The sequence below is a fragment of the Canis lupus genome, chromosome 5, assembly GCF_011100685.1.
Source record: "Canis lupus familiaris isolate Mischka breed German Shepherd chromosome 5, alternate assembly UU_Cfam_GSD_1.0, whole genome shotgun sequence".
Lineage (NCBI taxonomy): Eukaryota > Metazoa > Chordata > Mammalia > Carnivora > Canidae > Canis > Canis lupus.
This window is the reverse complement of record NC_049226.1, coordinates 42,762,463-43,049,304: the sequence shown is the minus strand read 5'-3', so window position 1 is coordinate 43,049,304 and position 286,842 is coordinate 42,762,463. Positions and strand designations below refer to the sequence as shown.

Below are 286,842 nucleotides of genomic sequence, written 5' to 3'. Positions count from 1 at the left end.
TAACTTCTGCCACTGTCCTTTCTGCGGGTTTGGACCATGTATAATGGCTTGTATCCATCATCATGGTATCATACGGAATAGTTTCACTGTCCGAAAAATCCTCTGCCCTCTGCCTATTCATCTCCCTTCTCTACTCAGGAGAAGACAACCACTGACCTTTTTACTGTCCCCATGCTTTTGCCTTTTCCAGAATGTCACGTAGTTGGAACCATACAGCACATAGCTTTTTTCAGACTGCCTTCTTTCACTCAGGAATCTGCACTTAAAGTTCCTCCGTAGACATGGCTTGAGAGCTAATTTCTTTTTATTGCTGAGTAGACATGGCTTGAGAGCTAATTTCTTTTTATTGCTGAATAATATTCCATTGTCTGGGTGGACCAGACTTGATTTATCCATTCGCCTACTGAAGAACATCTTGGTCGCTTCCAAGTTTTGGCAATCATGAATAAAGTGATCATGAATAAAACAACGGCATACAAGTTTTTGTGCAGAGTTAGTTTTGAACTTTGGTGGGTAAATACCAGTAAGTGTGGTATGGTGATAGTATGTTTTGTGTTTAAGAAACCATCAAACTGGGATCCCTGGGTGGCGCAGCGGTTTGGCGCCTGCCTTTGGCCCAGGGCGCGATCCTGGAGACCCGGGATCGAATCCCACATCGGGCTCCCGGTGCATGGAGCCTGCTTCTCCCTCTGCCTGTGTCTCTGCGCCTCTCTCTCTCTCTGTGACTATCATAAATAAATAAAAATTAAAAAAAAAATTAAAAACCGCCTCCTAATCCAAAGTCACGAAGATTCAAATCTACATTTAAAAAAAAAAAAAAAGAAACCATCAAACTGCCTTCCAAAGAGACTGTGCTGGGTTTGCATTCCCACCAGCAATTAAAATTCCTGTTGCTCCTTGTCCTCGCCTGCTTTTGGTGTTGCCAGTGTCCTGGATTTTGGCCATTCTAAGAGGTCTGTAGCGGCATCTCATTGGTTTAATTTGCATGTCCCTAACAACATATAATGTGGAGTGTCTTCTCACATGTTACTTGCCATCCATACATCTTTGCTGAGGTGTCCGTTTGGGTCTTTGGCCCATTTTTTGATTAGGTTGTTTCCTACTGCTGAGTTTTAAGACTTCTTTGTACATTTTGGAGAACAGCCCTTCATCAAATGTGTCTTTTGCCAATATTTTCTCCCAATCCATGGCTTGTCTTCTCATTCTCTGGATAGTCTTTCCCAGAGCATAAGGTTTTCATTTTAATGAAGTCCAGCTTGTCAATCATGGATCGTGTCATGGATGGTGTATCTAAGAAGGCATCACCAGACCCAAAGTCATCTAGGTTTTCTCTTATGTTACCTGCCAGGAGTTTAATAGTTTCGCATTTTACATTTAGATCTATGATCCAATGTGAGTTAATTTTTGTGAAGGGTGTTAAGTGAGGTTGGTGTCTAGATTCATATATATATGTGAATATATAGATTCATACAGCTATGTATCTATATAGCTATATGGATGTCCAGTTCTTCCACTACCATTTATTAAAAAGACTATCTTTGCTCCATCGTATGGCCTTTGTTCCTTTGTCAAAGATGGGTTGACAATATTTATAGGGGACTATTTCTGGGTTCCCTATTCTGTTCCATTGATCCATTCATCTCATCTTGTGTCAATACCACACTCTCTTGATATCTGTAGTTTTACAGATAGTCTTGAAGTCATGTAGTGTCAATCCTCCAACGCTGTTCGTCTTCAATATTATGTGACCTCATCAGGGTCTTTTGCTTCTCCATATAACTTTTTTTTTTAAGATTTTATTTATTCATTCATAGAGATGCAGAGAGAGAGAGAGGCAGAGACACAGGCAGAGGGAGAAGCGGGTTCCATGCAGAGAGCCCGACACGGGACCTGATCCAGGGTCTCCAGGATCATGCCCCGGGCTACAGGCGGCGCTAAACCGCTGAGCCACCGGGGCTGCCCTCCATATAACTTTAATTAGTTTGTTGACATCCATAAATTGACTTGGTATTTTGATTGAGACTGCACTGATTCTATAGATCAGATGGGGGAAGAAATGACATCCTGACAATATTGAGACATAGAATATCTCTCCATTTATGTGGTTCTTTGGTTTCCTTCATCAGGGTGTTGTAGTTCCCCTGGTAAAGAGGTTGTATATATCTTGTTAGACTTATACCTAAGTACTTCATTTTGGGGAGGGCTAATGGCATTGTTGGGGGGATTTTTGTTGTTGCTGTTGTTGTTTTTAGTAGACTCCTCACCCAGCATGGAGTCCAATGCTGGGCTTGAATTCATGACCTTGAGATCAAGACCTGAGCTGGGATCAAGAGTCAGACACTGAACCAACTGAGCAACCTAGGCCCCCTAATGCTGTTGTTGTTGCTTTAAGATTTTATTTGAGAGAGAAAAAGAGAGCAATGGGGAAGGGCAGAGGGAGAGGGAGAAGCAGACTTCCCATTGAGAGGAGAATCTGACACAGGGCTTTATCCCAGGATCACGACCTGAGCCACATGCAGATGCTCAACTGACTGAGCCACCCAGGCACCCAGTTTGTGTTTTTAATCTCAAATTCCACTTGTTCATTGCTGGTATACAAGAAAGCAATTGACATTTGTACATTAACTTTCTATCCTGCAACATTGCTAACATTGCGTATTTGTTCCAGTTTTTTTCCGTTCTTTCAGATTTTCTAAATACACAAGCATGTCATCTGTGAACAAAGAGTTTCATCTTTCTTCCCAATTTGTAGATCTTTTATTTCCTTTTCTCACCTAATTGCATTAACAAGGACTTCCAGTATGATGCTAAAAAGCAGTGGTGAAACGGGATATCCTTGCCTTGTACCTGATCTTAGTGGGAAAGCTCAAAGTTTCTCATCGTTAAGTACGATGTTAGCTATAGGGTTTTGTTTTGTTTTGTTTTAGCTAGTCTTTATCAAGTCGAGAAAGCTCCCCTCTATTCCTAGTTTGCTGAGGGTTTTGGTTTTTTTTTTTTTAAGATTTTATTTATTTATTCATAGAGACAGAGAGAGAGAGGCAGAGACACAGGCAGAGGGAGAAGCAGGCTCCATGCAGAGAGCTTGATGTGGGACTCGATCCAGGGTCTCCAGGATCACGCCCTGGGCTGCAGGCAGCTCTAAACCACTGCGCCACCGGGGCTGCTGAGAATTGTTACCATGAATGGGTGCTGTCAGGAATTTGTTCTGTCCCCGGGAGTGTCCTAGTACTTGGAGAAAGTGCTGGCCTATAGTGGGCCAGTCATGACTGCCTTTGGAAGACACAGGTGCAGAGTGTGGAAAAGTGTCTAGCAGAGGGAGATTCACCACAGTAAGAGATCTTGGGTAGGTGAGAGGGGTGGGGGCCCAGTGGACAAGGCAGGATAACGCTCCATCTACAGAAAAGAGAGGAGGGCATGCTAAGGGCCACCGGTGCCAGGACATGGCTAGCTGTGGGGGGGAAGCAAGTAGAAGTTCTCTTCTTAGATGGCTGAAGTTCCAAGACCTCGGAGTGGAAGGCAGGATCCCAGACGGAGAAGAAAGGTTCTGGAACAGAGAGGATGGGGATAGGGCCTAGGAGGCTAATTGGCCACCCCAAGCAACAGAGGGCTGAAACTGGACTCAGGGCTTTGTGTCCTTTCAGTTTTTCTCCCTGTGAGTCTAGAAAGGGTAGGACAGGCCCAAGAAGCAGGTGGCAAGAGACCTCTCTGCCCTTGCCCATGCCTAGGGCCCCAGGGATGTCTCTGAAGGGCTCTCTAAAGTCTCACCGGCTGGAAACTCACCGTGGGAGGCCCTGGTGCCACTGCAGTCTCCTGTGGGGCCTGGAGCTAGAGACCCCTCCCTTGGTGCCTGTTCTGCTCTGTCACCCCCAGCATCCCCACGCTCTGCAGAAACTCCTACTCGGACCACATGGATTAATTTCTCTCTCAATCCACAGTTAAATGAATGAGCAAATGAATGAACGAATGATCGACAGCTGCCTTCATCTGCACAAGTGGCAAACCCGCTGCCATCACCCCCCTGGGGCATCAAACAATATTTATGGCCAGGTCTGCGGACAGCCTGATGCGCCCACCCTCCACATCCACACACGCACAAAACTCAGCCATGGGCAAGGGGCAGGGCTCCAGGGCTATGGGGCCGTGAGCGGATAGAAGTTCCATCTCTGTCTAAAAAATGGATCAAGGGGAGGAACCCCCACCCTGAGATCTTTAGCAATACCTTGACCTAAATCTTTCCCCTGAGTGAGCCTCCCAACACACAGTAGGTGCTCAAACAATGATCTTATTCCAGTCTCGTGGGGCCTAACAATGGGGGAGACTGGGCCAGCCCCATATTCTGTGGTTGAGGTTACAAGGGATGGACAACAGGTCACTCAGTGTGGGCGTCTGCTCTGGGAGTCCCTCGCCCTCTTTGGGTCTCCATTTCTCCACCTGCAAAATGGACAGAACTCTAGGAACCTTCCATCATCTAGAATTCTGAAATAGTTTTAATATGTGGCACACACATTCATAGTTTAAGTGGGGTAGACTTTGCCCCATTTCTCAGAGTAAGGGGCTGAAGCTCAGAGAGGTGAAGCTGCTTGCCTCGAGACACACAGGGGGATGGGCGCATGTGAATTCAGGCTAACCTGGCTCATGCCCAGCCCAGCATTTCCCAGATCCTTGGCCCAGGGCATCTCCGCCCCCTCAGGGGAACCCGGGAGGGCCTGTGCCACTCCTAAAGGACTTCATGCCTTTGGAGAGAAACTGAGGCCCACTCATAGGACTTCTCAGTCGGGCTCAGATGCTGTTTGGCCGTGCACCACGTCCGTGGCCCATCTCTCAAGCCCTCCTCCCACCGCCTGGCCAGGACATTTTGAGAATTAAATGAGATAATGTTCGGGAAAGCACTGAGCACAGCGCCTGGCACCAGAAGACACTGGGTAAACAGTCATTTTCATTATTATTTTTGGGTGCCAAGTCTCAGTGAAACGTCATGCCACTTCCTGAGAAATAAAGGCACCCAGTAACACCATGGGCTGCTGCTTCCACCACCACGCAGGCGTTTTGCTAAAGCCCCTCCAGATATCCTGAGGGCCACCAGAAACCAAGGGAGGGGGCCGAGGACACCCAGGCTCTCCAGGCCACGAGGCATCGGGCCAGGACATTGCAGCGGTTCGTCCATGCCCTGGCCATCTCCACAGGGACACCGGCTAGTGGCCTGCCATGGCGGGTAGGGAGGGAGAGTGGCAGGACTAAAATGCAGTCCCCTCTCTCTCCGGGGACTTCAAGCTCTCAGGGAAAACCGGACCCCTGAGAAGCCCTCCCCTGGGGCTCGGCTGCAGCCTGGGCTGTCAGAGCCACAATGGGCTGCCCCACAGCCTCTCCCAGCCTCAATTCTGGCATCTGTGAAATGAGGCAGCTGCTTTCCATCCCTGGGGTTAGCTGTGAGGAGCCCCTGGGCTGAGAAAGGGCTCCCCATGTGGCAGGAGCACTCCCCCTGACTCCCAGAGCCCTCAACCTGGGGGCAGAATGAAGGTCAGGAATATAACCTCTTGGCAGGAGCTGGGAGCAGCAGGAAAACCTACAAGAAGGTGTTCTGACGTGGAAAGCTGCTCCACCTAACTCCAGAACAAGCAAAAGATAAACGGAGCATCTGAAGTGGAAGCCCCGCTCCTCACGTCCAAGACTGGCAGGGTCTGGGTGATAGGTGACACTGGTGGCCGTGGGCACGGGGGGGGGGGGGTGGGCAGGCGCACCTAACTCTGCTGAGAGGTGGGCACAATGGGATGACCGGTGGAGGGCCCAGCACCAACTGTTCTCAAAGTCACGGAGACACGGGCCCTCTCTGGAACTTTGTGCTTGGACAACCCAGGCATAAGGACCTGGGTATTTGGTTGGGTGGAGACAGAACGTGCATCAGAATGAAGCAGGCTAACTGAAGGGAAAATCAGCCTCATGTGGGAAATGCCAGTTAGATTTCCAAACCATTTCACTGATTGATATACTAACAAAGGGTGTCATCTTCCATGCCCACCCCATCTTCAGGCTGCGTGTCTCCCCTCATTGTTCCCAACAGCCTGATGGGAGGGAGGACCATGAATATCCCCATTTTGCAGATGGACAAACTGAGACACAGAATGGTCGAATAAAATTCATCCATGGACACACGGCTGGGATGTAGCAGAGACAAAGCATGTAACCCCAATGCTCTCTGTCTCCAAAGTACACTGCTAAAAGAGAGTATTTTTCTTAAAGAAAAAATAAAATGTTAAGATACAGGACAGCAAACCCCGGTTGACGGTGTGCAGCGGGTCAAACAAATGACAGCCCCCATCAAAAACGTGTCCACTTAGAACCTGTGAATGTGACCTTCTTTAGATAATTTTTGCAAATATAATTAAATTACGGATCCAGAAATGAGATCATTCTAGATTAGGATGGGCCCTAAATCCAATGACAAGTGTCTCTAGAAAAGAAGACATGACAAGACCAGACACAGGCAGAGATTGGAGGGATGTGTCGATAAGGCAAAGAACACCGAGGTTTGCCAGCAGCTCCAGAAGCCGGGAGAGACATGGAACATTTCTCCCTCAGAGGCTCCAGAAGGAAGCAACTCGGCCGACATCTTGATATCAGACTTCTGGCCTCCAAAATTGGGATATGATAAATCGGTGTCATTTTAAGCTGCTCTGCTTTGTGGTAATTTGTTATGGCAGCTATGGGAAACTAATACTGGGTGCAATTTGCTCCCCACTGTCCCTGCGTCCATTTTCTTTTCTGGACGTGGCTGACTGTCCCCCCGGGCTGCTGCCCCTGTGCTCCTTCCACAGCTCCAGTGTGATTCCAAGTGTACAGATTCAGTCAACCCATTTTCCCTACTGTTCCCATTTCACAGATAAGGAAACTGAGACCACCAGCTTGGGTCATAGTTCCAGAGGACCCTTGGAGCCCACTGGGCCACAGCTAGTCCTGTGACCACCGGGAAGGCAGCCGGGTCAGGACAGGGCCCAAAGCCTGGTCACTTGGCCCTGGAGCTTCAGGGCTCAGACACTCTGCTCCAGGACAAGGGCCAGGCCCCATGGGTACCTGTGAGGCTGTGGCTGGCAGGGCCAGCAGAGGAAAGGAAGAGGGCTGCCAGGGTGTCCTCATCACACAGCCCCTAGGGAGGGGTGAGACCACTCTGCAGCTTCCCCATGGACTGCTGGGGCACCCCCTCCAGTGGTCCTGAAGGCTCCCAGGGCCCAACAGGGGGCCTGGCCGCCCCAGGCAGGCAGGTGCTGCCGACAGCTTGAAGCTCAGCAGGCCAAGAAAATGGGCATAGCTGAGCCTCCGGCCCGAATGGCAAAGGGCGGGGGAGCAGAGAAAGAGAGGGCTGCCCTGCCCTGCCCTGCCGTGACCGCAGTGCCGAAGCCAAGAGGGGATGAAGAAGTGGAGGCCTAGATGCAGGCACAGTATTCCTGTCCATTCTGTGAATGAGGAAACTGAGTCTTGGGGTGGAAGAGCAGCAAGGGTGATCCACACTTCTCTCAGACTCAGACTAGCAGATCCTCTCCAGCAGGGGCCCTCAGGAACAAGGCGGCCACTCTCCTTCAGATTCGGCTCAAACCAGGTGACAGGAAGGACAGGGCTGGCCCAGCAGGTGGGGGACCCTGAGATGGACAAGCTCAGAGATGACTTGGCGGGGCGGGGCAGGGTGGGGGTACCAGTTTCCAGAACAGAGGCCCTTCCCCTCAACCCCAAACCCCATAGTACTGTGAAGAAGCCAGTGATGGCAGGGAACACCTTCCCCGTGATGCTCAGGCTGTGCTGAGTGAGAGCTGGGTTGATGCAGAGGGGGTGGGATCCGGCCCTGGGGCTGCACCATTGGGAAGACTGCAAAATGCAGATCCCAGGCTCTGCCCCAGATCCTCCAAACCAGAATTTCTGGGGATGGAGCCAGGAGATCTGGATTCTCCCAATGCTCCCAGAGAGTTCTGAGGAAGGAGGTACCCCATTGAGGATTCGGCACCTCTTCCAGGGCTCAAATGTGCCAATTCTGCAATTCTAGGTTCTCTGTCTCAAAGAGGCTACAACTTCACAACTCAAAGAATCCATGACCTGTGCACTTGGGTGGCTCTGTACATTCAAAGACTCCACAGCTAAGATCTGGAGACTCTGTGACTCAGCCCTCAACCCAGTGCCCATCAAAGGAGAGAGGACGACATCCCTGGGTCTGGAGCACCAGGGCACCAGCAGGGACAGGAGGCGTGTTTATATAACTACATTCCCGAGTTTGCGTAAGCACTCAGACAATCCAGAAAGTTCTCTAATAATGGTCACATCAAGAACATAAAGCTTTGGGGCGGGATGAGGTGGAGACAGGGTTTGAGGAGGAGCAGCTCACTTTCCACCCTTACGCTGGTTTCATACTTTACCACGAGCATATAACACTCAGGTAGTTAAAAACTAGAATTGAGTAATGCAAAAATATGACGCAGTCGATGCTGACTTCCGTGTTCGTTCACTTATTCTTTTCATCCCCTTCCACCCCCCAGACGTCGGCCACCAGCACAGGTACAGGGCACAGCGCCCGACTCGGGAGCCAGAGGTGGCAAGCATGAATGGCACCCACACTCCGACTGGCCGGAGCCTGTGCGCTACCATCCTGCCCGGCTCCGAGACCTGTCGGAGAGGTGCAGGCAGAAGAGATGCCAGCAGCTGGTCCAAAGGTGTCATGTTGAGGGGGTTCCCAGGCCCTGTCCGTGCCCTGCCTCCACAAGGCCACAGCCAAGGCCTCTGCGAAGCCCTGCACCCTGGGCACCCCCAACGGCACATTCGCCTCTGGCTGTAACGTGACCCAGGTGACCCGGACGGCCCCGTGCTCTCCGGGCCTCGCCGAGTACTAGTCCCGGGAAGGGACAGGGCCAGGTCCCCTCAGGCCTCTCCGGTCCTCCTCAGGCCCCCCACGGGCCTGGTCTTGGCCTGGAACCAAGAGACCAGAGGCGCAGGGTCGGGGGCAGGAGGGAGGCGGCCGCTACCACCCAGAACGGCAGCTGCTGGCAGTGATTTATTTTTGCTTTAAGTGCCGGAGAATTGCAGGGCTGGAGCAGCCAGCTCAGGGGGCTCAGGCTGCAGCTGGGAGGAGAGGGAGGTGGGCAGGAGGTGCGGGCTGCCCAGCCCCTCCCTGACCTCTCTTGTCCCCGGCCTCTGAGCCTCCCCATAACACACACACACACACACACACACACACACACAGCTCTCTACCCGCTCCCTCCTCCTGGCCCCAGTTCTCCTAAGTGAGTCTCCAAACAGCTGCAAGGAGCTCTTGCGGGACAGTCTCGACCACTACCCCTCCCCCACCTTGCTTCTAAGTCGCTGTAGCACCTCCAGCTGGAGTCCTCTCTCTCTGGGCATCAGCCTGCCTGCTCCCACGGGTGGAATGTCAGGTCGCCCCCTTTGCCTAGGACACCCACTCGCAGAGCAGGGGCGGGTCAGAGGTGGAGGACGGTCACAGACACTCTGGCGAGAGCTCTGATTCTCATTACGAGACATGTTCCCTTTTCTGCCCCAGAGGAGAGCCTCCGGAGCCAGTGCCCTGCCCTGGCACATCTGGCCAAACAGCCTGGCCCCCCCACATCCCCACCCCCACCCCACCCCACCGCCACCCCAGTGCTGAAGCTCAGCAGCCCTGGCCGAGGCCCAGCGCCTTGTAACCTGTCCACTCATCCACAGAAGAGGTGTAAGGCCGAGCTTGTCAGAGGTGACGGGATGATCGCGGGGAATGGAAGGGGCGGTGCTTTGCCAAGTAGAATGCTTGTAGGTTCTTTTTACAACTGGGAAGCTGTTAAAGTTGATAATGGCAAATCTTGAAACAAAAAAATTTTAAAACCTGGGTGTTATACTCAAGAACAGAGACTGGGCAAAGGAGGTGAAACACACTGACAAAACACGAATGGCCAATGGGCATGTGAAAATGCTTAACTGGGCAAGAAATGGAGACACTGTTCCTTCCACCACCCGAACCCCTGTATCCCGGCCTCCCCACATTTTATTGAAGGAAAGCAGAGATTTACCAACGAGAAGAGAAGCGCTGAGGACCGAAGGGCCCTGACTCTCTGCACCTCAGTTTGCTTAGATCTGCAATGAGAATGGCTCCTGCCTCCCTCCCAGGGTTGGGGTGGGAGATATCCTAAGCTGGAAGCAGGCCAAGGGGCAGGGATGTGGCAAGGTTCAGAGCTCGAAGCAGGTGAGGTCAGGCAAAAAGAGCTCAGAGTCGGGGCCTGAAATAAATGCCAACTCCCTCCTTCTCACATAGAAAGATGGCAGACCAAGGGCTCAGAGGAAAGGTCTAAAAGCTGGCTCTGCCCCCCATGAACCCCACAATTCCAGGATAGTGATGTCATCTCTCTGAGGCCTGGTTTTCTCATCTGCAGAATGGGACAGTAATTCTGGCTACCGCTGCTATGAAGCCCTGACCAGATATCAAGGACAATGCATGGATGACCCTACCCACCCATTCCCCACGTGTTTGCTGAGCACCGTTGTAGGCACTGAGGACATAGCTGTGAACAAACTGGACCAAAACCTCTGCACTTCAGGAGCTTCCATTCCAGCAGGAGAGACAGGCAATACACAAGATAAGCAAATTAAACATCATGAGGCAGCTGGCTTTACATTCTACAGTGGAAAAAAAGCAGGAGAGGGGACCCTGGGAAAAGGTATGGCCATGGTATGATCCAGGAGCGGCCTCACAGAGGAAGTGGCATTTGGACAAGACTTGAAGGTGGTGAGGGAGGAAGCTGTGTGGACATCGGGGAGGAGTGTTTTGAGCAGAGGGAGCAGCAAGTGCAAAGGCCCGGGGGCAGGAGGAGGCCACCTATGTTGGAGACACAGCAAGGACAGAGGCAGGAAGGCAGCAGTAGAAAGAGAGGGCAGTCGTGGAGACCAGACTGTGTGGGGCCCTGTGGACCACAGTGAGGACTGTGGCTTTTACTCTGAGTTGGGGCAGGAAAGAAAAGGACCCCAGGAAGATCCTGAGCCCAAGGCTGAGATGAAAGGACACAGACTATGTCAGGTACACAGTAGGTGTTTAAGCAGCCATGCCACTCTGAAGGCTTTATTTTGTGCTCCCTGGGCCCTCGCCAAGCCTGAGTCCTCCAGAGAGATCCAGACCTCAGTCCAAGATGATTGAGAGGGACAGGTCCCCAGCAGGAGCCAAGAGGCTGGGCCCACTGATCCTAGGACAGCATTAAGGCACAGCCAGGGCAGACCTGCTCCCTGGGAGCGATGAGAGAGGGGCTCCTGTTCCTATCTGGCCATGCAGACAGTACTCCATCTGGTGTGGAGGACTGAAAGCCATTAGGGGGCTGGCCCAGGGGTCCCCAAGGTGTCCTCAGCTTCATGCTGCCTCTGCAGGTGCCACTCAAGCACCTGCGCAGGAAGATCTGAGTTGTGGCACATCAGTGAGGGTGGATGGAGAGAAGGGAGGAGGGGTACAGAGGACACAGTGGGAGCAGGAGGCCTGCATCTGAGGCCATCTCCTTCTGCGGCCCTCCGTGGGCCTCAGTTTCCCCACGTGTCCCAGGGAAAGCTACCCTGGAATGACAGATTTCAAGGCTCTAGCACCACAAATGCTCACATTCCCCTCCTTCGTGGGTTCCCTTTCCAAGCCGCCATTTCTATACAGATCCCCCCTCCATCCAGAAGCTCCCTCTTCTACTCTCCCCTCACAGGTGTTCTCAGGGGCCTCCCCAGCAGAGGCTTTGATCCCACTTCACAGATGACAGGCTAAATAGTAAGAGAAGTGACTCAGCCACAGTCACACCACAGGCCTCACTCGCCTTGGCCATCTGCCCCAGAGCCTCCTCCCAAACAGTGAGATGCTCGAGGGAAGGGGCCGGGTCTCCACCTATTCCACCGCAGTTTATTAAGCACCTTCTGTATGCCAGACACAGCACATGGTGCCAGGGTCTCTGCCCCCAGAGCTGGCAGCCTGCCATAGATCACGGCACCCCACAGAGGAAGGAGCCCCCATCGACGCTTCCACGGCCACACAGAGCGGCCCAGACACAGGCCCACCAAACATCTCCCGAGCACTGACGGCAGGCCCAGGCCTTCGCGAGGGGCACGTGGCAGGGCACTCGGAGGGCACTCAGGCACAGCGCGGCCGGCCTGGCACACAAAGGCAGCCGGGCCGAGTGTCTGCGGTGTGAAGGAAGGTGCGGCTCTGGCCCTGGGGCGGCACCAGGGCTTGGCATCGGAGGGACACAGGTTCCAGTCCTCCCAGGGCCTCCCTGGGCCTCAGATCTCCTGTCTGTACAATGGAGCTAGTGCCACCCTCCGTACTGGCAGACCATTAGGAAATTAAATCAGGTGGCGGAGTGCTGGGCCCTCAGCCAGTGCCCAGTGAGGGCTCCAGCCCTGCCTGCGGCCCCAACTCCTCTGGAAAATCCGCCTGCCTCAGCCTGGCACCCCACCATGCCACCCCCACCCCCAACGGCTCCTCTGAAGCCTCCAACCTCCCTGCCCTGCCCGCGGCCCAGTTTCCAGCCGGCTGTCTTTCTTTCATCTTCGGCCTTGGCTGTCTTCCTATCACGCAGCCAATTCCCCTGGTGCAGCCAGCTCGTGAGAAGGAGCCCACGCCCACCACACCTTCGAGTGGCCGGCCCAGCCTCCACCCCTCCTGCTGCCCCTGCGCTGCCTCCCTCTCGGCCTCTTTTCCCTGCCAGCCCGTGGCAGGGCTCCAGCTGCAGGCCCCAGGGGAGGGGCAGGTGTGCCCATGTGTCACTCACAGCAAAGCCCTGGAGGGGGGCCCAGTGGCACATACCAGGTGCACCTGTCAGAAGGCAGGCCCGGCCCAGAGCCAGGCCTGGGAGCAGCGAGAGAAGGGTGGACATCAGGTGGGCTCTGGGGGGCACCAGCAGCCCGCAGCCCTGGGGCTCGGCAAGGGCCACAGAGGTTGCCGGGAGTGACGACGCAGTTGCTTCTGCCCCAGGCGTGTGCCAAGGCATCTGGGTGCCATGCCCGGTGCCACCGACTGTGGCCCAGGGCACTGGAGGGCTGGCTGGCCCAGAGGAAAGTGCCTGCAAGCAGAGTCCGCCCCAGCACCGCAAAACCGCAGGGCAATGCTGATGTTATTACTATTACTCCTCTCGTCGCTGCTGTCAGTACCAGTCCCCTGCCTCAGGGCCACCAGTGCTACCTTGGTCTGCTTCAGGAAAGCTGTGGCCCCAGGACAAGAAGCCTGACAGGGGCAGCCTCCCCGGCTCAGGAAGACCGAGATGGAGGAGTCTGCTCAAACCCCTGACTCGCTGTCTGGCTTTGGGCAAGATCTTGCCCCTCTCTGGGCATATCCTTCTCCCAGCACAGCACAGCTCACTGAACATCCCTCCTCCACCAGGCACCGACCTGCACCTTCCTGAGCAACTGGAAGCCGTACGGCAGTCTGGTGTGGCATGTGGGCATGGTGGGGAGGGGGCTCCAGGGAAAGGCCAATAAAGTCAGAGCTGTGCCAACTCCTAGCCTTTACACGGTACCCTCTATATGCATTCAGTGGTGCACTAGGGGAGAAGGGGGGGTCCTTCCTGTTGTCTGGCACACCGGTGCACCCGATGCCATCCCCAGGAATGTGCAAGCAGCTCTCTCCTCCCGAAGGAGTCTTGGCCCCACCTGAAGGGAGTCCTTCCAAGGTCCCCTTCTTGGAGATGCCAACCTCCGGTCCCCTGGCTGTAGGGAAGGGACCAACAGAAAGCTGAGGGCAGACTACTGAGGATTCTCTTTGGGGTCCCAGCGGGAGGAGAGGGGTGATTTTCTCAGAACAGAGGAGAGTGCATTCTACAAAAAAAGACCATAGGCCTCCAGTGGCCCCAGGGCAGGGAACTCCTCCCTGACCCTCTCTGACCCTCTCTGGCTACCTGGCAGCGGCCCAGGGAGGAGGCCACATCCTGGGGTCACAAAGGAGCAACCTAGCACAAAGTGAGCTTGGAGTCTGAGGCAAGGTAGCGGGAATGGCCGTCCTTCGGAACCTAAGGGAGGAGTGAGGGGTAGGCCGGAGGCTAACGCCTTCTGGGTTCTACCTTCGAGGAGGCGGCTGCTGCTTTCAGCGGCGAGTGGGCGCCTCCACGCTCCTGGGAGACAGAGCCTGTGAACCTGGTTTCCGGGTGATAGGTATGGGGGACAGGAGGTGCCCAGCACTTTGTCCCAGGGCTCCCATCTGGGTACAGGGAGCATAGGATAAAGTAGAAACCATCACGGGCCGCACAGTGCTCCTAGATGGGTACACCCCCTAGGAAATGGGAAACAGGATGGCTCCAAGTCCCAGCAAGTCCAAGCTCTGAGGAGGGAGGAGAACCTCCCAGAACAGACCACATCCAAAGAAACACTTTCTGTGACCTCACATGCCAAACACAGGTTTTAAAATATTCACATGACTGGTGCACACTCAAACAGAACAGGCAGCACAGACATGCGCTCCGGCCTCAACTCACGCCCGAAGCGCCCCCACCGCCCCCAGCAGCTCCCCACCCCAGGTGTCACTCCACAGAGCCCCCCCCCCCCCCCCCCCCGCCCGGTTCCGACCCAGGTTCCTCACAGGGCATCCAGAGCAGAGCTGAGCACATAGGGAGGACTCCTATCCTGAAACCCTGGGGGCTTCTCAGCTGAGGGGTCATCCTCTCCGGATCAAGGCTGACTTCTAAAACCAAAAAGGTGCGGCTGGAGTTGCCCACTCGCTGGCTAGCAGAAAACACCATTTCCAGAATGTTTTTACTCCATTAAAGCGCAGGAGGTGGGAAAGAGAAACGAATCCAAGGACCCCGAGGTCTGGGGCCTGAGGGCATCTTCAGGCCGCTCCTAGATTGTGTCCCCCTCTGCACCCCCACTCCCATCCCGGGGTCTCCGGGAAGGTCACGCGTAGGACTGATGCCGCACGCGAAAGTGCCTCCCCACGCTCCCTCCCGAGCCCCCGTGTGCAAGTCGGCCAGAGGGGGGCCGAGGGTGCCTCAAAGTTTCCCGGAGCGCCCCCAGGACGAAGGTTAGCAAGGAACAAAGTTCCCTGGTGGCATCAGCCGGAGACATGGCAGGGGAAGAAAAGCTCGCAGTCAGCATTTCCTCCGATGGCTCACCAAGGGAGGAAAAAAAAAAAAAAAGGGAGGAAGAAAAAAACCCTCGCGCCCCACCTTCCCTGTTGCAGCACCACCTCGTGCTCGCTCCGGGCCGGGGAGAGGCCTCCGGGGAGCTGGAGTCGGGCCCGCGGGGGTCCGGGCGCCCGGCGGCCGCGCACTTACCTGGGTCAGCGCCCCGGGCGCGGCGCGCTCCGCGTCCTCCGAGCTCCGGGCGGCCGTTCCTGGCCCTGGCAGCCGCCGCGCTGGCTGCATCGCGGCCGCTGCCTCAGGGCAGCCCCCGGGGGCGCTCCATGCCGAGGCGCGCGTGGGTCTGGGGCGCCGATCCCCCAGGTCGGCCGCGGGGCGGGGGCGCGCGCCTGGACGGCGCCCCCGGCCGCGGGGCGCTCGCTCTGGGCGGCGCGGCGGGCGGGCGTCCCTCGGTCCGGCTGGGAGCGCGGCCGGCCCACCCCCTCCCCCGCCGGCTGTTATCTGATCCCGGGCAGGGCCGGGCGCGCTCCCCTCTACGCCCCGGCGCCCCGCGCCTCCCCGCCCCTCCGGCCGCGCCAGCCCCTCGCCCCCGGCTACCGTTCCCAGGGAGGCGGTGGCAGCGGCGAGGCCCGGGGAAGGCGGGGAGAGAGGAATGGAGGGCGAGGAGGCGGCTGGAGCAGAAGCTCGGCGCGCACCCAGCTCCGCGCCCGCTGCCACCCGAGCCCGGCTCGGCAACTCCTCTAACTCTCCGCCGAGAGCACGCCCGCCCCGCGTCGCACCGCCGCTGCCCCCGCCCACCCGGGTCCTAGCCTGGCACAGAGCGCCCCCAGCCCCGGGCGGCCCCCGACACACACCGCCAGCCACTTGCGCAACGGGGCGCGCGCGCGCACACATAGACACACACACAGAGGCATGTCCTCCAGGGACACGCGCACACACAGGTGCATGGCCGGCGCACACGCAGGCAGGGAAATCTTGCACACACGCGGGCACACGGCGGGTACAGCAGCTCAGGCGTCGGCATGCAAGCACGCAAAACACACGCCCTGACATGCATGATGGTGCAGGTGCACAGGTGCATCCACACTCAGACGTGTGAGTGCAGAGTGGTATCTGCACGTGTGCATATGTGCGCACAGATCCGGGCTTGTACATCATTCCCATGGAATCCTTTCTCTTTGCACCCCAGACATGCACACTCGTATACATACATCATTTCCCCCTCTGTCATAGCATCTCTCCTCCCCATCTTGTGGTGTTTGGCTTCTCTCATCTCCTGCTTTCTCCTCAGTGCTCCTCCCCCCTACTCTCTTTCTCTTTCTCTCTCTCTTTCTCTCTCTCTTTCTCTCTCTCTGCTGACTTGACCCCCATGTGACCCTCTTCTCTAGCCACCCCTGCAAGGCTCAGGCTTTCTTCCTAGCCTGTCCCCACTCGCCCTACCCTCCCAGCCTCCTGGGGCCTATTGTCTGAGCTTCAGATCTCTCAGCCTCCCGCCAGGCCCAGGCCTTTCATCCTGGCAGACAGACCTGCCCAGCTGGGCCTTGGCCCAGGAAGACCCCATTTTATCACCAGTCTGACCCCTTGCTCAGCCTTGGGGCCACAGAATTGGGCCAAGGAGGCAGGTCTGTGCCCGGAGCACAAGCCTCAAAGGGCTCCCTGGCCCCTTTGGCTTCCAGCTTCCCCTTTAATGTGAAATATAATTATGTGTCTGCACAGCAGGGCGACTGGCTGCAGGATTCTAACCAAGGAGGATGGCTCTCTGGCCACCGCCCAGATTGCTGGCGGCTCAGACAGAGAGGTCTGCAGGCCCCACCAGCCCTAGGCTCCCAGCCCCAGGCTCCGGGCCCCTGGCAGCTGGTAGGTACCACCTGGCCCAAGCCACCCAGAGAACTCACTCACCTCAGGCCGTCCAGGGTTTGAATTCCACCAGTCCCATTGACCAGCTGTGGAGGCAGGTCATTTCACTTCTCTGGGCCTCCCTATCCTCACATCGTCAAATGCGAAGAGTAACAATTCCTACCTCATGGAGCCGCAGTGAGGATTAAATGGATAGGAAGCATACCTAAGGCACTTAGTACAGCTTCTGGCTGGGGAACAGCTACACTGGTTGCACACTCGAGATGCCTGAGGCTCTCTTTGCTGAGGACCCCGCTGGGATTATTTCTGCATCACTACAATGATGGGCTACATCCGCTCACTGGCCCCATTTTGCAGGTAAAGAAGCTGAGACACAGAGCTGTTGAAGGTAGAGCCAGGACTCAGAGCCAGGCCTGTCCCCAGAACAAGAGCCCTTGCCCCCTCTCCTTGACAGCTGCTAAGGGCTGCAGTGGAGAGAAGGGGCATCGCAGGGGATCCCAGCCCTACGCCCCACTCTGCCCCTGACTCGTACACAGTGTCCTGGTTTCTGTTTCCTCCTCAGAGACCAGTCTCCCAGAGGACCAAAAACTCTCAGGAAACTTCCTCCTTCTCCCTGGAAGTGACCCAGCTTCCCACTGTCCCCTGCCCAGTTTCACCGAAGATAGAGGCCACAGTTCCACCCCACGAGGAATGGGCCCCAAGGCACTCCTCCCAGGAGGCTCCTCCGTGGGTCACCAAAGGAGCCAGGATGCCCCTCAGCTGGAAGACAGTCCCAGCAAAAGGTCCTGGCGAGGGACTGGACCGGAACACCTTGGGGGGATCTCTGTGTCTAGGATTCTGACAGTTCCTGGGACAAGGGTTACCAGCAGGGCATCCTCAATCCTAGAATGCTCCCTACCCACCTAGATGTTCATCAAGCAGGGTCTTGTCCCTGGGCCTCAAGTTTTCCCAAGAGCTGCTATCGGATCCATTTCACAGAGACAGCAAGTGTCTTTTGCCCAGGGTCATCCAGGAAAGAATGTCCAGCAAAGGCGAAAGCCTGACCCCCCAGGCCACTGCTTTTGGGGTCTATATCGCACCCTCCCCACCAACCTCCTGGAATGGAACTCAGTTCTCAATCATATCCTAGAAGCAGCTGTCCTGCACCTGACCCAGGCATTTGCTGGGCAATGTGGGGCAGCAGCCTCCTTAGGGCATATACAACCATGATCCAGGTGCAGGGACTGAGACACAGAGGAACAGGGGTGCGGGGGAGTGTCTCTCCAACCAGCTCCCACACCTGCCCCAGAGCTTCCTTCTGTATGAGCAGAGCGGCTCCTGGCTCTAGGAGGCACCGCCCCCCCCGTAGCTGAGGGGGGGTGGGTATTGGGGGTGTGTGGATCATGCCATGCCTCCCTCTAGTGTTGAAGGGAGCCAGGCAGAGCTGCGGAGAGGGACTCTGGACTCCTCCCTTGCTGAGGTCTTTATCAAATCACCCCCTTTCAAGTGGCCGTGAGAGAAGCCAATGAGACGAATGGAGACTGGTGCCCCGCACACAGTAGGAGTTCTAGCAGCGTGGGTAACACCCTGTGCGTGTGCCCTGCTTGCCTTATTCTGAAGGTCTGTGTTTCCGGTGGGTGGGGCAGCCCCTGCCAGCCCTGGGCGTGCCACATAGTAACTGCTCAACAAATATTTGCTTATCTGGGCATCCGAGGAGCCTCAGGCCAGGAGGCCAAAGAAACCCTTGGCCCATTTGGAATCACTCCTACGTTTGACGAAAGTGAGGCGCACAGAGGCGAGGTTGATTCCGAGGCCACAGAGCTGTGGGAGGGGTGGTGGCAGCAGGAGGCCCCCCACTGGCTGGGTTTTACTGGTCTGAGTGGGCAGCAGGCTCAGAACTGCCAGCTCTTGTAATATTCACGTCTTAATATAACAACGTTGATGCATTTGCGTCAGGCATAAATTGATCATTGATTGAGATGTGAAAACCAGACTGTCCCTCAGCAGTGCAGCTGCACCAGCGCTCCCCAGAATCCTCTGAGCATCTTTGCCTTTTGAGGGCTGCCTCCTCCCAGGAGCCTGCCCAGCTTTCTCCTACTACACCTAGACCTCCACCCTGCCCCAACCCTCAAGTCCAGAGACCCTTGAAACGTGAAATGGACATACTGCATGCACAGTTTAAGCCCTTCCGGGGCAACTGTGAGGACAGAAGCCTAGAGGCCCAGGACCTGCCACCTTCATCTCACCCACGCCCCTCAGCCTCCTTGTTCCAGACAATGTCTGCCTGGCATGTTCATAGCCCAGGGCCTGGCACAGAGTGGGTATGCAGTAAATGTCTGCAAAATGAGAATGAATGGACAAGAATGGAGAGACCCAGATGATCACAGGCTGGCTTTCAGCAGTAAGCCTTGCCTCCTCCTCCAGGCAGGTGGCCAGGGTCCGGGGCTCATCCTGCCTCTCACTCCAACCTCTGAGAAGGGTGAGAGACCTGGGCCCAGCAGGTCTAGGATCTGCGTTTCTTATGGGATAGATAAGGCCCTGCTGGAGGTCAAGAGCCACAAGATTGCATCCTGATGGAGCCAACGGAGAAGGAGAGGCCCCCGACCACCTAGGCAGTGAACAGCAGGGCAGGACCAGGACCTGGGCAGGACCAGGACCTGGGAGTCCTGCCTTCAGCTCAGTCTCTTCCCTCAGTGCCAGTTTCCCTATGACATCCCTGTACTAATGACAATGATGGTGACAATGGCTGCCACTGATTATACTCTTGGCATGTGCCATGCTTTGGGTTAAATGCCCATGTGCATGGACATTTAACCCTAGTTGTGGGGCATATGGATGCCACCCCAGTCGGTGAATGCAGAAATGATGCCCAGATAAGTCAGAAGGAGGGACTGCCTGGGGTGGCCGTGAGCTGCTCATGCTGGAGGTGTGTAGGCCAATGCTGGTGTCAGGGGTTCTGGGGAGGGGTGGAGGTGCCTGCCAGAGAGGTTGAGAAGTGACTGCCCTGTGCCCTCACAGCCACACGGCCCTCCCAGTCCCCAGGCACCTGCAGGCCCTGGGCTGACCCTGCAGCATTGATTTGAGGAAAACAGAACTTCAGGAACGGATGGCAGCCCTGGAAACAGGACACTGAGTCGCTCCCACCCGTCAGGAAGCAGGCATTGATCCACTCAGCCTGGCTGACTTATTCCCCTCTTGCACAGGCTCTGATACTCGCCTTGGCCACCTCAGCCGGCCCCTCCCCTCTGCCTCCCATGGAGCTGCAGCTGTCAGGAGGATGCACTAATGAAGTCCAGGGAGATAGGGCCAGTGACTCTGGCCCTGCTCACCCAGCATCTTCTGGGCATGAGGCTGTTTGGGTCTTGGCCACGAGACTTTAGAGGCCTCCGTGGCCCACACCGTGGTCCACACCCACCCATGATTTGGGTCCCTCTCCTGGGAACCTTGTTCTTGGGGGACCCAGCCACCCATGCCCCATATTCTCTTCCCCGTGCTTCTGGGAGGCCCAAGGGTAGCAAGGGACCTGGCCCTGGCTGGGAGCTTTACTATGATTGGTTGAGGACAGACATGTGATAGAAGTCAACCAATGAGAACTGGCCCTAGGATTTTGGCAGGATAAGCTGGAGAAAGAGCTCTACTTCCCAGGGGCTCCTTGGGATGACTTTGCCAGAAGTGGGTGAGCCACCTGAAAGGAGACCCACCCAGAGGAAAGCAGAGGTGAGATACTGACAGGGAAAAGATTCCAGACATGCCCCTTTGGGGCCCTTAGATCCACCCCTGGACTTCTGAGTTCTGAACTGTTTTTGAAATAATCATTTTTCTAATTAGGGAGATTTTTGAGGTAGATTCTAATACTCCTCTCCATGCCCTCAAGGGGGGCTGCTAGTGGAGGTGGTGGGTTGAAAGACCAGCAATGCCTCCTAAATGTCCTCCAACTTTCTAACCCTCTTTCCTCATCTCTAGCGTGGGGTGCTTGAGAGCCACCTGATAGAAGCACGTGGGGGTTAGGCATGCAGGTGCAGGCCGCGTGTTTTCTCCCTCCCTTCCTGTTCACTGTCTCCCTTGCCTGAAAGGGATGGGAGGGCGGACGAGGCCTGCAGGCCCCAGTATGGCAAGAATAAAGGGCAATAAAGGGAGGGAGGGAAGTCGCTTCAGCCTCTCAGAATTAAAAATAGCTTCCTCCAAGGAGGCCTCCCTGCTGGGATAATCCGGCCAATTACTGGCCCCCTCCACCCTGGTGGGCTCAGCCTGCCTCTTCCCTATGTGCCCCCCCCCCAACCATCACCATCCCCACGGGGCCATCACTTCCCACCCCCATGACCAGCCCCCTTGCCCTCAGCAAGGGAGCAGGGCCTGAGTCCCCGGGAGTCAGTTTCCTTTTCTCTGAATAGGGCCTGACTCCAAAACCGAAAGAGATCTGTAGGGGCCGACAATGGAGAACTTATTGGCCACGACGTACTGTCTCCCCTCGCCACCATGTCAGGGAAGGAATCAAGAGGCAGTAGAGGGTCTAGTACATGATCCTATTTATGTCAAAAAAAAAAAAACAAAAACCTACAGATATTTTTGCGTTCACAAAGCAAACAATCTGGAAGCTTGGAGGTAAAACTGCTGGCAGGGTGCCCTCCTAGGAGAGGGCTGTGTTCCTCATTCACTGTCATGTGGAGGCAAATGTCTGTATCTCCTTCCTAAGGGCTCTGCACTCAGGCCCACCTGGAGGGGTCCCTGACTCAGCAGGAGCTCAGCCTCCATTCTGAGGAATGAGAATAGTTTGCACGCCTGGGACATGTGGGCTATTGTACAACATCAGGTCTATTTGGTTCAAATTTTGTACAGAAAACACTGATTACTTGAACCATTTTTTTTTTAAGTTAAATTATCTGTCAGTGTAATAAAGCCTGACTACTCAGCAACAGGGAGGACAACCTTCCTGGTGTCCTGAGGTCCATTCCCGGGAATCAGCTAGGCCAGACGTTCCGATTTAAAGAGCATCCACAACCTGGGCCATTCTCAGGGACGGGGCGGGAAGTGAGAGTGGATTCCTGGAGCCTCAGCTCCTGCCTCCTCCCCCCGAGCCACAGTTTCCTCAGCTGTAGAATAGGCAGGACGTTCCCCTAGTACCGTGCCCAGCAGTGTACCTAGGAGGTACCCTGGTTATTCATTGGATAAGTGATGTACATCTCCAAGAGGATAACTCCCGAGAAGGGTCCAGCACTGCAATAGACACGCAGCAAGTGCTCAGTGAAAAGACCTCCTCCCCGATGCCCCAGCCTGTGAGGCCAGGCCCCATGCCAACTCTAGGCACCCACAGCCTCCCAGGCTTCCCTGTCACAGCTCTCCTGCACCCTTAGGCCCCACCAGGCCTGCTTCTCCCTCCAACAGGGGACTTCTTGAAGGCAGAAGGGGCTTCTCTCCTCTCCTTCCCCAGGCACATCCCACCTCTGGCCCCCAAGTCTCTCTATCAGCATCAGCACCACATCCTTAAACCCTGAGATTTCAACCACCACCTGGTGATAACTGGCCAAGTTAAGAAGATCCATCCCTTTATCCCAGGAATTCCAGGTCTAAAAATTTATCCCCACTGATATGCTTGCACTGGGGTACCAAGATGTATTTCCCCAGTTCCTCACCGGGTGACAGTGACAGGCTGCATGACATCCTCACGGAGGGAAAACACAACATGGCATGGCCGTGTGGCAGAGCAGTGCACAACTACGGGAAAGCCAGGCCCCAGCCCCACGAGGACACACAAGAGCACTTAGCTCAAGAAATATTTGCCCAATGGATCTAATGGGAAAAGGTCTTTAAAACAGAGTGGAAAGCATGATATAGAAGAGAGAGGATGGATGACATCGCTGGGAATTTTATTTTTATAAGTAGATATATACACACATACACACACACACACACACAGGTGTTTGGTAGAATGTTCTGGAAAGAGATACCAGAAACTGGTGATTGGGAGGAGAACTAGGGGCTGGTGAGGGGGCAGGAAGGAGGTGAACAGTTCTCTTCAAGTCTGCTGTATCATGTTCAAGGATTTTATGTGCCTCCCCAGAGTAATGAATTTTTAAAATAGCCCAAAGCTGAGGGGAAAGGGACACTTCCCCCTTCTGGGACTCCCCATTGCTCTGGGAGGCTGGTCCAGAAGGCTGTCCTGAACAACAACTCCCTTCCTTTTTTCTATGATGACGAGCTCCTTCCGGCTCCGGACTCCCCATGGAGCTGCCCGACCCCATCCTGTCTGCAGTGATTAATAAACACTCTGTGATGACCTGAATCTCACAGAAGCTCCTCGGGGACAGCCTTGCCTTGTGCCCGTGGGCCCGGAGGACTTGCAGGGATGCGACGTTTGCCTGGATCCCCCCCAGAGGTGCGTAGGGTCCTGCCACCACACCCACACTGTTTCTTCGGCCCGGATTGCCCTCCCTGCTTCCATGGTGGCCCATTTCAATCCTCGCCCCAGGTTTGGTGCTGTTTGATGTTAAGGAATGTGGTCCTAGAGCTGGAGGGAACCCTCCCCCCAGGCAGGCCCATCCACAGCACGGGGGCAATTAGTATCGACTCCATTTAAAATCCATTAACCTGCCTAGGGATAGGGATGATAAATATAGAACCAACTGGAAGTCCAGGGAGCCCAGCCTAGCCCCAGGGAGCAACCCTCCTGATCACAGAGGATTCAGCAACCACCCTTCCAATGAGCCAAACATCTGTTAACCCCCAAGTGTTTGCCAGGCATTCTTCTGGCTGGCAGGGTGGACAGCCTGGAGGGGGAGACAGACTGGGGTTCAAATCCTGACACCAGCACTCACGAGCTGTGTGACTCTGAGCAAACCCCTTAGCTTCTTTGTGTGTCACTGTATTCCCTGCACACTGGGGACTTGCTGGTACCTGTCTTGCGGGTGATAAGGATCAGACATGCGGAAGGTCTTCACCCAGTGTGTAGCACAGAGCAAGGCCTCCCCGAAGAGCACTCGTCGCCCTTTGTCACCGCTATTCGTGGACCGAAGCTTTATGGGCGTTGCTGCTGTCATCTTTCCTGGTGGAATGCAGGAGCAGGTGAGATGAGGGGGTCACCCCGTCCAGGCATTGGAATTGGGGGAAAGTATCACTACTTTTAAGAACGTCCAGCTGAAATTTAGTGTGTCCTTTAACTATACATCGAGCCAGCAAACCCTGGTATCACCAGCAGGGCCTGGGATTTTTGTCCTCAGGGAAAGTCTCAGATGTTTTCAAATCCCTCTCTCAGTCTTGCAGACCTTTCCAAATATCATGTATGCTCATTTCTGGCCTGAAAGTATGGTTGGGATTTAACGAGTCATTCAACTTTATCATCCATGCATTCATAAAGAAACAAGCATTTACTGAGTGAAATAAGTCAATCGGAGAAGGACAGACATTATATGGTCTCATTCACTTGGGGAATATAAATAATAGTGAAAGGGAATAAGGGGAAAGGAGAAAAAATAAGTGGGAAATATCAGAAAGGGAGACAGAACATGGAAGACTCCTAACTCTGGGAAACGAACTAGGGGTGGTGGAAGGGGAGGAGGGCAGGGCGTGGGGGTGACTGAGTGTCGGGCACTGAGGTGGGCACTTGAGGGTATGAGCCCTGGGTGTTATTCTGTATGTTGGCAAATTGAACACCAATAAAAAATAAATTTATTATTAAAAAAAAAAAGAAGCATGCATTTACCATACCACAAAACTGCTTTTAATATTTATTTATTTATTTATTTATTTATTTATTTATTTATTTATGACACACAGAGGCAGAGGGAGAAGCAGGCTCCCTGCGAGGAGCCCACTGCGGGACTCAACCCCAGGACCCAGGATTACGACCTGAGCCAAAGTTACACGCTTCACCAACCGAGCCCCCAGGGGCCCTTGATGCACAGAAGGCCAGAATTCTGAGGTAGGGCCCAGGCACAGAAAAGGGCCAGAGGCCCCAGGGTAATGACACTGTGGTGGTGGTAGACCCAGCGACCTGTGGCCCCTCCGGCAAGACCCTATGACCCCCACCTGGACCTATCAGCACATGCCATGGGTCCCCACACCAGCTCCTCTTCATTCTGGGTCGTGCACGTCCATCTGCACAAACTCTGGTGTCTTACAACCCCTTAGGGGGATCAGACCAAGAAGGGGATATCTGAGCTCAGGGCCAGGGATCTGAAAAAGAGTGTTGTAGTTGGGGGTGCCTCCACTCCTGTGTGCCCTGAGAGGCCTCATATGTTCACAGCCGGAGGCTTGATTCGCAAATCTGCCTAGAGAGCCCAGCCACTGCGATCTGCAGGCCTCAATCCCTCCCTAGAACCCAGGCTGGGTCTTCTGCAGTCTCTGACCTCTGAAAATGGCCCTCAGAAGATGGGGAGGAGGTGACAAGAAGAACTGGCTGGGGTCAGCACTCTCCCAACCAGGAGGCTGGAAGGGCAGGGTGGGGCAGCGAGGGGTCATCCACAACAAGGGGCTCTCACATGGGGAAGTAGGTCGCAGGAGAAAGCAGCCATTCCTCGCATCCCCAAAGCTGGGAGCTTTGCTGAACTTGGTGGCAGGAACCCCCAGCTCTTCAGGGTGGATCAACAACCTCAGGGACCAATGCACTGCAGGCTCCAGGCCTCTTTTCTGTCCACACCTCCATGCCCATTAGAGCATTTTTGCCATTTTACAGATGAAGGAACAGAGTCACAGAACGCTTTAGTCTGAGGTCACTTAGCCATGGAGTGGCTGACCCTGGAGTAGATGCTCATAACTGTGGCACTGTGCTCCCTTCACTTTTGCTGCCTGAGGATCCAGCATTACAGTAAGCAGGGAGCAGGGAGGACAAAGCGCTGGTGGTCGGACCCAGGGCTGCGTGTGGCCAGGGCGACCCAGGTTCCTTGGAGGCCAAAGCTCAGCCTCTCTCTGCACTGACGCAGAAGAAAAAAATAACTTTTCCTACCATCCCAGCAGCTCAAAGCCAAACCCAGCTGCTCTGGGAGGTAGGGAGCACCGCATCACAAGAGGTGTCCAAGTACCAGAATGCTTCTGTCCCCCAGTCGCAGGCCTGGGATGTCTGGGCAGGGGCTCTGGTCAGCTTGTCCTGTGTGTGAGGTTGGGGGTGGGGGGCCAGAGATCAGGCCCGTCCAGCCATTGGCCCTGAGGTCAGTGCCCAGAGCTGGGCCACCATTGTCCCCGGATCCCTCCCGGGCCTTCGGCCTAGCCAGGGCTTAGGCACAAAATGGGTGCAGTGAGGGAAGCAAGATGGGGAATTCGGGGCTTTGTGTCAGCACATAGCTCATGCTGGGAGAGGCAGGCGCTGCCCCTCCTGCCCCCTGTCCCTGGGTGGGGCCCCTTTCAGCCTCTCCAGTCTCAGGGACTCTGAAGGTTAGATGCACTGCCATCCCCAGCATTATTTGGGGAACACAGGGGGAGACTGAGGAAGGATTTTTATCATTTTGCTTTTGCAACAATTTCAGTGTATGACAGGGTATGCTGTGCACATCCTTAGGGGCTCCTGCCTTGGGGAACATGTGGACCACAACCTGCCTCCAATTGGAAAAGATCAAGCTTCTAAAAGTGATGTGGGCAGTGCTGTGGGCGTGGTGCTGAGTTCAGTGGAGCCGCTTTCTGGCACATGCCTTGGTACCCACATTCAGTAGCCCTCTTCCTTTTGGAACTGGGAGCCTGGGTTTGGGATCTCAGGTCCCAAGCTGGGTGTCAGTGAGGGAGCTGTCTACCTGCTTGAGCCTCACGTGCTCTTGGGGGTCTAATGCCAGCTCCTGCCCGGGTCCCAGGAGAAGGAAGTCACCGGCTCCCTGCAGTCTCAGGGAGTCTCAGGGGCAACCAGGCGGCAGGATGGAGTGGGGGCTCTGGGGGGCTAGGGCTCAGCCACTAAAGGGCCCAGGAGAGGCTCTGCTCTGGGGATGAAACCATATGTGCCCCTTCCTTACACAGCACAGTTTGGGGAGCCCCCCAAACCTTCCCAAGCCCCCCAGCTGAGCCACAGCTTCAAGGCTCCCCCTTGCCCTTCACCTTATCTCCTATCCTCCTCAGCCTCCTTGCTGTGCCTCAAACACACCAGGTCCTGCCCACCCCGGGTGCCTGCACTTGCCTCTCCCTTCACCAGAATGCTCTTCCTCTAGATCTCTGCAAGGCTCACTTTTTCACTAACGTTGGGTCTTTGTTCAAAGATCTCTTCTCAGAAATATCCTTTTCTGAATAGCTTATTTTAAATTGTGCCCTTCTCTCATGCATCGTCCTTTTCCCAGATTTACTTTTCTCTCTACAGTTATCCTCACTTGATAGGGTCTGTAATTTACGTATTTGTTATGTTAATTGTCCCTCCCAGAAGACAGGACTGTTTGTCTGTTTCACCCACTGCCACCCACTGCCGACTCCCTATCATATAGAAAGGTGCCTGTGGAAATAAATCTTTGTTTAAAGAATAGAATCTTCTCAGCAAAGCTGCAAGGTAGACATCTGCTTTGCCATTTCAAAGAGAAGGGAACTGGGGTGCCTGGGTGGCTCAGTTGGTTAGGCTTCCAACTCTCCATCTCAACTCAGGTCTTGATCTTGGGGTTGTGAATTTGGGCCCTGGGTTGGGCTCCAGGCTGGGAGTAGAGCCTACTTAAAGAGAAGAGAACCAAGGCTCAGAGCAGTGACCTGCCTAGGATCCCCCGTAAGGACATGCCAGAGCTGATTGGAATCCTCATCAGTAGAAGCTACCTACCCTGCCATGTGCCAAGCACTTTGCATTCATCATCCCACTCGGATGAGGACACCCGGTTTCCCCTATTAGACACCAAGGCTCTAAGCAACAAGGTCTGGGTCTTCAGGGCAGGCTGGGGCATAGGCCTGGGGTTCATGGTGCTGGCTGGATTGGGCTCTCTTTGTGTGAAATGAGTCATGCCAACCCACATCCCACCCATACCCCCTGCCCCATAGCAGGGCTGCCGGGTGCCAGTGGCATGTGGAGGACTGTGGCTGAGCTGCTCTGGTCCTCACTTCTCTGGAGCCAAATGTATCTATAAACATCAGGTTGGACCTAACAGAGCTTCATGGATACCTCCTTCTCCAGAGGTGAGCTGGTGGGATCATCAGAAATGCCCAGATGGGTTGCCTGCCCCCAGAGGGTGCCCATGCATATGGTGGGCACCTCATCCTGCATGACAAGGGTGCCCTGAAGGCTAAGCTGACCTGGGTACAAATCTGGCTTCAACCCCTCCTCAGCTGTGAGGACTTAGTAAGTCATTTCAAGTCCCTGAAACTCAATTCCCATCTGTAAAATGGAGACACAAATGCTCCTCTCATAAGGTGGTAAAAGGAATGAAATGAGATTGGCTACGGATGTGTAGGTAGAGCATGCCAGAAGCACTCAGTAAATAATGGTGGTTTATCATCAGTAGCAGCAACTCCATCGTGCTAGCCATCCACCCACCACTGGCTGATCCATCCATCGATTCGTTTGCCCATACGTCCATTCATGCACCAATTCATTTGCCCATCTACCCATCCATCTGTCCATTTATCCACCCGCTCATCCATCATCCTTCCATCCATCTGCTCCTCATTCATCCTCCTACCCAACTGTTTCCTTTCTTCACTATTTATAGAATCAACATTCTCCCTCTTCTCTCACCTCCAGAGATTTTTCTAGCATCTAATCCCAACCTGCCCAGTACAAACTCTCTATCCACCTCCCACCACTGACAGAGTCAGACCCAAACTTCAAACTTAGCTGGGTCTTCACCCTCTACATCGGACCCAGCAGAGTCCTTGGGGCTTGTGTGCTGGAAGAAGAGGGCAGCTGCCCACTCTCACCCCTTCCCACTCCTCTCCAGCCAAGCCTAGACTGGCAACATTGGAGCAGGGTGCCCTGCAGGCAACTGATCATGCATTCATTCATTCATTCATTCAGGCAATACATGTTGGGCACCCACTGAGTGCCAATCACTGCATCAGCTGTGGAGACAGAGCAGTCAACAAAACAGAATCTTTGGGATCCCTGAGTGGCTCAGTGGTTGAGCGCCTATCTTTGGCCTAGGGCATGATCCTGGAGTCCTGAGATCGAGTTCCACATCGGGTTCCCTGTGTGGAGCCTGCCTCTCCCTCTGCCTAGGTCTCTGCCTCTCTCTGTGTGTCTCTCATGAATAAATAAAGTCTTAAAAAAAAAAAAACCACAGAATCCTTGCCCTTGTACAGCTGGGGCCCTAATGCAGAAGATTGAATAAACAAGCTAAGTGAGGAATTAGAATATTGGGTGTCATGGAGAAAAATAAACCAGGGCGAAGGGATGGGGTGCAGGAGTGCCATTTTTGGTTGGACCACAAAAGTTTCACTGAGAAAACACCTGAGGGAGGTGAAGAAGGAGCCATGAGGCTATCTGGAGAAAGTGTGGTCCAGGCAGTGACAATAGCATGTGCAAAAGCCCTGAGGTAGTAGGACTTATCTAGTGAGTTCCAGGAGAAGCCCATGTAGTTGAGCAGAGAAAGCAAAAGCAAGACACGAGGAGGCTTGTGTCAGGGGTTCATGGTGAGCCTTGAGGTCTTTGGAAGACTTTGCCTTTGTTTCTAGATAGGGAGAGCCATGGGAAGGTTTTGAGCAGGGGGTGCGGTGACCTGAGCTGACTTAGGTTTCAAAAGGGAAGCAGGAGAGGCTTCTGGAGCAAATAAGTGAGCCTGACCAGCAAGCTCCTTTTGCTCCTCCCCCAAGACCGTGGGGTGGCTGGTGGTTGTAATTGTGGATTAATCCTGAGGTATCCCTGGGTGGCGCAGCCGTTTGGCGCCTGCCTTTGGCCCAGGGCGCGATCCTGGAGACCCAGGATCGAGTCCCACGTTGGGCTCCCGGTGCATGGAGCCTGCTTCTCCCTCTGCCTGTGTCTCTGCCTCTCTCTCTCTCTCTCTCTCTCTCAATCTGTGACTATCATAAAAAAAAAAAAAAAATCCTGGACAGTGTTTGCCTCTCTGACCTGACTGAAGGGGCCTAAGGACAAAGCCTGTGTCTGTCCGGTCATCCTAGCACTCAACGTGAGGTCTCGTGCACAGTAGGAGCTGGGGAAACATTTACCAACATCAAGAAGGGAAGGAGGGAGGAAGGGGTGATGTGAACAGTAATAAATGAACTTGGGAATGAATGAATGAGTGAGTGAGTGAGTGAGTGAGTGAGTGAGTGAATACCCAAGGACAGAGGCTGGGGGCTCTGCTCCTCCTCTTCCTCTCATTCTCCTGTTTCTTGACCTCTGAGGCCCCCACTGCCCACTTATAAAAAGGGGGCAGTGCCCTCAACCCAGGGTTGCAGGCTGGGGCCCCTGGCAGCCTCAAGCTGTAGCCCTTGGCTTTCACCACCTCTGAGGATGGCACACCTTTCCTCTGCTGACTCCTGTTCCTGCTCCTTTCCTGCCACTCCAGAAGCTGCCTCCAGATTCCCGATCCTGGTCCAGGGAGGGATGTTGGGAAGAACTCCAGGGAACCCATCCTTGCCTGCGAGAAACTGCACTGTATGCACGCATGCGCACACGCACACACCCCTCCACTGGCCCTTCCAGGCATTTTCAGCATCCCTGAGACTCTGTAACAGCAGCTCAGCTCCCTGGGGTCCTTGGCTCCAGGACCACGAGGGCATGTCCATTTCACAGATGGGGAAGTGGAGCTCCTGGAGCCAGCTCCCGAGACCTCTCAGCAATGATTTGGCCTCAGGTTCCCATTTCCCAGCCCCTGTTCCATTCCCAGATATACTTGTGAAGGCAAAAAAAAATTTTTAAGTAGCTTGCAATTAAATTTTTTTAAACATAAAATGGACACAGTAGTATCTGCTGTGTGTCACTCGCCCTGACCACCTGCCAAGGGCCAGGCGTTGCTGGGGACAGAGTCCCTGCAGGTGTCTGATCTCTGGCCAACTGCTGTGGAAACCTGTTCTGGGACTATAGCTCCTCTCCGGGCACTGCAGATCCTGGTCCCCAGAGTTCAAGCATTTCAGAATCCCAAAGTTTCAGTCCCACACCCCCATTGGATAGATGAGTTAACCGAGGCTCTGGCAGCGGCTGGTTTGCCCAAGGACAGAGAAGGGACTGACTGCTAGCCAGACAGGCGGAGAAAACACCCAAGAGGGTCACTGAGGAGAAAGCAGTTGAGGCACACCTTGAAAGATGACGTAGGTTTTGCAGCTCTGGACACTAGGAGGGCGGAGGATCCAGGCAGCAGGCAGGGCAAAAGGCGTGGAGGCAGACAGCTCCCAGGCCCAGTTAGGGGGCAGCCTCTGATGGGGGCCCAGGCCACGGGAGCTGGGACCCGCTCAGGAGAGCAGCGGAAGGAGCCCACCCAGACCCCAGACAGACAGACTTGCCGTCCTTCCCTGTGTGCACCGGCCCAGCTCCCCACGTCTACCCCCTTTTCTACCCAGGACAAGAGGGGGCCCGGCAGCAGCTCCTGGATCCCCAGCAGGTCTGAAGTCCTCCGTGGGTGGCTCCTTGTGGAGGGAGCGAGCAGTGGGGCAGGGGGACCTCCCTGGGCCACGGGGCGACTCCTCTCCACCCGGAGAAAGAGCTCCCCTCCGCCCCCAGCATCAGCACCCCCCTCCCTACTGCAGCTTTGCAAATGTTTGTGGCTCTCTCTTCACACTGGCGGGCTTATTATAAAATAATTGAGCACTTGTAACAGTTTTTCTCCTCGAGGATCCCAATTAAGACATCACTTTACGCTCTTCCTCCCTTGAAGACCGGCTCAGTTCCCCTCCCCTTGCAGGCAGGGCAGGCAGCTGGCTAAAAATACTCTGCCAGGCTGCTCTCTCTGCCTGCCTTCCCGCCCTCCTCTCCACCCTGTCCCCCCAGACTTGGGCCCTGAGGGCATGCAAGATCCATCACTGGGCCTCAGTTTCTTCATCTACAAAATGGGAACGACAATGCCATGCGTCTCATCAGGTCCCCGTGAGAAGCAGACAGAGTATTATTGTGAAGGACTTAGCACAGGACAGGCTGGCTCATGGGGCCTCCCTTGCTTCGAGGGATGCTGGGTGACACAGTCTTTTTTTTTTTTTTTTTGACACAGTCTTTAGCAGCTGGCTCATTAGGGCCACCAAGGCATCTGGTGCGGGGTGGGGTGGCAGGAGCAGGTTAGTTTTGGGGGCAGCTCGGCTGAGATTGTCAAAGCTGGAGCTCAGAGAGGGGCTGTTTTGGAAGGGGGGTACTGAGGCTGCACAAGAGCGATCAGGTCCCCGTGAGCTTCTTGCCAGCTTCTAATGCCAAGATTCTATGAGGCTCCTAATTCTTGTTCTATTTAGGAGAGTCTAATTCTAAGATTCATGAGGCTTCTAATTCCTGGTGACTCAGACTGCCAGCAGCTCCACGGCCATCCCTCCACTGTCCCCGCCCGCCCCAGGCCCAGTCAGAACTCACCGGGACACCACACAGGAGCGGCTCTGCTGCCCTGCACACAGCCAGAGCACCCTCTGAAATTCGAGCCAGATCATGTCCCTCCCTGTCCTGGATCCTCCAACAGCTGTCCTTTGCAAAATAAGAAGAATCCAAACTGCTAGAGTCCCCTTATTACCTCTCCTTGCTCCCCCATCTCTCCTCCAGCCCCGCTGGCTTCCTCTTCCTCACCACAGGAACTTTGCCTGTGCGGTTCCCACTGCCTAGACTGTCTTCACCTCACTCTCTACCCACCAGGCTCCTTCTCACCATCTGCACCCCAGGGCAAAGGCCCCTTTGTCAGGGAGGCCCCCCAAATCCTCAGACTACAGTGGCTGTCCCAACCTTGTCTCCCAGGACACCGTGTTTTGTCTCCCCTGTGGCCCTTTCCTTCTCTAAGTGGTCCCATTTGTTCCTGCACATGTTCACTTTCCATCTCCTCCACTGGAATGTTTGTCTCCTTCACTGCTGCATCTCAGGCCTTGGCACACAGTGCGGGCTCAACCAGTATTTGTTGGTGAGTGAATGCATTCTATAACGTGGAGAGTCTAAGTCTTTGCCTTCCTGCCCAAGGTCTGATGCTTTGTGAGCTTAACAGACATTTGTTGATTGACTGACTGACCTGATACAGCTCCTCCTGGGTAAAAGTCTCTTCACATATGTTGGGCGGAGGTAGGGGGAAGTAGAAAAAGAGCTCAGAACTCTCATTTGACAAAGGGGCAGAAGACTTTGTGATACGTGGTTGGGCCCGTGGCCCACACTTCTAAGGGGCCATCCCCACCTGCTCTATGGGTGCAGCCACCAGCTTCCACCTGCTGGGCTCTCCCTTGCCTTGGACCCCCACTACAAGGGCCAGCCACCACCTTGCCCAGGCTGACCAGGCCTTGACTGTGGATGGGGCCTCTGAGACCTGTTGGTGTGAGGGGCCAGAAGCTCTGCCAGAAAGCACAAGGCTGGAGTGGGGGGCTTGGGGGTGAGGGGAGATGGAGCTAATGGGCTGCTAATGGCCTCACAGAGGGAACCCAGTGATCCCTGGCTCCCCAAGGGCTATTAACAGTGCTAATGGGGGCGAGATGCTCCCTCCCACAGCAGGCCCTCCCTCCTGGTCCCAGGTCTTCAGGGCTGTTAAGTGGATAAGTGGCAGGGAGGAAAGGGAAAAGCAAGCTCCCCCCCTCCACCTGGCACTCTGGCAGCTTAGGGAGCTGAGAGACCAGCTCAGCATGCAGGGGAAGGACGTCACAGGTAGGCAAACTAAGACCTAGTACACAATTCGGCTCCCGTTTATCCCTCTTACTTCAGCCCCCATGATCGTGGCTTGCCTCTTCTCCTCTGGGCTGCAGAGCCCCAGTCACAGATCCTCGGAAACAGCCTTCAACCTACAGCAGAGGGACATGGCTGGGACAGCTCACTCCCATTCCTATGGTCCCCAAGCTGCCAGTATCAATGGTGGGAGCAGTGAGTGGAGAGATGAGATAGGTTGGCAGGGTCTGGAAGCCCAGCTGAGTTTGAAGTTTGGGTTGGATCTGTCATCCCTGCTGGGAATTGGGAGTCAGATGCTAGAGAAGTCTCTGGAGACAAGAGATGAGTGCAGAGACTGATGCAGTAAGTAATGAAGAACGAAAACAGATAGACGTGGACAGATGGACAGAGGACTGGTGGTTAGATGTGGTTAGCAGGTGGATCAAGAGGGCTGGCTGGGCGGGTGGCTGGGCGGGTGGCTGGGCGGCTGGGTGGTTGGCTGGGTGGGTGGCTGGGTAGACAGGTGAGTGGGTGGATGAATCAACAGAGAGTAGATAGGTGGACTGGTGGACTCGGATGGATAGAAGCACACGTGGATAAACAGGTGAATGGATAATGAGCAGATTAGTATTCAGCTTTAGATCCATGCGGTCAGAATATAATTTTTATTATTTTTCATGGAGGAAGGAATTCATGGAGGCGAAGGTACCCATGGTGCTTGAAAGTCACAATGTGGCGCTGGGGAAGGCCTGATGACCTACCAGGGGTCCTGTTTTCCCACTCTCCTCCCTCCAGCCTGGCTCAGCCTCTAGGAGGTTTCACGTTCTCTACCTCCAGGTCCATGTGTCAGGGATACTCCAGAACCCACACTGCCCACAGTCTCTTCCTCCAGGAAGTCTTTCAGGGTTGGCTTACGGCCTCGTCATCTGCCCATGTGGACCAGAGCCCTAGGGAACTGGGGAAACAGCTCCAGCATTCCTGATATTTCCCAGGCCTTGCCCAAGAGCCAGGTCCCTCGTTACGGTTTCTTACCATCCTTGGGAAGAAGACACTGACACGGTACCCACTCTCCTGTTGAGGAGACAGAGACACAACCAGATGATCAGCTTCAGCTCAGTAAGTGGCTGGACCCTTACCCAGCCTCTGGATCCCTGCTCAGAGGGAGCGGGCCTGAGGTCCTGGGCAGCAAAGGAGCAGAGGGGAAGGGTTTTGAAGGCAGGACCCAGGGACAATAATAAAAGAGTAACAGAAAGAAAGATGCAGCTTCTACAATCACATCTGCTCTATCCCTTCCTCACTCTGTGGCCTTGGTGAACTTGCTTCACCTCTCTAAGCTTGTTTGTTCACCTGGAAAATAAACCCCAGAGGGCCAGGGGAGTCATGATTAATGGACGTCTGGGTGCTTATGGGACCCTTCCTAATTATCATCACCATGTCCCCCAAGTGGCCTTCTTGGTTCCTCCCAAGTTTGGGCGGCAGAGTTGGTGGGAGACTCCCAGGTTGAACCCACCCAGTGTTAGTCTTGGCTGTGGCACTTGGCAGCCATGTGGCCTTGGGCAGACAGATGGACATATTTGTAGTGAGTGTGAGAGTGGAGATGGGGAAGGGGTTAAGGGTAGGGACAGTGGAGAGACGGGCCATCTGAGGCCAGAGAAAGGCCTTGAATGTCATGCCAAATGGGGTGGCCTTCATTCAGGGGGAAGCGGACCCGCGAGGGGTACAGGCAGGACAGGATGCCACCACTCCTTCACCAAATGCAGAAACAGTGGAGTTCAGCAGACAGCTCATTGGAGGTATTGGAGGCAGGGTGGCTGAAAACACCAGGAATGGTACTACCTCAGGGCCTTTGCTCTTGCTGTTCCTTCTGCCATGAACATGCTTCCCCAAATGGGTTCTTATTTGATCCTTCACTGTGTCAAGTCTTTGCTCAGCTATTCTCATAGAGGCCTTCCTGGACCACCATAATACTGCAGTCCCTCCCCGCCAGATCCTAGCAGTCTGGGCCCCTCTCTACTGCCTTATTTTTCCAAGGCACCACTGCCAACTGATATGTGTCAATCCCCAAACTTGAATGTCAACTCCACAGGGCAGAACCATGGTTTTGTCACCACTGGGTCCCTTGCAGAGGAACTGGCACACAGTAGGTACCCAGGAAGTACCATAGAATAGAAAGAATTGACAGGGGATGGGTTTAGGGGGCTGAAAGTCAGGGAGTGGGGAACTGGCAATCATTCATTCATCAAATCCACCCATTTAATGTGTTTAATGTGCCTACTATGTGCCAGGCACTGTTCTGGGCACAGGGGCGGGGGGTGAGCAGGTCAGACAGCATTCCTTTGTCCTGGAGGCGACATTCTAACAGGGAAGACCAGTGCATCTGCAAAAGACAGGCCCACTCAGGCAGTGCTCGCAGCCAGGAAGAGAAGAAGCAGGGCACAGGGTGCCTGCTACCCCCTGATCCCACACCAGCTTTGAGTACATGCTCCCTTCACAGACAGAGGTTTCGAGGCAGGGAACCCCCCCCTCGTCTAGAGCCTCACAGCTTTCCGGGGCAGAGGCTCAGGATTGGTGCGGACCTCCTGCCTCCCAGACTGGCCCCAGTGACCTCTCACTCTTTCCTGGTCAGTGCAAGCAGTGGAGACTATGACCTCGTCCATTCGCCGCTCCCAAGCAGTAGGGGCGATCTGCTCACGCATGTGCAGGGCCTGTGGGTTCCTCTGTCCAGAGTACACCCAGATTTCTCAACAGCTCCTGCGAGACCTCCTCCAGTCCTTAGTGCCCAGAGAGGGTAGGCCTGCTTGCAGGCACACAGGGAGGATGGTTTGGGCATGAGGCATAGCCTAGGCCCAAGGACGGTCAGGGAGGCATAGCAGCCACTCCCCCAGCTTGGTCTCTTATTTGTTTGGCCCTCAGACCACCACCTTACTTCCTGAGCTTCAGTTTCCTCATTTTTAAATGTGGCTATGAGGCTGAGCTGCAGAGGGTTGGGATTGCAGGGTTGGGCAGCCCCTGAAGGGCCCAGAGTGGACTTCGGAGTCTCCTGGACCTGGCCTCGAGCACCCCAGTTGGAAAACTTTGGATCAGATCTTGTCCTCTGTGCTCACATCTGGCAAATGGAGATAATAAGTTTCCCTGCCATGAGGTTGCTGTGAACAGGGGTGAGAGCCCAAGTGGTAGCATGGGCACCTCTGTGGCCACAGAAGCTTGGAACAGTACATGGTTAAGGGAGGGAGCAGGTGCATGGAGGGACCAGCCATGAACAAATGTATAGATATACTCTTTAGCTTTCGAGACCTCACTGGCACTAGGCTAGTTGTGACCAAAGGGCTTAGAACAGAGCTAGACCCTGAAACATGTGGCTTGTCTTCTTTGTGCTCCCCATCAGCAGAGGTGTGCAAGTACAGACGTGACAACAGACCGCTGGGGGCCCCAAAGCAATCCAGGCATCAGATGGAGCAGGATTTTCCCTTCTACATCCAATCTTAGAGAAGGGGCTAAGACATCAGATGGTACCTGAACATCCAAGAGGATCTCCACAGAAGTGGGGGTGGGTGGCAAGTTGTTGTAGTGATGGGAGGGGGCCCAGGTCGCTGGCCAAGACAGTTCCAGCACCAGGTAGGCAGGGGTCAGGGAAGAGATGGTTGGGTGGAGGCTGAGGCTTCCAGCCAGGACAGCGCAAGCAATGTGAGCCTTCCCAGTGTGAGCCCATCAGCAGGGCCCTGGCTGATGGAATGCCGAAGAGTGACACGTGTGCCCAACACAGCCCCTCACACCAGTCAGTGCCCCAGCTCCCCTTTAAAGATGAAGAAACAGGTTCAGAGAAGCCACCCAGCAGCTGCCAGGTGGCAGAGCCAAAGCAATGAGCCAGACCTGACTCCAGCTCCTACCCCTGGCTGGCCGGTTGCTTCATGACCTTCCAGAGCAGGAGCTGGGTGGGCGGGTCACAGGACTGCTCCTTTCTGCTCTCCACAGCCCTGAGGGCCAGACCAAAGGCAAGCCAACACAAGGAATGAGCCAGGGCGCAGAAAGAGAGGGTGCTTGGATGAGGGGCATGGAGGCAGGGGCATCCCCTGAGGTCCTTCCCTGAAACCCTTTAGAGAGGGTTTTCATGGCTGCAGCAGAGAGAAAGTTGCACCCCCATTGTCCCATGCACACTCTGGGTCTCTTCCAGGGTTCTGGGATGGAAGGTAGGAAGGAGCCCACTGGGTACCCCGTGTGGCAGGAGGCAGGAGGCAGCTTTGGTGCTACTCACCCAAAGGAAACAGTGACCTAGGGACGCCCAGGTGGCTCAGCAGTTGGGTGTCTGCCTTTGGCTTAGGGCGTGATCCTGGAGTCCTGGGATCCAGTCCCGTGTTGGGGTCCCTACATGAAGCCTGCTTCTCCCTCTGCCTGTGTCTCTGCCTCTCTCGTGAATAAATAAAGTCTTAAAAAATGAAAGAAAGAAAGAGAAAGAAAGAAAGAAAGAAAGAAAGAAAGAAAGAAAGAAAGAAAGAAAGAAAGAAAGAAAGAAAGAGTGACTTATCCTCGTAGAACAAGTTCAGGAGCCTGGGGTCAAGGTCTCCAGCCTGCTCCCACCACCTCAGCATGACCATGAGGACCAGTGGAAGCCAGACCCTGCCTGCCCTCCACCTGGGATCACACAGGTGTGCAAGTGGGGGCCTGGTGACAAGACCTCCCCCCTCCCCCGCCATCTGGCCCCAAGTCCTGTGGCCTCACAGTCCCTGCTGGTCATCAACTCGGCTCCAGCCACACACCTAACTCCTAAAGCACCAGGACGAGACACAGCTCCCGGGCCAACGAGACACATCAGAGATGTTGCCATCTCAGTAAGATCTTGCCATAGAGAGCTGACCATGGAGCCCCACAGTTCAAGCCTCCAGCTTCGCCTCACAGACATGGGGCCATCATCACAGGGCCCACACCTGGTGCATCGCAAGCACACCAGCCACCCCGGGCACCCGGGGGAACCCTGCTTTGAGAAACCAATAGGCCCCAGCCATGCAGCGGCTTCACAGACTCCTGCTGCTCTGCCGCTTGTTTCACCTCCAAGCATCAGGCAGGGACGGTGGCCACCAAGTGGCACAGCGCTTGGACCCTTGCTTTTCCCAGCTTCCCTCGCCCCTGGGCTTGGGGGCTGGGGTGCCCTGGTCTGGGGGAAGGAGCCCTCGGGGGTGCCCTCAGGGCAGTGAAAGACCCCCTGAGGGCTGCTCAGGCTCCTCACTGAGACCTGGTGGAGCTGCTCTGAGGATTAGCGGAGGTGCAGCAAGTCCAGCAGCCTGAGCGCCACCCACCCAGAATGATACAACCTCAGTACGGGCTCCCCCACTTTGCCCACCCTCCCCAGGTGCCATGCCGCGTCTTTGCTGGCCTTCCCCTCCGAGATTGGGTCTTCTACTCAGTCCTCTGCCAGGATCCCTGAGGTTCTGGGATTTAGGGGCTCCTCCCGTCCCTGTGGACCCCCTCTACTGTGCTGATTGTGTTGAGCAGAGATGGAGGAGGGGGATGTTCTCAGGCCCCAGCCCCAGTGCTTGACATGGACAAGCGTGGACTGAATGAGGGGCGGCACTGGAGTTGGACTCTGGTCGGGGCCCCAAAGCCTGTTTCCCTGAAGCTGGTTGGCGGCTGCAAAGAGCCTGGGAGAAGTGATGAGAGGTGAAAGCAGCTCCGGCTTTGGCCTGCTCTGAACTCACCCCTACCTGGTGCCCACGGTCCTCCACTTCCCTTCGGTCAGATGGGAATAATAATCTTCCTCACTTCCTTGGCGTGGGATGCTGATGGTGCCCTTGCCCGTCTCTGAACCTCAGTTTACCCAAATGCTCAGCAAGAATGGACCTGTGGCTTCTGGCGTGTCATTCAGAGCCTGGAACAGCACCCACCCCCACACCCAGGCAGCGAAGGGGCCTTGATGATGGGGGAGGCGAGGCCAAGCCCCAGCCCAAAATAGCCTGGGATGGCAGGATGATGGAGGCGGTGCCGGGCCGAGTGGCAGGAGCTGGTAATTGATGGCTCTGCGCCGGCCATGAATAAAACATCAGCCTCTGCTCCGTTCTGGGTTCATTATTTGCTAAGGGGGACAGGCTTCGTTTGTTAGGGTCGCCCTTGCCCACCTCCTCCTGGGTCCTCCCTTCTCCGTCTCCTGACTTGGCTCCCCAGTGCCTGGAGGACAAACTGAGGCCCTGGAGGCCATGGCCTACCCTCTCCCCGGCTGCTGAGCCAGCTGCCCCACTGCCGCCTGCCCCTGCCCTGACTTCCATCCCTCCGGGCCTGGGCCTGTGCTCACTCACCGGCCTGGGTGCCTTTCCCGGCTCTCCCGCCAGAGGGAATCCTCCAGGCATCACCAGGCCCAGCTATAGTAAATCCTCCAGGAAGTTTTGTCTGTCCTTGACAGGTGCCCTGGACACCCAAGGACCCTTGCGCACCCTGAGCACGGACAGTGCTGTCCTACCTGTGTGAATTTCAAGCTACCTGGAGGTGCCCTTGTCGCCATCAGATCGGCAAAGACTTCAACATAGTGCAGGAACATGGGCACCAGATTCCTCGTGGCTGGAAAGCCACCTTAGAGAGCCATTTAGGCAAGCTTGCCAGAAATCACTGGCCCCAGGCCCACTAAAGTCTTAGCTCACGGGTGTCCTCCCACATGTGTGAAGCAAGGCTGCTTACTATAGCCTGTTGGCAAGAGCACAAGACCAGACACCAGGACGCCCAGCATGGGGCACCGATGTGATAAATATCAGTGACATCAAACCATAGAATGTTATAGAGCAGAGAACAAGGTGGCGTGATTGTCCCTGACATGGGACACTTCTATGGTATATCATGTTAAAAGAGAAGTGAGGTGCAGAGCAGCGTTCACACGTGCTACATTTCCTGTTAAAAATAAGAACCACGAAAAAGATTTCATATCAGTTCTGTGTATGTGCAGAAGCCTCCAGAAAGACACATAAGAGGTCCAGCAGCTGACCCCACTGAATCCTACTGCTCTGTGCATAGTGCACAGGACCAATTCCACAGAAAAGTGAGACTTGTGGACCCACCAACCTGGGAATTTTACAACCGTGCCCAAACCCTCTGGAAGTAATTCTTAGGGGTGCTGCAGCAGCATTTTTTAAAAATTTATTTAGGAAACACACACACAGAAAGGCAGAGACATAGGCGAGGCAGAAGCAGGCTCCTGCGGGGAGCCCAATGCAGGACTCGATCCCAGGACCCCAGGATCATGACCTGAGCCAAAGGCAAACGCTCAACCACTGAGCCACCCAGGTGCCCCTTCTCCATGGTTTTGAGAGTGTATCCTGTTGGTGGAGTATAGAGAACTGTCCTAGGCTCACTGCCCTGCCCTGGCTGAGGCAGAACACCCAGTGTACCCTGAGCTTCTCCTGACGCAACCCGTGCTTCGTGGAGGTGCTGGGGGCAATATCTATGAGCTTTTCTGTGTGTGCCCCTGTGTGCATGTCCTCCCTGCTGGCTGCTCCAGGACAGGCCACGTCCCAACGTTGCTGTCCCCACTACTAGCCCATCCTTCAGGTTGCCATCCCTGGAACCAGCCAGTTGGCTCACATTAGCTGCCCTCTCTCTGGACCCAGAGATGGGGGGGACCCCCTTTAACTCCCACATAATTGAATGGCTCCCTGACCCATGGTGACAATGGCCATTCATGCTTCTTAGTCCCACACCCACACCGAGAAATCCATGAGGGAGAGACCCAAGGCTCATGGGAAGCTTTTAAAGGCTAGTCACCCCCACATACTGCACTGTACCCCCTCCTCCCATAGACAGGGTCCCACATGGTATCCTTTGAGGCATTGACCCAGCAGAGCCAGCAGATTCTTGTTGCTTGGATTCCCACCAGTTGCTTAGTGCCGTGTGACTACAAGGTCTGGTGTGACCCCAGGCAAAAAGGCCACTTTCAGCTGGAGACCTCCCACCTCATTTAGCCCCAGATCCCGAGATTCTGGGGAAAGAAGGGAAATGGAAAGGAGCAAGGGTCTAGAAGGCATGTGGAGACTGTGCACAGTGAGGGCAGGTTCTATGCGCACAGTCAAGTGGCTCAGCCTCTCCGGGTGGCCTTTCTCTGCGTGCATAACAGGACCCCACGAGCTTACATGCCAGACCTTTGCAAGACTCCCAGAGCTGCCTGTGTGAGAAGACCCTTCCAGATTTGACCACATGCTCTGGGGTGCAGAGTCAAGGCCAGTAAACAGACCCTCTTAGCATTCCAAACACCTAGCCTTAAGAACAGCCTGGCTTTAAGGAATAAGTCAGGCCTGAGAAGTCTGAGGGTTCTGAGTCCATAGATATAAGAATGAAAAGGTGCTCTGGGTCTGAGGCCCCGAGCCCTTCACATCTGTACCGAGGGTGGGCAGCAAATCAAGGCCAGGCCCTGGGGTCTGGGCCAGTCCTCTCTCCCCTAGACACTGGAGGGCCAGGGGTCTCCCATCCAGTCTCCTTTGCTGCTAGGAGAACACACTGTGGAACGTGCTCATGCCCATCACCAGTCCTCAGCTGCCCAGGCTGGGGGCTGGAAGGACAAGCCTCAAGCCCCTCTGGTCCCTACACAGTTCTCTGGCCACTCTGTGTCTGTTCCAAGCCAAAGGCTCCAGCTGACTGTGGCCCATGGATTGGTGGCCACACAATGGTGGGGGCGGGGGGGATCTCCAGCAGGCCTGGGATTGACTTGGCTGTCACCCTGAAACATGTGCAGAGCCCTGCTTTCTCTCATTCATTCATTCATTCATCCTTGAAGAAAGTCTGTGCCAACATCTCCTCCCAGCCCAGCTGTACGAGCAAGCCCAGGCTTAGATCCACAGCCACCATGTGGTAGCTGTGCAGCCCCTGGCAAACAGTTCATCCTCTTTGTGCCTCAGTTTACCTACCTATTAGACCACAGCGAGGACTCATAGAGTACCCAACTTATGGCATACTTGCGAGACAAAAATGATTAAAATATGTAAGTGACACTCCATGTCATTCCCGGACGCCACCAACCCGGAAAGGAAGTGGGCCATCCTCATCCTTGCGATGCTTACAATTCTGAAAAAAAGGAATGAGACCTGGATCCGGACACTCTAGTTTGTGCAGCCAGGATGTGGACCAGGGGAAGCAGGCATGACGAGTCCAGGACACAGGAGCCTCTCCAGGTCTCCTGGTCACAGAGATGGCTTCTAGGGACTGAATCCTTGGGTGACAAACGCTCCGAGGAGCTGAGTGGGACATGGGACAAGGGTGGGGCAGGGGTAAGGGGCCACAGTGAGGCCCTGAACCACAGGCGCCTGACACACGACAGGTGCTCAAAGATAACGGTTGAACAAGGACAGGAGGTAAAGACCCAGGAGGAAAGGAAGAAAGAAGAGAAGCAAACAGGATGCAGGGCTTCCAGATCCTGGGGTCTTGGATGCCAGGTTGGGTTTGGCTTAAACGTAAAGGCTGGCGTGTTCCCAAATCTTCTCTTTTTTGACCCTGAGTTGAAAATGAATAAGATTTTTAGCCCTAACATATCAAGGTCCCTGGCTGCTCCTCTTTCTGTCCTGAGCTAGAAAGGTCAGTATTTACACCCATTTTCCATACAAGGAATTGGAGGCACAAAGAACTAGAGAAGCTCAGGTGAGTGACAAGGCTACTGACCCAGGATGTGATGGATGGGGCCCAGTCCAGAGGCAGAGAAATAGCCCTGAACCACCAGCAACAGGAAATGACACTGGGTAGACTTTCAGTCTTGCCTCGTTTGCTGACAACCGTGCTTCAGTGTTCCAACTACCAATTTCTCCCCAGATGGAATGTAGAGAAATAAGACCAGTGATGGCAGCCCAGCCAGCGTCTCCCAGTGCGTGCAAGTGATCCTTGCCAGGGCGCCCACAACTGAAATCCTACGGACTCCGGTGGGTGGGAGAGTGCATGAAGGCAGAGTAGATGACGAGAGCTCAGAGTCAAAGGCCTGATACTGTTTGACCCCAGATTTCCAAACCAAGGGCACAGGCTCTTTGGAGCTTCCGTTTCTTAGGAGAGGCTGGGAATCTGGAGTTTTGGTAGGGAAAAGAAATCTCAGATTTTAAAACATCAGCCTTTAATTCAAAATTGCAAAGCCATCATGAGAGCTAACTCTCCGAAGGCCAAATAGAATGTGGCTGTGGGCTGGACCAAGTCCGTGATCTCCACCAGTTCTTAGGCAGCTTCTTCAAACGTGCCAGGCATGGGCCAACCTCCGGGCCTTTGCACTTGCTGCCCTCCTACCTGCAAAGTTCTTCCTTCAGAAGAAGGGAGTCTTCAGATGTCCCTTCTCAAATGTTATCTTCTCCAAGAGGCTTTCCCTGACTTTTTTCAGCCCATTTCTTTGCATTGTTTTTCTTCACGGCGCTTACCTGCACCTGGCATTTTAGGATTGTTTCTTTCCCTGAGGAGAACTCAGCTCCATGAGATCAGGGCCCCTGCCTCAGGCAAACCCCAGAAGCGGAAGGGCTACTAGCTCCAGGTTGACACTCAGTCAACGTTTGTCAAATGGGTGGTTCATCCCCTCCCGGGATCCTGAGGCGCTCACCGGGGCTCAACACAGGAGCTGGTCCTCGTGGGCAACAGGAGACTCCCGATCCAGGACTCAGGAACATGGCAGCACCGGGCCGCAGCCTAATCAGAGGAGGCCAACTAACTAATGCCTGTGCTGGTGTGCTGGTGCCCGATGAGCTGGTTCCCACCCCGTCCCCACCCCAATGGCCGTGGTGGGTAAGTCTGGAAAAACCCAACCCCCTGGAAGCCTCCATTTCCTGACCTGCATGGTGAGGGAATGGCAAATACTGCCACCTTGGGGGGGCAGGCATGGAATCCCAGATGGCCCCCATCACCAGCCGCCCAGGCCAGAGGGACAGACCCATTGATGGGGTCAATATTTGTGGAGTGTCCACAGTGCTCAGAAGGGGACAGGAGGAAGGAAAATAAAGCCAGGGTCCCAACAGATGCAAAAGCCAGTGGCAAGAGGGCCATGCCATGCACGGATAGGTCTCTTTCCTCACCACCCTGGAGCTTCAGAGAGTTTCGAGCAAGCTTGAGGCAGTCAGGCAGGGGCAAGAGGTTGCCTCCTCTCTTTGGGAGAGGGAGGGGATGGCAAAGATGCTACTGACACACACACCCTGAGGAGGACTTCTGGGAATTCTGTTCCAATTTTAGAAGGTGTGCTGCTGAAGTGAGCACTGTCTAGGGGTTTCAATCACACCCCTGACACTGAGCAATTGAGGGCTGCAGGGGGTGGGTTCTTGCCATGTCTCTGCCCATCCAAGCCAGACTTGTCTTGGACACCTCCGACCAAGGAGGAAAAATTCTTGTGATGGTGGCATTGTGCTGCAGAATCCAGTCGGGGTTTGTTTTTACATGAAAGTGTCTCATCCTGACTCAGATCTTCAAGGAAAGCTGATGCCCCAAGAAGATGGGATGTGAGGGTACTATGGCTCGGTTGTATTCAGGAGTAAAGTCCCCATATGCAGTGCCATGCAGTGACAGTGAGAACCAGGACTTGGGTCCCGTCGGCCTGGGGTCAAATCCCAGCCCGTGTCCTCCTCGCTGGGCCAGACCACTTTCCTCTGTGGGCCATGAATTTCCACCTATTTCCACCATGAATTACCTGGTCCTTCAGAGCCCTGGGCTCCTGGCCAGAGCCCCAGTGATAAGGGAGGGAGGCAGCAAAGCACAGCTTCGGCAGGAGACACAGCCCTGGCTTGTACCCATGCGTGGGGGACACACAGGCCCGATCAGGTCAGCGAGGTGGGGAGAAGGGAGAGATGTGCTTCCAGCTGAGCTCCGTACAGGTGGTGCCCAGGAGGATTACTGCCAAAGCCTCAGCCAGCAAGTCCTTGAAACACCAGGGCTACGACCCCGTCACTCCCCTCCGAGGTCTCTGCTCCAAAAGACTGAAATCCACATTCACACAAGACCGTATGTGAGTGTTGCCAACGGCACTGTTCGCAACGGCCAAAAGGTGGATATGACCCAAATATCCATCAACAGAAGAACAGGTAAATAAAATGTGGACTCTCTACGTGCTGGAATATTATGTGGTCATAAGAAAGAATACAGATCTGACACCTGCTACAACGCAGCTGGACTTTGAAGACAGGATGCCAGACCCACTGCATGATTCCACTTCTATGAAAGGTCCAGAAGAGGCCAGTTCGCAGAGGCAGAAAGCAGGCTAGAGGTGGCCAGAGGTGAGGCGAGGGGCCGGGGGAGGACCTGCTAATGGGTACAAGGTGTTCTTTCCAGGTGAGGAAAATGTTCTGGAACTAAACAGTGAACATGTTTGCACAACATGGCAAATGTATTCAATGCCACTGGACAGTATGTTTTAAACTGGACAGTTTTATGTTAGACTACTTTTATCTCAGTAAAAGGGTGTGGGAGCGTGGACCACCAGGGACACCGCAGGACTGTAGCAGAAACAGCAGCTGACACGGTGAGCAGACTGCCCAGGCGCAAATGGCTCTCCAGCCACCTGCCGGCTGTGTGACCTTGGGTACATCTTTTTACCTCTCTGAACCCGTTTCTGCATCTGTAAAGTGGGAATGAGAACAGCGCCTGGCCCAAGGCTGCTGAGATGGTGAATGTGTGGGAGCATCTGAAGCAGACCTGCCCTGCCCAAAAGCACACATTATCTTTCTTCCCCTGATGAGTCACAGCCACCACCTGTGGGGTGACAAGCCTGGCTGCCCAGGGTGGGTGAAGCTCCAGGGCTGTCCCAGACCGTGTCCAGGGCGACACACAACCCCTCCCAGTGGCCAAGGGCTGAGCCAGAGCAGCACCTCTCCGCATGTTTGGTCAGCTCATGTCTCCTCCCTGGGCCTTGCCCACCATCTGGGAGGGGGTAGGCACCAGTGTTCTATGAAGCTTCTAGCCCTGGAAACTTTCTGCTCCTGGAATCTGCAGGGGAGAGCGATAATGAACATGGAGAGAGAACGGGGCAGCTAAGGTGTCGTCTCTGGTCCCCCCTGCCCAGGTTCAAATTCCAGCTCCAGCACTTCCCAGCCTTCCACCCCTTGGGCCCTGCTTGTCTCAGCCAGCTGGGCTCTCTGTGCCTCAGTCTCCCCATCTACAGAAGTCAAATAATAATTGCAACTCCTTTGTAGGGTGTTGTGAGGATTGAATGAATCCATTAGATCAGTGCCTAGGCCTTCAGGGGCACATTCCTGTGGTGCCTGCTGCTCACAACAACCCATTCTTCCGATGAGGAAACAGAGGATCAGGAGTGGGACTGGCTAGAATGTGGCAAGGGTGAGGGTTGCTAGCATACACCAACTGTGCTCAGCCGGGAGGGAGCGGTGGGGGTGGCCAGGAGAGAAACTCAGGCCAGCAGGGCCAGGAAGGAAGGGGCGAGGGAGTGAGCCAGGGAGGGAGCTGCCCTCCCACAGCACAGGAAGCCCGGAGAGGGGAGTGGGGAGGGGGGCGGTGTGGCGGGTGCCAAGCACAGATTCAGCCCTACCAGCCACACTTTATAAATTTTGCATCATCCTGGCTATGAATAGCTTCCTCCGCAGCAAGACAGACAGTTCAAAGGGAAAAGAAGGGCCTGAGGCAGGAGGGGGAGGGGTGAGATGCACCCTAAACCCCTACCTCAGGCTCTGGAGACCTGGAGATCAGGGGCCCTGGGACAAGAGCGTTGGAGGCTGGGAAAAGCCTCCTGGCACATCCCACAGGGGCCAGGTGCAGGCCCTGGAAGGCTTCCGAGCCGGGCACAGGGGGAGGCCCGGAGCCTAGACTGCCACCTGGAGTTCCCCATCCTTCTCCAGCCCAGTGAGGCTGTGAGGCCATTTCTCATGCACAACAAGGCCCAGGGAGGTCACCCTCCATCGAGGTCACACACACCAGCCCACGCCTGGGGTGAATGCATGAAGTGGCTGGTGGAACCGATAAGGAGGGAAGAAAGATCAACCAGAGGGGCCTGGCTGGGCCCCAGGGAGGGAGGTCGGTCTACTGGGGCACTGAGAGGGCACTTGGGAGACCGTGGCGAGGCTAGTGGTGTCACCGGGACTTCCATCGCCTCTGTGCCAGAGAGCCTAGGTTCAAAAAGACACATCAGCCCTTCCTGGCTGGGTGGCCTTGGGCAACACACACACACACACACACACACACACACACACACTGCCTGTTTCCCCAATAACAAATGTCTAATGAAATAATGAAAGTACCCACCGCATTTGGGGGCTGCTAAGTGAGCCCCCTGCCCCCCACAAGGGTTCAAGGCCCAGTGCCCCACTGACCCGCTGTGCAACTTTGTCTCCCAGCTCGGTTTCCCCATCCACAGAGGGGGCTGACGCTGACCCTTCCTTCCCTACGGTCGTGAGAGCACTAGGTGAGGATATCCAGCATTTGGAACAAGCTGCCTCAACCCAAGGACCGGGACCATTTACCAAGACTGTTAATCTTTGATCAGTGAGACTCCACAGGGACCCTCCCAGTAAGGAGACCGTCCCCACAGGGCAGTCTCCACTTGCCACCAGGGGGCGCCCCAAAGTGTGCGAGGCAGGTGAATCTTCCCAGACAGGCCAGGCCGCTGGGGTCCCCGCAGTGTGTGAGCGACCTGCTTCTGGCCCCAATGGGTGAGTGCCAGGCCATCAGGCTCATCTGTTCCCTCCGACAGGGTGGGGTGGGGGAGGCGACAGGGCCATGTCTTCCTGGCACTGGGGGTGGGGATGGCCCTCACTGCCCACGGCCCAATTAGGGAGCGCAGGCCGTCTCCTTAACCCTGTGCCTGGGTGCTGGTCTGTAAACTGAAGAGTGTAGGAGAGTGGAGCAGCCACCTCCTTGGGCTACAGTGAGGACCCCTCCATGCCACTTCTTGTCACTGGCACTGTGACAGCCAGTTTCACCAAGCACTTACACGTGCTGGGCATGTGCCCTTCTACATACTTGATACATTTAACTCAGGGATCCTCTGAGGCAGGTGCATCCCACTTGACACAGAGGGAAACTGAGGCCCGAGGAGGCAAAGGAACTTGCCCAGGATGTGGGGCCTCATCCTTGTCTCTCCATCAGCATTGACACCTAGTATTTGGGTCCTGTCTCTTCCATTCGAGTGCCAGGAGACCAGGGTGAGACCTTTCCTCTTCTCGGCCCTCAGTTTCCCCAGCAGTGACCGGTCTGAGGTGAAGAGAACATGATCATTGTGCAATCCACAGCCCACCCCTAGCTACCTGGGGAAGTGAGTCCTTCGCAGTCTCTGCCTTTGTTTCCTTCTCTGTAAAACGGGAGTGGGAGCAGGTCTTGCTCCCCGGACTCAATGAGGCTCAGTGCACTGAGCTCTTAGAGCAGCAGCTGGCACCCAGGACGCACCCAGGAAATGACCTGAGCTGAGTATTGGATGGTTGCTGTGAACTGATGGGTCTCAAAGACCCCTCCTCACCTGGAGACCCCAGACAGGAGGACAGGAAAGTTCCAGGCAGCCAGGGCCACTCAGAGTAGAATCTGCAGCCAGCCAGGTCCAGCTTCCCTGCATTCTTCCCACAGCCTTCTGTCGGCCAGAGCTCTGCCTCACGTCACATTTCCTCTTCCCTCCAGCCAGGTCAGAGGAGACCCCAAGGAAGCAAAAATTCAGGAGAGAACTTTCCCCAAAGGGAAAAGTATCCTCATGGATCCCTTAGGGCTCCGCTCCCCAAGCACCAGCTAACCACAGGACCTGAAGCCTGGAAAGCTCCTAGCATGTCTGCTCAGACCCAGGAGTCTTCAGAGTTCCACCTGCTTGGGACCAATTAGGACCTCTGTCACTTACCTGCTGCGTGACCTTGGGCCAGTCGCCACACGTCTAAGACTGCAGATGATAGCAGCCCCCGGGCAGAGGTGGTTGTGGAAGTCCAGGGCCACAACACACATAAAGCAGCTGGCTGGGTCCCACCGGGCCCGACAACCCGGCTCCTGAAGCCACTCAGCCTCGTGGGGATGAGCAGAGCCCTGGCAGTCAGACGTTCCCAGTCCACGCCCTGACTCACTGTGTAACCTTGAGTGAGCCACTTCCCCTCTCTGTGCCTTGCTGTCCTCATCTGCAAAACAGAGTTCACGACACATACCCCAGGATGTTGTCAGGAGAACAAAATGAGGTAACCCCAAGACAGCACTCAGCAGACGATGCTTGTGAATGATATTGCCTCCTGTGTCAGGGCCCCCACCGACCACTGTCCACTAGTCACCGGCAGCCCAACCAAGCCTCTCTCAGATAGGCCCCAGCCTGAGCAGCAAAGGACCTCACAGTTCTCCTTAGACTGAACCTTACCTCCCCAGGTGACCAGGAGCAGGTGGCAGACGCATCTCTGTCTTTCCCACCTGCCACATGACAAACACATGAGAAAGGAAAGGAGGACCATGAGACAGCCAGAGAGCTCAGTGACAAAATGGGGCAGAGCAGGGGTCGGGGGGCAGATAGCTTCCACAAAGCAGGGCTTGCCTGGGGCCCCCGGGTGTGTCTCCTGGAGACTCGCTTCCTGCCTGTATTTTGGGGGCTCTAAATGGGTCTGGCCCAGCCTCTGTGCCCAAGCCCCAGCCTCCTGCCTCCCCAGCCATACCTGTATCCACACAGGCCTCACTGGCTTACTTGGGAAAATCTCACCTACTGCATCACTGGGTCCAACAAACCCAGTTGACCTGGGACAAGTGCCAGATACACTTAGACTCCAATCCTAGACCTACCTCAGCCTATGTGACCTCACCTGCTCTAGGCCCCAGCAACACCCAGCATGAGATGGGGGAGCTCTGAACATGCTCATTGATTGAATGCCTGACTCCTATTCACCGCGTGTCACCTGCAAACAAGGCCCCAGATTGTTTGCAGCTACTTCCACTGAGAGATAGAATTTCATCTCCTGTCCCCCTGAACCATGGGATCTGCAGTGCCAATAAGATGAGGCCAAGGTGATGCCAGGCCTGGTCTAAGATGAGGTCTCAGGATGCCTTGCGGCTTCCACCGCTGTGCTGGCGATCCTTCTGCCATATGGACTAGCCTGGGCCGGGCCCGCTGGAGGGTAAGAGACCTCCTGGAGAGGGAGGCCCCGCCAGCCCAGCTGAGGTCACACATGGTGCGCAAGCCCAGCTGAGAATGGCTGAGCCCAACCCAAATCACCACAGAATCGTAAGCTAAATAAAATCATTGCTGTTTGGTACCTATGAGTGGAGAGGATGTTTGTCACAATGCACCAGCTGCTGGATATACTCCATAGCCCCACTTTACAGTGAGGAGATGAAGGTTTTCAGGGGCCACAGCTCCATCTGCCAAGGGACCCACAGGCCATTCTCCCATTAACAGGAAATTGTGGCAGGAGTGAATGAGAAGTACACCCCCAGGGGATGGGTGGCCATCACTGTTTCTGCCAGCAGTTTTGGTTGCATCATTAAAAGCGTCATTAATAAAGATGTATTGTGGAAGGTAAAGCTCATGCCTCCTAATTGCTCCTGACAGTCTTACACGGCTGCTCACTGATTGAGTGGGCACCCGGCCCCCACCACAGAGAACAAAAGAGGCAGTGACAGGCTCCTCCCTATTGATTCAGGGGCCCCAAGGAGGGGGCTTCTCGTCTATCTGGAAAGTCAGCTGTGCTCTGAATAGTGACAAAGGGAGGAGAGAGAAGGACTCAGGGCCAGGGGGCCTCCCCCTGGCAGGCAGTGACTTCCCCCTGTGCCTGCAGCCCTGGGGCAAGAGCAGCATTTTCTGCCCCTGCCACATCTTTGCACCTGCTCTTCCTTCTCCCTGGTGCCCCCTTTCCCCTTTCTTTACTAGGCCAATGCCAACTCGTTTGCAATCCTCAAGGCCCAGACAGGTTCACTTCTTTTGTGGCCCTGCCTGCTTTCCTCTGATTTCAGATAGGATCCTCCTCTCTATGACCCTCTGGGCCCCAGCACTGAGCTAAAATCATCAGCTCAGCACCCTCTTTCCCATCACCATAGGGAGTTCTGGACGGCAGGAGCTGTGCTCCTTGAGGACAGCTAGATTTGCCTTGACCCAAATTAAAGGAAGTTACAGGGAATTCAAACCCAGGCACCGTCTCTGACTGCACTTCTCCCGGAAAATGCATTTCTGAGGCGCTGTGTCTCTTCCCACCATCTCAAACCCAGTTGTGGGTCTGAGTTACCAAGTAGGGTCCAAGGGGATGGAGGTTGAAAAAAAAATCATGAATCAGGGGGCACCAGGGGGCCCCCACTTCAGACCACAAATCAAACTCCACCGGGACGGGGCTCCAGAATTTGTATTTTAACAAGACTGGCCCTGTCCCTCCTGTGTGAGGAGGCCGGTGACTCCCACACATGGCCAGGGCAGGGATTGGCTGGGCTGGAACAAGGGTGACCCTGCCAGCCTGGACTTCCAGGGGTCTGCTCATTTAGCCACCCTAATCTCTCTCCAGTGCTCCACTAGACCTTGCTTGTACCTCACCTCCCTGCATGCCTGGTTCCTCCTCATCATTAAAGCTTCGACTCTATGTCGCCTCCTCTGAGAAGTTTCCCTGCACATCCCAGCCAAATGCTGGAGAGCCGCCCCTACCCTCTTTCCTCTCCTCGAGCACCTCTTAGAAATGTCATTATGAGCATGGATCTCTCTGATGTCTATTAGCTCCACAGGGGCAGGTTGTGTTCAGGGCTGTGTCCACAGACAGTCTGCTCTCAGTGGGGCTGGAGGGGACATGTTGAAGGAGTAAATGAATAAATGAATGGACGGCCAAACCAAGACCCCCCCCCGCCCCCACCCGGAGATTGCAAGAGAAATGCAGGTCTCCAGAGCAGAGGCAGAGATGGACAGGATGAGGGAGGGGGAGTCGTGGATGAGCCAGGATCCATTTAGTTGGAAAGTAGCACTGCCAGGAAAGTTGCTGTAGAACCAGCCTCACCTAAAGGATAACGGCTAGGGGCTCAGGCCACGAAGCAAACCCCCCCAGCCGCAGATCTTTACCCTGCGCCGGTACGTTACCTGCCAACAGCGGCTGCCTGCACAGTCGTGGAATTGCAGCTGCTGTGGAGAGCGCTTAGAGCAGACCTGGCTGCACAAAGGTCACAGCTGTTTTTGGGTGTCGGCCATGTGTAGTGGCGAGGCTCAGCCCCACCCCAGGAGGTTCTAGGTCCCATCCCGGGTCAGAGGTGGAGCTAGGATTCGAGCCCAGTCCTCACTCCAGAGCCCAAACGCTTCCTCCACCAAAGGAGAAGGCACTGGAGTCTGGCGGTTTTTCAACCCGCAGCTCTGCCCTGCACACACACACTCACACACATGCCGTGGGACTGTGGCTGTGTGGACACCTTCTGAGCCTGGACATCATCGAGGCATGGCTCATGGCCCCGCCCGACTCCCTGGGAGGCCTGGTCAGCCAGATGCCTCTGCCCGCCACCTCGCCCATTTATCCTCACTGATGGCACAGAGCAGCGCTGTCTTCTCAGCTCGCAGCCAGCGAGGTTAAAAATATACCCAAACGATGTTTCCATTGACTTTCCCCTGAGTTATGGGCTGAGGCCTGCGGCTGCCTGGAGCTCCAACTCCAGAGGCCTCAGAGGAGAACGTGCACGCTCTGGGTGAGCCAGACCAGGTGCGCATCCCAGCTTCCAGCCCAGCGGGGCCGCCGCACCTTTCTCACCTGTGAGAGGAGTTAGCGATGCGCCTCCCTCAAGGCGGCTCACATTCACATTTCTCTGGATGACTCATCTGCAGTGGGCTCCTCCGGTCCTCTCGGGTCTGCCGGGCAAAGGCAAGTTTAAAAGTGTGATTTTAAAGGATAAGGACATTTGGGATCAAGGACATTTGGAGCGATGCTGCCATGTCAGCTCCTCCGTATTCCTCAGGGCCTCAGCCGGAGAGACCTGAAGAGGGCTTGGAACACTTAGCAGAAGCAGGAGGGTCCTTGGAGATACTGCAGAGGAAACTGTGCTTTCTATAGCACTCAGGATGGGGCTGGAGGTCTCGGAAGTGCTGAGACTAGCACACCCACCAACTCATGAGGTGAGTGTCCCCTTAATCCCCATCCTGAGGAAAGTTCGGAAGTCTCTGAGGCCACACAAGCTCCCATAATACCTCTACTCAGCCTTCCCCAGCACACAGACCTTTGGTTACCCTCTCAGCAGCTGCCTCTCTCCTCCCCGGATAAACCAACCCAGACCTTATTTCACCAAAGGCAAGGTGCTCACTCTAGAGCTCTGCTGTCCATTACAGTAGCCGCTAACCACATGTAGCTGTGTACATTTAAATTAATTTAAATTAAATTAATTAGAAATTAAATTTAATTAGAACCCAGCTCCTCAGTCTCTCTAGCTGCATGTGGCCAGTGGCTACCATATTGGACAGCACAGCTCTAGAGGACGAATACCGATTGGCTTAAGCCAGCCACGGAATCCCATTCCACATCGCCAGTGGTTGGTCTGTGGTGGGCACGTGACAGTACGACTTACAGGGAGTTCGGGAAATATGCGCCTCCTGGCACAAAGAGAGAGATGCAGGAGGAGCAGACCCTTTACCAGTGGCCACACCCTTGCCTCCAGCTTTTGGAGGCCAGAGTGAAAGGATATGGTGGCCAAAACTGAGACGACCATCTTGCAGCTGTCAGGCAATAAACCTGAGAAGAGAAGCCAACACACTGATGGAGGCTAAACTGAAGGCTGGAAGGAGTTGAGGCTCATTGAGCTCTGAAACCAGCTGCCTCTGAATTTTTCTTTATGTGACTATTTGAACCACTGTCATTGGGGATTTCTGTCACCTGCTGCTAAATGCTTTCTAAGTGACAAAGTAAGAAATGATAGCTGCATTAGACTTTCAGGCCTTTGGTTATGTTGTTCCCTCTACGCCTCCCTTCACATCCCTCACAAAGCTGGAAGTGACCTCTCTCTCCTCTGATCACACACTGGGCCCTATCTTCCAGCCCTTGGCACCAGTCCCTGGCAGGGTAAGGGCAGGCTCCACATCCATCTTCATGCAGCTAGCTGCACACTCTGGCCCTACGAAGGTTCCCCACAAGTAGCAAGTACTCGATTCTTACTTAGTGAATAAAAGAAGAGGTGTTTTCCTTAAGCATCCCCATGTGGTGTAAGCTTACACTAAAGCTTATAAAATGGAGTGAATTTATCACAGTTCTCAGAAGTGGAGAAATTCAGAGTAGGCTGCCTACCCCTACCTCACACCATATACCCATACATTCCTAGTAAATTATGGAGTCAAATGCAGAAGCAAAGAGCTGACATTTGTATTTATTTCTGTAAAATTCTGAGGAGTCCATTGATGGATGAATGGATAAACAAAATGTGGTATATTCATACAATAGAGTATTATTTAACCTTAGAAAGGAAGCAACTTCTGACACATGGTACAACATGGGTGAACCTTGAGGACATTAGACTAAATGGAATAAGCCAGTCACAGAAAGACAAATTATATGATTCCACTTATATAAAGCACTTAGAGTAGTCAAAGTCAGAGAGACAGAAAGTAGAATGGTTGTTGCCAGGAGCTAGGGGGAGGAGGAGGAGGGAAGTTGTTTAACGAGGACAGAGTTTCAGTTTTTGCAGGATGGAAAGGGTTCTGGAGATTGGTTGCACAGCAATGTGAATATACTAAACATGCTGAACTGTATACTTATATTTTATGGTAATTTTTACCACAATTAAAAAAATGTTTAAATGTTACATGGAATATACACACAAAGGATATATAAAATGACTGTGTCCTGTTTAAACCAGAATGCTAAGATGCTAATGCCATTCTGGCAGAATGCCAGAATGCTAAGATGAACCCCACTGGGCCCACCCATCAGAAGAAATAGAGCATCCGGGTCCCTCTAAAGCCCTAAGTGTCCCTGCCTGGTGTCACCCCACCCTCCCCTATAGAAGAAACATCCCTTTAGAATGCCATTCATTTCCTTGCTTTCCTTTACATTTTTGTTTAAATAATATATAGCTCAGCTTTGCTCAGTTTTAACCTTTGCATAAATGGAACAAATAAAGCAAATGCTGTATCTCTTCTGTCACTTGTTTTTCCCCCTGATTATTTTTGGGGTGAGCATTTTTATTGTTATGATTTGTTAAACTTGCATATGTGCCGTAGACTCTTTGGTATGCCTCATAAATTTCACAGTTACAAAATAAATACACAAAGTGCTAAATGTAAAGACTGAAGTTCTTTTAAAAAATAAAGAAATCTAGGTGACTATTTTTATAATCTTCAGATGAGGAAGGCCTTTCCAAGCATAACACCAAAGACCAAAATCATAAAAGAATCAGTTGACATATTGGATGACAAAACAGTTTAAAACGTCCATGGGTAAAAATGCCCTGAGCAGAGTTTAAAAAGCAAAACAGAAACTGTGGAAACTATTCACAACACATAAGACAAGAAAAGACCAATATCCTCATTATACGAAGGGGTTTTTCAAATTACGTAAGAAAGGGGTGAATGTGCTCCCACACTGCTGATCCTGATAGGAGTTCGTACAGCAGTCTAGGAAGGTGATATATGTCAATATGCGCCCGAAGTCTGAAGCAAAGTTTGTACACTGTAATCCAGACTAGCCACTTAAGGAATTTCACCTGAGGGAACCAGAAGAGAGGTGTGCTACAATTCGTGTACGAGATGTCCTTCACAATCATTTCTACAGTTGGAGAAAACTGCAAGTGACCTAAATGTTAAACAACAGGGGATGGTTTGAACTATCTAAACCCCTGAAGTCATGTTTTGGAAGAATGTCTCCCTTTGGCAGGGTAATATTAGTTGAGATAAAAAGCAGGCTATACTCTGATAGATGAATGACTGAAACACAAAGTGGTATACTCATGATGGAACAGAGTCTCTTCTATCAACCACAGGTTTACCATATAACCCAGAACTTATACTATTAGAAATTTACCCAAGAGAAATGAAAACACGACCACAAAAACTTGGGCACATGGGTTAATGGAGTTTTACTTATAGTCGTCAAAAACTGGAAATAACTCAAATGCCCATCAGGTGTTAAGGAGATCAATGTTGTGTATCCAAACTATGGAGTACTAGTCAACAAGAAAGAGGAACAAACTTTTGGCTGGATCTCAGAGACATTATGTTAAATGAATGAGACTGGACACCAAATGCTAGATACAGTATCATTCCATCTATACAGCAGTCTGCAACAGTGACAGAAAACAAATCAGTGTCTATCAGGAGCTGGGGGTGAGAATGGAGCTCAAGTGCAAATCACCAAGAGGGAATTGGGGGACAAAGGAAGTGTTCTCCATCTTGATTGTGGTGGGCGGTGGTCAAACTTGTCAAAATGTCACTTAAAATTGGTGGATTTTATTGTTAATAAACTATATCTCATGAAGCTGTTGTTTAACAGTTTTTTCAAGTGTGTTTTATTAATAACATGGTAAGTAGGGTCTCATTTTTGTGGAAAAATATAGTACACATCTCTGTTGGTCAGGATAGCCTAAGATATGCTATGGTAACAATTCCCCACAGTCTTGGTGGCTTGACCAAACTAAGGTTTGTCTCCTACTCGTGTCCCAGTCTCAGAGAAGCTGGAGGATTGTCCAGGGCAGCTCTCAGCCACATGGTGCCTCTGGCATCCAGGCAACCTCCATCTTGTGGCTCAACCATCTCAACACATGATTTCCACAATTACCAACAACAAGGGAAAAAGGAGAGTTGCAGTTCTTATCTGTGTCAACTTGAGATTAACCCAGGTCACGTCTGCTAGATGTCCTCTGCCAGAACAAGTCACATGATCCCACCCCAATGGCAAGGAAGACTGGAGACATGAATCTTCAGTGAGTGCTAGTTGTCTCTGGCTTAATACTCCAAATACCCCTGGCTCCCTTCTTCCTACACCCAGAGCACACCTCCCTTAAGGGAAAACATGTAAGTCCCACCCAGCCATTGCCTCCAGCTGAGAGTGCAAGATCTATGAGCAACATGCAGTGGTCATAGTCTGTGTGTGGCTCCTCTTTGTCCAAAGCTTTCTGACCTAAAAGCACAAGTCTCACACCCCTTTCCACAGCCAATACACTCCAGTGAACAGGGATCAGATAATCACAGTAAGCATTCCCATTTGGAGTCTATCAAGACATTTCAAAATTCATCTAGAATTTCTAAAAAAAAAAAAAAAAACTTCTAGAATTTCAAAAATTATGATGACCTGTAGAACCCACCAGGCACACTTTGTACAGCACCCATCTTGAGGGTGAGAAGGTTCTCGACTTAAGCCCTGAGTCCTCTCTCTGAGGGAATCTCCAAATCCAGGGTCCTCCATGGCCCCTCACAGTGCCTTTTGCAACTGTGATTTATTTTTCTTCTTGGCCATATCTGGAATAAGCTTTCTCTCTTCCTCTGTGTGCTTCCTGTCTCCTAGAAGGGGTGAAGACTCAAACATCATTTCATGCCATTTGAAGTCTCAAATAATTAAAGGCTTTTATAGGCCAGGCATGGGATTTCATTGGAATTATATTCTGTTTATAAACCTAGCAGTTGGGGCATACCTGGGTGGCTCAGTTGGTTAAGTCTCTAACTATTGGCTTCAGTTCAGGTCATGATCTCAGGGTCTTGGGATCGAGCTGCAGCTTGGGCTCCGAGCTGGGCATGGAACCTGCTTGAGCATGGAACCTGCTTGAGATTCTCTCTCTGTTCCTCCCCCACGATTGCAAACAGGTGCTCTTTCTCTCTCAGTCTCAATAAATTAATCCTTAAAATTAATTAATTAATAAAAAACCCTGCAGGCATCCGATCTACTTGCCTTAGATATGTTCTATGTGCTGGTTACTACTCTTGAACTTCTTGACAAGAACTAATTCTCACCTATATGCCTGTGCTTTATCTCCTCTGGGCCTATTTCTCTCAAGTGAATGGTTAACACTGTCTGACATGATAGGTGGGAAGGCCAAGCCCTACTGTAATATTTATCCTCAGTTACCTGAATCAAGTGAGAGATGTTTTGGGGTTTCAGGCCCAAAGCCTTTTAAATACCATCTACAGCTGTTGGGAATGGAGCAGCATTGAGAGTATCATGTCAGCCCTGCTCTGTCCTGAGCTTTTCATTTATGTCAACTCCTGTCCACTCCTCTTGAGCTGCTTTCTTCCTTGTAATCCTTGCCAAACATAGCCAATAATGGCAAAGAAACTTTACGTGCATCTTCTTTTCCAACCTCTTCCCCGAGAACTATAAATCCAGGAGTTCCTGGTGCCTCCCAAATTATCATTGGAAAGAGCTCTGTGAAATGCATAACATGGATCTCCATCTTTCTAGTCTCTGATATCAGATTCCTTACCAGATGCTCCTAGAGTACTATGCCAGTGCCCCCTCTTTCAAGAGTTTGCAATGGCAGCATTTCTCTTTTGTATCAATTTCTGTGTGAGTCAGAATAGGATGTTCTGTGTTAATAAGCCCAAGAATTTCAAAGGCTTATTGCTATAAAGTTTACTGTTTGCTCACATATGGTCTGATATGGACAGATATCCAGGACTCAGGGGTCCAGGCCCTCCCATCATAGCTGTAGCTGTGTCTTCCAAGATGACCACAGTAGTGAAAGAAAGAGCCAGAAGGGCACACCTGGTCTTAGCTGCTTCACCCCAGAAGTGATATGCCTTTCGGAAACTGGGTGGACTTACCCAGCACTTCCAAGTGTGGATGAGCTCAAGTGGCCCACAGAAAGAGCTGAAGGCGCTGGAGCAGTGCAGGCCCTATCAACTCTCAATATTAATAAACTAAAAGTCCCTCTCAGGGAAGGACCTCACTGAGAGGGATTTGCTGGAAGTAGAAGACAAATTGGGCATGATCGAGATAATAGGAACCAAAAGATAGAAACAAGAGAAAGGGAAAGAGAAAGAAGAGAGAGAGGGAGAGAGAGAGAGAGAGAGAGAGAGAGAGAGAGAGAGAGAAAGAAAGAAAGAAGAGAAGAGAAGGTCTAGATAGAAGGAAAGAGGGGATATAAGACTTTTTTGAACATTTCATAGACACAATAGAATAGGAACTCTAGAGCTACGAGGCTTAAAGATGGATTCTGGTCCATCCTTCCTCTGGAAAGTTCAAAAAACTCCTTTCATATAAAAATGAAAATCAGAAAAAGATTGTAATTAAGTCCCACACAAAATTATCTTCATAAACATGAGAATTATAGGCAATGTCGCCATGGATAATGAGTGCATCCCAGAAAAGTGTGTCCATAGAACATATGCCCAAGAACCTAAAAATCATATCCTAATATTTAAAAAGGAGTCAATAGAAGTTTTAAAAGTCATAAAAGATACAAAAGAATAACAAACAAAAATGAAAGACCTCAGAAAAGATGTGCTAGAACTGAGGGGAAAGTTAGAAATAAAAGGAAAACCTCATGAAAGAATAAAGCCTAAACTAAAAGTAACAGGAGAGCACATAAACACACCAGATGCACCTAAGAAAATGAGAAGATAAGTGGTAGGGGTATTAAAAAAAAAAGTGATAAAGATAAGTAGGAATCATGAAAAAGTGCCTATGCAGAGACTAGCAGAAAGACATAACATATGTATAATAGGTCACTGAAGAAGGTAAGCAAAGCTGAAGAATCAAACTCTAAACCCTGTAATTAAACAATGACAACAACAACAAAAAACCTTTCCTGAGGAAATAACTAATTTGAAACAACATTGGATACCTGGAAAAACTGACACAGAATATCCAACAGAGAGACACATTCTAAAAATGCCTTTGGGAATCCAGGCAAAAGAGACATCATCACTTATCAGTAAAATCAGGCCACCGTCAGACTTATCTACATCAATACTTCCTGCCAGAAGCAACTAGAAGTCTTACTTACAATTAAGGGAGATGGCATGAGCCAAGGATGGTATATCTAGCCAAACTGATATCCAAATATAATGGTTATAAACAGTTATCAACAACGAGAACTCCAAGGATATTGTTTCTGTGGGCACCTTCTGAGGACCCTCTCAGAAAAGAAGCTCGGACAACTGAGATGACCAAAGACACATGAACAAAAGTTGTACTGTATATAAAACACATAGTTACTTGTACAGTTAAGACCAAATAATGGTTATAACAGATATAGTATAGGGACACCCGGGTGGCTCAGTGGTTGAGTGTCTGCCTTTGGCTCAGGTCATGATCCCAGGGTCCTGGGATCCAGTCCCACATCGGGGTCCCTACACAGAGGGGAGCCTGCTTCTCCCTCTGCTTGTGTCTCTGTCTCTCTCTCTCTCCGTCTCTCATGAATAAACAAATTAACAAAAAAAAATGTCATAGTATGATACAATACAATCATCAAATATTTGAGGGAACATGAGAAAAGTATATAAAAACTAGAATAAACTCACTGACTACCTTGTGGTTAAAGTCTGCAAATAAAAGGATATTAATCCAAATCCATTGCTGTGGGAAGAGAATCATAGCAAGTTTCAATATTGCTCGACGTAGAGAACCAATAGGCAAAGAGAGGGGACAAGAAGTATTTCATCCAGAGATGAGTATAAAGGTAACAACTGGAGCAAATATACAAAATTACAACCCTCCTAAGTACCAAAAAGATAAAGTCAAAGAGAGGGAGAAAAGAAAAACAATATTGAAAGACAATTTGTTTTAAAAACTTACATAAGTATAAATGTATCATAAAACATGTGACAGTACTGAGGCCAAATGTATTGATTATATGGTCTCAACTCACCTATTAATAGAGAAAAGGTTTTTAGGTTGGCTAAGAAAGGAAGCTCCAATACAATGCCTTAAATCTCTCTGGAGTGATGGCCAGAACATATTGTCTAGTGAAAAAACTGTGAGGGGGAGGAAAGTTACTATGGTATGCCGCCATTGATCTGATAAAGGGGCAGGGTACACGCAGATAGGAGCCAGCTTACGTTAAAAAGATGAAAGGAAGAATGTTCTGGTTATCCGCAGTGCCATGACTACCCCAATGTTAGGCTTAGACAATCGGTTTATTATCATATAACTTCGTGAGTCGGGAATCCAGGGAAGGCTGGCTGGCTTTTGCTTCCCCACGTGGTGTTGATGCAGGTCATTCTCTGGCATCCAGCTTGAGGTGAGCTGGTCTGGAAGATCTGTGATGGCTTTACTCACATGACTGGTGTTTGGGGGGCCCTGCTGGAAGGCTGGGCTAGCTGGGGACTGTGGGTTGCTGTGCCCACACATGGCCTCTCCAGCAAATGATCTTGGAGTAGTGAGGAGTCCAAGCACCAGTGTCTTAAGTGAGTCAGGATCAGGCTCTATGGTGCTGTAAGACCCAGCTCAGAAGGTCCTGAGCACACTTCTGGCACACTGTGCTAGGGCCGAAGCAGTCACAAGTCACCCAGAGCCAAGGGGACACACATAGACCATTCATGCCCCAATGGCATGAATGTCCAAAAACTTCTGGCCATGTTTTGCAACTGCCACCAAGGATAAACCATGTATTTTTGTAAAGATTACCTACAGGCAAGAAACCCGCAGTAAGGGTAATTATCACAATCAATCAAAACATATAAAATATCTTTGAATCCATAATTGTTTTTTATTTTATTTTTATTATTTTTAAGATTTTATTTATTTATTCATGAGACACACAGAGAGAGGCAGAGACACAGGCAGAGGGAGAAGCAGGCTTCCTGCAGGGAACCCGATGTGGGACTCGACCCCAGGACCCCAGGATCATGCCCTGAGCCGAAGGCAGATGCTCAACCGCTGAGCCACCCAGGTGTCCCCATAATTATTTTTTTAATCCCTACTTGATCACCATTGGGAGACCAGTGTAACTTAGAAACTATTATAGGGACTATGCCATCCAGTATCCTACCTTTCCTTTATAAACTGTAGCACCAGGTAGCCACATAGGCCACGTAGCAGAGGAAGGTTAAGTTCCTCTCCATAGGAACACAGAAATACATCGAGCATTGAAAATAGGATGAGCATATCGCCAGTCTGCAACCACTAGTAAATCCGCAGTCACCGATGAGCAGCAGAGACAGTGGGACACGGTGCCTCCCGGAAGAGGGACACAGCTCTTTACCAAGAGTTCTTGCCAAAAAAGAAAGAATAAAAAATTCCAACTTGAATCTGCTCAAGTCTCTAGACCCAGCTCCCAATTTGCAGGAAGTACACAAACCATAGGAAACTCTACAGGCCTTTCAACCCAGTTTCTTCAACAAGTAAATTACAAGGAAAAACACATGGCAGGCCAACCTGGAGATGGAGCACATTTGGGAGATCCATCAGCCAGTGTGACATGGGGACCTCATACAGATCCTGATGCAAACCATGTTTTGTTGCATTTTGACATTTCTGAGACAATTCTAAGTTTGAACAGTGAATGGATATTTGTTAATATTAAGGAATGATTGTTGCACATGAAGTATTAAATAATGTTATTACTATTTTTAAGGACTAATCCTTCATAAGTACCCTCTGGAATATTTGTGGATAAAATTATTTGATGTCGGGGATGAATGGGGTGAATGCCCCAATAATTTGAGAGGTAAAGTGGGTGACAGTAGAGGCAAGACTGGCATGCATAAGCCCTCTTAAAACTGGGTGCCAGGTACCTGGTGGCTTGTTACATGTTCTAATTTTATATATGTTCGAACCTTTCATAATAAAAGGCTTATGCGTGTAATTTTTTTGTACAATAAAAATTTTATAGAGAGAAAGGGCTGGAAAGATACACATCAAAAGGCTACCTGTGCAGTTAAACTTACACAATGTTCTATGTCAAGTATGTCTCAATAGAAATAAATTCTAAAAAATGCGAACCATACATTTGTTCTGGCAGACGGGATTATAGGCAAGTTTTCTTTTTAAATTGTTCAATAGCTTCTGAAATGCGTACAATGAACACAGAGCACTTTAAAAATCTGGGAAAGGAAAATTAAGCCGGACCAGCACACCCTTCCCAGGGGGCGAAGCTTTCTCTCGGGCTCTGCAGGTGTACGGGTAACTTGGCAGGAGCGGGCCAGGAAGCCATTTGGCTGCACACACCGTGGCCCTTACAGGCAAATGTGCTTCCCTCTGCCCCACTTCTCTTCTGGGAAGCGTGCCCAGGGAAATCATCTAAACTCTGAACCGCCAGCCCAGCTGCCAGCTCAAGGATGTCCACGCCGGGGTTAGTCAGCGGAGTAGACACTTGGAGTCAGAGGCCACGTCCAACATCGGGCCATTGTCTCAGTAAAGGATGGCTCATCACGATGACAGAATGCTAAAAAGCCATCAAAACAGTGATTATTGGCCAGAAAGCCTCAGACTTAATGCTGTGTCAACCAAGGATGCACCTTTGTATGTCTGACACTATTCCAGCTTGGGAATCATACATGGAAGATGAACAGAACCAGTTCTCAGCCTCAAAACGGCCCATTCGTATTTTTAATAACAAGGCCTTTCCTCTTATGAGGGAGATTCGGTTTTCTCCGAGCTCCTCTGGAAATCCCCAGGAGGCAGACGGCTTCTCTGCGTCTCTCCTATCATCCATTTGGCTTCGGTTTCTCGCAACCATCCGCACCGCCTGCTGGGGACACTCCCGCGGCTGTGTGGCTCCTTCCCCTGCCTCTGCGAGCCCCTCGGAGCTCTGGGGTGTCACGCCCTAACTGAACGGCAGACAAGCTTGAGGGGATCCTCGCTACCGGCAGCTCCCCTCTGGCCACTTCTCCTCCCTTCCTCGCCAGCTCCTGGTCCCAGGATGCCCTGATGCACCACCCGCCTCCGGGAGACTCACAGCCACAGCCCACCCCCCCCACCCCCCCCCCCCCCCCCCCCCCCCCCCGCCCCGGGCCGCTGTGGCTCCCTGATGGCAGTCCCCTTTGCACATCCACAGATTCTTCAGTATGTTTTCTTACAGACCATTCTCACTGCAAGATGAGTGTTGTGCCGGCCTCAAGGTACTATTTGTGCCCTTATTTGTGGTGGGACTTGATAGATTTCCATCTCTCCTCCCCCTCCTTCTGCAGTCACAGAGCCCCTGGTGTCTACACAGCACCCTGGCTGCCAGTACAAAAACTACATTTCCCAGCGCCCCTGGCAGCCACAGATGCCCATGTGACTGAAGTATGGCCAATGGGATGTAAATCAATGATGCACCGCTTCCAGATTATGTCCTTCCAGGGAGGGGATATGCCAAACTCTTCATCTCTTCCCCCATCCTGCCACCCAGAACATGGGCTTAGGAGCCAAGTTATCATCCTGGGTCGTAAGGACGAAGGCATCAAACAGGGTAGGAATAGCAGAGCAACAAGATGGAAGGAACCTAGGCTTTGAGACCATGAAGCCACCACTGTTGCCCATTTCACTGTCTCTCGACCTGTTGTAGGAGAGACAAGAATAATCATTTGTCTGGATTAAACCATCATCAATTTGGTTTTGTTGTTGTTGGCATGTTATTGTTGTTAATAAGTAGCCAAACCTGGATCCTAACTGATGAACTTGCCCTATAAAAGTGCACCCATGGGGGATCCCTGGGTGGCGCAGCGGTTTAGTGCCTGCCTTTGGCCCAGGGCACGATCCTGGAAACCTGGGATTGAATCCCACGTCGGGCTCCCGGTGCATGGAGCCTGCTTCTCCCTCTGCCTATGTCTCTGCCTCTCTCTCTCTCTCTCTCTCTCTCTCCCCCATCCTCTCTCTCTGTGTGACTATCATAAATAAATAAAAATTTAATAAAAAAAAAAAAAGTGCACCCATGGGCAGCCCAGGTGGCTCAGTGGTTTAGCACTGCCTCCATCCCAGGGTGTGATCCTGGAGTCCCAGGATGAGTCCCACATTGGGCTCCCTGCATGGAGCCTGCTTCTCCCTCTGCCTGTGTCTCTGCTTCTGTGTGTGTGTGTGTGTGTGTGTGTGTGTGTGTGTGTGTCTCATGAATAGATAAATAAAATCTTTTTTAAAAAAGTACACCCATAGTACCCAGTGCCAGCAAGCTCCCTTACGTCAGGTTCTCCCAGATGCAGAGCCTGAGACAAGGATTCAGCTGCAAGTGCTTCATGGAAGAAGTGCTCCCAATAGAAACCAGTAAGGGAGGGAGGGAAACAGAAAGCAGCAGGAGAAGCCAAGCAAGGGTGCATTTCTGTCCTGCCCAGCACCTGATCCCAGGGAGCTCTGGGGTGCACACTATACCTCTGAGTCTGTATGTCTGAAGGCGAGGGGCTGGGCTTGCCTGCTGCATTATATTGGCTCAGGGGACCCAGGGATGTGGGCATCGACTCTCAGGTGCTTCCACTTTGCTGTATGGGGTGAAGAAGGCCCAAGAGCCATTCCCTGAAACAGGCCTGAGATGTGAGTGGTCAGCCAGAGGGGATCAGAGCAGAGGGGATCAGTTCTACGGTTCCCATAAGGAGGCCTGCAGGCTCTGGTCAGGTACCAAGAGTGCTCCATGCATAGGGAGGTGAAGCCTTCCAGGTCCTTTGTGATTCTCACCCTGTCCACCTCTTCCCCCAGCCTGGGCCCATCCTCCTCATGCTGTGGCCCCAAATGAGATGAACAAGGACAACCCCAAAGATATTCCCCTGGGACTCTTAGCCAGGAGTGCTGGTAGATGCCATGAGGCCTACAATTCAGTCGCCCAGTAAACCATGGTGGTGTTTGCCCAGAGAAACCAACAGGTCCCAGCACATGGGGCTCAGAATATGGAGACTCAGAGAGGTACATCCACTTGCCCCAGGCCGCACAGCTAAAGTGGAGGGACTGAGGCAGGTGGGTGAAGGGACCAGCAATGTACAGAAAAGGCTAAAGCTGTGAGAACCTGGAGAAGTAGACCCAAGACTCTGTGGGGGAGCCAGGAGAGCCGCTGGGGGCAGGGTGGCACCACATGGGGTCTGCAGAATCAATAAGGACTTTGGGTGTCATTCACCTGAAGCACTTCTACAGACTAAACCCCGACCTCTGTTAGCTTCTGCATCCCCCACTGTAATTGGTGGAGGCACCGTCTCCTTAGGCTCCTGCAGGAGCAGACTCAGAGAGAAGCCCTTGGGAGCAAGGCATCCTGGGGAGTATCCCAGGCGGGAAGGAGCCGATGTGGGCTGTGTTCTCCCCGCAGTGCCCGAGGGCTCCTGGAGCTCCGCGTGGCGGGGGAAGCACCGGCCTGCCCCGCAGAAAGGGCCTGGGCAGAGCCGCGGAGCGAGGGCGGCTGGGGGCGAGGGCAGGCCCGGCGGCTGCTTGTGGCCACACTGCTGGGAAACCCTGCCAGCCAGGTCCCTTTGACCCAGGGCGCAGGATCTTCCCACTCTTTCCAGCTCTTTCTTCCTCTCAGTTCTGAAAATAGCACTTGCCAATGTTTTGAGACCTGTGCCTTCTTTGTTCTTACAACTTTGAGACTTGAATGACACAGAGCCTCTCATTTAGACATTGGCATTATATTTACTTGGCTCCATTAACCCACTCTGGGGGGAAGGGGGGCTTTCAGACTCCTGTGAGGCGAAGAGCGGCCAAGTCCTGAACAAGGGCCGGACTCTCCCTCACTTGCCAGCCCTCAGAGCCGGGCTACCTGGGTTAGGATCCCTTCACCACCCGTGTGATCTTGAACAAATTCCCTAGCATCCCTGTGCCTCGGTTTCATCCTCTGTAAAACGGGAAAGGCAACAGAAACCACTTCCGAGGGCTGTTGTGAAAATTAAATGCAATAAGCCATGCACAGTGTGTGGGACGGTGCGCGGCAGCAGGTGAGTGCTGAATAAATACCAGATCAACCTCTGCTTCCAGGGAGCGGAGTCTGATGTAGGAAGCTGGCTTGGACATGGACATGGCCACCCACTGTGATTGGGTTTGGGTAAGGGAAGTGAGGGGCTGTGGGAACCCTGAGAAATCAGTGACAAACGTAGGAAAACCGCACAAAAGCAGGGCTGGAGGCAGTGGGTTTTGACAGATGAGTAGGAATTTGCAGGCAGTTCCCAGGAAGGTATCGTGAATATGTGTGTTGAGGCAGGGTGGCTGTCTAGCATCCACAGCTCTTCTTCACTGGAGGCAGCTCCCATATAAGCAGTGTCCCAGGTAAGCAGTGTCTTGTTTCGTACTGCGGGTTGTGAAAGGACCAGACTTTGGTTTGGTCAACAGGCCACTCCTGCCTGGGACTTTGAAGCTTATTATTGGGCCAGGGCCACAGCAGAGTCCTAATCAGGCAGGTTGCCATGTCTACGGCCCTGTATCTTCCTTAACCACCAAGAGCCCTCCCATCCACTCAGTAAGCCCTGGACTGAGGGAAGAAACCCCCCCTTTACCTCCGGTGACAGTTACCTTCTGTTGCTTGCAACCAAGAATTCTGAAGGGAATTGCTGGCAGAAAGACCAGGGTAGGAGAGATAGCTCCAGGGATCCTGGCCCTGGGCCCTCTCCCTGCCCAAAGCCCGGCCACCAGGGTTTCATGGAAACCACCTACAATCCTACAAGACCAATGTCAGCACCCTCAATTTGCAGATAAGGAAACTGAGTCTCAGAGAGGTACTGTGACATCTTCAAGGTCACACAGCCTGGGGTGACAGAGTCAAGGGAATGCTGTCTGACCCATGAGCTGGGGGTGAGGGCTAGATAAACCTTCATGGAGCCAGGGACACAGAGCAGGGCTTTGATGTCAAAAGGCATTTACGTAGCAGAGACAAGGACAATTCAGAAAGGCGTTATTCTTCTTCTTCATGTAAGTCTGACTGTATGTCTCTGCTGCCTAAAACACTCCAACAACTCCCCTTAGGCCCTGAAAACAAAGTCTAGACTCTCTGTTGCATCCTGCAACAGAGGTCACAGGACCCCAGGTAATCTGCCCCCAACCCTTGATTCTGTCTTCCACGGCACCAAGTCCCCTCCCACCTCAGGACCTTTGCACAGGCTGTTCCTGGCATGCTCTCTCCACTCTTCACCTACTTAATTCTTCCTCCTCCTCCTGGTACTCCCCTTACATGTAGCCTTCTGAGGCTGCGGGCTCTCTCCCATGGCCAGAACCCAGTAAGGGTCCCATTCTCACCTGTCCCCTTTTCTCTCTCTCTTTTTTTTATGATTATTTATTTATTTATTCATGAGAGACACAGAGAGAGAGAAGCAGAGACACAGGCAGAGGGAGAAGCAGGCTCCATGCAGGAAGCCCGGGTCTACAGAATCATGCCCTGGATTGAAGGCGCTAAGCCACTGAGCCACCAGGGCTGCCCCCCTTTTCTTTCACAGCACTGAGTGCAGTTTATAATACTCCTAGCTGATCCTTGGGGGAGTGAAAACAAGACTTCAATGGTACAATAATTTGTGGCCCTACATGACAAAATCTTATCCCTTAGTACTGTATCTCTCATTAGGGAGAAAGTAAATTTAAATTATTGAGTTAATTAATCACTTTTAATTATTTAATTATAATTAAGTTTAACAAATGTAAATGATTTGATTAATTAATTAATTGTATTTGATGTTTCTCCTTAGGGAGTGATAATGCAGAAGAAGTAGGAAAGCAGTTGCTTTAAGTATCTGTGGGTTTGCTTGTGCCATGTCTGAAGCCTTTGCTGAGCTCACTGAGGGCAGGCCCAGGTCAGCCTCAGCCCCGCTGGAGCTCCAATTCCAGAGCACTGCCTGGTACACAGTGGGTGCTCAGATGACACCTTCCGGGTGCCAAGCCTTACAGTGAAAGATCCAGACAAGGCTGTGACATAGAGAGTCCCTGCTGAGCCCCTTTGCCTGGACCCCACGGGTCAATGGGGAGCCATGGAAGGGACGGACTTCCTGGGCTGGTGCATCCCAAGAGGTCACAGCTGCCGCCGCCTCCCAGGCCCCCCTTCCACCCAAGTCTGGCGGCAAGGCCGGCCCAGGACAAGAATAGAGCGGCCCACAGCTTCGGCAAGGCTAGAGGGGGTGGATGCAGCTAAACCTGGCTTGGCAGGTGGCTCGCTCAGGGTAGGGCCAAGCTTTGGCTGCGGTGGGGGGCAGGGCAGGACTCCCGGGTTTCTGGGTTCACCCAGCTCTGCTTTACCGTCTGGGGGGCCTGGGGCAGGACCAGACCCTCACTGAGCCTTTGTAACCTCCAGGAGAACCCGTCTCCCAGGCATGAGGATGCATGAGCTACGATAAACATAGCACAGCTCATGTATATATATACCCTCCCACCTGGTTTCCAAAAGGATTCGAAATGGCTTTCACAAGAGGCAAAGAAATGAACACTTACAGCGTGCCAGGGTTTACTCATGAGGCCCTCACGTCACAGGCCTCGGGGAGTAGAACCAGGACAAGAAGAATCTCTGATCCCTCCAGGAAGCACATCTAAAGGAGAATGAGCTCCCCATCGCGGGAGGTGTACAAGCAGAGGCCACAGACCCCGGGTGGTGGGGGGGGGGGGCGGGTTGGCTGGGAAAGGATCAGCACAGCACAGGAGGGCTGGGCCAGATGCTAAGTCCCTGCTGGGAGAGGAAATGACAGCAGCCTGCTTGCTCAGTCACCGCCCCTGCCCACAGGCAGCGGGCCCAAGATAAAGCTGGGGGTTGGGAGCCATTTGCTAGCCCCTCCCTCTTCCCTAGGCCAGAGTCACCCAAACAGGCTGACAAACTGGAGCAGGGACTCACCCTGAATCGAGGTCCTCTGCAGCATCACAGGGAGCCCTGCTCTCAGACACAGAGCCAGGCAGCTGATGTTTGGGAGACACCAACTGAGCACTCAGCACCCAGCTTTGCTGCTGCTTGCTGGGTGGCTTTGAGCTATTTGCTTCAGTTCTCTGAGGCGCAGGATCCCCAGGTAGTACAATGAGGGGGTGGCCTCCTAGGACCTATGCCCCAGAATCAATACAACTGTGGCCCCATTCCCCCACCCCCAGACCCAGCGAGGCTGGGCTCCCCTGGCCTCACTGCACTGGTTCAAGGTTCAGCCTTGAGGCCAGAGGGCACGGTACCTGCACCTGCCATTTCCTGTCAGTGACCCCTCTCTATTCCGGGCTCTGAGTAAGACAGCCCCATCCAGGCCCTAGAAGACCTCCTGGTGTAGGGGGAAGAAAATATGCTAGGGTGACGGGATAGAGTGACAGGGCATTCAGGGAGGCCACATGTGGACATCTGAGTCAGCCAGGAGGACATCTTGGGAGACTGTTCTGGGCAGCGAGAATAGCCAGTGCAAAGGCCCTGAGGTGTGTTTGAGCGCTGTGTGTCTGACGCCCAGGGAATAAGTGGGAAAGTGATGATAGGGTGGGCCAGCTGGTGTGGGTGTTGTGGGCCAGCAGGAGGCTTGGACTAGGGGAGGAGGGAACCACAGCCCCGTTCTCACGAGGAGAGACTGGGCTGACACATAACAAGGAAGGCTGCCTTCCCTGGCAGAGGGAAGTAGCCAAATCCTCCCTCGAAGGCTGCTTTCCCACTCCCGACCAGGCCTGAATGCTGCATTTTAATGCTACCTGATGAGGAGCCTCTCAAAGCTGTCATTAAAACAGGAAGTCCGCTGCCTCTGCCACCTGTTTCTCAGTCCAGTGAGGCTCATTGGCCCCAGGAATAGGCACCGTGCAGACCTCGCTGCCTGGAGAGAAATGGAGACATCCCGCCCTTAGCAGAAGGGCCTCTGATCTCTACCTCACAGCCTGGGGACAGGGAAGAGGGGACCCGGCCACTTTCAGTGAGGAGCAGGCAGGAAGCCTTCACTGAGGTCATAGTTTATATAAACTGTCAAGGGCCCGTGGACTGAGCATGTCCTTTGTGAATGTCAAAATTATCTGCACACGGGCATCTCCCACTTGGATTCCTGGACCCCCTTTGTAAGAGCTGGAGGATCCCATAAATAGTAGCTGAACCCGCAAACAACTGGTGTTCGAACTAATGTGTGGAGGAATCTGCAAACTCCAAAGTGCTTTCTAACGGGGGCCAGTACTTGGCAAACTGTGAACTACTTGGTAAACTACAAAATGCTTTATAATTCAGTCCAGGGCTTTGCAAACGTAAATTGCTTTGCAAATTGTTTTGTAAAGAGCTCTGCAAAGTCCTTCGGAACTGTCCTGCTCCCTGTGAACTGGGGAGCCATTTGCCAGCTACAGAGCGCCGTGCACCCCCAGGATGCTGCACACGAGTCAGGCCCCTGCCGGGTCCCCGTCCGTCAGGCCTGGAGCGCCCACCCCGCCCTATGCGCGCAGAGGCGGGTGGGGGTGCGCAAGCCAGCCAGTCGGGGTGACCAACCGCGCCCCGCCAGGGTCGGAGCGCGGGCCGGAGGGGGGCCAGGGCGCTCCGAGGCTGGGCGGGGCTCCGAGGACACGGGGTCAAAGTCCGGGCTCTGCCGCCTCCTGGTGGCGGCGGGAGGAACGACGGGGGCCGCGCCCCGGGGCCTCGGGTCCCGCCGGCCGTGTGCGCGCACACACCGGGCCAGCGGGCGGTCCGCGCACGCGCCTGCGTCCACGCGCGCACCTACAGGCCGGGCTGCGGAGTTCATTCACGCCGGCCTCCTTCGCCTCGCGTAGCCATCCATTCACTCGCAGCCTCATTCACCGGAGGTTGGCGGGACGCTCGCTGGAGGCCGGCTTGGGGACACGACAGTGGCAGGGCGCACGCACCCAGATAAAGGCGGAGAAGAGGAGCTAGCCTGGCTGCGCCGGCCGGCGGGGCAGCCCACGAACGGGCTGGGGGTGCCAGGCAGCCCCGGGAAGGTGCGGGAGGGGCGCTGCAGGCCGATGGCAGAGCCAGGGGGCCACGGCCTCCCTGAGGAAAGACGGAGGGCCACACGGGGCCTGGAACTGGAACTGACGGAGCGCGGTGCCCAGGACGGATTCGCCGCAGAAGCCTGTCCCAGACTGAGAACCACCTTAGGACCACCTGCGAGCAAAAAGCAGACTTCCCTTCCGGCTCAACTGAGGCTGAGAGGAGTGTGCACAAAGGCAGAGGACAGATGGACCCCAAAGAGATCCATGCCTCCCTCTGGGAGCGCGCCCCAGTTCGCACCCGACCAGGGAGGCCCTGCTCTCAGACCTGGAGATGTGGGCGGGCTGACTATCCCACCTCTGATCCTCCTGGTCTGTGACTGGCAGGAGGACCGGCATGAGACTCCGGGAGCCAGCCTGGACACTTTGCTAAGCGGCTGCGACTTGTCCCCACCAGGGAAGTGCGAATCCGAAACCCAGACACAGGAAGCCAAGCTAAGGGGGACACGGATTCTTAAGGATATGAACCAGGCTCCTTGATCTAATGATGCCTGAAGCCCACCACGGTTCTTACATGAGCATAAAAAAAAAAAAAAAAAAAAAATCCCTTCTGCTTGTCTGTTGAAGGAGGGTGTCAGCCCTCGCCCAGGCCTCAAGGATCACAGGATTGCAGGGCCACACTGGACCCTGGCAAGGAGCCTTCCTTGAGCTGCCCCCCAGGCCCCTCAGAGGGGACCTGTATCTGTCCCCAAGCCTCAGTGTCTCAGCCTTCCAAGGTATACAGCTTTTTCTCAGCTTTCTGAACCTGTTTTCACATCTGTACAGCAGGGTAACAACGTCACCTGAGCCAGTAACACAACACCCTTGATGAGGTGACCGTGTCAAGGCTGGGGTGCAGTGCTTGGCACGTGCTCATCCCTGTGTGCACCTGGCAATGCAGTCTTCGCCAGTGGGGGACAGGCACATCCACCAGTGGATTGGGCCTACGTCTGCTGCTCGGCCCAGTGTCCAGCACAGGGCCTAGAGCCTCAGCTGGGAGCTTCAGCATCCTCACATGTGCACGGGTCTGTCAAGTGCAGGGCCCTGAAGGGTTCAGCAGGACCTCTTTCCCTGACCACGCTGCCCTAGCCCTGACCCTTCCTCCTATGGGTCCCAGATCTTCACCACGGAGCGGAGCTCGCCACTTTGATACACAGTCTCACACAACTGTTGTTCTACTTTTCCTTTTTTTTTTTTTTTAAATTAAAACAGCAATCAGGTAACTGCCCCGACCTATCAGGGATAAAACCCTGGGCAGTCCTTTCTTCAAAAAATATATATTTTCTTTCTTTTTTTTTTTTTTTTAAACAACACCAAAAGCAAATCCACAGCCCCCGTTGAGCCGGTCCCCAAGGAGAGTGAGCTAGACAGCTCCCCTAGCACCTCTCTGAGCAGAGACCTTGGGCCCATCCCCCTAGACCCCAGACTGAGCAGAGACACAGGGATCTCCACCTGCTGGTCCCTAGGGAGTGGGAGAAAAGTGATCGGCTCCAAACCATGCAAGAAAAACCAGCCAAACCCACAAAGCAAAAGAAAAAAAATCAAGAGGATAAATTAAAAAAAAAGTGAAAACCCCCTCCCGAGGCAGTGGGCGGGAGCTAGGTTGAGCCCGTGTGCCCTTAGAGGCCTTATTCGCCAGTGCCAGGGTGAAGGCTCGGGTGGCTCTGTTGTCTCACTCATGGGGACTCAGGAGGATTCACATGGCTCATCCCCCGAGTGTGTCTCCCCCCAAATACTGAAGCCAGGACAGAGGCATGGCCACCCTAGGCCAATGTGTGCAAAGTCCATTCAGTCAAGAGATTAAAAAAATATACAACTTGGGTGGCATCCAGGGCTGGGCCACGGCAGTTTCCCGCACACGGGCACCGGCTGCCTTCTCTGTGAGGGGCAATTGGGTCTGCCATCCAGGCCCCTCCAAGTCCAGGATCTCGGGGGCTGGAGATGGGGTCCTTGAAGCAGCAGGGGCAGAGGCACTGGTGGGGTCCACAAGGGCCTGGCTGAGGGCCCCAGTGGTCTGGTTCTTTGGCACTTGGGACCAACGGCCTGCTATCGAGCCAGGCAGGAGCAGCCCCCTCGATTCTTCCCCCAAACCCTCAAGGCTGGGGTGGCAGTAGCTTCTGGGCATGGGCAAGCACTGCCCCAGCAGAGGGGGCTGTAGGGTGCTGGAGGGCCCAGTGCAGTCCATGGCCCTGCCCCCTATGAGTCCTCCCCCAGGATCTCCTTCACGAAGGCCGCAATGTCCGTCTTCTTGGTTTTGTGCAATGTGAAGAATGGGTGCTCCTGGTGGGACAAGAGAAGACAGTCACCTTGGGTAAGGGTTCATTGGCGAGGCAGAGGGGTAAGGAAGTGACGTAGAGATGCTCCTACATTCCCCAAAGCACCCCCGGCCCCCGTGTGCTCCTGCCCGGGACACTACTCTCTCTGCCTGACGGACTCCTACTCAGCCTTCCAGGACCTCCATCTTCAGGAAGCCCTCCTTGCTTGAGACAGCGTCGATGGCTTCCTCCCCTGCCCTCCTGCAGCCATCCCCTGGCCACACTGAGCTCACTCTTCCCCACACAAACCCCTGGCCAAGGCGAATGCTCTCTCCATCAGCAGGTATGAACCTTTGTCAGTCCTTCCAAGCCCAGGTCAAATGTGACCTCCCCTGTGAAGCCTGCCCTGATACCTTCGGATAAAGTGGCTCACCTCCCTCCCCCCGCCCCCATCCCTCTGCACCATCTGTGGGAGCACTGCCTGTGTGCCCCTCCACCAAGCCTGGTGTGGAGGAGGGAGGAAGGAGCCAGGGTGTGTTTGAGTGAACTGAGTACCTGAAGGAACGAAGACAGAGGCAAGCCGAGGGTGCTGCCATCCCTGTGCACAGGTATGCAGCCCTCCCCCCGAGCCCCGCCAGTCTACCGCTCACGCCCCACACTCACCATCAGCTCCAAGTAGCTCATGCGCTCCGCGGGGTTCTTCCTCAAGCTAGGAGAGAACAGGGCAGGCTGGAGCCAGGCTGGCATGACAGAGGTCTCCAGCCAGCCAAGCCAGGTGGGCTCCCCGCTAACCAGGCAGTAAGGACACATGTGCTCCTGGGGCTCTGGGAAGCAGGGGTGGGACTGTCCTGGGGAGCCCGTGGGGATGGAGTGGGATCTGGGGGTACAAACTACAGACTTGGACCAAGCTTCTCTGCCTCTTGGGGTATTCGTTTTCTTATATCTAGAGCGATCCAGGAAATCCTCAACGCTCTGATACCAAATGATACTGAAATGCAGTAGATAACAATCACGCACACATGGGGTCCATAATCAGGAGGGAAACTCCTTGTCACGGGTCCTGGGGCCCAGAAGGCCCTGTGTAAAGGGTCAAGGTGACAAGCTGGTCCATTTGCCATGCTCATTTGTTTTCGGTCTTTTTTATTTTCTCATAAAAGAAATAAAGGATAGACATTTTCCTCCAAGCATCCCTTTGCCCACGATACTCAGATATGTCGATGGTTTCTGTCCTTCACTTCTGAATACCTTGTATTTTTATTTTTCAAATCTCTGTCAAAATCCAAGCCTTGGGGGGGGGGGGGGGGGGGCCTGGATGGCTCCGGTCAGTTAAGTGTCTGCCTCTTGGTTTTGGCTCAGGTCATGACCTCAGGGTCATGGGATCCAGCGCCCCTTTGGGCTCCATGCTCAGCAGGGAGTCTGCTGGAGATTCTCTCTCCCCCTCTGCCCCTCTTCACCCTTCCCTCTCTCCCTCCCTCTCAAAGAAATAAATCTTAAAATAACAAAACAAAACAAAACAACTCCAAGAGTTGGTCAGAAGAATTTACTTTGCATTACCACATATCTCATCCCTCTGCAGTTACGCACTTCTTGTTTGATGTAATTATGGGCAGGGAACATGACCTGGATGACTCTGCCTTCTTCCTTTTCCCTGTTTCCTTTTCAATCTCAAACATATTTTTTAAATAGAGCTCCCATGGGCATTCTTTACCTTGGTACAAAGTTCTACGCGTCAATAAAGCAACTCTGTCTGCTACTCAAGTCCCCCGTCTGCTCTTTGTTTTCTTTTCCTGGCTGCCTGGTCTGTCCGTCTCTAGAAGGACTATTAAAATCTCCCCAAGGACCATAGTTTGCCACAGTTTCCTTATGCTCTATTAATGCCTTGCATATTCTGATGCCATGCTGTTTGGTGGTTATTTGCTAACGGAGGAGGGGACTGGGCACCAGGAGGAGCTGGAATTGGGCCAGAGTAGGGAAGGGTGCCACCTGGGGCTTGGGGGGGGGGGGGTCTCAGAGCCAGTGCAGGGCTGCAGACTCACCACTGTGCAGTGAAGTCCACGAACTCAGGAGAGAAACGGTCGGCCGGGAGCTGGGGAGATGGCTCTTCCACCACCTGCTTCAGCTGCTGGAACGGAGTCCCCCAGGATTCATACGGAAACCGTAGAATGGCCATCTCAATCTGCAGTGGGGGCGGTAACTCTGGTCAGATGCGCACACACTCTGCCCCCAGGAGCAGGGCATTTGGGGAACCTGTCTGGCCTGGCTTGCCACCCAAAGCTGGGCCACAAGGCAGGTTGAGGGGCAGACACATGACATCAAAACGAAGATGAAAGCCGGGGGAACAGCAAGCGTTGCTTCCTCTGACCCAGCCTGCACACACTGGCTCAGGAAGCAAATCCAGCCCGGAGTTGTGACTGGTTTGAGCATCATCAGGCTTTCAAACAACCTAAATTCAGAAGGCTTTACATAAAAACCCAAGTGCCAGCTAATCTGGAAAAATCAGAGGCGCTGACAGTCCCCCAGGGCAGCAGTCGGCAAAGGCGGCAAAGGCGTGTGGGACAGGCAGCAGCTTCCCCGCTCACCACACGCCACCCCTCCCTAACGTCTCCACAGGGTCTTAAGTATCTGCTGCCGTTTATTTGGGTAGTTGTCATTATGCCAGAGCAGGCAAAGGGGAAATGAAATTATCCCCGTCAGCCTGCCTCTCCCCGAAGCTGGAGATGCTGAGACCTGCGTTTGGTCAGCTCCTTTACTTTGGCAATGGCCCCCTGGGGCCCCATCAGACACTGAGGTTTGCAGGTGCTCCTTCTACTCCCCCCAACCCTCATCAGTGGCCAGCAGGACCCATCTCCAAGGCCCCCTCCTCCGGGAAGACTTCCCCCTCCCTGCGGACCCCCTGGACTCCCTGCAGGGGACACTGAGGCCGCCTGTCCTCTGCACCCGTGCCAGACCCCTAGCCACATGCCTTGCCTACAGTTGGTGGGAAGTCATTTGTGGAAAATACCAGCTATCTAACAACAAACTCTGGGTTGATTCTGACTGCTGAGTTTAAAAAAAAAAAAAAAAAACCAGGTCAGCTCAGGCCCCCCGCCTGAAACAGCAGAGAGACTTCTCACTGACAGGCCATAATCACCATAATGAACACAAGAGACCTCAGCTCAAACAAATGCTTCGTGTTGGCAACTGGCGCCTGAACAGCTTACTAATTATTGTGCTAAGAAAGGGCCTTCCCATTAGGCTAAAGGCCCCTTTCTAGCCAAGATATAAACACACCCCACAGATGGAGGGTGTGCAAAATGCGGCAGGCACGCTTGTGATCTGGTGTGGGGTTTCACAGGACAAATTCAGGATGCTGTTTCCTAGAATTGTCACCGATTCCAAGTAGCACAAGTTAGGATCCTGTGTGGGTTTCCAGGAAAGGACCTAGGGTCCTACCAGACTTACAATTAGGAAAACAGAAAATTGTCCAGACTCTTGACCCCGTAATCCATTTTCCTGGTAATTTTTTCTAATGAGCTCAAAAGATGAAAAACAAAACAAAACAGGCTCTGGGCAGAAAAATGCATGGTATGGTGTGATCCGTAACAGTGAGTATTAGGAAGCAGTCTAAACACCCAGCACCAGGGACTGGCCTGCCACGGGGCGGCTGAGTCTCAGCCATGACCATGAGGGCCATGCTCGGAGACCCCACTCAGGAATTCATGCGATCAGCACTTGACCAAATACTTGTTATGGTCAAGAGCCTTCCCGAATATCATCCCATGTCTTTATGTTGGTGGCTGTGGTCAAGTGCCCACAGAGGGCTACCCGGCGGGGGTTCTGAAAGAGAACCACCGAGAGGGGCAGGCCTGGCACCCAGTGCCTCAGAGGTTACTCCTCCAGGTCAACCAGGGATTTCAGATGGAAGGGAAAAAAAAACAGAAACAAATAAAACGTCCCACATTAGGGACTGGCTGTGTAGCTGGTGGCAGATGGTTGTGGCGTCCCTTGAAGAGATGCCTACAGGGGTTTCTAACAATCCAGAGAAACATGAGTGATGTGATGCTAAGTGAGAAAAGCAAAATAAAAACCATAGATGTTTTTTAGAAAGAGGCAAAATGTCTAGAAGGAAATGCACGGTGTTGGCACTCGATGGTAGGGAGAAGGGGCTATGTGTCTTTGAATGGAACCATGATGATTTTTTTTCTTCTTTTTACTTTCTCTCTGTGTTTTTAGAGAATGTTTCTATTACTTTTGTAACTTTTGGGGGAAATACCTAACCTCCACCATAGCAGCCAGTCTCCTACGCCGCCAACACAGCTTCTCCTATGTGTGCATGCTAGTACCCATCCAGACACAGCCTCTATCTCCCCTTGACCCTGGCATGGCCTATGACACTTTGACCAACATAATTAGAAGTGACACTGTGCCAGTCCTGGGACAAGCAGTTCAGAGCACTTCTCTCATGGAAGCCAGGCACCCCAAGACTTCAGTAACCCTCGGCACCACGCTCTGAGGAAGCTAGCGGGCAGCCAGCCCGGAGGAAGTCACGTGGAGGCCCCACATCTCTAAAGCCTTCTCAGACCTTCCAGCCCAGCCCTGACCCCAGCCAGAGCCAGGTGGCATAGAAGAACTGCCTGGCTAGTCCAGCCCGGAATGCAGAAATGTGAGAAACAATGAACTATTGGTGCTTTACGTCTCCAGGCTGCGGAGCAGTTTGTTACACAGCATCTGCTAGCACACGGGTGCCCAAGTTCTACCAGAGACATCAGAACGTCATGGGATGTGGTGGGTCCCCAAGAATGACAGGTGGATGGATGGATGGGAGGGAGGGGCGGAGGGAAGGGAGCGGGGGTGTGCATGTGGCAAGTGCCCAAGTGGGCTCTCTAACATCCAACCAGTTGTGTATAGTCTGGAAATCCAGCAAGAATCTGCTCTTATTTTTTTTTTTTAATTTATGATAGTCACAGAGAGAGAGAGAGAGAGAGAGAGAGGCAGAGACATAGGCAGAGGGAGAAGCAGGCTCCATGCACCGGGAGCCCGACGTGGGATTTGATACTGGGTCTCCAGGATCGCGCCCTGGGCCAAAGGCAGGCGCCAAACCACTACGCCACCCAGGGATCCCTGCTCTTATTTTTTAACTCAGGAGTTGGGAAACTCCTATCTGCAGGTATAATGTGCACTTTTAGACTTGGCACATTCCCCTCTGCTCCAAAAAGGAAAATGTGTAATTGAAAAATGATAGTGTTGGCAGTAGTAAGAAAAATTGAAGGTATCACCCAATTCCCATTTTCTGACAAAACAATTTTGCTTTTGATCCTTTCCCACTCACTGAGCACAGACACCACTTGCATGAGGAGGGGGATTGGGATAATAAAACTGCATTATCAGGGCACGTGAGTGGTTTGGTCAGTTAAGTGTCCCCTTCGGCTCAGATCATGATCCCAAGGTCCTAGGATCGAGCCCCACGTCGGGCTCCCTGCTCAGTGGGGAGCTTGGTTCCCTCTCTCCTTCCTACTGCTTCTCTCTCTCTCTCTCTCGTTATCTCTGTAACTATCTCTATCTCTCTCAAATAAATAAATAAAATCTTTAAAAAAAACACACCAACCTGCAACATCAGCAAGATCTAAAACATCTACATTGGCCCTGAACTCCCACCCACCTCTTCTCTGGCCTCCCCTTGAATGTAGCCCCGCAGGCACACACTAGGCACACCCCCACCTCCTCAGAAGCTTGTGCTGCTCTGCTCCCACCCGAGTCTCTCCTCTCCACACCCCATCCCAAAGGTATTTTACTGGTCTGGTTGTTGATTACTGATTGTACCCTGTCCCCAACACCAGGAGGCCAAAGGAGCTGGGGCAGGGAGGGTGCTGACACCATGGAAATGTCGACACCACGGACACTTCCCATTAGTTCGAATGGTTGGGATGGGGACAGAGGCCAGTGACCCCTTAGCCAGCTGAGTCAGTCCCTTGTGCATCCTGGGGCCACCATCACAGCAACATTTTCCTGGGTACCCTGGCAGGGGACTAGCATCCTGGTCTTTTTTGTGTCCCTTCAGCCCATTCTCCACATGGGTACCAGAATGGGCTTTCTAAATTCATACATAATCAAACCTTGACCCACTTCTGAGCCAAGCCCTGACTCAGCAGGGGCAGAGATTCACTGTGCAGTTCAATAAAAAAGGAGAGGCACAAAGGCTTAGCCCTCCTCCTGGACCTCAGATGTGGCCAAGCACCCGCCCTCAGCTCTCCCAGTGCCTACAGCCCCAGGACTGACAGCCCACCCACCCCAGCCCACCACACTCCAGGAAATGCATGACAACCTCACAAGTGGCAATGTTTCCACACTGTGAAAAACAGTATTCTTAAGATTTTTTTCCATTTTGCTTTGTAAATTATTCGGGTACCAAGAATTCATTGAATTTGGAATTGGCTGTGATTTTTCAACAAGCACCATGAGCTCTGGGGCAAGTCTAATAGACCACTTATCACACCTCCCCCCTCAGGAAGGGGTTAACACCACTATACATACTCCCTTAGATACAGCATCATTTTTGATGACACGTTTTCTTCTCAGATTGTGAAGCCAACACTTTTTTCCAGGCCTAAACTATTTGATGGGCCTGCCTGAAGCTCCTGGACTGAGCATGCCCCGCCCCCCACCTTGGTCCCCAGGCCCCACCCAACCAGCAAGGGCCAAACCCAGCTCCAAGTAGTTACCATGGTGATGCCGAGACTCCAGACATCAGACTTGACATTGTAGCCCTTCTGGTTAAGCTCTGGGTTGATTCTCTCGGGCTGTAAAGGGGATCAGTGAGGCATGAACACCAACCCCACGGTGAGGGGCCAGATAGGGGCCACGCAAGGTTCCCTCAGCTAGGTCTTGCTTCTCTAATCCCAAACAGAAGAGTCAGGCTCATCCTATCCCCCTCCCCACTGCTCCTGAGCAGGTGAGAGAAGTGAGGCCAGTGAGCACCAGAGTTTGGTGGTGAAGGCCCAAACCATCCTCACTGGCACCGTTGCCCACGGAGGGAGGGCACCCTCAAGACACTGGGAGAGGGGTAGGGCCTACACTAATCCCACAGGTTACCTCCCTGTAAGTGTTCATGAAACTTATCATCCAAATGGGCACATTGGGGCACAGCTAATAACAGGGGAGAGGGGGGCTGCTTGGCCAAGCTGGGCAGCAGATTACCCCCGCTGTGGTAGGAAATAGAGAGCCTCAGGGAGGCCTTGTCCCCAATGGACAGAGGACATGGCCTGAAAATGCTCTCCCAGGCAGGTGCCTCCTGAACCTTAGCTGTGGCTGGGGACTCAGAATGGTATGGGGACCACTCACAGCCATGTAGGGCTTGCAGCCAGCGTCCAGCGTCTTAGCCACAGAATCCACCAAGTAGCCACTAATCCCAAAGTCGCACATCTTCACGTGGCCCTCCTTGTTGATGAGGACATTGGACGGCTTCACGTCTGCCAGGGATAGAACACATCTTCTGTGCCTTCAGGGGTTGTGGGGCGTTGCAGGAGGCCAACAGGCTCCTCGATGCCACAACCACTGCAGGGGCACATGATACCAGGGCAGGGGGGTAGAGGAGACATGAGGTTCTACCAGGTGCTCTCCCAGTCCCAGGAAGCAAAGATGGGAGCAGAACAGCAAGAACACGCCCTGGCCACTGGCCACAAGTGGGGATGGACATGAGCTTCTACCTGGACCCCATCTTTGTGCCTTGTCAGCACTTTGGACACAAGGTCCAGAGGGGGAGGCTCATCCCGGCTGTGCAGCCAGGACTCTGCCTGTTTCCTGGTGGAACCTCTAGCCCCGGGGTCCTCCTGTGCTGGGGATCTGCTGGGGGACGGCACCACTGACAGGCTGCAGACCCGGAAGCCCCCCAGTGTCCAGGCTGAGAGGCTGGGCATTTCGGCCAGGAGGCACAGGGCAGCAGCAAAAGCACGGGACACGGAGGGGTCTGTGGAAACACAGAGCCCAGGCTACAACTCGAGGTCCATGCAGAGCAGGCTACAGGGCATACAGCAGGGACTCTTCCAGCAAAAGCATATATAACACACGAGCAACCTCCATCCCTTCCTACAGGGCATGGGCATAAGGACAGAAATGCACAGGAAAAGGACCAGCAGGTTCCATGCTGACCTGCCAACAGTGGTGACCTGGGGGCAGGGGCTGGGGTGGCCGCAGAGCAGTCAAAGCCGGCTCGGTCTAATGCACTTGGTGAAAAGCAATATGCCTGGGTGAGTGAACCACTCAGAGTGAAAGGGAAGGATCTACCACACACACAACCCGCGTGAGCCTCAGAAACATTAGGCCAAGGGAAAGAGGCCGGAGAGAGGCCATGTCTATTTATGCGAAGTTCAAGTATAAGTAAAACCGATTTGCTGTGGGAAACACCAGACAAGATGTGGAGAGGGGACATAGGGGCAGGGTCTGACCAAAAGAAGCACGGAGAACTTTCTGGGGTGGGGTAGAAGGTGGGACATCTTGAGTCTTGAAAGTGGCCAGGGTTATGTGGGTGTAAACTCTGAACAGATTCATCAAATGCTAGCTACGGATCTGTGTGTTTCATGATACATAAACAATATGTCAAAACAAATTCAGTCAGCGTTCCCAGGATGAAAGCCCCATCATTGCTCCTAGTACCAGCAAACCACCGAGGGACCTAAAGACAACAGCTGGCAGAAGTGACAGTGGCCTGGACTGGGAAGCAGGCTCAACTCATGACCCTAGTGGGCACACCACTCACTACTTATCACCTGAGGTTGCACCCTCCTTGCAGCCTGCAGGCCCCTCCCACACAGTCCGCAGTGGGGCACTGACCTCTATGGATCACCGACAGCTTGCTGTGCAGGTGCTCCAGAGCCCTCACGATCTGGCGTTCAGAGCAAGAGGAGAAAAGACAAGGCTATTATTCCTAGTTGCATCAAGCACGACAGAGCTGTGAGACCCCCTAGCCGTGCCCATCTGTCTCCCTCTCACCCATACACACCCACCCCGCAGCTTGCCGGGCTCTTGCCCACATCCCAACCTTCACCCTGGTGTATGGCCACCTCAGTGCAGACACACCCAGCCTCCCACTTTTCTCCCACCCACCCGACAGGTTAGGGTCTCAGGTCCAAGCCTTTACAGGGAAATGATGTACCCGGAGAAGTACCCCAAAGATCATGACTCAGTACTCTGGTATGGCATGTTTTAAAAGTTCCCAGATGTAGTCAGGACTGAGAAGCATTTCCTTTTTCCTTTCGGCTACCAGGATGCTCAAGCCCAGTGTTATTACCCTGCTCTAGAAACATCTTACCTCAAAAGGCAAACAGTGTGGATGCTAAGCTTCCTCCCAGCATAGCTTGCGTCTCTATGAACTGCCTCAGGGCATTTTTGGCAGGAGGAAGTTGTAAATACTAAGTCATTTTGTAAAAAATAGTGTAGACAGCTCAGGAGTTGCACACAAAAGCTAGAGACCTGAGATCTGCCAAATCGGTGTGGCTCTGGTAGCCCCAGGATCTGGGGTCTCCTCAGCAAGAAAGTTCTATGCAGGGTGGGAGAGCTGGCTCCCTGCAGGGCAGTTGCCCAGGCGCAGGGCCCTACTAGGGATCCAGCTCTGCCCAAGCTATCACCTTAGTTTGGGCTTTGCACTTGCTGGGGTAGGGCTGGGGCCCCTGGCTACATACCTGGAACCCCCAACCCCTCCCAAGCCCAAGGCCACTTACAGACACAGCAATTTCCCCCAGGATGTCCTCTGGAATGGTCATGTTTTTATCGAGCACCTTCCGGTAGAACTTGTCCAGGGATGTGTCCATGAGCTCCATGCAGATCCACACATCTCCCTGTGGAAGGACACCTGGAGGTCAGCCTGTGTCAGCCCGAGGCTGTACACCGGTGTCTGGACAGCCTGTCTTGGTGCTGAGTCCACACATGCCTGGCTCTCAGCAATGGTCAGGCCCCTCTACTTCAGCCCACAGAGATTTACCGAGTTGGGAGGTTTACCTCCTACTCTGCACCCCAAAATTTTCTACTTTTTTCTCCACCTTCCATGCTTATGTATACTAGTGGGCAGTACACCTGCCAGCCTTACCCAGCTCTGTTGCCTCTGGTCTCCTGCACCTAATCCCTAATTCCATGGTAGTTTCTAGAAAGAAATGACTAAAACACACGCCTAATTGCGTCCCTCCGAAAGCGGGCTCTCAGGCCCGGCTGCAGCTTGGGGCCATGACCCAGCCCTGCAGATGCTCCTAACCTCAACCACTGTGGCCCCAAACACACATGGGGTCATCCTCGCTCTGGCCTTGATAGACTGCTCCCTTCTTCTTCTGCAGAGCCCGGCCTCCCCAACTCCCAGCTCCCCCACAAACTCCTACCTATCTTCCAGGACAGTGTTTTGAGAAGGCTGGGTATGGCCTCTCCCTGGGGGACTTAGGGATTATGTGGCCCACATGCCTCCCTTGCAACTCTGACCCAGCACACAGAGAGGCCCAGGTGTGCGTCTCTTCCCATCAGCAAGAGGAGCAGCCTGCACCTGGCCCACAGCAGGTGCTTAGCCAACCAGACTAGTGGACAATGAGGCGCTGACCCACCACTGGATCCACAGCACCAAGCATGCTTGGGGACGGGTGGATGCTCAGGGAGCAGCCAGCAGGAGCCCGTCCTTCCACTGCAACTAGCCACACTCCCTGGCATCACCCTTGACCTCTCTCTCATCCCACAACCCATCCTTCCCACAGACCAAGAACTGGACCTGCGCACACCTCCTTGGTGCCCTTGCTCGGAAGCCCATGCTGCCAGCCTGGATGCTAGTGAAGCAAGCAGGTGGTGCCAGAGGCAGAGGGAATGCCAGGCCCTAGGTCACATCATTTTATCTTCATGCATCTTTGTGAGGTGGATATAATTACTGCTCATTTCACAGACAAGGAAACTAAGGCAGGAAGCAGGAGAGCCAGACTGCCTGAGCTCCCAAAAACTCTGCATGCACCATCTCACCCACTGCTGTGCCTAGTACCTGGCACACAGGGGACAGGGGTGCTGAGCAAGCATCTGTGGGGGGCCCAGCATGAGCAACAACAGATTGTAGGGTAGCCAGAGTGGGGCAGGTGTACAGAAGGAAGGTGGGATGGGGCAGCCTGAGCCCCCAGCCTGCAGCCCAGCACCCACCTCCCACCCTCCCACCAGGGCCGCACCTCTCTGAAGAGGGCCCCATAGAAGGTGACAGTATAGAAGCAGTCGACCGTCCGCATGTTGATGTCCAAGTCCATGAGCAGACGCTTCTGCTCCTGTGAGTTCACGGTGGCCCGGATCCGCTGCGGGAGACAGGGTCACAGTTTAGGGGCCATGAGGCAGAGGGTAACCACCTCACCATCCCCTATAGGAAGACTAGGAGCTCCAACGGGTTCCCACAAGCAGTACCACCAGCTCGGCCCCTCATGCTTCCTCCATAAAGCCTCCCCTCCCAGGTATCCCGTGGCCTGGAGCTCCCTGGCTGGCTGGGGCAGGGATGGGGTGGGGCCCTGCTTACCTTCACAGCCATGATGGTGCCACTCTGGGCATGTCGCACCTTCTCTACCACCCCGTAGGCTCCTCGGCCCAGCTCTGAGATGGTCACCAGGTCATCGGCCTCCACCTCAAAGTTCTTGGGGGACAAATAAAAGAGAGACCACAGTCAGGAGCCTGGAGTCACTCTCCCAGTGGAGTGCTTGGGCAGCAGGAAGAGGAAGCAGCCAGTCAGTGAGATCTGAACTCAAATCCTACACCAACCACCTTCTGCTGCATGACCTGGGGCAGGTAACTCAACCTCTCGGACTCCTCACCCTCTATAAAGCAGGCATAGCCAACGTCCAAGGCTATTGCAAGGTAGAAATAAGACCGCCTATGAAATGCCCCCAGCTGGCACCAGGAGCACAAGAGACGCCCTTTTCCTCTTGCCCCCCACTCTATTCAGGGGGTAGGACAGGATCATTCACTCAACTGGTATACCTGTTGGTATACTCAACTGAGTACCTGCCATGTGCAAGGTGTTTTAGGCCCTAGATACAGAACAAAACAAAGGTCTTGCCCTCACAGTAAGCAGTGTGGCCCGAGGCCACCTGCTCCCCCTCCTGCCCTCTACTGTAAGGCAGACAAGAAAAGGATAAGCTATTAGATGAGCAGGACATTGCACACTGACACGTGTCAGGGAGGGACATTGGCCTAGGAGAGGCCTCCACAGTGGGGTCTCTACCTGTGGGGGAAGCACAGTCCCTGCAACGGGATCTCAATCCCTGGTGACCAAGCCATCAGGAGGTGCGTGTGCAAGACAGGTTCCCGGGTGCTGGTTGTGAGGACAGAGACAGGAGGCCACATGTTCGACACCCCATTCCCGCAGGTGACATGGGCACTGGTGACCCCATGACCCCAACTCTGAGATCAGGAGCCTCCATGCCAACTCTGGCTCTCCAGGGCCCCGAGAGGCAGGCCAACTGTCACCATTCCAGATGAGAGGGTCTGAGAGTGGGCAGCCCAGGGCCACATAGCCAACATCTGGGGAGTGAGACTCCTCGCCAAAGCCCAGCTCTCTCTGCCACCCACAGCCACCTCCCACTGGCCCTATAGGGTCAGCTTGGGCCCATTTATCAGACGAAGACACTGAGGTTCAGATAGGAAGGCCCTGCCCCAGGGGTGCAGCTGGTACCTACCCTATCTCCAATGGTGATGAAGGTCCGGGAGTCGAGGTTCCGGGGGGGTCTGTGGGGAGGAAGCAGACCCAATGAGCCTCAGAGAGAACCACATCCTTCCCTGAGAGAAGGAGCAAATGAGCCCAGCATAGGAGACAGAGACGCATCCCACCCTAGGGAGGCAGCCCAAGGGACGTGGTACTTCTCAAGGCACCCAGTCTCAGTCACTGAGCCTCTGCTAGGCCAGACACAAGGTGTGGTCACACAGCCATGGCCAGAGCCTCACCCCTACATCTCTGAGATGGGCGAGAAGGGGACTGAGAGCAGAGTTATAACACCTGTGAGACCCTGTGGTCGCCCAGTTCATAGGAGGTACTCTCTGGAACATGCTGGCCCCTGCTTGCTCCCCACCTCTGGGCTCCCTCCAGGAAGCCTCTCCCAGCTGAACCAAGGGAGAAACTGAGGTAGACTCACGTGGGGTTGGGTACAGGTGGCTTGGACATGCAGGATATCCGTAAATCCTTCTTCCTCTTGGATTTCCCTAAAACAGAGAGAAGGTGAGACATCTGGACAAAGCTCAGTCTATCAGCATCCCCTGAGCACAACCTGGGCTGGACAAACCTGGGGACAGATGACTCAGGCCCCCTGCCCTTAAGGGGCCCCAACCACAGACACAGACGCTGAGCGTCAGTGTGGGCAGTGCTCTGATGGACCTGGGTGCCCAGAGGATGTTCCTGGCTCAAGCCCCATTTGCCCTCCTGGAAGCTGGCCTAGGTAGTCACCCCCACAAGTGCCTGAGAAAAGATGGTGCCTCCATCACATACCTTCAAGGAGGTCCCTCCATCAAAGATCTGCCCCTGGGGGGCACACCTCAGGCTGCCACTGAGCACCCACCTGAGGGAGCGGGACCAGGTCCAAGCAGCCAAATGTTTGCCAGGGCCTGTGCTCCCCCTCCCCCCCTGCAAAAGGCCTGCATCCGGAACGTCTGTTAAGGGCTGAACTGTGCCCCTTGAAGATCCGTGTGTTGACATCCTAAGCCTTAGTACCTCAGTGTTACTCTATTTGGAGATGGGGTCCTCACAGAGATGATCAACTTAAGATAAGGTCAGGGTGGGCTCTAATCCAGTATGACTGGTGGCCTTCCCACGAGGGGAAATTGGGACACAGAGACAGATATGCGCAGACGGAAGACAAGGTGAGGAGACAGAACGAGAAGACGGCCGCCTGCAAGCCACGGGGCTCCGAAGGCTACCAGAAGCTAGGAGAGAGGCCTGCAACGGGCCCCTCCTCACCGCCTCCGAAGAAGCCCGCCCGGCGGCACCTTCACGGAACTTCCGGCCTCCAGAACTTCAGACAGAAGCTTCTGTGAAGCCGCCAGCCTGTGGTGGTAGCCAAGAGCCACAGCCTCCTCCTCCCACCTGTGGTGCGAACCTCACTGGGGGCATCTGAGGTAGACGGAGCTCTGTCACGTCCCGCCTCGGCTGCCACCCCTCTGCCACCTTGGAGCGCAGACGCCCACCTCAGGGTGGCTGGGCAGCTCGGAGCAGATGCAGGCCGAGGAGTTGCTGAAGCCTGGTGCCTGCTTCTCTGCCAACCCCAGCAACCTCTTGCCTTTGCCGCCATGTCCAAGAGCACCCCAGGAAGCCCGCTTCCCGCCCCAGGGCCCGGGACAGGCCGAGTCTCCTCAGGACGGAGACGGGCTTCGCCGCTCCAAGGCCCCGGGCCCGCGCCGCCCGGGCTCGAGACAGGGTGGCCAGCTGCGCACGGCAGCGGCGGCTTCCATCGGGGCCGGCGCCCAGGAGGGCCCACGGCATCTCACAGGCAGGAGAGCAAGGCTGGGACACATCACAGGGCCCGTGGGCGGGGACGCAGGCTCGAGCCCACAGGCCCTGCTCCCAGGCGCCGGGCCGGGGCTCCTTTCTCCAGAGGGGGAGGTGGTTTGCCCAGGTCACTGAGGATGTGGTGGCAGAGGTGGGACCTGACCATGACTCCCCGAGAGCACACAGCACTTGCCGGCTCCTCGGGGGCATCCTTCCCACCGCCCAGGGGTAACCCTGATACCTGTTCTTCCCTCTGTGCCTGTGTCACCCGGCTGCCACCGAGGCACCACCAGCCACCCAAGGAACCAGGAGCCGCCCCAGGCCCGGAGCCACCTGGCAGGAGCGTGCACAGAGCACTGGGAGACCGGAGCCCCAGGAGCCACCTCGGAACTGGGTTCAGATCCAGCTTCCGCCACACCTCGCCGTGTGGCCTCACTGCCTCATTCATGAACCTGGCTTGGACCCAGCAGCTGGGCAGGGCCCGACACCACTGTCGAGTGATGGAATAGGGTCGTTATTGTCACGGGGAAGGCGACGCATGGCCCTGACTGTCCTCAGAGCATGATGAATCTCCAAGAAATAGAACAGCCCCAGTGGGGATGGGGTCCCAGGGTCTGCATTGGGGTGGATGGGCAGAGCACCAGGGATGATGCAAGCAGGCACCTGCAGCCTGTCCAGAGAAACCACCCAAGTACACTCCCACTGCAAGACGCCTGGCTCTGAGGTAGGTCTGCCTATGCCCTGGCCGCCAGTGGCACAGTGGAAGGTCCTGACCCAGGTGGTCCCAGTGCTCAATGCCAAGAGCTGGGTGGGAGCCCTGCTCACTGCACACCAGCCTCAGCTCTTGGTGTACCTCTGTAGCCAAAAGCAATGCTTCCTCTGCCCCAAATTAAAATCCTACCTTCGCCCCTTAGAGGCTGGGTGCCCTTAGCCAAGTCCCCATTCTTCTCGGAGTGCCAGGATCCTCATTCAGACAATGGGGATAAAAAGCACCTACTTGGTAGTTATCACATAAGGCACTCAGGCCAGCACTCTGCTGGCATCAGAGCTACTTGACCCCAGCCCAGGCCTGTCTGGGAACAACCCAGTGGCCACAGGAAACAAGTTTCTACAAATAGTATTCACTGGGTGCCACCAGCCACTCCCCTGGCACTGAGGTATACCAGTTGCCTAATCATGAGCTCAAGTGCAAGCCTGAAGGGTGTGGGTGTTTGTTTTTTGTTTTCTTTTTAAGTTTTACTTATTTATTTGAAAGAGACAGAGACAGCACCCAAATGGGAGGTGCAGAGAGAGAGAGAGAAAAAGAGAGAGGATTCCCAAGTGGACTCTGCAATGAGCACAGAGTCTGATGGGAGGCTCAATCTCACAATCCCGAGATCACAACCTGAGCCATAACCAAGAGTTGGACGCTCAACCAACTGTGATACCCAGGCACCCTTTTTTTTTTAAGATTTTATTTACTTATTCATGAGAGACACAGAGAGAGAGAGCGGCAGAAACACAGGCAGAGAGAGAAGCAGGCTCCATGCAGGGAGCCCAATGTGGGACTCGATCCCAGGACTCCAGGATCACACCCTGGGCTAAAGGGAGGCGCCAAACTGCTGAGCCACCCAGGGATCCACCCCCCAGGCACCCTTGTGTAAGGTGTTTTCTTCCCATTTTACGGATGAGGCAACACGGCCCGTTGTCAGGGGCTGGGTGGGTCTCTCTCTTGTCCAGCAGCAGCCTGCTGACCACACAAGTGGCCCTTCCCATCTATTCCAGATGTTCCGACAACCCTAGGGGGAGGAGATCTTAGCCTTATTTTACTCGAGGAACACAGATGCTGCACAGTATAACAGGGGTCCAGCCAGGAGTGGCTCCGAGATTTGTTGACTTGGAGACCACGATGGGCCAGGCCCGCTGCTCCTGGCACCCCGTCCTGCTGGAGCTTCTCCTGGTGGCAGGAGAGACTTGCCTGTTATACTCCCCCTGGGGAGTGCTGTGACGTCTCCTGCGGAACAGGATCCCAGACGCTGCCCTGGGTTTCCTAGAGCCTGGCTCATTCTCCGTGGCAAGAGGAAAGCAGAGAAGCCAAGGTATACAGGGCCATTTCTGAGGCCACTCCCAGGCTGCTCCTGGGTCCAACTAAGTGACCACTGAGCTCTGGCATGGGGTGCAGGGGCCCTGGGATGCAGGGCCTGAGGATTGAGGAGGCCAGGGGCCAGGCCAGTGTTGCTAATACTGCAGTTAGCATGTGGCAGCCTGAACAAGTCTGGCTCTACCCCCTTCCCGAGACCTAGCATATACCCTCCTCTCGGCCCTCAAGTCCTGCATCTCCGAAACAGGGCTCCGAGAAATGGGCTCCTCCGCTGGTGCTCGGCACAGGCTCAGCGCACGGTAGGCAGGCCTACGTGACGGCCCATAACCACTCACTGCAGTTCTTACAAGCCTCTCCACAGGGGCGAAAAACAGCCACCCTACGTGATGAGAATTACTGGGAGCTTTTATTCTTCGCTTGAAGCTTTTTGTAACCAGAAAGTAAAACACTTTATGTTAAAAATGAACAATGCACTCGGGGGTCTTCCGGGCCTCAGGACCGCACCCCGCCCCACACCACCTGCTCTGGGCCCTGCCTCACCTTTCTCTGGCCCTAACCTGCACACCCATCCCCCACCCTGTGGTCCGCAAACGTGGTGACATGGGCTCCCCCTACCAGGCCTCAGTTTCCCTAGCTGTCAAGGGAGCTTCTCCAGCCGCAGCCGGGCCAGGCGGGAAGGGGTCAGGTGAAGAGGACCAAGGCACTGGGTAAATGTGAGCTCCCACATGCCCCTCCTCCTGGGCGTGGGGAGGGACCGAGGCTGCTCCGAGCACATGGGCTGGGTGCTCAGAAGGAGTACGGTCCTGGCCTCCTCACCTACCTGCCCATCAGGGTCATCAGGCCTGCGTAGGGAGTGACATGGGCTCCGTGGGGCGGCAGCACAGCCATCAGAGGGAGGGGGTGAGGCCTCCGTGGAGACAGCTCAGAAACAGGCCGCAGGCCACCGGCCGCTGCCAGGTCCGCCATACACGTCAGTGCTGGGCCCAGATGGCCAGGCGGCCCGGGGCTGCCCAGGTGTGGGCCCAATGTGACGACCGTCACCACAACAAACAGACGTTCACAGGCTGCCACCAGCAAACCACAACAAGCCTGCCAGCCTCAGCTTGCAGGGCCTCTGGCACAGGTGGGCACAGGGCCAGGCGTCTGTGTGTCCTCGGCCCTCTCCGGCCTCCCATGGCACCACAGGCAGAGGACAGGGAATCCAGCCGCTGACCTACAGGACGAGACTGCGAAGAGAGGCAGCCCAGACTCACCAACTCCTACCCTGGCCTGGCCCCGCTCTCATCTCGTCCCACTCACCATTCCTTAAATAAGCCCCCTTCTCTCCCAACTCAGCACCTTTGCACGTTCTGTTCCCTCTGCGTAGGATGCTCTTCCCTGTAACTCTCTGTCCCAGCTGGTATATGATCCTCACCGTTTGCCCAGTCAGAGAGGCTTTCCTGATCCCTCCAGCTAAGCTGCCTTGTCCCTGGCTCTCCCTGTATCCAGCTGGCTTGTCCCTTGTCATGTATTACCAGTCCCAGTCCTATAGTCACTACTTTAGGGGCAGCTAAGAAAATGCTTATGAGTACTGACTCTAAAGCCAGGCAGCCTGGGTTCAAACTGCAGCTCTGGCGCTGCCTAGCTGTGTGCCTTCAAGCAGGTGACTTAACCTCTCTGGGCGACAGAGACTCAACTGTGACATGGGGATAAAAGATCCACAGTTATCCTAGGGTTATCAGGCATGTCCTGCGAGGTTATCAGTGCTGTGGAGGTGCCTGACAGGCAAAGATTAGACTGAGCCATCTGGAAACCCGCAGAACCCCAAATAACACCAGGCCCTCAGCCCCAGACAGCCATTCTGTATAGGAAAGTGTTTCCTGTACCTATACCTGTTTCCCATACCTGTTGTACCAAGGGGGTCAGAGAAAAGATATGACTTGACCAAGGTGACACAGTGAGTGTCTGGTAGGGAGCAGACATGAGAACAGGTCTGTGTAGCTCCAATGACCAAACACCAACAGAAAGCCTGAGAGAGGGGTCTCCTCACCCCCTGCGTTACCCCTGCCTGGGTGCCTCGGGGAGATTCCAAATAGACTGGACTGTACTACCCTCTCTCGGGGTCCCATCCATGGTGGGGGCGGGGATCGAACACCCCTCATTGGATCCTGCTGGGGCTTCCACTCACAAAGGGAGTCCCCCATACATCGTTATGTGTAGTCACAACCCCTGATTTCTAAAGCAACACCTGCTGTTCCCAAATTATTCTCCCCACCCCCTACCTTTGGGGCATTTTAGGTGCTTCTTATGATTTCCAATGCCATTGGAGAAGTCCTAGGTCCCGAGTGCCTGTACCCACCGTGGAGTAGGGGAGGCCAGATGTCCCAAGGCCACCCATGCCCCCTGCCCCATTTAGCTTGTCACTTCTGTACTATGGGGGGTCCTTCAAAGAAAGATCAACTGGACCAACCTACTGCTACTGTGCAGGTAGCTAATGGATGGCTGATGCTTGTTGGCTCTGACAAGCCAAAACCGGTGCCCAGCACCTGATCATCTCCTCTCACTGCAGACTTCACAGCAGCCCCAGGTACTGCTCTGTGGGTGAGTCCAGATGAGGCACTCAGAGCAGGACTCAGAGCAGTTCACAGACAGGACCAGTGAGGCTCAAAGATGTTAAGCAGGAATAGCAGGGTCAGGTGCTCAGTCCCACAAATGTCTGAGGCATCCCCCACCCTCTCCCCCACAAAGAGGCCCCTGAGGAGCTTTTGGGGGCCACCACCACCAAGTGTTGACAGGGAGTGAGGACAGACCTGGCTCCCCCAGGCAGGGGACCAGCTGGATCGCCGGTGCTGTAGCACCCTATCCCCAAGGTCCCAAAACAGATGAAGGGCTCTCTCATTTACTGAGCACCTGCCAAGGGTACCATGTACCCCATCCCACAGGTGAGCAACAGGTTATGTCGTGGGGGGCACTCAACCCCATGGCCCTACCCTCTCTCCTGCTGTGTGCTGGCCTCCCGGGTAGGTCGTGGCCTCTGAGCAACCCCCCACCCCCACTTCTCTCTACCTCTCAGGGCCTTCCTCATCTGCAAAGCAGGTGGGAAGGATTCTATAGCTGCCCACCTCACAGCACCCATCCCTTCTGCAGTGAGCAGACTGGACCCTGCCCTCCCAAGGTTATGCTCCAACCACAGACACGTGGCAATGTCTGAAGACACTCTGACTGCAGGGGGCTGCTACGGGCATCTAGTGGGTAGAGGGTAGAGGCTAGAGATGCTGCTCCACAACCCACAGTGCACACCCAGCCCTGACAACCCAGAAGGATCCAGCCCAAAATGGCAACAGTGACAAGGCTGAACCCGGAGCTGACGGGAGAGACAGGACCACAAACCAACAGCAAACTAACAAACAGAGCCAGTATGTGTAATGTTTACACAGATTCCAAGCATGCTAAGTTCTTAAAGAATAAAGGAAGCCAGGGACACAGACCTTTCTGGGGTGGGATTTGGGCTGAGGCTGATATGGCAAGGAGAAGGAAAGCTCTAGAGCCAAGGGGGCCCACACAGAGGAGGCAAGTACACAGGGACTCAGTCCAGAGATGGAGGGAAGGGGAAGTGGCTGGCCCAGCAGGTGTGAGGAAGGAGGCCTGATCTCACCTGAGGAGATCTGAGTCCACCTCTTCAGTGCTAATAGTCATATGAGTTCACAGGGCAACCCAGTCTGGAGGCAACTCGGTGCTATCCAGACACCCACTGACCCAGAAAACCCACCTCAAGGAGCTCACCCCTAAGATACAATTCCCACAAGAGAAAACAAATAAATAGCTGCCAAGATTTGGTGAGCACCTGTTGTATCCCTGGACCGTGCTAAGCATCTAATCACACCTCACTGGATTGTTTCAGCCACCCCAAGGAGCTGGGATGAACAGGATCTCCATTTTACAGATGAGGACACTGAGGCCAGGGTTTGTAAAATCGAGAGATTGGCCAGGGTCCAGTAGGCCCCTAGGCAGGAAGACAGGCTGAGCGCTCTCTATGCAGGAGGAGGAGCATAGATTTTGTGAGGGAAAACAGTGGTCCCTTCACAGAAGGAGCAAGAAATTGCCTTTCTGCACCTTTGAGATTATCCTAGCCACATGCAGTGTCAACTAGTTAAATGTAAGTAATTTAAATAAAATAACAAGAAAGAAAGAAGCCTTGGGTAAGCTTGTGTCCTGGGCTGCTGTGGGTTTGGGCTTCAGTCTCCTCCTCCATCTGAAAGGGGGAGCCAGACTCACTGGTGCCCCTCCCGGGGGCTCAGAACTGAGGACCAGTGTGGATACAAGGTTCAGGGGCCCAGAGACTCGCACGGGGTCACATGCAAGGACTTGAACCGGAGCCCAGCTTCCTGGGCCAGCTCTTCTCCCTAGGCCACAGATCCTCACCCCACACAACCCACCCGCAGCCACAACAAGCATCTCCCAAGCCACTATGGCAGAGGCCAACAGACAGTGAGTGCAGAAGGATAGGCTTTGGCACTGAGGTGCCATATGACCACGGACCAGCCGTACCCCCTCCCTGAGCCTATTTCCTCCTCTGGTGTTCTGGGGGGTGCAGTGACCTTGATCTCCAGGAGAGGATAAGCCCTAGTCAGAGGTTGTTAAGACAAAAGTCCCAGGACAGATCTGTGTGACCTTGGGCAAGTCATTCCCTGCCAGGCTGGTACACTTATAAAACTCAGAGATGACAACACACCTGTGTTACTAGGTAACCATGACAGCTAAATGAGACAATGCACATAAAACGTCTGGCACCAAACGGGTTGGATCAGTAGCCACCCTGGCCCACAGGCCTTCGGTCGCCTCAGTGGGCCCCGGACTGCCAAGTGAGCCCCTAGAAGGGCAGGGTGGACCCCTAGACTGCAGAGCCCGGGCTTCAAGAGCCCATGATTAGGGAGGGACATTTCCCTAGTGACACCTAAGCTTCCCAGAGCCTCGAGGAAACGGGACACTCCTCTTGCTCGGGCTCGTGGGCTGAGCTAGCACAGGTCTCCACCTGGGGCCATTGTGAGGTCACCCAGGACACCAGGAAGCACTGCTGGGCCCCACGCTCCTGCTCCTGCAAGATGGTAAAAGCACCTCTCCCTACCTGTTATCATCATTTGTATCAAAACAAAATCTTACAGAACACAGGGGGGTCGAAGAGGAGAATACCTTAAAAGGTATGCTTGGTGGTAAAAACCCCAATCTATAGCTCAGGTTCCAAGACAGCACTGTATGCACACCTAATAGGTCCCTGATTTCGACAGGTCTCATGACTTCTCACCCTCAGCAGTAGCCTGAGAAGTGTTTTCATTTGTCCATTCCCCTCATTCAGATGAGGGCACTAAGGCCCAGCGGGTCACAAAGGGAGCGGGGCAGAGCTGGGCCTAGAGCCGGCCCCTTGCACCTGGCCACCTGGCAGGGGTTCCCACCCCCCACCCCCAGGCCCACCCAGCAGGGGTCCACCCACGCCATCTGGGGGTCTACCCCAGGCGGGCAGGGCAGGCAGGCTGCACCAGTAGTAGGAAGGCGGGGGTCCAGCAGAAGGCCAGGCCAAGATGCAGACATGCTGGAGGACGGGGAGGGCAGGGAACGTTCCCCCAGGCGCACACCCACGGTGGTCACGGGCAGGCCTCCGAGCACCAGCAGGGATGGGGCACCTATTGAGTGGGCATGCAGAAATGCTCCTCAGCTCTCTACATACTTCCTGGTAGTATCCAAACATCCCCACTGGCATCCAAGGCCCCTCACCAGTCGCCTCACACCCACTGGCTTATGCAAGTGTAGGACACACCTATGAAGCCAGTGGCATCGGCACCGTGGCTGGAGGAGGAAAGTCAGAGCTGTCAGGCTCCAGCTACGCAGGCCATGCAGTGCAGTTTGGGCTAGGAGTGTAAGATCCACACACAGCAACAAGAACAGCTGCAAACACTCATCTACGCTGACTCCGAGCCGACCCCACACTCAGCACTTCCACACGCTAATGCGCAGAATCCTCACCACAACCCTGCAATTTAGCTTCTAGTATCATCCCCATGACACAGACTGAGGCCACATAGCTCATGAGTGGGGGAGACGGGCATGAACCTCGCCGGCTGGCGGCAGCCTCTCCCCCCAACACATAGTGATGTAGGCCCCAAGGGCCACAGTGGGCGCCATCCCGGGGATCCTGAAGGACAGTGAGCGTAACCATACCCCTCGTACCCCTTTATTAGTGAACTAATAAAGAAGTGATTAATACAAAAGTCAGGGCAGTTATTAGGGAGGTACAATTCTGGGGGGGACTTTGGGGCACAGTAATGTTTAATTTCTTTAGCTGGATATTGTGTACACGGAATTCATTTTATTTTTATTCATTAAAATACAGAGGTACACTTATTACATCTTTTTGATGTCTGTAATGTATTCACAATTCAAAAGTTTAAAAGGAATGGAAGGCCCCACCTGCCAAGAGGTGTCAACAGGGTCAGTGCAGAGCTGCCAAGGAGAAGGACAGAGAAGCCAGGATGGCCCCTGGAATGCCAGCTCAGCCATGACACCCCCGAAAGGGACCCTGAGGGCAGGGAGAGGGTGACAGGGACCCATTGGTGGGAAGAGGGATAAAAGCCTCTTCAGGGGTGAGCCTGGTGACCCTCTCCCTATTGGATACAGCCCCAGGTCTGGGGTCTCTGAGCTGCAGATGGGCCTACCAGGCTGCCAGCACCCAGCCCTGAATGTTCTTCATGCCCTTCGTATGAAGCTTTTTGGGATTTCCACGGTCAGTGCTAAGAAGGACACATGCCCAGAAGCAGCTAGGCAGGCAAGCCTGCCTTCCAAGGGCAATGCCTAGACGGGAGGCCAAGGGGAGGTACGGATGGTCCCCAGAGGGCTGTAAGCCCCAACATCAGGAGCTGAGCTCAGGGCAGGCCTGCCTCATTGCCCCATCTGGCGGTGGGAGGGGGGGGGGGCGGGGGCTCTCTCCTCTGGGCTGCCCCCAGTGCTCTTCCTCTGGGATGAACACTGACACACAGCACCCGCCCTGAGACCCTGACAATGCTCTGCATGGCTGCCAAGGCCCCGCACCCAGCCAAGCCTATGTCCCAACTGCTCCCCATCACCTTGGGCTCCCATCCAGACACACCTGACCTTGGATCTGGACTCACCACCGAGACCTTCTCCAACTCCTTAAGTGGAGCTCTTTGAGAGTCAGGGTGCTCCTCACCCACCCCGTATCCCCACAGCCAGCACCATGCCTGGCACTGATGAAGTTCTACCCACTGAGGGGCCGGCCTAGAGGTTCCCATTGTCCTGATCCTCCACCCCACACTTCCCTGTGCTCAGGGGAGGCAGAGCTGCAAAAGGGGTCAGTGCCCAGTCCTCTCTGTTCCCCACAGGCCTTCCCCAGGAAGGCCCAAGAAGCAATGGGAGGCCCCAGCTCCAGCCAGGGGACCATTGAGGAAAGACCCTGGTACATTTCAGCTGGCATTACAGAAATCCGCAGCCAGAGTCTTCGTGTCATAGGGCTTAGGAGCTCCAGAGATCGGGGTCCTGTTTACTCACTCATCACCGAATACCTGCCACAGCCATAACAATAAGAACATAATAAAACATATGGCTCATTAGACACACTGTCTCCAGTCTTTGCTACCACCCTGCAAGGGAGTGTTTATTCCCATGTTACAGAAAAGGAGACTGACGGTCAGAGAAGGCACAGAGGAAGTCAGGAAGCAGTGAGGAAAGTCAGACTCAGAACACAGGCCTGTCTACACACTGAGCCCAGATTCTGCACCTCCTTCCCGTCTTGCTGAGGTTCTCTGTGGAGTGAGGACAGTCTCGCTGGCCCACTACCTGACACTTAGCAAGAGTAGAATGAGGCTGTCTGCATCCATCCCTGTGGCTGCCAGCAGGACAGGCAGGAAAAGTCCTTGTCCCCAATCTGCAGGTGAGGAAACTGAGGCCTCTCACTGGAACGGTAGGCCATGCCCAGGGCACTGAAATCATTTACAGAGCACAGTGAATGTAACTTTGCCAACATCACACAGCCCAAGAGCCTGAACTGAAATGTGGCCACAGTCACCTCTCCACACCGAGAGTGCAGGCCACCCCCGTACCACCTCTCCTCCCCAGCTGCCCAGAGCCTCCAGCGGTTCATCTGAGCCTGAGGAGTCCCTGGGCCAAGGACAGTGAACAGCCGCCGCCACCTGCTTCTGTTCCGTGAACAAGAGGAAGCGGGGCCCTTGCCTAACAGAGGAAGTTCCTGGGCGGGGCGGGAGCCAAGCCAGGAGGGCCTGCCCAAAGATCCCAGCCCAGCCTGAGGTCCAGGAAGGGGGCCACCTCTGATGCCCAATGCGGGCTGGATGCTGACCGGCAAGGCTGGGGCTCACAGCCCCCCTCCCACCCACCAGCCAGCAGGCATCGCCCCTTTAAGCAGCAGCCAGTTGGGCTGGCATGCCCAGCGGGTGAGTCAGCACCCAGTGCCCGCTGACTCACCCACCGGAAGCCTCCCGCTGCCCCAGCCCTCTCCCCACACAGGCAACTGAGAACTTTGCTCCTTTCAGGCCTCCAGCCATGGGCTGGCTGATAGAGAGTTTCCTGTGCGTCACGCCAGGGGTGGGGGAAGTCCCCAAGGTGTCACCCCCCAGTCTTTCCGACAGCAGGGACAGGAGAGGACAGGGAGCTGGGGGGGGGGGGGCGGGGGGAGGGACAGTGGCTCGGGCAGGCAGGGCCAGGACACAGACAGTGCTCCCGAAGCCTCAGTGTCCCCACTGGGCATCCAGGAGCCATGTGAAGATCAACTGTGCAGTGCCTGTGTGGGCGGCACTCGCAGTGCAGCAGGAGCAGTGACAGGATGCACATGGTACCCCCAAGGACAACGTGGCTTGAAGCAGCAGACCCAAAGCATGCCCTCGGCCTCTGACCCCAGCCAAAGATGGCCTGGGGGCAAGAAGCCTGGGGAACACCAGCAGAGCTGCAGCACAGAGGATGGAGCAGGGACCAGCTGCAAGGCAGGAAGCTCAAAGGTAAAGCTCCCTTAAGGTCAAGTGCCAACCATGCCCTGTTTTGTTCAAATTCCTGAGAATGTGGAGAAGAGCACAATGCTGGAGGGCCCTGGGCCCAAGATTGGGGGGGGGGGCCACAGGTGAGAATCCTGCCTCTGGGGAACTCAGTCTAGCCACTCCCCCTGTCTGACCCCAGTTCTGTCATCTGACAAGTGGGTCAGACTGCACTGAATATAAAATGTGCCAACTGTAAAGGACTGTGTACACAAGAGGCATCACCCCTAGCTCAGTCCCCACTCCAGGTAAGGCCAGGCCTGGAGGAGATGCAGACTAGACAAAGGCATAACATAGGGTCCCACCAGCTGGGATGGCGGGGTGGGGGAATGGGGGACGTCCCATTAGCTCTGCTGGAGCATCAAGGACAGGAATGGGACATAAAGGAGCACGGGGGAGACCTTTGGAGATACACAGTCCTGGATAGAGACATAGCTGCACCTGTCACAGCTGTATGAGCTCAGGCAAGGCACTGACCATCTCCAAGCCTCAATTTCCTCATCTGTAAATGGGGCTTCGAGGAATAAATGGGAGAGCACATGGAACATGGAAAAAAGCTTGATAAGTGGCAGCTCTCAGATTTTTTGGTGAGGGGGTGTCATGGCTCCCCACCATATCTTTCCACAGACCCTAAAGAGGCTGATAAGGTCCCTGAGCTTTGCAGAAGTACCTGTCCCTCCATCTAACCCACACACTATCAGGTATTACCTGGACCCACAAACTGGAAATTCATCTTGTTAATCTCTGCAGAGAGGCTCAGAGAGGGCAACACCAGGATTCAAGTCACACAGCACACAGGAATCAAGCAGTGCCTCCCCCAAGTTCCTTTTCCCTTCACACCTTTGACCCCTCTCCCTTCACAACTCTACAACTTTTATTGTGATGAGGTATTCCCTGCCTGGAAGCAGCTGAACGAGCATCTGAGCATCGGAAGACAAACACTGCTTCCAACTGTGTCCTTCTGCCCATGAAAACACTGTGGCCCAGAGAAGTTGAGGGACCTGCTGGAAGTCCCATGGCACTGACCAAGCCAGGCAGAGACCCCACACTAGACAAAAGAAGTGTCTGGGGTCCTAGTTCTCCAAAATGGCAAAGCATATGATTTCCCAGTTCCCAAGCTCCACGAGGTCCGTGCAGGCCAAGTCCCTCCCCGGCCACCTCCCCCCTTGAGTGCCTCCTGAGTTACTCACAGTGGTTGGGCAATGGTCAGGGATCCGGCCTCCCACTTACGTAAGACGTAATTATCCTGCCCACCAGGCCGGCCAGGCTCTGGCTAACAGCCACCGCAGCCACAGGCAGCAGGGGTAGAGATGGACCCACACCCTCCCTGGGACCCCTCAGCCCTCCTGCTGCCTGAGCCCCTCTAGAGAAACAGAGGTAGGATCAAGCCCTGAGTAGAGGCCCACTGAGTGACATCAGTTACCTTTCTCCACCTCACTCTGCAGCTGCAATGCAAACAGAGCCAAGGCCTTGACCCCACATGGCTGAGGAGAACGGTAACAAGGTGTGGGCAATTATTGTCCCTGGCTCAGCACCTACTGTGTGCCAGGCATCATGCTGCACTCTTCTCCTCGCCCATGCTTGCATGAAACTCTTTAGTATTTGCTACCTCATATCATACCCAGCAATCCACACAAGGTATGTGTGATTACTTCCATTTTACAGATAAGGAAACTGAGGCCCAGAGATACTCCTGCTGTTGGGGTGAGGAAGAGGCAGGTTTAGAGGCCCAAGGGGCAGCCCATTCATTACAGCTATGTCCGGTTTGGAAATCTCACACAGCCTAGCCTGCTGAGGCTCTGACGTGCCAAAAACATCCTTTCCTCTTCCCCATGCACGCGCACACACACACACACACACACACACACACAAAATCCCCCTTTCACCCTCCAAGTTTCACCCCCCTCCCCCCCCTGCCCCGCATGACAAATCCTGCCGCTTTGACGCTGCAGCCGCCACCTCACAAAAATTTCCAGGAAGGCCAGCTACTTGGAGAAGACTAAAGTGAGCCCATTGCACAGCCAGCACCCTGGCCTAGCGGCTGACCCAGAACTCAGAGGCAGCAGGGACAAGTCCAGTATCCATTAACCCTGGAGATACAGGGGAGCAAAAGGGGGTGAGCTCCCCAAGTGCAGAGAGAAGCTTGCAAGTCAAGACAAGGAGAAGCTGATGGAGAGGGGGCTTGTGTTAGCGTGGGGTGGAAGGCCAAGAGAGGTTCCTGGGGGACAAGGCTGCAGGGCTGCAAGCTGGCCAGGGATGGGGCCTATGTGGATGGAGAGAGTTGGGGAAGAGGAGTGAGTTCTTGGCTGGAGTGTAGCCAGGGCACCCACATGGGGAGCGGGGGGTGTACAGTGAGATTCCCCCCCGCAAAGCAGCACTGCTGGGGCTCAGATGGGGAGTCATTTAAATCCCAGCGTGGATACAGCCCTGGGACCAGGGGAGTGGAAGGGGGCCCTGGGTGCAGGATCCGAGTGATTCCCACCTGGATCCAGCAGAAGGACCCAGACGGGGAGAATTCCTGTTCTGGGTGCAGTTAAGGCCTAAATGAGGAGGTCAGAGTGAGGTTTCTGACCTGGAGCGGGGTCACCGGAACGAGATCGGGTCTGATCTGAGTGCAGTCCCCAGGCCCGAACGGGGCGGGGGAGGGGGGGGTCCAGGTGAGGTCCAGGCTGAGATCGAGACCCGAATGGGGAAGGATTCCGAGCCGCAGTGCTGCCCGGGTCCCGGACGGGGGTTGCAACAGGGTCCCACAGACAGCCTGGGGTTCGTGGTCCGGGCGCGACCGGGGAGCCGCGCTCCCCCCGGGCATTCCTACCTTTGGTCTGGGGCATGCTAGCGGGCTGACTGGAGGCGGGGGACTCCATGGTGCAGGCGGGTCCAGGAGCGGTGGCAGGAACTAATCTAGAGGGCGGCGGGCTCCCCCCGGGTGGAGAGCGCTCATGGCTGCGGGCAGGGGGCCCGGGCGCGGCGGCGGTGCGCAGGCGGGGGCGGCGAGAGCGCGTCCGCGACGGGCGGTGCCGGAGCCAGACTGGGCAGCGCCGCGGGGGCCCCGGCCGGACGGCGCCGACGACAGCCCCGCCCCCGCGCGCCGATTGGCCCGCCAGTCTCCGGGGCCCGTCCCCTGCCTATCAGAGGCCGGCCCGGCGTGCCCGTCAAGCGCCCGCCTCGCCCCTCCCGCCCCGCACCCGGCTCCTCCCACTGCCTGTCGAGCCCCGCCCTCCAGCCGGGAAACCCGGGCCCCCTCGGGGCCAGCGCCGGCCCCTCCCGCCGCCTGTCAAGACGCAAGCCCCGCCCACTGCCCGGGATTGGCCGAGCCCGGCTCGCGCCCTCAGGCACCAGGCCCCGCCCCGCCTTCCCCGCCCCGCCCCGCCCCGCCCCGCAGCGCCCGGCCGGTGAGCTCCGCGGGCACGGCTGGGTGTGTGGCGTCCCCTGGGACAATCCCCTGGTATCCCAGGGTGGCGGGGCTGGGGGACGGGGGGTTAGAGTGCGCCCCCGGGGCGAGCCCTGCGTCCGGATCCCTACCTGGCCACTCTCCAGCGCCCGTGACCTTGGGCAAGCCAGGGAGCCCCTGGAGCCCAGCTCGGTCTTTGCCTCTGTGGGAAGGAGACCAGAAGGGCCCGGCCTCCCGGCGCTGCGCGGGGGAACCGGGCGGCCCTTGCAGGCAGTCCTGGGGGACCCAGTGTTGTCAAGGGCTTAGGCACAGTGCCCGGGGTCCGCACCTCTCTTCCCTGCCTCTGCAAACCTCCTCTGAGCGCCCGCCGGGGGTCAGGCACCGGGGAAGGGGTGGGTCACAGTGGGGGACTACCTACCGGGAAGCCAGTACATGTAGCGCTAGGGGTTGGGTCTTCAAGGTCCCTCCTCTACACGGGAGACGGAGTCTCAGGGGGAGTAAGGTGGGCCTTTGGTTCTCTTCTCCTCTGCCCTCCGGGCCTCCTTCTGGACATACAGACTGCATAGCATGTAATAGCCACCCAGGCCAGTCCTCCCTTCTCCCCTGTGGAGTCTAGGGGGATTTTAGGAGCCACCGAGCAATCTGGCCTGGGGATCAGGTGACTCAGATGCAAAGCTATGGGCTAGCGAGGGCAGGAAGCGCCTGGCAGAGGTCAACGGGTCAGCCCCTCGCCTCTGGGCAGGCATGAGTGTGCTGCCTGCCAGGGACCTCACGTGAGGGAAGCAGATTCCACCACCTGCTAGAAATGCTTGGAGCGGGGAGCTGACCTCTGCTTGCCCATTAGTAAAAAGGGGTGATTCCCTGCAAGGCCCCACCCACACAGTGATGGAGAGGGCCTGATGAGATAAGGAAGGGGGGGGATACGTTATTTATGTTATCATTATTCTCTTCCTGCATCTCTTGCTCATCCTTTCCTGGCAGTGGGTGAAAAGTCATGATCTTGACAGGTATGGGATCAAATGCCAACTCTGCTACATACTAGAAGTCATGGAACAGCTCCATGCCTCAGTTTACTGACCTATCCCATGGGAACAATGAAGCCTCTCTGAAATTGGTGCAACTCCAAGCTCAGGCTTGGAAGTGCCTGGCTTAGGGCCTGGTACTTCCTAAGTGCCCAGGAAATGTTTGTAAATACACTTCAGGCCACCTCCTCCAGGAAGCCATCTCAGCCTAACCACTCCTGGGTGTCCAGAGCGCTCTATTCTCAATAGGCCCTGTGACCCTGGACTAGTCATTTCACCTTGGGACCTGCTGCTTATCCATCTGTAAAATGGGCACCCAGCAGCTGCTGCCTCCCTACCAGGACTGCAAGCCTGGTCCCACAGGTTTCCTAGGTTCAGGCTCCTGCCATCCACTCAGACTTCCACACTTCCCATGCTCCGCCTCACCCTCTCTGTTCCTTGTTGTGTTCAAGGGTCTTACTGCTGACCCTTGAACGTGCCAATACCAATCCTGCCTTGGGCCCTCCGCCCTGACTGTTTCCTCTGCCTGGAGCACCTTTCCTCCCAGAATTCCTGTGGCGCTTCCCTGCCAGCCTGCAGGCCTCCACTCCTCTAAAAGGCCTTCCTGTCATGCCCCCAGATCAGTTTAAATTCTCTGCGCAGCACTCATGCCACCAATGCCTTTCCCATTTGCTCTGTCTTTTATCCAGCTCTCCTTCTAGACCATCAGCCTTTCCTGGGCAGGAATCTTGCCAACTCATGCCCTGCTGCAGTCCTGATGCCAGTACAGCCCTGGGCCTGGCACATAGTAGGTGCCTAATAAGTACTTGAGAAATGAACAAAGGAAGGATGAAAAGCGTGCCACAGATATCAATGAAGTGACTCTCGTCCCGTGCCAGCCTCCCGGGCACCCACATGATTCAGGCAAGGCCCTTCAGCTGCAAGAGTTGATGGTTAGTCAGGGAGCCTGACAGACAGCCCAAGAATCACAAAACTCCATGTGGGGCGCTATAAATAGACTCATGAGCAAGAGTCTCTGGAAGGTGCCAAACACCACCTGGGTGAGGTCAGGGAAGGCTCCTCAGAGGAAGTGACTTTGATACTGGACCTTTAAGAATCAATAGGAGCTTGTCAGGCAGAAAAGCAAGAAAGAGTCTTCCAGGAAAGTGTTAGAGGTGCTAAATGGGCCCCATATAAGGGCCAGCACGGGATGCAGAGCTGCATTGCTGCCAGGGGAGGAAGCATCACATGACAGCTTCTGTTTTTCTTCCTCACCAGTTGTAGCAGTATCTGCTGGCTTCCCTCTACCTCGAAAGAGCCCAGGGAGGGTGATGAACCTCATGATCACTCAGAAACCGGAAGGAGCATTTGATGGGATCACAGCAGGTTGCTGTTTACCCTGACTCTGAGAAGGAACATCCCAAACACCCCTCTCTGTGCACCCAGGGAAACAGACACAGGGAGGAAGAGGGTGTGGCTAAATAGGGTGTGGGTGTGAGCCAAGATGGGAGGGACCCGGGATGACAGAGGACTGGAAAGAGAAGATGGCCAGAATTCACAACTGGGGAAGCTCACTCACTCATTCATTCAGCAACTATTTATTGAGCAGTTAGTGTGCCTAGCACTGAGGACACAACACAACATTGAACAAGACAGACACCACTCCCTGCCCTCAGGGAGGTGATGGTCTGGTGGGCAAACCAGACAAGCAAAATGCCTAGGTTGCATCATTATAGCCTATCAGAGGATAAGTGCTATGGGACAAAGGATAGAAGGCGATGGGGAGTGCGTCCGGGTGTGGGGACTATACTTTTAGAGACAGAAGTCAGGAAAAGGTTCACTGGAAGGTGACATGTAAGCAGAGAGCTGAGGAAGTGAGGGAGGAGTCATGGGATGTCTGGTGGAAAAGCATGCGGGCAGAAGGAACAGCATGTGCAAAGGCCCTAAGGTAGATGACTTCTAGGGGAATAACAGTGTGGCTGGAGTAGTGGGAGCTTGGGGAGGGGGGCTGTTCTCACCTATGGTACCTCTTCTACATCTGCAACACACTCTTGCACAAGCAAAACCCCACGAGCCTCCTTTCACACCTGTGTAGGTCCACACAGCCCAAATACGCATGTACACGTGAACACAGCAGGGTGCACAAGTGTGAACCTACATGTGGAATGGCCACACAGATGCAGGCATATTAACAGACTCCATCCACACGCACAGCTGTGCCCACTCACCACCCGGCACTGGCAGGGGCCTCCGCGGCCTGCTGATACACAGCGCCCTCTGGTGACCGTTTCTGGCATGGTGGCTGGATGTGAGCGGGTCACTTGAGGGAGCCCCGGGGCAGAGTCAGCCAAGCCACCCTCTCTACTCTTTCCGTCCTTTCCTTTCCTGCCCCCAGTCCCTCCACACTGCAGCCAGAGAGAGCCTTCCAAAATGCGGGGCTGGCCGTGCTCCAAACCCTGCCCGGGCTCCCTCAGTGGGGAACCTCCCCCGGCATCTTCCCATTCCAGCCACTCCCAGCGCAAGCTTTCCTCCCTGAACCTGTGTTCGCAGAGGCTGCTCCCTCAGCTAGGGATGTGCTCCCTGCCTTCTCCACCTGACTCAAGCCCTCCCCTGCTTCGCTGCCCAGTTCTGAAATCGAATGGGGAGGCTTTTCCTGACACACACCAGTAGCACCTCCACCCCAGCCCTCTCATCGAGGACCCTGGCTCTGCCAGCGCCTGCACCCCATCAGCCTGTCCTTCGAACCTGTGGCCCTCCAGAGCAGGAGCTGGGACTAGTTCCTGCAGGCCCAGCACGGGGCCAGCTGCAAGTGATGCTCGGAGGCAGTAGGAGTTACCTGGAAGGAGCATGGCAGCGGGTGGGAGCCTCTCACTTAGGATCAGGCTCCAAAGTTGTGGTGTATGGAGAAAACCGAGAAGGCAGGCAGGGGCTCACTTGCCTTATTTATTTATTTATTTATTTATTCATTCATTCATTCATTCATTTATTCATGAGAGACACAGAGAGAGGCAGAGACATAGGCAGAGGGAGAAGCAGGCTCCCTATGGGGAGCCCGATGTGGGACTCAATCCCCAGACCCGGGATCACACCCTGAACCGGAGGCAGACGCCCAACCACTGAGCCACCCAGGCGTCCCTCACTTGCCCTATTTAAATTGTGACCACCCTCAAGTATCAAAGGGTGAATTCCTACAAGCTAGATGACTCTGCTAGCAAAGCAGCAAGTACTATTTTTAGAGCACCTGCTATGTGCTAATCCCTCAAAGCACATCGTCTTGTAGACTTATTATGATGCAAGGTGCATGAGGGCAGGGAGTTTACTTTGGTCACTGCGGTGTCCCCAGCATCCAGCAGGCACTTAGTGAATAATCATGGAGGGGAGAAAGGCTTACAACAGCTCAGAAGAGGCATACTAGCTTCACCATGCCCATTTAACAGAGAAGGAAACTGAGGCCCAGAGAGATATCTGAAGCAGTTAGTCACAGTAGAATCAACTGTTGTTGAAACTGTCAGTTGGAGACAGAGTTTTCCCTGCCTTTCTCTGCCCGTGCTTTCATTAAATGGTTTGCAACATCCTTCTACTGAGCAAAACAAGTTGTCCTTGAGCTCTTGCCACTGCTCTCTGGAAAAATGCCAAGCCCTTGCTTGGAGCCCTTGGGATGGAGCCCTTGGGGCTGTCCAGCCCAATGTTCTGCAAGGATAAGCTCAGAAACCCTGAGGCTGCCCCAGGGACACATGCAGGCGCCCAGGGGCTCTGGACCCCCAGGACCCCCAGGACCTCCAGTCCAGAACTTGTCTGTCACCAAGTCCTCACACATGGCCTTGCGTGCCCAGGAGAAAGGGATGGGTGTTGATTGACACCTGTCTCACTCCAAAGCTGAGCCATGATGTGACCCAGTGTGGTCAACAAGGTTAGGCTTTCATCTTACACACAAGGAAACTGAGGCCCGAAGCTTCAAGCAGCTTCTGTGTTCTCACTGCCAGGAAGAATGAAACCAGACTTTTAACCCACATCATTGGAACAGCCTACTATGTATTAGGCAGTTTACTAGAAGGCTCATACCTGTTATCTCACCTCCAGGACCTCAGAGTGGTCCTTATCACCAGGGCATGGTGTTTGCAACAAGTGCAATGACAGAGAAAAATAAATTGCCTGTCTAGACCAAGGAGAAGAGAAGCAGAACTGCATTCAGATGGGGCTGACTCCATGACCTGAGCACACCCCAATGGCTGCCTGCAAAGAGCTGTTTTTGGATGTAAAGGCGTCCTGGCTTCCCCAGGAAGTAGCTGAGTGACCTTGAGCTAACCACTTGTCTCAGCCAGGCATTGGAGATTAAGCGCATCCGTTCTCGTCAATGCTTCTGTGCCCTTTCAGCCATCCCCAAGCCTTGACTTCCATCCTTCCTATGACAGGGTTCTCATCCCCTCACTAGAAGTGTCTTCCATTCCCGGGGAATTCTGACCATCACCTGCTTCTTCCTGAGGTCATACTGAGGTTTGCCCCTCTTGGAGATCCCAAGCTCAAATCCACCCATCCATTCGGTATATATTTCCTAAGCATCTACTTTTGCCTGACACCCGTTAAGTACGGAGGAGACAGCAAAAAACAAGACATACAAGGTCCCTGCCTTCATGGAGCAAACTTCTGGGGGAGGTTGAGAAGGAAGGCAATTCATCATATGTACATATGAAGTAAATACATCAAATAATTTCCAAAAATGAGGGCTGTGAACAAAAGCGAAGTATGGTGATGTGGCAAAGAAGCACCATTAGGAAAGTCAAGGAGGCCTTCCTGGAGGAAGTATCTTCTGAGCCCAGACTTGGGTGGAAAAAAATACCCATGTGAAACTGGGAGTAGGAGCTGACATAAAATAGACCATGGTACAAAGTAGGTGCTCAGAGAAAAAGATGAAGGGGACTTCTAGTTAACCATGAACTGAATGGGGATATTTTTTTCCCTTCCCTCCCCAAACCCTTCTAAAATAACAATAGAAAAAAATAAGATAAAATAAATCTTTGAGGCACAAGCTCACAAGGACAAAGAGACAATTCGAGACAAGGCGAATCCACAACATCTTCAAAGCTAGCCAATGAACAGACAAATAGTAACTAACTTAGGGAGTGGAAGGAGGTGAAATCAAGACTGGAGAAGGAGGGGGCCAACCTCAGGCCAGACCACCGACCTGACAGTCCCTCAGAAATACTCAGCCCGGGAGGCCCCAGGTTCCCCTGGAAGGGGAGGGGCAGCTGGGGATGGAAACCCAATGAGGTAAGAGTTTATAAAAGGAGCAGTTATGCCTCCCAACCTCCTACAGACAAAGGTCATGAGCCTCCAGCCTAGAAGGATCCCCGAGTGCCCCCCTTGACATAAAAAGGAAAAAAATCAGCTGGTAACTAACAAAACAGATCACACAAAATAGAGGATATACATAAAGTACTCCACAGCTCAGATGGGAAACAATATTTCCATAATCACGATACTGTAAACACCAAATACTGATGTAGCCACACATTTTGAGCACATGAGGTTGGGCGCTTGGGGGAGGAGAAGCACAGGAATGTGCATGTAAGAGAACGAAATCTTCCCCCTCCATCCTAGGAGCTATCAGATATTGTCTAAAATGGGAAAGAAAGACAGAAATGGCCATCTAAGCATGTGATGGAGAAATAAGGAAGGAAGAGCTAAAGGGGTTGCAAGCAGCCACACTAGAATATCAGCTGCGGGCAGGAAGGGACTTGCTCTGCTAGGGACATCGCAGAGTCCCCAGTGCCCAGAACAGAGCCTGGCACACACCGGATGCTCCATCCTATTTGTCCATGGACAGGCGGCTGCTGGCTTCTCCTTGTTCTTCTTACAAGCCTGGTCATGCTGTTTGACTCCAACACTGTGTACATGCTTTGCTTTAGTACGAAGTGGAAGTCAGCTTGAGGGGAAAAGAAGAAGGCGAGTCATCTAGAGCCTGGCTCCAGGAGTGAGAGGATATGAGGGGAGCAGGCCCAGGTCGTGGAAGGCCGAAATGGAATAGGTTTAGAGCACCTGCCGTCATTCCGGGACGCTCTGGCCTGCCAGCCGCACACTCCCCAGAAAAGCCACAGGTCCCTCCGCAGAGCCATGTGCTTGAGGACCCCACAGGGGCCTCTGCTGCGGGATCAGTGCTGCAGCCACGCCCAGCGCCCCCGGTCCTCCCGCTGCCTGCCTTGCACGAGTTGGGGCACGCTGTCTGTTGGGCTGTGCCTGGGTCCTGGTGTCCCATGTCTCCAGTGGAGGCAGCTCTGCCCTGGAGGGAGGGAACATGCTGGAGACCCCAAGCCAGCATCTGCTGCAGAGCAGGCAAGAAAGGGACACATGTACCCACCCAGGGGGACCCTGGGCAGGACAGGCCACTGTGTGGTGTCTGGCTGTCCGCCCCGGCCTTGGCTGGGACGCGACCTCAAAGCCGAGGGCCACTCTGAGGGACCTGCTGTGGAGACGACCGGGACAGCACAGACATCCAGCCTGAAGCCAGGCCTGAGATCTGTCCCAGCCAGTTCCCAAGTGGTGTTGAGCATGGCCCACCTCCCCACGCAGAGAGGCCTCAGGGGAAGCCTCCTCCGGCCCAGCTGGGCCCTGTGCAGGCCTCGAGTCAGGGCTCTGCTGGGGAAGCTCCCCTGCGTGAAATGCTCTTGGCTGCCACCCGCCGCCGACTCCTGCTCAGAGTCAAAGGCTCAACCATCCCATCCTTTGAAATGTTCTGTTTCCAGACCCTTCCCAGCACCCACAGGTCTTCCTGGTATAAGGAGAGAAAGGGTGTTCAGGTGATCCATGTTGGGGAAATTGTCATTTGAAGGGTCGCAGACATTCGTGGGTGGAAAGAGGAGTCTGTCCTGGAGGGAAGCCCCAGTGAAAGATTGAGATTGATCAGACATCTAGTGGGCGGGCAGCCACGATGCCCCCGGCCTGCCAAGACCAGTGGCTTCCTTTGCCCTTCTCCTAGGGATGGATTTGCTCTGCCCTGGCTCTGGAAGTGATTGCTTCTGCTCAGGGATGAGAGAGCCAACAAGTAGCAGGGAGGATGTTGGGTCTCGCACACTCAGAGGTGCCCTCCAGCCTCCACCCCACGGTGTTGTTCAGTGAATGATTCAGATCTGAGGCCACGGCAGGGGGCGCTGCTGTGATGACCGAGTCCTTAAGGGCTATGCAGGGGCAAGATTGGAGAGCAGCGAGCCACATGGCCTCTTTTGTGGTAGGAGCTCTCCCCTCTGCCAGCTGGTCTCCGCCTCGCATGAGCCACCGGGAAAGTTTGCTCAAAGCTGCTGCCTGGACTGAGTTGCTCTGTGGGAATGTAGGAAATAGTCCCAGCAGGTCAGCCTTGGTGGCATCTGGGCAAAGAGATCACAAGGAATGTGTTTGTCTTCTTTATGCTTTTCCATCGAACGGCTCTGTAAGAACCATGTGTTATTTTATTTTTTTGTTTTTATTTATGATAGTCACACAGAGACAGAGAGAGAGGCAGAGACACATACAGGCAGAGGGAGAAGCAGGCTCCATGCACCAGGAGCCCGACGTGGAATTCAATCCCAGGTCTCCAGGATCACGCCCTGGGCCAAAGGCGGGCGCCAAACCGCTGCGCCACCCAGGGATCCCTTTTTTTAATATATATTAATTATGTAGTGGTTTGATATGTTAATAAAGCCAATTAATCTAATTGATGTTTCTCTGATTTTTAAGATTTTTTTAGAGACAGAGAGTGAAGGAGAGCAGGGAGAGGAGAGTGGGAGGAGGGGCAGAGGCAGAGAGAATCCTTAGCAGGCTCCACGGCCAGACGGAGCCCCACGTGGGGCTGGATCTCACCACCCTGAGATTGTCACCTGAGCCGAAATCAAGAGTTGGACACTTAACTGACTGAGCCAGCCAGGTGCCCCTATTTGATATTTCACTGTAAACAAACAAAATATCATCATTATTTTTAACACTACCTTTCTTTACACCTCAGATCCTGCCTTTTACGGGAAGTCTTCCTGAAATACCCAATCCGAGAGCCTCACAGGACTTGACACCATCTAATGACTCAAAACTGCAGACTCTGGTAGTGTCAGGGGCTGGGTGTGTATGGCGGTTTGGGGGAGGCAGAGGGTCACAGCCAAAGGTCCCTGGCTCTAATCCAGCCCGGCTGTTTCACAGATGGGGGGTAAACAGTGTCTCTCACGTCTGACCCAGGCTGAGTTCCAAGCCAGCACTGCCTCTGCAGCCCCCGGCTCCTAAGTCCCAGAAGATACATGTTGAGAAAGGCATGAGGGTCAGAGACAGGGAGTCACCCCTCCACTTATTTCCTGCTGAGTTTCAAGCTCCCCTAAACTCAGTGCTGTAGAAGAACCATTTTATCATGCTCAGGACACAGCAGCGGTGGCCTGGCTCTGACCCATGACATCTGGGGCCTCAGTGGAGTCACCTGGAGCCCCTTCACTTCAGTATTGGGTCTGGGGGCCTGGCGGGGTCTGTGGACTGGAGCACCTCTGCCAGCGGCCAGGGCTTCCTCGCAGCCTGGTGGGTGGAGAACTGGGTAGAAGTTCAGTGGCCATGTCCCATGTGGTGTTAGAAGTCACCGGGTATCACTTCCGCCTTACTGTATTGGCCAGAGAGCCCACCCCGTTTTAGGGACAAGAGGCATAGACTCTGCCTCACGATGAGAAGAACATTGGAGAGCATGCAGCCATTTCTTTAAAAACTCACAGCCCCTCTGCCATTTCTCGTGGACTGTGACCATTGGAAGAGCCACCTACCACACTTCCCAGTATGTCAGCATCTCTTAGGGCCCCCGTGGGGACCTTCTTCCTCCAGTGAGGAGGCTGGTACAAGTGCAGGCGGGCAGGGCGGAGGCACATGGTGGCAGGATCTTAGAAAGATGCAGAGGCCTCAGTAACTGGCAGGAAGGGGGTGGAGGCTGAGGGAGGAGGCCAGAGTGATGAGGCTTCAAGCCTCCCATAGGTTCAGAAGAAGGGTGCCAATCACAGAGATAAAACTGGGCTGGGCAGTAGGTGTGAGAAGAGAAGATAGTGAGCTTGGTGGGGAACATGTTGAGTTAAAGAGTCTGACAGCCCTCTCATTTTTCTAGGCTGAGTGACAGCACCACCTCCCCCAGGAAGCTTTCCCTGCTGCTCCAGGTGGAATTACTGCTCTGTCCTCTGGGTTCCTAAAAACCCTGTGTTGCCCTCATCATGCTGGACTGGAGCCCACAAGCCCAGGCCTAATGCATCTTTGGGTCCCCAGCCTCATCTAAGGGCAAGAGAAGGGCACTTCCAGGCTGAGAGGCCTCCCGGCGGGTGGAAACCCCACAGATGGCCAAGAGCCTCTGGGATGGAATTCCGGCTCCACCATTTACTGGTGTGTGACACGAAGCAAGTTATGGGATTGCATAGCTGCTCCATGAGCCTCAGTTTCCTCCTCTGTTTGGAGATTTTACTGGTAGTCACTTTAAAGAGTCAGAGGGGGACTAGAAGGCACCTAGCACGTAGGCAGAGCTCAACCAGAGCTTGGATGTGAAAGCAGCCCACTCCTGAGGCCTGGGGGCGGGAGGAGGCCTCAGGATTTGGGCCAGCTCAGTGGCCTCCTGGGTTTGGAGCTGGATACATGGGGTCCCCTGAGGGATGCATCTCAGCCTGGCCCTTCCCTCGGGGGCATCCAGTCTGACCCAAAGACGAGCCATGGGTAGGTGGAAGGTAGCTCCCAGAGAGGGCAGCTGGGGTGAAGGGCAATGCATCCTAACACGGCTGGGTCCTGCCACAGGCCCTCCTCGCACCGCGGCCTCCGAGGAGTGTCTGAGCCGGCCTGTTCCCACCAGTGAGATCTGAGATCCGAATGAATGAGGGCGAGGCCTGGGTGGGGAGGACAGTTGGAGAAGCAGCACTGCATGCAGGAGGGCGTGGAGATGGGGCGTCAGTGAGCTTGAAGGGACAGGGGAGGGGCCGGTGGCAGGTGAGGCGGGGATGGCACGATGGACTTCCCAGCAGCCTTGTGGCGCTCAGCGAGGACACGCACATACTGGGCCCAGGAGCACAGAGCCGCCGGCCACACAGGCTGGGCAGGCCCCATGGCAGGGACTGAGGCCATGGGCCCAGTGTGGCCCAGCAGACAAGCACTCAGGACCAGGAGACACCGTGCCCGCATGCAAAGCCTGCATGGCTGCTATTGCATCCAGTGAGTCACTGCATCTCCCCAAGCCTCAGTTTCCTCATCTGGAAAATGGGACCATAGCAGCCACTGCCCACAAGGAGCATAACTCCTGCGGGCACGGACGAGGTGTTCAGTAAACAGTCACTGTTTGCCTCCAGTTGTTAGCTCAGCCTGGCAGCGCACCCAGGTCCGTGCAGCAGAACCTGCCAATGTGCCTCCGTGCCACCCTGTCTGGGCTGTGGGATCTTGGGTGGCCCTATCGGCTCTCCAAGTCTCAGTTGTCTCTTCTGGCAAATGGAAATCAGATCCTGGGTGCCCCAGTGAGGCTCAGAGCAGAGAGCGTGTCCATGCGTGCCGGGCACACCGGAGTCGTGGCTCTGGACTGGGAGATGGGGAGGCATGTGGCTTTGCCCGGTTCGCAGGGCGGGCAGGCCGAGCTCATGTCCGAGGTCTCCTCTGGGGCACCCTCCCTTCCCAGGAGCAGCCCAAGCAAGCAGCCTAGGCCAGCTGGTTGGTTTTGATAAGTCAATAGTATAAGCAACAAATCGCACAGAGATGTCCCGGGTGCCGGAGGAGGCCATGTCTCCCTCAGGCCTCCTCCTCCTCCCACTCAGGAGGGGACCTGAGTGTTGGGTTTGGCGGCCCAGGGGAGCCTCTGTTGGCAGGTGCCACTGAGAGTTCTGGACCAAGAGGCATGAAGTTTTGTTCTATCCACAAGAACAAAATAGAATAATAAAGCAGCAGTAGTAATAAGAATAGTAATAATAAAAGCACCCACTTATTGAACATTTATGATGTTATTGAATTCTCAAAAGAATATATTTGCAAAACACATCTCTGATGAAGGGCTTGTACCCGGAATATACACAGAATTCTTACATACAAAAATAAGAAAACAAACCACCCAATAAAAAATGTGCATAAAAGGGCACGTGGGTGGCTCATTTGGGTTAAATGTCCGCCTACAGCTTGGGTCATGATCTCAGAGTCCTAGGATCAAGCCCCGTGTCAGGCTCCCTGCTCAGTGAGGACCCTACTTCTCCTTCTCCCTCTGCCCCTCCTCCTGCTTGTTCTCTCTCTCTCTCTCTCTCTGTGTGTGTGTGTGTGTCAAATAAATTGAGTCTTTTTTAAAAATGTGCAAAAGATCTAAATCAACACCTCACCAAAGAAGATACACAAATGGCAAATAAACATGTGAAAAGATAATCATCATCATTAGTCATTAGGGGAATGCAAATTAAAACCACGAGGTGCGGGATCCCTGGGTGGCGCAGCGGTTTGGCGCCTGCCTTTGGCCCGGGGCGTGATCCTGGAGACCCGGGATCGAATCCCACGTCAGGCTCCCTGCATGGAGCCTGCTTCTCCCTCTACCTGTGTCTCTGCCTCTCTGTCTCTCTCTGTGTGACTATCATGAATAAATAAATAAAATCTTTAAAAAAAAAAAAAAAAAAAAAAAAAAAAAAAAAAAAACCACGAGGTGCTACTACATATCAATTAAAATGACTAAAATTTAAAAGATGGACAATTCCAAGTGCTGGACAGGATGTGCAGAAACCTTACCTCAGCTCAAGTCTTGATCTCAGGGTCATGAGTTTCAGCCCCATGTGGGCTCCATGCCGAGAGCCTACTTTTTAAAAAAGGGAAAGATGGGGGGGATCACTGGGGGGCTCAGCGGCTTAGCGCCTGCCTTCGGCATGATCCTGGAGACTGGGGATCGAGTCCCAGGATTGAGTCCCACATCGGGCTTCCTGGACGGAGCCTGCTTCTCCCTCTGCCTGTGTCTCTGCCTCTCTCTCTCTCTCTCTCTGTCTCTTGTGAATAAATAAAATATTTTTAAAAAATAAATTTAAATAAATTTAAAAAGGAAAAAAACCTGCATGCAATAGTAGTTGTTTTCAATATAACCAAAACCTAGGAGGAACCAAATGTCCATGAACTTGTGAGTGGAAAAACAAATTATAGCATATCCATCCATGGAATACTATTTGGCGATGAAAAAGTTCTGAGCTACAGACAGAGGCAACAGCACGAGGCAACAGCTCGGGTGACTCTCAAGTGCATTATGCTGAGTCAAAGAAGCCACGCTGGAAAGGTGACATCGGATACGATTCCATTTGTGCGCCGTCTGGAAAAGGCAGAACTAAAGAGACACAAACAGATCAGTGGTTGCCAGGGACCTGGAGTGGGAGGATTAACTGCAAAAGGGCATAAGGAAATTTGGGACTGAAGGAAATACTCCCCAGGATGTTTGTAATGGTGCTTACAGGGCTGTATACTTTTGTCAAAAGTCATTAAAATCATATTTAACATGTATGAATTTTATATGAATTTTATAGTATTACTCTATACCTTAAAAGCTTGTGGAGGAAGAGGGAAGCCAGTTCAATAAAGAAAAAAAGCCCTGAGCAGCTGGCATGGGGGGTGGGGGTGGGGGACGGACCTGATGCTCAGAGGATGACATCATGGGTCCAGGCCTTGTGGCAACTGTGACAGGAGGAGCACACGGAGAGCTAGGTGAGGCTGAGGGCAGTGGCAGCCAGGTGGGTCTGGGCTCAGGGAAGACAAGGGCTGGAGGAGGCAGCAATGGCTCTTCAGGGCAGGCTGGGTGGGTGTCACAGCTGGAGATTCGGAGATTTTGGGAACTGCAGGGGCAGAGGGACATGTGGTGGCTCCAACTGTTCACAGTACAATGGGTCAGGAGCCTTCTCACCCATTACCTCCTTAATTCCTCACCCCAAACTATAGCTCAGAGAGGTTAGGCCAGCCTCCCAGGTCACACAGCAAAGCTGGTGGCAGAGCCTGGCCTGTTGACTCCAAAGTCAGTGTTCTTGCTCTAGGTGTAGAAGGGAAGCCAGGAATCCCTGAGGACCAGCCTCCCTGCCCAACTTGATATGCAACTCAGTTAAGTCACTTCCCCTCCCCAGGCCTCAGTTTCCACCTCTGTAAAATGGGACTCTAACAGAATCATTCTCATAGAGCTCTGGTGGGGGAGAAAGAAAAGACTCAGGGATAGGAAGTGCCCTACTGCCACCAGCCCAAACACCTACCCTCACACTGGCTGAGGAAAATGAATTAGGAAGGTAAAGTGGCAATAAAAACGGGGCTCCTTCCTGCTCCCTGGGCCTCAGTCTCCTCATTTGGCATGAGGGTTAATTGAGTTAAGTGACAGATGGGAAACAGGGGGCTAGTTTGAACACACACACATTTTTATTATGAAAAATTTCAAGCACTTAAGTTGAAGGCTGGGGTGGCCGTTGCTAATGCTCGGCTGAGTGTTCTCCTCTCTCCCCGCTTCTCTCTCGCTCCCACGTGGAGGTATACATTGCGGTCTGAATCACTCCAGGGTAAGTTGCTGCCATCACAACCTTTTACTCCTAACCCTTCAGCATGAAGAACAGGAACATTCTCACTTGTCACCACTATACGATTATCCCATCAAAGAAAAAAGCTATAATTCCATCTAATACGTAATCCATATTCCAGGCACCCCATTGTCTCCAAAATATCTTTTATGACTGGATTTTTTGTTTGAACCAAGATCCAGCCCAGATTCACTTATTCTAAGTGGTATTGTCTCTTCTTTTCCCATATTTTTTTGAGAAAATTTTACATCTCCAGAAAAAAAATGGCCTGAATTGCACAATGACTGTGCACATGACCTTCACCCAGCCATGTTGGTTGGTTGTTAAACTCCCCAGATCCTCTCTCTCCCCATCAACCATTTAAGAGTTAGCAGCAGACACGCATAATTGAAAAAAAAATTTAAAAAAAGAAAAAAAACATGCATAATTGTGTTTTCTAAGCAATTGCCATCATTTATATATAAGAAGACTTTATTATTTGATTTCCAGCTCCTGTTGAAAAACCAGGACAGCTTTCCAATGTAGGATACTCAGTGAGTAGCTGATGCCACTTTGGATGGGGCAGGAAGTCCCCACTCTGCCACACTCCACACTGCTCCCTGTTGTCTGACACCCATCCCGTCTCCCTCAGTCACATAACCTGCCTGGGCCCCGCCACCACTGCACTTTCGACTCCGATCTACTCCAGATGATCGCTGAGAGGCTCGGTCTTCTCAAGAAGGAGCCATCTGTGCCCTCGGGAAGGTCTTGTCTGTCAGGCCCACCTGGTGGCTTGTCCTCTGCTTGGCGTGTCAGACTCTGGACTCAGCCTCACCTGGGTTCAAAGCCCAGCTCATGACTTACCACTGAGGAGGCTACAGACAGTTCTCAGCCTCTCCAAAGTCTCGTCCCCTCATTTGCACAATCCCTGCTTCCCGGGTGAGTGTGAGGATTTAATGGGATCACACAGCACTCAGCGCAGTGCCCGGCATCGAAGGAGCACTCCAGAGATGCTGCTGGTAGCAGATGTATTTTTGAGAAGACAGTTGCAAAGGTAGGCAGAAACATCTGTACAAACATTCATGTCAATGCAGTGGAAAACTGGAAGTTGACCTAAATGCCCAACAACAGGGAACTGGTTAATTACTGTACCTTTAAGACAGAAGAATCAGCAGTGGAGACAAAGATGCTATATTTAGAAATGACCCAAATAACCATCAATAAAGGACTGTGTCTAAGAGAATGGTTAGGGTCTCGTCATCTGTTAGTGACATCATGAGATTTTGTTAATGGAACAGTGCGCAGCTGTAGAGCAGGGACACAGCGATGTACTGACACGGCTGGGCCTTGGGGACATCCTGGTAGGTGATATGCCCCACTTCGGGGTTATATGCTCATTTGCAGATTAAAAATGGGAGAGGGATCCCTGGGTGGCGCAGCGGTTTGGCGCCTGCCTTTGGCCCAGGGCGCGATCTTGGAGACCCGGGATCGAATCCCACATCAGGCTCCCGGTGCATGGAGCCTGCTTCTCCCTCTACCTGTGTCTCTGCCTCTCTCTCTCTCACTGTGTGCCTATCATAAATAAATTTAAAAAAATATATTAAAAAAATAAAAAATTAAAAAAAATAAAAATGGGAGAAAAAGAATATATACTTGTATTTACTCAAGTTTCTGTGTGGAGAAGTCTAGATACATTAAAAAAATAAACAAATAAAACTGCTTCCCTATGTGCGGTGGGGAACCGGGCACATGGAGGACATGGCATGAGGCCGATTGTTCCTGGTTGCCCTTATGTATTTTACTTTAGCTTTTCACACATGTGAACATATTGCTAAACTAAATTTAAAAATGCTTTTAAAAGGGGCACCTGGGCAGGGGCGCCTAGGTGGCTCAGCAGTTAAACGTCTGCCTTCGGCCCAAGGTGTGATCCTGGAGTCCAGGATCGAGCCCCATATTATGCTCCCTGCATGGAGCCTGCTTCTCCCTCTGCCTGTGTCTCTGCCTCTCTCTGTGTGTCTCTCATGAATAAATAAATAAAATCTTTAAAAAAATGAAAAGTGGGACGCCTGGGAACGCCAGGGTGGCTCAGCGGTTGAGCGTCTGCCTTTGGCTCAGGGAGTGATCCTAGGATCCGGGATCCAGCCCTGTATCTGGCTCCAAAGGAGCCTGCTTCTCTCTCTGCCTGTGTCTCTGCTGTTCTCTGTGTGTCTCTCATGAACAAATAAATCTTTTTTAAAAATTGGGGGGTGTCACCTGAGTGGCTCAGTTGGTTAAGTGTCTGCCCTCAGCTCAGGTCACCAGGTCATGGTCTTGGAGTCCTGGGATCAAGCCCTAGGTTGGGCTGTCTACTCAGTAAGGGGTCTGCTTCTCTCTCTGCCTCTTCCCCTACTCAAGCTCTCCCCCATCCTCCAGCAAATTAATAAATAAAAAACTTTTAAAAAACCGTTCTTAAGAATAATCTGTGGTTTCCATATATTAACAAAGGAAAATGTTCACAGTTTATTGTTAAAAGGGAAAAAACCCACTACAAAACAGTGGTTATGATCTGATTACATTTTTGTTAGAGAAAAGTCTGTGTGCAGAGCTCCAGGTGAGCAGGAGTTTCATCCACCTTATTTGTTACTGTTCTCAGCACACACAGGAGTGGCTCACTAAACATTGAATGAGCAAGTGAATGAATGAGTGAGTGAAGGCCGGATGTCTAGGACACGCAGCCAACCTGTGAGCATGGCGGACTTTGGAGGTAGGTTTCCAAGGGGCTTTTATACTGTTGAGATTTTTTTGGTTTATTCTGAAACTTTTAAATGAGCACCCCTTGTGCATCTAGTCAGGAACGAAGAGCAGTGAAGGCATCCCACCCACCCCACCCACTCTTGTTCCACGCAGGCCTGGCAGAGATGAGGTCCTGGGGGTTAGCTAAGGCTGCGGGAAGGAAGGGGAGGCCCAGAGAAGGCCTGTGACTGGCTGAGGGTCCCACAGTGGGGCCCAGATGGACGAGCCAGGCCTGTTCAACCTCCAACGCCAGGAAGTTTGGATGCTTGGTGAGGTTACTCGTACCCATCAACTCCATTTCACAGATAAGGAAACTGAGACCCAGGGGTATGAGTTAGAGGGGCTAAGATCACAGGTCCGGAGACAGACTGGCTCAGATTCTAAATCGGTCATTTTACCCCTGGAGTCTCCTCCTCGTGAAGCTTCAGTCCCCCTGGCCTACACACTGCAGTGGCGGGGGAGGGGGGGCTCACGCCCATGAGCTACCTGTGACAACCGCAGATCTTAGCACTGGCCACTGTTGCCACTGCTTGCAGTGGTGGAAGGGTCCCCTGCCTCTCAGCTTTCCTTTCCATGGTCCACCCCTAAGGAGGCAGGAGCTTCCTCACAGCTGAGGTCATTATGCAGTTCCATGGAATGTTCCGGAACCTTGGGAAGGAACAGACTGCTGACATGCATAGCACCCTGGGCACATCACAAAGACGTCATGTCAACTGACAGAGGCAGACACAGCCACATACTGTATGATTCCATTTCTATGACAGGCTGGAAAAGGCAAGAGAAGAGGGGCAGAGAACAAATCAGAGGTGGGAGAGGTTAAAAGGGGCTCAGAGGACTTGGGAGGATGATAAAACTTTCATTACTTGGTTGGGGGGAAGCTATGGGAGGGTATACACTTCTCAAAACTATACGCTGAAAGGCTCATTTTTTACTATATATGAATATGATCTGAAACTTTTTCAATTAAAAAAAAACCCAAAACAAAAACCTCAGCCATGATGGGTACGTTGGGCTTCATTTTACTATTCAATGTATTTACATCTACCATATGCTTGAAATTTTCCAATATTAAGAAGAAAAGGAAAAAACCTAAGACTCCATCCCTGATCTGCTCAAAATGTTCCCATAGCTCGGTCCTGGCTCAAACTAAAAGCCAAAGGCCCCACTGTGTCCAGTGAGGATCCTCAATCTATCCCCCAGGCCCCTCAGCCTCACCCCTCTCCCCAGCTCACTATGCCCTAGCCCCACTTGCCTCAATGTGTTTTTAAACATACCTCAGGGCCTTTGCACTGGCTATTGTCTCTGCCTGGACCGCTTTTCCCCACAACATCGCCTGACTCACTTTCTTACCTCCTTCAAATCTTAAGAGACCCCAAGTCATTTGAGGCATATCCTGGCAACCCTGTGAAATTTCCTTCAGAAGCATGCCCCATTTCCCTCCCAGCTGAATCTCTGGGGCATTGGTCTCCATGAGATGGGCCATGTAGTTCTTTCTTTGCTTATTATCTCTCCCTCTGCTAGAATGTAAGCTCGTGAAGGGCAAGGAGCTCAGTCTGTTTTGTGATGTCCCCTTAGAATAGTGCCTGGCACACAGTAGGTGCTCAATACATATTTGTCAAATGAATAGTGCTCACTTCGGCAGCACATATGATATTTGTAAAATGAATTAATGATTGACTGAGTAAATAATATCCTCATCCATAGGACCTGGTCTCCATGTGGCCCCAGCAGTTCCCAGCCATAGGGTCTTTAAGCACCCCCAGCTCATCTACTGGGGTCACACTTTCATTCAGCAGCCCATCCCCGAGGTCTCCTTCATGGCCAGCATGCTCTAGGGTCAAAAGATAAAGCAAATCCATTCAGCTTGGGGTGTGTTAACTGCTCACTTTACCTTTTATTAAGCTACTGCCTTGTTTCATAAAGGATTTCTGCAAGTTTTAAAGACCCAAGCAAGCTAATAGACATTACAACCCAGGAGAGAAAGAAAGAAGTCAAAAACAGGGTGGATCCTGGGCTTTTCCGCTAGGCCTCATGCACACTGGGTTCTGCCAAGGACTCATTCAGAGAGGAATCTCCCCTGGACCTAGGCTGACCAGGAAGCATCAATGAGGGCTTCCTGGAGGAAGTGATGTTTGAGCAACAACACAAGCAAAGGTCCAGAGTGGGAAACAGAATGGCCTGTTCATGGAATGTCCAGAACAAGCTCTTTGGAGAACAAAGAAGTCACCTGAGACATATACGAGGTCACATCTTGCTTGCTAAGGATTGTGGCCAGCCCTGCCTCAGGTGAGGTCAAGGCCCTCTCTATCCCCAGAATCTGTCTCCTTGTACATAATGACTCACTCCTCAGCCTTGTTTTTGTTTGCAAACTCCATGATATAATGCACTCTTGTTAGAAAAAATTCTCCTACAGTATTCTCAGTAAAAAATATCTGGCAAAGGACTCACAACAAGTTATGGGGAAAAAAAACTCCCATAAATCAAAAAGAAGAAAAATGAATGGGCATAACATTTAAGCAGGTTCTCCATAAAACGGGCATCCAAGTAGCTAAGAATCATTTGACAAAGGCTCAACGCCATCAGTCGTCAGGAAAATGCAAATGTAAGCCATCGAAAGACCACTTCACACTTATCAGAATGGCTAAAGTTAAAAGGATGGCAACACCAAATGGAATTCTCAAGATTATCATTAGGAGGAGTATAAAATGGTGCAAGCACTTTGGAAAAAGGTCTGGCAATTTCTCTTACACTTTCTATAAGATCCAGTATAGCACCCAACAGGAGTGCTACAGTAGGGACACCAAAAGAGGGTTCAAGACTGTGTTCAAAAGACGTGTTCAAGATTTAGTCATAACAGTCAAAACCTGAAGGCAACACAAATGCCCACCAACAGGTGGGTGGAGAAATAAATGACGGTGGGGCACCTGGCTGGTTCACTCAGCATGTGACTCTTGATCTCAGGCTCTGGAGGTCAAGCCCCACCATGGGTGTGGAGCCTACTGTAAAAATGTAAATAAATTAATAATAATATTAATTAAATAATTATGGTATATGCACACAATGGAATACCTACCATTCAGCAATGAAAAAGATACACCAACATGGAAGAATCTCCTACATAAAATGTTGAGCAAAAGATACTGGACACTAAAAAGTGCCTACTGTATGATTATGTGAAGTTCTGGGAGAGTCAAAGCAGTCAAGGACAGTGATTGGAAGGGAATGAGGGAACCTCAAGTATTCTCTACTGTGAGTTGGGTAGTGGTCACGTGGGAATGAACCTCAAGCTTACATCTTAACAAACTAGTAAAAGGTAACCTGTAGTCATGTTTCCTAAGCAGCAGTGGTGGGAGGGGGCGCTGCTTTGGGTGTGAATCAGACGAGTGTTGGGGGAAGGCTGGTCAAGTCCCCTTTTGGAAAAGAAGCCTGCCAACACCCCACCCCCACCCCCACCCCCACGGTCCTGTGAGTTGTTGAGAAAGTCTCTGCTCTCTTTCTGGAGCTCAGTTTCCCCATCTGTGGGGTGGATCCCAGGATCTCCAAAGCTCCCTCCTACACTTCTGCCTCTTTTGGGGTGAGGCGGCATTTCACCATCCGCCCTATCGCCCTATGGGCTACCCCAAACAAGGCTTCTCAGGTTTGACCCTCCTCACAGTCACACCTGCGTATAGGTGCCGCATCTGCAACATCAACCGTCCCCCTGCTGCTTATGAATTGCAGCTGTGTGCCTTGGGCCTCTATTCCTTATCTGTAAACTAGAGTCAAGCAGAACTATTTTCCAGGCTCGTGATAAGAATGTTCACTGAGGGGGGGGCGGCGGGGACTAACCCTACGCCTTGCCCGCAGCCGCGCCGCCGCGCCCTCTGCGCCCCCGCCCGCGCCCCCGCCGCCCCGTCGGGCCAGCCCGGCCTGATGGCGCAGATGGCGTCCACGGCAGCCGGGGTGGCGGTGGGCTCGGCTGTGGGGCATGTCGTGGGCAGCGCCCCGACCGGAGCCTTCAGCGGGGGCAGCTCGGAGCCCGCCCAGCCCGCCGCTCAGCAGGCCCCCACCCGCACTGGGCCCCAGCCCCTGCAGATGGGGCCCTGCGCCTAGAGGTCAGGCAGTTCCTGGACTGCTCCACCACTCAGAGTGACCTGTCCCTGTGTGAGGGCTTCGGCGAGGCCCTGAAGCAGTGCAAGTACGACCACGGTCTGAGCTCTCTGAGCCCCCTGCCCTGAAGAGACAGGTACGGACTGGTGCGGATCCCTGAGCCAACCCTGCACCCACCTTCACCCCTTCACCGACAGCCGGACCATGACCTCAGATTGTACCCATGTAGCTGGGATTGGGAATGAGGAGGGGGGTTTCTCACCCCACAGATGACCGGAGACGCAAATGTGCAATTAAAAGAGTTTATTTTAGACCATTAAAAAAAAAAAATGTTCACTGAGCGCAGGTGTAGCTTACCAGGGCTTTGCCCCGCACCCGCTGCGCACACAGCAAGTGCTTAATAACTGGTGGCTTCGAGGGGAGGATTAGAGATCCCCGTATATAGGTCGTTTCATGTTCTTGAGAAGGGGTCCGTGTAGGGGGCCCAAGTGGCTCGCGGGTCCAACGCAAGAGGGCACAGCGTCCCCGGGGCGGACGCGGCTCGCGTTGTTTTGTTTGGAGGGACGAGTGGCACGCGGCCAGGGAGGCGCTCGGCCCCTTTAAGAGTCGAGTGGAATGTATCAAAACAGAAAGGCCGCGTGCCCATTGGCCGCGCGCCGCACGTGACCTCACAGCTGATTTCCTGGCCCCCCTCCTTTTTTTGTTGCTGCCGCCGCCGCGGCCGCCGCCGAGTGTCAGTTTCTGCGCCGCCGCCTGCGGTCCCCCGGCCGTCCCGCGGCCCCCCCCCCCCCGCCGCCGCCGCCGCCGCCCCGCCGCGGGCCCGCGCACCTCTCCGCGCGTCCGGCCCCGCCGAGCCGGCTCGGCCCGAGGGTCCCGGCGGCCGCTGCCGGCGCTGCCCCGCGCGCAGATGGCGCACTCGGCGGCCGCCGTGCCGCTGGGCGCGCTGGAGCAGGGCTGCCCCATCCGCGTGGAGCACGACCGCCGGCGCCGCCAGTTCACCGTCCGGCTCAACGGTAACGCGGCGTCCGGCCCGCCCCCGCCTTTTGTCTGCGAGCGAGCGGGGCCCGCCGAGGCCGCCCCCTAGCTGGGGCGCGCGCCCTCGGCCCCGGGCCCGGGAGGGGCGTCGCGAGCGCGCGCCGCGGGGTGGCCTCCGCGGGGCCCCGCTCCGCTCCCGCTCCGCCCCGCGCTCCGGGAGCAGGCCACGCGCTGTGCCCGCGGGCGAGGCGGGGGCGCGGCCGGCTCGCGGGGCAGGGGTGGGGGGAGGGGGCCCCGGGGCAGGCAGAGGTCCAAGCAGGGCCGGCCCGGGTCCTCCGCCGCCAGCACCCAGCTTCAGGCCGCAGGGGACCCGCACCTGCTCCAGCGCCGCCGTGTCCCGGTGTTGGACACCCCCTGGGGGCTGTTGTGGGAGTCCTGGAGAGTGAGTCCACCGTGACCTCCTGCCTCTCCCTGGTGGCCACACGGCTTCTGGCCGCCCCTGGGAACTTTAGCTTTTCTGCACCCGGGTTGGGGGCATCTCCTGGGCAGACCTGGGGTGAGGGAGAGAGGGGTGTCTGCTTCACGGGGGGCGGGGGGGGGGGGTGCGATAGAGGGGAAGGTGTCACCATCGGTCCGTTGGCTCTGAGACTTTGGCCAAGTGACCTCCACTCTGTGTGCCCCGGTTTCTCCATCTCTACAATGGGAGTGACACCAGTGCACACCTGAGCCCTGGTTGGAGGGACAAAATGCTGTAATAATGAGAGTAAAGAAGCCTTAGAATAGCCCTGGCAGAGCAAGTGCTGCTCTACTGATGGTGGTTTTGAAAACCAGAAAGCAAAGTCTTCATTTCCTGTAAAGAAAGTTTCCACCACTTACTAGCCTGTGCCCCCTCCTGGCTAAGAGGTCTGAGGGGACAGAAAATAGAATGATAAGATCTAGGATCAGGAGCTCTCTATGCACCCCCTCTCTGCATTAATAACTTTTTCTTCCATCCCAGCTGGGCCCCCCTGCGGCAGTGTCCAAGCCAGAAGGGCCCTCAGAGGCCATTGTGCCCATTTCTGACAAGGGAAGACAGAGGCTCGGCGAAGGGAGAGGCTCGCCTAAGGTCAGGCAGTGAGTTAGGGCAGAGCTGGGATAGGATCCCCCCTAGTGTGAGCCCTGGAGCTGGGCTTATCCAGCCTGTACTTGCACGGGAAGTCAGGAGGGGCTGGGGCAGGGACAAGGACGGACCGCATCCCTGCTACAACATCCCCTTCATGTGGGCATTCTCACCCCACGTTACGGATGAGTAAACTGAGTTTTGAACGGTAGGGGAGGAGTGACCCCCCAAAGTGCCAGAGCTCAAGCCCAGGCCCGACTGACCAGGCACCGTGTTCTTTCCGTGTGGACGCAGGTTCTTCCACCACTGTGGTGCTCACTGTGGTCCAGGTGACCTTGACACTCCAGTTGGCCACTTGTGTGGAGGGTCCTTGTGGCTTTTCACAGCTTCTTTTCTGAGGTTCCAGGGAGGCCTGTGTTTCCCTAGGGGCTCAGGAGGTTCCTCTGTACAGTCAGAAAGTTTGGGGTTTTCCTTTTTGTTGCCAATCAGTCCAGCCAAAGGACACCCCTCCAGGATTGGCAATGGTCAAGGCTGGATGTGCCTAGCCGTTTTTCTAACCTTGTCTCCTGCCCTTCCCTGAATGGCTAACTCCATCATGGACTGGGGCTCCCCAGCCAAGCCCAGGGAGCAGTGGGAGGCCACCAGCTTCTGTCCAGCCTGGGAGGGGGGTCTGGCTGTGTATATGGGGAGTAGTAGGGTGAGAGCATCCATGTCTGGGCCTGGGCCTTTCCTCAGCTGCAGAGGGTAACGTCCTGCCATAGAGCCCCCCGAACAGCAGGGCAGGCCCTGGAGACTAGCTCAGGGTGCCTACCGAGGGAGGTGAATGCTCAGCCTGAGAGCCAGAGCAGCCTCTGGGGCCATCCCCCTGGCAGAGCTGTACCAATGAGTTTCTAGCGAGCTCCGCTTGTGGGCGATGGCAGAGGCTGAGCCACTGCATCCGAGTCCTTGCGTCCCGGGCGGGTTCTGGGCATGTGGCGGGGGGGGGGGGGGGGGGGGGGGGGGTGAGGGGAAACTGCTCTTCCTGTTTTATAGATGAGGATCCCTAGATACAGGGAAGTGACTGGCTTGCTCAGGGTCTTGTACTCAGAGGTGGGAGAACTGGGATCCCTCACACAGGCTGTTATTGAGTGCCTACTGTGTACCAAACATTGTTCTAGGTGCTGAGTACTGGTAGGCTGACAGTCTAGACGGGCAGTAGACAATATGTGAAGTGTCAAGTGTCCTAGAAGGCAAGGGCCTGGTTAGGCAAAGGCTGCTGCCTAGAATCCAGGGTCCAGGGGGGCCACTCTGGGAACGTGCCAGTTACTTAAAGACCTAAAGGAGGCAAGAAGGGAGAGCTCCATCAGACAGAGCACTCCAAGTGGAGGAGGCAGCAAGACCGAAGGCCCTGTATGTCATAGGTGGGGACACCAGGGCACATAGCCAGTAGGCATCTAAGGCAGCACTGAGCCCCTGTCCCTGGGAAGTCCCTCCTTGGCCTTAGCTCTGACCTCCCAGCCAGGGCTGAGTGTCCCACGTGTTGCAGGGAGGAAGGTCATCTGGGTCCTAGAATCCTGGTGCTTTCTGCATGCTCCCTGATCCCCAACCCTGGGGCAGGGTAAGCCCTGACTTCCAGTCCCAGCTCTGCCGAGTGACCTCAGGCCAGCCAGTCCTGACACCTCTGTGTCCCAAGCACTTACCTGTCCCTCCTAGGACACTTGCTACACCCTCCTGGACCTCAGAATCACCTTGAGATCATGAACTGTAACTAGTTTTGAGAACAGTTAAAGCTGCTCCACTAGTGAAGGCCCTGCCCTGAGTTTCTCCACTCTGGTACCCTCCACCCAGCCCCAACTCAGCCCCAAAGTCCCCGGGGAAGTTATCAGGAGAAGCAGTCACTGAGAAATTGTCTTCCCTGGCAGGTGGGAGGAGGAACCAGGACTCTGCTTGGTCCGGAGGCCCCCAATGGCCAGTACCAACCCCCTTGCTAGGAGCTGGGAGTTCTTGGCAGCTCACCAAACCCCGCCCAGAGAAGGGTCTGGGGCCTGAGCAGGTGACAAGGACAGCTTGGCAAAGACTGGGGCAGGTCAGGAGCTGGGCGAGCTTGAGGAACAGCAAGGCCAGTGTGGCTGGCCCGGGGCCCCGACAGAGGACATGCGGGATCCAGTGGGTGGATGCAGGGAAGCCGACAAGGCAGCCAGAAGGGAGTGCCTGCGGAGATGTGAGCAGTGGCCAGATTGCAGGCACGTTGTGAAGATCATGTCCGTGGACCTATTCAAGGGTCAGATCAGGGTCTGAGATGAAGGCCAGGCACAGAGGACCTTGAGGATCTTGGCCTGAGTCACGGGAGGATGGCCATGTCCTAGGGCTCTCCAGGGCAGTTTGGTAGGTGAGGGGGATCAGGCTGTATCAGGTAGGGGGGTTGGGACAAGGTGACCTGCGCTGCCCCACTAACCCGAGGTGCTGGGCCACAGAGCAGGTGCCCCAGGACTGTGCAATAGGGGTCTGGCTCCTCAGCCTAGAATGCTGTGGCCTGGCTGGTGGGAGGGTTCATTATAGAGCTTTTCACTCACACGTAGCCTACGCCCACCCTGGTGACCCAGATGGCCTTTAAGTACCTCTTACAGCCAGAAAATTCAAAGTGAGCTCAGCCCCACATGCTGCCGGGCTGTGTGACTGCCTCTCAGAGTCTCCATTTCCCCATCTGTAAACAGGGCTGTAAGAATCTCACCCACTTTGTAAGATTGTGGTAAGGCATAGTGTATGGAGAGAGCTGAGCACAGGACTGCCTGTTGCAGCGCCCCATAGGGGTGAGCTTTCTTTCGTCTCCCGGAAGGCCAGCCAGGACCCCTGCGTGGCTTCCTACTGCTCTCCCTCCCTCATTCAGGTTCAGCCCTGCCCACTCACTGATCCTTGAACATTCCACCTCAGGGCCTTTGCACATGCTGTTCTTGCCACCTGGACAGCTCATCCTCCACATCTCCTTTTGGATCATTCACCTTCTCCAGGTCTTTGCTCAAAAGAGGCCTCCCTGTAGATTCTAAGATGGCAACCCTCCCCCCTTCTCTGCTGTATTCCAGCTTATCACCTTCAGGTTTCGATTATTATCACAGTATTATCTGTTTTCCTCCATGAAGGAAGGTGTAGTCAGTTTTCTTCACAGCTGCATGCACAGCACTCAGAACCCTGCCTAACACAGCCCTCCATGAGTTTGGGGGTACTTCAGTGGCCTGGGCATGCAGGCAGCAGCTCCGTCAGTGACTGGTGACCAGCTCAGGCCCAAAATAGCCTCCTGATCTCTGCCCTCCTGTACTGGGTGAGGTGAATTCACTCCCTGGGACAGAGGCAGGAGCCAAGAACCAAGTCCCATGGTGCAGGGGGCCAGCTGGGGCAGGTGGCAGAGGAGGCCATGGCCGGACCCTGGCCACATGGCTCCGCTGGAGCTCCGGGAAGGGGCAGAAAGCCGCCCACCTGGGACTGGAGCGTCCTGTAGCGTCTGGCTTGCTGTGAGATGCTGGTCTGGTCATTGAGATCTCTTGGCCTGTCAGCCTTCCACACTCGCCAGGGGCTGGGAGCCCAGGCAGCAGTTAGGGACGCATTCTCTAGGATGCTTTAAATTCAAGCACATGAAAGACCGTTGGCTTTAAAGATTTTAGGGCAGCCCCGGTGGCTCGGCGGCTCGGCAGTTTAGTGCTGCCTTCAGCCCAGGGCGTGATCCTGGAGACCCGGGATTGAGTCCCATGTCGGGCTCCCTGCATGGAGCCTGCTTCTCCCTCTGCCTGTGTCTCTGCCCACCCCCACCCCCGTGTGTTTCTCATAAATAAAAAAATAATGTAAAAAAATCTTTAAAGATTCTAAAAAGACGCTTGGCATCTCCATGCTCTCTTTTAGAGCCAGTGAATTGTGTTTTCTAACCTCAGGGCCTTGCCGTTGACCCTGTCCTGTCTGTCCCTCCCTCGGCCACCACCTCAACTCAGAGGTTTTCTTGGAGGATCCCTGGGACTGCCTTGGGCTACATGGCCCCATCTCGCCCCCAACCTGCTTTTTTCTTTCCTTCGTACACTTTCTGAAATTATAGACCATGGAGTTGTCCTCACCCTGTCTTTCTCTCACTTACCATGTCCAGGTCACAGGCATGGCCTGCCAGCTACGCCCTCACACCACCGGCAGAGCCCGGTGCCTTCCCGCACCCCTGCCTCCACCTGGCCACAGCCTTGGTCCGTCCTAACTCACCTGGCTGGGGCGGCCGCCGTCTCATTGGTCTCCCTGTTCCTGCCCGGGTCCCCTCTCGCAGCGGCCAGAAGGATCCCTGAAGTCATGAGTCACCTCCTGCCCCTCCCCTGCCGAGGACCCTCCTATGGTTCCCAGCTCACAGGGATTTAAAGGCTCTGCCGGACCTGCTCCTGTCACGTTCCCGCCCTCCTCACCCCCCACCCTCCCCTTTGCCCACACTGCTCTGGCCACCCCAGCCTCCTCACTGTCCCTCAAACACACCAGACCCCCGCTGCCTCGGAGCCTTTGCATTGGCTGTTCCCTCTGCCAAAACACGATTCCCCAGACATCCTGTGACTGACTCCTTCTCCTTCCTCTCTCTACCCAGCACTCCCTCCGCCCCTGCCCCACCCCTGGCCACACTACACATTGACTTGCTTTTCTTGTTTATTCTGTCACCCCTTTTAGTCCGTTCCAGGAGGGCAAGGCTCTTTGTTTGGCTTGTTTGTAGCTGAGTCTCAGTACCAGAAACAGTGCCTGGGGCTCAGTAAACATCTGTCAGGTGGAACGGATGGATACAGGGACGGATGGACAGAGAAGACAGCTAGGTAGTGGGTGGCGGGGTGGGTGGATGAGTGGGTAGACGGCTGGGGGCGTGTGGAGAATGATGAACACCGCAAAGGCTCATGTGGGGCTCAGTGTACTCTAGGCAGTGCTCCCAGCATCTTGTAGAGATGACTCCTTTAATCTTCTAAACACTGTGAGGAATGCTTTATTATATCCCCACTTTATGGGTAAGGAAACTGAGGCACAGGGAGGTCATTCAGAGTCCAACTCCAGCACTCAGGTTCCGCATCCCTAGCCCTCCGTTTGCCTGATTAAGCCCCAAGAGCCTCCAGGGCCTCACCTGTTCTCCACCCTCCACAGGATGTCACGACCGGGCCGTCCTGCTCTACGAGTACGTGGGCAAGCGGATCGTGGACCTGCAGCACACCGAGGTCCCCGACGCCTACCGCGGGCGTGGCATTGCCAAGCACCTTGCTAAGGTACCGCGGGCAGAGGGTGGAGGGTGGGGAGGGGGCACCGTCCTCTCGTTCAGCTAAACCAGAGCCCTGGGGGCCAGAATATAATTCATAGGTGCTCAGTAAACCTTTAGTGAGTGAGTAGATAAGCGAAGGTCCAAGTACGTGACTTGTGTCCCATTCCCTGCCCCTGAGGCCCTCCATCCCCATAGCGCCTCCAGCCAAGGCTGGCTGCAGAGCAGGTTTGGGCTTAATGCAGGGAAGTACAGCCCAGAACAGAGAATGGCCTTCCACTCATGCCTCTGAGGGCTGCACCAGGCCCGTGTTCCTCCCGGGCCTGCTCTAGCCACCTCCACCCCCGCCTTGAGCCTCTGTTGCTCTGCTGCCCTCTGCCCTGAAGCAGCCACTGCCACCAGGACCAGCAGCTCATGCCCATGTCTGGAAGACAAAGTGATCTTCTTCCTTTACATGGGATCAGCCTCTGCACTGCTCTGGGGGGCTGTCCCAGGTTGCCTCTGTGGGAATTCAGAGAGTCACTGGCCTGGGGAGAGGGGAGGTGGGCCATGGAGCTGGGGAGCCCTGGCTGGCCATGGGACCCACCGCAGGCCCTGTCTGGGGCTCCCCTGAGCCCCGCCTGCTGAGGGCATGGAGGTGCTTGCTGTGTGGCCTCTGACTGCCGCCTTCTGGGGCCTTGAGTTTCTTTTTCCGTGGAACGGGAGAATAGACTGGAATCTTGTCTCTCAAGGGTCTCAGGGTGTGAGCCCCAAGGTGGGGTGTGGATGGTGAGACGCAGCAGGGCCTGCTCGGGCGTGTGGAGCTGGAGGTTCAGACTGGCCGACACGTAAGCACAGGGTCCCTGGTAGGCGCTCGGTACATGCTGCGCCCCTCTCATCAGACCAGCCAACCCTACCCAGGCTGTCCTCCACTTTGTTGTAGCAGACGTTTATTAAACACCAGCTGTGTGCAGGCATCCTGCAAGGTGCCGGAGGGCAGGGGGTGCACTGGGCACACCCTTGCTCTCCAGGGCCTGAGCACCTTCCTGAGAACAGCCACGGGTGTGAGGAGCGCCACCTGCTGGCACCCTCATTGCTCCCCCCCATGGTCGGCTTCAGGAGCCCTAAAATGCCCACACTGACCTCTGCTAGGTGTAGGGAGCCCTGGGGGTTGTGGGAGCCACAGGCGCCCCTCACCCAGCCAGAGGGTGAGGTTCCAGGACCAGGCATCAAATGAGTGGCCACATGAAGATGAGAGAAAAGGAGCCATAGGCAGCAGGTGCCTTGTGAGTGCAGAGGCGGTGAGATCGGATGGGAGGGTGTGCTGGGTGCCAGGCCTCGCAGGTGGGGAGTGGGACAGGCAGGACGTGGCATGGGGTCAGGGGTTCTTTGGTTTCATGCCCACCTGATGCTGTGCCAGATGCACAGGGCTGCGGCCCCTTGCTACTCGGTTCCCTGGCTGCTGTGTGCAACCTGCCCTCCCAGGGCCTCGGGAGCCCCATCCTTGTTTATCTGCCTCAGTATCATGTGGCCTCGGGCAATTTTGCCAAAGCTTTCTGCCTCAGTTTCCCCCACTGTGAAAGGAGGGTGGCGGCAGCACCTCCCTCCTCCCGTCGCTGGCCAGATAGGACCCTTGGCCGGTGCAGCCAGCTCCCGCCCTCTGAGGGACCAGGCTGGGAGGTGTGGGGGCTGGGCTCGGGCGGCAGGCACTGACGGCTTCTCTCTCTGCCCCGGCCGCCAGGCTGCTCTGGACTTTGTAGTGGAGGAGGACCTGAAGGCCCATCTCACGTGCTGGTACATCCAGAAGTACGTCAAGGAGAACCCCCTGCCGCAGTACCTGGAGCGCCTGCAGCCGTAACCCCGGCCCCATGGGGCAGGAGCCTCCACGCCAGACCTCTCCTCGCGGCCTTTGCCCGGCCCTCCGCGTGCTCTCAGGAAACCTGGTCCCCACCGGGGACAGACTCAGAGTTATTTTTGTAAGGATACTTCGTCGGTGGCCCTGGGAGGCCACTGGCCGACGATGGGCCGTAGTCCAGCTCCCGTGGAGCAGGGGAGGCCAGGCGGCCGAGCTCCTGGCAGCTCCCCCTTGGCAGACACCGGCTGGCTTCTCGCAAGGGCCCGCAGCCGGGTCTGCAAGGCGGCTGGGGTCATCCCTGTGGCCAGTCCGGATGCCACCTGCTCTTCCTGCTCTGTGATGGGCAGGAGGGCTGATTTGGGGCCCCCTCTGCTGCCACCTAGGGCTCTGTCCTTCATGCAGATGACGAGGGGCTTCCCTGAGTGCAGAGGAGCAATAAGAAACCTTGTGTGCCAACCTCCCGGGGGCGTAGCACCAAGCCACGGCTGCCACCAGTGCGGCCCCTTCTCCTCCTCCGACACACATGCCCCAGGCTCTGAGGGGCAGGCCAAGGCGAGGGGTGGCCCTCCTTCATGTGGAAAGCCTGGGACGCACAGACTGGGCTCCCACCATGGCTCAACTGTGCACACGTGAGCACACATACACACGCACAGACACACAAAAGCTCACACACACGGGACACTGCAGGGCTGTGCATCAGTGGAGTGGCAGGTGGAGGGGGCGCTGGGTGTTCTGTCCTTGGCACCCATGTCCTTAACTCCTTGCCATTGTCTGTCAGCTCTGCAACACATCGCGGCCCTGTCCCCTGTGGCTGTCCTGTCTCCCTGCAGCCAGCCCCGTAGGTGGCCCGAGCACTGGCAGCCGCCCTCCCTTTGCTGGCCTCTTGGCTGCCCTGTGGGTGGGCTTTCTCAAAGAGGACCCTTTGGAGCTTAGGTGGGAGGGAGGCAAAGTGTCCTCAGAAAACTGTCCTCACTATCCAAGGGGAAGGAACGTTTCTGTGGAGGGGATTTCCTTTGTGGACATTGGACATCAGAGCATCTTTCTTTCATGGCACGCTTACGGCTGGGCATGTTCTGTTGCCTGGCTGGGATCCCAGACCAACTTCCTTGGTAATCGCCCTGGAGGTGCACACTGGCACCCTCTGTCCTGCAGGCCTTATGAGCTGGGTAGGGCTCGGGGTCCTGACCACCTGTGCCCTACTTCCCACAAGAATCAAGTCCATGCCTCCCTCCCTGTGGGGCTGGAGGGAGACGCTGAAGGCAGAGCCCCTGTAGGGCTGAGACAAAAGTTAACAGCACAGCGCTTGGGGTAGCATGGCCCCTCCAGGCCTCCGGCTGGGGTGGGCTTGGGGAAGCATGTGTGATGGGGCTGGCGACCCCTCCTCTTCTCTGCTTCGCTGTAACAGGCCTTGGCTTGGGTTGCCTTTCCACTCACCTCTTCCCTCTGGGTTTCGGCACCAAGCTCACCACAACCACCAGGCCAGCTTGGCCGCCCATCTCAGATGTTTGCACAGACACCTTCCCACCCAGCGGCAGGAACACTTAGATCAGGACGCCTGACAGCCTACCTGTTTGTGTGTGTGTGGGGGGGGGTCCCTGAGCCCCAGAGCCCCCAGAGAGGCAGTGTCTTCAGCATCCCCACTCCCATGTGCTAGCTCCCAACCCTGCTCTGGCCTCTAAGAATTCTCCTCCCCAAGGGCTGGGGGTACCTCTCACCTTCCCACCATGCTCCTCAGTTCTGTTTGCAAAGGGCTATTCTGAGGAGCCAGAGAAGCCCCTGGGCCTCCACTGTGCTGGGAGTCCCTGGCCAGGAATAACTGGCACAAGTAGGTTCTGTTGCTGAGTCCCCTCCAAGCTGGGGGTGTCCCCTCCCTGGCACAGCTCAAAGAAAGGGGGTTGTTGGCCTGAGCGTAGACAGATGGGCCAGTCTGGGGTCTGGGCCTTCTCCCTCTGGCTCCTGGGGCAGTGGGATTATGAGTCCCCTTCCTTTCCCACTCCCCACCCACACATGCCTTCCCAAGGTCAAACACAGACTCAGTCATGAAAACTCCGCAGTAGCTCAGAAACCCGTGGCCTGCAGAATGATGGGAACCAGCTCCGGGAGGGTACTGGGCCCCAGCGCCCTCCCAGGCCATCCATGGGAGGGTGCCCTACAAGCAGTAGCACAGGGACCCCAGAGAGGTCCCCAGGGCAAGCAGGGTTTACGGGAACAGAGAGCCATGTGGCACGGAGGGAGCAGGCCTGTCCTGGTCCTCAATGTGTCCACCTGTGTTCTTACCGCAGGTGACGTGCCATACCTGGCTGGCAGACACACAAAACACTTACTACTTGAACCAGGAGACACGCAGGGTCTTGGGGGACTGGTATCAGCCCTGGGCTGGGGAATGGCTGGTCCCCAGTTCCTGCAGGAACACCCTGGAGCCTGCCCACCTCCCGGCTGCCTTAAAGTATTGCTGACCCCACTGCAGTGGTCAGCCTGGCCCTAAATCTCCAGCAGGGCCTCAGGGCAGCAACAGCCTGCCCTCTCAAGGCCCCAGAGCCCCCAGCCCACCTCCACCGGCCTCCCCACCCCCTGGTGCTACTCTGCCTGGCAGTCCAGCCTCACCCCTACCGTCCCTGGATGCTCCAGGAGCCCTTCCTCCACAGGCAGGTCACGTGGGCCACCCACAGGGGCAGGGGAATGCTCGGGGATCCCACAACTGGCCCCTCTTCCAGCAGAGTGCCCCAAAGGCCCTGCATTCTCCTGCCACATCTTGCTTTGTGGGTTTCCTTCTCTTGCCCAGTCAAAATAGGTGGTAACTCATGTGCCTTTCCTACTCAGGACCTGTTCCAGGTGGCGCCTGGGCCAAGGCTGGTCTTCAGACCTGCTCCCGTTGTTACTTCTCAAACTCCTCAACAGATTGCATGGCATACATTTCAATAAAAGGTGTGACCTAGTGCTCTGGCTTCCAGAAGTGGCGCAGGGGTGCTCAGGCCAGGGGGCCGTTCCCCCCACACCATGGTGCTCTGTCCTCTACCCCCAATGTCCGTGCGCCGGTCTGATCACTGGCCCCCCCCTTTCCTGAGGAAGAGAGAAGTTCAGGGTCAGGAGCCATGGGCATGAGTAAGGAGGGGAGAAGGCAGGCTTGGCAGGCACCCTCTGCTCTTCCATCCCCTGTCCCTGGCAGCAAAGCCCCCATTTCCTGGTCAGGAAGGCGAGGCTCTGATGGGCCCCAGGGCCTGGCTGAGGTCTCCCAGCTGGACAGCGGTGGCATCAGGGTCTGGGGACTTGGCCATCCTTTCCCTTGTTGCAGCTCCCCCCCCCCGAGGCTGCAGCGATGCTCTCAGCATGCAGCCCGCAAAGCAGGGGAATGAGGTTTGCCAGGAAGAGGCTGTGATGTCCTGTCCCATCCGGTCTCAGCTGTTGCCCTTAGACCTGCTCCTCTCCCCACTAAAGAGCCTTCCCTTGGGGCTTCTGGTGCAGTGGAGAGATGCAGGCTCCCATGTAGGCCTGGGGGGGTGGGGCAGGAGGCTGTGCCCTGTGCTTGAGGGCCATGTGGCCACAGTGTGTGAGTGTCCCCCTCCCTACCCCCCAGGCCGTGGCCCAGGGAGGGGGACCCCTGCATGGGGAATTTCCTAGTTTACACTCAAGATGACGGCGCTACCCCAAACGACAGGAGAACAGGGCACTGCGGTCACCAGGCCTTTCGAGATCTTGTCTGGCTTCTCATGGCACTGCCATGAGATCCCAGTTCTTAGGCCTACTTCACAGATGGAGAAACTGAGGCCCAGAATGGGGCGGGGAGGTCGTCACTAGGCTGCAGAGCACCAGGACCCACACCTCGCTGGTTGCCTCAGTCCTGCAGCCACAGGACATCAGAGAGGGGCTTTCCTGGCTGCCAAGGATGCTCTGGAGCCAAGTCTACAGCTTCCGTTCTGCTGACCCCGCTGCAGCCCCGCATCCAGCCCTCAGGGCAGCATTTGGAGCTGTCTGTCGTCTGTCCGGTGACTGGGGACAGCAGCCAATGGGTCTCTGAGCTGTGGCTTCAGGAGGCACCTCCACCCCCAACACCCCTCCCTGAAACTAGGGGAGATGTTAAGTAGCAATCTTGCCACCACGGAGTGCTGTGAACCTCCAGGGTCTCCCCTGACCCCAGGGGGCAGTGAGGTCATGACTGCCCCAGCCCAGTCAGATCACACAAGCAAGCCTGGTGCCTGTGTTCGAGGGACTGTTCCCTTGGAGGCCGTCGCTCTGACCCAGAATTACATGGGTTCCTGTAGAGTTAGGAAAATGCAAACTGCACCAGGTGCTACAAATGGGATTTAGTGCAGGGGACTGGTTACCAAACTGTAGGAAGGAGCAGAAGGGCAAGCACAAGAAGGTGACCCAAACGTTGGGAAGTGCAGGAAGCTGCTGTGACACGAGTGGGGGCACAGTGTCACAGCAAGCCATGATCACTGGGCCTCTGCTAGGACCTCGCTGCCTGGATAAAGCCTGGAGTGCATGTGCCCACCCATCGCTGCTGCCATGGCCACTGAAAACACCACCAGGTCCAGAAACTTGCCCGCACCGTCTCCTAGCCTCGTGCCACTGCCCTCCTCGGGCAGAAGCGAACGGGCAGCCACTGCTAAGGGCTCTGCGGAGTGTGGCTTGCAGGCATCTCTTCCCGGTGTGATCCGTGGATGCCCCCAGACAAGTAGTCGGGATGAGATATTCCTGCCATCTAGGGGCAGGACATCTGATGTCATGCCCATCTGTCTACACCAATGGCTGAAGCTGGCCAGCCTGATCGAGAATGACTGCTCCCGATGCCAGACCGACCCAGAATGGCTGTTGGAATGGCAACTCATGTTTGGAGGCACTCAGTCTTCATGATGCTGGTGCGTCACGGGCTGGGGTGTCCTGAGCTTGTCGTAGGTGAAAGGGGACACTTGCAGGCCGTGAATCAGGTTTGGGTGGGAGATCTGTGGGTGAGATTCAGCAATCTTCTGAATTAGGGAGAGGGTGGAACACATGAGGTCAGAGGAGGATCCTTCAAGAGGATTCTATCAAAAGGCACTTCACGGGCAGCCCGAGTGGCTCAGCGGTTTGGCGCTGCCTTCAGCCGAGGGTGTGATCCTGGGGTCCCGGGATCGAGTCCCATGTAGGGCTCCTTGTGTGGAGCCTGCTTCTCCCTCTGCCTGTGTCTCTGCCTCTCTCTGTGTGTCTCTCATGAATAAATGAATAAAATCTTTAAAAGAACAAAAAAAAAAGGCACTTCACGATGAAGTCACATGTTAGATGTGGAAAGATGCTGAAATGGAATGTGAATAAGCCTCTCCATGGTTATTCTGGAATTTAGAATAAGGAGAGTCGGGGAGAAAAGAATTTACCAGTGTTTTATCTGCTAAGACCAACAGGCCAATTAAAGGTATGAACTAGGTCATTCAAATTTCCCAAGCTGGCTGTGAAGGGAGAGTCTTCCTCCTACGTGTGGAGACCCTGCAGTTCAGAAGGCCAATCCCATTGCCCCGTGCAGTACCCATTATGTATTCAGTGAAGATATAGGGGTGACCAAGGCAGATGGAGCTCCATCTTCAGGGGACCCTGCACCCAGTAAGAAGACTGTGACAGGGCTACTGGTGTACACAGGCAAGGCGCCCACCCCAATGCAGAGGGCCCTGGAAGGCTCTCTTGAGGAAGGAATATCTAGATTGAAAGCTAAAAGGTAGGTGGGCTTTTAATGGGAATCAGCACACAGGCCCCATATGAAATGGTCCTCATGGCCTCTGACCTCAGCTCACACCACTCTAGCCACACAGGCCTTCCTGCTGTTCCTCATACCCGTGAGGTCACCTCCACCCCAGAGCCTTTACACGTGCTGTTCTATCAGCGCAGGATGCTCTTCTCCCAGTCATCCTTGGGTCTCCCTCCATGGCCTCCTTCAGGTGTGTACCCAACTATCACTACTCACTGAGGTCACCTTTCCCAGATCCCACCCTGCCTTTAAGTTGCTACCCACCCCTCCTGATTCCCTTACTCTGCTCTAGTTTTTTAATCTTTGCTTTCTTCTTACATATTATCTAATGGATTTATGTTAGCTTATTTATTATGTGTTGTCTGCATCTCACTGCTAGAGTACAAGCCCCATGAAGGCAGTAGTTTGTTCGTTTTCCATTTTGCTCATTTCAATATCCCCAGATCAGATCAGTGCCTGGCACAGATTTAAAGCTCAACTATACTTGTTGGATCAATGGACAGACAGATGGACAGGTAGATAAGTGGATGGAACAGTAATGGGAACGAAAGCTCTGGGTAGACTACACAGCACAAGTGAAGGCCCAGCAGTGAGGCAGCTGACGGCACCTCTTGACCTTGCATGTGTCTGAAAGCAAGAGAGTCAGGAAACAAGCGTGGAGAGGAGAGCAGAGCCAGGTGATGGGGAGCCTTGAGGTGTGTAGAGGCTGCCCACAGCCGTAGCTGTTGCCACTCATGGACGCACAGCTGGAACTAGCAGCCTCCTCACAGCTGGCGTGCCCCGGGTCTGAGTCCTTGCCAATGGAACATGTGTAAAAGTGAGGTGGGCTGTTTCTGGGCCCCGTCTTTCCCATCCACTGCTGGGTGCTGTCCATGGCAAGGCTCTGGGGGTTGTGAATCTACTGGTAAGGAACACAGGTCCCTGAGCTGCGGCATGGACACAACCCCCTGCCAAAAACAAACCCTTCTTTTGGCTTGTTCCATGAGCGAGGAATCCAGGCCTACAATGTTTTAAGCATTCTGCCTTTGGGGGTATGTATGTTACAACAGACAGTGCACTAACTCTAGGGTGCTTCTGTTCCTTAAAATCTGGTATTTGTAGCGCTGTCTTGGCGGTGAGGCGGCGGGGGACACGGACATAGATACTGCAGAGTGGAAAGTTGGAGATCCACGCCGCGTAGGGAAACAGAGCAGGCTCCTACTAAGCCTGCGGCTCCCAGAGCAATCCGAGACAAGCTGACAGCAACGTGAGCTGGTGCCTCCTTCAGTTTGCAGCAAGGGGTGAGGAAGGGGTGTGCAACAGAGGAGATGGCCTGCAGACGGTAGGCCGGGGGTGGAAGGGGTACACCACCCCCACTCCCACCCCCAGTGCTGGCGAAGGCAACTGCTACCGGCCACAACTAGCAGGGACTCGAACTGAAAATGTTTGAAGCAGCAGCGGCCCATCACAACTGTCTCGATTCTGTAGACAAAGCCTTGGCTGCCCGGCAAGATCAGACGCAGGATCTGCTGGGCCCGCCAGCTAGTTGTCTGAGCTGCTTGGGAGGTTAAGCATCAGTAAACTGAGGCAGAGACAGACAAGTCATTAGAAAGCAAAGAGATGGAGCCTCTTGAAAGCCACATTAGGCAAGAGTGTCAGGCTCAGTCCTCCAGAACTTCCTGACAGGGAAGGTCCCTAAATTTCAGAGGGAATTATGCGGCCAACAAAGCCAAGAACCGGTGGCCTCGCCCCAAAGCCAGGCCCATGTGGGCCAGCTGCAGAAAGTGTGCAGAGCCCTCCTCAGAGGTGGTCATGGAGGAAACAGGACGTGAGTACAGTCCTCCCAGAGAGTGGAGTCCAGGCCCCACAACACCTGCCTCTCAGGATCCCGTTGTCGCTGGCCCAGTGCAGCCACCTGGGACCCATGCTCCTGCTCTCCCTTCTTCTGATGAGAGTTTCACCAACTTTGATCCTGTGCCCGTCCCACCATTTCATTCTGGCTTGGAGTGGGCAGTCATTTGGATTTTCCTTCTAGCTCCCTGGCTGCTGCTGGTGGGGAACATGCTGCATCTCTAAGAGACAGAGGACCTCAAACAGGAATGGGGTGTGTGTGGGGGGGTGTCCGTCTGGTGAGGGTGCCTGTGAAGAAGGCAGAGCACTGCTATTTGGTTGTCAGAGGACAGATTGTTGCAGGGACTCAGTAAGTCACCAAAACTCCATTTCCTGTCCTTCCTAGACAGATGGCATCTCCCAGTGTCCCTGGTCATTAATGGGCAGCAGAAGTGCACAGAGGCTTTCGGAGGATGGTGTCTCCCCTACCCCACCTCTCCCTCACCTTCAGGAAGTGGCAGACTCCTGGGAGGGAGAACCCAGCATTGCCTCTCATCTCTGAAGCATTGTCCGGTCTATTTGTTAGACTCACATCAGCTTAACACACACACACACACACACACACACACACACACACACACAGGCCCGGTCAGCATTTAGACTTGTGACTGAGGCTTATAGGGACTCATCGATGGCTCGTAAGCAGAAAAGTGCCATGTTCGTATTTGTTTTAAAGGAATTATGGTGGCTGGAGTGTGGACAGAGGATTGCAAGGTGAAGGTTGGGTGTAGGAAGGCGGCTTAGGAGGTTGGGGCAGATCCTAGGTGTCCTGGAACAGAACAGGGGGAGCAAGATCGAGAAATGGGTAAGTGTGAGGTGTTCACTCTGTCCCAGAGTCCACAGCTGACAGTGGCAGGGTCAGGACTCCAACTGGGGTCTGTCTGGGTGGAAGAGGGCCCTATGTGTTGAGGTGCGTGTGCACATGTGTGTCTATACATGGCCCCCAGATTCCATCTCCCCTGCAGCCAGCCTAGGCTAGGGCCCTGCCCCTCACCTGATCTTCTGGTCTCCCGGCAGCTCTCCCGTGCCCTCTGGGCTGCTCTTCACACAGTAGCCAGAAAGATCTTCCTAAAACCTCAGACCATGGCTTTGTCCTGCTCCAAACGCTCCAGTGCCCTCCCACTGCATGAAGGGTCCAAGCCGAGGGACCTGAAGTAGTCCCTGCTCGCCCATGTCCCTCAGGTTCGTTACACTTCAGCAGTACTGACCCGGTTTCTGGTCTTCAACTCCCTCAAGCGTGTTCCTGCCTCAGGCCTTTGCACTTCTGTTCCCACCTTCTGGAATTGTCTTCCTCCAATATTACCATAATTTCACCTTCCTTGTCACTTAGATCGGTTTTAATTAGACAGATGTTCAGCTGCTAGGAAAACCCAACTCTCAGTGGCATTTCATTGGTCCTATGTATTACAAAGTCCAGAGGATGAAGGTCCAGGGCTTGTGTGGCGGTACTATGATGTCACTGAAGGCCCAGGCTCTTTTCATCCTCCTTCTGCATCTCCTTAGTATGTTGGCTGTTGTCCTCCTGCTTGTTGTTTCATGGTCACAAAATGGCTTCTTACCTCCCTTCTTACCTCCAGGTATCACAGCCATATTCTAGGCAAGAGGAAAGGTGGGTGCTGCCTGTCTTGACATCTCCATCTAACGTTGCCTCCCTGGGCACTCTTTACCTCGCTGCCCCATCTTATTCTGGTCCTTTATCACTCCTTGGAGTTTTCTTGCTTGTTGACCAACTCTTGTCACTGAAATAAAAGCCCCCAAAGCAGGACTACACTTGTGCTCACTGCTAAACCCCGGCTGCGGCACAGTGACTGGAACATATTTGTTGAATGAATGAACAGTGAAGTCCCCTAGTTGGCTTGGTGCTGGAGTCGGGACTCAAACCCAGATCTCCCACCTCCTGGGCCTGGACATTTCACAGAGTGTCCCCAAGCCCCTCTCTGTGTGAGGAGCTACCCAGTCCATTTGCAGGTTCCGGGAGTATGAACAAGGAGCCTGTGTTTTCAGGCCTGGATGGAGAGACAGAGAAAAAAATCCCCCATGCCCCCCACTGGGATTTGGGGAGTCCTCCTTACTCAGAGTGTGAGGCAATCTTTCTTCAGAGGCCGCTGGCGGGCAAGATGATCCTGGGCGGTGCAGAGCCCAGAGTAAATGGCAACCCCTCACCTCGAGGGCAAGTGCTTTCTTTTTCCTGGGAGCTTTAGGGGAGTGACATCTTACCAGAATTTAATAACCTTTTTTGGGGTTTCTTTTCATTGTATTTATTTTTGCAGGATCCTACATGCAATACAGGGATTCGATTCAGATAGTCATACAGAGTTTCTCCTTTAAATAAATATATTTCAGAGTTCAAAGAGTGAACCCATTCAAAGAGCAATATTAAGAGTGGCCTAAAGATCTGGTACAAATGCCAATCATCACGTCTACATAATTCCAAAACATTTTCTTCATCCCCAAAAGAAACCTGGCACATTAGCAGTCTGATTCATCTGCCTCCCCCAACACTCCTCTCCTGCCTCCCGCAACTACAAATCTACTTTATGTCTCTGTAGATTTGTCGATGTGGGCATTTCACATACATGGAATCATACAGTGTAGCGTCTTTCACTCAGCGTATTGTCAACGTTATCCATGTCGTAGCACGTGTCAGTACTTCATTTTTTATGGCCAAGTAATGTTCCATTGTGTGGATGGACCCTGTTTTGTTTATCTGCTCATCCATGGACGGACATTTGGGTTTTTCCATCTTTTGGTGATTGTGTATTATTGCTGCTGAGAGCATGGGGGTTCAAGCATCTGTTTACATACGACATTTGATGGTCACGTTTGTGCTTCCTGCAGAGGCCTATGGCCAGGCACTTTTTTTTTTTAAGATTTTATTTATTTATTCATGAGAGACAGAGAGAGAGAGAGAGGCAGAGAGAGACACAGGAAGAGGGAGAAGCAGGCTCCACACAGGGAGCCTGATGTGGGACTCGATCCTGGGACTCCAGGATCACGCCCTGGGCCGAAGGCAGTCACCAAACCGCTGAGTCACCCAGGCATCCCATGGCCAGGCACTTCTAATTCCACTTCCTGTGATAGCTGGCTCTCCGGTTCTTCTTTGAACCCCTAGGGATATGGTGACCCATCCTCTCGGTGGGGTCCCCTCATCTCTCCAGGCATTCCCTGGGGCAGGACAGCATTTAAAATGGTGTCAGATCCCTTCTCCCATCTCCTCCTGTCCAGGTGGGGAATGTACCTGGCCCAAGCACCAGCTTGGCCCTCTCTCCAAGTCCTACCCCCTTGGTTGTCAGCGCAGCTTCCCAACCTAGGGGACCCAGAGCAAGTGTGGTCACCCCACATGTCCTTGTCTCAAATCAATCTGTCCTCTGATCTCCAACTCCTTTTAGGCTGGATGTTGGCGATGGTCACCATCACAGAGCACAGAGGCTTTCTACATTTGGTGGCCATGGTTCAAACTGGGCAACGGGGCTCTGGGCAGAGTTGTGTCCCTCCAAAATTCGTATGATGAAGTCCAGTATCTCAGAATGTGGCTGTATTTGGAGGTAGTCTTTAAAGAGGTGAGTAGGATGAAATGAGGTCAGATGGGAGGCTCCTGATCCAACCTGACCGAAGACTTCGTTAGAGGAGTCTGGACACACAAGGAGACACCAGGGTTGTGTGTGTACACAGGGAGACATGTGAGGACACAGCGAGAATGCGGCTATCTGCAGGCCAAGGAGAGAGGCCTCAGAGAAACCAGCCCCCTAGCACGTGATCTCAAACTTCTAGCTCCTAAAATCATGAAAAGAGAAATGTCTGTTGCTTAGGCCCCCCAGTCTGTGGGACTTTGTTCCGGCAGCCCCAGCAAATGATTGGAGACTGTGTTTTAATGTCCCGTGAAGCTCCAAAATCGCTCTACTTCCCCTGCGGGTCCCCAACCCCAGCCAGCTTGTGCCACTGACCTATGAGTAAGTGTCTCCCCTGCTTCACGCTCCTGAGGGAGGCGCCTGCTATAAAATGAACTATAAAAAGGCACTATTATCATCAAACCATGTTGGCCTAGTTTGTCCAGGAGTTCCTCATATTGAAACTGGGACTCCCATATCACCCTTCGCTAACCCCTCAGCCCTGGATCCGGGGCTGGCCAAGTGGGCTAAGGAAAGGCAGGAACCTTGTCGACATCCTCCTCTGTCACCCAGGTTTTTGCACAACCTGGCATGGAGCAGGTACTCAGCAAGGGTCTGGTGACACGTAACTGAGTAACACACCTCGCACGAATCTCTAGGACTGCTGAGCGGCCTCACTACTCATGCTGACGGTGATGGGTCTTCAGCGAGGAGGGCATGAAGATAAAGTAGGGGCAATCTGTGCCTTTCCCAGACTCGTGTCGGGAAACCGTGGCAACTGGTTGATCTTCACAGGCACCTGCTTGTGTTTCCTTAGTACTGCGGTTTGTACACAGACCAGGGCCTTTTCTGTGTCTGAGGTGGAGTGCTGATAGGTGGGAGGATGGAGGCCCCAGGAGCGTCCTGGAAGGACACTGGCTGGTTGCCACTGGGTAATGACTGGGCTTCTGCTCCAGTGAGCACTGGTAGGCCAGCTTTTGTCTCATGGAGGAGAGAGCATTCGCCAGGATAGGATTTTAGGAGAGCTTGTTCCCGTCGTGTGCCACCATGTCACATGCCACCTCAAAACACAGTAGCATACGACAACAGCCATTTTTGTCTGCTCATGGAGTCTGGGGGTCAGGAGCTAGACAGGGCATGGCTCTGAGCAACAGGGACGCTCATCTCTGTCTCTGTATGTCCAGGTCTCGGTAGGGATGTTGTGAAAACTGCTGGTGAAGCTGTGGGAAAACAGACCCTGCTGGTGGGAGTACAGGGCCATTCGGGGAGATTTACCAAAGCGATGAGCACCCCATACCTTTGACCCAGCAAGTTGTTTTTAGGAAATTATCCCACAGGAAGGTTTGCACACGGGCACCAGGAAGTTGTGCAAGCACACGTATTGCAGCCCTCTTTGAAACAGTAAAAGACTACTGGGAGGCTGGCTAATAGAATCATGGCATACCCAAACACGGGATGCCAAGCACGGTTAAGCCCAGCGTGTGCGCAGAGTGATCTCCAAGATGCAGTGAACTGAAAACAAGTCACAGAGCCGTGTGTGTACAGCGTGTGCCCCATGAGTGAAAGAAAACAGCCATTGTTAGTAGATGTATACATTTGCCTATGTCTGGGTTATCCACAAAAGACACATAAGAAAGATACAAGCAACATCTCTGGAAGCTGTTAAGGAATAGGTATTGGGGGACGCCTGGGGAGCTCAGTGGTTGAGCCTCTGCCTTTGGCTCAGGTTGTGATCCTGGAGTCCTGGGGTTGATTTCTGCATCGGGCTCCCTGCATGGGGCCTGCTTCTCCCTCTGCCTGTGTCTCTGCCTCTCTGTGTCTCTCATGAATAAATAAATAAAATCTTAAAAAACATTGTAAGTACAAACCTTTGTGTAAAAAACATTATACAAAAATGTCTTTGTTTGCCTCCTCGGATGCCTACTATGTGCCAAGAAGCATACGAGCAGGCGTAATTTGTTGAACACACACTCGTTTCTCCTCCCCAAAATAGCTGTGCATGGTAGCAGGTGTGAGTGGTGTCTGCTGCTTTCATTGCACACTTGCCTTTTTAGACTCTTCTCTGCAGCTTGGACTGGAAGCCTGCAAACCACATTTCCCAGACTCCCCTATCAGGTGACTCTGCTTATAGGAGGCATTGGCAGAGGTTCAGACGACAGGAAGGAGGGAGAAGCCACCCCAGTCCAGGATTCTGTGGCACCACAGGCCACAGTGGTGACAGCAGCTGTGTCAGCAGCATCCCCAGGAGTGTGGCTCTCAGCTTCTGCTCAAGCAAGCGAGGATCCTGGTTCTGGGAAACACTACATTTTCTTTTGCTCCTCCAGTCTTTGGGCCACAGCTGTTCCCTCTACTTACGAGGCTGTGGGCGTCCTCATTGTCCCCTTGCTTCTCCTGCCCTTGCAACATCTCTGTAAATATTGCCCTGTGTTAAATTCCTTCTGCTTGAAATACCTAGGGTGCTTTCTGCCCAAACTAGACACTAACACACAAATTTACCCCCATTTTGCGGATGAAAAAATTGAACCTCAAAGACAGGAAATGACTTAACCAAAGGCAAACCGACTACCGCTCCTCCCTCACCCCAAGCTCCAGTCACCCTGGTCCCATTTCTGGAACACATCAAGCTTGCTCACACTCCAGAGCCTTCACACATACTCTCTCCATGGAGAACATTCTGTCTCCAGCTTTACATGTGCATATTCTTTCTATCCATTCAGGTCCCATTCCAGGGTTACCTCTTGAAAGAGATCTCCTGTAGCGACCCATAATCTCCAAGTAACCCTATTACATCATCCTGCTTTGTTTCTTCTTAGAAATTCTCTGAAAATACTTACTTGGTTGTTATCTCATGAGACTGAAAAACCCAGGAGACCAGGAACAGTGTTTGCCTTACTAAATGCTGTGTCTCTACGCCTATGAGTGTGACACTGAGTGTGTACTCAATACTCATTTGCTATAAGAATGAATGACTGAGAGACACCTGGGTAGCTCAGCAGTTGAGCATCCACCTTCAGCTCAGGTTGTGATCTCAGGGTCCTGGGATCGAGTCCCACATCGGGCTCCCTGTGAGGAGCCTACTTCTCCCTCTGCTTGTGTCTCTGTGCCTCTCATGAATAAATAAATAAAATCTTTTTAAAAATGAATGAATGAAAAGGGTAAACGGAGAAGTGGCAGATTATTTTTGAGCACCAGTTAGGACCCACATCTCTCGCTGGCCATCTGCCTGCTTGCAGTTCAGGGGTCTCTTCAGGAGGCTTCACTGCATGGAAAGCCATAGGAATTCCAATTTCCACCATTCTGATTGTGCCCTCGGTGGGTGCTCAGTTACTACATGCTGAGCAAACTAACCTGCCTATGAACCTTCCAGAAGATGTGTGTGCAGTAAGAGTGATTAAGAGGCAACATTCTGTGGTGGGGGTGGGGTGGGGGGGGAGGTGGTTTCTCAGCTTAAGTCAGCAGACTGGAAGCAGATGGGCTGCTAGAAGTTTAGTACGAGAGCCGGAGAGATAGGAAGATCATCCTCGGTGCACAGCTATTTGAGTACTTGCATTTCCTCTGTGCAGTAGACATTGGCCTGAGATCTGTTCTTGTTGATGAAGACAATGGCGTTTCCAGAGCTCCTCCGGAGAGGCACCACAGCATAGTGTAATCTCTGCAACCAGACAGCTTGGGTTCAATTCCTTGCACCATTCCTGACCGGCAGGGTGACCTTGGAAAGTCACTCAGGTCCTCTGTGACTCGGTTTCCTCATTTGCACAATGAGAATGTTGATGATAAACAGCATCAGCTTCACAGGGCTATTGTGAAGATCAATAGTTAAATCACTTGACATAGTTTGAGCAGGGCTTGTTGTGATATCACCGTCGGTTGTTATTGTTACCTGTGTAATATGTACACATAAATTCCATACATGTATCATTTAACATAATGCAGTCCTGTGAGGAGAGGTACTACTATCACCTCCACTTTACAAACAAGGAAAGAGAAACAGGTTATAGAAGCAGCCCTAGATCCAGGATATGGAGCCATGCTTCAAACCCAGCTGTTCTAGAAACCCTCCTCGTCACTACACTGGTCCAGAGAAAACGGGCCTATCTGTAGGTAATGACGAGGCAGCACGGTAACTCTTCAGAGGTCACTAAGTGAGGCAGGGTTGTTTGACCTGAGTAGGTACTTCTGAGGTACCAGACAGGCCTAAAATCTAAGGCCTAGTTGGCTGGGAGAGAAAGACATTTTAGGGAAAGCACAGATTTGCTCTGGATTCGCTAGCCTGGCGAGTTCCAGGGAGGAAGGAGAGGCAGTTGAAGCTGGTGAGGAAGGCAACCTCTAAACTAGGGAAGGGCCTCTAGATTGTGCTACGGAGCTTGAATTTCATCGTATAGGTAATGAGGGACCGGGAGATGATTTCAAGCAGTTAAGTCTATTGTAGACTGTGAGCTGTTGAGGAGCTACTGAGGAGTCCTCGCTGCTTCCAGTGCCACCTACGCCTGGCGGCCCTCGGCCCAGGCGACTGACTTCCGCCAGACTTGGATGCTGAAGCAGGCATTGTGCTTCTTCCTCTCTCTCTGAATCTGAAGCAGATTTTGACATAAAAGAGTTGCTAAAACATTTATGGAATGAACTACTGTGTTGTAACATTGTGGAAAGCGGGAGGGGAACTACAAGTTCCAACGCTGGGAGGGCTCCTCCCACCCCCAGAGAGTCCAAAGGTCCGCGGGAGCAGCGCCTCGGGAGTCCATCGTGCCTCCAGCCAGCAGCAGCCAGGCAGAGGAATGCCAGGTCTGGGGCAGGGCGCCCGCCTGGTGGGGTGAGGTGCCCAGCATATACCTTCAAAGAGACCGAAATAGGAGATTATGTCCAGGTCCCCGCACGGAGACAGGAGTGGGATGTGTGGCGGAGACAACAGGGCCGAGGTGGCCCGGTCTGAAATGGGCTTGTCCTGTATAGAAGCCTGTTTCTCTCACAGCAATGATCCCACGTGGTAGCTCTTTCTCTTCTGCGCCAGGAGACTCTCGGTTCCAACGGTCTGCAAGCGGGGGCTTTCGTGGCAGAAGGGACCGCCTCTGTCTCGTCCCCCAAGCATCCCTGGAGTCCAGAGAAATGGGGGGAATGCAGCGGGAGTAGCGAGTGCCTCGGAGAAAGGCCAGTGGCGCCTCCGGCCCCTCGGTGACCGCAGTGGGCAGAGGTGGCTGTGAAGGGCACGTCGGGCTGCCTTCGCGGACGGCGGGACCCGGGAGCGGGCCGGGCGCGAGGGCGCCGAGCGAGGGTAGCCCCGGGAAGCGGCGGGCCGGCCGCACGGAAAGCGCGGCGCCCCTCGGCGACTGCAGCAGGCAGCGGCCGGACCGCCTCCCGCGCGGCGCTCTGGGAGTTGTAGGCACTTTCTTTCCACTCTCCCTCAGCGCCTTTGCTCTTGAAGCCCAAGGCAGTACAAGCCTGTGAGCGCCTATGACTCCCCAGGCTGCGAACTCTGGGAATTTCAATTTCTAAAAAGGTGCCCTGACTACGACCCTTCTCAGGATGCCTCCCTCCACTCAACCCGGTTTGAGGACTACATTTCCCAGGAGACCTCAAAGAGGTGGGGCTTCCGAGCTCCGCGGTGCATTGTGGACACTGTAGTCTCCTAGGCGCTCGATTTCCACTTCCCGGGCAGTCAGGAGCCGAGGCCCGGACTACATTTCCCTTCCGTCCGCCCACTATCCCGAGGCCGCCTTGGCGCGAGACATTTGCGAGCTGAGTGTCTCCAAGATGGCCGCTTGGGGAAGGAGGCGTCTTGGCCCGGGCAGCAGTGGCGGCAGCGCCCGAGAGAGGTGAGATCTCGGGGCCTGTTGCTCTCCCAGGGCGAGTGGCTCAGGAGCCTGGAAGCAAGCGAGGCCTCCTGGGACTGCGCCGCTGTCCCTGCCTTCGTCCCCGGGCTCCCCTGCTCGCCCACCCGCCCTCCACAGACCCTGCGGGGCACGCGGGGCCCCTGCTCCGGCTGATCCGGGATCTCGGTGGGAGCCGGCGCCGGCTCTGGCTCCTCGCGGAGGAGCGGCCTTCTCGGAGGGCTCGGGGGAGGTGACGATGGCGGGGCCGGGCGAGGTGGGCCGCGGCCGTACGAGGGCCGGGCCCAGGCCACGCGGGAAGGACCTGGCGCCCCGCGCAGGCCCAGGGGACCCGCCTAGCATCCCGCGGCCGAGCGGCGGCCGAAGCTCCTGTCCCGCCGGGCCAAGAGAGCGTGGCCTTCTCGGCTGCGACCCCTGACGCGGTGAGGAGTAGCTCCCGGGAGGGAGAAGACAGGGAAGCCTTCACCGAGTGGGCCGGCTGCGGGAAGGGCAGTGCGGTCTGCACATTTCTCAGGGTAGCTTTAACCTTCCCCGCTTCGCCTCCCGGGCCGAAGGCGGGCGGCTTCCGCGAATCCTCGATTCCTGCGACTTTTCGAGGGTTCTCTGCAAGCGCCCCTGCCGTGGAAGTCCTTTAGAGTGACCTTCCCTAATGAATGAGCTAGGGGCTTGTTTATTCCAAGGTGGATCTCCATGTAGAGAACTGGTTTCTAGAAGATGAGATTGAAATAGTCTTTGTGTTTCGTGTTGAATTTAGTTTTTGCTTCAGGAAAGCAGTTTCAGCTCGTAGAAGGCACTGGAAACTGTCCAGGTACTAGAAATTTGGGGAAGGATGTGTATTGAGGAAGTCACCTGGATTCAGCTGCTCTGTCCATTTTGTTACGGCCTGGTTGGTATAGCAGAGGTCAGGAAGAAAGTTTGGTGTTTGCTTTTTTTTTTTTTTTTTTTTTTCTTCATTTGTCTCTTTGGAGAGGTTTATTAAATAGAAAAGTTCTCTCTCAACTACCCTCATTCTTTTCTTTCTTCTCCTTTCTTTTTTCTTTTCTTTTCTTTTCTTTTCTTTTCTTTTCTTTTCTTTTCTTTTCTTTTCTTTTCTTTCTTCTTTCTTTCTATCACATTCATTGCTGGTGCCTGCAGATGGTTTTCTCAGCTCAGAAGATTCTTCCTGTTTGGTAGTTGTGATAGGCCAGCTTGCATTTTATTCTTAAGCTCAGAGTTATCCAATGTTATCTGTTCAGCATTTCCGCTTCCGTGGAAAAGCAGTGAATGGCAAGCAGATATTTTGTTTTTCCAACTGCCATCTGCTATTTCTTAGATCAGACTATAGGAAGAAGTTAAAGAAGTTTAACCTCGATAGTTTCCAGATGGCCTTTAAACCTGGCGAACGTTTTCAAGATCTTCAATGGGAACATTAATCCTTTAGTAATAGGAACTAACCTGTTTGGAAAAGCCAGAGTAACTGAGAGAAAGATGTTTCTCCTTACTGGAGAAAAACAACTGGAAGGGCCAAATGGGGTTGTCCTAGACATCCTACAAGGGCTGTACCAGCACAAGTTAAGCTTTTATTGATCTAAGAAATCAGATACTGGGGATTTTATCTCCTTGGTTGGCATTAATTCAAAACTGAGTTTGCAAACTAGCAGCCCATAGGCTGAATCCAACCCTTGACTGTTAGTCTTCAGTTTTCAAAAATAATTTAAATTACTTGACAATACTTGTAAGTTGAAAGATTTCACATAAAACTCTCCTTGAAAAGTTCAGTAGTGGCTGCCTTTTTTTTGGTCAGGGCAAGTGCTTTCTAGTTCATTACTCACCTGACAGCTTGACTCATTGCATTTACCTCCCTAGTCTCCTTAAGTGTGCAGGTTGCAACCTTTGGCCTGGAACTGAAAGCTCTGCTCACACATGCAGATGCTGTATGTCAGCCAGGAATGGGGCATCAGGTTTTGTGATTCGGGTGGCACCATCTCTCTTTTCTTACAGATACGGTGGTGTGTGGCTGGGGGGAACCCTTCTCTTTGCCTTTGCTGTGCGGCCCTAGCCAGGCTCTGTTGGAGAAGTCATTTGTCTGAACCCAGTTCCCCTAAGATCCTCCCACACTGAGCAGGGGATGGAAACATAACCCGCTGCTGGGCCAGCTAGCTAACTTCTGGGCACACCTCCATTCCTGCTCAGTGGGTGGAAAGACTGTTCGGGTGGGGCAGGCTGGATTAATTGATTGCCCAGCATGGTAGATTAAGAAGCCCAAGCATGTTATTGCCTCTTACGACTGAAATAGGCTGTTTATGGCTCTCTGCGATGAGTTTGTTCCATGTCACATTTGTGCTGACTCAGATCTCAGCTTCACATTGTAAGACCACTTTCCAGAATTGCTTGACACACCCAGCTGGAGTCTGCTTTATGCTGAAAGTGAAGGACGCATTGCTTGGTGTGGGGCAGGGGCTGGAGCAGAGCAACACTCTGGGCAAACTTTCCAGATTCGCCAGTGGCTGCCAGCTCTGAAGCATGACATGTTTAAAAGGCCCTGCCCAGGGCCAGACTGTCCACTGGAATTACTGACATCAACTGTGTGTTAATGGTGGTTCACTTTAGAATACACAATGTGTGAATTCTTTACCTGGTTCTTGAGTCTAGAACTGTGTTCATTCAGGAGCTACTAGTCACATGTGGCAATTAAATTTAAATTAATTAAAAACAAGGGTATCTGGCTGGCTCAGTCAGTAGCGTATGCCACTCTTCACCTTCGGGTTTTGAGTTTGAGGCCCACATTGGGTGTAGAGATTACCTTAAAAAAATTAATTAAATAAAAGTTAATAAGATGAAAAAGTTCAGCTCCTTAGTCACACTAGTCACTTTTCAAGTGCTCAGTAGCCACATGGGGCTTGGGGCTACCATGTTAGATAGGGCAGATAGAGAACACCTCCATCACTGCAGAAAGTTCTATTGATACAACAACACTGGTCTAGACTAAAAGAGGAAAGGGGTGGAAATAGCAAAATGCTAGCTGCTTGCATGTTGATTTTTCTCTCCACTCCATTAAATCCAGGGACTCCACAGTGTTTGTAATGAAGAACATCAGACTCTGAGCTGTAACCTGAATTCTTGTCCAAAATTCAGCACACTGGCAGCGAGCACACGAAACAGATTGCCACTTGTCCTGTCGGCGTCTTTGAGACACACTTGCCCATCTAGGAAGGCCCAGTGCAGGTATCTGTGTGTTCTGCCACTTGGGTGCCACCCTGGACCAGCTCACAGACGGTCCCGCCTGTCCTACTCGGGCTGCTTGTCTTCACTCCCTCAGGGCCTCTGAGCATCCCTGAGTTCTCCGTGATTGTTGGAATGTGAGTATAGCCACATGCTCTCAGTTCCTGTTTTTCTCATCACATGAAGATGTACTCGATCTGATTCTGATCATGATGCAAGGCAGCGGTGCCGTTTAAGGCCTGGGGTGTTCAGAGGGCCGGGCATACTGTACTAAACGCTCAGGTTGTAGGGGGAACTCACTTTTTGTAGCCCTTCTCTTCCTTGGCTTGTGCAGCCATCTGCCCAAGCTTTAGGCAACCAGTTCCATGGGATTACATCTACATCATTCTGTACCGTACCTTCTTTCCCAGGACCTCCATTTTTTTTGACAGCTTTGCTTTGCTTTAATATGTGAATCGTATAGATGTGATCCTGGATGGCTGGTGGAGGGTTTAGTTCCCAGTCCAGCTGAACAGATGGGCCACAAGCCATGGAGGCAGGTGGCTCACATTCCAGGAGTGACATTCTCCTCATTCTGATCTGATCCTTTCCTTTTAGAGTTGAGGACACTGAGTGGTCTGGGTTGTTTTTTGTTTGGTTGTTTTTTGGTATTTTTCTCAAAAGGAAAACTGCCTTCTGGCCCTACTGTGTGGTAAAAATGTTTCTTTCCTCCTGGTCTGGATGAGCCACACAGGTACAGCATCCATACCCATCTCTAGGTGTGTGGGTTCTCCTCAGCTGGCTACCAGAAGGTGGAGTCGTGCACGCTTGGGCCAGATGCTGATCCCGGATATTGGATATTGCAAGTTAAGATCATCTGCTGGAGTTCATCCTCTTAAGGCATGAATTTCCATTTTCCTTGATTGACTTGAGCAGTCTAGATTCCAGCAACAATACCTCGTGCCTCAGTGGTATAGTCCTTTAGGTCACATTCCAGCTCAGACCCAACTTTCTGAAGAAGGGCAGGATGATCTTGTATGCAGGGAGGGGAGGAGGAGGCCAAGGCCAGGCCTGAGTTTGGCTTCTGTGTCCTGGGCCTCAGGGAGCAGGGGCAGTGGGAGGAGGGAGGAGGTACTCCACAGAGTGAACACCCAGGCATCTCCCAGCCGCCACTGATGTTCTGTCCCTGTTGCCAGCAGCAGTGTTACAGGCCATGGAGTTCTTAGGAAAGCCAATCTTCACTTAGTAGAGTCGGAAGAGTCCTTTAGCTCAGGGCTATTGAGTTGGATTTTCCGCCATAATGGAAACATTCTGTATCCATGCTGGGTGTTCTGTATCCATTAGGGTAGCCAGGAGCCACAGGTGGCTGTGGAGTGTTTGAAGGGTGGCTCCTGCTCCCAAGGAACTGGATTTTTTACTTTACAATTGTAGTTAATATATACACGGCCTCATGGCCCTTACACTGGGGTGGTACTTTGCAGCTGTTGTGGTTGGCAGAGCCGGCCCCATTCCACCCTCACTGCAGCACTTGGTAAGAGCCAGGGCCTTTGCCCTGTTTGACATGAGGCAACCTGGCTTAGAGCAGCAAGGTCTTTTGTCCTTGGATACAAAGCCAGCGAGTAACTGAGAGGGAACTTGAATCCAGGTCTCTTGACCTCCCACATGTGGTGTGCTGTGTTCTTTTTCCCCACAGCAGAGCTGCCCAGTTACCAGAGTGCCCGGAAGGAAAGTGTGCTCTCCTGGATATGGCTTTCTCTGAAACAGAGCAAAATGCCATGTGCCTGTGGAAGTCCTTGGCCTCTTTGGAACCATCCTCAATATTTGGGGCTACGTGCCTCTGTCCTAATTGGCCTTTACATCCACAGTGTAGAATCCTACTGCTTTCTTTGCTTCCCAAGGAAGCAATTTTTGATTAGCCAAAGGTGTGTTCACCTAGATCGGGGGCGGGTAGGAGGGGGTAGAGGTAAAGTCCAGCACCTCACATATCGTAGGTAATGAAGTGGCCACATGCTTACTAGGTGGAAAGCAACCTGACATATGGACTTAGTTTAATTTTTCACCCACCAGCTCTCTTAATTACTATAATTGTTTTTCTCCTGCCACTCAGTTCAGATGAGCTTCCACTAATGTCTGTTGCTAACCTATCACAGTCAGGCCCAGTGCTAGGTGTACTATGGTGAAAACACAGAGCTCCAAATTGACCTCCTTGGTATTTCAGATGGGAGTTCTTACCCTGGCCTGCCTGGGAGCCCAGGGCCCATTCCAGGCAATGGGCCTAAAGCAGGTGCCTCTGCTATAGTTAGGTTAGGTTCTTCTGGTTCTGCCATGACCAGAACGTTATGGTGGCTTGCACGGCTCCTTGGCCAGTGCTGGCTTGAGCGGACAGGGAAATGGATTTTTCCTCCCACTCACTGGCAGGACTGCTGGGGTGTGAGACCAGCGGGATATCTCAGCCATGAGATGCTGCCTATGCCCAGACTCGCAGTGGTGGGCTTATTCCCTGGTATTGTGGGCTTCTCCGCAAGCTCGGAGACACTTTAGAGCCAGATGGGCTCCTTCCTGCTCACCTCAGCTGTGTGGTCTCATCACCCCATGGGATCCAGGGCTGTTGAGTTTTCTTTTTATGAAAAAGTTGACAAGTTTCCCATTATAAAAGAAGCACATGCTCATTTGTTTTCTTCTTTGGAAAATACAGAAACGAATGAAGGAAAATAAAATTTTAGTCCCCTGCTAGGCCACCATCCAAAGAAAACTACTGTTGACCTTTCTTCGTGTACAGCATCTTAAATACTTCCCTCCAGATGTTCTATTTTGGATTTTTAAAAATTGTATGTTAAATATATCAAAAGTATGTTTCTGACATGTGAAAAGCTATAAACTTGCTACCATATGTCTGACCCTTGAAAACATTACACTAAATGAAAGAAGCCAGTCACAAAAGGCCCCAACATGATCTCATTTAATGGAATGTCCAGAATAGGTGAGTCCATTGAGTCAGTAAGCCCCAGCTTGCCAGGGGCTGGGAGGGTCAGGAGAAATGGGGAGCGATGGGATTTCTTTTTGGGGTGATGGAAATACTCCAAAATTGATTGTGGTGTTTGTTGCACAAGGTAGTGAAGGTGCTAAGCCCCTGAATGGTACACTCCAGATGGGTGAATTGTCCGGCATGGACTTGTCTCAGTAAAGCTGTTACTGAAAAGTACTCATCAAAACCACAATGAGATACCACTTCACACCTGTCAGGATGGCTGCTGTTCAAAACAGACCATTATAAGTATTTATGAGGACAGGGAGTGGTTGGAACCCTCGTGCTCTTTTGGTGGGAACGTAAAGGGATGCAGCCATGGTGGAAGATAATGTGGTGGCTCCTCAAACAGGTCAAAGTAGAATTACCACACGGTCCAACAATTCTACTTCTAGATGTATATCTAAACGAATTGAAATTGGAAATTTGAGCCGATAATTTTATACCATCTTCACAGAAGCATTATTCCCAATAGCTAGAAGGCGGAAGTAGCCCAAGCATGATCGATGGATGAACAAGTGTATAGACGTACGATGGAATATTCTTTATTCATCCTTAAAAAGAAGAGAAGTTCTGACTCATGCTGTATAGCATGATTGAACCTTGAAAACATGTCAAGTTGAGTGAGCCAATTGCAAAAGGATAAATACTGTATGATGTCACTTATGTCTGGTACCTAAGGTGGCCAGATTCACAGATACACAAAGTAGAAGCATTGGGGACAGAGTTTTTGCAAGGTGAAGCCATTCTGGAGATGGGTTGCACGATAGTGTGAAGGTACCTCGCGCTACTGAATGTACGCTTACCTGGTTGGGACAGTGCATTTTCTGTGTCATGATTTGAAGACCGTTAATAAACCCATGTGCTCCCTGCTTAGCTTAAGTAGTAACTAGCATTATCCTGGCCCCATGTTCCCACAGGCACCCTCACTCATGACTTGTCATTTCCTTGCTTTTCTTCATAGCACACAAGAGAACATTCCTAAGTATAGCATATCCTTTGGTTCTGTGAACTACTGAATGTGTATGTGAGGTGTCCATCTGTGTGTTCTGGAGCTGTTTTCTCCACCTTACAAGTGAGGGATTCAGCTGTACCTCCATTTCCCCTCTGGTGGAGGAACAGCCTGGTTCATCCATCTCCCCATACGGTGCTGCGCGGAACATTTTTGCGCCGCTCTGACTTTTGGGAGTTATCTCCAGACCTTGGGGATCCCATGTTTGAGACCACTTTTACAATTTCGGATTCCTGGGGATCCCTGGGTGGCTCAGCGGTTTAGTGCCTGCCATTGGCTCAGAGTGTGCTCTTGGGATCGAGTCCTGCATCGGGCTTCCTGCATGGAGCCTGCTTCTCCCACTGCCTGTGTCTCTGCCTCTCTTTCTCTCTGTGTCTCTAATGAATAAATAAAACCTTAAAAAAAAAAAATTCAGATTCTTCTGAGACCAGCTTCCCAGTCCCCTATACAGGGGACCACACAGCTACATGCTGGGCAGGCTGTCAGGTGCACAGAGGGCACCCACATCCGGGGAATGGAGTTCAGCAGGTTGATTCTTCATTATGGCCACCTTTTCACCAGAAAGCCAGCGTTCTGATGACAGTTTCCAGACTACCATCAGCGTGGATACAGAGGAGGAGAGGGGAAGGTCTCAGGCCCGCTCTCGTTGAAGGCAGAGGAAGGGAGGTTGATTCAAGAGCCCTACTCACAAGTGCCCATGATCCTGAGGCAGCATCCACAGCAGCCCCTCCAGCTCAGATGCCTTGATGCTCTGCTCCACAGGCTAGTTAAGGGCTCAACATGCAAACTGATCTCAGCACTGGCAGAGGGAGTTTAAGAACATGACTCTACAGGGGTCCATAAGTACCATGGATCGTGCTAAATTCAAAAGGTTTAAAAGTTATTTGGTAAAAGAGACCCCTTTTCTTTCTGGAGCCACTCCATACTTCTCCCCAGCAATAGTCCTAATTTTCAGGTCTTTGTATTTTCAGAAATGTTCTGTGCATGTAAAAGTGTGTACCTTTTTAAAAGTACACTAAAGATACCATAATATGATCACTGTCCTGTACTTGTTTTCTTCACTTTATTTCTTGGATACTTTTCCATCAGTGCTCTTTCTCTTTTTTTACATGAACTTTAAAAAAAAAAAAAAGATTGGTTTGAGAGAGAGAGAGAGAGCATGCGCACATGCACACCCACACCCACACCCTCATGCCAAGTAGTGGGGAGGAGCAGAGGGAGTGCAGAGCTGAGTGCAGAGCTCAACTTGGCGCTTGATCCCAGGACCCTGAGATCATGACCTGAGGTGAAACCAAGAGCCGGGTGCTCAATTGACTGAGCCACCAGACAGTTCTACATGAACTCTTTTTTATGCACTCTTCTTACTGGTCATTTCACACTTGCTGTGAAAAGCAAAAATACAGTCTCTGAAGAGTCTTTAGGACTCCTATTAGCTTTTTGTTTTGTTTTGTTTTGTTTTTGATCTGCATTTGTGTACCATGGCTCTAGTTAGGGCTTGGGTGTTTCCTTCCATAGTTGAGTTACATGTGACCTGGAAGCAAAAACATGCCACGTGGGGGTGGGCATTGGAGTAGTTGGGTGGTGGCAGACATAGCTCTCTCTGGGAGTACTTGCCACCAGGTTTCTGAAGTAACAACCCATGGCAACCATGCAGACTGGATCCAGTGGTCCAGGCAGATTTAATTTAATTTAATTTAATTTAATTTAATTTATTTAATTTATTCATGAGAGACACCGAGAAAGCTGCAGAGACACAGGCAGATGGAGAAGCAGGCTCCCTCTGGGGAGCCTGATGCGGGACTCCATCCCAGGACCCTGGATCACCTGAACTGAAGGCTGACACTCAACCACTGAGCCACCAAGGCATCCCTTCGGGCAGCTTTTTTTTTTTTTAAGATTTTATTTATTTATTCATGAGAGACACAGAGAGAGAGGCAGAGACACAGGCAGAGGGAGAAGCAGGCTCCATGCAGGAAGCCCAACATGGGACTTGATCCTGGGTCTCCAGGATGACAACCTGGACTGAAGGCAGCGCTAAACCGCTGAGCCACCCGGGCTGCCCTTGGGCAGCTTTTAAAACCTATATTTGCAGAGACCTCACACCTCAACTGTCAGAGCCCAGATAGAAGGAGTAGATGTTGATTGCTTGATAGGGGAGCCTCTAACAAATGGGGCCTCTGGTGTGTGTGTGTGTGTGTGTGTGTGTGTGTGTGTGTTGAACTTTTGTGTCTCCTTCCATGTGTAGCATATAGAATCTTGGAAATCTACTTCTCAAGATTTCAGATTACAGGGGATCCCTGGGTGGCACGGCGGTTTAGCGCCTGCCTTTGGCCCAGGGCGCGATCCTGGAGACCCGGGATCGAATCCCACGTCGGGCTCCCGGTGCATGGAGCCTGCTTCTCCCTCTGCCTGTGTCTCTGCCTCTCTCTCTCTCACTGTGTGCCTATCATAAATTAAAAAAAAAAATTTAAAAAAAAAAAAAAGATTTCAGATTACATCCTTTCCCAATGAGACAGTCTCCTGAATTTGGGTACAGCAGTTTGGCTTTAAGAGCAGAATTCATGGGCAGCCCTGGTGGCGCAGTGGTTTAGCGCCGCCTGCAGCCTGGGGTGTGATCCTGGAGACCCGGGATCGAGTCCTGCATCGGGCTTCCTGCATGGAGCCTGCTTCTCCCTCCGCCTGTGTCTCTGCCTCTCTCTCCGCTCTCTCTGAATGAATGAATAAATAAATCTTAAAAAAAAAAATAAAAAAAAGCAAAATTCATGAGTGTCAAGACAGTGTGTATGGCACTACCTACTGGGCTGGCTTCAGAGGTTGACTTGTTTGAAGTCACCTAGAAAGTTACTTCAATGTGGCTCTTGTTTTTACACTATGGGGGCTGATTCATGGTGACCGGGTGGGAGTGGGGTGACCTGCCCACAGTAAGCTGTTGGGACTTCAGGCAGCTGTGGCATGCTGTGGCAAGGTTGGGTGTATGTATTGGATGAGCACACCTGTGTCTACACATACTTGTCTGAGCTGTGTTGTTTGTGGCTGCCCATAGCCAGAAAGCAGGGGGTGAACAACTCACTGTTCCTGCGCTGTTGGGCCTGATGCTGGGCACATGTGACAACAATAGTGAGACAGGAACCTGTAGGGTACTGGCCTCTCACTCACTGTCAGGCTTGAAGGGGACCTATGGACACACCTACTCATCTGTCTCAACAAGCAGCAGAAGAGTCCCCTGCCCACCATGCCTGCCCCTAGGATGGAGGCCAGCTGGGTTTGCAGAAGGGAGGGCAGCAGGGGGCTGGGGGAGGTGGGGGTGGGATCTGCTCGCTGATGTGTTTCCAAAACGGAACACTCTGTTCCAGACACTAGAGTTTCAACGGGCATTTTCTTTTTCTTTTTTTTTTTTTTAAGATTTTATTTATTTATTCATGAGAGACACAGAGAGAGAGAGAGCCAGAGACACAGGCAGAGGGAGAAGCGGGCTCCATGCAGGGAGCCCGACATGGGACTTGATCCCAGGTCTCCAGGATCACACCCCAGGCTGCAGGCAGCACTAAACCGCTGCGCCACCAGGGCTGCCCTCAACGGGCATTTTCTTATTGGCCTCAACATACTTTTTCACAACATTCAGGATGGCTACAATCTGCTGGACAGAGAAGGCACTGTAAACTGAGGTAGATTTTGGGTTTGGGCAGGAACATTCTGTAATCCCAACCTTGATACCCATGTTTTGCTTTAAATGTTCTAGAGGGACTTTGGGGCCAGAAAGGCATCCCTGGCCTCACCTTGCCAGTCAGTGGGACACACACTGACTTGGAAGTGTGTCCTCTTCACAGCTTGAGAGCACATGGGAAGTCTGAGCTGTCTGGGAACGAGTCCTCTTCTTGGCCCTGTGCCCATGGGGGCTGTCGGCCCATTACCAGTGACTTCATTTGTTCTGTGACTTATCTAGTCAGCATGAGACTGTGCCTCTTAGGTTTGCTTCTTTGCTAAAGGTGGTTTCTACAGTGCTGAGTCTTTCTTGGAAGAACTGAAACAAGCTCTATCTCCCCTCCCTGAATTAAACCCAAATGAAAGCCTTGAAAGGGAAAACCGTCCTTTTCCTATTTCATCAACTTCCGGTGGATTCTTCCAGAAATAGGTCATTAACTCATCCTGGAGAGGCAGCCCCAACTACTGGCACATTGTAGGGAGCTGCTTTGGCAGTGTCCCATATTCAGGAGGCTTCTTGTCTGACCCTCAGAGAACAGTTTCTCCCCCGTGCACACCGTTTAATTAGGGCCTGTGATTTAATTAGGCGTCTCAGAGCCCAGCTTAATTACAGTTACTTTTTCAGGATAAAGAATTCCCTCTGCCCAGGTCCCAGCCAGCAGTGCCTTTTGCTCAAGTTGTTCCCACCTGGGCACGGAGGCCCTCCTGGAGGATGCTTCTCTCCCTGCACTTGAGGGCACAGTCAGCCCATTACCAGTGACTTCATTTCTGATGTGAACACAGGAGAGTATTGACCAGTTGTTTTTCTGACAGTGAAACTCTGCCTCTGAGGTTTACTTATTTGTTGTCTAAAAGTAGTTTTTATCGTGCCGAATCCTGCCTGTGAGTGATAGCTAGCAGTGGTGCTCATTGGTCTCACTCTTTGATCACCTGTCCTTTCTCCTGGAAGTGTGCCCACAACATTCCAGTTTTCACCATACTTAACATGCAATTTCATCTTTGAAGGCAGGCTAGGACCTAGAGGTTCTGGAGGTGGCCTTGTTTTAGAAGCCTTCACTTGTCCTTAATGTGTGCAGTCAATGACAAGCCAGCTCCCCGTGGCTTCACTCTGCCTGGTGTGCAGGCCTGGGATGTGTGGGGCCGGTGGGCCTCGTGTCCTTGAGCACTTAGGGCTGTGCTACTTGGATGATCGGAGCTCAGGTGCATGGGCTGCCTTCACCTTTGTATGGCTGTATGGCTCAGTATGCCAGTCCAGAGCCCCAGTTAGAGGGGGTTGGACTGGGGTGGGGGGAGCAGTGAGCATCAGGAGCCAGGTGGCGGGGGGTCTCCTTTGTGGTGGTCTGACCAGCCCAGAGACCAGGGGTCGCTGAAAGGAAGGGGCTACTTTTCCCTGAGGCATGGGAAAGGTGCTCTGTGCTGCCTGGTGTGTTGGCTTAAGTGGCTTGATCCAGCTTCAAGAGCTGTGTTTAGCGGTGTTCCCCCTCAGAGGCTGGTATGAAGGCTTTTGACCAGATGAACTAAGAACACAAAACTAGGAGAAACGGTATATGTTGGATGACGGTATGGAAATTCAGAAGGATCTGGACAGGCTGAAACAAGCCAAATGGAAATGACAAGGAGTGTACAGGTCTATATTTAGGTTTGCCCATCAGGGGTGTGGAAAGATTCTGCTTTGGATGCAAAGTTTGCACTGAAGAGGCCTCAAATAGAATCCCGAAACCACCTAAAATGCCCCCATGGCCCATGGTCACAGCTCACTCGCTGGCCAGCTGAGTCTCTGGCCTCCGGATTTATCTTCCACCGGTGAGGGTCAGGTCACCCATCCCTAGTCCTAGGAGTTGGATCAGCTCAGCCACGTGAAGTGGGTCTTTGTGAACAGTGTTTCTTTTGTGTGAGAGAGAAACGTTTCCTGGCAATCCATACAGAGTCCTGGTGGTACAGGGTCAGTATGGGTGGGAGCCTCTGGGGGCCCTTAAGGTCCCTCTTACACTAAATTCCATTGTCCCTGTTCTTGAGGCATTGTCTTTTCCTAGTTGAATCAGAGGGCTTCTTTTCCTAAGCTGTGTGCTGGTGTTCTTGGGGCTGCTGGCCTCGGGTGTTTTCTGCAGCTTGTCCTCCCATGGTGGCCAGAGGAGTTTTGTTCTCTGTCATCCAAGGAAAAGACAACCCTATCTGTCTTGTGTTCTGCAGGCCAGGGATGACTACTTTTGAGCCTTGCAGAGGGTAGAGTGTTTGGCACAGCCAGCCATGGGTCTGTTGGTTTCCATCGAAGATTCGTCCTCCACCTGCTCTGGTTAACCAAGACCACGTTTCATTTTCCGACCTTAGGCCTCTGTGTTAACAGCATGCCAGGCAAAACATTCTTCCTCTGGGCTCCTTTGCAAACTTCACTCCACTGCCTTGAGTTAACCGCCAGGTTTGGTACACCTTGCAGGCAGTCATCTTAGAGATCTGGGTACTCCTTTTCCTTTGTCTTTCTACATTTCAGTATTTTACTCTTCCAGAAAAAAAATTTTTTTTAACTGAGTCACCTTGTGTATTGGGTTCCAAGGAAGATAACATAAGCGAGACATGGTGCCCTCAGACTCTCTGGTGAGCCTGAGGCCCCAGACTTCAGCCATGGACTTCTCCCCAGGGTCTCAGCACAGAAGTGCGGTGAGTGCTTCTCAGCCTAACTGTCTCCTCTTTCTCCTCCCACCCCCCCCAACTCCCCAAGGGTGAGCTTGTCGGCCACAGACTGTTACATTGTGCATGAGATCTACAATGGGGAGAATGCCCAAGACCAGTTTGAATATGAGCTGGAGCAGGCCCTGGAAGCCCAGTACAAGTACATCGTGATCGAGCCCACGCGCATCGGTGATGAGACGGCCCGCTGGATCACTGTGGGCAATTGCCTGCACAAGACCACCGTGCTAGCGGGTACCGCCTGCCTCTTCACCCCATTGGCGCTGCCCTTAGATTACTCCCACTACATCTCCCTGCCCGCAGGCGTGCTCAGCCTGGCCTGCTGCACCCTCTACGGGATCTCCTGGCAGTTTGACCCCTGCTGCAAGTACCAAGTGGAGTACGACGCCTATAAACTGTCCCGCCTGCCCCTGCACACACTCACTTCCTCTACCCCGGTGGTGCTGGTCCGGAAGGACGACTTGCACAGAAAGAGACTGCACAACACGATAGCACTGGCCGCCCTGGTGTACTGTGTAAAGAAGATTTACGAACTCTACGCCGTATGATTTCAGTAGGACAGGCAGAGGAGCAAACAGCCCAGCCCAGGAGAGACAAGAGTATTCAGATTGCCACAGTAACATTTTTTTGCTCTGTGAGGCAGCGGAGCCTGGGAAGGTGTTTGGTTTAATATTTGTTATTTTAAAAAAAATAACACAGGTCACAGGTGTACCAAGGGTTTTTCAACTCATTACACTAAGATGTGGATTTCCATAACCCACAGGGGGTCTGAGGTGTGGAAGTCTGACCAGGCAATGGAATGTTGATGGCAACGCTACTGAGGGGGTGTGAATGCGCTTGCGGGGTGGGGGTGGGGGGAGGTCTTTAAGTATATCGTTTAACTGTACCATCCAGAGCCAACCAGAAGCTATTGACCATTAAAATTATGAGAATTTCAACTTCAGGTGTCTTCTCTTTCCATTACTGCCTACAGCTGCTGCAGACAGCTCCAGGTGGTAGCTGGCACGTGGTAGCCGTGGGCACCATGGGTGCCGCCCTGTTCCTTGTTGCGACCTGGGATCACCATTCGCAGCAAGAACAGTCCTTTGAGCAAGGCAGGCCCAGACCCCTTCCAGAGCAGTCGCACAGCTCATGCCAGCCTCCTTTTCAAGGCCAGCACTGCTAAATGCTATTTGGGGACATGGTAGGATCAGGTGACGAGGCCTAGAGGTCACTGGGTTTCCACATGGGTCCATGTAGAGTGGAGGCCTGGGACCTCCTGTCCAAAGATTCTCATTTAGGACACACAGGTGGAACATCTGTATTTTTTTCAAAGCCTCGAAGCTGTTCCTGATGTGACCTGGAGTTCAAGCCCACTGCCTCTCCCAGATCTCCCATTCCACAGGAGCCAGCTCCTGAGCCCCTCCCTCATAGCAAAGGGCATGTTACACACCATCCTCCATATCCCCTCTAAGGTGTTAGATAAATGAAAAACCTTCCCTTCCACAAAGATGTCAGGTCCCCTGTCTTACCGGCAACCTTCCTAAGACCTGCTCTCATTCTTCCCTGAAGAACTACATGGCACTTCCTTTTGAAGGGCCCATCTTTAAGAAGTCACCTAATTTTAAAGGATTCGTTGGGAAGATCTGACACCAGAGAATAATTAAGGGGTACATGGAAAGGCGTTCAGGAGGTCGAGGGCGATTGATCCATTTATTACAAGGGGAGATCCGGACCTTTTAAAAGACTTCAAAATGGACCATGGTCCGTAATGAGTTTGAAAAACTTTAATTCCAAGGGACCTAAAAATACTAATCACTCAGCTGAATGCTGGGTGGCAAAATGGTGTTGGGGCACACTACTGTGTACACGGCAGTCTGGTCATCTGGAACAATGATAAATCGGTAGTGATCCTAGACAAACACCTGGAGTCGCCTGTGCAGTGCACACTACCCTTGGGTGTCTGACTGCTGGTTCCCAAGCCGGCTGGGCAGGAATGGTAAGGTGCTTTTGTAATAAATGGCTCAGATTTGGAAAGGGAGCCCTGTGCTCTGCCTGCAAATCAGACTTTCAAGGGGGAGGTGGCTGGAAGTGGACAAGCAGTAGCCATCTCGGTCAGGTCAGCTGAGAAGTCCTCACCAGAATAGAAGCCAAGTGCAAACAGGCTGGCTCCAGCTGCACTGAACAAAGCGATTTTTGTCAGGTGGACAAGCCCAGATTCTGAAATAGCACCTCAGCTACGTGTTCCCTGCCAAGGCGAGGCCTTAGGGCTGCTGTGGAGCACAGGGCAGGAATTTGATGTTCCAGGCCTCTACATGAGCAGTGCCCCAAGTCAGCTGGGAAGGGGAGCGGCAGGACCACACCTGTGCCTGGAAGGCCTTCCCTTCTCTGTGCCACCTTCCGACTCACACGTCACTGATGAGTGGGATAGCTCCCTGGTGATGTGCCACAATGCTCTTAAAGAAACAGCCTTAACTGCCAAGTGGGAAACAAAGGTCAGGTCAGCTGGTCCCTTCTCTGCAAAGTGTATGTACACATGACTCCTGCGTGTGCCCATATCCATGAATGCATCATGCCATTAATCCAATTACACGAGTCTTTGAGCTGCCCAGTGTCTCACCCCAATTTCAGAGAAGAGCAAAGAGCCTCTCTAAAAGCTCATCAGGAAATGCAGAGGAGCAGACCACTATAAACACTTACTCTCTCTTGTTAGCCTATCAGTTCCCTCCAAAGTGTTCACATCTGGTTCAGTAGCTGTCGTCCCCAATGAAAAAGGGAAGGGACACTGCTTCCTTGGAGCCTGCTGGGTGCTGGGCAGTGTGCCCAGGCCGCTGTGCGCTCATTGCTCCGTCTAATCACTCGAGCTGTGGCCACTCAGCAGTGCACAGATGTGCAGCACTGCTGTCTGGAAACTCGTCTGGTTGTGCTTTCCTGACTCTGGTTTGGGCACGAAGCACAAAAGCGCCTGCTTCTGCCCTGGGGCCAGTGAAACACCAGGAGGCCTAAAGAGCAAAGAGGAAAGTGCCTTTGAACGTTTATCTGCAGGCAGGACAACCCAGCGTTTCAACCCTACCCCCATCCAAGGATGAAAGAGGGGAAAACAAACCCGTGAGGACAGAAAAGAGAAACTGGAACCAGAGCACCACCACTAGCCCTGGAGGCAGATATTCATATTCAAACACTTGTGTGAAAGCAACAGTAGGGTCCTGGCCAGGACACCATGTGGGTGGGGGCCTTGCCCTCAGGGAGGGACCTGGAAGGCTCCGCAAGCCCCATCTTGACCCAAGCAGCACTCTCTCCAGGGAGATGTGCCCAACTCCAGAGGCACCCCAGATGCTTTGGGGGCCGCATGGACTTGAAAGAACACTCAAGTTGCTGACCCTTTTTAGTCCTCAACTTCACTTCTGAGGCCAAAAAGAGCATATGTGTGGTTCAAGGGCAGCTTTAATACCTCTCTGGCGTTGCCAACTCCTCAAGAGCAGCTGGGCCTTGGCCTCTGCCAGCCAGCCAGCTGGAGGTAGCTAGATTTTAATGGTTGTGTGAAATTATTTGCTATTTATATGGTAGAATATAGTTTCAAGAGTGAGTTTAAGAAAGTGAGCTTGAGTCTTTGAAAACATGAGGTAAATGAACATCCCGTGGCTTTGGAGCTGGCTCAGGTGTCGTGTCTAGGTTGAGACCCTTTGTGTCTGCTCCAAGCTCTGCATGTCAACCCACACCACAGTCATGGCTTGGTGGCTCCCAGCTGCTACAATGGCCCCCAGAGCAAGAACTGCAACAGTGAAGTTGGTGCCGTCTCTTGAGGACCGACTGTGTGGCTGCTAAACGTATGTTTAGAGGGCCGCAGGTCACATGGGTCTCCAGCTGCTGCCCATTTTGTTTAACGGGGCGAGGACAGCCCCTGCATACGGGCCCTGCTGAAAGTGCCAATCAGTAAATGTCCACGGAGACATGTTCTGTCGTTCCCATTTAGAGGAACAGCTTCCCCTGTTGCTGCCTTTTCCTGAGGACCTGCTATGCACTTGGCAATCATTCAATCTCAGAGTAGGCTTTAGAGGGACCGCTACTGCTGTCCCAGGTCCAGCTCTTCCCTGGCTCTAACAGCCCTGATGTGAACAGTAAGATCTTTCTCTTCCATGTTAGGAGGGAGGGAGACAGTTTATGTGGAAAATGAAAAGCCAACCAGTATATCCATATCCATATTTCAACCATGGGCCCTGGAATGTTCAGGCACTTGTGAGAGCTAGGGAAGATCACCAGGTCTAATGCCCCACTCCTCGTCCTCCTGCGCCCAGTAAACTCGAAAGCCTCAAACACTAAGCATAGGTTGGCTTTGGTCATTTTTATTTCAGGGATTGCTGTTTAAAATACAAGCTCCGTAGGGCCAGGGTTAGGATATAGTACAAGATGCCAGTAGGACGTGCCAAGACATTTTTATTCCAAGTCTGGGAAGCCATGTAATATACCCACAATTTCCACTTTCAGCCTAAATAATAGGAAAAGTTTCATCCTAAACTTCAGATATGAAGTGGACTTACTCGCTGAACCTCAACCATGTATTTTTAATAAATCAAAGGTGGAAGCAGGAGTCCTTTCTGGCTATGTTCCAATGGGCATGGCTAACAAATGACTGCTCTCACTGGGGGTCCGCTGCTGCTCTAGAATCCTTCTCCACTTGGCTGGGCTTCTGGGTCTGATTTCCTAGAGGATACTGGGACTGTGTGGGGTTTTCTTCTCCCTTTTGGCTGCTGTGTCCTCTGTAAATTCATCTTCTGCTTGGAGTGGGGTCTGGTCTACAGGACTCCAGCTGAGAGTTCACAGGGAAACCAGGGAATTCCTTTTAGTTACTAAAGCATCACTTGGGTTATGTGGAAAGATAGAACACATAGGAGCCCATTTGTTGTGTTGGATGATGGACTGTAGGATCCTGAAAATGGATATGAGTGACAGCTTCTTATGATGACGGCCTTTTCCCTTGAGTACTGCAGGTGACTCTGCCAAAACCATTAGGTGTGTGGTCCAGATAAGTCAAATATGAGAACCAGGTCAGGTGACATTAGGAAGTCTTCTGTCTTCAAGACTGAAACACTTTCTAGGAGCTGGCTAAGGCTGGAATTCAAAGGCATGGTGCTTTCAGCCCTTAAGGACAACAATTCTTACCATTCATTCATTTATTTCAGATTCTTGGTTTAAACCTAGCTCCACGCTTGTTCCTTATGGTTTACCCCTCACCCCTGAGAAGGCTATTGCCTTTTCTGGTTCTCATTCTATCAGCAGGGATCTTTAGAAGTGTGTGTTCCATCTTTCCCACCTGTATCTCAACAAATGCAGCTGTCCCCTGTCAAGCAGCTGCATTCAGGCAAGTGCTGCCCCCCAATCCCAGCTCAGATGCACTACTAGCAGTTCTTGGATTTCCGCTCCTTTCTGGCCCTGGAGGCCATGAGGCTGAAGAAGAGCCCAGGAGCCAGAGTTCGCAGATAAATGGCCAAAGAAGGCAACAGGTCAGCCAGGATCACATCTTTCTTTTTCTTCCCCACAGCAGCCAGAACATCTCGGGCCACCTCCACAGGGCTTCGGCCCTGAGCCGTGGTCTTGTCCATAACTAAAATAAACAAACAAAAAAAAGAAACACATGAACTAGAAGCAGAAGTCCCTCTCTCAAGGACTTGAGCTGACATGGAGCAATGTCAGCTGGATTTGCTGAATTTCCCACCATGAAGCTCTTCCTGCTATCTGTTGGGAGGCAGGTGGTATGCCACCATCCCTGACTATTCTGTACTCCAAAGACATGAGGAAGCCATTGGCTCAGTGCATGTGACGTGGGTGAGACGTGGTAATGACGTAAACAGGGGTCCCTCACAATGCTTAGGATCTGGTGGCCCACGACAAAGGACAAAGGCCAGCCCAGATGGGGTCCCAAAGGGTGAGCCCTTCACACATACCAATTCCAGACCTTGGTAATTGTCTCTTGGAACAAACAATGAAGGATGGGTGGCAATGAACTTGTTTCGCGTAGCTTGGCCTGAGGTCTGCCAGATGGGGGATGGGAGAAGACTATGACCCCCGACTGCAGCAAGAGTGAAGTGACACAGGATTTGATGTCACAGGTCCCCACATCATGTATTAACTGGATAAGGACCAGGAAGAAAGCCTTGGTTTGTTTGAGGTGTTACAGACAGCTGCGGGGAGTTTAGGAGGTATTAGGCTGGTTAAGACCAACCGCCGTTCCTTCTTTCCTGGTAATCTGACAATTTTGCCGACAATGTAGAACCAGCTGGCAGGTGGAGAGGAGAGGCCACTAGCACAGGCCATTTGAAACCATCAGTATGCTGTCCAAACTGCAGGAGCTTCCTCACCAAAATCGGTTCTCATTGTGTTTTTGTTAACACAGAATAGGAGGTTTCTGATTATTGCCTATTTTAAAATGCCACAAAGAGAATTTTTTTAAAAAAGATTCTTCTGGGTAGAAATAAGTATGAACTTCTCTGGCTCTAGGCTACTGTATGGTTTCTGTGGACTTGCTGAGTGAGCAACTATCCAGGGCACGCGCACTCATGGTTCAAGGCTTCCTGGGGTGGAGCAGAAGGCCTGCAGGTGCTCAGTGAACACCACAGCACAGGCCCAGGAGGGCACATCCAGGGAGGCAGGACATGGTAAGCCATTTTTCAAGAGGTGGGGTCATGCAAGCAGGGGAAGGTAGCGCCAGCTCCCACAGCAATGTCACGCACAGGTCAGCTGACCTGGAGTCAGGCTCCGGCCCACTAGTGCTGACTCTGACTCAGCTCGCCATGTCTTTGGCTGAAGCAAGGAGACTGAGCCTGGCACACCCGACCTCATGCCAGAAGACTGTGCACTTCTGCTTTGAGTGCTCTGAAATCAGTCATTTCTCAAACACACGGGTGGGGAATCTTTTGGGTCAAGCAACCCATAATTTCCATGAAGTTAATCCACTTTAATTTTACTTTAATTTGGAAGCTTGGCCTCAGGACTCCAAGTCCTGGACCCTGTTCCCACAGCTGCAGTGGTGACACTCAGGCTAAGAACGGCTTGTAGTAAATGACCACCATGCAACAGTATGTATAACCAACACTCACACATCATGGTTTTTAGTTTTAAAAATTACGTTCCAAATGAAACTGACCAAAGAATCATCAGATAAGAGAAGCACATCTCACAGTGGCCAAACAACAGCTTGTCATGGAAGGAAAGACAAACCAGGGCCTCACCTCCGTATGTGGACCCGTCCGCAGTGACGGCATTTAGAGAGAGGTTGGTGTGGATGTAGCCAGGGCTGATGACGGTCACCTCAATCTCATACTGCTCCATTTCGGCACGAAGACAGTCAAAGAATGCCTGGGTTGCATGTTTGGAGGCTGCATCTGCAAAAGTTCATGGCCAGACAATGCAAGTGAGGGAGAGGGCCTGGGACAAGCCCACATATTCATTCCCTTTCATTTAAAATTTGATAATACAGGCAGCCCCGGTGGTGCAGCAGTTTAGCGCCACCTGCAGCCCAGGGCCTGATCCTGGAGACCCTGGGTCGAGTCCCACATCGGGCTCCCTGCATGGAGCCCGCTTCTCCCTCTGCCTGTGTCTCTGCCTCTCTCTCTGTGTCTCTATGAATAAATAAATAAAATCTTAAAAAAAATAAATAAAATCTTTAAAAAAAAATTTGATAATACAATTTAAGTTACAGTATTATAGCAATGTTCATTTCCTGATTTAGAGAAGTGCACTGTATCCTTGTTCTTAGGAAATACCCTGAACTGTATAGGAGTAAAGGAGTGTTGTATCTCCAAACTTCTTTCAAGTGGCTCAGGAAAAAATATATATAAATTATATAGGGATCCCTGGGTGGCGCAGCGGTTTGGCGTCTGCCTTTGGCCCAGGGCGCGATCCTGGAGATCCAGGATCGAATCCCACGTCAGGCTCCCGGTGCATGGAGCCTGCTTCTCTCTCTCTCTCTCTCTCTCTCTCTCTCTCTCTCTCTCTCTCTGTGTGACTATCATAAATAAATTAAAAAATTAAAAAAAAAAAACTCAAAAATCAAAAATAAATAAATAAATAAATAAATTATATATTAGGGATCCCTAGGTGGCGCAGCGGTTTGGCGCCTGCCTTTGGCCTAGGGCACGATCCTGGAGACTAAGGATCGAATCCCACATCGGGCTCCTGGTGCATGGAGCCTGCTTCTCCCTCTGCCTGTGTCTCTGCCTCTCTCTCTCGCTCTCTCTGTGACTATCATAAATAAATAAAAATTAAAAAAAAAAAACAATGATTAGTAATATCTTATATGTAATAAAAAAAATTATATATTAAAAATTTTATATATACACATAGGTACATACATACACACAGCACACATAGACTAGGATAAAGCAAATATGGTCAAATGTTAACAACTGGGGAATCTGTATGAAGGAGACAAGGGAGTTTTTTGTACAGTTCCTGCAACTTTTCTTTAAATCTGAAATAATTCTTTTTTTTTTAAAGATGTATTTATTTATCCTAGAGAGAGAGAGAGAGCCAGAGAGCACACATGTGCATGAGTAGGGGGACAGGCAAAGAGAGAAGGAGAGAATCTCAAGCAGACTCTGTGCTAAGAATGGAGCCCAATGCAGGACCTGACCTCACGATCCATGAGATCACAACCTGAGCTAAAATCATAAGTCAGACACTCAACTGACTGAGCTACCCAGGCACCTCGGAATCTGAAATTATTCCAACGTTAAGAGTTAAAAACAAAAAACAAAAACACAATTTAGTGCCTAGTAGGTAAAACATTCACACAGGACAGAGGATATGAAGTAAAAAGTGAAAGTCTTTTCTGGCTTCCAGCTCCATTCTCCAGAAGGTAACCTATGTGAATGGTTTCTTAGGATGTACTTTTTATATATCCTATGTGTATATATATGTGATTTTACACTTAATGTTTTTTTCTACAGAAATGAGCTCATAGTGTTTATATTATTCCTGCAAGTAGCTTTCTTCAACTAGTGACACAGACAAACAGTCTCTGTGCTGGCCATGCAGGTCCGTCATGCTCTCCATGGGTCATGAGACCACTGAACGGACCCCATCAATAGAACTTCATAGGTTGTTTCCAGGTTTTGTCACTGAAACGGTGCTACCAGTGAGCATCCCTGCATGCATGGGAATGTGTGTATAAAATCCATACTCATTTTCTTATGTATTTTGTTTGACAAACTTCCATGAAGTGGCTTTTCATCTGTTTTTATTTTATTTATTTATTTATTCATGAGAGACACAGAGAGAGGCAGAGACATAGGCAGAGGGAGCTCCCTGCAGGGAGCCCGATGCAGGATGTGATCCCAGAACCCTAGGATTATGACCTGAGCCAAAGACAGATGCCCAACCACTGAGCCCTGGGGGCCTGCTTCTCCCTCTGCCTATGTTTTTGCCCTTCTCTCTGTCTCTCATGAATAAATAAATAAAATCTTAAAAAAAAAAAAAAAAAAGGAGCTATTGAGCTTGTTCCAACCTGGTAGAAATAGAGCCACAGCTGCTCTTCAGTCACAGCTCCACAACATGGGGAAAGGTGCTCTGAGTTGGGACACTGTGACCCGACAATGACATTCTTGGAAAACACACGGCATCTCCACTGAAAGTCAGTTTCCTCCAATTCAGAGTTCTAAATGTTTTGGTCTTAGTAAAGTGGCATTCATCAGCCAAAAAAACAGGAAGAGAAGAAGCAAGGAAATGTCCCAGCAAGTCACAGTGTTGGAACTCACTGCAGAACCTTTCTGAGGCCAGCAACTTTGGTTCGGGCCAAGTTTCTGGGGGCTGGATGAGTAGTTTGAGGGTAGGCAGGTGGACAGAGATTTTGCTATCAGCTGTGGTCTGCTAGCAGCTATCAGCTGCTATCGGGTACAGCCCAGGACCAAGGACTGAGAAGAATCATCCTACTCCCCAAAATAGAACGCTGCACCATGACTGGTCTCCCAGTCTCATGCTGTAGGTCATCAGCCAAGCTGTGCTGAACACCCTCACCACAGCTGTCAACAGTAAGCCCCTATATCCGCAGGGCATGGGGTTCAACACACCACCCAGATCATCTTGCTGGGTCCTCACAACAGCAGTGGGAGGCAGGTAGAGCTGTTCTCCCATTTTGTAGATGAGAAAACTGCTGTTCACCAGGATTAATCCACGTGCCCAGGCGCACTGCCACATTCTGTCTGGTTTTTATAAAGTGCCCAGACCAACTATGTGTGACCTACTGCAGGCTATGTGTGACCTTCTCCAAGTGGAGAAGAAAATTCACTGAGACTAAATCAAAGTAAAGTTTGGAAGTAACTTAGTGCAGAGAACACTGCAGAGCCTTTACTCTGATGTACCTGTCATTAGCATTGTACCTCACTTGCTTTATCATTTGTGATTATATTTATTCCTGTTACAGCTGCCTTCAAAGGCTGTCCTGCACTGCTGGGAGCTGAAACAATGCTGGCAAACAGGAAAGTACCAACCATAGAAACAAATAGAGATAGAGTGCTTCACAATTCACAAAGGACTCTCCATCTCCAGATGTCTTCTTTTATCTTCAACACAGTTTGGTGGAGCGTGTATAAGAACTGTCAGTCTCTCCACCAGCCAGGAAATGGGGGGTCAGAGAAGTTAAATTACTTGCCCAAGAACATGCAAAAGGCAGAGCAGGGGGTCATATCTTGAGAGAAAGAGGATGTCTTTGTGACAGTTCCAGTTCAGAGAGCTGGCTACACCATGTCATCCAGCTGGATGTCTGCTACTATCTTCGCCAAGTGCTGACCCAACTCTGCTCTCTCTTCTATCTCTGCCAAGTCTGCAGCTGAGTGAGGCTGAGGCCAGCACTGGGAGGTGGTGAGAGTAGATGAGGCTGCTACATGTCAGGATTGCAGGGGGTGGAGCAGAGAAAGGAGTTACTGGGAACTTTGTGAAATCACCTTTAAAGTTTTTTTTTTTAAAGATTTTATTCATTTATTCATGAGAGACACAGAGAGAGAGAGAGGCAGAGACATAGGCAGAGGGAGGAGAAGCAGGTTCCCTGCGGGGAGCCCAATGTGGGACTCCATCCCGGATCCCAGGATCGCTACCTGAACTGAAGGCAGACACTCAACCGCTGAGCCACCCAGGCGTCCCACCTTTAAAATCTTTTAACAGAACAAGACCAGGCTTCTTTGGTTGCTGGTACAACATGATGGCAGACAGATGAGTGAAATGGTATCTCAAACATCTGAAACATCTGACGCAGTCATTCGTACACGGAGGTGAGAGTGTGAACTGGAAGTCAATTTAGCAGTTTTATTTTTTTGGTCCCATTTACTATTTCCACTTTTTGGAAACCCTCCCATGAGTGCCCAAAGATGTAAGTATTTAAGGATATTCTAAATAGCACATCATTGCTACTGGTCAAGAACTGAAGGGAAGGGGCAGTCCTGGTGGTGCAGCGGTTTGGCGCCGCCTGCAGCCCAGGGTGTGATCCTAGAGACCCAGGATCGAGTCCCATGTCAGGCTCCCTGCATGGAGCCTCCTTCTCCCTCTGCCTGTGTCTCTGCCTCTCTCTGTATATCTCTCATGAATAAATGAATAAAATATTAAAAAAAAAAAAGAACTGAAGGGAAAATAATCCTCATGTGCCCAGGGAAATGGCTAAATAACTCATGTCACATCTGTTCAATGAATTACTATGTACTCACTTAAAAGGATCATGTAACCTGCATATGTTGATGTGGAAAGCTGTGTTGTCCAGTGGAATAAGCAAGCCATGAAACAGTACATATAATGCGATCCCATGTTTGTATGTTTGATCACATGATAGAAGTTTGGAGGTGTGGGCTGCAGAGCAATGCAGTGGTAGTGCCTCTGTGTCCACAGTGAAAACCAATGAGACATTAGCTGCCACACACACTGGCACTGCACTTAATGGTGCTCACAGACTACCTCCATCTTCCAGCAGCCCTCCAAAGCTGGGACTGCCCTTGTCTCCCTTTTGCAGATGAAGACTGGGGTACAGAGCACAAGGAGGACATTTGCACAAGGTCACGAGGAAGGGGTAAGGAGTAGAGTTGGATTTGAACCCAGGCATTCTGCTCAGGAGAACACATTCTGATCAAGTCCCTTCATATTCTGTGTTAAGTATTTATCTAATGTCTGAATTCTGTATACTAAATGTGCTATTTTTATAATCATGAGAAAACAATAAGGAAAAGCACTTGGGGGAGGGAGAAGGGAGTACTCACATGCAGATCGAAAAGGAATGCTGATCTTGCCCTGGATGCTGCTGATCACAACAATGTGGCCTTGTCGCCTTTTGATCATAGAGGGTAGGAGTGCTAAAGAAAGAGAGCAGAGGCTTTAGAGGAGGATTTTTCTTCTGGTCACTGCAAGCTAATGCTGAGAGGAGGTGGACCTTGCTTATTACAAGCAGTCAGAGCCAGGGATGTAAGTGGGAGATGCTTCTCAGTGGGGCGTACCATGCCTGGTTAGAACTCTTAGGCCTCCTGCACCCAGCAGACTGCCAGCAGGAGGGAGGAGGCCAGTGGAAGAGCAGGAAGGAGGCAGAGAGGGAGGTAGGCAGAAGCCTACCCACTAGGAACAGTCAGGTTGGTCCCCTTTTCTAGGAAGAGCCTCTCCCCTTGAGTGGTATCTGTGCCTGGGCACAAAAATAGCCCCGTTTTGTATGGGTTTCCAAACACCACTGAAAGGAAATGGAGGCATTGCTGTACAAATAAAGCTGTCACTGAGGAGAAAATCTTGATTTAAGGCTACAAAGCAGATAAAGAAAATGCAAATGAAAGCCTGGAGAAAACAAACACCCAAGCTGTAATGACAACACCTATTCCAAGGTAAAATAGATGCAGACAGACAACATCTACCTAAAAATGAATCAAATAAAGTAAAAAGAATGCCAACATATAGTGCTCTTTTTTTCTTTTAATTCAGGACTGTTACCTTTTGTTAGAGCAACTGGGCCAAAGTAGTTTGTCTCCATGACTTTCTTATCCACATCCGTGGTGGTGTCCACAATGGCGCCTCGGTAGCTGATGCCGGCATTGTTGATGAGCACATCCACATAGCCAAAGCACTGCAGGATCTCAGCTGTTGCTGCTATGATGGCCCCAGGGTCTGCGAGGTCAAAGGTCACCATGTAAGGCTTGTGTGTCTGCACCTGGTCAAATTTGACAGAAACCAAATGCACCTTCAGAGTGACAGGCATGTGAACCACATGTCCCCTGCTTTTCAGAGTGCCAAGAGTGGCCTCCTGGGCATGACATGACACAGGCTCTAGCATTGCTCTTCCAAAGAAATGTGGCCCCAAGGATCCTGCCTACAGTGCTCACAACCTGACCTGGACAACTTTTCCCCTGAATTGAAAATGACTACTAGAGCCAGATTCCCCTTGCTGCCTTATGCCAGAACTGTGCTGTATGTTGTAATTACATTAAACAGTACCCCTACTGAGAGGTGCTATCCTTCTCAGGTTGTCACTTTTGTTCATGAAACATTTTTTATGTATCTCCTACGTGCCAGGCACTGGGGACAGAGCAGAAAGCAAGACAAAATACAGTTCCTCTCTTCCAGAAGCATACTGTTTAGTGAGGAAGACAAATTCCATAACTGTAAAGGATATCATGAAGAAGTAGAAGATGCTAGAGAAATGAATAACTGAGCAATCTAACATATAGGGCTTCCCAATGGAAGTGAGTTTAACAAGAGATCCAAAGGAGGAATGGGGATATGAAATCAGAGAAGATGGCAGAGTAGGAAGTACCAGGAATCTGCCTTTTTTTTTTTTTGAATCTGCCTTTCTATCTGGATGCTATACTGGCAGAAACTCTCCAAAGTGACAATTTTGGAACTCTAGAGTCTACCTGAATGCATGCAGCTTCCAGGGCAGTGCTTGGCTAGAAAATCATAGATAATTGTAGTCAGTTCTAGTCATCACCTTGGTGGTAGCTTTCTACCTCCCAGTCCGGCATCCTTGTGGCAGGCAGCTGAGGGAAGACAACCAACATTTCTGGTACAGCTTGGGGGAGCCAAGGTAGACAATAAGGATCTTGTCTTCTAAAAATCAGGGTTCTGTTCTGATGGATCACTGAGGGGTGGCATGGAGGCAAGATGCATTATTTTAACCACCACTGGCTAAAATGGGTTCCAATAGATTCGAAGGAGTTACACCTGTTGTTCTGATAATCAAAAATATAAATAAATCCCCAGGAAATATACCTGAGGAAGCCCCACATGATGGACTTACTAGACAAAGATTTTTAAAACAAATATCTTACAAGATCCTCAAAGTTCTAAAGGAAGACATGGATGAAGGCAAGAAATTGATGTATAAACAAAGTGAATATTGTTAAAGAAATGCCATCAAAGGAACAAATTATAAAAACATTATGGAGCTCAAAAGTACAATGACTGTAATAGAAAATATATAAGTTCAAAAGCACATTTGAGCAAGCAGAAGAGTGAATCAGTGGAACTGAAGAGAGGATGGCTGAAATTATTGAGTCTGAGAACAAGAAAAAAAATGAAGATAAGTAAACAGAGCCTAAAAGATCTGTGGGATACCATCAAGTGGACCAATAGACACACTGTGGGAATCTGACAAGAAGAACAGAAATAGGGGAAGAAAGAATATCTTGGGGAGCCCCGGTGGTACAGTGGTTTAGCACTGCCTGCAGCCAGGGGTGTGATCCTGGAGACCCGGGATCGAGTCCCACCCACATCAGGCTCCCTGCATGGAGCCTGCTTCTCCCTCTGTCTCTCTCTCTCTCTCTCTCTCTCTCTGTCTCTATGAATAAATAAATAAAATCTTTTTTTAAAAAAATCATAAGAAATAATTGCTGAAAACATCCCAAACTTGATGAAAGACATGAATCTACACATCTAAGCAGCTCAACACCAAGTTGGATAATTTCAGAGGCCCACACAAAGACACATTATAATCAAACTGTCAAAGACAAAAAAAAAAAGAATCCTGAAAACAGCAGGAGAGACCTACTCTCACATAACAGGAATTCTCCATAGGATGATGAGTTGATTTCACATCAGAAACCCTGGAGGCTAGAAGACAGTGGGTTGATACATTAAAAGGGATGAAAGAAAAAAACTGTCAACCAAGAATTCTGTATCTGGCACAACCATCCTTCAAAAAATGAGGGAGAAATTAAGATTCCCAGATGAACAAAACCTGAGGGAGCTAGCTATTACTAGACCTGCTCCGCAAGAAATACTAAAGGGAGTCCTTCAGGTTTGAACTGAAAGGAAGTTAGCAATGTAACTCGAAGCCATATGAAGAAATAAAGATCTCTGGGAAAGTAAATATACGGGCAGTTATAAAAGCTATTATTGGAATTTTGGTTTGTAACTCTTTTTACATACTTTAAAGACAAAATTTTTTTTTAAAGATTTTATTTATTTATCCATGATAGGCACAGAGAGAAAGAGAGAGGCAGAGACACAGGCAGAGGGAGAAACAGGCTCTACACCGGGAGCCTGACACAGGACTTGATCCCGGGACTCCAGGATCACACCCTGGACTAAAGGCAGGCACTAATCTGCTGAGCCACCCAGGGATCCCCTAAAGACAATTTTTTTAAAAAACTACCATTGGTCCGTTAATGGTCAAGCAATGTATGAAGATGTAATCCATGAAGTGAATAACAGAAATGGGGGAGGACAGAGCTGTAAAACAGAATTTTTATTTGCTCTAAATTCCCTTAGAAACCACAAAACAATAGCTATAGAATAGGCACATAAGAAATGAGAAGGAAATCAAAAATATTTCACTACAAAAAAAATCAACTAAACACAAAAGACAGTAACACAGGAAATGAGGGACAAAAAAAGCTATAAAGCATACAGAAAACATAGCAAAATGGCAGAAGTCCCTCCTTACTAGTAATTACTTTAAATATAAACAATTTAAACTCTCTCCTCAAAAGACTGATAGCTGGAGGTTTTTTAAAAGTTCAACTCTCTTCTGTCTTTAGAGACTCATTTTAGATCCAACAATATAATTAGGCTGAAAGTAAAAGGATGAAAAAAGGTTATTCCATGTAAATAATAACCAAAAGAGAGGTGGAGTGGCTATACTAATATTAGAAAAAAAATAGGCTTTAAATTGGAAAAGGTTACAAGAAACAAAAAAGGACATTATATACAAGCATACCTCGAGATACTGCAGGTTTGGTTTCAGACTGTCACTGTACAGCAAATATCTCCGTAAAGCAAGTCAAAGGAAGTTTTTGGTTTCCCATTAGATACAGAAGTTATGTTTACAGTATATTTTAGTTTCTTAGTGTGCAATATCATTATGTCTAACAAATCAATGTACATATCTTAATTTTAAAATATTGCTAAAAGTGTGAACCATCATCTGAACTTTCAGTGAGTTGTAATCGTTGATCATAGATCACCATAACAAATTAGCAATAGTGAAAAATTTTAAATATTGTGAGAATTACTAAAATGTGACACAAGACACAGAGATATGAAGTGGGCAAATGCTGTTGGAAAAATGACATTGATAGACCAGATCAATAGACAGTTATCACAAAACCTTCAATTTGTAAAATACGCCATATCGGCAAAGCACAATAAAGTGAAGCACAATAAAATAAGGTAAACCCATAATAATAAAAAGGTATTCAATATAGCAAAAAAGTGTAATAGTTTTAAATATTTATGTACCTAATAATAGACCTTCAAAATATATGAAGCAAAATCAACAGAACTGAAGGGAGAAATACACAGTTCTATAATAATACTGTGGTATTTCCTTTTTAAAATATTTTATTTATTTATTCATGAGAGACACAGAGAGAGAGGCAGAGACATAAGCAGAGGGAGAAGCAGGCTCCCCATGGGGAGCCTGATGCAGGACTCAATCTCAGGATCCTGAGATCATGACCTAAGCGAAAGGCAGACGCTCAACCACTGAGCCACCCAAGTACCCCAATATTGTGGTATTTCAATACTGGATAGAACAACAAATCAGAAGATCAATTACAAAACAGACGACCTGAACACTATAAATCAATAAGACTGAACAGACACATATAGAACGTCCCACCCAACAGCAGCACAACACACATTCTTCTCAAGCATACCTGGAACATTCTCAGGATAGACCGCATAACACATGTTAACAGATTAAAAAAGATAGATACCATTTAGAGCGTCTTCTTCAACCACAGTGTGATAAAGCTAGAAGTCAGTAACTGAAGGTAAACTGAAAAATAAGTAGAAATTAAACAACACACTCTTAAAGAGCCACTGACTCATAAAAGAAATAACAAGGGAAATTAGAAACTATTTAGACACAAAGGAAAATGAAAACACAATACACCCAAACTGTACAGGATACAGTAAAAGCAGTAGTAAGAGGGAAATATATACCTATAAATGCCTACATTAAAAAAAAAATATTCAAACCAGTAACATAACTTTACACCTTAGGGAACTAGAACAGAGCAAACTAACCTGAAAGCTAGCAGAGAAAGGAAATGATAAAGGTTAGAGAGGAGGTAAAATAGAGAGTAGAAATAAAGAAAATCATGAAAACATAGTTGGTTCTTTGAAAAGATTGACAAAATTGAGAAACCATTAGCTAGACAAAGGAGAGGATGGAGCAGGTCCCTACCTAGATAAAACAGATTATAATACAATGAACACTTGTATGCCCACAAATGAAATAACCTAGTCTAGGAGAATTGAACAAATTCCTTGAAACACACAAAATACTTAACTCAAGAAGAAATAGAAAAGCCCAGCAGACATAGAACAGGTAGAGAGATTGAAGCAATAACCTAAAACCTCCCAACAAAGAAATATTGGGTACCAGATGTCTTCATTGGCAAATTTTACCAAACTTTAAAGAAGAATTAACACCAACACTTCTCATACTCTTCCAAAAAAACTGAAGAGGAAGGAGAGAACACTTTTTAACTCATTCTGTGAGGCCAGCATTACTCTGATACCAAGTCCAGATAAAGCCATCACAAGAAAATTACAGACCAATGTCCTTTATGAATATAGATGCTAAAATCCTCAACAAAATACTAGAAAATCAAATTCAACGGTATACTGAAAAGATAATTCACCATGAACAAGTGTGATTTATCCTAGGAACACAGGGGTGGTTCAACATCAGAAAATCAATCAATATATCATATTGATAGAACAAAGGAGAAAACTACATCATCATTACAATTGATGCAAAAAAGAGATTTGACAAAATCCAACATCCTTTAATGATAAAAATTTAGAAAACCAGGAATGGGGGGAAATTCAACATAGTAAAGGACGTTTATGAAAAACCTACAGCTAATATATGTTCAAAGGTATAAGATATGAAGTGTTCCCCCTATGACTAAGAACAAGACAAGGATGCTTGCTTTCAACACAGTACTAGACTTCTAATCAGAGCACTTAAATACATAAGAACAAGAAATAAAAGGCACTCAAATTGGAAAGGAAAAGGTAAAACTATTCACAGATGACATGATCCCATATATAGAAAATCCCAAGGAATCCAAAGAAAGCCATTAGAGCTAATATAAATTAGTTCAGAGTTGCAGGGTACCAGATCAACATATACAAATCAGCTATGTCTCTATACACCGGCAATGAATAATCTGAAAAGGAAATTAAGAAAGCAAATCCATTTATAATACCAGCTAAAAGAATTAAGTATTTGGGAATAAATCTAATGAAAGAGGTCAAAGATTTGTATGTAAACATTACAAAACACTCCTGATAGAAATGAAAGAAAACATAAATACATGGGAAGACATCTCATGTTCATGGACTGGCAGACTTAATATTGTTAAGTAGTCAATAACTACCCAAAGTGAGCTACAGATTCAACGCAATCCCAATCAAAATAATTGCATTTTAGGGAGGAAATAGAAAAAAAAAAAATCCTAAAATCCATATGGAATCTCAAAGGTCCCCACATAACCAAAACAATATGAAAAAAAAAAAAAAAACAACAACACACAGCTGGGAGATTCACTTCCTGATTTCAAAACTTATTGCAAAGCTACAGCAATCAACAGTGTGGTACTGGTATAAAGACAGACATATACAGCAATGAAATAGGATGGAGAGCCCAGAAATAAATGCTCCCATACATGGCCAAATGCCTGTTGATGGGGGTGCCCAGACCACTGAAGCAGGAAAGAACAATCTTTTCAACAACTGGTGCTGTGAAAACTGGATATGCACATGCAAAAGAATGAAGTTGAAATCTTACCTAACACTGTATACAAAAATTAAATCAAGTGGATCAAAGACCTAAATGATGGGAGTTAAAACTACAGAACTCTTAGAATAAAACATCAGGGAAAATCTTCCTAACATGATGTGTCAACAACCTCATGGGTATGACACCAAAAGTATAGGCAACAAAAGAAAAAATAAACTGGGCTTCATCAAAATTAAAAAAACTTTTTGGTATGCTTGGGTGGCTCAGTTGGTTGGACATCTGACTCTTGGTTTTGGCTCAGGTCATGATCTCAGGGTCATGAGATTGAGCCCTGCATCAGGCTCCACGTTCAGCATGGAGTCTGTTTGAGATTCCTTCTCTCCCTCTGGCCCTCCCGTATGCTCTCTCTCTAAAATGAATAAAATCTTAAAAAAAAAAACAAAAACTTTTCTACATCAAAGGATACTGTCAAGAAAGTAACAAGACAATCTACTGGGGAAGCCCAGGTGTCAGCAGTTTAGCACTGCCTTCAGCCCAGGGCGTGATCCTGGAGACCTGGGATCAAGTCCCACGTCGGGCTCCCTGCATGGAGCCTGCTTCTCCCTCTGCCTGTGTCTCTGCCTCTCTCTGTCTCTCTGTGTGTGTCTCTCATGAATAAATAAACAAAAATCTAAAAAAAAAAAAAGACAATCTACTGAATGAGAAAAAATATTTGCAAATCATAGACCTGATAAAGGATTACTATCCAGAATATATAGAGAACTAAACTCAACAACAAAACCAAACAACCTGATTTAAAAGGACAGAAAAGGGACTGGAAAAGACATTTCTCCAAAGACATATAGTCAGTAAGAACATGAAGAGATGCTTGACATCATTTGTAATTAGGGTAATGCAATCAAAACCACAATGAGATACCACTGTATATCTCCTGGGATGGTTACAATTAAAAAACAAACAAAAGAACAAGTGTTGGCAAGGATGTGGAGAAAGCAAAACCTTTGTGTGTTGCTAGTGGGAATGTAAAATGGTACAGCTGTTGCAGAAAATAGTTGACAGTTCTTCAAAATGTTATACACAAGACCCAGCTGTTTCACTTTTAGGTATATATTCACAAAAATTAAAAGCAAGGACTCAAACAGATAATGTGTATAGTTATGTTCACTGCACCATTATTCACAATAGCCACAAGGTGTGTACATCTACACGTACACATGTACATCTAGTGTACATCAACAAATTAATAAACAAAATGCTGCATATATGTACACTGGAATATTACTCTGCCATAAAATGGAATAAAATTTTGATACATGCTACAATAATGGATGAACCTTGAAGACCTAATGCTCAATGAAATAGCCAGACACAGGGGGATCCCTGGGTGGCTCAGTGGTTTCGTGCCTGCCTTTGGCCCAGGGCGCCATCCTGGAGTCCCGGGATCGAGTCCCGCATCAGGCTCCCGGAATGGAACCTGCTTCTCCCTCTGCCTATGTCTCTGCCTCTCTATATATATATGTCTATCATAAATAAATAAAAGTAAATGTTTAAAAAAATAGCCAGACACAAAAGACAAATATATTTTCTACTTATATAAGGTATCTAGAATTGGCAAATACATAGAAAGTAGAATAGAGGTTTCCAGGCACTGGGGAGAGGGAAGGGAGAGTGAATTATTAATAGGTACAGAATTTTATGGGAGATGATAAAAAGTTTTTTTTTTTAAGGTATTTATTTATTTATTTATGATAGTCACAGAGAGAGAGAGAGGCAGAGACACAGGCAGAGGGAGAAGCAGGCCCCATGCACTGGGAGCCCGATGTGGGATTCGATCCCGGGTCTCCAGGATCGCGCCCTGGGCCAAAGGCAGGCGCCAAACCGCTGCGCCATCCAGGGATCCCGATAAAAAGGTTTTAATATAGAAAGTGGTGATAGTTACACACATTCTGAATGCGTTTAATGCCACTGAATTGTATACCTACAAGTGGTTAAAATGATTAATACTGTGATATGTATATTTTACTTATATGTATATCTTTATATGCGCATAAGTACTATGTTATGTACACTTTTCCACAACTAAAATTTTAGAATTCATGGTCAACCTCCTCCCATTTCCCCACCATAGAAAGATGAATATGTATTAGCCAGGTAAAGAGGGAGTGGAAGCATTCATGGAGGGAACTGCCTAAACTCAGTGACTCAGTGCCACTAAGTGGCAGAGGTAAGATCTGAACCTTGTGACCATCCCCTATCCTCAGGCAACGGAGATCTGCTGCCTCTGCTGGTACAAAGTGACCATGTGGATGCCCCATATGTGCAGCAGCAGCCCAGGACTGGCCACTATCTCCTTGGACACCTGCAGATGATGGACTGTGCCTCTGGCCCACAGAAAAACACCCCTGGGCTCACCTTGGTGGCTGGAGAAGCTGTAAGTTCTTTGGTGAGCTCTTCTAGGGCCTTCTGGTTTCGGCCACAAAGCACCAGCTTAGCACCCGCAGTATAGAAGACTCTGGCACATTCTATAGAAAAGAGAAAAAAATCTTGACAGCTGAAGAAATTCAATGCCTTTCTTCCCCAGTGCAGGTCAGACCAAATTCATTTGATGTTTCAGAGTATGAATTTGTTTCTTTGTGCACTGTGCACGTGTGTATTTGCCCTTGCTGTGGACCAGGTGTGGAGCTAGGAGACAAGCCTCCAGTGATAAATGAGCCCTGTTGTTGCCCTAGGAGAGTCCACATCAGTGGTATGGCAGACGCCAAGGCAAGAGTAAGTCTGGGACTGCTGGACAGGTTTATTAGGTACCACACTCAGCTTTTCCACAATGATCTTTAGCTCTGAACAATGCTGGGAGCATTACCCCCTTTTTCACAGCTGAGGAAGTCAGAAAGGTCAAGCTATGTGCTCAATGATCGGGCAGCACCGGCTACTGTGAGGCTGGGGTCTGCCGAGGCCTGCGTTCTGGCACAATACAGGCTGTTTGCCAAGGTGCTGCGATGCAACAGGTACAGATCTACAAGGGTAGGTGAGTGCTTACATGGTCTGTACAAGCACAGGGGACACAGGGCTCTGTTGAGAAGGGATCGGGGCCCCAAGGAGCTGTTTCTCTGGAAAGGGCTCAAGGCTAAGGGAGGGGAGTTTACAAAATGCCTGAGGGGCCATGGACAGATACATCTGGGACACAAAGTGGAGAGTCTCATAGCCTTGCTAGGCTGGGAAATGACAAGCAAGTTTGAAGAGTTGAAGCGTACGGAGTGCCCACAATGGTGAAAGATCAGGGGTTTTTTTGTTTTTGTTTTTTATTTTTTTATTTTTTGAAAGATCAGTTTAAAAGGCTGGGGATGGTTGAGAAGGAAGGGGACTGGTGGAGATCAGGCTCTAGTGAACCCACTCCAACTAAAGGGCATCAACTGGAGACCAGGGTACCTCTACTACTCAGTGTTCTTTTGGTGGCAATAAAAGAGACACAATTCACACTGGGGCAAAAAAAAAAAAAAAAAAAAAAAAGAAAAAAAGGAGAGATTTATCAGGAGGATGCCAGAATTAAAAGAGCTAAGTGGCTAAGACTTGGAGGGACAGGCATGGTGGCTGCCCAGGGCCGCTGGCAGCAGGAACCAGGGTCTCAGTGCTGGCATTGCCTTTTCTCCACTTCATCTCCCTGACCTGGCTTCCCCCAAGATGAGAACAGGGCTGCAGGCAGCTCTGAGTCACATCAACACAGCTCCCCTGCCAGACAGGAGAGGGGTCGCTTAGGCAAGCTCTGCTGCCAAAATCCCAGGGTGTGACTGTGACCTGCCATTGTGGGGTGGCATCTCGAGGACTAGCCCAGCAAGGGTCACAGGCAAATCCCATGAGGCCCAGGGGAAAGGCAAGGAGGGGAGACCTCCAGAACTGGGACTTAACCTGTGGGGGAGAGGGTGGAGGAGGATCTCTTGCTTCTTGCTTGCTCTGAGCCCAGACATGGCCTAACTAAATGTTCACTGTCCTGAAAACATACAGCTTGTGAAAAGCAGTGCAGCCCAGTGGTCAAGGGAATGGACTCAAGCTAGACCTCCTACACCCAATGTCGACCTCGGTCACTTCCTGGTTCTATGATCTTGGGTAAGTTATAACCTCTGTGCTTCTCATTTTCCTCTTTTATAGAATACAGGTAGAAATAGCACTGGGACTGAATGAGTAAAAGTAGATATAATTCAGTAGAGAAAAAGCACTATAGAAAAAAGCACCATAGAAGTGTTCATTGTTTTCATATTTCTAAGCTGCCTTTTTAAAATGCTCTAAAAACTGTTGGAGAAAACTGAAACCCAAGGGTTGAAAGAGGCACTGCCTGTCCACACCTGAGGGTTGGTCTCCCTCAAACACCCACAGGCAGATTTGCAGAGACCCCTTGGCCCCTAGCCAACCAAACAGCCAGTACTCCACCCGCTGTATCCTGGACTGAATCTTACAGGCTCAAGCAGTCATGTGTGGTCTAGTACCCAGGCTCAGAGAAAGGACAGGCCTGCCCTGGGAGCCGTGCAGCAAGTGGTTGAGGGATTAAGCCTATCACTTCCTCGCTGGGAGGGGAGGACACTGTAGGGTCCAGTCAGGATGTGCTGGCCTGACAGCCTTTCCCCCACAAAAGTGCCAAAAGCTAGAAGGGTTCAAAACAGGAGGGGAAAATAAACTCCAGCATCCTTCAGGAAAGCAGAGAAAAAGTTCTTTGATGTCTGCCCTGTCTCATGGTGCGAAGCCCTCTCTGTGCCCTCTACAGCTCCTCCTTTAGCTCCTCTTACAGCTTTCACTTAGCATTCCCAGACCAGCACCTCCTGGCATGTATCCAGATGGAGTTTTCTGGAAGGGCTAAGGAGACTAAATCAAGACATTTTCAGGTGTCCTGTATCACCTTCTTTGAAGATTTGGTTGGTGTGTTCAGTGGCTCATCCTGACACAGAGCACAAACCCAGACAGAGCTGTAGCCCCTGCTCTGCTTGTCCCTGGATGGTCCAGTAGAGGTCCCAGCCCCTCCCCAGTCTGCCTTGCTGTACTTCCTCAGCAGAGCAGCTCATGCCTTACAGGGATGGGGGTGGTGCCTGCACTCAAAGCCAGACACCGGCATTCCTGAGGCTACAACTGCTCATGTGGTTTACTAAATCATTCCCAAAGAGGAGGAATCTCGGGCACTGTTGGCCTCCTCAACCCATTTCATCCTGACCTGATACAATGGACATTTTGTGAGGTGTCACCAGAGTGCAGAGACGCAAAACCCAAGGTGGGGAGAGGCACACTAGCCTCTAAACGGCTTCTGGAAAATGGTCACGTACATTCTGCTTAAGCTTTACTTCCTAGCACAGCCAAAAAAGGGAGGAAATTGAAGTCTGTGTAGGGAGTGACAGAAATGAAAACAACAGATTGCAAGGATTCCATTTTCATTTCTTGAAAAAGCTGACACAGGGAGGCAAGGGTCAAGGGAAAAAGGAAAACAGTCCCAAAGTACCATTTATCTAGCTAGGGCTGCCAGACGATTCTCCAGGGCTGCCGGCATCCTGGCTTGTTAAATCAAGAGAGTTATTCACGCCCTCAGGGCTTATGCTGGCTAAAGCGGGTATCCAGAACATTCTGTTCCTTTAGTCAATGGTCTTACTGTTTTACAAGGATAAGCCCATGTAGCTTAAATATACAAAATAAGAGACAAAACAGGAGAAATACAGAAAGCTATCTGAAGACTTATCACATAATCCAGGCTTTCACAGCCGCTGACATGGCAGGCAGAGCAGAGCCTGGGCAACTCACACTCTACTGCGAAAGCTGAGGTGCAACAGCGCCTCCTCAGCAGTCACCCACAGAGGCATTTGCACTTGAGACAGCTAGTTAAGAATCTGTTCCTATTATATCTGGCCAAAGGGGAAAGAGATCCATGGACTCTTGTCTCAGATGTTAAACGGGGAGCATATAAGCAGAATGATTTGGAATCAGGAAATGGCGGATGTAATATATGACATAAATACACACACACACACACACACACACACACACACACACACAGGTTTTGTTTTTCTTTCAATTGTATTTTCTATTCCCCGCACAATCTTGGTTTCCAGAAGAGGAAATGTAGAATGACAAGGACAGTGTCTTTCTCCAATATTCACGTATTGAAGCCCCTGCAAGTCACCATCTCAGCCAGCTCTCAAATACTCTTCAAGGACTTTAAAAAAAAAAAGCTTCTCTGTGAGATCAAGAGAAGTGGCTGCTGACTACCCTATATATAGTAGCTGAGTAAGGTCAGAGGACTGACCATGGCAAAGCTGGAGGCAGCTGTCCCCATGCAGGTCTGGGTATCGAATGACAGGCCCAGGGTTCACCCCCGGAGACCTCACCTAACACATCAGAGTGGAGTATAAATGAATCTGTGCTACCTAAAGCCTCCCCAGTCTTCCCTTAGCCAACTGCAAGCAGACAAGGCCCCGTCTGTTCTTTAAGACCTTGTGACACCCAAGTGCTTTCCAGCCCTGCATGACTGTGTTGCTCCCTGCTCTGGGCTTGTCTGCTATGCCCTCCTTGCTGGACCATGCTTCTCCTTTCCCTGACCATCTCCCCCAGGGGAGATAATACTGAGTCCTGCAGTCAGATGTGGGGCTTGAATCTAGAAGTCCTAGGGCACATCTGCATCATAGCTGTGAGAGTTCAGTGAGATAAAGTGTAAGCCCCCTACTGGGCCTGGATGGAACACCCATTACTGAAATGTCTATATACTGACATAAGTCCTTGCCACTCCCCCTCAGATGTGAACTCCCTAAGGGAAGGGACCCTGTCTTTCCTTTGTGTGTCCCAGCATTTGGCCCAGAGCCTCACAAATGGCCCAGATGCTCAATCAGCGTTGGCTGTGGTACTACCAACCACAAGATGCAGCAGGGATGGGTTTACTGCAATTCTGGGTGCCTCTCAGCTTTCTTCCATGGCACCAAGAGCCAGTGTGGATGGAAGACCAGTCCTGGTGTGGTGTGGGATGGGAGCAGATGCTGAGGAGGAGGAAGCTCCATTTGACGTGCCTGCATCGGCCCCTGGTACTCTGCCAAAGTCAGCGTACATGTGTGGAAGGGAAATGACAGCAGCTCTACAAACTCATCTGGATGAGGTCAGGGGTGGTGACTGACTCTGGGCCTGTATTCCGGCATACAACCCCAGGACCAAGAGGCTTGACATGTTCACTAAAACAGAGAGAACTAGTGATGCCTGGGTGGCTCAGCGGTTGAGCATCTGCCTTTGGCTCAGGGTCTGATTCTGGAGTCCCAGGATCAAGTTCTGCATCAGGCTCCCTGAATGAAGCCTGCTTCTCCCTCTGCCTGTGTCTCTGCCTTTCTCTCTCTGTGTCTCTTGTGAATAAATATATATATAAACTTAAAAAAAAAATAAAACAGAACTAAATTGAAGAAGTGAGGTAAGGAACAGCTGAAATGTCACTTACTCTGTTTCCGACCTTGCCAAGGCCACACTCAAGGTATAGCTGAAGGCACAGCCCCAGTGAGAGGAAGGTGAGGGGGAGGGAACGCCAAGGCCATGGACTGGGGATGCTGACTGAATCCAGGAAAAAGCATGCTTTGGCCCCTCAGCGGTAAAACTGTTTTTTAAATTAGTGGCCATATTTGATAATTGGGAGCCTTCACATAAAAACCCCTATTTCGTCATCAAGACAGTGTGGTACTGGCACAAAAACAGACACACAGATCAATGGAACAGAATAGAGAATCCAGAAGTGGACCCTCAACTTTATGGTCAACAATATTCGACAAAGGAGGAAAGACTATCCACTGGAAAAAAGACAGTCTCTGCAATAAATGGTTGCTGGGAAAATTGGACATCCACATGCAGAAGAATGAAACTAGACCATTCTCTTACACCAGACACAAAGATAAACTCAAAATGGATGAAAGATCTTAATGTGAGACAAGATTCCATCAAAATCCTAGAGGAGAACACAGGCAACACCCTTTTTGAACTTGGCCACAGCAACTTCTTGCAAGATACATCCATGAAGGCAAGAGAAACAAAAGCAAAAATGAACTATTCGGACTTCATCAAGATAAGAAGCTTTTGCACAGCCAAAGAAACAGTCAACCAAACTAAAAGACAACCTACAGAATGGGAGAAGGTATCTGCAAATGACCTATCAGATAAAGGGCTAGTATCCAAGATCTATAAAGAACTTATTAAACTCAACAGCAAAGAAACAAACAATCCACTCATGAAATGGGCAAAAGACATGAACAGAAATCTCACAGAGGAAGACATAGACATGGCCAACAAGCACATGAGAAAATGCTCTGCATCACTTGCCATCAGGGAGATACAAATCAAAACCACAATGAGATACCACCTCACACCAGTAAGAATGGGGAAAATTAACAAGGCAGGAAATAACAAATGTTGGAGAGGATGTGGGAAAGGGGAACCCTCTTGCACTGTTGGTGGGAATGGGAACTGGTGCAGCCACTCTGGAAAACTGTGTGGACTTTCCTCAAAGAGTTAAAAAGAGATCTGCCCTACGACCCAGCAATTGCACTGCTGGGGATTTACCCCAAAGATACAGATGCAGCGAAATGCCGGGACACCTGCACCCCGATGTTTATAGCAGCAATGTCCACAATAGCCAAACTGTGGAAGGAGCCTTGGTGTCCATCGAAAGATGAATGGATAAAGAAGATGTGGTCTATGTATACAATGGAATATTACTCAGCCATTAGAAACGACAAATACCCACCATTTGCTTCGATGTGGATGGAACTGGAGAGTATTATGCTGAGTGAAATAAGTCAATTGGAGAAGGACAAACATTATATGGTCTCATTCATTTGGGGAATATAAAAAATAGTCAAAGGGAATAAAGGGAAAAGGAGAAAAAATGAGTGGGAAATATCAGAAAGGGAGACAGAACATGAGAGACTCCTAACTCTGGGAAACGAACAAGGGGTGGTAGAAAGGGAGGTGGGCAGGGGGTGGGGGTGACTGAATGACGGGCACTGAGGGGGGCACTTGATGAGATGAGCACTGGGTGTTATTCTATATGTTGGCAAATTGAACACCAATAAAAAATAAAAATAAAAATAAAAACTATTTCCACAACTAGGTGGAGTGGAATAAGGTAGCCCCCTTTGATGAAACACTTGAGTCTTCAGTTTGCCACAGTCCTCCTCAGGGCTTTTGCTTCCCAATACTGATGCTGAAAGTCAGGGGCCATTTCTCATTGCACTTAAGCTCTCGCCTTTTCCACGTGGACCAGAGGCAATAACATACTCTTGTTCCAAGTTACTTAGCCTGTTGCACTTATTTGCACACGTGCAGCGGAGCTGCTCCTGGTGCCTGGGCTCAGTTCCCTGCCCCCTGGCAGCACTGCCCCCAGGACCTACCTCGCCCCAGGCCTGAGGTAGCACCCGTAATGACCACCACAGCGTTCCGGAGGTAGGCCCTCATGCGGATCCGTTGCAGCAGCTTGAAGAGGCTAAAGATTCCCACACAGCCAAATAGCAGGGGCAGGATAGCCGTAGAGGTAATAAAGTCCATGATCCTCACCTTCAGCAGACTCTTCCTGAAAGAACCCAAATCAAATAATTTTGTGACAAAACAGAAAAACTCCAGGGACTTGCCAGCCCTCCTCCCCCTAGACTAATAATACAGAGCCCAGAACTCTCTTGTGTGGACTTTAGCTCTTAGCCCAGAACTATCTTTTTAGGCCTGTTTTCTATGCCAATGGCTCAGCACCATTGCTTTCCCTCACTTTGACTGACATGAGCAAACAGCAAAGCCACAGGCCTTGAGATGCCTCTCAGAGGCGCCCAGCGACCCCAGAGCAAACAGAGAGTCATTCAGTGAGGGACCCAGTTACCTATGAGTGTGACAGGAGGCTCGGGTATAACCACACTCACCTGATTCTCCTTCAGAAACCTATTTAGGGAGACCTAAGTACATCCATTATCATTTTCAACCCCATTTGTGAAACTAGAAAACATTTTTTAAAAAAGGATAAAGAAAATCATGCCAATCCTTCTGCTCTTCCCTAAGCAGATGGAGGTTTCTGGGTGGGGCGTGCCCTGGATGGTCTCTGTGATGGCCTGTAAATGTCCTCCTGGCCATAGGCCTCACAGTCACCCAACGGGAATTCAGTGCAGAGGGGAGCTGCCCTTTGCCAAGCGTAGGCGCAGACTCAGGCTGTGAAGCGGGATGCCCTGCCATGCACTGTGGCATATTCTCACTTAGCATTCGCCACGGAGCCATGATCAACCAGATGAAGTCAGAAGTCTACAGGAGCCGTCTATGTGACAGTGGCAGTCAATTCTTAGGATCCATTCCTTCCACGACTGCCCCAAATTCCCTTACTCTCCCAAGCCTCCTGATTCCTTGTCACTCACCCATGCCCCCATTGAACAAGGCAAGCAAAGAGAGGAGGGAGATGAAGGATTAAAAGAAGGTCAAGGATGAACCAGTGAGGAGCAACACCATGTCTGTCACTTTGAAAAAAAAATGCCCTGTAAGGCTATTTGACAAGTGGGCTGAGTCTATTACACAAAAGGCCCTACACCCACAGTCCTCCTCCAGGACTGAGACATCATGAGCATAGTAATCTTGTTCAGGAAGGAAGAGGCTGGAAACCAAAAGCAGAGCTCCTATGAACCAGCCTAAAGCTTTCAACGCTTCATCAGATTAGGAGTAACTATGTCAATCCCTTGCTCATCTGCTGAATGTACCATGTCCTCAACTTCATATATTAAAAAAAATATTTCTGCTTCCATTCCAAGACAACATCAACTCTGTGGGTACCACAAAGCCAGAAACCCACTGAACCCCAACACAGATCCACTTACGTGCTGAGCTGCTTTGGTCTTGAACCTTAGAATCAGGGTGAGCTGTACCGATCTAAGTTAAACTGCTTAAGTACAAAAGGGTTCTGCTCAGATTTGAACTGCTAACTCAACTATTTATTTATTTCATCTACCTTTCTAAATATATCCAATTTCTTGGTCACCATAAAAAATTAACATTCTTAGACCAACGTGTAAAAATGAGTTTCCCATCAATCTCCACTTAATCCACTTCTGAAAAATCCCCAACAACTGTCTGCTAAGTGGTTACATTTCTCTCTCACCCTACATTGTGCCAAGCCTATACTCAGATGAACTGGCAATTAAAGTGGCTTCTAAAGTGCCAAGCTCTTTACCTGGGTACTATTGGCACCACCCCCTGCCCACAAATGGAAGCTAAGGCCAACTGTTCTAGCCTACAGGAAGGGCCGAGTCCCAGGGGAAACATTAGAACTCAAGGACACCTGGGAAGTACTCAGAACTGTGTAGAACAGGTACCAGTACCTCTGCAGTTCTGTGGGTCTGCAGGTACTGCCTTGAGGCCTTCGTAGGACCCAGCCTCTGAAGACTGCAGGGTATAGGAGTATTTCCCAGGGGTGGGAGGGTGAATTCTGGGGGGACAGGAATGATTGCTATTTTGTTAGTATAGCTTTAGCAGAAAACTACAGCAATTGATAGAAAACACAGGTAAGGCCCCAAGGTAATTATAGCTCAGAACTTTCATATAATGAACTTGGGGGGTTCAATCCAGTAGGATGGCTGTCTAGGAAGAGCTTTAGCCCACTGCAATCCCAGATCTTATACCAGGCAGGTCCCAACATGGACCACCCTGCTTGGCACAGAATCACATGGGGCCCGGCCACTGCCCAGGATGACCAAGATGGTGAGGAAAGGACTCATGAAGGCACAACAGGCCTCAGTCCCTGGGTGGAGGTGCAGAGCTCCATTAGCTGGGTGGAAACAGCTCCACACACTCCTCCACAGGCCCCCAGAGACCAGAGCTTTGTGGAACCTGCCTGTTTCAGACCTTCAATCTGGAATTGAATTCTGAGCCAGAATTCCACTGAAGGCTACAGGGGTGTCATGTACCAATATGCAGCCTATTGCCCCCCCCCCCAAAATTCAGAGGTTGCAGAGACAACGAGGAAAACACTAACTGTAGCCAAGTGACAACAGTGGAGGAGTTAAGGATGAGCCCTTGAACCAGCCTGGCTAGGTTCACATCCTGGCTCAGCCACTAACTTACCAGCCTGGGTAAGGGACCTCCCCACACTGGGCCTTAGTGTCCTCATCTGTAAAATGAGGGCATGTGAGTACCCACCTCACATGTCTGTTATGAGGTCAGATGAATTAATACATGGAAATGTGTGCACAGTCCCTAGAAAAGTGTAAGCACTCAGTAAATGTAGTTGCCATTGGCATCATCATGACCCAGAGAAAAAGTTCCTGGCCCAAGAATTAATTTCCCAACAGTTAGATTTCTAAGGTTGTCTGAAAAATTCCCTGGTTTATGAAAACTGGTTTCTTCCAAATGAAGCATAATCACTAAACATAGTTTGCTGGTGTTTAATTTTTATACCTTCATAAACCATTTGGTTGAATTACATTAACAAATAGGAAAAAAAGAAACCCCAACTTTGTCAGAAGAAGTCAGAATCTCATATGCCACAATGTATATCAGAAAATGTGGCCACCAGAACAGTCATCGAAGCAAACACAACAAGGAGAGAGTAGACAAGTGCCCAAAGTCCCTGCTCCCCTTTTTTCACACCCAGTGAGGAGCAGGATGAAAACAAACCCACCTAGCGGATCCCCCACCCCCACCCCCTGGGGAAGACAATGACAGCTCCCAACAAACTGCATTTTCATGCACCTATTTCCAACACAAGCCAGCAATCTAGGACACGAAGAAAAGAGAGAGATCTACACACCGTCTCGTATACTTCTGGGATTCCTTGCGCACCTGACACAACAGCGCATGCCAGCCTTGGTCTCCTGGCCCTGGGGACCACTTTGCCTGAGGCAAATATGGCACCAGGTTAATGGGATCCATCCTCGGCCCCGTGGGCCGGCTTTCTGTGGGGAGAGCGCACATCTGCATTCAGTCTGGCAAGTTGTTAACAGAATCAGAATGCAAAGTAAATTAGAAATCAGCACCAACTGTGCCCAGGTAACTCAGGATGATGATGGTGGGAAAAGACATTCCAGAGCAAGTCATTTATTTGAGAGTATTATGCTCAGTTTCAGGGTAGGTATTCAGGTCACTTTCCTGACCAGGTGAAACTGGTCATATTGACAATCCCAATTTTCTGGGAGTTTCTCAAAATTCCTAAAGACTTTCCCCTTTTAATCCACTCTACAGTGCACATGGCCATACAGATGGGGTCCTGGGCTGCTGGGCCTCCCCTGTTTCTGAATGCTAGTGGGGCCAGCCCCTCTGTGTCTCAGCTTCAGCAGCGGGATGGCCAAGCCAAATATGAAGGTAACGTAGCCCTATCGTCTTGCTGTGGTATCTGGGGGTATTCTCCAAGCAAATAGACAGGTTCAAAGTGGAAGAAAGGAATTGTGTCCTGACTGGCCACATTTCCAGATTAGAAAATAAATCTCCTATGTAAAAGAAGATCAAAGGGGGTCTGTTTTCTTGAAAATGGAATATAAGAAGGACTTTACAATGTTTACAAATTTTGCATTTTATGTTGAAATGCTTAACTGCTAGTTTCAGATAGAACTGGGAAGGCAAGATTGATGGTATAAAAAGGCAGGGAGAAAAAAAATTTAGCTCATGATTTCTCTCATTTGGAGATCACTCATACATAGAAGGGACAGCCCAGCATCACTGTGAGCTACAGCAGAAAGTAGGACAAGTGACAAAGAGAGCGTGAGATCAGAAAAGGAAGAAGGTGAGAGAACCCCCCTCAAATAGAAGCCACAGATCACACGGGGTCTAGAAGTACAAGTGCACTGCCTAACAGAAAAGTGTGCACTCACAGTTGTGTCTACTCTCGTAACTGACAGGGAAGTGACCTGAAGCATGACCTTACACTAATAAGCCACATCAACTGGCATGAAGAAGTTAGAGTTCAGGCATTCACACACGAAGCTTGTCTGCTTGTATTTTCATATACCACAGACTATGGAGCTCTAGACCTAAGTTAAAAGAGGGTAAAGGGTAGAAAAATCCCTTCCTGGGTGAGTGTTACTTCAGTCTGGACAGCCAGAAAATTCATGGGTTCTCACTGTGATTTTGAAATTCAGCTGTTCCCTATTCCACTGAGAGGTTCTTTAAAAAGGCTTTTGGAACCTCAAACTGGAAATAAGACTATCTCCAAGAAATCAACTCTGAGCAGAAATGTCACTTCAATGTTATTCCATTCCTCATCCTTTAGCTAAAATTCTACATTGCATTTCACAGATGGAATCTGTTCCTAAGATTCCTTTCTTCTCTCAACCAATTACAAAAAATAAAGTAAATGGAACCATCAATAAAAAAAAGGTTGTTAGGAATCTACTCAGAACCACAGAAATTAAACCATTAACAGCCACACCCTAAAATCACCAGAGGGTATCTGAAAGCCCTTCACAGTTAAAGAATAAAAGTGATTTCAGGTCTGAAAGGAGCATTAGTCACGAAATAATTTGTCATGTTATGTACAAGAAAATCAGGCTAAAGGGCAGAGTAGAGTTCCAACTGGAAGGCAGGTTGCTGAAATCATACAGCAAGGAGTGGCTGAGTATCACCAAAAGCAGTTAGGATCCCGTTCCCACAAACCTATGCCTGTTCTTGTATTTCAACTGATGACCAGCTCTATTTAATAGACCAGCTGGTCTATTAAAGGTGACATAAGCTATGGGTCACGCTTATGACCCATATCTGAAAATACATATCTATTTTCAGAAAGTAAAAGCAGAGTAAAGCTGCTCTTTTTTGGTCTCAGGCGTAGGAGAAGCAGCAGCTAAGGCCGTCTTTGACTGGAAAGAAAGAACAATATCCTACCTCAGATGACAGCTACTTTGCCAGTGGTGGGTCCTGGTGCCAGCGTCTTCTCTGGGCTCTTGACCGGGGCAGTGTGACTACAACTAGAGGCCAGAGGACACCTACAGGTCAGCAAGCCCTCCCTGGACTGCTGGAACAAGCCACCGACAAGTGGCTTCGAGGGTGTATTTCAGGATGCCTGCCTTAGGGCCCCCAGTTGAAAGGAGTGCAGGCTGGCATTAGGAAAGCTAAAACCCAAAAGCAGTCCTGAAACTGTTTCAGATGGAGCTCCTGAGGGCCCACTCCAGGGAAGAGCAACTACACTGAAGCAAGCCCTGCTCTCCAGTGAAACGCTGAGCACACGCTGCAGAGCAGCCCCAGCCAGGGAGGGCGGGAAGAGAGATGCCAGCACAGCTCCAGACCCTGCCGTGCAGGCTCCCCACACAGGAGCCGGGCACCAGAGTCTAGTCGTTTATTGTGGGCCAAAGGCTTAGCTCTGCTTTTAAAGACAGCACTCATGATGTCTACGTAGCACCTTGCCACAAAAGAAACAATTCTAGTTTCTAATGTGCTTTATAGAATGAATTAAGTCTTACTGGAAGATGCAGGGGTGATCTCACCCTCTTTCCTAGGAAACACACAAGTAACTCTGACAGAAATCAAACGGCACACTCACTGTGATGGTGAAGCAGAAAAAACACTACATTGGCACTTGGGGAGCTGGGTTAGAGTCCACTATATCATGTACTTGCTGTATGGTATGGGAAAATTTACTTATGATCTGCAAATATGTGCCCTGATTTCAAAATGTGGATGATTATTCCAATGACAAGACACAAAGGAAGCACCTCATACATGCTGACATCCTGAACAAACATGCTACTGATTCCTAAACTCACGGAGGAAAGGCAGTTCCGAGAGGATCTGGGAAAGGAACGAAGCATGGCAGCCAAGTGGGTGGCATTAAGGGCAATTCATGTTTAAGCATGTTTGGTAAAAAGACCAAATGTATTACTTTATATTCACACTTCATATATCAAGTGCCATCTGCTACCAGACTCGGCTAAAACTGGGATGTAAGGCAATGAATGAAGTAGACATGGTTTCTGACCTTGTGGAGCTGACAGCCTACATGGGGAGACTTACAATGAACAAACACAAAAATTAAATGATTAGAATTGTGATAATGAAAGAAACAATCATGGTAAAACCACATAGAGGTGGCCCAAGGGACAAGCTGTTCCTCAAGCTTTAATCCAAAGTCAAAACAATTCAAACCACTATGCTGGCCACACAACACACAACCTGGCCCAGGGCAGCTACTAGTTTCTGACTCCTGAGTTTTAGATTATTACCTTAAGGTCTTACATATAATAATGAATATGACAGACGAGGTACCCATGTAAATGTAAAGTCAAGAATCCAGTATGTTTATGATTTTTTAAAAGATGTATTTATTTTATTTTTAGAGAGAGAGTGAGAAGGACAGAGGAAGAGGGAGAGAGAATTCTAAATGGACTTCGGAGCCCGTCAAGGGGCTGGATCTCACGACCCTGAGTTGAAACCAAGGGTGGGACACTTAACTGACTGGCGCCCCAGGAATCCAGCGTTTTTAAAAGAAGCTGGTAAGACCCAAACCAGAGTATCTAATAGTAACTGTGTATGGGTATCAGCTCCAAGAATAAGCCGAAAACATAGTAAACAATATTTGTACTCAAACGTGGGTACAATCATGTACTATATCTCCTATAGTATAAATTCATTCCACAAACATTTACTGAGCACCTACTGTGTGTCAATTTTTCCAGTTTCTGTGGTATAGTGAACGAACAGTAAGTAAACTGCTGTGTTCATGGAGATGACATATCAATGGGAGAGACAAACAATAAAAAGGATAAGCAAATAAAATGTACATTAAAAGGGCTCTAGGACAATGGTGGAATAGGAGGAACCAGGAATCTATCTCCTCGCCTACTCAGTAACTGCATTGGCAGAATCTGTCCCCTAGAACTATGTATTTTAGAACTGGGCAGTCTATTAAAGGCTTGCAAATTCCCAGAAGGCTTGGCTGGGGAGTTGTGGTTAATTTCTGTCAATTTCGGCTGTAAGCACAGTAGCAGCAACACAATCTCCACCCTAGGGGAATGCAGCCATGCACCAGATCCTGGAGCAATTTACATATAGCTTGCTAGAATGAGGGTGGGCAAAAAAGGCCCGCCCCTCTGATTATCAGGGATTTGTGCCTGACTGCTTTATAGCTGCTTCTGATCACAGAGGTGGGCAGCCAGTGTGGCTGCAGCTCCCTCCATTGTAGCAAGCCTCTCCACCTCTGGATGAGGTGGCTACCAGGGTGTTTATAGGGCTAGCAACATTTTATCCTCCCTTCATTGTCCTCTTTTTCTCCTTTTGGAAGCCAGTAATTAGAGTAAGACATTCAAAAGCAATTGAATACCTGGGGAAAATTAGAAAGTGACTAAATATCCAGGAAAAGGCGCATGCTCAGAAAAGACCTGAGAAAACCTTAAGTTCAAAGATCGTGCTGATCCTCAGCACAAAGTCAGCCTATAAAAATAAAAACTTGAATTAATTAATTAACAAAAGACAGCAAACACTAGGGAACAGAGAAAATCTGATTTCAGAGTTACCATATTATTAGATTAAAATGTCCAGTTTTCAACAAAAAAAAGTCAAACAGCATACAAAGAAATAGGAAACTGTCTCATTCAAAGGAAAAAAATAAACAACAGAAACTATCCCTGCAAAAGAACTATAAATTTACCTGAAGAAGATATTAAAACAATCATCTAAAGCTGCTCAAAAAACTAAAGATGTAGAGAAAGTCAAGCAAATAATGTGTAAAAATAATGGAAATACCAATAATAAGACAAAATCTAAAAAAAAAAAAAAAAGGAAAAGGAAATACTGGAGTTGAAAAGAATAACAGAAATGAAAAAGTCACTAGAGCCATTCAAAGGGAATTTAAGCAGGCAGAAGACAGAATCAGTGAACTTGAAGATAGGGCAATGGAAAGTACTGAATCTAAGAAACGGGGAAAAAGACTGAATAAAAGTGAACAGAACGTAAGGGACCCATGAGACACATCAAGCCGACCAGCATATACACTGCAGAAGCTTCAAAAACAGAAGAGAGAAAGGGGCAGAGAGAATACTTGAAGTAGTGGCTGAAAACTTCCCAACTCTGCTGAAAGACATGAATATAAACACCCAAAAAACTAAAAAAAAAAAAAAAAAAAAAAAAAAAAAAAATTAAACACCCAAAAAACTCAATGAACTCCAGGTAACATGAACTCAAAGAGACCCATATGAAGACATATTATCATCAAACTATCTAAAGGCAAAGACAGAGAACCCTGAAAGTTGGAAAAGTGACTTGTCACACACAAGAGCTCCTCAATAAAATTATCGACACATTTCTCATCACAAACTTTAGAGAATATAACACACACACACACACACACACAAAAGAGAATACAACGCAGTGGGCAATATATTCAAAGTGCTAAAAAAACAAAACAAAACAAAAACAAAAACAAAAACAAAAACCACCAAAAAGCTGTCAACCAAAAATCTTGTATCTGGCAAAACTGTCCTTCAAAAGTGAGGGAAAAATTAAGACATTCCAGATAAACAAAAGCTGAGATAGTTTATCATTACATTTACTCTGCAAAAAATGTCACAGGCGTCCTCAAGGTGAAATGAAAAGACACTACACAGTACCTCAAAGCCATGTGGAGAAATAAAGATTTTAATAAAGATAAATACATGCAAATTGTTATAACAACAGTTTGTAAAACCACTTTCTGTTTTCTACATGATTTAAAAGGCTAATACATCTTTAAAAAATAATTTTTAGTTTAAAAGCTAATATTATTTTAACTTTGGTCTGTAACTCCAAATCTTGTTTCCTACATAATTTAGGAGACTAATGCATTTAAAATTAGTATTAGTTTAGTCTTTGGGGCATGCAATGTATAAAGATGTAATTTTGCAACATCAACAACCAAAGGGATGGGGACAGAGTTGTAAAGTAGAATTTTTGTCTGTTATTGAAGTTAAACTGGTATAAAGTCAAATTACAATGTTATAATATTAGGATGTTAAACATAATCCCAATTGTAACCATAAAGAAAATAACTATACAACGTACACAAAAGGAAATGAAAAGAGAATCAAACATTTCACTACAAAAAAAAAAAAATCAACTAATGTAAAAGACAGTAAAAAAAGAAATGGGGGGGGACAGAGAACAAATAGCACAACTGCAGAAGTAAGTCCTTTCTTACCTGTAATTACTTTAAATGTAAATGGATTAAACTCTCCAAAGAACAGAATTTGGCAGAATAGATAAAAATCACATGATTCAACTATATGCTGCCTACAAGAGACTCACTTGAGATCTAAAGACACAAACGGGTTGAAAGTGAAAGGATGGAAAAAGATACCCCACGCAAACAGCAAAAGAGAACAGGGTGGCTACATTAATATCAGATAAAATGGACTTTAAATCTGCTTTTGGTTTTTTAAAGATTTTATTTATTTATTTATTTATTTATTTATTTATTTATTTATTTATTTATTTATTTATTTATTTGACAGAGAGAGAGGAAGAGTGTATGCACAAGTAGGGGGAGTGGCAGGCAGAGGGAGAGGGAGAAGCAGATCCCTGGGATGATCACCTAAACCAAAGGCAAAATGCTTAACAGACTGAGCCATCCAAGTGCCCCACAAAATGGCCTTTAAGCATATGAAGTAAAAACTGACAGAATTGAAGGCAAAACAGTGCTGTAAGAGTAGTTGGAGACATCAGTATCCCACTCATAATAATGGAAAGAATAACCAAAAATAAGGAAATAAAGGACTTAGCACAATAAACTAACTAGGTCTAACAGACATATAAAACATTATCCAAAAACAACAGCATACACATTGTTCTCAAGTACACATGGGACAATTTCCAAGATATACATACATTAGGCCACAAATTTCCAAATTAGTCTCAATATTTATTTTTTTCTTTTTTTTTTTCTATTTTTTTTAATTTTCAATAAAGGCAGTGTTTGCTCTTCCAACAGTGTAACACCATCCAAGGCAACATACTAGCCTGGATAGCTGACAACCGCTGGGTTAGTTTCAATATTTAAAAGACAGATATCATATAAACTATCTTCTATAATCACAACAGGATAAAGCTGAAAATCAGTAACAAGAGATATTAGAAAATACTTAGTGATAAATAAAAACAAAAACATAATATATTAAACTAAAATATACAACAAAAAAGAGTGGTAAGGGGGAAATTCATAACTATAAATATGCACATTATAAAACAAGAAAGACCTCAATGACCTAACTCTACAATTTAAAAATACTAGAAAAAGAACAACTAAAGTCAAAGCCAGCAGAAGAAAGGAAATAATAAAGATTAAAGCAGAGGTAAATGAAACAGAATATAGAGAAATCTTTGAAACCAAAAGTTGATGCTTTGAAAAGATCAACAAAATTGACAAACCTTTACCTAGATGTACTAAAAAGAGAGAAAGAAAAGGCTCAACTTACTAAGATCAGAGAAGAAAGTGATGACATTACTACTGATTCCACAGAAATAAAAGATTACAAGAGAGCACTATGAACATTATACACCAACAAATGGATAACCTAGATGAAATGAACATATCCTAGAAACATAAAACCTACCAAAACTCAATCACTAAGAAATAGAACATCCGAATAGACCAATAACTACTAAAGAGACTGAATAATAAAAAATGTCAAGAAAGAAAAGTCCTGGGGGTGCCTGGGTGGCTTAGCACATGATCTCAGGGTCATGAGATTAAGCCCATGTCAAACTCTGTGCTGAGTGTGGAGCCTGATTAAGATTCTCTCTCTCACTCTGACCCTCCATGCCACTTGCAAGTACACTCTCTCTTTCTCTCTCTCTCTAAAAAAGGAAAAAAAAGTCTCAGGTCCAATGGCTTTACTGGTGCATTCTACCAAACATTTAAAGAACTAACACGAGTCCTTAAACTTTTCCAAAAAATTGTAAAGAACACTTCCTAACTTATTCAATGAGATCAGCACTGCCCTGATACCAAGGGGGGAAAAAAAAACACCATGAAGAAAAAAAAAAACAACAAAAACAAATACAGACCAACATTCCTTTTGAAAAGTGATGTAAAAATCCCCCCCCCAAATATTAACAAATTCAACTCAGCAGCATATTAAAAAAATTATACACCATGACCAAATGGGATATGTCCCTGAAATCCAAAAATAGTTCAACAAATGAAAATTGATCATTGTAATATGCCACATCAGCTAGAGGAATAAAACCATGTAACCATCTCAACTGATGTGGAAAAAGCACTTGACAAAATTTAACACCCTTTCATGATAAACACACCTAACAAAATAGTAATAGAAGGAAACTGCCTCAAATTAATAAAAACTACATATGAAAAACCCACAGCGAACCTCATACTCAACTGTAAAAGACTGAAAACTTTTCTTCTAAGACCAAGAACAAAAAAATAAAATAAAATAAAATAAGACCAAGAACAAAGCATGGATGTCAACTTCCCCACACAGTATTGGAATGAGGCAAGAAATAAAAGGCATCTAAATTGGAAAGGAGGAGGTAAAATTATCCATTTGCAGATGGTATGATCTTATACATAGGAAACCCGAAAGACTACACAAAAATGTGTGAGGATAAATAAATATAGCAAAGTAGCAAAATACAAAGTCCACACATACAAATCAGTTGGTATTTCTACATGCAAACAATGACCAACTGAGAAGGAAATTACAAAAACAATTCTATTTAAGATACAGCTGAAAAAATTAAATACTTAATAATTTTTTTAAAGATTTTATTTATTTATTCATGAGAGACACAGAGAGAGAGGCACAGACACAGGCAGAGGGAAAAGCAGGCTCCATGCAGGGAGCCCGATGTGGGACTCGATCCTGGAACTCCAGGATCATGCCCTAAGCCTAAGGCAGACGCCCAACTGCTGAGCCACCCAGGCATCCCTAAATACTTAATAACTTAACCAAGAAGGTAAAGACTTGTAAAATGAAAACTACCAAATATTCCTAAAAGAAATTCAACAAGACATAAATAAATGGAATATATCCCATATTCATGGAACAGAACACTTAATATTATTAAAATATCAACACTACCCAAAGTGCTCTATAGATTCAATGCAATTCCTATCAAAATCCCAGAGATATTTTACAGAAATAAAAGAATTCTTCCTTAAAATTAATACGGAATCTCAAATGTCTCCAAATAGCCAAAACAATCTTGAGAAAGAACAAAGCTGGACGACTTCTATTTCCCAATTTCAAAACTTACTACAAAGCTACAGTAACCAAAACTGTGTGGTTTGGGCATAAAGATAGACATATAGACCAGTGGAATACAACAGCAAGTCCAGAAATAAACCCTTCCACATATGGTCAAATGATCTCTGACAAGGGTACCAAGATCATTCAGTGGGGGAAGGGATGGTCCTTTCAACAGACAGTGCTGGCAAAACTGGATATCCACAATGCAAAAGAGCAAAGTTGGACCCTTCCCTTATACAAAAGTTAACTCAAAATGAAACAAGAACCTAAATGTAAAGACCTAAAACAATAAAACTCTTTGAAGAAAACATAGGGCAAAAGCTTCACAACGTTGGATTTGGCAATGATTTTTAGGATCAACTCCAAAGGCAAAAGCAACAAAAGAAAAACTAGATAAACTGAACTTCATGAAAATTTTAAACTTTTTCTCATTAAAAGACACTATCCACAGAATAAAAAGGCAACCTACAGGAGAAACTATTTTCAAACTATATATCTAATAAGGGATCAATATCCAGATTATAGAGAACTCATACAATGCAAAACAAATCAAAACAAAAACAAACAACCCTATTCAAAAATGTCCAAAGACTTGAATAGACATTTCTCAACAGGAGATATACAAATGGCCAATAAAGTACATGAAAAGATGCTCAATATCACTACCTAATGCAAATGAAAACTATGAGATACTACTTCATATCCATTAGGATGACTACTACAAAAAAACAGAAAATAACAACTGTTGGGGAGGATGTAGAGAAGTTGAAACCCTTGAGGACTGTGGGTGGGAATGTTAAATGGTAGAGATGCTGATAAAACAGTATAAAGTTTTCTCAAAAAATTAGAAGCAGAATTATCATATGATTCCAGTGATTCCACTTGTGGATATATACTCCAAAAAATTGAAAACAGGCCCACAAAGAGAGATGTGTGCACCCATGTTCATCAAAGCATTATTCACCATAGATAAAACATGGAAGCAACCAAAGTGTCCATCAACCAATGAACAGATAAAATATAGTATATATACAATGGAATATTATTCAGCCTTTAAAACGAAGGAAATTCTGCAATATGCTACAACATGGATGAACCTTGCACACATTATGGTAAGTGAAATAAGCCAGTTACCAAAGGACAATCACTTTATAATTCCACTTATATGAGATACTTGGAGCAGTCAAAAACTTAAAGCCAAAAAGTAGAATGGCAGTTGCTAGAGGCTGGGGTGGGAGCAGGAAAGGATGGGAGTTACGTTTTAATGGGTACAGAGTTTCAGTTTTGCAAGATAGAGTTTTGGAGATAGGCAGTAGTGATGGTGGGTGGCACAACAATACGAATGTATCTAATACTGCTAAGCTGTACACTTAAAAAGTAGAGAGCTTAGCTGTCTCAGTCTGTGGAGTGTGCGACTGTTGATCTCAAGGGTTTTGAGTTCCAGCCCCATGTTGGGTGTTGAGATCACTTAAAAATAAAATCCTTTAAAAAAAGATGGTAAACTTTATTATGTGTATTTTATCACAATAAAAAAAGAAAAATAAGTATGTCATTCACAAATAATTAAACACTAAATGTTGCCCAACTTCAAGTAGGCTCATGGTTGAAATCAGATTATCTTAAATTCTAACAAATGACTCGGTTTCCTCATGGATTTAGATAAATCATCTGCCCCTGTCTACTATCTCTCTTAGACAATTTGCCTTACAATAATTCATTTAGGATGATGCTTCCTCTGAATTCCAAGTTATTTTTAGAATTGAAAAACATTATTGTGAAATTTAACTAGGAAATGCCCTTTATTCTGAAGCAGTTTTTACAATGCTTATTATACTTAAAACTTGTAGTGCCCTGACTTTTATGCCAGAAAACATAAAGGAAGAAATTTCACAAACTGAAAGGGCAAAAGGAGAAGGAAAGCATAATAACCTGAGAGGGGTTTTCCATAGCCAACTTCTAAGCTTTCATTTAAAAATAGCCTAGCGAGTGCCCTATCACTTTATTTTCAGTGTCCTAGCAAATTGCTCCGTGAGCATAGCTATGTCTCCTCAGGACAGACCCATGGCAGGAAGCCAATCAAACTATTTCAACCTCAGATTTCCCACTTTTCTCCAAGCATATTTTTCCCCTTATTTCTCTCTGAGACTTTTCAGTCTTCAAAAATATATATTTGGCAAATTTCAGAGTCTTTATGAAAAGAAAAAACAGGGACCCCTGGGTGGCTCAGTGGTTGGGCATCTGCCTTTGGTTCAGGGCATGATCCTGGGGTCCCAGGATGGAGTCCCATATCAGGCTCCCTGCACGGAGCTTGCTTTTCCCTCTCCCTATGTCTCTGCCTCTCTGTCTCTCATGAATAAGTAAATAAAATCTTTAAAATAAAATCAAAGTAAAAATTAAAAGAAAAACACTTCCAATTGAAATAATCTTTTATACATACACTGTATTTGTTGTTGGTGTCTAACAGTATAAGGGCTATCTTTTAAACTGCATTTAAATATACAGCATCACATAATGAAACTTTTTTTTCTGGTAATATAAGAGTTATTAAAGCTTAGCCACAGAATGAGGTGAAAGCAAACCAACTTTAAAGCCAATTTTAGGAGTCAAGAAATGAAAGATTTAAGTTTCTTTCCTTCCATAGCAAAATGCTGATGGTTGTTGAGGTTGTATACAGGGTATATGGGGACTCACTGTACTATTCTAGTTTTGTGTATCTTTGAGCATTTCCTTAATTTCCACTTCATGCTCAACTTTGCTAAAGTGAAGTTGGAAAAGTGAACAATTAGCTATACTGAAAGTATTACTTTGTAAAATAAGATTAGCTAATACCACCAACTAGAACACCAAAAGGGACAAACTGACTAATGTTAAGTTATAGTGGCATCTATGGGGGGCAGCACGGTGGGTGGGGTTTTGATTTGGACCTTTCCTGGGCCTTGAGACCAGGTGACTGACTACAGAGTAAATCACCAGACTTCCAGGCTTCCCTTGCTGATGATTTTCCAAATCAGCTGGTTCTAAACCACATTACTCATCCTCATCTAATCATGACCTACATAAGAAGCACCTCTTAAAATCCAGATCCAGGGCCCCACCCACTACAGACCTTTGAAATCAGTAATAACAGAAAAGGTAAGACCTGGGAATCTGGACTTTTGATGCCCTCCTCTGATAATTTTTAACAGATACCAAAGTTAAAAGCCCCTGAAAATCTCTTTAATTGTCTACAAAGACAGATGTGCCACTCTGGGGGTCATAAGGGCTATCTGCCAACCTCCATTCACAAGGTCAGGGGTAACTGCTTCTTTTCTAGATTTCATCAACAGGAAGGCTGACAAGGCCCTCCACCGCTACCTCTACCACAAAGACCAGCCCCGCCACCCCCAACTGCCCAGAAACCACCAATCTCATAATTTTTATCCCTGTTTACATCAGTCACCACAGGAAGTTTGGGCCTCCTGAGACATCCTTGGACTCCCAAACCACTCTGTGCACTCCCTTTTCTGACCCCACTTCCCAGCCTTCCTCATATTAACCTGGTAGTACTCTTGGTCAGTCAACAGCAAAATCACTTGCATCTTCAACCCTTGCATTCTCTACTCTGAACAGCCCCTTCACTGTCCTGTTCCAATGATGTCTGGCTCATCCTGAGGACAGATACCCCACAAACCTCTGCCAGTGGCGGCTGTTTCCCCCTCATACCCTCACAAACTGGCTCAAATTCCTCACTATTCCTCCCTTTCTCCCTAAAACTGCCCAGCTTTGACTCTTCCTTGTCAGACTATGTCGCTCACTGCCCCCCTCCTTATAATCACCTACTTTCCTCTTGGTCACCACCACCTCCCAAGTCCCCCAGCATTAGTTAAAAAGATGTTTAGCTACTCACTGTCATTCCTCCCAACACATTTCCTGTCATCATAATTCTTAGAGATTTTATATATACATGGGTTCTCCTACCTCTGCCTTAGTTCTGTGACCTGTCCTCCATTATTTTGTCCTCCACCCTACTTCAGCCACTCCCATAGTCAAACAGCAGCCCTTTATAATCTTTGAATTCCACATTAGGCTCCCCCTGGGAGCCTGCTTCTCCTTCTGCCTATGTCTCTGCCTCTCTCTCTCTGTCTCTCAGGAATAAATAAATAAAATCTTAAAAAAAAAAAAAAAAGAAAGAAAGAGGCCTGGAGATGATTTTTTTTTTTAAGATTTTATTTATTTATTCATGAGAGACACACAGAGAGAGAGACAGAGACAGAGACAGAGACATAGGCAGAAGGAAAAGCAGGCTTGGAGCGTGCTGCAGAACTCAATCCCAGGACCCCAGGATTACGACCCGAGCCAAAGGCAGATGCGCAACCAATGAGCCATCCAGGTGCCCCTGGGCTATTTATTTCTACCTGCAGATACAACACATAGTCTGGAGTTATTTCCTTTTGACCTAATTAGAGGACTTCCCTTTATATTTCTTTTTTTTTAATTATTGTTTAATTAATTTTTTTAAAGATTTTATTTATTGATGAGACACACACAGAGAGAGAGAGAGAGAGAGAGAGAGGCAGAGACACAGGCAGAGGGAGAAGCAGGTTCTATGCAGGGAGCCCGATGTGGGACTCGATCCTGGGACTCCAGGATCACACCCTAGGCCGAAGGCAGGCGCCAAACCACTGAGCCACCCAGGGATCCCCTTCCCTTTATATTTCTTGAAAGATAAGTCTGTAATCAATAATTACCTCATCTTTGTTTACATGAGAATATATTTTACTTTCATTTTTGAAGGATAGTTTTAGATATAAAATTTAATATAGAACTTGGTGTTGACAGCTTTTTCATTGAACATGTAACTCCACTGTTGTGTGTCACTTTTTTCAATTATTAATACACTTTATTTTGTAGAGCTATTTTAGGTTCACAGCAAAATTGAGCAGAAAGTACAGTTCCCCTATACCTCATATCCTCAAGGGTACAGAACCTCCCCCATTATCATCCCCCACCATGGTGGTAAATTTGTTACAACTGATGAACTACATTGATATATCATTATCAACCAAAGTCCATAGTTTACATTATGGTTTACTGTTGGTGCACATTCTATGGGTTTTGAAAAATGTATAATGACATGTGCCCACCACCACGGTATCATATAGAATAGTTTCACTGCCTTGAATATTCTGTCTGTTGATTCATCCCTTCCTCCCCTGCTAACTCCTGTCAACCACTGATATTTCTAATGTCTCCATAGTTTTGCCTTTTCCAGAATGTCAGATAGTTGGAATCATACATTATGCAACCTTTTCCGGGGGCCTCTTTCACTCAGTAATATGCATTTAAGGATCCTCCATGTCTCCTCATGGTTTGATAGCTCATTTCCTTTTCACATTGAATAACATTCTTTTGTACCACAAAACAAAAAAAAAAAAAAATAGAGTATTCCTAGATGTACCACAGTTTATTCACCTATTCCCCTACTGAAAGGCATCTTGGTTGCTTGCTGGTTGTGGCAATTACGAGTAAAGATGCTAAAAATATGTTTGCAGGTTTTTGTGTGGACTTAAGTTTTCCATTTATTTGGGTAAATTCCAAGGAGTGCAATTGCTGGATCATACAGTAAGAGTATGTTTAATTTTGTAAGAAACTGCCAAACTGGGGCAGCCTGGGTGGCCCAGCGGTTTAGCGCCACCTTCGGCCGAGGGCCTGATCCTGGAGGCCCGGTATCGAGTCCCACTTCGGGCTCCCTGCATGGAGCCTGCTTCTCCCTCTACCTGTGTCTCTGCCTCTCTCTCTCTCTCTCTCTTTCTCTCATGAATAAATAAATAAAATCTTAAAAAATAAAATAAAATGTATGCAAATTGTTAAAAAAAAAAAAAAAGAAGTCGGTTGCCACCCTGGCATCCATACCTTCTATAAAAAAAAAATAAAAAAATAAAAATAAAAAACCAAAAAACTTCCAAACTGTCTTCCAAAGTGGCTGTGACATTTTGCATTCCTACCAGCAATAAATGAGAGTTCCTTTTGCTACATATCCTTGCCAGGATTGGTGGTGTCAGAGTTTTGGATGTTGGCCATTCAAATAGGTATATATATCAATATCTCATTGTTGTTTTAATTTGCCATTCCCAGTGACATATGAAGTTGAACATCTTTTCATGTTTACTTGCCATCTGCATATCTTTTTTGCAGAAGAGTCTGTTAGTCTTTTGCTCAAATTTTGAGCTGTTTATTTTCTTACTATTGAGTTTTTCTTTTAAGATTTTATTTATTTATTCATGAGAGATGCACAAAGAGAGGCAGAGACACAGGCAGAGGGAAAAGCAGGCTCCCTGGGGAAAACTGGATGTAGACTCAATCCCAGGACCCAGGGATCATGCCCTGAGCCAAAGGCAGATGTTCAATCACCGAGCCATCCAGGTGCCTCACTACTGAGTTTTAAATTAAGAGTTCTTTGTTTATTTTGGACAACAGTCCTTGATCAGATAGGTTTTCTTTCTTTTTTTTTTTTTCCTTTTTTCTTTTAGATAGGTTTTCTACAAATATTTTCTCCCAATCTGTGGCTTGTCTTCCCCTTTTATTGACATTGGTTTTCCCAGAGCAGAAGTTTTTCATTTTAATGAAGTCTAGTTTCTCAAGAATTTCTTTCATGATCATGTCTTTGGTGTGGTATCTAAGAAGTCATCACTACCCCTCAGATCATTGAGGTTTTCTCCATCATTACATTTTAGTTTTGTAGCTTTGTGTTTTACATTTGGGTCTGTGACCTAGTCTGAGTTAATTTTTGTGAAGGGTATAAGATCTGTGTTTAGGTTCATATTTTGGGTGTGAATGTTCCAGCATCATTTGTTGAAAAAACTATCTTTGCTCCATTGTATTGTCTTTGTTCCTCTGTCAACAAACAAGTGACTATAGCATTGTGTGTCTATTTCTTGGCTCTCTATTCTGTTCCATTGATCTGTTTGTCTGTTCTGTCATCAATACCACACTGTCTTGATTACTGTAGCTTTATAGCCAGCCTTGAGGTTGCATAGTGTCATCTTCCAACTTTGTTCTTTTTCAGTCATCACATTGGCTATTCTGGGTCTTTTCCCTCTCCATATAAATTTTAGGATCGGTTTGCTAATATCCACAAAATAACTAGCTAGGATTTTTATTAAGATTATGTTGAATCCAAAGATCAAGTTGAGAAGAACTGGTATCTTGATGATATTGAGTAATTCTATCCATGAACATGAAATATATATTTAGTTCTTTTATTGGTAGTTTCCCTCATACACATCTTGTATGTATTTTGTTAGACTTATACTTAGGTACTTCATTTTTGCTGGGGGGTAAGGGAGGATGCTACCAGAAATGATAGTCTTTAATTTCAAATTCCACTTATTTATTGCTGGTATACAAGAAAGTGACTTTCATATATTGAATTTGTATCTTGTAACCTAGCTATAATTGCTTATTAATTCCAGGAGGGGGATCCCTGGGTGGCGCAGTGGTTTGGCACCTGCCTTTGGCCCAGGGCGCGATCCTGGAGACCCGGGATCAAATCCCACGTCGGGCTCCCGGTGCATGGAGCCTGCTTCTCCCTCTGCCTGTGTCTCTGCCTCTCTCTCTCTCTCTCTCTCTGTGTGACTATCATAAATAAATAAAAATAAAAATAAATAATAATTCCAGGAGGTTTTTTGCTGATTCTTTTGGATTTTCCACATAGACAATCATGTCATCTGTGAAAAAACACCAATTTATTTCTTCTTTCTCAAATAGTATAATCTATTTCTTTTTATCTTACTGCATTAGTTAGGACTTCCAGTACTATGTTGAAAAGCACTGGTGAGAAGAGTATTGCTTTGTTCCTGATCTCAGCAGGGAAGCTTTGAGTTTCTCACCATTAAGTACATTAATGTTGGTTGTAGGTTTATTGTAAATGTTCTTTGTCGAGTTGAGGAAGTGTTCTCTTCCATTCCCGTTTGCTGAGAGTTGATTTTTGTGTTGTTGGTTGTTGTTGTTTTTAATCATGAATGAGTATTGGATTTTGTCATATGCTTTTTCTATATCCATTGATATGGTCACATAATTTTACTTCTTTAGTATGTTAACGTGATGGATTACATTAATTGATTTTAGAATGTCCAACCAGCCTTACATGCTGAGATAAATTCCACTTGGCCATGGTGTATATAGTTCTTTTTATACAATGCTTGATTCAATTTGGTAATATCTGGTTGAGGATTTTTGTATATGTTCATAAGAAATATTGGTCTATAGTTTTATTTTCTTATAATCTCTTTGTTCAGTTTCAGTATCAGTGTAATGTTGGCCTCACAGAGTGAGTTATGAAGTATCCCCTCTGCTTCTATCTTTTGGAAGAGATTGTAGAGAATTGGCATAATTTTTTTTTAAGATTTTATTTATTTGTGAGAGACACAGAGAGAGAAGCAGAGACATAGGCAGAAGGAGAAGCAGGCAGAAAGCCTGATGCAGGACTCGATCCCGTTACTCTGGGATCACACCCTGAGTCAAAAGCAGATGCTCAACCGCTGGGCCACCAGGCATCCCATGAATTGGCATAATTTCTTATTTAAATGTTTATCAGAATTCTCCACTGAAGTCATTCATGTCTGATGCTTCCTACCTTGGAACAGTAATCATCAATCACATTTCTTTCATAGATATTGGTCTATTCAGATTGTCTATTTCCTCTTGTATGAGTTTGACAGATTGTGTCTTTCAAAGAATTGGTCAATTTCATCTAGGTTATCAAATTTGTGGGCACAGAATTGTTAACAGAATTCTTTTATATCATGTCTCAGGATCTGTAGTGATGTCTCCTCTTTCTCTTTTGATATTAACAATATCTTTTTTTCCCCCTTAGTTAGCCTGGTAAGGCTTATCAATTTTATTGCTCTCTTCAAAAAATCAACTTTTGGTTTTGATTTTCTTTACTGATTTCCTATTATCAATTTCATTGATTTCTATCCAATTATCATATTATTCTGCTTACTTTTGATTTAATTTGCTCTTTTTCCCAAGGTAGAAGCTTAAATTACTAAGCTTAAAATACATTCCACATATTTTGATAAATTAGATTTTCATTTTCACTTAGTTCAAAATATTTTTAAATTTCAGATTTCTTTTTTGACCCACGTGTTTTTAGAGGTGTGTTGTTTAATCTCCCAAGAATTATGGGGCATTTCCCAACTATCTTTCTGTTACTGACTCCTACTTTAATTCCAATGTAGACTGAAACCAGACAATGTATGATTTCTATTATTTTAAATTTGTTAAATTGTGTTTTATGGTCCAGAATGTGATCTATCTTGCTGAATGTTTCATGTGAAATTGAGAACAATTTGTAATCTGCTCTTGTTGGATGAAATGTTCTATAGATGTTAATTTTATCCATTGATTGATGGTGCTGTTAACTTCAAATATGTTCTTATTGATTTTCCGGTGGGCGGATTATGTCCATTTCTGATAGAGAGGTATTAAATTCTCCAATTGTAATAGTGGATTCATCTATTTGTCTTTGTAGTTCTATCAGTTTTTGCCTCATGTACCTTGACACACCGTAGTTTGATGCATACACATTATGGAACATTACATCTTTTGGAAGTATTTTTTACTCTCTTTATCATTATGTAATGCCCTTCGTTATTCCTGATCACTTTCCTTATCCTGAAGTCTTCTCTAAGATTAATACAGGTACTACTGCTTTCTTTTCATTAGTGTTAGCATGATATATCTTTTTCTCTTTTTTTTTTTAAAGGTATATGTATCTTTATGTTTAAAATAGGTTTCTTATACACAACATACTGTGGGGTCTTGTTTTTTGATCCACTCTGACAATTTCTTTATATAGACCTTTGACCTTTACAGTGATTATTGATATAGTTAGATTAATATCTATCATTATTTGTTACTGTTTTCTCTTTGTTCTCATCATTCTTTGCTACTATTTTTGTCTTCCATACTCTTTCTACCTTTTGGAGTTTTAACTAAGCATTTATATGATTCCATTTTCTTTTTCTTAGAATATCAATTATACTTTTTAAAAAACATTTTTAGAGGTTGCCTTACAGAATGTGGTATATATTTATAACTAATCCAAACCCACTTTCAGATAATACTATGTCACACTTCACAGATAATGCAAGTGACAAGATACTCCTAATTCCTTTCTTCCATCTCTTATATCATTACTGTCATTCATCTCACTTATACATAAGCATATACACAGAAACACGCGCATGCCCCCCCCACACACACACACAAATTGATATATGTTTCCCATTATTATTCTGAGCAAACTATTACCTGTTAGGCCAATTAAGATTAGGAAAAAATAATTACTTTCACCAATACTCTTCCTTCTTTGATACAGATCTGAGTTTCTGACCTATACCATTTTCCTTCTCTGAAGAACTTCTTTTATCATTTCATGCAAGGCAGGCAAGTCTACTGGCAACAAATTTCCTCAATTTTCATCTGAAGAGTTTATTTCCCCTTTGCTTTTGAAAGAGAACTTCCCAACGTATAGAATTCTAGGCTTTTTAGGGTGCCTGGCTGGCTCAGTCAGTGGAGCATGTGACTCTTGATCTCAGGGCTGTGAGCTCAAGGCCCATGTTTGCTTGCTTAAGTAGAGATTACTTAAAAAATAAAAAGTAAAAAAAAAAATTTTTTTTTCCATGCCAAATTCTAGGCTTTTTTCTCCTAATATTTCGGAAATTTCATACCATTCTGTTTTTGTCTGCACAACTTCTGAGGAGAAATCAGATGTATTTCTTATCTTTGTTCCTCTATGGTAAATTTGCTTTTTAAATTTTTTGTGTTTGCTTGTTTTTGTTTTTTGACTTCTTCTAAGATTTCTTATCTTTGATTTTCTGAAGTTTAACAATAGTATGCCTAGGGGTTGTGAGGTTTTCTTGGTATTACCTTACTTGATGTTCTCTGAGCTTCTTGGATCTGTGGTTTGGTGTCTCAGATTAATTTGGGGATATTCTCTATCATGATTACTTCAAATATTGCTTCTAATTTTTTTCCTTTTCCTTATGGTATTCCCATTATGCATGTTACATCTTTTGTAGTTGTTTCAGTTTTTATATATATTTTTCTGCCTTTTTGCTTTTCAGTTTTGAAAGTTCCTATTGTCATATGCTCAAGCTCAGAGATTCTTTCCTCAGCCATGCCCGTCAAAGAGATTCTTCATTTCTCTTAGTGTTTTCTATCTCTAGTATTTTTTTATTCTTTCCTAGATTTCCTATCTCTCTGCTTATATAATCCATCTGTTCTTGCATGTTGTCTGTTTTTTGTTCTTTGAAGTCTTTAGCATTTTAATCATAGTTTTCAAGTTCTCAGACTGTTAATTCCAACTCTCCTGCCACATCTGACACTGGTTCTAATGCTGTTCAGTCTCTTCAGACTATGTTGTCTTTTGGTATGCTTTATAGTGTTTTGTTGAAAGGCAGAAATGATGTACTGGTTAAAAAGAACTATAGTAAATAGGGCTTGAGAGATGCAGATATAGTCTTTTGGTGAGCCTATCTCCTGAACTGTGAACTTCATCAGTGACTCTCAGGGTTTTATCCCCCTCCTTAGATAGGACAAGACAGGATGACTAGAGGGAACTGGAGTTGAGTATTTTCCTTTCCCTAACTAAGTTCCTTGGATAAAATAGTTTCTCCTGAGGGCAGGTCTTGTTAAGAACAGAATGATCTGACATATTTCAAATCAGTTGCTTTTCCATCCCCATACCAGAAGCACAAGGGAATTTTTCTCTAATATTTATTGCAAGGTCTTGGTAGAGCTCCTGGAGTCAAAACTCATGAAACTGTGGGGCCTCCCTGAGACTGGGTCCCTCCAGATTTTAACTCTCAGACTTGTCCATATCAAGCCTCCAGCGATTTGTTGATTACAGTTCAGGTTTTCCTGTAGGAGTACTGCTCCAATTAATGTCATTCTCTTTATCCACCTGTCTTGCCAACTTTGATGGCAACTGTTTGCTCTGTGATCTCATGACTCTGATGGATCTAAAAGCTGGGTGATTTTTCCATTTGTTCAGCTCTTTACTTGTTAGGATGTAAAGGAAACTTCTAAGCTCCTTACATGCTAAATAAGCCAGAAGCTCAAACATCATTCTTTAAGATTAGAAGTTAAGCCATAAATCATATGGTTGTTCCTTGTATGTGATGAGTAATTTTTTTCTTATTATTTCTCAGTCTTATCTTTAGTTTTCAACAGTTTTACTGTGATGTATCTAGGTGTGAATCTTTGTGTTTAACCTACTTGGGGTTCACTGAGTTTCCTGGAAATAGCTATAGCTATAGATATATATTGATGTTTATGGGTAGCCTAAGTAAAATTCCCCAAAGATGTCCACATCCTAATCCCTTGAACCTGAGTGTATTATCTTATTTATATGGTAAAAGAAACTTTACAAATTGTGATTAGTTAAGGATCTCAAGATGGGAAGTTTTTTTTTTTTTTTTTAAGATTTATTTATTTATTCATTCAGAGAGAGCGAAGAGAGAGGCAGAGACACAGGCAGAGGGAGAAGCAGGCTCCATGCAGAAAGCCCGATGTAGGACTCAATCCTGGGTCTCCAGGATCACACCCAGGGCTGTAGGCGGTGCTAAACCGCTGCGCCACCGGGACTGCCCTCAAGATGGGAAGATTATCCCGAATTATCTGGGCAGACCCAATACAATCACAAGAGTCCTCATAAGAGGGAGGCAAGAGGGTTGAATAGATGTGACAATAGGAGTAGAGGTTAGAGTAATATGAGGAAGGGACCCTGAGCTAATGAATGTTGATAGCCTACAGAAGCTGGAAAAGGCAGGTAAACAGATTCCCTCTAGAGCTTCCAGCAGGAATACAACCTTGCTGACACCTTGATTTTAGGACTTCTGACCTCCAGAACTATAAGATAATAAATGTATGGAGTTTTAAGCTATTTCATTTGTGGTAATTTATTATAGCAGCAATAGGAAAGTAATATAATATTCTTTATCAAGATTGGGGATTTGGGGATATTATTTCTTTAAATACTTTTTCTGCCCTATTCTCTCTTCTCCTGAGACTCCAAATGATAGTATACCTGATATTATCCCACAGATTTCTGAGGCTCTAATACTCTGTCTTCAACCTTTGTTCTTTTTGCTATTTTCCCCTAAGTATGAATCACACTTTCCTATTTCTTCAACATGGCTTATAAATTTTTTATTGAAAGCTGGTTATTTTAGATATTACATTGTAGCAACTCCAGATTCTCATTTTCCCCTCTGGAGACTGGCAGAGTAGCTGACTTTTAAAATTTGTTTAATAACTTGTCTCTACTAAACCTATGTATTGATTTTGTTTCACCCACAGTGTGTAGCCATTGATGTCTCTGCTTTTTTTTTTCTTATTATTTTTATGCTTGGATTTCTATTGGTGATAAACTCTGTATCTGAATATCTTAATGGTCAACCATTATATGTCAGTGTTTATGCCCAAGCACCTCAGACAAGTACAGCTCCTATCCTTTACAGATGAATCTATGTGTGGTATGGGAAGTACATTCAAAGTTCAAGCAATTTTCAAGTCTTCCTCAGCTTTTACTTTTCATCAAGCTTTCTCCTAACTCCTCTGTATTTGCACACTGTCATCCAAGGATGTGTGGATAGCTTGGGCCCTTCTCTAGTAAACTATGCTCAAACATGTAGCTTTCCAGTCATCCAGGATATGTGGGGGTTTATCAAGCCTATCTATGGCTGTCTCACTTATAGGCTGTCAAATTTCTAGGTAGTTCTACTGATCCACTGCTTGCCCAACCAGGGCAACCATCTAAGACTAGAAAGCTGCTGGTCTTCCCTACTAACTTCCCAACAAGACTACTAGCTTTACTGACAAAGCTGCTGGGCATGGTTTTTTGTTTTCTCTCTATTCCACATAGTTAGCCCCCTCAGACAGTGAGACAGCTGGTCACCCAGTTGAACTACTGCACTAACTGAGCTGAGGGAATGGGATGGGAGCAGCCCAAACAAGACGACCACAGATTCTCATTGGTCTCACCTAATGTTCAATGCTTTTTCATGAATAAATGCTTCTCAGATGGTTGTGTGTCTTTGGTCAATTTCCAGACCTCTGAAATGGTTGTTTTTGAGAATTTTGTCCTGTTTTATAGTTGGGTTTTTTGGGAAATTTGCAACCTCTTTACCATACCAGAAGTCTTCCCACCCCATCCCAAGAACTTAATGAAATTTTTTCTACCCCTAGAAATTAAAACTGAAGATAATAACACAAACCTGATCAAATGGAAATTATGTCTCTCAAATAATCCTGTCTCCATAATCAAACTTTCAGAAAAGATGGCTTATAAGATATGGTATGTGGCCAAGTTAAATTTAAAATGTTGAGGGAGGGCAGCCCGGGTGGCTCAGCGGTTTAGCGCTGCCTTCAGCCCAGGGCCTGATCCTGGAGACCCGGGATCGAGTCCCACATCGGGCTCCCTGCATGGAGCCTGCTTCTCCCTCTGCCTGTCTGTCTCTCTCTCTCTCTCTCTGTGTGTGTGTGTGTGTGTCTCATGAATAAATAAATAAAATCTTAAAAAAAATAAAATATTGAGGGAAAAAAAATTTAATTTTAATTTCAAGTTTACAGGAGGAAAAAACAATACTACATCACTGTGAAATTTGCTTCTTGTTGTAAGAATTCACATTTCCTCACTTTATCCAGTATCCCTGGCCTAGTGTCAGTTGCTATAGTTGTCTAACCACACTTTTCTTCTGATACAATTCAGAACCAAATTTTGTTTCTTAAAATTCAGTGGGTTTTTTTTCCAATAAATAATTTCTCTTGGTTTTTACCTAAGGTCAAGTTTTCTATTGAGATATAAGTGATAGGTATGATGATAATTTCAAATTATTTATATGATATAGCAAACTGTCTTTGGAACCAGGAAGACCTAGGTTCAAATACCAATAATCAGACTAACTCGGTAAATATCTCTAGACAAGTTACTAGTTTCCTTATCTGCAAAATATGTATAACATGGGACACCTGGGTGGCTCAGTAGTTGAGTATCTGCCTTCAGCTCAGGTCATGATCCCCGGGTCCTGGGATTGAGTCCACATCAGTTTCCCTGCAGAGAGCCTGCTCCTCCCTCTGCCTAAGTCTCTTCCTCTCTCTCTGTGTGTCTCTCATAAATAAATAAATAAATAAATAAATAAATAAATAGATAGATAGATAGATAGATAGATAAATAAATAAATAAATAAATAAATAAATAAATAAATACATTTTTTGAAGGGAATCCACAAATCCCCTGAAGTCCATCTGGACACCACAAGTTAGATTACCTACCTTTGCTAGAAAATTCTTCTACAATGCAAATATTCACCTCTTAAACCTGACTGAAGTAGTATATCTGGATCTTCATAAATCTAGATTCCTTAAACAGAGGCAGTCCAGCATTAAAAATGAAATGCAAATCACTGTAATTACTACATGGTGGAGCAATGTTGCCACCATTTACTTCCTATTCTACAATGGAACTTATTTTCCACGTTGGACCCCAGCTTCCCTACCTATAAAATAAGGAAATAATCCTCATCCTATACATATCTCAAGACAATTAAGAGATAAAGAGGTAACAGTTCCTCATATATTATAAAGTGATGAGTGGGGTCCATTGGAATTACTTACTCCAGCTGCTTGAAGGATCCTCTGCTGTTACATATTTACCTCATGTGAGTGTTTCTCAACCTGAAAATCAGATCAAGAAAGCTCAGAAATGTCTGGTTCCTCATGCCAGAGTCCTTGGGATACCTGGTTGTACTTGCTCTGTCCACATGTGGACTCCCTCTGGTAGCCTAAGCCTCTCAATTTTCTATGTTTCCTGTGCCAGACACAAAGTGTATGTTCAATAAATATTGTTCAATGAATAATAAACAAATGGACAGCATACATGAAATAAGCAAACTGAATACCGATAGCGCCCTGGGCTCCCTCAAGGTACTCTTATTCCTAGTTTTCAGGAGCTGGAACTTCAGGCCCCAATCACTATCCCAAAGAGTCAGCGGAGAGCAAAAACTGTAACACTTTTGTGCAACCTACTGGATCAGGCCCTTGGGAGGTGGATGCACAGTATGTAAGAACTACTATTTGTCACAATTTCTAAATCTCTAGGTCAAAAGAGAAAAAAGCTTACCCTTTGTAAAGACCAGGCAACTAACAGGAAAAGAGGAACAGTGCTGCTTTCAGATACTTGTTATATATTATAGAAGGCTACAAGATAGAATGTCACAATCCTTCAATCCCTGGAAAATGTGGTAGAAATTACTAGATGTCCCAACTGCTCAAACCAGAAGTATATTTGTTTCTAATATAATTAATCTTTTACCTATTCTGTGACCCTTTCTAATACACATGACAACTTTAATGGAGTAAAACAATAATATTACACAAATGTCCAAATTACACTTTAAAAAAGTAACTTTTAGCTTGTTACCATATATGGCTATTGTGTAAAGAAAAATATTAATAACAATTACTAACTTTTTTAGTGTTTGCAACATACTGGGCTACATACTCCATACCAATGATCTCATTTCATCCTCATAGCAATCCTATGAGGTAGGTATGATAGTTATTTCCATTTGCTAAATGAGAAAAGCACTTGAAGTCACATAGCTAGCAAACAGCAGAATAGAGATTTGAACCAGGTATTTAGACTCTAAAGTCCACATTAACTGTTAAGCGCATCAAATGGGGGTAAACAATATTCGTAATCCTTTAGTTGGAGCTTTAAACAGGAAGAATTTTAATACTGTCTAGGAGATGAATAGATCCCCATATTCAGCTGCAATCACCCAAACAAAATACAAAGGCTTTTATGCAAGAAGTGAATGTAAACAAGCTAATCGCTTAACAGGAACTCAGTACAATTTCCTTGATTCCATTTAGCTAATGTTTTAGGCCAATCTGGACTATAATACTCTAAATACTCCCAGAGAATTTTGAAGCAATAGTAGTTTCCTAATACACTCTCCAATTTAACAGCTGCTAAGTACTACTCACATAGACTTGTAAAATCTTTCATCTCCCTTCAAAACTTAGCGTTCCTAGTACAAACATGACCTTACTTAATAAAGTAAAGCTCTAACTACAGCAAACAAGTTCAAACTACTGGTAAGCAATGTTCCATTAATTCAGCTGCTATCAGCAGATCTCTCCCTCCACAAAGTAGATGAGTAGACAAGTCTCAAGTTACCATAAACTTAAGGAGATGGGAGGGAGAGCTCAGGCACAATGTAAACGAATTTACTCAATTTCCTATTTTGGTGGGTGGCAAGAAGCTTTCAAGCTAAATTTACATGCCATTCAATCTCAATTTCCATCCTCATGTTTATAGCTTTCCAGAATAGATTAATGGAGAGTTCATTTCTGCATTAAAATCTTAACATGGGGCGCCTGGGTGGCTCAGTTGGTTAAGTGTCTGCCTTTGACTCAGGTCATGGTCCCCAAGTCCTATGTAGGGCTCCCTGTTCAGTGGGGGAGCCTGCTTCTCCCTCTCTCTCTGCCTCACCCCCTGCTTGTGCTCTCTCTCTTGCTCACTCTCCCTCTCTCAAATAAATAAAATCTTAAAAAAAAAAAATCTTAACATTACCTGGCAAAAAAAGTTTTCATATGTGTATAACTGGGGTTAAAAACAGGACAGTAGGGATCCCTGGGTGGCGCAGCGGTTTGGCGCGGGCCTTTGGCCCAGGGCGCGATCCTGGAGACCTGGGATTGAATCCCACGTCAGGCTCCCGGTGCATGGAGTCTGCTTCTCCCTCTGCCTATGTCTCTGCCTCTCTCTCTCTCTCTCTGTGACTATCATAAATAAATAAAAATTAAAAAAAAAAAAAAAAGATTCTCCCTCTCCCTCTGCCTCCTCCCACACTCCACTCTTTCTAAAAAAAAAAAAAAAAAAAAAAAAAAAAACAGGTCAGTAGACCCAAAACAGTCACATATGCTAAGCCCCACATCACTGAATCAAGTCTTAGCTTAATTACAGTCTCAGACTCTGCCAGAAGTGGAATCTTAAACAGGTCAATCAGGAATCACCTGGTCAGCATTAGTGAGGTAATCTGTCTGATAGACCCCTGTCATCCCCTAAAGGAAAGTGAACTTGCCAAAAATCAATCCTCTTTTTGCTAGCATAACTTTCTTGTTCCACTCTTATACTTATAAAAGGCTTTCACTGTGTACAGTTCCTTGGAGCTCCTTCCTGTCTACTAAATGGGATGTTGCCTGATTCATGATTCACTGAATAAAGCTAATGAAATCTTTAAATTTTACTTATTTGAATTTTGCTTTTTAACACCCAGTAGACTAAGAAATGACAGTACTGACATTAAGAAGGATAAGACAAGCCCTGGAAGGGTTAACTACAAGAGAAAAGAGTTTTGGCTGGAAACTACTAGCAACCCAGATCTACATTTTTCTTTAAATCAATGTACAAGAAATTATGGGGAAAAAAAAAGAAAGAAAGAAATTATAGGCTAGATTTGACCATTTGAGGGCATTCTAACTATGCAAAACTACATGGAACTCACTTCCATGATATTCTGAAGATGACTATCTTCAGAATAATCCCCATTCTGTGTGTACTCCTCCCCAACATTTTACTGTACCGTAAATATAAGTAAATTTTAAAAATTGACTTTCCCCTGTTGCCAAAAGGGAAGGAAAGAGACTGTTTTTCCCTCCTTTTTCTTAACGCATTTCTTTGAATAATCTAGTATTTATAAAACTTTCCTCTCTATCTTTGATATATATGCAAATCTTTTTAAAGGTTAAATAAGTTAGCTGCAGAACTCAGGAGTGTTTTTCTAAAGGTCCTAGATGCCATCTCTTTAAATGTAAATATCAAGGAAGCCAGCTCCTCACTCCCAGTCACTGTAGGAGTTTAGCCTACACACCTCATTACTTGCACACAGAAAATGGAGAGGTTTTACTTTTCCTTCAGATAAAGGCAATTAACTAGTACAGGTGGCCACCCCAATTACCATTTGTATTTAGGAGGAACTATGAAAGCATGTACATCAAAAGGTGCTGTCAAGTCTTCTTACAAATTACCATCAATTTTGAGACTGTATGTAATGGACTGTAAATGGTAAAACCTCTTTTTTTGTTTTTGTAATCTCAATAGCCGATTATTTGTGATGTATTTCAGTCTGGTTTAATGCTTATTCAATAATAGAACTAGTTTCTTTCATTCCACATTTGTGAAGAGCATTTCTTAGGTGAGCAGATCTTAACTTTTCCCCAACATAAATGTGGAGAAATTCAACTCCCTGCTGGGCTACCTCACTGTCAAGCCAGACCTTGATGGCTCCCTCAAGATAAGAAGAAGAAAAAAAAAAAAAAAAAAAAAAAAATCCCACCCTGACAAGGGTTTTTTTAAGGGACTTGGCCCATTACTGTTATCTGAGTACCAGATCCTTCTATACCATTCCCTTCGTGACACCTCCACTTGGATTTCAAAGACATCTTTTTCAAAACTGAACTCATGTTCTTCCTCCAGAATTTCCTAACACAGAAGCACAAGCCAGAAAATGAAGAATTGGCCCTACCACATCCCTCTCCCTTCTCGCCCCAAAGTGAATATACTACCAAGCTCTATTGATCCTACTACCTCCTAAATAGCTCTCAAATCCATTGACTTTTGCCTCCATTGAGGAGCCAAAGTGATCTTTTAATAACATAGACCTGCTGATGCTACTCTCATGCCTGAAATTCTTCAATGGCTTCCCACCATTCTTAGGATAAGCCTTAAATCCTTGGCGTGACCTATGAGGGCTGCATGGTCTGATCCCAGCCTACCTCTTCAACCTCATCTCCCTGACTCTCTCCCTCCCTCTCTGCCCTCCAGCCCCAAATGGGAGCTTAAGCTCCACAAGGACTGAAACCATGACTATCTGCTCATGCTGTATCCCTAGCCCAGCACCTACCATATGATAAATGCTAAATAAAATATATGTTGAAGAATAATGTTGATAAAGCAACTGCAGCATCTTAGGAGCACCTGGGTGGCTAAGTTGGTCAGGTGCCCATCTCTTGATTTCAGTTCAGGTCACGACATCAGAGTGGTGGGATCTAGTCCAAGTCAGGCTCCAGGCTCAGCCTGGAGTCTGCTCATCCCTATCACTGCTCCTCCCTCTGCTACTCTCCCTGCTCATGTTCTTTCTCTCAAATAAATAAATAAAATCTTTAAAAAAACAAAAACAAAAACACCCTGCAATACTAAATAGAAGGCAAATAAAACATTAACTAAATTAATGCATGGTGAAGGAGAAGAATGTCTCTATACGTTTGCATCCTAGGTGGCTAACATAGGGTGTGGACCATAGTGGGGCTATAAAATGTTTGTTAAAGCATTTTGCAAACCAGAGACAATATGATGAAACAAAATATTGGCACTCAGTGCCTATTTATCTTTGTAGTACAAATCATCAATGCCAATTAAGTCTCTCCTTTAGATATTTATCACTTCCCTTATCCCCAGCCTCCATCCTGTGGGCAACCAGAGGTCTAACCAACCACATGTTTGAAGGAGGCAGGACTCCAATCAGAGCTAGAAAATAGATATGGTATGTGGGAGTTGCTTATAAATTCTGAGAAGCAAATAATCCAAGACGGGGGAGCAATACTGCTCTTTGGATAAGATCCCTACCTACATTTTGTGTTAGACTTGGGCGACATTCCCCAACCCTTGGCCACACAGGTCTTTCAGTAACTATAAAACACAACCTCCTCCTATTCTCCAGGCTTCACACATGCCCCTACTTCCCCCTGGTAGTTCTTTTTTTTTATTTTTATTTTTTTTTTTAACTTTTATTTATTTATGATAGTCACACAGAGAGAGAGAGAGAGGCAGAGGGAGAAGCAGGCTCCATGCACGGGGAGCCCGACGTGGGATTCGATCCCGGGTCTCCAGGATCGCGCCCTGGGCCAAAGGCAGGCGCTAAACCGCTGCCTACCCTCCCCTGGTAGTTCTTTACCCTTCTCTTTGCCCAATTTAACTCCAACTCAGTCCTTTTTAGGTCTCAGCTAAATATTTCCTCAGCAGAGCCTTCTTCTTCACTCCCTCCCTCTACCAAATGGTCCCATTCTTCTTCACTCCCTCCCTCTACCAAATGGTCCCATTATCATTCTCATAGCTCCCTCTACTGTCCTCCATAACATGTGCCATAATCAAAATTAATATTTAGTTTATAATTTTCTAGCTCCACTATTAGACTTATAAACAACCTGACAGCAGGGAATATGTCGGTTTTGGCAATTACTATATTCCCAACACCTAGCACACTGCTAGTAGAGTAGATGTGTTCAATAAATATCTGCTAAATAAAGGAATGAATGAAATACATAGATAAGCACTAGCTTTTTTTTTTTTTTTAAGATTTTATTTATTAGAGAGAGGGAGGCAGAGACACAGGCAGAGGGAGAGGTAGGTCCCATGCAGGGAGCCCAATGTGGGACTCGATCCAGGGTCTCCAGGATCACACCCTGGGCTGAAGGTGGCATTAAACCACTGAGCCACCCGGGCTGCCCAAGCACTAGCTTTTGGAGGACATAGAATTGGCTCTGCCCTTACTAGTTCTGTGCCTTTGGATAAACTTCTTACCATCTCTGAGCCCATTTCTTTCTTATAAATAAAGATAACTATTCCTACTTCACAGAGTTATTGTGAGAATTGAATAATCCAATAAAATGCTTAGCATTAAGTCTGGCACATTACACTCATTGAATGTTAACTATTATTATTATGGAGAAAAAGAGGAATGTATGTTAGGGAAGGCACATTCCATGCTCTTGACTAGAACACAAACACAGCTCCATTTATACATAGTTTCAAATGTGAATAAAATATTTTAAGTATACTATGAATGTACTATCTCAAAGAATACTGAAGAGAGCACAGGCAAGCAGTAATTTCATTCACACTGGCCATAGCAACTTCTTTTAAGATATGTCTTCTAAAGCAAGGGAAACAGAAGCAAAAATAAACTATTGGAACTGCATCAAAATAAAAATCTTCGGGCAGCCCCGGTGGTGCAGCGGTTTGGCGCCATCTGCAGCCTGGGGTGTGATCCAGGAGACACGGGATCCAGTCCCACATCGGGCTCCCTGCATGGAGCCTGCTTCTGCCTGTGTCTCTGCCTTTCCCTGTGTGTCTATGAATAAATAAATAAAATCTTTTAAAAAATAAAATAAAATAAAAATCTTCTGCAAAGTGAAGGAAGCAATCAACAAAACTAAGAGACAACCTAATAAACGGGAGAAGGTATTTGCAAATGACATATCCAATAAAAAGTTAGTATCCAGGACTGCCTGGGTGGCTCAGTGGTTGAGACTCTGCCTTTGGCTAAGGACGTGATCCCAGGGTCTGGAATCGAGTCCCGCATCACGTTCTCCGCAGGGAGCCTGCTTCTCCTTCTGCCTATGTCTCTGCCTCTCTCTCTCTGTGTCTCATGAATGAATAAATAAAATCTTAAAAAAAAAAAGTTAGTACCCAAAATATAGAAAGAACTTATTAAACCAAAAAATACATAACCCAAATTAAAAAGTGGGCAGAAGACATTAACAGACATTTTCAAAAGACATACAGATGGCCAATAGACACATGAAAAGATGCTCAGCATCACTCATCATCAGGGAAATGGAAATCAAAAACTTCAATGAGATACCACCTCACACCTGTCAGAATGGCTATAACCAAAAATATAAGATACAAGTGTTGACAAGGATGTGAAGAAAAAGCAACCATCTTGCACTGTTGGTGGGAATGCAAACTGGTGCAGCCACTATGGAAAACAGTATAGAAGTTACTCAAAAAAAGAAAAATAGGGATCCCTGGGTGGCACAGCGGTTTGGCGCCTGCCTTTGGCCCAGGGCGCGATCCTGGAGACCCGGGATCGAGTCCCACGTCAGGCCCCTGGTGCATGGAGCCTGCTTCTCCCTCTGCCTGTCTCTCTGCCTCTCTCTCTCTCTCTCTCTCTCTCTGTGTGACTATCATAAATAAATAAATAAATAAATAAATAAATAAATAAATAAATAAATAAATATGAAAAATAGGGGGATCCCTGGGTGGCGCAGTGGTTTAGCGCCTGCCTTTGGCCCAGGGCGCGATCCTGGAGACCCGGGATCGAATCCCACATCGGGCTCCCGGTGCATGGAGCCTGCTTCTCCCTCTGCCTATGTCTCTGCCTCTCTCTCTCTCTCTCTCTGTGACTACCATAAATAAATTAAAAAAAAAAAAATAGAACTACTCTATGATCCAGTAATCGCATTACTGGGTATTTACTCAATGAACACAAAAACACTAATTGGAAAGGATATATGCACCCCAGTGTTTACCCCAGCATTATTTACAAGAGTCAAATTATGAAAGCAGATCAAGTATCCACCAACAGATGAATGAATAAAGAAACATATACAATGGATTGTATATATCATACTCACACACACAATATATATTTTGTCTATATATATAATACATAACATGTATATTGTAGTCTGTGTATATATGCATATTGTACACATATACACTGTATGTGTACATATACATATATTGTATAGTATGCATATTGTGTATATATACAGTTCATTGTGTGTACATATATATATATATATGTACACACAATTCAGTCATAAATGAAATCTTGCCATTTGCAACAACATGGATGGAGCTAGAGTATAACGCTAAGCAAAATAAGTCAGAGAAAGACAACTATGGTATGTTTTCACTCATTTGTAATTTAAGAACCAAAATAAAGAAAAAGAGAGAGAGACAAACCAAAAAAAAAGTACTCAACCATGGAGAAAAAAATTGATGGTTACCAGAGGGGAGATGTGGGGGGTTGGGTGAAATAGGTGAAGGGGATTAAGAATACAGTTATCTTGATGAGCACCAAGTAACATACAGAATTGCTAAATCACTATATTGTGGGCAGCCCAGATGGCTCAATGGTTGAGCGTCTGCCTTCAGCCCAGGGCGTGATCCTGGGGACCCAGGATAGAGTCCCACATGGGGCTCCCTGCATGGAGCCTGCTCCTCCCTCTGCCTGTGTCTCTGCCTCTCTCTCTGTGTGTCTTTCATGAATAAATAAATAAAATCTTTTTTAAAAAATCACTATATTGTAACCTGAAGCTCATATAACATTGGGTTAACTATGCTGGGATTAAAATTTTTTAAAAAAAGAAAAAAATTAAATAAAAATTAAAATAAAAGAATCCTCAAATAGATCTGTTCATAAAGCCAAGAATCTTTTTGGATGTGAAGTGATCACGCATTTATGTGGGTTGCACACTCTTGTATATAGTGTCAGATTCTTTCAAAGCAAAGGGCAGCAAGGTTCCAGACATGGGCTTCAACACGTAGATGACCTCAGTCCAACTATGCTGATCTTGGCCCAGGATGTGCAGATAAAACAACAGGCTTTTACCTTTAAGATAAGTGCCCTCCCATCCCAGTAAGAAACTCCATGCCTTAATGATAAAACGTTCCTTCATTCCAGTGTTCCCCAGCATCGGAGGGTAATCTCTCTCCTTTCCTGGTGTATTCTACATTCCCCAAGATAGCCCCCTTTAACATTGTTTCTGTTCTTAGATTCTCCAAATCTATACACATCATTCAACTTCCCTAAGCCTCAATTTCTTCATCTATAAAAATTGAACTAAAATAGTACTTCCCCAGGCACCAGGGTGGTTCAGTCAGCTAAGCATCACTCTTGATTTTGGCAGAGATCATGATATCAGGGTTGTGAGATATGGTCCCGTGTCAGGCTCCAAGCTCAGTGAGGAGTCTGCTTTAGATTCTTTGTCTCACTCTCCCTTTGCCCCTCTCCGTGAGTGCATGTGTGTGCTCTCTAAGTAACTAAATCCCCCCCCCCCAAAAAAAAAAATAGTACTTCCCTCTTGGGCAAATGGCTCAGTTTATGCCATAAAATTAATACATGGTAAGTACTGTTTTAGTGTTTCTACCAAATCCCTAACCAATCTACAATCCAGAAAAAAATGTATAAAAAAGATCCTTTCCAATGGTATAAATGTGTTTTTTTTTTCAAAGTCTGTGTTTTCTACAATAAAAGAAACCCTCCACCCAGCAATAAAAAGAATGATCCTAAAGAAGCTTCAAATGTTGCAAAGGAAAATAACAGAACAAATTACGTGGTCTTCTGTTTCCTGGAGAAAAGGTTAATTCAGCAACAAATAATGTATGCATATCCATTTTTATAATGCCTCCTTTTAAAACGAGCCCTATTGGGACTGCATAGACTACAAGTCAACTGTTAATCTGGAAGCCTCGGGGATCCTGGGTGGCTCAGTAGTTTTAGCAGGCGCCTTCGGCCCAGGGCGTGGTCCTAGAGACCCGGGATCGAGTCCCGCGTCGGGCTCCCTGCATGGAGCCTGCTTCTTCCTCTGCCTATGTCTCTGTCTCTCTCTCTGTCTATCATGAATAAATTAAAAAAAAAAAAAAAAGAAATCTAGAAGCCTCACCACCTTGTCTTTGCGGACACTAAAACGTCATCCCAGAAAATCCCAGCAAGAAGCAGGTCACTGGTGACCCCTGATCAAGGCCCAATCCTGGTCCTTCCTCCCATCTCTGCTCCTTCCCATCATAAGCCTCAGGAGAAACAAAAAAAGCATCGTTACCTTAGGCATTCTACAGGTAATCTCATTGACTTTTCACAACCACACAAAATTACTACGGAGTACCCAGGCGCCAAGTGTTGCAGACATTTGCCCAGAGTCGCACAGGCAGGAAGCGGCGGATCAAGGGCTGGAGGAGTACGCTCTCTAGAAGAGCCCCACTCCTGCGGGTGCTCAAAGGTCAATACTCTCCCCAGCCTCGGGACGAGCAGCAGCTCCCTGCCTAATCCCAGGTCTCTAACGCCAGGCTCCGTGACAGCAGCCCCCAGCGCTCGAGGCTGGAGGACACCCGGGTCCGAGGCAGCGGGCGGGGGGGAGGGACAGGTCCTAGCCGGGGTGGCAGGGGGCCGCCCGAAGAGAAAGCGCCAGAGGCAAGGCTCCAGGGTACGTGCCGCAGCGGAGCCTTCCCTTAGAGCGTCCCAGAGGCCGGCCCCGGGACGCGGCGTGCCCCTCGGGGTCCGCAGCCTCCGTTCGGCCTCCACAGCCGCTTCCCTCCCTCCGCCTGGGCCAAGGATGCACTCGAGTCGGGATCCACCCGCGCGCCTCAGCCCCGGGCCGGTCCCTCCGCCCCTCGCCACCTAGGTCGCTTCCTCCCCGGCCCTTACCTGGTCGCCCCAGGGGCCATGGTCAATCAACTTCATCCTCCCGCCTCGGAAGTGACGCGAGACTTCGCTCGCGCGGCTCCGTCCAATCCCGGCCCTCGGGCTGCGCATGCGTGTGGGGCGTGCGTCCCTCCAGGTGCGGGTAAGGTGAACGGGCGTCAGAAGTGGGAAAGGCGGGCTCCTACCCGAGTGCCTCCCTTCCGGCTCTGGGAGGCAAAGCCGCAAGGTCGTGGCTTGGGTTTCGCACACCCTCTCGGTGGTGTGTTGAGGTGGAGTGAAGTGACCGGCCCACTACAGCATGTGTGCACCGTTACCAAGACTTATAAAGAATAAAGAGGTCAGTGGAAAAGAAGATAGGGCTAGAAACAAACCCATGAGCATGTCGTCACATTCCCCCCCCCCAACAAAGGAGCCACCATAAAGCAATGGGAAATTTGTTTTCAGTAAATAGTGCTAGATCAGTTGACTCCTGATGGGGGTGGTGTTGGGTAATGAGCCTTGACTCCTACCTCATACAAAAAAAAAAAAAAAAAAAAAAAAATCTCCATTCAAAAGTACACCTAAATGTGAAAGGTACAAGTCTGGAAAATAGCAGCACGATATTGTGACCATGGGATAGGGAAATACTTTATTTAGCAGGACACAAAAAGTACCAACCCTAAAGAGAAAGGCTGGTAAACTCGGCGTCCTTAAATTTAAGACACGGAAAGACAGAAGAGAGTACCATGCAAGGAATAGAGCGGAGAAGATATTTGCAACACATATGTCTGAAGGTGAATTGATTCCGGATATATAAGTAATTCTTGCAAGTACATTTTTTAAAATATCTGAGTGGTTGAAGGAGAACCATGAGAAGAGGATGTTGAAAGAGAAACTGAGGACAGTTCTCATAGTTCAAAATTCAAGAGATGGCAAAAATGTGTAAGTTGAAAAATCTCTCTCCCTGTTCTCCAGGTATCCAGTTCTCTTCTCAATAGCTAACAATGCTATTAGCTACATTTGTCTTTCCAGAGCTATCTTATGCATAATCAAGCAATTATGTGTACATTCAACATTCTCCCCACCGTCCCTTGTACAAACATCATACTGTAAACCTGCTCTGTATGTTGCTTGTAATCACTTTAGTCAGTATTTCATAGAAATCCTTGCAAGTACTCACAAAATCTAGAAACAGGAAATTTTATTTTTTTAACTAAATGTTAGCTATCCTTTCAAATGATATATTTAATATGTTTTCATTAGACATTTTCACAGGAATTTGTATACTCTCTTGCCCCCTGTCGATTGTTCAGGAAAGTCTAGGCTCCTGCTTGCATGTTCCCAAAATGCAAATGTCCCACTAATAAACCCAATATGATCCTGAGTCCTTACTGCAAGGCTGAGCAGTTTCCTAGGGTTAATTTTCTAAGCTTATCATCCATCTCTCTAGCCAACATAAACTTCAGTCCTGCTTGGAGTCATTCTGGAAGCAAGAATGAATTCCGTTGTTTTTATAACCAATTTGAGGTGGATTTTTTGTCAGATGCAAGTATAAGAACTCTAACTTCCCAGCCAGAATATTATACAAATAGAACCCATGGCTTTCAGTGAAAACGGGATGGGATGAGGGCACCTGGGTGGCTCAGTGGTAGAGTGTCTGCCTTTGGCTCACATTGTGATCCTGGGGTCCTGAGATTGAGTCCTGCATTGGGCTCCCCACAGGGAACCTGGTTCTCCCTCTGCCTGTGTCTCTGCCTCTCTGTGTCTCTCATGAATAAATAAATAAAATCTTTTAAAAAAAGAAAAAGAAAATGGGACAAGGGACTTCCCAAGAAGACAGAATAGACATGCTATTCCTCTTGCTAAGGTCAACTAAAAACCCTGGACAATGTATATTTTTAAAAGCATAAGAAGTGTCTGAAAAGTAAAGGGAAGGCACACTGGCTAGGGACCTTGGGACTGGAGAAACAACATGGTGGTGAGTTCCCTAGTTTGTGTTTTTGTTATTGTTCTTTACCTCATTACCCCAGACTGGGTACTAGAGGGGCAGACAACCTAGAAATGCCAACATTCACAGACAGAGCCCCCCCTCCCCAAAGCCCACTGCTCTCTCTAACTAGAAAGACAGGGGAAAGGGCAGCCTTGGAAGACAGAAAACATAAACAACGGCTCTACTCCAGCCAAAACACCTGACAAATACTTTGGCCCCATAACCACCTTTGCCGACAAAGGCTTAAATGGAAAGCTTATCCTTCCTCTCAAGCTAAGCTATAAGGGGACTCAGCTACTCCTTTTTTCCCTCTGCTCATATAATATTGGAGAAGGCCAAGTAGACTGGGACTTTCATTCCCATTGGGCAGAAGGCTCTGACCCAATATGGTGTTCGTAGAAACCCTGTGGGGAACCTGGACTTCCACCCCCACTTGATGGTAAGGAGGTACCCCCTCCTTCCTCTCTGGGGTGGTATTAGAGGGAGCTGATTGAAGAGTCAGGACCTTTAACACTGGAGACCCCTGGGTGGTGCAGCGGTTTGGCGCCTGCCTTTGGCCCAGGGCGCGATCCTGGAGACATGGGATCGAATCCCACATCGGGCTCCCGGTGCATGGAGCCTGCTTCTCCCTCTGCCTATGTCTCTGCCTCTCTCTCTCTCTCTCTCTCTCTCTCTCTCTGTGTGTGTGTGTGTGTGACTATCATAAATAAATAAAAATTAAAAAAAATAAAAAATAAAAAAATTTTAAAAAAGGACCTTTAACACTGCTCAGCAGCAATAGGGCCACCTCCCCCACCACATTCATGGAAGAGCTCAACAATTTGTGGGACATCCCCCAACGACAACAGAAAACATTCTTTTTAAGCACTCACAGAACACATGCCAGAATAGACCGCATTCTGTGCCATAAAAAACTAACCTCAACAAATTTAAAGGAAGTGGAATTATATATAGAATGTGTACCAACTACAATGGAATCAAGCTAGATATCAAGACAATAATAATAGGAAAATCTCCAAAAACTTGGAAGCTAAACAACATACTTTTAAATAATCCATAGATCAAAAAGGTAGTCTCAAGAAATTTTTAAAAAATACACAGAACTCAATGAAAATGAGAATACAATATATCAAAACCTGTGGGACACAGCTAAGGTGGTGCTGAGAGGGAAATTTGCTTACATTAGAAAAGAGGACAGTCTCCAACAAGCTAAAAATAAATTAGGGGAAAAAGACCAAAACAAACAGAAGGAAATAATAAAGACAGCAGAAATCAATGAAATTTTAAGGGGCGCCTGGGTGGTTCAGTGGTTGAGCATCTGCCTTTGGTTCAGGGTATGATCCAATGGTCCTGGGATGGAGTCCCACGTTGGGCTCCCTGCATGGAGCTTGCTTCTCCCTCTGCCTATGTCTCTGCCTCTCTCTGTGTCTCTCATGAATAAATAAATAAAATCTTTTGTTGAAAAAATAAATTTTAAAACAAAATTAATGAAAGAAAAAGCTGATTCTTTGAAAAGGTAAAATTGATAAACCTCTAAGGAGACTGACAAGAGAAGACACCAATGATTATAGTATCAGTAAGAAAACAGCATTATCACTACAGATCCACAGACATCAGAAGGATAATAAAGGAATACTAAAGCAGCTCATACATACATTTGACAACTTAGATGAAATGGACCAATGCCTTAAAAAGTACAAATTACCAGAACTCTCCCACTATGAAATAGAAAAGTAGAATAGACTTTTAACTATAAAATAATTAAAAGCCTGCCAAAAATGAAATGTTCAGGCCCTGAGAGTTTAATTGGAGAGTTATTCCAAACATTTAAAGAAGTAATACCACTTCTACAAATCTCTTCCAGAAAATAGAAGAGGAAGGGACACTTTCTAATTCTGTGAAGTCCATCTGTATTACCCTGATACCAAAACCAGGCAGAGGCAGTACCAAAAGAAAAAAAAAAAAAAAAAAGAAAGGAAAAGAAAGAAAGAAAGAAACTAAAAAACCTTTAGACCAGAATTCCTCATATAAAGGCAAACTTTTTAATAAAATACTAGCAATAGAATTCAGCAATTTTTAAGATTATATTTACTTATTCATGAGAGACACAGAGAGAGAAAGAGAGGCAGAGACATAGTCAGAGGGAGAAGCAGGCTCCATGCAGGGAGCCTGACGTGGGATTTGATCCCGGGTCTCCAGGATAACGCCCTGGGCGGAAGGTGGTGCTAAACTGCTGAGCCATCCTGGCTGCCCTAGAATTCAGTAATTTGTAAAAAGAATTATACACCATAACCAAGGGAAGTTTATCCCAGGAATGCAAAGCTGTTTTAATATTTGAGAAACAATCAATGCAATCTTTGATATTTAGAGGTTAATGAAGAAAATAAAGCATACGATCATATCAATCAGAGCAGAAAAAAGATTTTGACAAAATCAAACACCCATTAGTGATAAAAACATTCAACAAACTAAGAATAAAAGGGGACTTTCTCAACCTGATAAACAGCAGCTATCACAGTTGTCCATATACCTAATAGTGAAAGGTCAAAAACTTTCCCTCTAAAACACAAACAAACAAACAAAAAACAACAACTTTCCCTCTAAAATTGGACAAGGCAAGGATGCTCACTTTCACTGATACTATTCAACCTAGTACTAGAAGTTCTAGCCAGTGCAATAAAGCAAAGCAAGGAAATAAAGAGTATGCAGATTGAAAAAGAAGAAACTAAAGTGTATTTCTCACATATTGCTGGTGGGAATGTAAAGTGGTACAGCCACTCCTGAAAACAGTATGATAGTTTCTCAAAACAAAGCAAAAATCTAAACATAAATCTAGTAATTGCATTTATCCCAAAGAAATAGAACCTTAGGAAAAGACAAAAACCTGACCACAGTTGTTCATAAACACTGTATTTGCAGTGGACAAAACTGGAATCAGCCAAAATGTCTTTCATGATTAAACAAACTATGGCACATCCATACCATGGAATACTACCCTTAATAAGGAAGAGGAATGACCTGTTGATTCATGCAATAATTTGAATGAATCTCAGGACCATTATGCTGAGTGAAAAAAAGCCAACCTCAAAAGTTCTCCTACTTAACGATTCCATTTATATAACATTCTTGAAATGACAGAGTAGTGGTTGTCAGAGGTTAAGAATGGGAGAAAGGGGAATGATTATGACTCTAAAGTGGTGGTAGGAGGGAGAACTTTGTGGCGATAGAATAATTCAGTATCTTGACTGCACTAGTGGTTGCCCGAATCTGCGCATATGACACGGAACTGCACTCACGCACACAAACACACATACGTTGTCAGATTCCTGGCTTTGATATTGTACTGTAATCATGCTCTATACTGCTCTATACCCCTTTTGCAACTTTCTGTGAATCTATAATTCATTCCAAATAAAATTTAAAATTACACACACACGCACACGCACACAGGTGTTGAATTTCTTAACACCTCAGCCTGTTCATCCTTAAAATGAACATAATAAAGTGTGAGTCCAAAGGCAGTAGCACTTGTAAAGTGCCACGTAAGTTAGTGTTCAAGAAATTGCAGCTGTTGTTTTGATTACTGTTGGTGGTGGAATTATTGTTGTAAGAATACAAGGATACATAACCACATTTTCCTCTGATGAGAGCAGAAAAAGAAAAAAATTTCATTGGTAATTACACAGATTTTTGTATTGTTCTAAGGAGAAATTTTCTATTAGTGACATGAATTCTAACATGACCCCATCCTCCCATCCTATGGATCTTTTTAATAAAATCAGTCCCCCTCTCAAATGTGCTTTGTATCATGCTACTTGGGGGCTGGGGGATGATACAAAGGAGGCTTCCATCCCTTCCCCACCAAACTGAGGTGCAAGGAAAGACTACTGCCTTCCAGAAGCACCTAGAATTGAATGGGTAGTTTGCAGTATTTGTATTTGTACTTGTCATATCACCTCTTCCTCTTAGAGATGTTTTTGTGAGTATAAAGGTTATGCCAAAGATCGTAAATGGTCAGAAGGACAACTGGGAGTGATAACAGAAGAAAGGCAATGCAATTTTTAGGACACTGCCCATCCAAGAGCAGAAAGCACAAAGCTGAGGGGTGCCTGGCTAGCTCAGTTGGTGGAGCTCATGACTCTGGATCTTGGGGTTGTGAGTTTGAGCCCCACTTTGGGTGTAGGGGTGTTTGAGTTACATAAAATTTAAAAAAAATTTTTTTTAAGCACAGAGGTGAAACACACACAATATGTTCTGCTATCTGTGGTTCCTGGGAAATGTTCAGCTTCCCGGCAGGAAGGGGAGTTTTATTGCTGCTCACTGAAACTTATGAGAAAAGCAAGTGCTGGTGGCTGCTGCACAGAGATTGTGACCTTCAGAAAGCCTGTATTTCTTCCCTGGGAAGAAGGATTTATAAAAATGTTTAAGTAAAAAAGTCCTGTAGGATCCTGTTGCCTAATCTAATAATATTTGCGCTGTATTTCTTCAAACCTTTATTCAGAAATAATATTTGAGGAACATCCATAAAATGCTAAGACTGCCAGATGGAATAAGCATTTTCATAAAATTGATTTTTCACAGGAAGCTGGTGGCATTTGGGGCTAAAACTGTGCCGTCCAATATAGCAACCATGAGGTACATGTGGCTATTTAAATGTAAATCAGTCAAACAGGGTGTCTGGGTTAAGCATCTGCCTTCAGCTCTGGTCATGGTCTCCGGGTCCTGTGATGAGCCCCAGGTTGGGCTCCCTGCTCAGCGGGGAGTCTCTTTCTCCCTCTCCCTCTGCCCCTCCCCTCTGCTCATGCTCTCTCTCTCTCTCTCACGCACTCTCTCTCTCTCAAAATAAATAAATACAATCTTTTTAAAAATAAATAATAAGTTAAAATTAAATTAAAAAATCAGTTCCTCAGTCATACCAGCTACATTTCAAGTGTTCACTACAGATGCAGGACATTTCTGCCATCTCAGAAAGTTCTAAGGAACAGTTGTTGCAAAGGTACATCAACTTTGAAAAACACCCCCTCTGCACCGTTATTTCTACTAGATGCTTCTACTCCCGTCAAAGACACCTGTGAGTCAAACAACGCGCTAATGTCAATTGGAAGGAAAGTAACCTTCAGACACTGGGATTGGAACCTGATGAGTCTGACTCCAGAGCACACCCCTGGAAATAGTTATACAACCTAGCTTTTCCAGTGAGAGGGCACAGCTCTACAGCTGGTGGTGGCTGTCTCCTTTTGTAGTCCGGGGAGTGAGTTTTCTGACTCTGAGCCCCAGGGGACACAGAAGCATCAGCCTGCAAAACCCACACGCACACACATGCACACACCTTGCCTCAAGACCAATTCCATTTTATGTTCACCAGAACTGTTTAGGTTGCGTATGAATCAAGACACGTCAGTTTAATGGTTGCTAGTGTCAATCCGGAGTCAATGAGGAGTGGTCTTACTTGCTTTTCTCTTCCTATATTCAACCCCAGGGCTTCCACTTTCTGAACCTCCTGGTGTGTTTAAAAAAATAAATAAAAATTCTTAAAAATCCCAAAATGCGATCACAGTACTTATGGTACACTTTTAAGGTTTCCATTTAACAAATCAATGATTTTGACACGTAAATAAAATGTGCTGTACTTGTGTCCTTTACAATTCCAGAATTCCTGGGGAAATCTACTGACAGCTGCCCCTGGGGTGGTGCGGGGACAGGAGTGTCGATAGCATGAGGAGCGACATTTATGTCTCTCCCGTCAGTGTCACCCCGTCACTCCGTGGCCTCGCAGGGCAGGAAAGTCAGATGTCTAAAACTGCTAAAACTGTGGCCCCTGTTGCAGACAGAGCCAGGGACAAGGGCCGCCGGCTGGCAGGGGCGTGTTCCGACCTCTTCCAGCAGGTGGCGCCGGCGACCCGAGCCCAGCCCGGAGGAGCCATCTTGCGGGGAATGTGCTTCCAGCTTCCATTTTCTGCCCTTACCAGGAGGCGCCTGTGCTGCTATTCCTGGTCCTACCAGCGACCCTACCTTTTATTATTTTTTAAAGATTGTATTTATTCATGAGAGACACACACAGACACAGGCAGAGGGAGAAGCAGGCTCCCTGCAGGGAGCCCAAGGCAGGCAGGACTCCATCCCGAGACCCCGGGATCATGACCTGAGCCAAAGGCAGATGCTCGACCACTGAGCCACCCAGGCGGCCCTATCCTACCTCTTAAGCTCCTCTTTGGAGAACTGGGTATAAATAAGTCTGGTTAAGGGAGTGGCTATCTTCTGTTCCTTGTCTTCCCTTAAGGACCTGGCTTCTGCAAGCAATTCCACTTCCCCTCTCTGCTGTCAAGGACATTTAAGGGAGGCCGAAGGACCAGGCGGTTGGCCCGTCAGTTCGACATCCCTCTATTGCTCTAGCACAGAGATTTAGCCAGACAGAGGCCATGGGTGCATGTTTGAGGTGGTCACATCCCTCTCAGAGGGAGACAAATTGTGGAGGCCAAGAAAATTAAGGCCATTCCACTTTAAGTTCAGCGTTGGCACAAGTACAGCCATCCCAGGCCCCGGTGAATAAGAGCTGAAATTTACATTACTTCAGTTACAGGGAAAAAAACAGCTTACAGCTTAACGCCCTAGAAAGCCCTGTATTAGAATGAGAACAGAGCCCAAGCCAGTGGCAGGAAGCCCCATAATAAAATGAGAACAGAGCTCAATGCCCTTAAAAGCCCCATATCAGAATGTGAACAGAACTTGAGAAATTCCTCCACCCCTTCTGGAGGTCCCCTAGACCAGCCCTTAAAACTAAGCTGAAACCGGGATCCCTGGGTGGTGCAGCGGTTTGGCGCCTGCCTTTGGCCCAGGGCGCGATCCTGGAGACCCGGGATCGAATCCCACGTCGGGCTCCCGGTGCATGGATCCTGCTTCTCCCTCTGCCTGTGTCTCTGCCTCTCTCTCTCTCTCTGTGACTGTCATAAATAAATAAAAAAAAAAAATTAAAAAAAAAAAAAAAAAAAAACTAGGCTGAAACCCACCTCGGGGTCCAAGTCCCTGTTCTGCTGTGTCGGGTATACTTGAACCCAAGCAGCTTGTAAATAAACCCTCTTGTGTTTGCATCGGTGTCGGCTCCTTGGTGGTTTCCCGGATTTGCACACAATCTTGGGCACAACACAAATCAGCTTTGATCCCAAGGTTTCTCCCAGGAAGGGGCTGAATCCTAGGGACTCAAAACCTGTAGCAACTGCCATTTAGCAACTTTGAGACTATCTGCCATCGAGAGGTATTTTTGGTTTTTGAAAACACATGTAATTCTCAAAAATTCTGTTTAAGGACCTAAGAAAAGCTATTTGTATGCCGACGGCCCACATGCAGCCCCATCAGCTGTGGGACCATGTCTGTGATGTTTCTGGGTTAACTTAAACTGTCTAATCTGGAAGATGAAAGGAGAAGTGAGAGCTCACTCCATGGTCTACCCAAGAGCTGTGCAAAATCATTCAGTGAGAGTCCAGGAGCCTGTGGTTCAGCTGCTGGAGCCCGTGACTTCAGGCCTGGGCTTAGTATGTTGTAGGTGCTCAGAAGAGTACTAACAGGGCATCCTCCTGGATCTAGGTATCTTTGGTGGAGAAATGCACCTCATTTTCTTACTGCCTATTTCCTTTGTATTTGTTCAACAAATGCTTATGGAGTACTTACTATATGTAGGGTTTTGTTGGGTACAAGGATACAGCAGGCACAGCTCTATCCCACAAGGAACTCATGATCTGAGGGAGACAGAAGACACTTAGCCACTTAGCCGTAATAAGAGAGAGAAAATGACATGCAGTATGAGAGTTTCCATCACACTGCTGTGGATATTTAGGAGATGAGTAAGGATGGACATCCAGCAAGGCCTCATAGAAGAGTAGATGTTTGTGTAGGTCTTTGCAGGATAAAGAGTATTTGGACATGTTCATTTCGCCATTAGTGACATTAGGAGGGCACAGAGAATGAATGGTTAGTCATTTGATTTGTCTACTGTGTAGGACAAGTAAAGATGGGAATTTAAAGACCAGACAGGATCAGACAGGACTGTGTTCAGTGGGGAGTGGGGAGCCATGACTGGCTTTGAGAAGTTCTGCACACTGCATCAGGAAAATCCCCACAGCTTCTCTCTGAAACATGACAGAAGAGGGCTGAGAGTAGAGGCAGATATAGCCCAGTTAGGAAACAGGAGTAACACTGTTCACAGGTGTATCCCCGGCACCAAACTTAATGCAAATTTGCAGAAAACACATTAAGGAATTATGGAAAGTTAATTCATCATTTAACAACTATTTCTTGCATACCACCATGTGCCAGGGAGTTTAGGGAACAGATTTCAAAATTGTGGGTCCTGAAGACAGAAATGGAGTAGAAACAGGCTGCAGTCCAGAGACACAGTAAGTGTAGACTCAGTGTGACTTGGCAATGGGCTGGATGGAAGGGGAGGGAGCAGGAGAGGCAAACATGACTTGAGCAGGATTCAGGGTGATGTAGGTATAAGAGAAGGGGCAAGTTTGGCTGGGGGGGAGGGTAGCAGTGGGGATGAAATGAACTCAACTTTAGATGTGTTGAGGTTGAGGTTCTGGCAAGGGAGCACTCTAGAGCAGCCTAGCGAGCATTGGATTTGTCAGTTTTCCAGCCCTGGAGGCAGAGCAGAGACCATGGGGATTCATGGGATCACCCTAGGGAAAGGGAAAGGGAAGGGGAATGGGAAAGGGAAAGGGAAAGGGAAAGGGTGTGAATTCCAGGTCTACACTGTGAGGTAAGAAAAGAATAGGGCTGTGCTAGACTGAATTACTGTTCACTCATATGTGGCACCCTACCCCACAGAAGGATTAAACATCTCTGCCCTGTAGAACTCAGAAGTGGCCATGAGATTTCCATAACCAGGAGATGTGAGCAGAAGTGACACGTGTCACTTCTGAGCAAAAACTAGAAATCAGTATGTGGTTTATCAGACCTCTTTCTTTCTGCCTTGAGATCACCAAGGACCTGCCTTGAGATCACTCTGGGACCTGGAGTGAAGGATGTAAAGGATGAGATCTTACAAGACTATAGTGCAAGCCTTAACAGTGGTTGGACTTTTCTCTCTCTCTCTCATTCTCATTCTCTCTCTTTCTCTCTCTCAATACAAGTGCCTGACTTAAGTTTTGACTACTGAGGCATCCACTTCAAAGTCAAGTAAACACACTGCCAGCCACAAGACTGCGTAAAGAGCCAAGCTATCTCCCTCCCACTGAGGATCCTTTGATTTAGAAATCTTGGCTGATTTCAATAACTGACTATTTGAGCCCCTTGTCTCTTCTCTTCCCCATACTTTAAATTCCCCCTCTTATGTTTTAAACAACTCACTAATAAGGAGTGAGCCTGTGAAACCCTAGGTCCCCACCCCTTGATCCTAATAAAAGTAGAACTCATGGCCCATGCTCACTCTTACTGTCCCTACCCCTGACCTCACCGTGTGGCTCTAGGTGTGTTGTATAATTTCCATGTCTTTAAGTAATAAGCCTCTGTTTTTTCAAGGTTTCCTGATTGTTGTTGCTGAAGGGCATCTTGCAATCATTATAGGGACCACAAAATTGTTTACTAGGCTGAGACCTACTTAAAACACAGACCCACAATGGATGTGTACATGATCAAAAGCAAACTTTTACTGTGGCAAGCCACTGAAATACAGGGGACATATTTTGCGCAGCATAACCTAGCTTATGCCAACTGATAGCAAGGATCTGGTGAACTAAGAGAATGGAAAGAGGAAGAGAGGAGTAGAAGGGGACCCTCCGAGAAAGAGGATGAGAATGGGGACACTTGTGATACAAAAACAGGTGTCTTCTTACTACCATCCAGTTTTAATTTGATGATCAATGTCACTGTTCTTGATCAACACCTAAGTTTATCAAACTGAGCAACATCTTTCAGTATTTCAGACTTTGTATTCCCTCCATCCCAGAAATGCCAAGATTCCAAAGATATCTTTGCACATATATACAAGACTATTCAGTGCACCTTTTTTGTGTGTGTGATAGCAAAAAAATTGTGATGCAGGCAGGCTGGGTCTGGGGACTCAGAGGGGGCCCCACAGAACCAGCCAGGAGAGTCCTTGGCTTTGCACAGGATAGAAATAAAATGTGAGCCAGAAATAAAATGTGAGCCAGGATAGAAATAAAATGTGATCTTTTAAAATGTGAGCAGAGTTCACTGAATAGTGTTAAGTGATAGATTATAGCAGACTGAGTATCTGGGAGACTCAAAAGGAAAGGAGAATGAGTCCCATAATCACTTGGGGTGAGGGGTTTATATGGGAAAGGGGTCCAGGGTATGTGTTCATCCAGGAATCCAGAGCAGGGTCCAATCAAAGGTGAGCGACAGGTGAACAATAAGTGTTCTTTGAAGGTATAGGGTATTGATGCCTGGGTTGGCCAAGGTTTGTTCAAAGCTAATCTACCGGAACATGTTTGGGATCCGGTTTTTCTTAGATGTCATCAGGTATATGGGGTCTTAGGATGAAACTCAGACAATGATTAACTTTCTTGCTTTCCCCCTTGGAGAGGAAGACAGCTTCCTTGGTTTATTCCGACACAAGTAAAGAGTACATGGGGCCTAGCAGAAAATCAGCAGAGATGGAGTCTTTCTGAAACAGAGTCCTTTCAGTTTCCCTATCACAGGTGGACCAACCCAAGCGCTCATTAATGGAAGTTGGTTAAATATATTGGGGCCAAGCTTGCCACTGGAAATTCATAAAACTCAAAGAAGAAAATCTATGCTCCAATATGGGAAGTCACTCTACATATTAGTGACTTATATGTAAAGTTAAAAAGGCAAAATGAAACTAGATTTTGCTACAATAATACCACGTAATAAATATGCCCCTCATCTCCCCAATTCTATCTGGTTTACAACAACATTTTCTTGCTCGTGGATCTAAGGGTCAGACTGCTTGAGGCTGCCAGGCAGGTACAAATGTGCTCCACATACCTTTCATTCTGGGGCCCAGTATGAACATGCAAGTTCTTGTCCTGGCAGATGGCAGGAATGCAAGGATTCTGGAGGTAACTTGCCACATCACTCCTAGAGCCTCTGCTTACAAATGGCATACTTTCACTTCTGCCCACCTTCAGTTAACTAAAGGAACCTCAAGTCCAGTATCAGCAGCAGAGAAGTAAATTCTACCTCAATGTGGGGAGGTGAGAAGAATGAATATTAACTGAGCAAAAGCCCAATCAAAGGGTGCCTGGGTGGCTCAGTTGGTTAAGCATCTGCCTTTGGCTCAGGTCATGATCCTGGGTTCCTGGGATCAACCCCCACAATGGGCTCCCTACTTTGAAAGGAGTCTCCTTGTCCCTCTCCTTCTGCCTCTCCCCCCACTCAAGCTCTCCTGCTTCCTTAAATAAAAAATAAATAAATAAATAAATAAATAAATAAATCTTAAAAAAAAAAAAAGTTCCAATCAAAACACAGATGCATATAAAGCCAAGCTCAGAGGGCACTCAAAGGGGGGGAACCCAGACACTGGGGCAGGTAGGGACAAGGATGAGAGGGAACAATATCGTTGAATGACTTTTATACTTTCTGTTTGTTGAGTGCTATTAATATATTAAGTTAATGTTTCTGAACCACGTGAATAAAATTCACGGAGAAAAAAAAAATCTAAATTGTGCCGTAAACCTTGATTGTAAATTCCTAGAGGGGAAGATTTATATCTTCTTTGTTTTCACAGCACTGTGTGCTTTTCAGACACTTAATGAAGGCAATATATAAATGCTGATGATGTCCTGATGTTTTCTTTATGCCACCTGCCCCATGAAGCCTTCTCCAACTCTGCCTCCTTCCCCAGGTTGAAAAAAATTGTTCCCATTCACAGAGCCTTTTGATATTCTCATAGCTCCAATCCCATGGAGACTTGGGGGAGGGAGGGAGACACAAATTAGCCATATAGTTGTGTTCATCATCCAAACTACCCTTGGTCTTCCCTCTACCTCATTCTCAAGGACAGGGATGATATTTGTCTCTCACCCTTTTTGACATATATTAAGCATTAATGATCTTTTTAAAAAGACTATGTTGCAAAGAGCAGTTTAGATTTACAACAAAATGAGAGGAAGGTACAGAGATTTACCACATGCCTTCTGTCCCCACTTATACACATGCTCCCGTATTATCAATATGACTCACTTTTTTTTTTTTTTTTTAACCAAGGATGACTCTACACCAACACCTCCTAACCACCCAAGTCCATGGTCTAGAATAGAGTTCACTCTTGGTGTTGTACATTCTATGGGTTTGAACAAAACTACAGTGACATATATCTATCACCATAATATCATACAAAGTATTTTCACTGCCCTAAAAATCCTCTGTGCTCTGCTTATTTATCCCTCCTTCTCCCCATCCCTATTAATCTTTTGTCGAGGCAAGTTCTGGATATTAAACTTTAAAGCATCTTACCTTAATATGTGCTTATGAATACTTAATTTCCCCCTTGAAATTTAGGTACTGATGCTTGAAGTCATAGGGGTACTTATCTATAAAGTGAATCTGGGTAGTAAGTATAGTTATTTTGAGGTTGTAGAGTATATGGGGTCCAAATGTCAACTAGCCTATTATTGAATGTAGGCAAATGGTGGCAAACGTCTTAATTGAGAGATAAGAAAACGCTTGCTGCCTGGAATTCATGTAAATTCTGACTTTCTCTCCTCTAAGTTACTGGCTCCTTGTGAAATGGATACTGCCCTCCTGGTAATTGTTGGGGGATCACAAGTCACATTTGGATTCCCACGAGATACTCGCTCTTCTCCTTTTCACCTTAAATTGAAAGAGGGGAGATGCAAATTCTGACCCCATCAGGGGAGGAAGCTCCTCCTACCTGCTAGCTCTGTAGGGAATCGGTTATCAACGACTCTAAAATTGCCTCAGACAGCTTTAGGAAACGCATTGTAGGAGACAAATGGGTGGTTTTGATTTGGGTCTGGTCTAATGTTTATCTTCCTAGATCCACTCAAAGGAATTGCAGTCTTCGTCCCTTTCGGGAGTGTGTGCGCATGCGTGAGTCAGTCCACCAGCTTGTGAGTTACCCCGCAGTCTAGAGACCCGTAGGACTTTGAATCCAGAGGTCCTCATCAAGCTTTGGGTTTATGTCACATCTGGACCAGTCAGGCTCTGTCTCTAGGGCTTTTACTAGAAGCGACTTTAAATCTGAAACGTAAAAAAGGTGGACATTAAAAAAAAAAAAAAAAAAAAAAAAAAAAAAAAAAAAAAAGGTGGACATTGATTTGCGGATACTTTCTGGCATCCCGAACTGCAAAGTTACGCGTTAATTTCTGTTCCCTCAATCCCTACTCTTTCCTTCCTATAAAATCTCTTTTCGTCATTGTAACAGGGATAAATATTGATCCTCTCGATCGCTATTGGCATGGAAGTCCCCCGATTTTTATCAGGTCACGCAGGCTTCAACAAAAGACTACATTCCCCAGCATGCCTTGCAGACTACAGAGCCAATGAGATGTCAGTACCCGAGACGTGACGAGTCCCGTGTCCCGAGGAGCCGGCGCTGAGCGCAGTGTCCCCCGTGATGCCGAGGGGTCCTTGCCTTCAGAAGTAGCTCGTGGTCCCGGGGTGTTAGGCCGGGGATTGCCTGCGGGAAAGGCAGCAGAACTGAGTAAGTGAAGGTGTACGCCACCCTGCCACGCAGTGATTCCACTGCTGGGTGCATTGCCAAGAGAAATGTGCACGGCTGCTTTATTCGTAATCGCCAAAACGCAGAAATGACCCCAAACGTTCATCAACAGATATATTGGAGCATCATCATAGAGGCATTGTTAACAAAGCAAGGGAAAATAATTAGCTGCAGCTAGAGGCAATTCGGATGAGTATCACAGACATAGTGATGCGTGATCTTTCACGAACACACGAATATGAGTGGCATCTCATGAAGTCTAGGAACAGGCGATGGAAGTGGCAGAGGCCAAAACAGTGGCTCCTGGGGCCCGGATTGCGAGGAGGAAAGGGGCATGAGAAAGCCTTGTGGTACAGGAATTAGTCTACATGTTGATCTGGGAATGATTGCGTAGATGTATACATATGTAAACATTCTTCACGTTGTGCACTTAAGATTAGTGCACTTTATTATATATATAATATATAATATATATATATAATACCTATATATATAATATATATATATATACACCACTGTGTGTATGTTACACTGCAAAAAAAGTGAAGGATGTCCTAAATAACAATAATTCAACTGAGTACATTTTTTTAACATTTTAGGTTTTTTTTTTTTTTAATATTTTACTTATTGATTCATAAGCGAGAGAGGGAGAGAGGCAGAGATACAGGCCGAGGGAGAAGCAGGCTCCATGCAGGGAGCCTAATGTGGGACTCGATCCCAGGCCCCAGCTAAGTACGATTTAACGATTTAATTGGCTTTATGATTGAGTCATGAATTAGGCAGCATCCCAACTAGCAAGTCCAGGGGAATGTCAAAGGGCTACAGAATAGAAAGGGTTTTTTAAGTAGAGAGGGAGCAGAAAACAGGAAACCATTAGCAGGAATTCGTTGTTTTAGGTAAGGTCCCCTTCTATTTATTTTTGGATATTTTTTTATTGGAGTTTGATTTGCCAACATATAGAATTACACCCAGTGCTCATCCCATCAAGTGCCCTCCTCAGTGCTCATCACCCAGTCACCCCAACTCCCTGCCCACCTCCCTTTCCACCACCCCTTCTTCGTTTCCCAGAGTTAGGAGTCTGATGATCTGTCACCTTCTCTATATTTCCCACTCATTTTCTCTCCTTTCCCCTTTATTCACTTTTACTGTTTTTTATATTCCCCGAAGGAATGAGCATAGAATGTTTGTCCTTCTCCAATTGACTTACTCAGCATAATACCCTTCAGTTCTATCCACGTTGAAGCAAATGGTGGGTATTTGTCGTTTCTAATGGCTCAGTAACATTCCGTTGTATACATAGACCACATCTTCTTTATCCATTCATCTGTCGATGGACACTGAGGCTCCTTCCACAGTTTGGCTATTTTGGACATTGCTGCTATAAACATCGGGGTGCAGGTGTCCTGGCGTTTCACTGCATCTGTATCTTTGGGGTAAATCCCCAGCAGTGCAATTGCTGGGTCGTAGGGCAGATCTCTTTTTAACTCTTTGAGGAACGTGCACACATTTTTCCAGAGTGGCTGCACCAGTTCCCATTCCCACCAACAGTACAGGAGGGTTCCCCTTTCTCCACATCCTCTCCAACATTTGTTGTTTCCTGTCTTGTTAACTTTCTCGATTCTCACTGGTGTGAGGTGGTATCTCATTGTGGTTTTGATTTGTATCTCCCTGATGGCCAGTGATGCGGAGCATTTTCTCATGTGCTTGTTGGCCATGTCTTCCTCTGTGAGATTTCTGTTCATGTCTTTTGCCCATTTCATGAGTGGATTGTTTGTTTCTTTGCTGTTGAGTTTAATAAGTTCTTTATAGATCTTGGATACTAGCCCTTTATCTGATAGGGCATTTGCAAATATTTTCTCCCATTCTGTGGGTTGTCTTTTAGTTTTGTTGACTGTTTCTTTGGCTGTGCAAAAGCTTCTTATCTTGATGAAGTCCCAATAGTTCATTTTTGCTTTTGTTTCTCTTGCCTTCATGGATGTATCTTGCAAGAAGTTGCTGTGGCCAAGTTCAAAAAGGGTGTTGCAAAAAAAAAAAAAATGGGGGGGAGGTGTTGCCTGTGTTTTCTCTAGGATTTTCATGGATTCTTGTCTCACATTTAGATCTTTCATCCATTTTGAGTTTATCTTTGTGTCTGGTGTAAGAGAATGATCTAGTTTCATTCTTCTGCACGTGGCTGTCCAATTTTCCCAGCACCATTCATTGAAGAGACTGGCCTTTTTCCAGTGGATAGTCTTTCCTCCTTTGTCGAATATTAGTTGACCATAAAGTTGAGGGCCCATTTCTGGGTCCTCTATTTTGACCCATTGATCTATGTGTTTGTTTTTGTGCTAATACCACACTGAACTCTCTCTTTTCACAGATGACATGAGACTGTACATAGAAAACCCAAAATACTCCACCCCAAAGATTGCTAGAACTCATACAGCAATTTGGCAATGTGGCAGGATATAAAATCAATGCCCAGAAATCAGTGGCATTTCTATACAGTAACAATGAGACTGAAGAAAGAGAAATTAAAGAGTCAATCCCATTTACAATTGCACCCAAAAGTGTAAGATACCTAGGAATAAACTAACCAATGAGGTAAAGGATCTATACCGTAAAAACTACAGAACACTTATAAAAGAAATTAAGGAAGACACAAAGAGATGGAAAAATATTCCATGCTCATGGATTGGAAGAATTAATATTGTGAAAATGTCAATGCTACCCAGGGCAATTTACACATTCAGTGCAATCCCTATCAAAATCCCATGGACTTTCTTCTGAGAGTTGGAATAAATAATCTTAAGATTTGTGTGGAATCAGAAAAGACCCCAAATAGCCAGGGAAATATTGAAAAAGAAAATCAGGGCAGCCCGGGTGGCTCAGCAGTTTAGTGTTGCCTTCAGCCCAGGGCATGATCCTGGGGACCCCGGATGGAGTCCCATGTCGGGCTCCCTGCATGGAGCCTGCTTCGCCCTCTGCCTGTGTCTTTGCCTCTCTCTTTCTGTGTCTCTCATGAATAAATAAATCAAATCTTAAAAAAAAAAAAAAAAGGAAAAAAGAAAAGAAAAAAGAAAAAGAAAACGAGAGCCAAGGGCATCACAATGCTAGATTTCAAGTTGTACTACAAAGGTCACCCTTCTAAAGGGAATGGAAGGAATCTACCAGCAGACTTTCTAGTGCCAACCAGAAAACTTCCATGATGGGTGGTTAAAGGTTACATTTCTGGGGGATTGACTGCATTTAGGTTAGGTATTAAGTCTCGGTTTACTGACTTGGGGCTTTAACCTAAGCAATGCCATTTAAGGCTTGTAGTTTTCTTCTTGGCAGAGGTACCACTTCATTATAGCATCAGTATTCCCATAGGATCCAAAATCAGCTCAGAAGGTTTCAATGGGAATTCTCTACTTTCATTTTAATCAAATTTCATTTTTTAATAATTGATTCCCTGTATCATCTTGGGGCTGAACTACAAACTCTTTTGATTAGTGACATAATAATTGTGGTTAAAGGAACAGATTCTGGAGTCAGACTTTTGGGCCTTAAATCATACCTCTCCCTCTCACTGGCCACATGAACCTGAAGAAAGTGTTTAACCAGTTTTCCTTGCTTGTAAAGTGAAGCAATTATATTTCCTGCTCCACAGGATTGTTGAATGATTAAATGAGTTAATATATGAAAAGCGCCTAGAATACTAAGAATAAAAGAATGCATGCTACTATTTTTTTAAAGATTTTATTTATTTATTTATTTATTTATTTATTTATTTATTTATGTATTTATGAGAGACACACAGAGAGAGGCAGAGACACAGGAAGATGGGGGAGAAGCAGGTTCTATGCAGGGAGCCCGATGTGGGGACTCGATCCCAGGACTCTGAGATTATGCCCTGGGCTGAAGGCAGATGCTCAACCATTGAGCCACCCAGGCGTCCCTCCATGCTACTATTATTGGTGCTCAAGGCCATTCATCCTTTGTGCCCTATCAACCTTCCAGCAAGAGGTCTCCCCATTCACCTTCCAGTATCTGCTCACTCAGGCATATTTAACCATGCTCTTTTACTTCTCCTCTTTTCGTACGCTGCTCCTTCTGCCTGAACACCCTTCCCCAGACTAACACATAGTTTGAGCACAGACATAGAGAACCAGCAATCAGGGACAGCCCCCTAAAAGCCCCCTCCTAAAACAAATCCAAAATGCATGGAAGGGGTCATTATAGGCAAGTCAATAGTTTCCTGAGCTACATTACACCTTTTTATGATCTAGAATTTTTTGTGTTTGAATTGCATCTGTGTGGTAGGAAGAGAGATGACTTTGATGCTCCTATTGAGATGTGGAAACTCTCTTCTTGAATCTGGGAGGGCTTGTGACTATGGAGACATGAGGCCATGCCACTTCCTTTTTTTTTTTTTTTTTTTTTAAGACTTTATTTATTTATTCATGAGAGACACAGAGAAAGAGAAGCAGAGACATAGGCAGAGGGAGAAGCAGGCTCCACGCAGGGACCTCGATGTGGGACTTGATCCCAGGATCCTGGGATCATGCCTGAGTCACAGACAGATACTCAACCATCACCCAGGCATTCCTGCCACTTCGAAGTCAAGGTGAGATCAATTCCTTCTGACTCCTTTGGGATCCATGCTCTTGGAATTCAGCTGAGGAAGCCCAGGCCATATGAAGACAACTTGAGGACTTTCACAGCCACAACTATAGCTCTAACCAACAATCAGAGTCAACTGTCAGACATGTCACCGAGGATGCCCTCAAGATAAATCTAAAGCCAGCTGTCTTCTTGCAACTGTCTGAGATCCTGACACAGAACCATACCAATCAACTCTCATAACCATGAGAGAATGTCATGATTCTTGTTGTTTTAAACCACCAAGTTTGGGAGTGATTTTTTATAAAGCAATGGATAACTGAGGCATTTTTTAAAAAAAGATTTTATTTATTTATTCATTATTTATTTATTCAGAGGCAGAGACACAGGCAGAGGGAGAAGCAGGCTCCCCGCAAGGAGCCCAAGGTGGGACTTGATCCCAGGACCCCGGGATCATGCCCTGAGCTGAAGACAGAGGCTCAACTGCTGAGCCACCCAGGTGTCCCATAACTGAGGCAATTTTAATGGGACACTCTTACCCTCCCTCTCTTTCCCCATCTGGATAATCCTTCTTGTTCTTCAAGACTTGGCTCTAGTATTCCACCTCTGGAAAGCATTCTCTAACCTTTAATGCTGGGTGAGTTGCCCTTCACCTGGACCCCCACAGATCTCTGGGCATCCCCACCATGCTCTATAATCATGGTTTAATTATCCGATGCCCCCTTTTAAAACTTATGTTCATGTGGGCAATGATTGTGTTTTTCATCTTCTGCATTCCCAGTGGCTAGGGCAGAGCTAGAAAAAAGTAGGAGCTAGTAAATAATCTGGAATCAACAACTTTTTCAACAAAGCAGGGACTTACAAGTCAAGTGATGACCAGAATGTGGTAGGGAGAGTCAAAGTGGGCTTAGGGAACAGACTGCCTGGCTCCCTATCTTAGCTGGGTAACCTCGGGCAAGTTAGCAAACTTTTCTGTGTCCTAGTTTCTGTAGTGTGGTAATGGTAAAGGAAAAGTCCCATATCTTAGTTTTTTTTTTCTTTTTTTTTTTCTTTTATTTATTCATTCATGAGAGACACAGAGAGAGAGGCAGAGACACAGGCAGAGGGAGAAGCAGGCTCCATGCAGGGAGCCCAACGTGGGACTCCATCCCAGGTCTCCAGGATCACACCCCGGGCTGCAGGCGGCGCTAAACCGCTGTGCCACCGGGGTTGCCCCCCCATATCTTAGTTTTGAGCACTGAATGAAAGCTTTTTTTCTTTCCATGTAAAACACACAAAGGAGTCTGGCTTTAAACAACTGTGTAGGAGATGAAAAGAGATGGTACTAATAGTTCAGATTACTACATACAAATTGTCAATCCTGATTGGATAGTGTATTCTTGCTAATGAAAACTGGAAATCCCTGTCTTTTATTAATGAAAAGCAAGGCACAGTTTATCTAAAGATGCCAAGCTACTGGAATTTGTACTTCCAGGCTTTCTGGAAGCTTCTTTATCCATATCCTATGTCAGAATGCAAGGTTTTTAGAAATGTAAACCTTTTCACTTTTTGAAGTATAAACATTTTCTGGGCTGAAGAGACAAATGCATCTATGTGGAATACACTTACTCTCGGTAACTCCTTAATTGGACTTTTATGAGGACTAGATTAAATATGGTATATCACAGAACAGTGCTTGGTATATAGTAAGTATTCAGTGAATATTCATTCATTGTTATTGATGTCACCACCATCATCAAACCCTGGCAAAGCCAGGCTTCCAATTCTCTTGCCACTAAGGCTATGTGAGTTTGGGCCTCTGACCCTGAGGTCTCTTGTGGGCAAAATGGAAATTAATGCCTACTTCACAGGGCCATTGTGACAATTACACAAAAGTATAGATGGGAAAATGGCTTTTTTCAAGAAGTGTAGGAGATTATTAACATCTTGAATATTTTCCAATAGAAAGCTAATTTGTTTCAGAGAAGAAAAATTTCATGCACTCTTCATTTTCATTTCACTGTTATTAAGTAAAATCTGTTATCAATCTTTCCCCCATTTCTGACAGTGAAAAGGCACTTTGCAGCTTATTCTTTGTGTATGATGCTCAGTAGCATCATTTCAGAGCCAGGCCTTAAAAACCACAAGTCTGAAGAATTAATAAAGGGATTCTCAGAAAGAACCAAAGATGTAAGGGTTAGAAAGAATGTTCTACATCTCAGACTATTAAAAATAATAGTTTAAACCATTTATAACCTCTTCTAAATTTATTATTTAAACAATCTATTGTATTCATAAAAAAATTAAAATAATCTGATTTGATAAAATAGTAAGTTGAGAGTGGTCACAAGGTATACCCTCTGCTGCACAATGGAGCATGGTGTGAATATTTAGAAGAGTTACCAACTGTTTGTGATTAGAATAAACTTTTTTGTTTCAAGTGTTATTTGAACAAAGAAACTTTAGCAATTGTTGCCATGTTCTGCAAAAACAAACAAAATCTTCAAAAAGGACATTATTCCTACATGGTTATTTTAGTTGATAGTTTGTTGCTGAGAGGGACAGTCTTAAACTGATGTCTCTGTATTCCTAAAAGATACTTTTAAGATTTATCTGTTAAATCTGAAAAGGATCATTGTCCTCTTTCTCTTTCCCCACATGCACGATGGAGAATGTCCAACTTTTCTCGGTTTATTATTTAACAATGAGTTTGAGAGTTTAAAATAAGTTTGAATTCTGCTGACTAAGAAATTGTGATCATTCAATCTCCTTAGGACAGAAGTTGACTCTTGTTTCATCTAGAAAACAGTTCTTAAAGATATCACATGTTTACTGCTTGAATATGGTAGGCATTACTAATTTCAAAATGATACAAAATATTACATCTGGAATTACTTTGTTAACACTTAATTCTGGTGGGAAAGTCATAACAGGACTTGGTGAAATCCTGAAATTTTCACATTTCAGGATTTTCTTTTTTTTTTTTTACATTTCAGGATTTTCTAAATTTATTTTTATTTTTATTTTTTTAAATTTATTTATGATAGTCACACAGAGAGAGAGAGGCAGAGACACAGGCAGAGGGAGAAGCAGGCTCCATGCATCGGGAGCCTGATGTGGGATTCGATCCCGGGTCTCCAGGATCGTGCCCTGGGCCAAAGGCAGGCGCCAAACCGCTGCGCCACCCAGGGATCCCAGGATTTTCTAAATTTAAACAGGACTTTGCCCTATTGGAAGGACTCAGTGGATTCTGCTGTGGGCTTTTCAGAGAGAGAGAGGAGAAAGAGGAAAGAAGAATGAGGGAGAGGAGATAAGAAATATGAGATGTGGGATCCCTGGGTGGCGCAGCGGTTTGGCGCCTGCCTTTGGCCGGGGGCGCGATCCCGGAGACCCGGGATCGAGTCCCACATCGGGTTCCCGGTGCATGGAGCCTGCTTCTCCCTCTGCCTGTGTCTCTGCCTCTCTCTCTCTCTCTCTCTCTGTGACTATCATAAATAAATAAAAAAAAAAATTAAAAAAAAAAAAGAAATATGAGATGTTTCAGTGAGAATCATGAGCACTTAGATTCATCAAGAAAATTGCTTAGCAGCTTGTAGTGGGCATCTTTGTTTAACTTTCCAAAGAACAATAACAGTATGCTCCTGCTTAACATATAGGATTCTCCTTCACACAGGTTCTCATCCTGAAAGAAGAGACACAGAATCCCACTAGTCATTACGTAGAATTCTGTGTGATATTAATTCCTCTTTATTTCAGCCACAGTCCTGGACAGTCTGGTCTGTACCTAAAGGCTCTGAGATTAATCACCACCACTTACCTTATTTAAAATAGCTGGGGAAAGGTGCAACAGAAAAACACAGAATGATTAATATACACAAATACAAGCAAAAACAGAAGTATGCATATTTCCTCGAGTGTTTACTCTACCTGGTCAGATGCCATATTGATGTTTACAACTCCTTCCTTCACAATGTGTTTCGTGTTACATCTACCCTGCTAATTAGGGCACTATACCTCCAGAGGGATGTGAGCCACGAGTGTTGTCATTTATAGTATGTTGCTATAATCTTCCATTGACTTTTGCTACTGAGATCTGGAAGCCCAGGGTCCCCTCTGAAAGAGATCTGCACCCCACTCTGAAACCTCTTAGTATCCAGATATGGCCCTCCCTGTACACATTTTGCATTGGCAATCCTATCTGGTAATCAGGATCAATCATCTAAGCCAGCACGATAATTCCTTTAATTGCCTGTTGGTTCAGGGAGAGCTAAAAAATAGCTGGGGGAAAAAATAGCTGGGAGATATCTAAACTTCTAGTTCAATAGAGTGATTACTGTGTCCCCTGTGGAAGCATTCCTCCATTAGACACTAAGACCTCTACCCAGGTTGAGCCCAATGTAATGGTGATGAAAAGTGAAAATTTTTGCACATGAATCTATGTGTAAGAATAAAAGATCATCTTACATCCATTAGGATCACTACTATCCAAAAAAAAAAAAAAAAAAGTAATGTTTGTGAAGATGTGGAGAAATTGGAACCCTTGCACACTGTTGGTGGGAATGTAGCATGGTACAGCTACTATGGAAAATAGTATAATGTTCCTCAAAAAAATGAAAAATAGAATTACCATATGATCCAGCAATTCCACTTTGGGGCATATACTCAAAAGAATTGAAAGCAAGGTCTAAAAGAGATATTTGTACACCCATGTTCATAGCTGCATTATTCACAACAGCTAAAACATAAAAGCAACACAAATGTCCACAAATGAGTGAATGAATAAACAAAAGGTGGTATATCCATACAATGGAGTATCATTTAGCCTTTAAAAGGAGGAAATTCTGACATATGGATGAACCTTAAGGATATTATGCTAAGTTTATAAGCCAGTCACAAAAGGACAAATATTGTATGGTTTTGCTTATGGGAGGTATCTATAGTAGTTAAAATCACAAAAATGGATAGTCGAAGGGCTGCCAGGGATTTGGGGGAAAAGGAAAGGGGATGGCAGTTATTGTTTAATGGGAACAGAGTTTCAGTTTTGCAAAATGAAGAGTCCTGGTTATGGATGGTGGTGATGGTTGCACAGCAATGTGAACATAGTTAAAGCCACCAGACTTTACACTTAAAAATAGTTAAGATGGTCAATTTTGTTATGCATATTCTACCATAATAAAGGAAAGAGAGAATGAAAGGAACCATTTCCAATTCTACCTTTGATTTCCAGCCCCAGGGTTCTGGCTATGGGAGAAAAACAGCCCTAGATGCTGATCGTTGGCTCTAAGTGTGTGCTGTATCCTATAGGACAGACTCCCAAGCTTGCAGGCATTATCTGACAGCTAGCACAAAAAATGAACTCTTCTATGGGCCACATCAATATTCTAAAAGCTCCACAGCTTTTCAAAGATGTGAGGCTCCCGTACAAAAGCATTTCTCAATTCCCAAGAGGCATGCTCTGCACACTCTCAGGTTACAGGGAGAGTCACAGGTGAGATATTTCCTCCACCATGTCTACCTCAGTCAGCCTGGATTCTGTCCTTTATATCAGTGATTCTCCAAGCATAAGCCATGGAGAAACTTCTTAGAAATGGAAATTGTTGGCTTCTGCCACAAACCTACTGTATTAGAATTTTCAGGAGTGAAGCTCACCAATTTGTGTTCTAATAGGCATATGCAAGTGTGAAAGCAGCTGTTCAGTATTAAACTAGGAATGTTCTTTTTTTCCCCCAAAGATTTTATTTATTTATTCATAAGAGACACAGAGAGACAGGCAGAGATACAGGCAGAGGGAGAAGCAGGCTCCCTGAAAGGAGCCTAATGTGGGATCCCACCCCAGGACTCTGGGATCACACCCTGAGCCACAGGCAGATGCTCAACTGCTGAGCCATCCAGGCATCCCAACTAGGAATGTTCTGCCTCTCAGCATCATCAAATGTAGGCTGAGATAATTTCAGGTTTTAGTCAACCAATCAAACAATCCATTAAACCCACTTCTAGCTACTCAAGCTACACAAATCCTGAAGTCCTAGTAAGTTGAATCCATATCCCTAACTCCTGTCTAATCAAATAAAATACTCTCTTCCCCTTGATCTAATCTCCTTACAATCCATTTCCATGCATTTCCCCCAGATTTTGGCAGATAAGTTAGTAAAATCATATAATTCTTTCATCATCCTGTAGTTCTTTTGGTATGTAGACAACATAGTAGTTGTCTTCTTGGGGCATGTTGGGATCTGACTCTAGTTAGGGTCTGAAGGCAATGAGGAGAAATGGGGGGTAGGGGCAGGGAGTCCCTGAAGAAGATCACTAACCTCTTACAAACCAACGGCCTCAAATGAGGTCATTACATTGTCCAAGCAAGAAAGGCTTGGATTACATATGAGTTCAATGTTTTCAGATATATCCAAATTCACTCAAATGTCCTGCCCAATTCCTTCCTACTCATTACAAGGAATCAGTGAAAATAGTCGAAAAGCCTGGAGGAGCAAAAGTGGGAAGATGGTGTTACTGATCTGTAATAGAGTCCGTGAGTCTGTACGTAACACTGCGGCTGATAAAGGAGTTGTTGGCAGCAGAAAAGCTTCATCTTCCATCACATTTGCAAATCTGTCATTGGCTTCCTGGTGGTGGAAGCTAATTGGGCTGCATCTGACAAAGGAACCTGGGAAATGTAGTTTTGGGGCTTCCATTTTGGAAAGCATAGAGGAGATACAGCACAGCAGGTATGAGGCACAGTGCCTCCAACAATAGTTGGCTATATTTACATATTTAAGAATTATTTTGAAGAGAGTAATATGAGCCCATGGTAAAAATTCAAACACTGTAAAATAGGCCTTTATCACATAATAAGCCTTTATCCTATCCTTCTTTCTCCTCAGAGGAAATGATGTTCACCTGTTAGTTATATTTTATTCTAGAGATATCTAATATATACATAAGTTATGTGTTTTATAGAGGGATTAGGGGTGGACTGGGATTATCTTTTTCTTTTTTCTTTTAAAAAAGTTTAAAACTATGTTCAAAGTTTCAACAGCAGCTAAAGGAATCAAGAACATGAATTCAATTAAAAATTTTTTTCTTGTGATGGTCTTTTTCATGAGTCTACTTGGTTAGACTCAGTTCCTAAATACTCAATCAAACATTAGTGTTGATGTTGCTATGAAGGTATTTTGTAGATGTGATTAAACCTAGAACAATCTGGTAATAAATTAGAATAATCTTGGTGGACCTGATATGATTTATTGAAAGGCCTTAAAACCAGGGCTGAGGGTTCCCTGAAGGAATAAGTTTTAGCCCACACCCATGAGTTCTGGCCTGATCTTCCCAACAGCCTGCCCCTTGGATGTCAGGCTTGCCCAGCCAGCCCCCACTATCCTATAAGCCAATTATTTGCAATAAGTCTCTTAATATATATCTCTTATGTGTTATGCTTCTCTAGTTGAACCCTAAATGATATACTTGCTTTATCACATATTTATCATTTCTCTATCCGTTCATTAAGCCAGTGTATTTTGTTATGCATTTAAAAGTAAACTTCCCATCATATACTTTCTTTTAAAATTTCACTCTGCATATCACTAACTACAATCCTTTATTCCCCCCCCCCCTTTTTTGTAGAATTTACATACAGAGCAAAGTCTTAGAAAATGGTGGCTAGACCTTGGTGCCTCCACTGTAATAACCATCAAGCTGTAAAAAATAATCAGAATAATTTCAGAACTCTGGAATGTGATCAGACATTTATAGCAACTAGCAGAGTAGTTGATGAATGAAGAGGTTGCTCAACATCAGCTGGAGTGGCTTCCCTGGTGGCATTTATTAGAAAATTTATTTTTTGATTTAGACATTTATGGAAATCTCTATCAAGTCACAAACTGATCATAGAGATAATGGAACAGAAACTTCAGTGACCACACACAATAAGGAATACAAAGTTTGAAAAATATTTTGGAAAAGTCACTTTGCAAACGGACAAATACAGCCCTCCACAAGAAACAAAAACAATTTCTGAGGAGGGAGAAAATTTAATTCTAGGGCTACCACATTATAGTACTCAAATATCCAATTATAAATAAAAAAATTATAAAGAATACAAAGTAACAAGTATATATCAGTCATTCACAGGGAAAAAATAATTTGACAGAAATTATCTCTGAGGAAGCTCAGGCATTGGGATTACTACTTGAGGACATTAAATCAACTGTCTTAACATGCTCAATGAGGTAAAGAAAACTATGGACAAAGACTAAAGGAAACCAGGAGAATAACATATGAACAAGTAGAAAATGTAAATGAGAGAAAAATTACACAAGGAACTAAATCAAAACTCTAAAGTTCAAAAGTACAATAACTGAAGTGAAAATTCTCTAGAGACAGAAAGGGAAACAAAAAATTTTGAAGAAATAATGGCCAAAAACATCCCAGATTTGAAGTAACACCTAAATCTATACATCCAAAAACCACAGTAAACTCTAAGAGATAAACTCAAAGAGATCCACAGTGAGATACAGTATAATAAATCTTCAAAACAAAAAAAAAAAATAAATCTTCAAAGCCAAAGATAAAGAATTTTGAAAGCAGCAAAAGTCAACTCATTATGTACAAGAGATCTTCAATTAGATTAACAGCTAATTTTTATCAGAATCATGGAGAGCAGAAAGCAATGGGATAGCATATTAAAAGTGCCGAAGAATAAAAACCACCAAGTAAGAATTCTACATCTGGCAAAACTATGTTTCAAAAAGCCCCAGATAAACAAAAGCTAAGGGAGTTTGTCATTAGTAGATCTGCCCTACAAGAAATGCTAAAGAAATACCTCCAGGCTGTAGGACACCTGGCAGTACCCTGAAGCTATATGAAGACAGGAAAGAACAAGGTAGGGGATCCCTGGGTGGCTCAGTGGTTTAGCGCCTGCCTTCAGCCCAGGGCATGATCCTGGAGTCCCCGAATCCAGTCCCACATCAGGCTCCCGGCATGGAGCCTGCTTCTCCTTCTATCTGTGTCTCTGCCTCTTTCTCTCTATGTCTATCAAGAATAAATAAATAAAATCTTAAAAAAAAAAAAAAGGGGAAAGAACAAGGTAACCACACAGGTAAACATAAAGACTGGTAATAATGTACTTTTGATTTGTAACTCCTCTGTTTCTTCATATAATTAAAAGACAAATGCATAAAGCAATAATTATAAATCTATATATATATGGGCACATTGTATAAAAATGTAACCTGTGACACAACAATAAAAAGGGGAAGAAGGGAGAGGTATGGGAGCAGAGTATGTACTATTTAAATAACACTGGGTATTATTCAAATTAGGTTATTATAAGCTTAAGATGCTAATTGTAATTCAAAAGTCAACCCCAAGAACACAGATAACACCCTTTTGAACTTGGCCACAGTAACTTCTTGCAAGATACATCCATGAAGGCAAGAGAAAAGCAAAAATGAACTATTGGGACTTCATCAAGGTAAGAAGCTTTTTCACAGCCAAAGAAACAGTCAACAAAACTAAAAGACAACCTACAGAATGGGAGAAGGTATTTGCAAATGACCTATCAGATAAAGGGCTAGTATCCAAGATCTATAAAGAACTTATTAAACTCAACAGCAGGGTTCCCTGGGTGGTGCAGCGGTCTGGCGCCTGCCTTTGGCCCAGGGCGTGATCCTGGAGATCCGGGATCGAGTCCCACGTCGGGCTCCCGGTGCATGGAGCCTGCTTCTCCCTCTGCCTGTGTCTCTGCCTCTAAAAAACAAAAACAAAAACAAAACTCAACAGCAAAGAAACAAACAATCCACTCATGAAATGGGCAAAAGACATGAACAGAAATCTCACAGAGGAAGACATAGACATGGCCAACAAGCACATGAGAAAATGCTCTGCATCACTGGCCATCAGGGAGATACAAACCAAAACCACAATGAGATGCCACCTCACACCAGTGAGAATGGGGAAAATTAACAAGGCAGGAAATAACAAATGTTGGAGAGGCTGTGGAGAAAGGGGAACCTCTTGAACTGGTGCAGCCACTCTGGAAAACTGTGTGCACGTTCCTCAAAGAGTTAAAAAGAGATTTGCCCTACGACCCAGCAATTGCACTGCTGGGGATTTACCCCAAAGATACAGATGCAGTGAAATGCGGGGACACCTGCACCCCGATGTTTTTTAGATTCTTTTTTTTTTTTTTTAATTTTTTTTTAATTTTTATTTATTTATGATAGTCACAGAGAGAGAGAGAGAGAGGCAGAGACATAGGCAGAGGGAGAAGCAGGCTCCATGCACCGGGAGCCTGATGTGGGATTCGATCCCGGGTCTCCAGGATCGCGCCCTGGGCCAAAGGCAGGCGCCAAACCGCTGCGCCACCCAGGGATCCCCACCCCGATGTTTATAGCAGCAATGTCCACAATAGCCAAACTGTGGAAGGAGCCTCTGTGTCCTTCAACAGATGAATGGATAAAGAAGATGTGATCTATATATACAATAGCATATTACTGAGCCATTAGAAACGACAAATACCCACCATTTGCTTCAACGTGGATGGAACTGGAGGGTATTATGCTGAGTGAAATAAGTCAACTGGAGAAGGACCAACATTATATGGTCTCATTCATTTGGGGAATATAAAAAAATAGTCAAAGGGAATAAAGGGGAAAGGAGAAAAAATGAGTGGGAAATATCAGAAAGGGAGACAGAACATGAGAGACTCCTAACTCTGGAAAAGAACTAGGGATGGTGGAAGGGGAGGTGGGGGGGGGGGTGGGGGTGACGGGCACTGAGGGGGGCACTTGATGGGATGAGCACTGGGTGTTATTCTATATGAGCACTGGGTGTTACTCTATATGTTGGCAAAACACCAATAAAAAATAAATTTATGAAAAAAAGTCAACCCCAAAGAAAATAACTAAAAAATATACAGAAAGGGAAAGAAGAGGTAAATAAAAATGAGGCACTACAATAAATTGAATACAAAAAGAGTAGTATTGGAGGAACTGAGGAACAATAATCACATAAGACATGCAGAAAACAAGTAGAATTGGCAGAAGAAATTCCTTCTGAAAACCACAACACAGTGATGAAAAAATTTAAAGAAAACTAAATAGGGGCAACTGGGTGGCTCAGTTGGTTAAGCATCTGCCTTTAGCTCAGGTCATAATCCCAGGGATCAAGCCCTACATCTGGGTCTCTGCTCAGTGGAAAATCTGCTTCTCCCTCTCCCTCTGTGCTCAATCTCTCCCTCAAATAAGTAAATAAACTCTTAAAAAAAAAAAAAGAAGAAGAAGAAGACTTAATTAATGGAAAGACATTCTGTGTTCATGGAATGGAAGACTTAATATTGTTAATATTGTCAATGCTACCCAAAGCAATCTACAAAATCAATGAAATCCCTACTAAAATCCCTAAGGTATTTCTTGCAGGAATAGAAAACCCAACCTAAAATTAATCTGGAATCTCAAGGGACCCCAAGTAGCCAAAACAATTTTTTTGGTAAAGATTTTATGTATTTATTTATTTGAGAGAGAGGGAGAGAGGGAGGAGCAGAGGGAGAGGGACAAGCGGATTCCGTGATGATCTTGGAGCTCCACCACAGGCTCGATCCCAAGGTCATGACCTGAGCTGAAATCAAGATTTGGAGGCTTAACTGACTGAGCCACCCAAAACAGTCTCAAAAAACAAAAATCAATTGGAAGACTCACATTTCTCAATGTCAAAACTTACTACAATCATCTATATACAATCTAAGAAGCTACAATAATTAAACAGCATGGCATTGGCATAGGGAAAAATAACAGACCAATGGAATAAACAGCCCAGGAATTAACTCTCATGTGTATGGCCAGTGGATTTTCACCAAGGGTGCCAATATCAGTCAATGGAGAAATAATATTCTCTATAACAAACATGGGAGGGAAGCTAGAAATCTGTGTGCAGAGTGAAGTTGGACTTTTACTTTACTCCATGTGCAAAAATTTACTGAAAATGGATCAAAGACTTAAATTGAATGGCTAAAACACTTTGAAAACAACATGAGGGAAAATCTTTGTGAATTTGCATTTGTCAGAGGGCTCTTAAATACAACAACAAAAGTCCATGCAATCAAATAAAATCTAGATAAATTGGAGTTCTTCAAAATGTGAGACTCTGGTGCATCAAGCAACACCATAAAATAAGTGAAAAGACAACTAGCAGAGTGGGAGAAAATATTTGCAAATCATTTATCTAATAACGGTTTAATACCCAGAATATATAAAGAATTTCTACAACTTGACATCAAACAACCAAATTTAAAAACGGGCAAAGGACTTGAGTAGACATACAAATAACCAATTAGCATATAAGTTAATGAGCACAGCATTAGTCATTAGGAAAATGCAAATCAAAACCACATGAGAGGGATCCCTGGGTGGCGCAGCGGTTTGGCGCCTGCCTTTGGCTCAGGGCGCGATCCTGGAGACCCGGGATCGAATCCCACGTCAGGCTCCCGGTGCATGGAGCCTGCTTCTCTCTCTGACTGTGTCTCTGCCTCTCTCTCTCTCTCTCTGAGTGTGACTATCGTAAATAAATAAATTAAAAAAAAAAAAAAAAAAAAAAAAAAAACCACATGAGATACCATTTTGCATCCATGAGGATGGCTATAATTTCTTTTTGAAAAGGAAAATAACTTGTTGGTAAGGATGTGGAGACACTGGTCATGTGTTGCTGTGGGAATGTAAAATGGTTCAGCTGCTGTGAAAAAGCTTGTCAGTTCCTCACAAAGGTAAACATAGAATTTGTACATGACCCAGTAATTCTATTCCTTGGTATATACTAAAAAAAAAAAAAACAAACCGAAAACAATGATTCAAACAGATAATTCTACACCAGTATTCACAGCAGCATTATTCATAATAACCAATGGGTGGAAACAACCGAATGTCCATCAGCAGAAGAATGGGTAACCAAATTTGTATACATACAATGGAATAATATTCAACCACAAAAAGGAATGAAGTTTTGGTTCATGCTACAGCATGGATGAACCATGTAACATTATGCTAAGTGAAAAAAGCCAGACTCAAAAGGACAAGTGGTATGAGATTCCACTTATGTGATGTATCTAGTGAGAAGTCTAGCTCCTGGTTAGAAACCTTTGAGTGACTTCTCAGGCCTGACCACAGGCCATCACAAAGGCTTTCCTTATCAAGCATCACAGGCCTGGGTGGGAGGGGGTTGCTTGGTCAAAGCTTTCTCCCCCTTGGGCTTAGCAGGAGCACTTCCACCTCCTTGACTTCAGTCAACCCCTGGCTGGCCACACTCCTTGCCTAGGTGCATTCCTGGCCCAGGCGCCTTCGTTTTCAGGTCTCTCTCTATCCGAGGCCTGGGGCAGAGATCTCAGGCAGCCAGCCACCTATTTTGTAAATAAAGGTTTACTGGAGCACAGCCCTACCTGTTTATTTATTGTCTATATCTAACTATGCAGAGTTAAGCAGTTGCAACAGAGATTACCACAATATTACCATATTTTAGGCACACAAGCCTAAAATATTTACTATCTAGCCCTTTAAGAAAAAGTATGCCAATTTCTGCTATTGATCAATGTGAGAGGGAATTGATACCCTAAGAATGAGGAGTCTTCCTATTCATGAGTATGACATTTTGCTGTTTATTTAAATATTCCCTGATTTCTCTTAGCAAAATGTTTTGTACTTTTCGACATAGAAGCCTTGCATGTTGGGCACCTGGGAGGCTCAGTTAATTAAGCATCTGCCCTCAGCTCAGGTCAAGATCCAGGGTCCTGCTCTGTAGGGAGCCTGCTTTTTCCTCTCCCTCTGCCTGCTACTCCCCCTGCTTGTGCTCTCTCTCTCTCTTTGTCAAATAATTAAATAAAATCTAAAAGAAAAAAAAAGAAGTGCTGTATGTCTTTTGTTACATTTATTCCTAGTAATTTTATTGTTTTGGAGACATTATTATAAATGGAAATGCTTTAAGGTTTTATTTCCAATTCTTTGCTCTTGGTGAATAAAATACAATTAAATTTTGTATAGTAATTTTGTTTCTTGTGGAATTGCTTAATTCACTTCCAGGTTCTAGTAGTTGTAAATTCCATAGCATTTTCTATCTAAACAATCTTATTATCAGAGAGTCAGTTTTAATTCTTCCTTTTGGATTTTTGTGCCTTTTATTTCTTCTTTTCTTGCTTTGTTGTTGTTGTTTTTTTAAATTTTTTTTAAGATTTTATTTATTTACTCATAGAGATGCAGAGAGAGAGAGAGAGAGACAGGCGGAGGGAGAAGCAGGCTCCACGCAGAGAGCCTGACATGGGACTCAATCCCGGAACTCCAGGATCACGCCCCGGGCTGCAGGCAGCGCTAAACCGCTGCACCACCAGGGCTGCCCTGCTTTGTTGTTTGAATAGAGTTGGTATTAGTTTGTTCACAATCTTATAGAATTCCATTAAACAAGATATTAAGGGTAGGGTTTCTTTTTTACAGATGTCTTTTATCAGTTTGACGGATTTCCTTATTATTCCTAGTTTACTGGGAGTTTTTATGATGAATGAGTATTGAACATTTTGTCAAATGCTTTTCCTGAATTTATTGAAGTATGGTTGTCCTTTATTATCCTAATATAATGAATAACATTTGTTTTTCTAATGCTAAACCTATTTTGCCTTACTGGGATAAATGTTATTTGGTCATGATGTATTATTCTTTTATCTACTGTTGGATTAAATTTTTTATTATTTTCTTATTGATTTTTTCATCCATGTTAATAGACTATTGGCCTATAATTTTTTAACATACTCTTCATAAGAAAAAAAATGTATAAAAAATGTATTTTGGCATTAGAGTTCTACTTTGGAAAGTATTCCATATTCCTATTTTTTGAAAGAATTTTTTAAAAAGATTTTATTTGGGAATCCCTGAGTGGCTCAGTGGTCTAGCACCTGCCTTAGGCCCAGGGCGTGATCCTGGGGTCCCGGGATTGAGTCCCACATCAGGCTCCCTGCCTGCTTCTCCCTCTGCTTATGTCTCTGCCTCTCTCTCTCTCTCTCTCCCTCTCATGAATGAATAAATAAAATCTTTAAAAATTTACTTATTTATTTATTTGAGAGAGAGAGATTATAAGTGGGGAGAGCGAAAGAGGTTGAAGCAGACTCCCTGCTGACCAGGGAGCTGGACTCAACCCCAGGACCCTAAGCTAAAGGGAGATGCTTAACCACCTGAGCCACCCACGTGGCCTGAAAGAATTTATGTAAGATTGGTGCTATTTATCTCTTGAATATTTGGTAGAATGTACTAATGAAATCATCTGGGCCTAATTTCTTTCTCTTTCTCTATTTCTCTTTCTTTCTTTCTTCTTTCTTTCTTTCTTTCTTTCTTTCTTTCTTTCTTTCTTTCTTTCTTTCTTTCTTTCTTCCTAAATATTTTATTTATTTATTCATGAGAGACACAGAGAGAGAGAGGCAGAGACATAGGCAGGAAGAGAAGCAGGCTCCCTGCCCCAAGCCCAATGCAGGGCTCTGTCCCAGGACCCTGAGATCATGACCTGAGCCAAAGGCAGATGCTCAACCACTGAGTTACCCAGTCACCCCTGGGCCTGGTTTCTTTGTGGATTTTTTTTTTTTAATGAATTGCATTTCTTTAATAGACACAATTTTGTTTCTATCTATTATTTTGTCATCTTGTTTAAGTTTTGGTAAGTTGTATTTTTCAAGTGATATATTCCTTTCTTCTAAGTACATGAAATTTGTAGGCATGACATTGTTCATAATAATCTCTTATTATTCTTTTAATACTTTTTTTAATTTATTTTTTTCTTTTAATACTTTTGGGTTCTGTTGCAAAGTCCCTCTTTCACCCCTCATATTGCTAACTTGTATTATTTCTATATTTTTAAAATTACTCTAGCTAAGGTATATCAATTTTGTTAATCTTGCCAAAGAAACACTGGCCTTGCTAGCTTAAAAATTATTTTTCATTTTATTAATTTATTGACTTAATTTTATAATTTCCTCTCTTCTACTATTCTGAGGTAACTTTGCTCTTCATTTTCTAGCTTTCTAAGGTAGATCCTTAGGTAATTGACTTAAGACATTTCTTTTCTTTCTTTTTTTTAAAATATTTTATTTATTTATGAGAGATGCAGTGAGAGAGAGAGAGAGGCAGAGACAGTCAGAGAGAGAAGCAGGCCCCATGCAGGGAGCCTGATGTGGGACTTGATCCCAGGTCCCCAGGATCAGGCCCTGGGCTAAAGGCAGCACTAAACCACTGAGCCACCAGGGCTGCCCAAGACATTTCTTTTTTAATAGAAGCATTTGAACCTCTAAACTTTTCTCTAAGCATTGCCTTAACTATAGCCTAGAAATTTTTATTTTTATTATCATTTGGTTCAAAATCTTTTCTAATTTTTCTTGTGATTAGTTCTTTGATTTATGAATTACTTGGCTAATTAGCCATGTGTACATCTTCTTTGGTGAAGTATCAATTTGGGTATTTTGATCTTTTTTTTTTTCCTCAGGGGAGTGTTAACACAGTCCCCTACCACCATATAGAAAATTGTAGGGGGGTAGCAATGAATGAGACTTGCTCTAGGAAAACCACTTTTGCAACCATGGTATCTCTTCTGCCAGGTGAGAGTTGTTTGTTTTTTTGTGGATCTCCCCCCCCCATTTTAAAATCAGGATTATTTGCTTTTATTGTTGAGTTCTTAGCTATCATTTCTTCATTCTCTTTCCCCTGTCCTTCTGGAACTTGAATTGCATTTATGTTAGACTTTTTGCTATTATTGCATTGGTCCCTGGGTTACTATTTGGTTTTTATTTTCTCTATTTTTCAAATTGAATTATTTCTATTGATCTATCCTCAGATTCACTTACTATTTCATTGTCATCTATATTTCACTGTTAAGCCCAATCCAGTGAATTTTTTTGTGACAGGCAACAGGGTTCAACTGCAGAGTTTCCTATGGATTCTTTCTGTAGTTTCTATTTCTCTGCTGAGATTTCCTATCTTTTCATTCATTGTGACAATATTTTTCTTTGTGTCAGCGGTCAGCAAATGACAATCTGTGGGCCTAATTTGGCTATTTTTGTAAACAAAATTTAATTGCTAAATCACCACACTCTTTGTTTATAGGATGTATATAGGTGTACATGTTGTTTGTAACTGCTTTTACAGTACAATTGCAGAGCTGAGCAGTTGCAACAGAGATCTTATGTGGGCCACAAAACCAAAAATATGGGATCCCTGGGTGGTGCAGCGGTTTGGCGCCTGCCTTTGGCCCAGGGTGTGATCCTGGAGAACCAGGATCGAATCCCACGTCGGGCTCCCGGTGCGTGGAGCCTGCATCTCCCTCTGCCTGTGTCTCTGCCTCTCTCTCTCTCTCTCTCTCTCTCTGTGACTATCATAAATAAATTTTTAGAAAAAATTTTTAAAAATACTTGTTATTTGACCTTTTACAGGAAAACTTAGGTAACTTCTGCTTTATGTCATTGAGCATAGTTACTATTAAAATTCTTGTTTGCTATACAGTATTTAAGTCAGTTTAGGATTAGTCTTTAAGGATAGTCTCCTTTCTTCAGAATTGGTCACTTCTTCCTGGTTGTTCATAGTGGAGTAATTTTTTATTTTAACATAGACACTGTGAATGTTATGTTGTGCAGATTCTAAACTCTATTCCAATCCTCTGAAGAGTGTTTTTTTTTTTTAATTGTCATAACTTTAGATTCTGTGTCTTTGGATAGCAGCTCAAATCTCAGTTCAGTTCTTCATTCTTTGCTGTGCTACTTTGGGGGTAAGCCAGAGACAGGGATTGGTTACCATACAGAATTTGAGGCTTCTTTTCTCTGGCTCCTCTTTCTTCCAGAATTCCTCTGTCACTTGCTAGCAGCTATGGTTTGTCTGAACTCTGGATTTTCAGGTCAGAACATCTGTAGGTTTACTATTGGAGTTTTAGCCACCCCTGCAATATAGACTATTGCTTACCCTTAGGCTAAAAGCTATAAAAACAGGAAATTCATTGCAAGTTGTTCTTTCTCCCAGGTGTTGACTGCCCTCCAGAAACTGCTGGCTTTTGTTCACTTTCTGATATTGTAGTCATTGCTTTTGCTTCGTTTTGTTTCTCTTGTTGTTGCTGTTCAGAGATTCTAGTTCTCTGCAGACAGGTCAGTTCCATTAGGAGCTTGCTCAACCACATCAGAAACAGAACCTGTTTAAATCTCTTTTAAGCTATAGACCTCATTTCTCTGTTTTTCCTTCCTTTTAATTTGCTTGTTGAAGAAATGGAATAGTTGGTCCTGTGGATGTTCCCCACTTGGATATTTTGCTATCGCATCACCATGACATAATTTTATTCTAAAAAAAATTTCGTCATATTTCCTCAAGTCTCTCTTACTGTTTTTGAAGAAATAAAATGTGCCTAACTCTGGTGTATTCTTTTTGTGAGGCATTGGTTGAAAGGATGTTCCATAATGTATCCATCCTAACTCCTGATGATTGTTTCAAACAATGTGGCAATGAATTGACCTGGAACCTCCATCCTGTGTGCAAATATGTAACCATATATGATGTAGTTTTGCTTAGTCAGATGGTACTTGTATTTATATTTACAGATATTGCCCTCTAAGAATTTATGTCACTTTACCTTCCAAGGATATCTGCCTCCCCAAAAGTTTGTGCTATGTAATTAGTTTTTAAAGTGTGTCACATTAGTTTTCTAGGGCTACCATAACACATGGACACAAGCTGGGGGGTTTAAAACCACAAAATCCTTTTTCTCTCACACTTCTAGAGCTGAAAGTCTGAAATCCAGGAGTCGACAGGGCTGGTTCCTACTGGGGGCTCTGAAGGAGAAACTATTTCATGCTTCTCTCCTAGCTTCTGGAAGTTGCCAGAGATCCTTGGCATTCCTTGGCTTGCAGATGCTTCACTCCAGTCTCTTTCTCCATCTTCACCTAGCCTTCTCCCTTGTGTCTCTGTGTCACAATATCTTTGTTTTTCTGCCAGTCCCAGCTGGTAGTATTTCTGTAAGGATATGTGAGTAGATCCACAACTCACACACCTAATCTCTCCAGCAAAGAATGATCCAGGCACGGCACTGGTATTCTCTCACGCTTTCTCATCTTTTGGATATGAGGAGGCTTCTCCAAATCTTTGAGTTCTGGTTCCTTTTCCTTGCTTCACAATTCCTTCCTCCATTTATCACTCTCATCTTGCATTTTCCTATTAGCAGGAAGGAGAAACCAGGCTTCCATACCAATACCTTCCATATTTTGCTGGACTTTCCTTACCCAAATAGCCAAGTTCATCCCTTGCAAGTTCTACTTCACATTTGACAGCAGAAACCAATTCAACCAAATTCCTGCCACTTTATTTTTTTTTTAAAGATTTATTTATTTATTTATTTATTTATTTATTTATTGGAGACAGAGAAAGAGAGGCAGAGACATAGGCAGAGGGAGAAGCAGGCTCCTCGCCGGGAGCCTGATGTGGGACTTAATCCCGGATCCTGGGATCACACCCTGAGCCGAAGGCAGACGTTCAACCGCTGAACCACCCAGGCATCCCAATTTCTGCCACTTTATAACAGGCATCACTTTTTTCCAGTGTCCAATGACCTGCTCATTTCCTTTGAAACCTTAACAGGAAACTTTGACATCCATATCCTAGGCTGCCATGCCAATATTCTGCTCATGATGACATACGTATTTTCTAAGACAACAGAAGCCTTCTCTCTTCACTTCTTTTTGGATCTTTCAGCAGAATTACCTTTCACACACATATTTCTATCAGCAGTTTCTTCAAGGCAATTTAGCCTTTTTCTATCAAGGATCTCAAAATTCTTCCAGTCTCTTTCTACCCATAACCCAATTCCAAAGCCCCTTCTGTGTTTTTGGGCATTGGTTACACCAGAACCCCACTGACAGGTACCAAAATCTGCATTCATTTCCTAGGGCTGCTGTAACACATTATGGCAAAATAGATGGTTTAACAACAGAGATGTATTTTCCCACAGTTCTGAAGGCCAGAAGTCTGAAATTGAGGTGTTGGCAGGGCTGTGCTCTCTCTGAAGTTTCTAGGGGAGAAATCCTTCCTTGCTTCTTCCTCCTTCCTGGTGGTTGCCAGCCACCTTTGGTATCCCTTGGCTTAGAACTCCACCACTCCAACCTGTGTCTCTCTCTCTCTGTGTTGTTCCTATGCATCTGTGTCTCTAATCTCCTTCTGTCCTTATAGGGATTCTGGTCATTAGACTTAGGGCTCATCTCAATCTAGTATCTTCTCATCTTGATCATATTTATAAAGACCTTATTTAGAAATAAAGTACTGGAGGTTAGGATTCTAAAACATCTTTAGGGGGAGGCTGGGAACAATTCAACACACAATAAAACTCTCTAAATCTTTGACATGTTTTGTCTTTATCCTGCAGCTGAGAGCTTCATTTCTGGTGGTGTGATTTCCTGATACCAACAGCTGGATGGACACAAACCTGGATATCATATGGCTTATTGGAAACTCTCCTCAAGACTCTAGGCTTTTCCTGCTGGCCTGGGCTCCCATCTCCATCTGGTGCCTGACTCCTTTTCTTTTGGTACCAGCAATCTTAGGAATCTTCTCACTCAGTGCAGCCTTACTGGTATTGTATGTCAAGGTGTCCTGCACTCCTGTAGCCAAGGGGAGGTAGAGTGACTCAAGTTAAGCCAATCAGGATCTTCCTGCTGGGCCTTTGACACCCCCCCTCCCCTGCCCAAGGATGGAAAAATAGGTGGAATAAAGTCAACTTTGTGTCAGGGGTCTCCCAGACTACTTATAAGATTGGTGATTCACTAGAAGTGCTCACAGAACTCAGAGAAACTGTAGTACTCATGGTTTTAGTTTATCCTTGTGAAAAGATATAGATTAGAACTAACAAAGGAAAGGGTACAATAGGGCAATCCAGGAGAAACTAGGGATGAGCTTACAGTTGCCTTCTCCCAATAGATTTCTATGTGCTTAATTCTTCCACCATGATGTGTGACAACCTACACAAAGTATTGTCAATCAGGAGAGTTCACTTGAATCTTGGGTTTTTATTGGCTGCCAGTCACATAGCCATGGAGGATCCGCACACTAAACTTAGCTCCTCATACTCCAGCCCCAGCTCAGAGATCAGTCTGATATGGTGTGGCCCAGCACTTCCAGCAAATAAAAAAAAGGCATTTACCATAAATTACATTGTCCACAGAAACTACGGGCATGGCCAAATTCTAGTTACACAATGACACTCTTATCAAGCAGGATACTCCAAGGACTTAGGGGCTCCTGGTGCTGTCTCCATGGAGCTCTTGAGAGCCAGTCCTTCTTTTGGAATGTGCAGAATTTGAGTAACCCACACCTGCTAAGTTAACCTTTTATTGCCCACACTGTCCTTGCATTCAAGGTTTCCTCAAAAGAGAGGTAATTTTAGCTGCACTTCTGAGAAGGGAGATTTGTGGACATGATACATACCTTAAGGTAGGTAGACTAACTTGTCTGATGGGTGAGTTTGAGAAACAAAATATGAGCTTGTTTTACTCAATCCCTGTTGGATTCACTCTTGTGGCTCTGCCTGCTTGCTCTTTGCCATGTTATTTCTCAAGCATGCCAGACCTATTTCAGCTTGAGGGCCTCTGTCCTTTCTGCTTCTCTGTCAGAAATGTTCCTCTCCCACCTTGACATACAATCCCAGTAAGGCTGCACTGAGTGAGAAGATTCCTAAGATTGCTGGTACCAAAAGAAAAGGAGTCAGGCACCAGATGGAGATGGGAGCTTCCTCTCTCCCTTCCTTTGGGTTTTTCTAAACTTGGCAAGGGCTAGTGTACATTTCCATGATTATTCATAGCAGCAGTCATTTGAGTTAGGAAGAAGTTGAGAGGCTGAGTTGATGACCAAATCCTGGATGTAGTCGCCAGCTGTTCACTTCTAAGAGAAAAACTGAGCTCAGCGACCTCATTGAAGGGCATTTAGAAGCCTAGAGTCAGAAGGAAAGCACCTTCTCTCTGCAGCATGGCTCTCACAGGCTATTTAGAGAGCCACTATTTCCTGGCCCACTTGCAGGCCTTTCTGTTAGTTGTATCCCCAAAAATGATATGTACAAGTCATTTTTTAAAAAGTTTTATTTATTTATTCATGAGAGACACAGAGATAGAGATAGAGAGAGAGAGAGAAAGAGAGAGAGACAGGCAGAGGGAGAAAGAAGCTCCATGCAGGAAGCCTGATGTGGGACTCAATCCTGGGACCCCAGGATCACCCCCTGAGCAGACGCTTAACCATTGAGCCACCCAGGTGTCCCAATATGTACAAGTCTTAATCCCTGATATCTGTGAATGTGACCTTATTTGGAAATAGGGTCTTTGCACATATAATAAAATTAAGATGACATTATGCTGGGTTAGAGTGGGCCCTAATTCAGTGACTAGTGTCATTATAAGAAAATAAAACAAAGACACAGGCACACAGAGGGGAGAAGGCCATCTGAAGATGGAGGCAGAGATTGGAGTGATGCATCTATAAGCTGAGAGACACCAAGGATCATGACAATCACCAGAAGCTAGGAAGGAGCATGGAAGAGATTCTCCTACAGAGCCTCCAGGGGGAATCAACCCTACTGACACCTTTATTTCAGACTTCTAGCTCCAGAAAACTATGAGAAAATACATTTACATTGTTGTAATTTTGAGATGCATGGTAGAAAAAGGCCAGATTGCCTTGAAGAGATTGATGATAGAAATATGCATGTTAAAGAAGATTCTAGTGAGAGCCCAGAGGAAAATGAGGGCTACAGAGAAAGCTTCCATTATTCTGGAGAATACATGTACCCTTGTGAACAGACCAACAACCTGGTATGTGAATCTTCAAGGTACATGTTGTGAAGCCTTAGATGAAAAGGACAGCATGTCATTGGACACAGGAGGAAAGATGATCCTTTGTAAAAAAGGATTAAAAAGTTGATTGAATTGTGTTCTCTGTTGGGTGGAACTTGGCTATTTAGGTGAAGAGATTTCCAAGCAAAGTGTGGTTTCTCTTTCCTGCTTATAATAAAATGTGAGAGGAAAGACATAAATGGAGGGATGAATCAGTTAGGAGAAAGGAATCAGAACTCGATGACTGGAGAGATTCTCAGTGTATCCATATCACAAAAGATGCTAAGGCATGCTCTGGAGAAAATACCAAGGGTAAGCATGTGATTCATGGATCCCATCAAGCATCTCAGCAGAAGCCAGAAATAGAGATGGGATTATCCAGGAACAATCTATGACAAATCCTCATGTTTAATGATGTGGATCCCCTTGAATACATAGGAGACCCACAATAATTTTGAAACTAATATAGCACCAAAAACACTGCCAACTTTGACTGAAGACAACAGTGACAGGATGACCTGAAGGAAGGCTGTTAGACTTTTCGAATTCTATAGGTAGATAACTGATAGAACTAGTCAGCTATAAATATGCATTATCCTTCAAGAAAAAGGAAGAATAACTCCAGTGGTGGCTCAGAGGTCAAGGAGGCTGATGGGGTATCTCTGTGAGCCCAGAAGTAGGAGTCAGTGGGATTACTGCAGGTCCAGAGGGTGAAGCATCAGGCTCTGCAAAATTATTCTCAGGCCTTGAAAACTAATTAATTTTGCCCTTCTGGGTTTTGTCTTGCTTGGAACCTGTGGTCCTTTTATACCTTCCAATTTAACTCTTTGGGAATGGAAATGTTGATCTGATACCTTTCCCACTTTTGTATTCTAGAAGCAGACAACTTATTTTCACAGACCTGTGGATGGAGAAGAATTTGCTCCAGGATGGACCATACCTACCTGGTTCATTCATTTCTACCTGGTTGAGATGATTTAGAAGGTGAGATTTGGGACTTTTTGATTTGATGGTATTTAGATGATCTTTTGTAATTACAGTTGATACTGGAATGTGTTAAGGCTTCGGGAGATGTTAGGATGGGGTGAATATGCTTTGCACATGAGAAAGGCATAAATTTTTGGGAGCCAAAGGGCAGACTGTTGTGGGTATAAATGTGTCCCCCATCCCCAAGAGATATATTGAAATCCTGTTGTTTTAAGCCACCCAGTTTGTGGTAATTTGTTGTGGCATCTCAGGAAACTACTGCAGGTGTCAACATGAAAAGTGTTGTCATCAGGCCAGTCTCTAAATAGGGCCCAGCATAAAACATGGGACACTGGATGAGATGGGACATCTCTCCTTAAATGAGAATTTATAAGAGCAAGACAAAATTCTTAGTCCTAAAAAGCTGTGGTCCTGGGGTCCCAGAAGTATTGCCTACTGGGCCACCCGTACCCAAGGTTAAAAATGGACTGTGGAAATGGAGAGATTATGACTTGCCTCCAATAACCATCCACTCCCACTGCTGTAGCAATAGAACCCTCAATCTTTAGCTTGGGACATGACCACTCAGAATACAGATTATACCCTAGTCTTTTATGAGTAGATGTTGCCATGTGATTAAGTTCCAACGAGTGGGATTGGAGTATAGATAAAATGTATTAATGTCCTTTAAGGGGCAGGGCTATGCTTTTCCTCCCCTTTCCCCCTTTCTTCTTCCCAATGGTTGCTGGAGATGGCAGTGTGCCATCTTGTACAGTGCAGACATGGGAATTTCAAAGGGATGGTTGAACAGCAGGATGGGAGGAACTTGGATTTCTGCCCATTAGAGCAGCTGTACCAACCTTACAGTTCTTATAGCCAGATTATTTTGAAATTAACTTAATTTTGTTCAAGCTTCTATTGTTTCTGTTACATGAGCCAAAATTACATTTTAACATATATTATCTATATAATATATTAACATAGACCTAGAATTGGGGAATGAAATCAAAGTCATATAGCAGTGGCAGTAGTGGAGAGAAAGGGCACAGCTCAGCCTGAAGCTTGAAGCAGGTAGGGGTGGAATTGGAGCACATGATTTCAGTGATAGGGAAGGACAGCTGCAAGAGCTGGGAAAATTGGCAGGTCTTAGCTATAGACCTAAAAATATAGGTAACAGGCTAAAATGTGCAAAATGCATTAAACAAGCAAAGCTGGCCTGGGGTTTAGCAGACTTCTATGTCTCTGCAGTTATCCCATGTTATGCCCTAGAACTTCACAGGTCATGTGGTCTTGAGCTTTCAAACTGTAAGTCAGGACCAAATAATAGCCAGGAAATGGATATCAGACAAATCTTAATAAAATAAAGGAAAATATACCAAAGAGTAGGATGAAGTGCTGTTTTGTGAAGTAGTTATTTTGGTTATTGTATCTGTGTGTGTGTGTGTGTGTGTGTGTGTGTGTGTTTGTGTGTGTGTACTGTGTTGTTAAGAAAACATGTTCCTTACTGTAGATCTTGTATGCAATGAAACCAAATGTCTGATTTACTTAAAAGTGGTGTAGCCCTTATGAAAAAGTCAATGCATTTAGATTAGTAAGAATATGTGTTCCATGTTCAAATCTCAGCTCTGTGCTTATTGGTTGTCAGATATTGGAATGCTCTGGGCCTCAATTTCCTTATCTGTGTTATGGAAGGGGCAGGAATCACAGGAAGGCACCATTTCCCTCTCAACCACTCAGCATAAACACATAGCTACCTGCAGGAACCAGCAGTGCCAATCTTGCTACCTAACTCGTTTATATCAAGCCCCACCATCTCACGTATGGGCAGATCCACCCTCTTTACTCAAGCTTGCCTAAGGCCTGGTGTTGCAGGCCCCTTCCCCCAAAAGATCTGCAAGCTGCACCAACAATTTGTCTCCTGACCCATGCCGTTTGTGGGGCCTCCTTTCTGGCAATGGTGGCACCAGATCTCATTTTGAAAGCAGACTATTTTATACCTTGTTAAAATGCCCCCCACCTGGCCAGGGACAAAACACTACCCACAACAGATAAAGAGAGCCTCTGCAGAAAACTAGACTGAAGGGAAAAGCAGCCAGGACTCAAGAGCAGGACACATGTACACACATAGGAGACAATCCCTGAAGGGCCAGATCCTGGGGAACAGGGAACACTGCACTACAGGGCCCTATAGGACCTCTTCTTCATAATGTCATTAGCTTCAAGAGCAGAAGATGTAGCTGACTTTCCTAACACGGAAAAACAGACACAGAGAGGAACATCTCCCAAATGAACCACAGCAAGAGGCCTAACTGAAATGAATATAAGTAGTATGCTGGATAGGGAATTTAAAGTAATGATCATAAAGATACTCACTGAACTTGAGAAGAGTGGAGGGTATCAGTGAGAGCTTTAATAAAGAGATAAAAAAGAACCAATCAGAGATGAAGAACAAAATGAATGAAATAAAAAATACACTTGAGTAATAAATATCAGGCTAGAAGAAGTAGAGGAATGAATCAATGACCTGGAAGACAGAGTAATGGAAAGTAATCAAGCTGAGAAAATGAGAGAAAAAAGAATTATGCAGAATGACAATAGACTCAGAGAACTCAACAACAATATCAAGCATAATAACATTTACATTGTAGGGATCCCAGAAGAAGGAAAAGAAAGAGAAAGGGGGGTAGAAAATGTATCTGAAGAAATAAGAACTGAAAAATTCCCTAATCTGGGGAAGGAAACAGATATCCAGATCCAGAAGGCACAGATATCCCCCCAACAAAATCAACCAAAGGAGGTCCATACCTAGACACATAGCAATTAAAAGGACAAAAAATAGTGATTAAAAAAATTTTTTAAGCAGCAAGAGAAAAGAAGACAGTTACATATAAGACACCTAGGCTATCAGTGGATTTTTCAGCAGAAACTTTACAGACCAGAAGAAAGTGGCATGATATATTCAAAAATGGGGAAAATCTGCAGCCAAGAATACTCTATTCAGCAAGGCTATCATTCAGAAAAGAAGTAGAGATAAAGAGTTTCCCAGACAAAAACTAAAGGAATTCAGAACAATTAAACCAGCCTTATAAGAAACGTTAAGGGAGACTCTTTGAACGAAAAGGAAAGATCATAAGTGAGAGCATAAAAAGTTGGAAGCATAAAAGCAATAAAAAAATATAGCTGTAAAAATCAGCCAAGGGACTCACAAAATAAAAGGATGTAAAATATGACACCATATACCTAAAAGGTGGGGGGAAAGGAATAAAGTATGGGTTCAGACTTAAGGAACTTAGCATAGACTGCTATATGCAGACATTATATACAAATGTAATAGTAACCACAAATAAAAAACCAGCAATAGATATGCAAAGAATAAATAGAAACGAATCTAAGTATATCACTAAAGAAAGCCAACAAACCATGAAAGAGAGCAAGGGAAGAAAGGATCTGAGAAAACCCATAGAAACTATCACAAAACAAGTAATAAAATGGCAATAAATTACTATCAATAATTACTTTGAAAAAAATAATTACTTTGACTATAAATGGACTAAGCACTCCAATCAAAAGACATAGGGTGAGATAGTGGATAAAAAAAAAACAAGACCCATCCATAGGCTTCCTATATGAGACTCACCTCAGACCTAAAGACACTTGCAGATTGAAAGTGAGTGAATGGAGAAGTATTTATCATGCAAATATATGTCTAAAGAAAGCAGGGTAGCAATACTTACATCAGACAAAATCAACTTCAAAACAAAGACTGTAAGAAAAGACAAAGAAGGACATTATATAATAGTAAAGGGAACAATCTAACAAGAAGATACAACAATTGTAAATATTTACATACCTAACATAGGAGCACACAAATACATAAAACAGTTAATAACAAACATAAAGGAACTAATCAATAGTAACATAATAATTGTAGATGGCTTTAACACTCCAAATTACATCAATGGACAGATCACCCAAATAGAAAGTCAACTAGGAGACAGGGGCTTTATTTATTTTATTTTATTTTATTTTTATTTTTATTTTATTTTTTTGAGACAGGGGCTTTATTTATTTATTTATTTTTTAAATTTTATTTATTTATTTATTTATTTTAATTTTTATTTATTTATAATAGTCACAGAGAGAGAAAGAGAGAGAGGCAGAGACATAGGCAGAGGGAGAAGCAGGCTCCATGCACCGGGAGCCTGATGTGGGATTCGATCCCGGGTCTCCAGGATCGTGCCCTGGGCCAAAGGCAGGCGCCAAACCGCTGCGCCACCCAGGGATCCCTAATTTTATTTATTTATGATAGTCACAGAGAGAGAGAGAGAGAGGCAGAAACACAGGCAGAGGGAGAAGCAGGCTCCATGCACCGGGAGCCCGACATGGGATTCGATCCCGGGTCTCCAGGATCGCGCCCTAGGCCAAAGGCAGGCGCCAAACCGCTGCGCCACCCAGGGATCCCGAGACAGGGGCTTTAAATGACACTTTGGACCAGATGAACTTAACAGACATATTCAGAACATTCCATCCTAAAACAGCAGAATACACATTATTTTCAACTGAACATGGAACATTCTTCAGAATAGATCACATATAGGCCATGAAACAAGTCTCAACAAATTAAAAAGATGGAAGTCATACCATGTATCTTTTCTTATGACAAAGCCATGAAACCAGAAATCAACCACAGGAAAAGATCTGGAAAGAATAAAAATACGTGGAGGCTAAATTACATGTTACTAATAATGAGTGTATCAATGAAGAAATAAAAAATTACATGGAAATAAATGAAAATGAAAACACAATAATCCAAAATCTTTGGGATGCAGCAAAAGCAGTTCTTTTTTTTTTAATTTTAATTTATTTATTTATGATAGTCACAGAGAGAGAGAGAGGCAGAGACACAGGCAGAGGGAGAAGCAGGCTCCATGCACCGGGAGCCCGATGTGGGATTCGATCCCGGGTCTCCAGGATCGCACCCTGGGCCAAAGGCAGGCGCCATACCGCTGCACCACCCAGGGATCCCAGCAAAAGCAGTTCTAAGAGGAAAGTTTATAGCAATAAAGCCTACCTCAAGAAGTGAGAAAAATAGCAAATAAGCAGCCTAACCTTATACCTAAAGAAGCTAGAAAAAGAAGAAGAAACAAAACTCAAAACCGGTAGAAGGAAGGAAATGATAAAGATTAGAGCAGAAATAAATGATGTAGAAACTTAAAAAAAAATAGATAAATGAAACCAGGAGCTGGTTCTTTGAAAAGATCAACAAAATTGATAAAACTGTAGTAAGACTCTTAAAAAAAAGAGGACTCAAATAAACAAAATCACCAATGAAAGAGGAGCAATAACAACTAACACCACAGATACAAAAAAATGTAAGAAAATATGAAAAATTATATGCCAAAAAACTGGACAACCCAGAAGGAATGGATAAATTCCTAGAAAAAGATAACCTCCCAAAATTCAATCAGGAAGAAATAGAAAATTTGAACAGACTAATTATCAGCAATGAATTTGAATCAGTTATCGAAAACTCCTAACCAAAAGATGTCCAGGACCAGATGGCTCACAGGCAAATTTTACCGGAAACTCCTAAAGAAGAGTTAATACCTATTCTGAAACTATTCAAAAAAAAATGAAGAGAAAGGAAAACTTTCAAAGTCATTCTATGAGCCAGTATTATTACCCTGATACCAAAACCAGATAAAAACACCATAAAAAAAAAAGAACTACAGGCCAATATCTCTGATTAGTATAGATGCAAACATCCTCAACAAAATACTAGAAAACTGAATTCAACAACACATTAAAAAAAATCATTCACCGTGATCAAGTGGGATTTATTCCTAGGATGCAAGTAGGGTTCAATATTTGCAAACCAATCAACATGATATATCACACCAATAAAATAAAAACCACATAATCATTTCAACAGATGCAGAAAAAGCATCTGACAAAGTACAACATCCATGATAAAGTCCTCAATAAAGTAAGTCTGGAAGGAACATGCCTCAACATAATAAAGTCCTTAAATGAAAAACCCACAGCTAACATCAAACTCAATGGTGAAAAACTGAGAGCTTTTCCCCTAAGGTCAGGAACAAGACAAGGAGATCCACTCTCACCACTTTTATTCAACATGGTACCGGAAGACCTAGTCACAGCAATTAGATAAGAAAAAGGAATAAAAGTCATCCAAATTGGTAAGGAAGAAGTAAAACTTTCCTTATTTGCAGATGACATGATACTATATATAGAAAACCCTAAAGACTTTACCAAAAAACTACTGGAACTGATCAATGAATTCAGTAAATTCGCAGGATAGAAAATCAATGTACAGAAAATATTTTGCCTTTCTATACACCAAAATGAAGCAGCGGAATGAGAAATTAAGAAAACAACCCCAGGCAGCCCCGGTGGCCTAGCGGTTTAGCGCCGCCTTCAGCCCGGGGTGTGATCCTGGAGACCCGGGATGAATCCCATGTCCGGCTCCCTGCATGGGGCCTATCTCTCCCTCTGCCCGTGTCTCTGCCTCTCTCTCTCTCTGTCTCTCATGAATAAGTAAATAAAATCTTTAAAAATAAAAAAGAAAGAGGGCAGCCCCGGTGGCGCAGCGGTTTAGCGCCACCTGCAGCCTGGGGTGTGATCTTAGAGACCCGGAATCGAGTCCCACATCAGGCTTTCTGCATGGAGCCTGCTTCTCCCACTGTCTGTGTCTCTGCCTCTCTCCCCGCCCCCCTGTGTCTCTATGAATAAATAAACAAAATCTTTAAAAAAATAAAAAATAAAAATAAAGAAACTGAAGAGAACACAAAGAAATGGAAAGACATTTCATGCTTATGGATTGGAAGAACAAATAGTGTTATGATGTCCATACTACCCAAATAAATCTCCACATTTAATGCAATCTCTATCAAAGTACCAACAGCATTTTTCACAGAACTAGAACAAACAATCCTAAAATTTGTATAGAACCACAGAAGACCCCAAGTAGCCAAAGCAATCTTGAAAAAGGAAAACAAAACTAGAGGCGTCACAACTCTAGACTTCAATTTATATTACAAAGCTATAGTAATCAATCCAGTATGGTGTACTGGCACAAAAATAGATACATAGATCAACAGAACAGAACACCCAGAAATAAACCCACAATTATATGGTTTAATTAAACTTCAACAAAGAAGGAAAGAATATCCAAAGGTAAAAAGTCTCTTCAACAAATAGTGTTGGGAAAACTGGACAGCTACACACAGAATGAAACTAGACCACTTTCTTACAGCATATACAAAAATAAATTCAAAATTGAAGGACCTAATGTGAGACTTGAAACCATAAAAATCCTAGAAGAGGGCATAGATAATGATTTCTCTGATATTGGAAATAACAACCTTTTTCTAGATATGTCTCCTGAGGCAAGGAAAATAAAAACAAAAATAAACTATTGGGACTACATCAAAAATAAAAAGCTTCTGCACAGAGAAGGAAATGATCAACAAAACTGAAAGACAATCTACTGAATGGGAGAAGATACTTGCAAAGGACATATCTAGCAAGGGGCTAATATCCAAAATACATAAAAAACTTATACAACTCAATGCCAAAAAACCCCAAATAATCCAGTTAAAAATGGGCAGAAAACATGAACAGACATATTTCCAAAGAAGACATACAGATGGCCAATAGACACATGAAAAGATGCTCACCATCACTCATCATCAGGGAAATGCAAATCCAAATGGCAATGAGGTACTACCTCACATCAGGATGGCTAAAATATAAACCACAAGAAACAACAGGTGATAATGAGGATGTGGAGAAAAAGGAACTCTCCTGCATTGTTGGTGGGCATGCAAACTAGGGCAGCCACTGTGGAAAACGGTATGGAGGCCTCAAGAAGTTAAAAATAGAACCACCTTATGATCCAGTAATCACACTACTGGGTATTTACCAAAAAAATGCAAAAACACAAATTCAAAGGGATATATGCACTCCTACATTTATCGCCTTTATTTACTAGATTATGTGAAATTACCATAGCCAAATTATGAAAGCAGCCCAAGTGTCCAATGATAGATGAATAGATAAAAATATGGTATATCTCTCTCTCTCTCTCTATATATATATATGGAATATGGAATATTTCTCAGCCATAAAAAAGAATGAAATCTTGCCATTTGCAAAAATGTGGATGGAGCTAGAGAGCATAATGCTAAGTGAAATGTCAGAGAAAGACAAATATCATATGATTTCACAAATATGTGGCGTTTAAGAAACACAACAAAAGAGCAAAGGAAAAAAAGGAGAGCGACAAACCGAGAAACAGACCCTTAACTCTGGAAAACAAACTGGCTGTGACCAGAGGGAACGTGGGTGAGGGGATGGGTGAAATAGGTGAAGGAGAGTAAGAGTACCCTTAGCATGATGAGCACTGTAATGTACAGAATTGTGGAATCACTATATCGTATCCCTGAAACTAATACTGTATGTTAATTACATCAGAATTATTATTTTTTTAAAAGATTCATTTATTTATTTATTCATGAGAGACACACACAGAGAGAGGGAGACATAGGTAGAGGGAGAAGTAGGCTCCCCACAGGGAGCCTGATGTGGGACTTGATCCTGGATCCTGGGATCCCGCCCTGAGCCAAAGGTAGGCGCTCAACCGCTGAGCCACCCAGGCATCCCAATTACACTAGAATTAAAATAAAAAGCTTAATACAAAAATAAAACAGTGTACCTTAAAAATAAATACATAAAAACAATAAAAAAATTTTCAAGTTTTAAAAAGAATGCAAAAATAATTCATGCATTCATTCAATAGACATGATCCATTATCCATAAAATAGCAGGAAGAGGTGCTTTTGTAATGTGCAGGGGCACACTACAATGATTTAAAGAGCTTAAAAAATATATATGGATGCCTCTTTCTTGTTGCAGAATGATTAAAAGGAGTTTGAAGGGCATGGGGTGTGGACATGAGTCCTTTATTTAAAAGTTCCCTGGTGATCTCGAAGAGCAGTGGGGGATGCAGACAGCTGGTCTGTACGGGGATGCCCACTTCATGCTTTCCTATCCTCACAGGAGTGGACACAGGCTGTGAGAGATTTGGTGTCAGGAACAAAATGTAGTAGGACACCACGCTGGGTGCCTGCTGGGTGCAGGGAGGCTTCTGAGAGAGATCAAGGACAGCCACATGAGCTCTGGCTGCCGAGGGTGCATCTGAGTGACAATAAAAATCAGGGGGAGAAAAAAAAATCTGGGGGAGAAAGAAGAGCTGGTGCCCCTCCCTTGAGGTGGGAGTGAGGCTGGCAGGGGTCACTCGGGACCTCAAAGGGTGTGGCAAGGAGTTTGGATTTTATCCAAGGGCAACGGAAACTACTGGAGCGATGCGATCGGATTTGTATCTCTACAAGATAGCTCTAGGGTAATAAGATCAAGAAAGGAGTCTGAGTCACTGGCAGTGGAAGAAGGTTCAGGACTGGGTGATGGATTTGCAAGGGAAGAAAGTAGATTTTCTTTGAGGGAAGTGTGAGAAGGGCTTAGTAAAAGACAAAAATGCAGAAGCCCATGAAGTTACAGGGTGGGCTCTTTGGGCAGAAAGAAGAGCAAGGCAGGGGCCCTGCGGGGGAGGGGCTACAGGATTGGGGAGGGTGTGGAGAGACCACAGGTCCTCAAGGGGAATGGTGCTGGAGCCTCTGGGTCAGCAGGTGGGCTGCTGTGCGAATCTACTGACCTTCTGGACTGTTGGGCATGGGTTGAGCCCTGGGTACACATTGGGAGGTAAAAAATCTGACCTGCAAGGAGTTTGCGTTCTGCTATAGGCAGAGAGAAAATAAATTATAAAAAAAAAGTAACGTGCTATGCAGAAATGTAAAACAGGCTAAGAGGCATCTGAAATGCCGAGTGAAGAGACATTTGTATTTTAAATAGAATGGTCAGAAACTGCTCACTGACCAAATTTCGGGGAGGGAGCAAGCTATATCTGGGGAAGGCCTCAAACAGCAGATGCAAAGGTCCTGAGGCAGAAGTATTTCTGGTGTGTTAGAGGGCATGGAAGGAGTTGCGTGTGACTGGAGTGGAAGAGCAAGAAGCAGTAGGAGAGAGCTGTGGAGGGATGATGCATGGCAAAGACAACTCATTTTCTCATGTGTGTGGTAAAACACACAAAACACAATATTTATCACTTTAGCCATTTCTATTTTTGTAATATAATAGTTTCAAATACTTTTTATTGAGATGAAATTCATGTGACATAAAATGAACCATTTTTTAAAAAGATTTTATTCATTCATTCATGAGCAACACAGAAAGAGGCAGAAACATAGGCAGAGGGAGAAGCAGGCTCCCTGCAGGGAGCCTGATGTGGGACTCGATCCCAGGACCCCGGAACCATGACCTGAGCTGAAGGCAGACTGTCAACCACTGAGCCACCCAGGCGCCCCCAGATTAACCATTTTGAAGTGTACAATTCAGCAACAGTAAGTGCATTCTCGCTATTGTGCAATCACCACCTCAGTCTAGTTCCAGAACGTTTTCATTGAGCCAGATGGAAACCCCGTTTCCATTAAGCAGTCAGTCCCCTCCTTGCAGCCCCTGGCAACCACGAATCTAGTTTCTGTCTCTATGGATTTGCCTATTCTGGACATTTCACAAAAATTAGAATCATTCGATATGTGGTCCTTTGTGTCCAGCCTTTCTCGCTTAGCATACAATTTTGGGCCTCATGAATGTTTTAGCGTGTGTCAGAACTTCATGCCTGTTTATAGTGGGGCAGTAGGCCATTGGATAGATGTTCTTTGCCTGGACCATTCCTCTGTGGGTTTTTGGGTTTTCTTAAGGACTAAGCTTTGATTCTGGGTGAGGTGTTGGACATTGCT

At 48.4% G+C, this 286,842-nt stretch overlaps 4 protein-coding genes, 3 long non-coding RNA genes and 1 pseudogene across 15 annotated transcripts; 5 read left to right on the top strand and 3 right to left on the bottom strand.

Moving 5' to 3' along the window:
- Positions 1–73,185: 73,185 nt before the first annotated feature.
- MAP2K3 (mitogen-activated protein kinase kinase 3) lies at positions 73,186–102,846 on the bottom strand. Its single transcript, XM_038537152.1, has 12 exons — positions 102,643–102,846; positions 87,373–87,439; positions 86,920–86,968; positions 85,764–85,877; positions 85,429–85,548; positions 83,965–84,081; positions 83,078–83,129; positions 81,590–81,717; positions 80,971–81,048; positions 76,309–76,448; positions 74,936–74,981; positions 73,186–74,297 (listed from the first exon to the last, which is right to left on the bottom strand). Exons 1-12 carry the CDS (start codon positions 102,689–102,691, stop codon positions 74,214–74,216), a joined length of 1,044 nt encoding a protein of 347 aa, XP_038393080.1. The 5' UTR covers positions 102,692–102,846; the 3' UTR covers positions 73,186–74,213.
- Positions 99,486–115,453, top strand: LOC102154017. Its single transcript, XR_005359603.1, has 3 exons — positions 99,486–99,794; positions 112,192–112,284; positions 113,311–115,453. It is a non-coding gene; the product is annotated as an uncharacterized LOC102154017 (long non-coding RNA).
- A 2,730-nt stretch (positions 115,454–118,183) lies between these two features.
- LOC106558821 lies at positions 118,184–121,122 on the bottom strand. The gene is made up of 2 exons (XR_005359598.1): positions 120,968–121,122; positions 118,184–118,822 (listed from the first exon to the last, which is right to left on the bottom strand). It is a non-coding gene; the product is annotated as an uncharacterized LOC106558821 (long non-coding RNA).
- Positions 121,123–124,090: 2,968 nt separating this feature from the next.
- Positions 124,091–136,650, top strand: LOC106558748 (annotated as a pseudogene).
- Positions 125,457–136,641, top strand: NATD1 (N-acetyltransferase domain containing 1). Its single transcript, XM_038537151.1, has 3 exons — positions 125,457–125,583; positions 131,763–131,881; positions 133,592–136,641. Exons 1-3 carry the CDS (start codon positions 125,478–125,480, stop codon positions 133,706–133,708), a joined length of 342 nt encoding a protein of 113 aa, XP_038393079.1. The 5' UTR covers positions 125,457–125,477; the 3' UTR covers positions 133,709–136,641.
- A 2,356-nt stretch (positions 136,651–139,006) lies between the features above and the next one.
- On the top strand, positions 139,007–144,214 carry LOC102153833. 4 transcript variants are annotated; one of them, XR_005359601.1, is made up of 5 exons: positions 139,101–139,391; positions 139,478–139,611; positions 140,523–140,701; positions 142,308–142,472; positions 142,868–144,214. It is a non-coding gene; the product is annotated as an uncharacterized LOC102153833 (long non-coding RNA). The 4 variants fall into 4 exon arrangements; XR_005359600.1 differs by lacking the exons at positions 139,101–139,391; positions 139,478–139,611 and adding an exon at positions 139,007–139,094 and having other exon boundaries at positions 142,868–144,213; XR_005359599.1 differs by lacking the exon at positions 139,478–139,611 and having other exon boundaries at positions 142,868–144,213.
- A 6,325-nt stretch (positions 144,215–150,539) lies between these two features.
- TMEM11 (transmembrane protein 11) lies at positions 150,540–165,257 on the top strand. Of its 2 annotated transcripts, XM_038537150.1 has the most exons (3): positions 150,650–150,705; positions 153,764–154,058; positions 164,356–165,257. In XM_038537150.1, coding segments are annotated over exons 2-3 (519 nt in total). In that variant the 5' UTR covers positions 150,650–150,705; positions 153,764–154,056; the 3' UTR covers positions 164,873–165,257. The 2 variants fall into 2 exon arrangements, with proteins under 2 accessions (XP_038393077.1, XP_038393078.1); XM_038537149.1 differs by lacking the exon at positions 153,764–154,058 and having other exon boundaries at positions 150,540–150,705.
- Positions 165,258–168,626: 3,369 nt separating this feature from the next.
- Positions 168,627–232,086, bottom strand: DHRS7B (dehydrogenase/reductase 7B). 5 transcript variants are annotated; one of them, XM_038537146.1, is made up of 8 exons: positions 231,953–231,998; positions 221,352–221,411; positions 192,894–193,072; positions 185,923–186,032; positions 177,249–177,465; positions 176,537–176,629; positions 171,530–171,682; positions 168,627–169,905 (listed from the first exon to the last, which is right to left on the bottom strand). In XM_038537146.1, the coding sequence occupies exons 3-8, from the start codon at positions 193,045–193,047 to the stop codon at positions 169,700–169,702; spliced, it is 933 nt and encodes a 310-aa protein (XP_038393074.1). In that variant the 5' UTR covers positions 193,048–193,072; positions 221,352–221,411; positions 231,953–231,998; the 3' UTR covers positions 168,627–169,699. The 5 variants fall into 5 exon arrangements, with proteins under 5 accessions (XP_038393074.1, XP_038393075.1, XP_038393072.1 ...); XM_038537147.1 differs by lacking the exon at positions 221,352–221,411 and adding an exon at positions 231,198–231,321 and having other exon boundaries at positions 231,953–231,969; XM_038537144.1 differs by lacking the exon at positions 221,352–221,411 and having other exon boundaries at positions 231,953–232,086.
- Positions 232,087–286,842: the final 54,756 nt, after the last annotated feature.

Coding starts and splice junctions, on each gene's coding strand:
- DHRS7B (XM_038537144.1), bottom strand. CDS start 231,972: ATGGCCCCTGGGGCGACCAG. Junction 193,073..231,952: donor ATGGCCCCTGGGGCGACCAG/GTAAGGGCCGGG, acceptor GGGTTCTTTCAG/GAAGAGTCTGCTGAAGGTGA. Junction 176,630..177,248: donor CCCAGTTGCTCTAACAAAAG/GTAACAGTCCTG, acceptor CTCTTTCTTTAG/CACTCCTACCCTCTATGATC.
- TMEM11 (XM_038537149.1), top strand. CDS start 150,644: ATGGCCGCTTGGGGAAGGAGGCGTCTTGGCCCGGGCAGCAGTGGCGGC. Junction 150,706..164,355: donor GGCGGCAGCGCCCGAGAGAG/GTGAGATCTCGG, acceptor CAACTCCCCAAG/GGTGAGCTTGTCGGCCACAG.
- MAP2K3 (XM_038537152.1), bottom strand. CDS start 102,691: ATGGAGTCCCCCGCCTCCAGTCAGCCCGCTAGCATGCCCCAGACCAAA. Junction 84,082..85,428: donor ATGGGGCCCTCTTCAGAGAG/GTGCGGCCCTGG, acceptor GTCCTTCCACAG/GGAGATGTGTGGATCTGCAT. Junction 76,449..80,970: donor GGAGTCTCGGCATCACCATG/GTAACTACTTGG, acceptor CCCCCACTGCAG/ATTGAGATGGCCATTCTACG.
- NATD1 (XM_038537151.1), top strand. CDS start 125,478: ATGGCGCACTCGGCGGCCGCCGTGCCGCTGGGCGCGCTGGAGCAGGGC. Junction 125,584..131,762: donor GTTCACCGTCCGGCTCAACG/GTAACGCGGCGT, acceptor CACCCTCCACAG/GATGTCACGACCGGGCCGTC. Junction 131,882..133,591: donor TTGCCAAGCACCTTGCTAAG/GTACCGCGGGCA, acceptor CCCGGCCGCCAG/GCTGCTCTGGACTTTGTAGT.